Below are 258,333 nucleotides of genomic sequence, written 5' to 3' on the forward strand. Positions count from 1 at the left end.
TGGGGCGAAGCATTTGGCCCCCGCTGACGGAGAAGACACGATGACAGTCCCCTCTGGGGAGCAGCATAAAGAGCTGATCGCTGCATTTTCAGACAGATGATGGGGAGAAAGACGTGAATGGACCAGGCACACCTGTCCTTTAACAGTCTGACAACTGTAACACCAACACCCCAGTGGCCATGGAAACAGCGGGTTGGGACAGGAATAAGGATGGAACCGGGGAAAGATTTAAAGGAGCCCCTCTGTGCTCTGCTAGGGAACACCTGGGAATGTGTGCTGCATGTCCTCAGGGGGCCTGGCTCTTCCTTACCCCCAGCAGCAAAGAGCCCCTGTAGAGAAGGGTTGATGCATCAGAGACGGGAGAAGAAGATGGTTGAAATCTTAGCTTTTACATTTCAAAAGTCAACTTTGAGTTGTAAGACCCGGAAGGACTCAGGGCATGAAATTTATAGGTAGTCTATAAACTTCAAAGACCTGTGATATAGGTCAGGGCTACTTTCTCCTGCCTCTGGGGACAGGAAGATGCCCAGGGCAGAGGGAGGTAGGGAGAGGCTCTAGGATGTCAAGGGGTAGCAAGAGAGGAAAACCCCGGGGCTCCCTCCCCACCCCCATAAATGGCCCTGTTTCCAGATGGAACGTGTGGGGTGTGAGAAGTACAGCAGAGACCCCACACGAGTGGGGGATCCTTGGGGACAGGGTCCTACACCTACAGCTGCCAGATAAAATGCAATACGTGGACACACTTACACTAAAAAATTACTCATTGCTTATCTCAAACTCAAGTCTAACTGGAAGACCTGTATTTTTATCTGCTAAATCCGGCAACCCCACTTGCTCCACTTTTGCAGGAAGGACCTAAACAGCCCCGTCTCCCTGAGCACAGTGAGGACGACAAAGACAAGGAAGGGCTGCAGGGCAGAGGGGCCTGGATCATCTGGCGGAGCACGGCCACCCATGGCCTGTGCAGGAGAAGGAAAATGCTCTGCATCCGGGAGAGCCCCAGACTCGGCCTCTGGGTGAGGGCTGTCCCGCCGGCCACCCACAGCATGCGTGGGCTGAGGGATTCCAGGGCAGGTGGCTGCTGCCGTAGGCCCTGTGATGTGAGGGCAGCGTCAGGCAAAGACATTCCTGCCACCGTGGTGACAGTGAGCCCAAGCACAGAAGGTGCTCGGGAGTCAACTGCCATCCTTCACGCCAGCACTGGCCGGCCAGGAATGCAGGGACACAGGAGGCTGTGTGAAGGGGATTGGGAGACAGGTTTTGGACACTCGGGATGGGCACCAGAGGGGAGTGACGGCTCCAGAAGAGAGCCAGCCATGCCTCCCTCGAGATCCCCGCAGACCGCAAGACGCCAGGCCGCAGGGACCCTTCTCATCTGGAGTGGAAGCAATCTGCAGGGTGATGGAGGCTGTTTCTGTAGGATGCAAAAGCCACTGACGCCTTCTGGAAGGCTCTTTCAGCAGACTTTTAGGTCCACGTGTCATGAACTCTGCAAAGCTGACAGGCTTTGGGTGGCCTGATGAAGAAGCATCTTTCTTTGTCCTTCTTCTGATGTTACTCTCTCTTCTTTTCTTCAGAAAGCATTCAGTCTCCGCCATGGGCTGTGGCTAGTGGCCGCAAGTGGGAGCAGATGGTAACACCCATTGGTGTTAGAGGTGCTTTAGCCAAGTAGTTAGGTGAGAGGGTCTCTGAAGCAGCCAGCCTGGGTTCGAATCCCAGTTCTGCCTTATGTTAGCTGTGTGACATTGGACAAGTTACTGAACCACCCTGTGCCTCGGTTTTCCTCTCTGGAAAAATGACGGTGATTATAGGATGTGCCTCGCAGGCTTTTCTGAGGAGTCAGTGAGTTAATATGCGCAAAGCAAGCCTGAAATATAATAGGCCCTCAATAAATTATGATTCTAGGAGATCGGGGCTTAGCTTGAAAGCTGCCGCAGTGACAGGATTACTTCTGATCCTGGGACTTCATCACTGACACGACTACATTGTACAGGGGAGGAAACTGAGGCACAAATGCAGCCCCTTGCCCAAGGCCTGCAGCTGCTAAGTGGCAGAGCAGTAATTCCCGTGTTATTAGGTGGCTCTGTAGCCTGGGCTCCATCCCTCACGCCCTCCTTTTATTTACACCAAGTAAACCGTCGGGCTGAATGAGTCTCTAAGACCTTAAGAACATGGCGCCACTGCCCCCTGGTGGTGATGCTGCCACATGGCCCGTGCCTGGGACTCCCACCGAGGCCGATAGGACAGAGATGGAGGCAGTGTGATCGGAACAGACAACTGCCATGCCACGGGCTCCTAAAGCCTTCCTGGAAACCCTGTCCCCAGAGGGTTTGGGGCTCCCACTAGTAGAGTCTCTCCTTCAAGGACAGGCACTTTGAGACCAGCGGTTGCCAAGGTTTGGGCGTGCTGCTAACGCATCAGTGTGTTAGCTGTTCACCTGCCCGGCCAGCTCTCTCTCCTGCAGGAGACAGAAAGGTCCAGGGAACGGGACACGGGGCAAGAAAGTTTCGATGAGGAAGATGCAATTCAGTAAGGGGCTTCACCCAGTGAGTTGGTGCACTGAAGCGAGAGCCCCCCTAATAGTTTCGTCCTCACTTGGCATTTCTCTGCCAACTCCCCCACTTGGGTGGAAGAGTGGGGGTACAAGCCCTTACTGAGGAATACCAAAGCCCTCTGTGCTCTGGGTCCTGCTGACATGCCCAGCCTCATGTCTAGGAAATGCCCTTCACGCCCTACCAGTAAGGCCCCCATGGTACCTACTCCAGGGTACCCTACACGTTGTGTCCCATCTGAATGGTGTCCCCGGGCCACAGCCACATAGATTACAATGTGTCCATGTTTTCGTGTGTTTCAGTAGTTTGTTCTTTTTTATCAATGAGTAGGATTCCATTGTATGATGTTACACCACAAACTGTTTATCCATTTGCCTGTTAGGAATATTTACTTCCAGTTTACAGCTTATGAATAAAGATGCTGAGAACATTCACATGCAAGTCTTCTCAGAATCAGATTTTAAATTGATTTCATGGCTCAAGGATCCCAGACCAGGGATGAAATTAGTAATTTGGGCCCAATACACACCAGCAAGCCTGGCCCGGTGGTTCATGGAAAACTCGGTTTCTACCCTGGGACCGTTTCCGGACAGGATCCTGGCAGGCTGAGATTCCACCCTTGCTTATGGGATCTCAGACAAGATGGCTCCATCCCAGCTGTAAACTTGACTCCCTGGCATACCCTGAGAAGGGACTGTGTACCCCAGCCCCTGAGGTATGTATTCAGTCCACATACACCTGCCTCCTGGATGTCACACGCCTTCAACTCCAACTGTCCACTGTGACCATGGTGCTTGGACCTGGTGGTTTCTTCCCTCCCCCACACCCCATGACATTCAACTGAAAAACTTTAGTCTGTTTAGTCATTCGTTCATTAAATATTTATTAAGCACTTACTATGTACCAAGCATTGGGGATATTAATTAAGCACTTACTATGTACCAAACATTGGGGATATAACAGTAAATAGAAGACAAAAAATAGTAATAATAAAACCAAACTTTGATGGCTGGGTGAGGTGGCTCACGCCTATAATCCTAGCACTCTGGGAGGCTGAGGCGGGCGGATTGCTCAAGGTCAGGTGTTTGAGACCAGCCTGAGCAAGAGTGAGACCCCATCTCTACTATAAATAGAAATTAATTGGCCAACTAAAAATATATATATATATATACATATATATAATTAGCCGGGCATGGTGGCGCATGCCTGTAGTCCCAGCTACTTGGGAGGCTGAGGCAGGAGGATCGCTTGAGCCCAGGAGTTTGAGGTTGCTGTGAGCTAGGCTGACGCCACGGCACTCTAGCCTGGGCAACAGAGTGAGACTCTATCCAAAAAAAAAAAAAAAACCAAACCTTTTGTTGAGGGCACACTATAGGGTTACTCCCAATCCAATACAGTAAGGTATATAATATCTAGAGAAGACTGCATTTCTCAGCCTCCTTGTAATCGTTTTGGGATCGTATGACTAGTTCTGACCTATGAAATATGAACAGTCTGAGAGATGAACAGAAGTGACATGTAACATTCTTGGGCAGAGGCAATGGAAGTCCCATGCAGAAGTCTCTGGTCTCTCTCCTTTCTTGGCCATTGGTCAGTAGTCCCAGATATAGTAACTACAAAATGATGGTGCCTCAGTCAGCCTCAGTCCCTAAATGACTGTGAAGCAGTCTCCCATCCCATCTGCCAGTATGCATAGACTTTTGTTGTGTTAAATCACTGATATTTGGGGGATTTTTGTTACTACTACTCTTAGTATCAGGAAGATGTACTGCTGTAACAAAAACCTAAGAAATGGCTTAACAGTCAGATAGCGCTGTCAAGAAAACTGATACAGAAGGCTGGAAAGATAATACATCAAGTTATGTCATGGCAAAACATTTGGGAAAACTATCACCTGCAATAATTTGGGAGGTAGATCACGTGATTAATAAACTAGTGGCTCCAGCAGAAGGTTAGAAATGAAATAATGGTATCAGTTGGCATGGACCTCAGTGGCCAGATATTACAAGAAAAAGAAGCACTTTGGGAATCATTTGCCATCAGAAATAAAACTAAATAGAGATAATATAGAAATGTAGGGTCTCACATTACTGAAAAAGCCAACTGCTTAGAGATTCCACTTAAGACATTGAGAAAGCCTTACAAAGTTGACAAAACCCACTAAAACTCAGACTCTTGGCAAAGATCAGATTAGTAGTAGAGCTTCTCCATAGAAGTCTGGTAGCCTCACTCTTCAGACATGAGACACTCTTCAGACTCTCTCAGAATGAGAGAGATGGGAAGGGACCAGGAGAAGAAAGCAAAGAATATGCTGAACCTGAGAACTTGGTCTTGGAAAGAACTGCGTGTATGCTTACAGGTACATAGAATTGACCAGGCCCCAACAAACAGTCAACCCACTAAGTTTTTGAACTGCCAAAGAAATGATCCTGGACTAGAAGAATCCTGTGACTGAGCCCTGGTCCCCCAACTTTCTTTATTTAGCACAAAGTAGGCCAAGACATCTATGCAGCCTGCAAGAACATATTTCCAACTCCCACCTCAGACTAGTCAAGAAGGATAATGGAGAAGAAATAACTTCTCCATGAGCAGAACCAAGGCATAACCAGGGAGAACTCCTCACCTCCACAACAGGGCACTCACAATACCTACCCCATGAGATTTCAGACTGCCTGTGAGACACATGTGGTGATTGTGCAAGAGCTTAGGTTGGAGACATACATTTGGGAGTTATAATTATTAAATATAGACAGAGGGAGTTGGGGCCGTAAGTCCAGAGGAGGTAAATATGAATGAGTATAGATGGAGAAGGGAGGTGGTCCAAATCCTGAGCCCAGGGACACTGGCAATGTTCAGAAGTCAGGGAGATGAGAAGGAATTAGCAAAAGAGCCCAAGAAAGAGGATCCAAAGGGGTTAGATAGAAACCAAAAGAGCACAGAGGCTTAAAAACCAAATGAATAAAGTATGCCAAAGAATAATTTAGAGACATTAAGCTTGTGCACAGCTGAAAATGTATTCATGTACCAGACAGAGCAACCATGTGTAAATCATCACTCTAAACAAAGGCAAAAGCAAGATTTGTAAAGGAAAACTCACCAAGAGCCTGTGGAGCAGAGCCTTGATTATTGTCCGTGGTTGGGTAGGATGGTTGGAAACACCCAGGGAAGGCAGTGTGCCCTTCAAAAGGCTGGCAGAGTTAGGGAAGGCAGTTCCGTTCTTTGTGAGGCATCTGAGAAGCCCACAGGTCTCTGCTGCAGCACAGCTGGTGCACCTGCCTCTATCTTGGTGGCCAGGGTCTTTCTGCCAGTGTCTCCACCTTAGCTCAGCCAAGTCATCTCTCCAAGCCCCCAGTACAACTTCTTGGTCTTCCTTTTGATCAATCTGAGCTCCCCTAAAAACTAGAAAGCCACAAAGGCCCCAATTTCTTTTTGATGTGGTACCATCAGCTGAATGTCAGCTTGGTATAACAGCTGTATAGACACATTTAAGCCCCAAGAGATGAAACAGCAGAGTAAGGCAAGAAAGAATATACTTGTGAATACCATGAAAAAAAAGTAACACCCACTTCACATCCAGTTTCCTCATCGGCCCTACCTTTCACCAAGAGAATAAATCCCGCAGGTCAGCTTGGCCGACATTAGGCAAGACCGGGCACGTTCAGGGTGGTATGCTCTGTAGACTGGCTTGGCCAACATTAGAAAACCAAGTGTCCATTTTTTCCTCAGTTGATTGTCTTCTCCCATTAGTGGTCACCCAGGAATTACAGGATGCATTAGCTGTCACGCACACTTCCCTTTGGCTGGCTAGAGAAGAGACTAGAACAGTTCCACGGCTAGGACCGTTTTAGCCAATGGATGTAGATGCTCTGTCATGTCATGTGTCGAGCCTGCAGCTTGCGTGTTCCCTTTGCTATTTGGCCTATAGTCAGGAATAAATGGTGGATTTCAATAATCACATATTGGCCTCAATGAACTTTTTTTTTAATTTAAGAGAGTTGATACTCTAACTTGTTGCTTTCCTCTGAAGGGAGGGAAGGATATACCAATTCGTTTGCTCAGAAAACTTTTCATATTCAAAAGAAAAGAGAAGGCAAAAAAAAAATGATGCATTCAGAACTTAGGATTTGGGATAGAGGGTAGCCATGAAGTTCTGGGCAAGCCAAATACAATGATCTATTTCTATGCCTTTCTATTCCAGCTGGGATTTAAACTTTTGAATAAACACTTTAGGCTCATTTATAAAGTTCTTGTACAAATCGGTTAATCTTGCTTAGAAGCTATAGCTTGCTGTTCTCAATACCATGGGAAACCGATTTCAGTTTTTTAACTCTTAGTATACAATTCCTTCTTGTGGTGGTAGATTGGCTGTATGAATTAGGCACGTCCAAGGTGCACACAAATGACAAATGACCAGTCAATGTCTAAAATTCTTATCCCAAAAGAGAAGTGGCCACAGACATAATAGGGCTACATTCACACACAAAGAGAGGAGAAGTTTTCCTCATTTACAGACATGGGGAACTGGAAGTCTCTCTATTAAAACCTCAGTCAAAAGCAAGTACTGACACCTGTAAGTCAATTACTCTCTTTGCCTTATTGGAGCTTCTGAGATCTTCACATACAAACAGACACCACAGCCAGGACTGCGATCTGAGCCTCTAGGCTCTAAACTAAAAGACAGGTGCTCATCCAGGTCTTGCCAGGCTCTCAGTGAGGAGACAGCTTTTGGTGTCCAGACCAGAGTGATTTACACTCTCACTCTCAAAGTGAAACTCTCGCCAGCCTTTAGCTGGCAGGCAGTCATGACCTAAAGGACCAAGATGTTTCCATTTCTAAAATAAGAAAGACAAAGAGATATAATTACACATCATAGACAAGTAAATCGTCATCAGCTATGAAAATGACCATAATTTGTTGGATCTCAGTGTAAAGTTAGGGGAGCTCCACAGAGGAAGTGCAGGGAAATATCAAGGTTCTTAAAGGTGCATTTACTGCGATATTTCTTGATCCGGGGCTATTGTTCATTTCAGGATGTTTGGTATGAGGTGGATGCTAATTCTATTTGGTAGTGATTTAAGTTCATACTGCTGCACAGATAAGCAAATAACACAGAGGATGGTATCAACAGCCGGGAAATAAAGGATTAACCTTGTCTAATGAAGGATTTGGCCCTTTGCCTCTGGCTGCTGGAAGGTAACCTCTGAGCCTTTGAAATGTCTTGCCTGATAAGAGTGTCATTTGTTTACCTAGGGGCCCTGAGCCATCAGAGAGTCTCTACTAACAATGTGATTTCTGGTGGGAGCCTTAAGCCACATGGTATCAGCTGGACATCTAGAGAGCTAGAGACTAAGGTCAGCACCAGTGTAGTCAACCACAGCGATGTGACCCACCCATAATAGAAACTCTGGACACCAAGAGTCAGGTGAGCTTCCCTGCTTGGCAATACTTTGTGTTGTTACCACACATTGTTGCTGGAGAAATAAATGCTGACCACATAACTGCTTTGGGAGAGGACAACTGGAAGCTCTGTGGTTTCTCCTGGACTTTGTCCTGTGGGATTTTCCCATGCTGATTTCACTGTAACAAACCATGACCATGGGTATAACAGCTTTGCTTAGTTCTGCCAGCCCTTCCAGCAAATTATTGAACCTGAGCACAGTTGTGGAGTGCCCCAAACTGCAACAGACAAAAAGACAAATAGTTTATGATATAGAAGTACATAAGTGACTTCTCAGCATCATGGTTCTGTGAACTAAAATAAAATTTTAAGGCTCACCCCACCCCACCCCCACCGGCTGACTAAATGGACCCCTTCGTGGACAAAGGAATATCCTAAAACTAAATTGCCTGCCAGGAGGAGGGAGGTCACACATGCCTTATCATGTCCCCCTCCCTTCTTGGGGACATCCTTTGTAACCCATTAACAGGCCTAAGGGTATGCAAGACAAACCTGCAGGTCCTCAATTTACACAGCAAATCTATGTCCAGTGATGGTTTATCTCTGAAAACAGTTCCTTATGTTGAAACGTTCCAAGCCTCTAGACAAAGCTTCATGTCTTTTACCAATTACAAGTCAAAGAATCTTTAAACCCACCTATAACCTGTAAGCACCCCCTCCTCGAGATGGCCCACCTTTTCAGGCCAAACCAATGTATGCCTCCCATGTATTGATTTATGACTTTACCTATAACCCCTGTCTCCCTGAAATGTATAAAACCAAACTGTAACCCAGTCACAGCGAGTGGACTTGCTCAAGGCTTCTTGGGAGTGGCTCATGGTCCTCAAACTCTTTAAAATTATTTTACAGAGTTTGGCATTTTTTTCTGTTGACAGTTCAGACCAGCTAACAGTCTGATTAAATCAAAGTTTTGGCTGGGTGCAGTGCCTCACGCCTGTAATCCTAGCACTCTGGGAGGTCGAGGCGAAAGGATTGGTTTGAGGTCAGGAGTTTGAGGCTGCTGTGAGCTACAATGACGCCACTGCACTCTAGCCAGGACAACAGAGCGAGTCTCTGTCTCAAAAATAAATAAATAAATAAATAAAAATTTTGTGACCTGACAATAAATACTGGCAATGCAGAAGCTATGCAATCCTTAAGACAAGAAGTCAAAAAGTATTGTATAACAAATCACATTGTCACCACTAACAGAGAGAATAGAATGGCCACGTGCAAAACAGAATCAGAATAGAACCGGACGTGGCCAAGAGCCATATTCACTGTACAAGAGCCAAAGAGTTTGATCGCCAGGCAGAGAGACTTTCCAGAGATGCTAAAGAAAGTAAGCCAGGACCCAAGGGGCCAAAGAGGGACAGTTTCAGGCTCATAATTTGATTAGCTCAAGAGAAAGCCTCATCTCAAACAGTAACCTCCAAAACTTGCTAAGGGAACTCAGAAATGTTTGGTTAGAGCACAGCTGAGAACTTGCTTATAACCAAGGGAGATTAATCATGTAAAAAGGCAAAGGAAAGGTTTATAAAAGAAAAAATTTACAGTCTGTGGAACATACAGTCTTGTTTTTTGTCCTTGGTCAGACTAATTGATGAAACCAATTAATCTAGATGGGAAATTTGCGCTTAAGAATGATGGAGCTGTCAGCAAAGGCAGTTTCAGTTATTTGTGGATTTTCTCTCTGGAAGATATTAGCTGTGGAATGGACTATGCACATCTGCCCTTTTGTCATGGCAGCCAGTGTCCTTCTGTTGGTACCTCCACCTGAGCTAGGCCAGGTCTGCACCCTCAATATGAGCTCCCAGGTTTTCAAAAAGAAAAGGGTGGTCACTTGCACCGAATGCTGACAGTAGGTCAAGTATTAATAGAATAGAGCCTGAGAGTTGACTGCTGGCTATAACCACATGGAGGCCAACGGAGATCCTGGCAAGAGCAGTCCAGGTGCAGTGGTGGGGTCAGAAACCTGATCAGAGCTGTGCAGGAGAGATTCAAAGGAGATCAACTGCAAAGCATAAGCACAAAGACTCGAGTATTTCTGTAAAGAGAAGAATAATGATAGGGGAAATGTCGGGTGCCGGAACACAGCTGCTTGCCGCCTCCCCATCGCTCTGCATCTCTGCAGGCCAGCGCTGCGCAAGGCCAGTTGGAGGGCACGCTGCTGGGGCCCGCCCCGCGTGCCAGGATGCCCCCACCCCCGCATGCTGCTGCCTGTTTCCGGCCACGCTGCTTGCGTGATCCTGATAGGGTAATTTTTGAATCCCATTGTTTTTGATTGGATGTTAAAGCTTGATGTTGATTGGATGTTAAAGCTTGTTGTTGATTGGATGTTAAAGCTTGATGTTGATTGGATGTTAAAGCTTATAGTTGATTGGACGCTTCTTGAGCCCTACCAAGGGTATAAAAGCAGGAGGAGACCAAGGTGGAGGGGACAGAAGGGAAGGGTCAGAAGATCCGAAGACAGAAGAGAGCTGTAACACTAGGTGCCCTGAGCCTGCTGGGGAGGAATAAAGGCTGTTCTCTGACTCTTCATGTGCCACTTGGTTCTTTCCCAGTCAAGAGCTGTAACACTAGCTGTACACTTGCCACAACAATAGAAATGGTGTTGTAAGTAGAAGGGAATTTTATATTAAAAGATGATTTTTAAGACAAGTGAAAAATCAGTAGGTCTGGATGTTGATGAAAAAGATCCAGTAGAAAGAGAGAAAAGAGAATACAGGAAAGAGAGGGAAGAACGGCTGAAGCAGTATAGTTTTGAAGGCGAGACAGAATGGCATCTAGCGCACGTGTGAAGAGTTGGCACTCCATACGAACATGCACAGTTCATTGTTAGTAGCGAGACAGGAGCTAGAGTGTATGGGCTCAGATATAAACAGCTATGTTTGTGGGTGTGGGGCAGGAGCCTGTGAGATTTTTCTTCTGATTACTTCAACTTTCTTAGTGAAGTATGAGGTGAGGTCATCAGCTGAGAGTGAGGGTGAGAGGTGTTAGAGGTTTAAAGACAGAAAACATGCAACTGGGAGAGAGATAAACAGGGACAATATGATAGATTAGCAGCAAGTTATGCATATTTCTCCAGCCACATGCAGCTGTGTAGGCACATGGTAAGGGGCTGGGTGGATTTGACCAAGTTTATTCTTTAGCTTCATGGATACACTGAAGTAAAAGTGGAGGGAGAGAGTGGAGGGTATCTGTGAGGGAGTGATTATAATGACTGACCCTGGAAATTAGGCTGGGTGAGAATGGAAGTGAAGACCTGGAAGGTAGGTAAAAAGCAACAAAGAGATAGTGGGATCAGTGTATTGAAGATCCTGATGTGGTCAAAAGAATTGTTCCTGAAGGGTGTGAGCAAGAAAGAAAGTTAGCAGATGGTGGTCAGAAAGTGGGATGTTGACATTAAGATTGTAGCAGTTGCTGTAAATTGGCAATGGTAAAGTCTGGGTGGGAACATAGGACTTAAATAGCAAAAGCAGGATTGAGAACAAGAATTTTGAAGGAGGAGAGATTAAGGAACTAATAGCCTAGATATTAGAAGGTTCATTTAAGATGCAGGAGAAAGGTCTGCAGATTACATTAGGGTGTGTCCTTAATGGTTTAGTTCCAATGTCTAGGCCCCAGGTTCAAGTCAGATAGCCAGGTTCAGGGCCAGAGCTGGTTTTCAAGGTTCTGTTCCCAGATCCAGATCCATGTACATGTTCACATTCAGAGTCCTATTCAACTAGATGTTGAGATAGAACATTATATTTGGACTTATAACTTCAGATGTAGACCCAGAACCTGGACTTCAGATCTGGACTTGGACATGGTTCTTGGCTTGGATTTTGACCTATATTAGATATAGATTTTCCAGATCTTTCAATCTGACCTTATAGCCTGAACATGGACCTGGAACTGGACCTGGGTCTTATTCCTTGGACCTGTGCAGTGAATGTGGACTTTGGATTTGGTCCTTGGACCTGGAAGTCCAACCTTGGACCTAGACCTCAGACCTCAGAACTAATCCTCGCCCTGACCTTGGTCATGGATATTGGACCTGGAACTCAGAACTAAACATAGACTTTGGACTAAGCATGGACCTGGACATTGGAAGTAAACCTGGGACATTGACATTGAATCTTGACCTCAGACCTAGAACTGTGCCTAGGTCTTGGACCTGGACCTCCCACTTGAACTTGACCTTAACCTTGTATCCACAACCTAAATATTGGATCTGTACTTGGACTTTGGACCAGAAAATCAGATGTTGACCTTTTACCTAGTATGGTATTGGCCGCTGAACCTGATGTTAAACTCAGATATTGGATCTGGATCTATGAATGGTACCTTGGACTTTACATGACAAAACTGACTTTGCAGATGTGATTAAGGTTACAGACCTCAAGATAGGGAGACTATCCTGGATTATCCAGGTGAGCCCAATGTAATCACATGAATCCTTAAAAAAGAAGAGCCTTTCTTAAATGTAGTCAGAAAAAAGGTCAGAGAGATGCAACATTACAGTCTTTGAAGATGGAGGAAGGGGAGCATGAGCCAAGCAATACTGATGGTCTCCATGAACTGGGAAAGACAAGGAAACAGATTCTCCCCTAGAGCCTCCAGAAAGGAATGAGGCCTGACAAACTTTTATACTAACCCAGGGAGACCTGTATCGGACTTCTGGCATAAGGAGCTATAAGATAATATATGTTGTCGTAAGCCACTGAGTTTGGGGTAATTTGTTTCAGCCCCAATAGAAAACAACGATGTTACAATCTCTGAATAGCATTGTGGATTTGTCTATTTCTCCTTGCAGTTCTCTCAGTTTTTGCTTCATGTATTTTGAAGCTCTATTATTAGGAACATAAATGCTTGGATCATTTGGCCCCTTCTTCATCATAAAATTATCTTCCTTATCCCTGCTAATAGTCTTTGCCCTGAAATCAACTTTCTCTGATATATCTTTTTATTACTATTAGCATGGTATCTATTTTTCCATTTTTTAACTTTAAAAATTTTTTTTGTCTTTAAATAAAGAGATTTCTTTTAGGCAGCTTTTTAAAATGTAGTCTGACAATCTCTGCATTTAAACCGAGCTGCTTAGACTATTTATATGTCATATAATTATAGGTACAGTTGGGTTTTTATTTGTTTCATTCCGTGCCTTGTTTTCCTTTTCTTCTATTTCCACCTTTTTTATTAAGCATTTTTATGATTTAATAGTTCTCTCCTTGGTTAGCTCATTGCTGTGTCATTTTTGTTTGCTTTGGGGTTTATATTAATAGTATATTTCTTTCATTTAGCACAGTATACCTCCTAGTGCTATTTTTATACAACTTAACATATACTATAGAACCTTACAATAGAACGGCAGTGTGAGGAGCTTGGGAAACTACTCCCACAGAGAAACATCTATTAAACTTACCAAAATTGGCAGACAATGATTCAAAGTCTCTGAAGATTGCCCAAAGGAGAGCTTTACAAATAAGGGCAGTCCAGACCATAAACCCAACTGCATTTGCACAAAATAGAGTTAGCCTGTTTCTTCCTGCCTTTAAATTCTGGTGCTTGCTTTTTCTTCCTTACTAATAAATGTCCCTGTGGCATTTCCAGAATAGGCCACTTTCACCTGCACTAAAAACGTGTTCAGGCAGATATCCGTTCACCTCAGAGATTTTCTTAATGGCATTTGTGAACTTGTTGGCTGCCTCTTGGTTGGCTGAAACTGATTATTTTGAAATTTTTAAGCCAAACCTCTTTCTAAAATCATCAAATCATCCTATGCTGTTGTTAAATTATCCAGCTTTGGATCCTTCACCTTCCTTTTGATTTAAATTGTCACATGATGACTTCACTTTTTCTTTAATCATAAGAGTCTATAGGTATTCCTTTCTTATAGCAGTTCCGTACCCACATAAAAGTTGCATTTCCAATACAAGATAAAAAGCTATTTCACAAAAACTCCAAGGTTTTTGCATCTGCTGACATAGCTATAGCAACAGCTTTATGAATTTCCTTTTCTTTTTTCACAATGGTCCTTACAATAGATTTATCTTTAAATGGAGGGCAATTGCAACTGCAGACCTCAATCTATGATACACATCAAGCAATTTAATTTTTTCTTGTAATGTCATGACTTTTCTCTGCTGCTTTGGAGCACTTCCAGCATCATTAGTGGGCATGGTATCGGTCCCACGGTGTTTTTCAAGGTTTACAGTGTTGCACTAAACACGATGAAAAATACATGAAGACTGCAAAACATCACTTTTTTACTGCAATAGGCAATTTACTGGAAAGATGAACTGCTCATGTGGAGATGATTAGCAGCACGTGGCATTTTAAGTGGATACTCCCAACACTTGAGCTCACCCCAATAGCAACAAGAGGTAGCTACAAAATTATTATAGTAGTACAGTATGCACTATAGTTAATTTTATGCAGTTACTATTTAATACTGCTTCTTTATATTTGTTTACATTTCCCTTACATTACTACAAATGGCACCATGTACAGCCTGCAAGTGTGTGTGTAAGTTTTGATAAATTTTAACTCTTTAAAATAGATTTGTGTGTATTTTATGGTAGTAATAAAATAGACTAGTATCTACATAGATTTTATGCATTCATGACATGCCTTTTTCTTAAATTTTTCATTATTTCTAGGCTGCATAGTTTGTGAGTTTTTTCAAATTCTCTCAATTATCAAAAAGTTTTTCCGGATGTTTTTTGATAAAAATTCACATATATGTGGACCCATGCAGTTCAAACCTGTGTTGTTCAAGAGTCAACTGTATTTAGTTATGTGATGAAAAATAACATTATGTTTAATGAGTACCTTGGACCTGAGCTCAGACCCTTGGAACTGGATTTGTTCAGAACTTTAAACATGGACCTTAATATTAGACCTGACTGTAAACATGGACCCTGAACCTGGACTTTGGACCAAAACCAAGATCAACCCCCTGGATTTTGGAAGTGAAATTTGAATTTTGGATCTGTTTTTCAGATGTGGACTTGAAACTTTGTCCTTGGAATGGGGACTGGGTGTTTAGTTTGACCTGGGATCAGGATTTTAAAAGCTCCTTCAACCTGATATCACACCTGGTCCTTCGACTCACATCTGAAGCCAGATTTTGAGCCTTAGAACAGAACCTTGAAACTTGACCTGGATCTCCACTGTAGACTTTGAATTTTACACCTGGACTTTGAATTAAAACCCCGAATCTGAATCTTGAATAAGAATAAACTTCAGAACTTTGACCTGGAAATTGGACCATGACTTTAGATGTGGAACTTATACCTGAATCTAGACCTGACCTTGCACCTGTACCTTGAAACTGAATTTTAATTGGACCTAGAACCTGAATCATAGACCTAGACCTGGACCCAGACTTGGACCTTGAAACAAAACTATGAAACCAGGACCAGTACATTGGTCCTGGAGTTTAAATCTCAGATGTGGACCTCAGACATTAACCTTGGACCTGGACTCTAAGGATAAACTATGGGCTTTTGACCTACAAATTGGACTATGACATCAGACCTGGACTCTGGACATAGACCTGGAATGACCTTGAATGAAGTCCTTGAGACTGGACATAAGACCTCTAGCCACATGACACTTGACCTGGACTTTGGACCTCAAGCTATTCTTGGATTTATCCAGGACCTCAAATTTGACTTTAGACCTAGATCTGGGTATTAGACCCTGGGTAATGGACATGGACTTTGAACCTGAGCCATAAACCTTGACCTGAACCTTGGACATGGACTCATACTTTGTATCCACACATTAAACCTTCACCTTAGATTGGATTTGACTATGTCTTTAAACCCGACCATGGACCTGGGCTTCAAAAACTGGACCTTGAACCTGGATCTCAGACTTGGATATAGATATTGGACTTGGACCTTGGATCTTGCTTTGAAGCGCACATAGGAGCTGACCTAACACATGAAAATTTGCTCTGGACTTGGACCATGAAATTGAATTTTGGACCTGGATTTAGACTTTGGCATTGGATCTAGGCCTAGACCTCAGACTTCAATATGGATTTTGGACCTGGATCTTGGACCTGCTTTGAACTCATATTAGTCCTCAGAATTTAGACTTGATTTAGCCTAGAATTTAGACTTGATATGGATCCAGACCATTGGTATTAGATCTAGGTTGAGGACTTTAGAAATGGAATTTAGACTTTGAACCTAGACCTCAGACATGGACCTCCGTTTCTTTGTAGAACAAGCCATAATGAACTTAAGTATTATCTAAGCAAAAATCTAAACAAACACACATTCCTCTCAATTACACTGAAGAATACTGACAGCATTTGTGAAAATGAGCCAAGAATCACATAGAGTTTGCAAAAGTTCCTATTGCAAGTCAGAGTGAGTTAAAGTGAATCTAAATAGTGTTTGTGTGAAAAATTCCATTATCACAAAATGAGCCAAAAACCACACAGAGTTTGCAAAAGTTCCTATTGCAAGTCAGAGTGAGTTAAAGTGAATCTAAACAGTGTTTGTGTGAAAAAGTCCATTATCACATATTGTTATCAAAAGAACTTTCTTATTGAAAGTCAGAGCCAATTAAGATGAATCAGATAAGTGTTTAAGAAAACAAGCAGTTTTCCCAAATGTATAAACAAGCCCAGTCTCATATATTGTTCTCAAAAGTATGTTCTTACTGAAAATTAAAAAAAATCAGATATACTTCCATGACAAGAAAGAAAACAAGCTCAGAATCAGAATCAAAGTCCAAACTTTAGTTATATCAAAGTCCAGGTCCAAAGTCAAAGGAAAATGTCTAGGTCCATGTCCATGTATTTGATCTGGCCCAACGTCTAATGCAAAACAAAATCCAAGATTCCAGTCCTAGGTCTAGGTATAATGTCCAAAGGCCACATTCAAGGTTGAGGTCCAAGTCTAAGATTTGCATTCCTGACCTAATGCTCAGGATTAAGGTCCAGGTCCAGATCACAGTTCTGAGCTCTAGGTCCAAGGTCCAAAGCCAGATATAGGGCCAAGGTCCAAGACCAAGGTCCAGTTCCAAGACCAAGTTCCAGGTTTAAGGTCACATCCAAGTAAATAGGAAAACCCAGGTTCAATGTTCAGATTCAATATCCATGTCTAGATCTGAGGTCTAGATCCAAAATCAATCTCTAAGGTCAGGTCTAGTTCTGAGGTCCATTTTCAAGGTTAAATATCCAAACCAAAGTCAAAGTCCAAAGTTCAAGATCTGGTTCCAAAGTCTAGGTCCTGGTCCAGATCAAGCTTTTAAAAAATTCATGTGAAAGTTCTAGGTTTAATGTCAAGGAACATTTTGAGGTCAATGACAAGTGTAAAGTCAAAGCCCAGGGCCACATTTTAGATCTTGACCAAGAACCAGATTTAAGTTTAGGTTCAATGTCCTGAAAAATCCATATCCAAGGTCAAAATCCTAGTCCAGGTTGAATCCAAGTCAAAGCCCAAGGTCCAATTTATATTTCAAAGTCTGAAGTCCAAGTTCAAAGTTCAGGTCCAAGTACCAGGTCCAGGTCCAAGGTCTAGATTCAAGGTCCAGGAAAAATCCAAGTATGAGGTCAAGTTCTCATTACCATCGAGTCCAAGTGAAATTCAAACATCTAGGTCAAGTTCCAAGGTTTAATGTTCAGTTTGAATGTCAATTTGATTTTTAAAATGAAAGTTCAAGGCCTTTGCTCATGGTCTAGGTTCAAGTTCAAGTTTCAGGTGTGAGGTCCAGGCCCAAGGTTCAAATCAAAGTTCTAACATCTATATTCTGGACCATGTCCAGGTTCTGTCAAGGACCTATTTAAGGTCCAGGGCTGGGTTTAAGTCCAAGGGCCAAAATTGACTTTAAAGGTCCAAGTCCAAATCCAGGTTGAGTTCAGATCCAAATGCAAATTCAATGCAGATATCCAAGGTCCAGGTCCTGTTATAAGATCCAGATACATGTACAGGTCCAAGGTCCATGTTCAAGTCTAATTTCCACATCTAAGTTCAGGTTCAATGTCTAGATCAAAGCAAGGTCCAAGATCCAGGCCCAAGGCCCAGATTCAGGTTTTCCAGATGTAAGTTCAGGTTAAAGAAACAAATTTCAAAGTCTGAGGTCAAGGTACAAAGTTTAGATCCAAGATTTAGGTATGAAATCCAGGTTCAGGATTGAGGACTAAGGTTCTGGTCCAAGTCCCCATATTGATTTCCAAGATCTAAGTCCAGTGCCAGATCTAAGGTCAGCTCTAAATGTAGGTTCATTTTAGAGGGTCAAAGACAAGATATAAGGTCCAGATCTTAGTCTATGTTTAGACTAATATGTAAGTATAAAATCCAGATCCAGATTCAAGTTCCAGGTATACTGGCAGATCCAAAGAACTGAAAAAAAAAAAAAAATCTATGACTAAATTTCAGATCTATAATCCACATCCCAGGTCAGTTCCAAGTCTATGTCAGCATTCCAGGTCTGAGCTCCAAGTCCAAGTTTAGAAGTCCAGATTCAAGGTCCAAGATACAGGCCTAAGTTCCAGGTCTTAATCCAGGTCCCAGATCCAATTCAAATCCACATCATAAATCCAGTTTCAATATGTAGAACCAGGTCAAAATTTGAGTCTAAGATCCACGTCCAAAGTCTGAGCTCACAGTCTTAGTCCAGGATCAAGTTTTAACACCAAGTTTCAAACAAGATCATGCCCAGGTCTGAGCTCCAAGATCAAAGATAAATGTCAAGGCCCAAGATTCAAGACCCAAATCCAAGTTCATGACCAAGGAGAAGGTCTAAGGTCAAGTCCCAGGTCCTGAAAAAACCCAAATCCAACGTTGAGATCCTAGTCTGGGTCCAAGGTCCAAATCTATATCCATGGTCTCAGTCAATGTCTAAGGTTCAGGGACCAGTTCAAGGTCTGAATCCAGGTGCAAGGTTCAGATTCAAGGATCAGGTCCTGGTCCAAGATTCAGGTTCAAGACTCTGGTCCAAGACCACAGTCTACATCTGAGGTCTGGGTCCATGTTTTAAGTACAAAGTTCAGGTCCAGGATTAAGTTGCTAATACAAGGTCAGTGTCTATTGCAGAGGCCCAAAGTCCAAGTCCAACATCCACATCCATGTTCACCGTCCATTTCCAAGTATAGAGAGGTCAGGTCAAATGTCCATTATCCAGATTCTGCTTCACATTTGAGGTAAAGGTCCTAGGACCAACTCCAAGTTACAATGTGTACATTTGAAGTTCTTGCCATGGTTCCAAGCTTAAGTCCAAGTATGAGGTCCAGTAACATAGCCAGAATTCCATTACCAAAGTCCAGAAGAAGCAAGGTCCAAATGATAGGTCCAAGGCTTATAGTCAAGTCAGAAGTCCCAGTCCAGTATTCATATCCATAGTTATGTCCAGGTTCAGGTCTGATGTTCAGGTCTGAGGTCCAACCATGAGCTTGGAGGTTGAAGTCCAAGGTCCATTCCAAAGCCTAAGTCCAGTTTTAAGGTACAGGACCAAAGTCCATATCCAAGTTCATAATCAGATCAGAGGTCTGGGTCCAAGATCCAGATCCAAAATTAAAGATGTTTGATCCGTTGTCTAAGTCCATGAAAAATAAAATGTCTTGAATTGAGATCCCAGGTTCACAAGAAGCAGCATACTACCCAAGGTCTAGGTCCAGTTCCAAGGTCCAGATTCAAGGTCTAGATACCAAAGACTACCTAAATTTGTCTGATTTGGGGCTTGTTTGCACAAATACTGCTTGGATTTGTTTTAATCTGCTTTAACTTAAAATAGGAACTTTTGAGAACACTATGTGACTTGGATTTAGTTTTCACAAATACTGCATGGATTTGTCTTTGTTCTAATTCAAAACATGAGGTTCTTTTTTAGAGTCATGTGTAATTCTGAGCTCATTTTTGCATATACTACCAAGATTCATGTTGGCAGAAATAAATCTGCTGAGATGAATGTGTGCTTTTCAGATTTACTCAGGTATTATTTACATACCTCACATATTATTTTACCAAGCAGTAAGAAGTTACTTTGGAGAAGAGTAAATGAGACTTATTTACATTAATAGTGCTTCATTTTAAAACAACTGTGCAGTTTTGGCAGAACACAGAGGATTTTTAGGGTAATGAAACTATTTTGTATGAATCTACTATAGTGGCTACATGTCATTATACATCTGTCAAAATCCTTAGAATGTAAATCCTTAGAATGTAAAACACAAAATGTGAGCCCTAACGTAAACTATGGATTCTGAGTATTAATAGTAATGGATTGTGTGTGTCAATGCAAGTTCGATTATAACAAATGTGCCACTGGTGGGGGATGTCAACAGTGGAAGTGGTTGTGCATGTGTGGGTCAGAAGGTTTGTGGGAACTCTTTGTACTTTCCACTCAATTTTTCTGTGAACCTAAAACTGCTCTGAAAAATAAAATGTATTAATTTTTTTAAAGGCACCTATGGACAGTCACAAAAGACATAATATTCATACTATTGGAATGTCAGGAGAGGAAAGAGAAAATGGAACTGAGATAGTGTTTGAATAAATAATGACTGAAAACTTCCCAAATTTAATAAAACATATAAATCTATAGAGTCAACAAGCTCCAACTAATAGAAACCAAATAAACCCATGCCCAAATATGTTATAATTAAACTTCTGAAAACTAAAGACAGAAAAAAATCTTAAAAGCAGTCAAAGAGAAACAATGCATTTCTTATGGCTGAATACCAATTCAAATGACAGCAAATTTCTCATCTGAGACCATGAGTATGAGGAGAAAGTGGCACAACATTTTTTACGTACTGAAAAATTATGACTAGAGTGACCATTAAGAAAACTATACAAAGCAATAAACTCAAAAACTCTATAAATAAATCAATATGGAATCCTAACAAAAGGTCAAGTAACCTATAAGAAGGTAAGAAAAGAGAAATAGAGAATGAGAAGTAGATGGAACAACAGAAAATATATAATAAAATGGCAAGTCATCAATTAATGTAAATACACCAATAAAAAAGACAGATATTGGCAGAGCAGATTAAACAGATGATACAACAATATGCTGTCTACAAGAAATACAAAGACAAAAGTAGTTTGAAATTATAAGGGTGGAAAAAATATACCATACAAACATTGAGCCCAAAAAAGGCTATATTAATATCAGATAAAGTTGACTTTAAGGCAAATAAAATCTGAAGTAGCTATATTAATATCACATAAGGTAGACTTCAAGATAAAAAAAATATTGCAGACAACAAGGGCCATTATTTAAAGATAAAAGGATCAATCTACCAGAAAGATATAGCAATCCTAAATGTACAGATACCAAATAACAGAGCCTTAAATACATGAGAGAGTTGAAAAAAGAAATTGAAAATCCATAATTAGAGTTAGGAACTTTTGCACCCCACTCTCAGCAATTAGTAGGACTACTAGAGAGAAAATTAGCAATGATACTGAAGAACCAAACAACACAACCAACCAACAGAATCAAATTGTCATATATAGGATACTCCACCTAACAACAGCAGAATATACATTATTTATAAGTGCCCATGGGACATTCACCAAGATAGGCCATATCCTGGGCCATAGAAAAATATCTCAACAAATTTTAAAAATTTAAAAGAATCGAGATCATGACAAATATGTTCTCTAATCATATGGAATCAAAGTAGAAATCAATAGTATAGAGACAGCTGGAAAATCTCCAAACACTTGGAAACTAAGCAATATACTACTGAATAATCCACAAGTCAAAGAAGAAGTCCTAAAGGAAAACATTTTTAAATACATAGAACTAAATTAAAATGAAACTAAAACATATCAAAATATGTAGGATGGAGCTAAAACAGCTAAAAGGAAATTTGTAATACTTAAGGCTTATATTAGAAAAGACAAAAAGACTCAAATCAATAATTTAAGCACTCATCTGAAGAAATTAAAAAAAAAAGAGAGAAAAATAAACCCAAAACAAGCAGAAGGGAGGCAATAATAACAATAAAGAGAAAATCAATGAAATTATAAACAGAAAAATAATAGAGAAAAATCAATGAAATGCAAAACTGGTTGTTTGAAAAAATAAAAAAGATAAAGTTCTAACAAGTCAGAAAAAGATGAAAGGAAAGAAAATACAAATAACCAGTGTCATAAATGCTACAAACAATTTTATGCTCATAAATTTGACTACTAAGAAGAAATGGATCAGTTCCTCAAAAAACATAGACTTACCAAAACTTAACCAAGATGGAATGGATAATTGACTAGTCCTTTATCCTTCAAAGAAATTGAATTTGTAACTTAAATCTCCAAAAAAGAAATATCCAGGCCTAGGTAATTTTACTGAATAATTCTACAAAATATTTAAAGAAAACTTAAGACCAATTTTACGCAATCTCCCCGAAAAAATATATAAGAGGAAAGAATACTTCCCAACACATTTTATGAGAGTAGTATTAAACTGATATAAAAACCAGTTAAAGATACCACAAGAAAAGTGTCAAATAAAGAAAACAATCAAGCTTTTAAAGAATTAAAATTAGTTTTATTCAGAGTCTTATTGAGGACTACAGATCAGGAGTCGTCTTCCAGAGAGTTTCTGTCAGATTGTTCCAAAGCAGTGTTTCAGCTCATAGCTTTGGACAGGCTGTGGAGGTTTTGCATGTGCTTAGAAGTTACATCAAATGTGCTAGAAAGTTATATTAAAGCAAATTTCAGCAAAGTCTGGGCAGAAAAGTACATCTGGCTATATAGGGTAGCCCAAAAGTTGCCATACATAGGGAAAATGGGAAGTTGTAGCTAGATATACCTTTATTTACAAAGCATTCGTTAAACATTTTTTCCTTTTTATGGAGACTTTTGGGACACCCTGTAGATTACAAGGGCATAATTGTTAATCTTGTCAGATGTTATCTTATATACAGGACAAAGCAAAGGCTAGGATCATTAAATTTATCTCTTCTAAAATTGCAGTGATTCAGGCAATAGACTTGAAAACTATGCTCTAACCTGCTTATCATCTTCAAGGTGTTTATCTGGAGGTCTGGGCTCAGTCACTGAGTCAGGGGTTTGTGAAGTTATGCTGACAAGCAGAATAAGTAAGCATGGGTTCTTCATAGCAAGGGCCAACTATGTGGCTGGCCAGAGGAAGTGTTTGCTACTTTGTCTCACAAAAGAAAACTACAAACGAATATCTCTCATGAACTTAGACACAAACATTCTCAACAAAATATTAGCAAATTGAATCCAACAATGTATAAAATAATTACATACCATGACCAATTGTGATTTATTTGAAGTACACAAGGTTGGTTCAACATTCAAAGATCAATCAATGTAACCTACCATATCAACAGGCTAAAGACAAAAATCATATGATCAAACAATGGTCACAGAAAATGCATTTGAAAAAATCCAACACCCATTCTGAGATAACTAGGAATAAAAGAGAACTTTCTCATCTTCGTAACATCTAAAAACGGCTACAGCTAACGTCATACTTAACAGTGAAATACTGAATGCTTTCTTGAAGATCAGGATCAAGGTGAGAATGTCTGTCCTTACCACTGCTACTAATTATAGTACTAGAATTCCTAGCCACTGCAATAAGGGAAGAAAAATAAATAAAAGCATATAGATTGTAAAGGAAAAAATAAAACTTTCCCTATTTGCAATGACATGATTGTCTGTGTAGAAAAACACAAGCAATCAACAAAAGAAAAAAATCCTCAAAATATTAAATGAGTTCAGCAAGCATTCAGAACACAAGACCAAAAAAATTCTCATTTCTATACATTAACAATGAACATGTAGAAACTGAAATTTAAAACACAATACCATTTACAATAGCTCAAGAGAAGATACTTAGGTAGAACTCTAACAAATTATGTACAAGATGTGTCCTGAAAATTTTTAAATGCTGATGAAAGAAATTGAAAAACACCTAAATAAATGGAAAGACATGTTGTACTCATAGATAGAATATTCAACATAGTAAATATAGGCTTAATGTAATTCCATCAAAATTACAGCAAGTGTTTTGTAGACATAGACAAGCTTATTCTAAAATTTATATGGAAAACCACAGGACCTAGAATAGCTAAAGCAATTCTGAAAAAGAAGAATAAAATGGAAGGGCTCACCACCCAATGCCAAGACTTGCTACAGTAATCAAGACAGTGTGGTATCTATCAGAGATTGATAGACACACAGACCAAAGGACCAGAATAGAGAATTCAGACATAGAACCCCACGAATGTGCTCAACTGATTTTTGACAAAGGTGCATAATCAATTTACTGGAGGAAGGAGCAGATGAATCGTTTCAACAAATGATGATGAAGCAATTGGACATCCACAGGCAATAAAACGGGGGTGGGGAGCAAATAAAAACAGTGACAATACCAAATGCTGAGAAACTGGACCACTCATACGTTATTGATGGGCAATGTAAAAGGATACGGCCACACTAGAAAACAGTTTGGCACTTTCTTTTGATATTAAATATGCAAGACCCAGCAATTGTGCTATTGGGCATTTATCCCAGAGAAATGAAATTTTATGTTCACATAAGAACAGGTACACAAATGTTCCTAACAGCTTTATTTAATTGTCCAAACCGGATATAATACTAATGTTGTTCAACAAGTGAATAAATGAGTAAACTGTGGTACACACATGCCTGCAAATACTACTCAGCAGTATAAAAAAAAAAAATTGAACTTTTGATAACACTCAATAATTTGGATGAATCTCCAGGGAATTATGTTGCATGAAAAAAGCCAACCCCAAAATGTTACATACTGTATGATTCCATTCATATAACATTCTTGAAATGACAAAATTATAAATATGAAGAAGGGATTAGTTGTATATAATCATCTCAAAATATCCAACTCCACACTAATAATGAATTATAAAAAAATTCAATTAAAATTGTTTTCAAGTGCAAAAGAAATTGCTACATACATTCTTCTTAAATTTGCTCTAATTCACAGTGGAAAAAAAAAAGTCAGTTAATGATGTATGTTTCTTAGCTTTTTTGCCTGGATAAATCTTATGTTTATATCTGTATTCTAACAAACAATAAGTAGTTACTTTTTAGAAGAATTTCTGAGACTGAGCTTGTTTGCATTTATACTGCTTGTTTTCTCAAATGCGCTTTGATTTATCTTACTTTGTCTATGTTACAAATAGGTAGAGTTGAAAAGAAAATGTATTTGAGTGTCTTTGTTCACATTTGTCTCTAGTTATTCTGAAAGCAATAAGTTACTTTAGAGAAGAACCTCTGATAATGAGCTTCTTTGCTCTAATATTGCTTCTTTCAACAAATGCTGCTTAGAGTCATCTTTGTCTACAAAACTGCCCATAACTGTCCCTTAGAGAAATTCATTATTAATTCTAGGATCTAATTCACCATCATATCTTGTGTTTATTTGGCTGCCAGGTCTATTTAGTTTCCTTTAATTTGTTTTTCATGATATTGACATTTTTGAAGAGTACAGGTCCACCATTGTGTAGAACGTTCCTCAATTTGGGTTTGTCTGATTGTTTCCTCATGAATCAGGTAATGCACTTACTGCCAGGAATACTACAGGAGCAGTGTAGCTCCAGGTATCACAACAGGAGGCAAATGATGTCAATTTGTCCCATTACCGGTGATGTTAACCTTGATCACTTGGCTCAGGAAGTATCTACCAGATGTTTTTCACTTTAAAGGTATCTTTTTCCCCTTTGTTTTCTGTGAGGTTTTTTTCTTTAATGTTGTTTCATATTCATTCTTCTTGCTACTTGGAATATCCATGGTGTGAGTAGAAAGGCAGGTATCGTCATGTTTTTGCCTATTAAAATGTCAACTTTAATAAGGTGGACCTTGTCATGCCCACTTTCTGGTTTTGGAAATTGACATCTCCACTATTTTTTGGATGGTCATCCTTTGAACACCAGGAAGCTGTTTTTGCACAGGGCTGAACACTGCTTAGGGTAAGTGCTGGAGGCCCCTGTAGTAAAATCCACCGTGGTTGGCTGAAAGATGTTTGTTTTTCTGAGGAAACTTTCACCAGGAAAGAGCATCTGTCACCTGGATGTTCCTCCAGCACCCACAATTTTGATGAAGGTGGTGGTAGTTCAGGTATTCCTGCTTATGCTATTTTTAATGTCCAAATAATCCATATAAACTTCTTTGTTTTAATGTATATGGATATGTTACTTTTATGTTTTAGAAATAATTTTATGTTTGAAATGAATAAAATGTTTTATAGGTCTACCAATAAAATAATCAGTTTGTGATTAATATGTAAATATTTTATTATATATTAATATTAAATACTTTATGTTATAACATAATTACTTTTTAAATTTTTTTATTTCAGCGTATTACAGGAGTACAAATGTTTAGAATACATATACTGCCTTTGCCCCATGAGTCAGAGCTTCAAGAGTGTCCATCCCTCAGACAGTGCACACTGCACCCATTTTGTGTGTATATATCCATCCCCTCCCCCATCTGCTCGACACCCAATGAATGTTGCTACTATATGTGCACTTAAGTGTTGATCAGTTAATACCAATTTGATGGTGAGTACATGTGGTGCTTGTTTTTCCATTTTTGTGATACTTCACTTAGTAGAATGGGCTCTGGCTCTATCCAGGATAATACAAAAAGTGCTAGATCACCATTGTTTTGGGGGATATATTTATACCATATTTTATTAATCCACTCATGTATTGATGGGCACTTGGGTTGTTTCCACATCTTTGCAATTGTAAATTGTGCTACTATAAACATTCTAGTGCAGATGTCTTTTTTATAGAATGTCTTTTTTCTTTTGGGTAGATGCCCAGTAATGGGATTGCTAGATCAAATGGTAGTTCTACTTTTAGTTCTTTGAAGTATCCCCATACTCCTTTCCACAGAAGTTGTACTAGTTTGCAGTCCCACCAGCAGTGTATGAATGTTCCTGTCTCTCTATATTCGTGCCAACATTTATTATTTTGGGACTTTGTGATAAACACCATTCTCACTGGATAAGTGATATCTCATTGTGGTTTTGATTTGCATTTCCCAGATGATTAGAGATGTTGAGCATTTTTTCATGTTTCTTGGCCATTAGTCTATCTTCTTTTGAAAAGTTTCTGTTCATGCCCTTTGCTCACTTTTTGATAGGGTTGTTTGATTTTTTCTTGCTGATTTTCCTGAGTTCTATATAGATTCTAGTTATTATCCCTTTATCAGATGTGTAGCATGCAAAGGTTATCTGTTTGCTCTCATGATAGTTTTCTTGACAGTGCAGAAGCTTTTTAATTTGATCAGGTCCCATATTTTTATTTTTGTTGTTGCTATGATTGCCTTTTGGGTCTTCTTCATAAATTCTTTCCCTTAGGCCAATGTCTATAAGAGTTTCTCCAACATTTTCTTCTAAAATTCTTTAATTTCATGTCTTAGGTTTAAGTCAGTTACCCAGCATGAGTTGATTTTTGTGAGAGGTGAAAGGTGTGGTTCCTGTTTCAGTCTTCTACATGTGGCCATCCAATTTTCCCAGAACCATTTATTGGATAAGGATTCTTTTCCTCAGTGTATGCTTTTGTCTGCTTTTTCAAAGATTAGATGGCTATATGAAGATGGTTTTATACTTGGGTTCTCCATTCTGTTCCATTGGTCCATGTCTCTGTTCTTGTGCCAGTAATATGCTGTTTTAGTTACTATAGTCTCATAGTATAGTTTGAAGTCTGGAAAATTGATGCCTCCCAATTTGTTCTTTTTGTTTAAGATTGCTTTTCTGTACAAGATCTTCTCTGGATCCATATGAAGTGTAGAATTTTTTTTTTCTAGATCTATGAAAAATGATGTTGGTATTTTAATAGAGATTGCATTGAATCTGTAGATCACTTTGGGTAGTATAGACATTTTAACAATGATGATTCTGCCAACCCATGAGCATGGTATGGTTTTCCACCTGTTTATGTCCTCTGCTAGTTCTTTCCTCAGTGTTTCACAGTTCTCCCTGTAGAGGTCTTTCACCTCCTTAGTTAAATATATTCCTAGATATTTTATTTTGTTTGCTGCCATTGTGAAGGGTATTGAGTCTTTGATTTGGTTCTCAGTTTGACTATTGTTGGCGTATGGGAATGCTACTGATTTCTGCACATTGATTTTGTAACCTGAGACTTTTCTGAATTTGTTTATCAATTCCAGTAGTCTCATGGCAGAATCTTTGAGGTTTTCTCAATATAAAATCATATTGTCAGCAAAGAGTGACCTCTTCTGCCCCCATTTGAATGCCCTTGATTTCCTTCTTTTGTCTGATTGCTCTGGCTAGGACTTCAGGACTAAGTTGAATAGAAGTGGTGATAGAGGGCAACCTTGTCTGGATCCAGTTCTGAGCAGGAATTATTTAAAATTTTCCCTGTTCAGTGTGATGTTGGCTGTGAGTCTGCTATATATGGTTTGTATCATTTTTAGGTAAGTCCCATCTATGCCTATTTTGTTAAGCATTCTTATCATAAAAGGGTGCTGAATTTTGTTGAATGCTTTTTCTGCATCTATTGAGAGGATTATATGGTCTTTGTTTTTGCTTCTATTTATGTGGTGAATTACATTTATAGATTTGAGTATGTTGAACCATCCCTGCATCTCTGGGATGAAACCCACTTGGTCCTGATGGATGTATTTTTATAAGCACCTGAATTCAGTTTGCTAGGATTTTGTTGGTAATGTTTGCATCCATATTCATAAGAGATATTGGTCTGTAGTTTTCTTTTTTTGTTGCATCCTTTCCTGATTTTAGTATCAGGGTGATGTTGGCTTCATAAAACATGTTGGAGAGGATTCATTCCTTTCAATGTTGTAGAATAATTTCTGCAGGATAGGCACCAGTTCTTCTTTGGGTGTGAAACCATCTGGTCTGGGTTATAACATAATTAAAAGCATTTCCTGTCACTCTCTTAAAGTGTCTCAGTTTGGACACTTTGGCCTACATGCCTGAGAATTCAATACAAAATTGTCCTTGAGAGCATTGAAGTCAGACATTCAGGCATTGATGGTAGGGTTGGCTCCAGAGCAGCCTTCAGCCCTGACTTTAGTCATCTTCCATCCACCACCCCTTCTCCCACATGCTCAAGATCAGAGCCCTGAGCCCCAAAATAGATACACCCTGTTAACAAGCAAAGATATGTTTGCTTGTTAAACATATCACCCCACCCCAAACTGCCAATGGGTCAAAGACCAGAGCCAACAAAGAACTGGAGGGATTTGAGTTCTTCTAAGCAAGCCCCTCACCCTCCCTCATTCCCTAGCCACCTCCTCCCTCTCTCCTCCTACCCTTCAACACCTTCATTCACAGATGAGGACACTGAGGTCTAGAAGGGGCAGAGGCTGAACCAACGGCATTGTCAAGATCACCCCAGAGCCAGGACTCAACCCATTTTCTGGTGTCAGGAGAGCTCTGCATTGGAGCAGGAGGTGGGAAATATCAGGATTCGTGTGCCCTGGCTTTCTATGAGCTGCTCACTCCAGCGTGGAAGAGGCCCCTGGGACCCTCAGGACCCAGTCAGCACCCATGCAGCCCCTGACTGGGCCCCCAGGAAGGGTAGTGGGGTATGGCCTGTGGTTCCCCACCCCAGGGAGCTATCAACTCACCACTCTGTGCCCAGGCGTGAAGTGCTCACAAACGATGGAAACTCTGGTTTTTAAGACCTTGACTCCTCTACCCCAAGAAAACTCCACCATGTCTCTGATCAACCAGACCACCCTAGGGTTAGAAACCCCTTCTGTCATTCCCCTGTAGTCCGATACAGCCATTAATGGCTCTGTGACATGCTGAATAGTAGTAATTTCATATTTCTTTGTTTTTTAATTCAAACTCACTATTATTCTGACACAAACTTATGCACAAAGATGGGTGAGAAGTTTTACATTGGTCAATGTCTTGGGTCACATTCTGCAGAACCAGAGCCAGAGACAGGGTTGGCTGAGGGGGGACCAAGGAGAAGGGGCCTTGGGGGAGCAGGAAGGCAGGAAAGGAGCCAAGGAAGGACGGTTCCAGCCAGACTCAGCGCCAGCCTGATCCCAGAGTCAGTGCCACTTTGAGGCAAGGAGCCAGACTTTTTACTCCTCCTATGTTGTCTGGTCTTTGTCCCTCAGTCGACCCTGGGCTGGGAGGGTGTAAGCCCTGAGTGATGCAGCTCCCTTGGTGGAGGGAAGCTCTCCAGAGAAGGGGAAGCTGCCAGTGGTTAGCAGGGGTTAGTGGTGGAGGGAATTTGTGTGGGGCACCACATTGACCACTGCACTTGGTATTCAAAGTCCCTGTCTCTAGGACCATCAAATCCATGGGATCTCCAGGTCCCATGATGCAGGAAAAGTTTAAGCCTGAAGGATTTATTTCTGGTCTTCACAGAGACCCACTGGCTTTGGCCCCTGAGGCCCAGCTACCCACACTTCTTAGAACCCCCCCCCAACTTCATCTTCTCAGACCCCAGGAATCCAATTGTTCCCCAGGGTCTGGTGACCAGCCCCCACCCTGACCCTCAAAGCAAAGCCTCCACCCTCCCTGTTCCTGGACAATCCAGTTTCCTCCTGTTTCCTCCAGGAGCCTGGCTGGATACCTCTATTCCTCCCAGGCCCTGGCTCTGGGATACAAAGAGGCTGTTGACTCCTCCCTGGCAGTAAGGAGCACCCAGACTTTGGAACTAGCCTCCTGGGAGAGTGAGTTTGCCTCTCATCCCTTCCGGATGGGTGTTTGGCAGCAAGAAACAACAGCTCATTCTGTGACACACCTAAATCACTCCTGTTGCTTCCAGCCAGTTCTCACTGGCTCCAGAGTATGGAAAATAAACCCTGCTGTCAGCTGCTACTTCCAGCTGTCAGTGCCACCACCTTCGTTCATGGAGAGAACCCAGGGTCGTGACAGCTTCAGGCTCATTGTGGCTTCTGAAAAAGACCTGTGCTTGTTTCTGAAAACAAATTGATCAATTCTCATTGATCAACCTAATACAAGCCCAGTCCCTCTCTAGCATCCCTGGCCTGAAACCAAGCCCTGACCCCGACCCGCACTCAGCCTTGAACTTGTAGAGGCTGGCACCCTAGAAGAAATCTGAATCTGTGAGACAGACGTGTCTACACAAATACTTGAATGTTGTTGCAGAGATGATAGAACAAGCATCATATTACACACGTAAGCTGAGAGTTATGGGTGATGAGGGAGATTTTCTTGAAGGGAAAACTCGATAGGCCAGACTGTCTTGTTCATTTTGGTACCTCCAGAACCCAATCCAGGGGCTGCCATGGAGTAGGCGCTCAGGGAGCAGTGCAAGGGAGGGAGGGAGGGCGCAAGTTGGACCTTAAAATACAGAAAGAGAGCCTTCTGGACAGCAGGAGCAATCTGGGCAGGAGTGGAGTTGGGGCCTGAGGCAGACAGGTGGTCACCATGATCCCTGCTTCCTAGTGTTGACACTCGTGTGATCCTTTCTCTGGATGTGGGCAGGACCTGTGACCTGCTTCTAGAAGACAGAGTGCAGGAAAGGTGACAAGATGTGTGTGATTACGTACACATGATTATATGTTTATGTTATATAAAACTGTCATGTTTATGATCCTATATTATATAAAACTGTCATGTTTATGACTCTGTCTTCCTAGAGTCATCCCCTCACTGGCTGTGAGGAAACAAGCAGCCATGCTGGGGACCCCACATGACAAGGAGCCCCACCAGCCTCCAGCTAATAGCCTGCAGGGACCTCTGGCAGCTGGCAAGAAAACCAGGTCCTTAGTAAATGTTCATTGTTTTAAGCTGCTAAGTTTGTGGTCATTTGTGACACAGCAGACAACTAGTACAGGGCTGTACTGGGAAGGAAGGCTTGATGGCGCTTTGGGTCATTGGGATAGTTGAGGGTGGCTATCAGGTGTCAAAATATTAGGCTTTAGTGGGGGCAGGGGTAGTGGGCAACAGCTGATGGCAGCTACATGTTACTGCGTACTTGCTACATGTCACGCACTGTGCTGAGTGCTGTCCATGTACCAACTCATTTAATCCTCACAAATGCAAGTATTTAGGGGTTATTATTATCCCCATTTCACAGACATGGAAACTGAGATTTCCACGGAAACGGAGAAGTTAAGTACCTTCCCAAGGTCACACAGTGGTGGAACTAGAACTCAAAGCAAGAAGCCCAAGTGCACCATCCCCATTCCAAAGTGCTTCATCATACCCCCTTGAAGAGCTGGGGAGCTGCAGTGTCAGTCTGAGGAACTACGTTCTTCAGGCAACGGGAGCCCTCGAAGGTGGGGTTGGGAGAGTGGCACAGGCGTTGTGTGTTTTGGAAAGCCTTCTCCGGCAGCGCAGTAAGGTAGGTGGGAAACCAGGCTGTGAGTGGTTTTACAGAGGGTGGAGGAGTAAGAGGGGAGACCCAGAGCCAAGCACTCAGGGATGGGCTGGAGGTAGCGGAGGACCAAGGGGCAGAGCTGAGGTGCTGATCAAAAGCCAGCTAGGTCAGCAAGCATCGCTAGGGTCCGGCTGGATTGCAGTGCCCTGGTGGCCTCCAAGCCCTGCTACCTCTGCTCTGCAGCCCTGTAGCCTGTTCCTCCTCCTGCCAGGGTGCGGGGGGCTAAGGGGGGTTGAGCCCTCGGTCAGTCCCTGGGCAGTTGGCTGGTGCCCTTGAATGCTCTTCCCTCCTCCTCCAAAGGCCCCTGGAAAGGGCACTTGAGGGTGACTGTCATCGCCCAGCACAGAGGCCAGGTGGGCATAGCCAAAGCCACCCTGGAGGTCAGATCCCTGCTCTCCCAGGGCAGGGCACCCTCCTTGCCTCGAGACTCAGGTTTGCCCGGGATCCCACTGAGCACATCTCTGCAGCTTCCACAGCCCCCGACAGAAATGAAACAAAACTGGGCACTGACGGGGATGAGCCAGGCTTAGGGAAACGCTGCAATTAGCTTTTTAATCTGGTGCATTACAAATCTCTAAGACATCCGGAGCTCCAAGCCTCAAAGCGGCTGATCCCACGCTAGCTCAGGAGGATAGTGGCTTCTAGCTGGATCCCCTGGCAGCTGGCACTTCTGGGCAGAGCTGCCCTGAAGCCAAAACATGCACCAGTGGCTGGACGGGCTCTCCCGGGGGCCTCCACAGGAGGAAGTGCCCAACAGCTTAGCAGGTGGAGCGGGGCCCAGCCTGCCTGCCTGTTGCCATCTCCTCTCCTGTGCCCTGGCCGAGCCCCCCTCCTTGCAGTCCTGTCCTCCCTGGACTTTCCAACTGGCTTTTTTTTTTTTTTTTTTTTTTTTTTTTTTTTTTTTGAGACAGAGTCTCACTTTATTACTCAGGCTAGAGTGAGTGCCGTGGCGTCAGCCTAGCTCACAGCAACCTCAAACTCCTGGGCTCGAGTGATCCTTCTGCCTCAGCCTCCCGGGTAGCTGGGACTACAGGCATGCGCCACCATGCCCGGCTAATTTTCTTTTTTTTTTATATATATATCAGTTGGGCAATTAATTTCTTTCTATTTATAGTAGAGACGGGGTCTCGCTCAGGCTGGTTTTGAACTCCTGACCTTGAGCAATCCGCCCGCCTCGGCCTCCCAAGAGCTAGGATTACAGGCGTGAGCCACAGCGCCCGGCCCCAACTGGCTTTTTTTTTACTATTCCTGCACCTTCCATTGGGGATGCCCTCCTCCACCCTCAAACCCCACTGGGGTCTTCACAGGCTAGCGCCTCCCTGACACCTCCTGGCTCCCAGTAGAGATGCTCCCTCCCTTCCTGAAGTCTCCCTAGCATCTTGTCTGCCTCTGGTGGCCCAGACAACAGTTTGTCTCGTGTAAACTACTATCTCAGTGTTTAATTTCTTCCTGTCCAAGCCACCTTCAGCCAGTGCTACATCTGGTTCGTCTTTGCATTCTTCCACATCCAGCCTGCAGAGCTCGGTCCAGGGACCCCCAAAACATAGGCATGAGAGCACGATGGGTGGGGGGAGCCCTGAAGGAGGCCAGTGCACAGGAGGGTGTTTCTAACAGTTAGCAGAGGTTCTCTCCCCTTCCTCTCAAGCAGCCTGTGGACCTGAATGCATCACCCAGGAAAGGGAGGTGGAGCAGACTGTGCCCTGCCCATATCCCCTTTGCATGCACCTCCCTAGCAGAACACACTTGTAACTTTCTACTGTGAGCACCTACCATTCCCTGCCCATGGGCTTTTCTGGGCACAGGACATGCAAAGACAATGCATGGGCAGGCTGGGGCCAGGCCTCCCTGGGATCACCTTGAACCACAGCAGATGGGAGTTGATGAAGAGACACCCCGGCTTCCTCAACCTACAAACAGGAATGGGAACACCCTGAGGTGTGTTCTATACAGTCTCCAAGCCCCAGCCCCCCACAGTGGCAACCCGCTCACTAACCTTCCCTTTCTCTCTCACCCCCACTCCCCTGCGAGTGCTTCCTGGGATGGCCTCCCAAATAAATTACCTGTGCTCAAGTTCTGGTCTCAAGGCCTGTTTCTAGAGGAATCCAATGGGAAGCAAGGGACTAGAAAGGAGAGAAACACCTGTGAGTCCACCTGGCTTATAGAAGATGCCAGATGCCCCTGAGGACAGTATCAAGACTCATAGAAAGTGGTGACAGCAGAAAAAGTCATGAAACTCAAAAGCAAAATTTCCTAGGCCCACTCCCCAGACAGAGCCCCCTGGAGGCAGAAAGACCCCAAAGAGGGAGTGGACATGCTGGGTGGCCCTGCAGAAAAGACTCTGCCTGTCCCCTGGAGATCTGGTTCCCCAGGCATAGCCAGAGCCTTGGGCAGTTTTCTGACCACAGGCACAGCAAGCAAGCAGCAGACCACCATGGGTACCCCTATCAGCCCCCAGAGCTTTGACTCAACTCCCCAAAAAGGCAACAAACCTGGAAAACCAATGGGATTTAGTTTTCTGCCATGGTAGCCAGAGCAGGGGCCCAGAATCAGAAATAACTTGAGTTACGCAAAATAGTTTCTTACACGCCTAAGTTTAAGGATCCAGTAGTAGCTGCTAAACCAGCACCCCTTCCTCTTTTCCTCTTCCAGGTTCTCACCTGCTGCCTAGGACCACCCAGGATGCTGCGGGGTCAGCACTGGAAACAAAGCCCTGCAATAGCCCCAACACCTCCTTCCTGGATGATGTTGCCCCTAATCCACAGGAGAACTCGAGTTTAGTGAGGCCCCTTCTATATTTCTCCACTCCCTTTGGGATCTCCTGGGGCTCAGAAGTTCCCCAGCACCATGCCCAAGCCACCTATCAGGAGGGCAGAGTTGGGGACAGGGACATACTCCCAGTCCTTTCTCAGGAGATGGCCAATACCTTCCAGCCCCGCCCTCCTTCCCCCGCCCCAACGCCCAGAAGCCAGGGTGGGCATGTCTCCTGACTCCCCTCTTGTCCCCCATGTCTGGATGCAGAACATCTGCACAGGCCACACATGCTGGCAGGGCCCCGACCTCAATGGCTCAAGCCAACCCACCCAGGCAGGGAGAGAGTCTCCAGCTGGGGCCATGTGGCCTGAGAGGGTGACAGATCTCAGTTAAGGCTTCCATAGAACAGAGAATCTTAGCCCTGGGTCAAATGGCCCCCAAGAAATACATGAATAGAAATTTAGGGGGTCCATATATACAAGTAGGAAAAAATGGCTACTTTATTCCATTTTAACTAAAGTTTAGCATTTTCTTTGACTATGAAAGTAGGCCAGTGGTATCAGCAGGAGCTATCTATGACTTTGCCACCAATAGAAATTTCATACATTTTCATCTCATATCACCATTGGTAAAGATGTCTCAAAATGTCACTTACTCTAATCACTACTTTAAAATCACTGTGGTTACTCAGCTTGCCAGTTGATCTTGTCGTTTGATACATGAATAAAGAAACACATATGTATCACTATGACTCAAATTGATTTCCTTCATAATCTTTTTTTTTTTTTTTTTTTTTTTTGAGACTGAGTCTAGCTCTGTTTCCCTGGCTAGAGTGCCATGGCATCAGCCTAGCTCACAGCAACCTCAAACTCCTGGGCCAAAGCGATCCTCCTGCTTTAGCCTCCTGAGTAGCTGGGACTACAGGCATGCGCCACCATGCCTGGCTAATTTTTTCTATTTTTACTAGAGATGGGGTCTCGCTTTTCCTTCATAATCCTTTATGTTTTATTTTTTATGCATTTAAAAATATCCTAGTGAGGGTTCATGGGCTTCAGAAGAAGTGAAAAGGTTCATACCCCTGCCATGGAGAGACCCCAGGAAAGAGGGCAGCAGGTGGGACCCGGCCAGGAGGGGCTCTCATTCAATGCTTGCAGAGGTGGGCGGGAGAGCTTAGAAACCAGTGTTCTGGGCCAGGGGCTGTGCTGCCAGACTGCCCAGAAAAGGGCTTTTCTCCATCTTGTCTTCTTTCTATTAATAATTATTTTTTAAATTTATATTTATGCCTTCAACTTCTGAACATTTCCAGTCTGCCCAACACGGCAGTATAGCAGGGGAGAGTTCCTGGCAGGGTGGAGTAGAGAACAAGAGCCTGGTGGGCGGCAGGCTGCAGGCCCCTGGATTGGGGTTTATTCAGGGACGCACGGGGCAGCCCTCCACTTCCCAGTTGGGGGTCTGGGAGTGACAGCACCCACATTCCAGGGCTTTCCTGGAGAGAGACCATGTTGGCTGTCACTCAAGGCAGGTGAGACAGGGTCAGGAAGTGAGGTCCCAGGCATGAGCTAGAGCAGCGGTCCCCAACATTTTTGGCACCAGGGACCATTTTCATGGAAGACAATTTTTCCATGAAAAAGGCCAAAGGTTTCCAGCAACCACCAGAGGCTAGACGAGACAGGTGGGCTTCTCACAGCCCTCAGAAACCAGCTCTACTGACACCTCCATCTCAGACTTCCAGCCTCCAGAACTGTGAGAAAATAAATTTCCGTTTTTTAAGCCACCAAGCCTGTGTGACATTAATACTTTGTTACAGCAGGCGGAGCAGACCAGTACAAGAACTGACGCAGACAGCATTCATGGGATAGTAGGGCAGCCAGGTGGCAGAGTCCTGGGCCCCTGACATTCCAGCTCCAGCCCCACCCCAACCCTGGCTTCTCTGGGAAAAGGAAATAGACTTCCATCTTATCTAAGCCACTGTTCTTTTGGTCTCTGCCGCACGAAGCTGAAGGTCTATCCTAACAAATACAGCACCTAAACTCCCCCCCCAAACGTGTGCCCTCCTGATGGATTTCACATGGAAATGAGTCCCCGGAAATAAAGAAATACATGGAGAGAGCACTGTCTTCCATATGGTGAAGACTGCCTCCCCTTCACACACAGACATTAGCACTTCTTCCATATGAATGCAGGAGCCAGCCTGAGGCCGGCCCCACTGTGAAGGAGCACACATGCCGGCAGGGCTGAGGGGACCTGCGGAACGGGAACCGGAACCAGAACCGGAACCGGAACCGGAACCGGAACCATGCTGACTCCATTCGCTAAGGTAAAAGAAAGAGCAGCGGATCCAGGACGGACTTCGCCAGGCGGGGGCAGAGGCAACCGGAAGGGCACAGGAAGTGCCTCTCTGTGTCCTGGAGCTAAGACACGCCACAGGCTCTGTCCCCACTCCTCCCCAAGGTGGTTTCTACTGTCCCTGAGCAACTCCAGGACTATTGGAACTCTTCATGTTCCATGTGACAGAAACCTAGTATACGCTCGCTGGCTTTGGCAGAGAAGAGATTTATATCTCAGAAACTCCAAAGTCCACGGGCTCTAGATGCAGCTGGATTCAGGAACTCAAACAATGTCCTCAGAAATCTGTCTCTTGGATCTGATTTCCTTGTGTTGGCTCAAATCTCAAGACAGGTAAAGAGGGCCACATCGGCAGCAGGCCTTCATGTTCTTGGCATGATAGCAGAAAAGCAAACATTTTTCCCATAGTTCAGGGCAAAAGTTCCAGAACGGACGCTCATTGGCCCTGCTTGGGGCATGTGACCATCAACATGGCTCTCATTGGCCAGACCTGGGTCATGTGCTCACCACTGGAGCCAGAGTGGAGATGAGCCCCACCCAACAGGGAACCACTGGGCCAAGAGTAGGGGAGCTGTGGTTTCCTTCCCACTGTAAGGACACTGTGTGACGGACGTGTTCTACATGGGTGTGTTTCCACACTGACACCAGGAGGACAAGGAAGTGACTCCAGCAGCCGAACGGCCAGCATGATGTGCCAGGCTAGAGCAGCACATCATGTCCAAGCATGTCCAAGCCACCCCTGCGGAGGAGAGGCCAAGACCCCAGCCCTAGTCTGGCCCCAGATTAAGGGATCTTCAGGCCCAGGTGTGCCCGTAATTGGCATGTCCCCTAGACCAGGGTGAGATATTTCTTTAAAACACTCGGTTCTGTGCTATTTTGGGGCAGGAGTCCTCCTTGTGGTCATCTGCCACTCCACAGTGACCCTCAAATGTGGCCTTGGCTCCCACAAGGCCTCTGCCTGCTACCCCTCCTGTGCTCTCACACTGCAGGTAACACACACACACAAACACACACACACACTCACACACACTCCTGCCACCAGTCCAAAACCTCTCTTCCTGATCTTCCCTTCAAGGCACCCACGTAGGACACATCCGTCACCCAGTGCCCTTCCAGTGGGGAGGAAACCACAGCTCCTCTACTCTTGGCCCAGTGGTTCCGTGGTTGAGTGGGGCACATCTCCACTCTGGCTCCAGTGGTGAGCACTTGTCCCAGGCCTGGCCAATGAGAGCCACTCCCACTGAGCCCTCCCCTGATCCACACCACCCAGAAGGGCTGAGCCCAACCTGCAGCCCCCACACACGCACCACCTACCTCATCCCCGCAGGGATGACCTGGGAGCTCCCAGGCCAGGGGATTAGCTCCCTCCTTGTTCCCTCCCTACCCCAGGTCCTCCCTCTGCAAGACAGAGGCCAGGCAGGTGCACATCCAAAGGGGATATAAATAATGTCATATCTAGGCCACCGCAAAACAAAAGAAGCCAACAGCCAACTCAGGGTGGCTTCCCAGAGTGGCGGCAGCTGTCAGGGTTCACTTGGGCTGCAGCAGGGCCACTAATGCTGTCAGGGCCCCTGTCCTCTTCTTTCTGGGCCCTGTCCCATCTCGGGCAAGAGGAAGCCTAGGGCAGGAACAGCTGGCAAGGGGCTCAGGCCTGGACAGGCTCCAGGACAGGGAGGAAGTGAGAGAGACTTGTGTAGCTGAGGCTATTTTTACCCAGATCAGTGCAAACAGAGGCATGGGCTGGTCCAGCCAGTTCCTCTCGTCTCTTGGCAGCTGGCCTGGAGGTCCCTTGCCAGGTAGGTAGTGCCCACTGGGTGGGGATCCAGAGGGGAGGGATGAGTAGAGAAAGGGCAGATGTAACAACTGCCCCTCAGGTGCCCCAGTGACTCCCTGCCTTGAGGCCCTGGCTCTCCTCTGGGTGCTGTGGACTCAGAGACTCAGAGGCCGCCTGCTGGGAGCCAGCCACACTGTCTCACTTCCACATCAGGAGTGCGGGCTGGGGCTGGGCTCAGGGCCAGGGGTCACTGTGGGGTCAGAAGTCAGGCTGGACTGAGGCCTGTGATCTAGTCAGGTATCATCCTGGGGTCATGGGTCAGCCTGAATGGAGGCTGTGATCAGGGTTAGGGATCAGGTTGGGGTCAAAGGTCAGCCTGGAGTCACGGGTAACCCTGGCTGGAGGCCCGGATCAGAGTTAGAATCAGCCAGTGGTCACGGGGCAGGCTTGGCCGACGCCTAGAGTCAGAGATGGATCTGAGCGAGAAAGGCCTCTGGGGAGGGCTCCGTTTCTCTCGCTTGTCCAAGCTTCGCTGACCCACTCTGGCCTCTCATCCCCGGCACGGGCCCCCCAAAGTCTTCCCAGAGGGCATGACTGGCATGGATTCAAGCCCTGGGGCTTAAATGACAAAGTCTCCCCTGAGAGATGTGCTGAAGAAGGCATTCCTGGCAGAAGGAAGGGCGCGGGCAGAGGCAGAAGTGTGACCGTGCACGGCGGACCGCAAGGCAGCGCCCGGGCTAGGGGGAGGAGGGAGGCTGCAGGACCCGGGCAGTGAAGAGCCTCCAAGGCCAGGCAAGAAGGGCCTGCAAGGGCCTTTCCCCAGAGCAGGGTGAGAGGGCAGCATTAGAAACCTGGGGGCAGCTGTCTGTGGCCATACCACCCTGAGCACACCGATCTCGTCTGATCTCGGAAGCTAAGCAGGGTCGGGCCTGGTTAGTACTTGGATGGGGGACACCTGGGTGCGGAGGGAGGGCAGGGTCAGCTCTGGGTTTTAAGAAAACTCATTTATTCATTTGTTCATTCAATAAATATGAATAGAGACCCTACTATGCACCAGGTACTGTTCTAAGGACTTCAGGTACATTGTGGAACAAGACATCTGAAAATCCCTGCCCTCATGGAGCTGATATTCTGTTACTAGAAGGGGAGAGACAGATAATGGCTGTAATAAAGTAAATTCATGAAAAATTGAATGACATGGACCTTAGAAGGTGATAAGGACTATGAAAACAAACTAGACAGAGTAAGGAGGTTTAGAAGTTGAGGGAGGAAGCAGGTTACAGTACTGAGGAAAGAGGGCAGCATTGAGAAGAGAGGTAGGGAGCCATGGAGATATGTAGGGGAGAGCATTCCCAGCAGCTGGAACAGCCAGTGCAGGCCCAAAAGCAAAAGAGGGTCTAGGAATAAATTCCCAAGATAGCAAGGAAGCTGCAGTGGCTGGAGGGAGAGCAGGGAGGATAAGAAGGGAGATGAAGGGGAGTCACGGAGGATCACTCAGGCCTGGAGGGCATCATGAACTAAGAAGCCACAGGATCTCGCTGACGTTTTTACATTATGTTCCAAAATAGTCAGTCCTAGAGAAACAGGTTAAATGACGCCACAGGGACACAATCAGCAAACTCCACCTGTAGGATACTGGTGTACAGAACCAACAATCCAGTTTTCATCAAAGGAGAGCTTGGGGAAAGAGGCACAAACAGAGACAGAGGAGCCTCGATATGAAATTCTAACACGTGCATCTGCCTGCAACAGACAACTGACAGACAATGAAGGCACTTACAAGGCAAAGAATGAAATTGAAATAATGACTGGGTATTTAACACTACTAAGGAAAGTTGGTGCTTTGTAGGTGTGGAATGGTGTTGTGGGTAATGGTATTGTGGTGATTTTTTTTTAAGAGCCCTTATCCTTTAGAGATACATACTGAAATATTTACAGCTAAAATGGTGGATATGCAACTCGATTCAAAGTGATCATGGTTGAGGTGGAGGCACAGAGGAAGCAAATGAAGGGATGGGTGCAGGAGAGATCATTATATTATTAATATTTTATCCACTTCACGTATTCTGAAGCTCTTTTTAGGAAATTAAAAGACAATAATAATAATAATAATACAATACTCAACCCAGATGGTGAGATTGGAGAGAAGGGTGCCAAGGAGAAAGCAGAGATTCTGAGGAAGCTACTGCGGTGAGCAGGTGAACAGGTAAGCAGGGGAGGGAAGAGGTGAAGATGACCTGAGACTGGAAGCAGAGGGTGGGACAGAAGGGGCAGGGACGGGCTTGTAAGGGAAGACTTCAGGGCATTGGGCTTCCTCCTCCCCCACCCCACCCCTTCCTTTCTTCTCTCCCAACTTTCCTTCCCCTGGCCACCCTCCCTTCCCTCCTCCTCCCTCCTCCCTCATCTCTCCTCTCTCCTGCCTCTCTTCATCCTCAGTGAGCATCTTCCTGGCCTTGTTCCCACCCAATTGGTTTGTCTCCGCAACTAGGTTGCCACCCCAGCCTCCTGGGCCTGCTCTCTCCTTGCTGAAGGCTACCTGCTCTGAGTTTCTTCCAAAGGAGGAAAGAGGGTGCTGCTGGGGCTACCCCACCACTCTCCTTACAGTGAGCATCACCCTAGCAGTTCTGGTCCCACTTGGAGGCAGGTGGATGTGGGGACATGGGGGTGCTGGTAGGGCCCAACTTTGCAAAGCGAGCAGGAGATATTCTTTTCTGTTCTTCTCCCTGGAAATGATTCCTCTCTCAGCAGATCTCTCACTGCAGAGGAGGGTTGAGCCTGGGGGGAAAGCAGAAGTGGCCTCAAGACATTTCCTGTCCAAGCATTTGTTTTCAGTTGCCAAGCCTGGGAACTGGGGAGAAGAAGGGGAGGACTTCCCTAGGATTGCTCCAAACTGCCTCCTTCGAGCAGTGCTCCTCACCTGCTCCTGCCTCAGGACAGGGACTTCAGGGCACTCCAAGAGGCTGGACCCTGGACACGAGCCCCAGCCCCACCAAATTCTCAGGCCCCAAACCCCCAGCCCCTGGACTTGCTAGGACCGTGCAAGTTGGGCTAATGCAGGTCTTGGCACCAACCAACATGGCCCAGCAACAAAGGGAAGGATAGAGGGAAGGGCCTCCCTAATGCTTTCCCGAAACAAGCCACCCAAAACCCAAGCAAGGCTGAAGTTCTATTTTCTGCCAATCTGGTGTAATGAAGGTGTAAAGTCAAAATTAATTTGAATTCTAGAAAATAACAACAAGCTATATTTCTTGAGCCTGAGTCTATGGACTGAGATTGCTACCCAAATGAAGGAAAGGCTGGGAGGAAGACTGAGGGCTTCTAGCTCCAGTGAGGCCTGGAGCTGGCTGCTGCAGACCCCACACTGTTCCTGTCCAATGGCGGGCACCAGCCCACCTCGCCACATGTGGACAGCCATCATGGACTGTGCCACTTTCAAGAGGGCCTTGGGACTCTAAAATAGCCTTGTCTCCCTGGAGAGAGTAGACACGCACACCCAGAGATATCAGAGGGCAGAGCATGAGGCTGGGACTCTGGGAATAATCAGAGTAATCAGATGATAAGAAGCGTTTAGTGAGCATGGCTGTTTGCCTATCGGCACAGCCAGGCCTATGTCCCCAGAGGCCTCCTTGCTGGACACCTGTTCCTGGAGTGGGGGGAAGAAGAAGGACCAGAGCTAGTTTCTCTTAACCTAGCCCAGATCTCTTGCTCTTTCTGCCTGGTCTTCAAACCACAGCCCGAACCCAGTCCTAGGGCTCACCCTGCAGTCTGGGGAATCACACAGTGGCCACTGCAAAGGCCTCGGTCAGATCCTGCTGATCTGTGAAAAGAAAGCCGAATAGATGTGCCCACCCCTACCCTCAAAGACAATGTCTGTGCCTGCATTTCCCGGGGCATTTCTTCAAACCCCAAGGCCCTTGTCAGAGTGGCACACATCAGCTGTGTCCACCTTCTCTGTGCATGGAAGCCCAAACTCTGAGCCCACCCCTTTCTGGAAACATCTGGTTTCCCAAGAGCAGCCTCCATGTCACCAGCCTGCACCTTCTCCTCCAGTCTCGACTCCTGCCTGGCTGGTGAGGCGGTCAGCTGATGACAGACTTGCCCTCAACAGTCCCCACTGGGCAGCCATGATTTATTTCCCTTGCGTCAGCTCAGGAAGGGAGATGACTTTGTAGTTCATTGGCCTTGTTATTTAATTTTTGCTTCTATGTTGATGCATGAACATGAATTCAACATTAAATGTTAAATTAAATAATATTAAATTCATAAATTTATTTATTAATATCCATTAAATTTTAAAATGGAGATATGGTTTTCTTTATTTACCCTATCCTTGCTTTGTTTTAGTATCAGCATTATGATACTTAATAGAATATGCTGGAAAAAGTTCCATCTTCTTTGCTGGTTTTGAGCAGTTTAATTACATAGGAGTTATCTGTGCCCTAAAGATTTTTAAAATTCTCCTATAAAACTACCTTAGCCTGCTATCTTTGTTAGGGACAAATTTAATAATTTATATTTCTCTGGAAAAACACCCATTTCATCTAGATGTTCAATATGCTCAGAAGGCAGAGCATGAGGTAAAGATAGTATCTTCTTATAGTTTTTAAATTCTATTCCTAGTACTATGTTCCTTTTCTTTTATGTTTCCACTTCTATTCTTGATCAGGTTTGCTAAACCTTTGTATATTTACTAGTCTATTCAAGAGGAAGGTGTATTTATTTTATTCATTCATTCAATATTTGATTTTGATTTTATTACTTTCTATTTTTATCTTTACTAATTCCTTCCTTCTTTCTTTGGATTTAATTTGTTGTTTCTCTTCTGGTATGTTTAGCTGTAAACTTATTTCACTAATTTTCAGTCTTTATTGTAATAAATGTAATTAAGGCTATCAATTTTCCTCTAATTACTATGATGTTAATATCTCTCCTGTTTTATTAGTCATATTGATTGTTTATTCATTTTTAAATAATTAGTCATTTCAATTTTTACTTTCTTACTACAATATTTACTTAGTAGGGTGATTTTTGATGTTTTTTAAATATATTAATTATGTATGTATGTGAAATATTTCCAAACATAGGAGAAGAGAATAAGAAAATTAAACCCAAGGTGTCCAACACCCAGTTTTTTTAGACCTTAACATAATGCCATATTTGCTGTAGATATTTTTTAAAGAAATAAAACATTCAGTGCAATTGAGGACTCTGTGTATCCCTCCTGTGGTTGGCAGAATTCTAAGGCAGCACCCAAGATGCCTTCCTCTTGGTGCGCACACCCTGTATAATCCCCTCCCCTTGAGTGTAGGTGGGCCTCACTTACTCAGGTGAGCCCTTTTTTGAAAGGCTCTAGAGATCAGAGACAGAAGTTAGAGAGCTTCAAACTGCAGCAGATGCTGTCTTGTTGGCTTGGTAAAAAAATAAAGTAAGCATCTATGTTATAAACTGCTTATGAGGAGGACTATGTGGCTAGAAACTTGAGGTCAGCCTCTAGGAGCTGACAATGGCCCCAAGCCAATGACTAGAAAAAAAAAAAACGGAAGGAATTGAATTCTGCCAACAACCTGAATGAATTTGAAAGAGGACCCTGAGCTTCATATGAGACCACAGCCCTAGATAACATCTTGACTTCTAGCTAACCCAGATCTAAGCCTCTGACTATAGAAAATGTGAGATAATAAATGAGTGTTGTTTCAAGCTTCGATATTTGTGCTTACTTGTTATACAGCAGTTGAAAACTAATACATCTCCCTTATTCCATTCCTTTCCCTCTCTCTGCAGAGGTAACCAATAACATGTCTTTGGTGTTTATCATACCTGGACATTTTTTACACTTTGCTACATATTTATGTATCCATAAAAGTTACATAGCAGTGTTTGTGGATTTTAAACGCTATATAAGTAACATGTACCCTATATACCATTCTGTAATTTACTTTCCTTGCTCAACACCATATTTTTAGTTATATATACCCCTATAGAGAGATGTGGCTCTAGTTATTTTGACAGCTGAATGGAATTCCTGGGAGAAGGGTGTTCAAGTCTTCCACCATGACTGTAGATTTAACAGTTCCTCCTTTTTAATGTATCCTTTGTATATAACTTCAGACTATTTTATTAGATGCATAGATGTTTAGCAGTTTATTTCTTCTTGATAAATTGATGGTCTAACAATATGAACTATCTTTGCACTTTTTAATGTTTTCCATTTAAAATTCTTACTCATTCACATAGACTATGATGATTAATATTTGTATATGATGATTAATATTTGTAATTATTTTTGATATCTGATTTTATGCTTCTATTTATCATGCATTTTTGTTTTGAATCCTCCTATATATAAAAATCTTTTATCAGATTAATGGAGTTTTCTTGGTTTCATTTTTTTCCTTCTTTTATGAGATTAATAAAATTTTCTTGGTTTCATTTTTTCTTTCTTCTGGTTGTTTAGGAGTTACATAGGGACTTCCTTTGTTTTTTTTCAGTGAGTATCCTTAAATTTTTAACACACACAATAATGCTAAGCTGGTGACATCAATTATGTTACTTAAATTCCATGTCTGTTTTGTGCCTCCCACATTTTCTCCGCTTTCCAGAATTAGAACCTCTGCCCGAGCTCGGCTACACACCAATTCACAGGAAAACAGGGCTGGGGATGGGGGAGTGAGCGTGAGAACTTTGAGATCCCCCGTGGAGTTAGTCTGAGCTCTCCCTGGGGTGGCAAATGCCCCCACAACCCTCTAAGAATTCACTGCCTCTGAAATGAGCTCTTAGGGCTGTTCTGGTACCGTCTGGTGCCCTCGTCCTGAGCACCCTCTCTGGGACTCATCCCCTCTCTGCCCCATCTACTCTGCCCCCAACTCTACCTTCTCCTACTGGCCAGGCCCTACTATCAGACCCCTGGCTGGGAGCAGATATGTCTGCATAGACTCATGCCCAAACACAAGGACACACACTCACATGCTCTTATACATGGGCACACAAAGACATGCATGAACACACACACACACACACACACACACACACACACACACAGATGCTGCAGTAAGCATTTGACCAGAGACTGTGGCTTGCTGTTGAATAGTAGACAGCAGGGAGCAGTCTTCCCCTCTGGAGTCTCCCAGACTCACTGCACCATGCTCCCCATGCTAAGCTGCCTGATGACAGACTACTGACCCCCTGGACCAAACTGAGCCCTGGAGTTTTCCGGAAAGGAGTTCTTATCTGGCTTATCCTCTCTGTGCCCAGCCTAGGAGCTCTCAGGGGTAGGACCCTGGTCTCTTTTTCCTCTGTCCCCTGGAGCAAGAGCTCTCTCACTCCCCTTCGTTTTCCATGCCTCAGTTTCCCTCTGACGTAGCTATAGAGGTACATCACTTGGATCTTTCTCAAGAAACAGCTTGCCATTTAGCTATGAGGAGTGCAGTGAGCACACAGCGTTTGAGCCAAGGCCATGCTCTTCCCGATAGCCCCACCATTGACTGAGCACAGTAGGGTTACTAAGACTGCTCTGTGCAACCTTTGCATTGGACCTCACTGGCTCTTTCAGATCTGCATCACCGTCCAAAGCTCTCTCTGCCCAATCCTGCTTTCTCCTCCTTTGTCTGTCCCAGGTCCCCCTGCCATTTTTGATAAACTTCCACTTGCCTAATCCCGTCTTAGCATCTGCTCACTGGAGGGCCTGAACTGACACAGCTATAGTTGACACTCCCCTCCCCCTCCCGCAGAGCTCTAAGCCCCAGCCTCCAGGACCAAGGCATGGCCATGTCAGAACTGGTCCCTGAGCTTCATTTCCACATTTGTCAAGTCAGGACAATTCTTCCTCCATCACCTGCACTCCCATGCTCTTGGTTTACTTCCTGGGTGCAGCTGCAGCACCACCAGAAAATCCGCACACTCCCCAACCCAAGCAGTGCTGGGCTCCCCTGGAGGGATACAGCCCATGTCTAAGTCACAGCCACATCCCCAGCTCCTGTCACAAGGCCAGACCTGTAGGTGGTGATGTGTGAGGGGAGAAGGAATGATGTTCCCTGCGTGTTCTAACAGAAGGGATGAAGGGAATATTTCTTCTTTAAACACCTGCCCAGGCTTCTCCTGGCCTCCACCCAGCCACAGCTTGGAGTTAAAGTGCATCTCCCCACAGGAAGAGCTGGCCCTACACAGGAAGGGGCAGCTCAGGAAGGTGGTGAATGCTTCATATCCCTGGGATTTATCCAGCCCCCCTCGATGGATAAAGACCTACAGGTATATGTGTAGGTCCCTCCAACTCAGAAGCCCAGAAAAGTCAAACACTGCCTGCATCTAGACCGCAGTGTGGGTGGCTCTGGCAGGGGAATCCTCCAGCAGTGAGTCCCCAAACCAAGGTGGTTTCCTCACCTTGTCCTGGCCTGGCCTTCACCGTGCAGGTCAAGGCCACTCGATGGTCCCTCCTACTTCACCACAGAACTTCACCACCACTGAGCTCCTGAGCTGGGAGCCCTGAAGGCAGTGAATGCATGATTCTGACAGGTGGCTTAAAGGACTAGAGGAGGCGAGGGTGGCACACACCACGGGGATGAGACAGGCAGGAAGCCAGGCAGGCTCAGAATGAGTAACTGCAGATTCCCTTCCCACCGTGCCTGTTGTCACGGGGGATGGCAAGTGACTCTGCTTCTCTCTCTTTCCCTCCACCTCCCGCATCCTGCAGCCCTGAGATGCTGGCATGTAGAAGGGAAGTGGGAGCTTGGGCGAGAGACTGGGGACAGGTTTTGGGGATCCAGTAAGGGAGACCTCAGAAGAAAATACCCCAGGGAGAAATCCATGCAGGAGGGCATGGGGAAACAGAGAGCAGGAGGTGGCTGTGGTCCATCTCCCCACTCTTGGACTCCAGAGCGGCTCAGGCTTTGGACAGGGTGGGAGACGAGGAACAGAGATTGCTGTAACTGCTTCCCATTCCCTCAGGTAGCCTGTCTGCCCCGTCTCTTCTTCTGACATCCCTCCCACTCCCAGATGCCTTCCCAGATCACCTGAGTGAGCAAAAGGATGGCTCCCTCATCGGATCCCACAGGACTCTCCAAGAGTGGGTCCCTGGTTGACTGCCCCACCCCCACCCCCACCCCCAGTGCCTTAGAACATTTGGGAACAATTAGTTGGAACATGAGCAAACTTAGTGTTGGTTGAATTTTGTAGGCTTTTATTCAGTTTTGCTATTTTCTTTTTTCTGCTCCTTTCCCTTCTGAGTATGTTTTAGGCCCTTTGATAGGTAAGGAAGGGTGGATCCCCCAGGGGAACAATTCTGAAAGAACAAAGAACTGATTTTTCATTGCAAAGCATCTGCAGGGAAACTATTCTCCCTGAGTCACTTTCTCCAGTCCTGTCCTGGGATCCAGGACTGCAAGGGCATCAGGAGGCCCCGTTTGATCACTCTTAATGCCTTCAGCTTCTAACTGAGGAGGGGGATGTGGGCCACCCTCCAGAGCTAGGGGAAGGCAACGTGTGCCCGCTGGTAGCCTCAAGATTCCCTCCCCTTCCTTCCTCTCCCTGCCCACCAGCCACCTGTTGGGGGTCAGTCAGGTGGCAAAGTGGGGTCTGGCTCCCTCCTATCCCCAACCCTCATCCCCATCAATGCACTCTCAAGTACCCAAGACCCCCATCCTCAGAGACAGTGCGAGAACTCCAACAGGCCACGGGATGGAGCATGAACAGCAGGATTTCTACAGAACGTGTGTGTTGAGGTCTCAGCCCAGGAGGCTGAGGATTTATGAGAGCCACAGATCTGCTCTTCAGGTCTAGGACACCATGCCAGCAGAGGCACCTCCCCAGAACAAGGGCACGATTCTGCTACCTTGCTGGGGAACTGAGGCTAATGGGGGTTCCCAGGAGTGCGGTCAGCTGGAGAGAGGTCTGGCGATCATTTGAACACTCTCTCCACTGGGGGCCTTGGGCCCAAGCCGCAGAAAGGCCAGGGCAGAGGCCCCATCACAGCTCCCAAATCTGAGAGAGGGCGTGTGTCCAGGCTCATTGGTTATATCTGGAGGGAAGTGGGAATTGTGGGGAGCACAATAGCTCCCGGGGTCCTCCTTTGGCAAGGGGGTGCCTCTAGCTTCTCCACCTCTGTGCCCTCAGTGCTCGGCACAGAGTCTGGCGCACAAGAAGCAACTAATAATCACGCATGGGGAGGAAGGGGGAGAAAGGGAAGGAAGGAGGGGACAGAGGCAGAGAGAGGAGGAGAAAAAGGAAGGTGGATGGAATGATGGAAGGGAAGAAGGAAGGAAAGAGAAAGAGATAGAGAGAGAGGGGAAAGCAAGTGTGACACCCCAGATAGGCCTGGAAGAGAAGGGTTGGGGAGCTCATCCTTTCCCAGCTTTTCCCTGACTCCCCGCAAGCCCACCCCACAGCAGCGGCCCGCGTCTCCCTGGCCGCTGTAGGGAGGGAAGCTCGAGTGAGTCTTCGGGAACAGCCGCGCACCTGCTGGTCAGCGGGCGCCTGGGGCGGGACCTCCTTCGAGTAGCCGCGCGTCCTGTGCCCTCCTCCTATCACACTGATCCACCTTGCATCCTGTCCCGCCTCCACGACGGCCACCTCCAGCCTCTGCTGTGCGGGTTTGAACCCTCGGGAAGAAGGTTCTTTCCGGGGGCGAGTCAGCCACCTGCGCTTGGTCCACAGGAAAACGCGCTCCCAGGGCGCAGAGCCGGTGAAAGCGCGCGCCATTCTCGGGGCGAATAGCCCGAGCCCTAAGGACCAGCCGGATGTCACGCAGGGGAAGAGCCGCCCAGCCTGGGAAGCGCAGCACTAGAGGCAGGCAGCTCGGGTCCTGGCCCCTCTGGACCCCAGTCTCCCTGGCTGCAAAGTAGGGACAGCGGGCGAGTGGAGGTCTCTGGTTCGTTTTAGGGCAGCTGCCAAGTCGCCCCGCGGGCTGGGAACAGACCTTCCCTCCCCGCGCGAGGGCGCTGGAATTTCGGCCCAGCCTCCCTCGGGAGGTGTTGCGGCCAAGACATGCGAGGGCGCGGTCGCGCCACCCCGGTTGGACCAGGTCCCCCGTGGGTTGAAGGGCAGGGGCGCTCATCCAGAGCCGAGCACCTCGCCAGGTCTCCCGGGAGCAGGGCCGGCGCCGAGGAACCCAGAGTCCGGCCTCATTCGCGCCCTCGCTTCCCCTCCCTCGCCCGGCCTCTTCGGCGCGACGGACGAGTCGGGGCGGTAGAAGATGGACCAAACAATGGCCCCACGTACTCGCGTCGCTGCCGGCCCCAGGCCCTGGTGCAGGGCCCAGCCCGCCGCCGGGGAGATGAGTGGCACTTGCTGTCTGGTAATGCCCTCTGAGTTGCAGAAGTGGGAAGTGGGGAGGCCGCCGGAGAGGCCTCGGGGAGGAGGTGGCTCCGAAGGTAGAGCCCTGGGATGGGGCAGACCGGGTGTGCGGAGGTGGGAGGCCACTTGGGAACGCTTGGGAACGTCGTGAGCCACACCGGGGAGCACGGGGCGTGTTGGGGTCTCGAGATTCCCGAGAGATGCGCGCCAAGGGCGGAAGGCCTGTGAGTGCCTCACCACGGAAGACTGACGCGCGGAGTGCCGGAGGGCGCGCGGGGACTCCCCACTCGCGGGGCCGCCTCGGCCCCGCCCCATACCTGCGCGGCGGCCCCGCCTCCTCCGATCCATTGGCTAGCCCGGCCGCCCGTCAGACGAGCCCCCGGGGCCCGCCCCCAGCCCCAATCGGCGCCTCTTAGCGCCGGGGCCACCGCGCCAGCGCCAGTCTGCCAGGCTCCCGGCCATCGCCCGCGTGGTGCGCCGCCCGCCAGCCCATTACAGGCGCGGGACCGCGCGCCGCGGGCTCAGGGCGGACCATGCGCCTGCCCAGCCTGCCGCCCGCTCGCTGGCTATGCGTGCTGGCAGGCGCCCTCGCCTGCGCCCTCGGCCCCGCGGTGAGTGTCCGCCCGGCCGCCGGGAGTCCCTGCAGCTGGGGGTGGAGTGGGGGCGGCGGGAGCCCGGCCGTCGGTGCGTGCGTCTGTGTAAGGGGAATAAGGGGCGCCGAGCACCCCGTCTCGCCTCCTCCCTCCGTCCCAGACCGGATCTGGACCCGAGGGGTGGGGTCTTGGTCTTGCCCATTCCTTCCCGGCTCAGCATCGGTGGAGGGGCGTGGGGAGAGCGTGGGCCCCAGACTCGCCTTCCAGGTAGTGGCTGCGGGAGTGCGTGGAGTGGGGAGGCCAGCGGGTGCAGGGTCGGGTCCTGTGGCCGATTGAAATGGAAGGTCTGATACTCACTGTGGGTCGTCGTTGTGTGCTGTGCCTGTCTGGAGGTGTATGTGGGGTGTCAGCACCCTTCTCAGGTGTGAGCCTGAGAAGAGGCTCTTGGGATCAGGTGGGTGACAGGCTGACCTCTTCCTATGTCCTCCCACTGAGGAGAGCAAAAAGGTGGGAACCCAAGGTGGAAGGTGGTGGCAGTGAGGGGTTAGGAGTGGTATTTAACAGGATGGATTGGCATGTGCATAGAGAAAGCTGAGCAGGGAGCCAACAGCCAACGTACAGTGGCCTCCTGCTTCCTACCAACAGAGGTATGTGTATGCCCCTGACACGTGTGTACCCATGTGCCCTGTGTGTGGGTGTGCTTGTGTGTGTATCTGTGGATGACTCACCTGGGCCACAGGGTAGACCCTGGTCGAGGAAGGAGATGCATGGCTCATCTTACTCTAAAAACAAGAAGAACTCAAGGCTCACTGAGTCTACCCAAGGCCATTTTACAGATGGGCAAAGAGAGGCCCAGAGATACTAGAGTCACACCTGTCCCCCTGGACAGAGGTTGATTTTCTCCCTACCCCTACTTCAGGCCTTGGGTAATCTGGAGTTGCTGCTTGGGCAGGGCCTAAAATGCCTGCTCCTGATTGGCTGGGAGAGGATGAGGGATCTTGATTATCTAGTCCATTCTATCTAGTCCATAGACATCCCCCATGATCACCTCCCTTATCATCACCCCCACCAGGAGAAGAATCTCTGCGCTTCCACCTAGCTGATGTCTTGCACACCCTGGGGAGGGAAGCCCACTGCCCGTCCTAGGAGCAGACCTCTGACAACTGGCAGGAGCCTCCCCTCCTCCCATTGATAGCCATGAGACCCACCCCTAAGCACCTGAAGCCTCACCGAGCTCCGGCCCTGAGGCCACAGCTCTGGCACCACTCTCAGCCCCTCAGTGTCAGGAAGCCTCCAGGCCTTGCCAACAACTCTCTGGCTCGCCCAACCCTGGGCCCCAGCCACTGAAACTCCTCTGGGATGAGCGAGGGATATTGGGACCACCGCTGATGCCCCGTTCCCCCATCCCTGAAGGCTTCTGAGCCCAGGGCAGAATGGTTGCAGCAGGGGCTCCTCTTGCACCAAGCCATATCTGCCTCCCACCTCCTGAGACAGCCCAAGCTTGGCTCCCCCAATGCCTACCTCCCCTGCCTCTCCACATCTTATTCATTTAGTGCCCAACTCTGTCTCCTCCTCTAGACAGCCTTCCCTGATTGCACCCGCAAACCAAACCCTCCCCCCGCCTTCAGCCCTACTCACCTCCCAGTGGGGGCTGTTCTGACCATCCTGTGGGGTCAAGGGCTGGGGTCTCTCACCTTCCCACGTTCCTCACAGCCCTGTGCAGGGCTGGGCCCAGCGAGCAAGGGAAAGGGACTGAGCCAGGACTGGGTGAGGGCAGGCTGGAGTGAGGGGCCCCTATTTTCCTCTCTACCTCCCCCTCCTCCCCGCCAGTGACCACTCGCTCCCCCGTGGAATGGACACCAGGCAATCCTGCTCCAGCCAGACTCAGGGCGGACGTTATCACAGTCATAAAATGGCAGCTGCAAAGTTCAGGTTGAAGGCCCAAGGCTAAGTCACTCCTGTTTATGGTGCCCTGACCTCAGCCTGGGAAAGGGAAATCTCTGAACAGGGAAGCAAAAAGGTAAAGAAAACCTCCAGTGTCTCTGAGCAGGAAGTTGCCCCAAGGCCAGCCGTCAGGCCTTCCACCGCCCCCACACCCCTGTGCAGCGGGCACAGGGATGGTGACAGAGTGGCTCAGGGCAGTGGCCAGCACAAGGGGAAAGGGGTGTGACCCTGGGTCACAGAGGAGGAGCAGACCCAGGCCCTGCCTGGGAAGATTCCAGGGCTGGTGGGGAGGACCAGACCCAGTGACTTGGGAGGTTGAGCCCAGGGAGAGCACAGCCTCCCAGAACTGGGGGCAGGGGTTGTGAGAGGAACAATCAGGGAAGGCTCCCTGGAGGAGGCAGGCCAGTGCCCTGAAGAGTGTGGCCAAATGGACCCAGCTTTCAACCCTCTGTTGGCAGGACCATTAGGCCTGACCCCAGAAGGAGGAGGAAGCTCCCAGCTCCCCGCAGAGCCTGGGATGGCCCAGGAGTTTGGGGCAGGGGGCTTGGCTCCTCCTACCCCTCTGAGGCAGGTTACTGGCCACTGGCTCCTGAAGTCCTCACCTTGCCACAGGCATCCTACTGCCTCTGCCACCTGCTTCTAGCCTCTCCAGAGGCTGGCCACAGCTGCCCAGGTTCTCTTGGCCCCCAACAGGCCACCCTGTGAGCTTTGGGCTGCAGCTCACAGGCCTCCTCCTCAAATAAAGTGACAACCTCAGTTAGGCCAGGGAAGCCCAGGGACTGTGCTGGAAGAAGGAGCTCCCTGTGGAAGTTTCCACCCTCCCATCCTGGTGCACTGAGGTTGCTGGGGCTTCCATGGGGAGCCCAAGCTGGGGCAGGAGACCTGGTCCTCACTCCACTCCATGGCAATGGTCGGTTGGCCTGGGGAACATCTTTAATTTCTGTGCAAGGGCCTCAGTTTCCTTACCACAAAAGAGAGGTGACAGGGAACTGGGAAGAGGAGGGAGGCTAGGCTGGAGCCAGCTCCGCCTTCTGCCTGGGATATAATCTTCCCCCGGAGCCCAGTGTCTCTGAAACAGCACTGGTCTTCCAGGCAGAACTCCTGTGAGCCTTGAAGGAGGCGGTGAAAGCAGTGGTGTGAACCGTGTGGCGGGCCATCCCTTCCTTTTGGTCCCAGCCTGGGAGCCCTGTGGACCTTTATTTATACAGCCATCTCTTGCCCTCACCTGCCCAGGGGTCCTCAGGGCAGGCAGGAGTCCTGGGGATAAGGGATGGCCTAATGAGGTGGCCAGACAACCTGGGAGGGTGAGGCTCCAGGCCCAGGTAGGCCGGGGGTCTCTCAGAGAGGGCGGGGAGGTGGGGGCCAGGCCCTGTCACACCACGGGCAGCCTCAGTGGAAATCCAGCATGTGCCATAACGCCCAGGTAGGGCCTCCAGCCCGCCACCCTCCTGCCACTGCTGGGCCCCTCACTGCAGCCCCTCTGGCCATGGATGAGGAATGGGGTCTAGGGGACAATATGAAGTCCTGTCCCTGTCTCCCGGCCCCTTCTGTCAACCTCCCAGACTGCGTCCTCCCGTTCAACTTCCCAACACAAAACAGTTTTCGTTACACCAAGTGGAAAATTTCAATATGTACAAACTCTATTACCTTAGAAGTATATCTGAAGAAGAAAACAAAACACAATTTAACCTCTCCACCACATGTACAGTTATATATTTTTTTTGCTTTTATTAGGAAAATTTTCAAACAAGTAGAGAGAATACTATAATAAGCACACAACTACCCGATTCCTAGGATTGACAGATGTCAACACTTGGCAATTAGTATTTGCATTATTTGCTTTTTGGCTGAAGTATTTTAAAGTAAAATATAGACATTCTGGCCTTCTACCCCAAATTATTTTAAGACACATCTCTAAAACGAAAGGACATTTTCCTATATTAACTATAATGATGCTATCATTACACCTAACAGCATTAACAGGGATGCCTTAATATCTAGTGTTCACATATCTCCAGACAGAATTTAATCAAGCGCCACAAGATAAGTGATGTTGGGGGGGGGGCCCTATCACAGGAGCTTTCCTGTCGCCGTCTGGCGGGACAGCACCGCGAGCTGGCAGGGTCACCAGGAAGGAGCAGGGCACCTTGGCAGTGAACATCGAGCTGGGCTCCACTGGGCAGGGTTGTTATTACACGCATCCCTTCTCATGTGGTTCTTGAGATGAGGATTTCTTCTCTCAGGAAGTGCCTCCTGCTATCTAACTTAAAAAAAAGTTCTTCCTGAACAGCGGGTCACCAGAGGAGAGGAAGAGCTCACCAACCAACCTCTGTGTACCGAGGACTCCCAGCCTTGTGGCTCCCTGTGCCGACCCTTTGCTGGTGGCACCAACATCTGTGTCACCCACAGACACTGTGTTTGTAAACTGAGTCCTGCAAACCCCAATTCCCTAGGGGTGGCCAGGATCACTTTCGAGGGGCAGGGGATTTAAACTGAATGCTCAGCCAGAATCCCTGCTGTCCCTGCTTTGCCAGCCACCACTACGTGATCCTCTGCAAAGAAACCCTGGAAGGCTTCCTGGCCCAAAGGAAACCTTCCAAGAGGAACCCTTAGATGGGAACAAGCTGGATGTCTTTGCTTGGATTCTACTAATTACAAGAGCTCTTGTCCTGGTATCACTCTGAGCTGTGGAAAGTTCTTTCTGGCCCCAAGCCCAAGTCTGTATCCCTGTGTCCCCCCCACCCCCACCCCCGCCCCGACCCCACCAACACACACACCCCCCACTTCTCATTCTACTCTTCTACCACCCAGAGCTCGGCCTTCTCCAACAGGAGATGTGGCTGGCAAAATTTGGATTTGCAGAGAGCAGACTTTGGGCTATTGGCAAAGGGATGTAAAAATACAGAAAAAGGAAGAGAAATCAGATTGCAGTAGGGGGACAAGGGGAGCTGACAGACTCGAGACCTCTCTGGTAGGTATGGCTGCCACCCCCCAGTGGGTAGGACCCTCACACTGCCTGGGGTTGTGCAGGGCACTATGGCTGTGGCCAGGCTGGGGTGTAGACGGCAGGGCCAGCCTGGCATGAGGGCTGAACCAGGGCTTTGGCAATAACGGCTAACCCTGCTGGCAGTCCCCTGGTGCCTGGCTAGTGTCCTTTACATGTGACCCTTGACACAACCTTAGAAGTAGGTCATGCTGTTTCTGTCCCCATTTTACAGATGAGGATGATTCAGTTGCCCAAGTCACCCAGCCAGCAAGTGGCAGACAGTCTGATTCCGGAACCTGTGGTCTTAACTGGGCTCTGCCACCTCACCAAGAAGAGCTACTTCTTCCAGAGGGGCTATGGCGTGCCACATGCTGCCCTGGGACATTAGAGATATTTTTTAATCATAATAGTAAAATGTATAAATCTGAAGTGACAGCTCCGTGATTTGTCACACGTGCATATACCTGTGCAGCCACCGCCCAGGTCAATCTACTACACATTCCCATCACCCCAGCAGGCTTCCTCGTGCCTCTTCACATATAAGATGAGGTTTTATTGCAACTTCTTTTGGTGCAGTCTGCAAAGCTGGGAGCATGTTCCCCTCTCTTCTGTGACTTCTGGATCCCACGATCTACCGTACCCTCCTATGTCCCTTACCCCCTCCCTTCCTGCCCTTCCCTCCTCACCCCTGGCCTCTCACGAAAGGATGTCCACCTCCTTACCGATTCACAGGCAAGAGCCAGCACACAGGGGCAGCCTGGGACACCGGGCTGCGGTCCTGTGTGCCTTCGATCACATTGCTTTCTCTCCGAGTCCTCAGTTTCCCTGTGTCTCTTTGTTACCCCGCAATTTCTGGGATGGGCGTGAATAAATGGTGGGGTGTGAGATGGCTTCTGTTAAAGGCTGGAATAATGGGGGAGAAGGTAAATGGGGCCGCTCCCGAGCCCCCTGCCCTCTACTCCCCATCCCCCTGCCGCCTCTAACAAGCTCAGGCAGGAGGAAAAGAGCCCTCCTATGACAAACCTCAGAAGCACAAATCAAAATCATCCGTGGTGGCTCCCAGTACGTGGAGAGTTGCAGAGTCTTCCTCCTTCTCACCTTAGCCAGCCCTACAGCATTTTGCCTCCTCTCGGAGACCAGCTGCTCCTCAGGGGGACTCCCGCTCCCCCGGGTCGAGGCTGGGGGTTCTGACCCTAGGCAGTGGCTGGTCTCAGCCTGCCAACTAGGGGATTGGATGTGGCCTGCTAACCGGAGCTGGGCCCACCCTGTCTTTCAGAGCTCCTAGCATCTTACAGCTACGACTCCAAGCATCTTCACCCCCATGCCCATCCCCAGCCCAGACTTTGCCCCAGATCTCAGGGAGCCACACAATGGGAGGAGAAAGCAGGACTTTCTCCTGCACCCCTCACCAATTCCTGTGCAGGACTGAGCTCCAAGAAGTAAGCTTAAAGTCAGCCTGACCCTGCAGCTGAGCTGAGGCTGGAGAGTTTGGGACCAGACTAGGCTTCCAATACCTCCTTTAAGACAGGTGTTCCTCAAGCCAGGAAAAGGGACCTAGGCAGTTAAGAAGCCCACAGCATCTCCTCAATCCTGGTCATCTTCTGTCCCATGCCATGCTATTAGGTGACTGAAAAGGAGTTGGCAGGAGAGTCCTGAGTCTGATTAGGGATGAGGATTAACCATGTCTCCTGTTAATTCTACCTGCCCAGGTGGGCCCTCTCCCCTCTATACCCACTGCCCTGCCTGCCTTAACCCAGGCCTCATTAGGCCCTGCCTGGACTGGTGCAGTAGCTTTCAGCCCCACCACCTGCAACCCGAGGGATCTTTGTAAGATGTGTGACTCCCATCCTCAGGCTCCTGCTTCAAATCTCTGATGGTCCCCAAAGGCCTAGGAGTCAAAGTTCACACTTCAAAACTGGCATCCCAGCCCTTCCAATCCCACTCCTGCCTACATCCAACTTGTCTCCTGATGCCACAGAACTTGCTGTAGCTCCACCATGCTTCTTGCAAGCTTGCATGTATTAGGCATTTTCATGCCTCCATGCTTGTGCACAAGCCAATCTTGCTGTCTGGGGTGCTCTTACTCTACCTCTAATTATCTAACTCTTACATATCCTCTAAGACCTACCTCTACAGCATGAGCACAGAACACCCACTCTGTATGAAGCCCACACTCCAGCTAGATCCCACCCTGGAACTCTTCCCTGGGATCAGTAGACTTAGCTATATTCAGCCAGAGAATTTTCTAACTCTCTCCATATGCCTGGAGTCCAGAGGGATAATGAGGATGTTTAGAATAGGGAAATAAGTGGGAGAGGAAGTCCAAAGTCTGCCTGAATTCCTCAGTGATAAGGGCTAGAGGGAGCTGCCCTGGCCCTGGCCCTGGCCCTCAAAGGGCAATGGTTGACCAGATGGCCCAAGGCAAGGCTGTGCAAAAGGGCTGATGCAGTCCAGACCAGTGGTCAGAGACTTAGGTCCCATCTGGGAATGTGCATTTGCTGAGTGACCTCAAGTCCTTCTTTGGGTCTCCGTTTGCTCTACCCCTCTCCAGATGGGCCCAGCACTCAAATAAATTGTGGCAAAGACAGAGCTCATCTTCCAGACCACCCCCCTTTATTCAGAGACACCCTAGGCTCCTATGCCCACCCCTCCCTTCTCTGTGAACTGGCCCCCAAGAAAGGCTCTCTCTATAGCTGTGCTGTTAGGGGAGCAGAGTTGGCTAGAGAAGCTGACCCAGCACCTTCTACCCTTCAGAGAGTGGGAAGCAGAAGCTGCCAAAACCTTAGGTCCCCACAGTGATTGGGAAAGAAATATCTCTTGGCAAACCACGTAGCCATAGCCCTAGCTTATGAAGGCTCAGAAAGTGAGGTCATCCATTGTCTTTCTCAGCCCATAAGGCTGGACACTTTTAGTTCCAGGGACATAAAATTCAACTGACTCAAGGCATAAAGAAAGGCATTGGCTCATGTTGCTGGGAGCAGAGGTGTTTTCAGGCATGGCTGGATTCAGGGGCTCAGACCATGTGAAGAGAGCCTGGTTTTCTCCAACTCTCTATTCTGCCTTTAGCTGTGCGGCCTTCATTATCATTTCACTTGTCAGCAAGATGGCAGCAGAAGCTCCAGCCCCTGCATCCTTTAAGGTTCCCACTCCAGTGGGAAAAAAACAAATCCACTTGCCTAATTGCTTAATCCAAAGTCCCAGGGGTTGAGCTTCCTGGCTCTGAGTAGCCTGACTCGGGCCATGTGCCAGGCACTGTGGCCTGGAATGCTCTGGTTGACTTAAGTCTCAGTCACATGTCAATCTCCTGGAAGAGGGTTCATCAGACCCCCATGAACTAGCCGCAGGGAAGGAGGTGGCTTCCCAGACAGAGGCGAGGACATGGCACCAGAGGGGAGGAAAGGATGGTGGAAGGCGGAAACGATAGACGTCCACTACCGACCATCCTGCTTCCACGCTGCAGTGTGACAGGAGGTGGAATGGGCAGGAGGATCGGGAGAGGCTGGGAAGGGGCCGGAAAGCAGAAAGAACCTGTTGCTGGTGGACAACAGAGCCGGGAAGGTACCCTGGGGAGAAGTGTGCTCCAAGACAAGCAAAACAGACCAATGGTGGGACACAAGCTCAGGCGGCCAGTCCCCAGGTTCCTCTTCCAGAGCCCACCTGTGCCATCCACCTGGCCGTTCTTCCCCCTACCCTTGAGGAAGCCAGGAAGAGACCCTCAAGACAGAGCACGCTGAGCATTTCAACCTGAGTACCCCATGGGAAAGGGGGGAAGCACATGCCCCCAAAGAGAAACCACAGGCACAGAGTTTCCTTTAAGTCTTGTCTCTTTTCTTTTAACAGTTATACCCATGTTAATAACTACATCCACTCCACAACAGATCTGTGTGACTTTAGTATTCCAAGTTTTAAATGACTCACCAGTCTTTACCCCAATTGGCTGATAAATTTAAAGATCCAAGATAGAACCCATGTTCGCTGTGGGGCTTCCAGGCCACTGGCACATGGACAGGTGAGGTCTGGATGCTGGGGAAGACTGAGAGGAGCCCTGGGCAAGGAGTTCTTCCCTTAGACTCAAGCTAGGTCAGCCATGGTGTTATCTGCATATGGCAAAATCGGACGACAGGGGACCTGTGAGACAATGAGACCCAACCAAAGCCTTCAGCAGGGAGTTGGGGAGCTGTGGAGGTGGCAGGGACTTAACTGTGTGGCCTCTTGGGCACTGTGGTGTCCAGCCTCAGCTTGGACCTCTCTTCCTCCACAGCAATGGAGAGCTCACTGCCACCTGGGATGCAGAGCCCACAATGGGGCTGACTTAACATAGAGCAACGGTCAAAATGCTAAGTACTTTGGCGCCTGCAGGTCAGGCGGGACCCCCTTAAAGGAAGGAAATGAGGGGAAGCCCCGCACCTATGCGCTTCCCACAGACCCACTTTAAGAAACCCTAAGTCAGCAGCAGAGGGACTGAGGCCCAGGGAGGCAAGGGCCAGGGTGGGAGGGACAAGCTGGAGGAGACGCTGAGAATGTGTGATTCTGGAGAGGTCTTGCTGGACCCTCTCCTATGGCCCTGGCAGGGACTGTGACATTCTCCTCCCCAGGCAGAGACGAGGAAACCGATGTGGGGTTGTCAGGGGCGGCAGCCACTTTCCTAAAGTCAAAGAGAAAAGAGCTGCTGCCGGCTCAACAGTTCCTCCATGGAGGCCTTCACTCGCCCTTCCCCACCAAAGAGTTCCCAAGGCCTGGCTTTCCCTGGCTGTTCCTGGACAGCCATCCCCCCCACTCACATGTCTTCCCCAAAGCCAACATCCCCTGTCACAAGGGTCTGGCCCCACCCCAGGGCCCGGAGGTGGAGAGGGAAGAAGCTTGGGCTTTTCCGTCCCTTCTGCCCACCTTCTTGGGGCAGGGGAGGGCTGGTGTGATCCGAGAGGGGCCTCTTTCACTTCCTTAAACTTCCCCACTCCCGTTGGATCTGGTACAGCTTGAATTATTTAGAAGCTACAAAGGAGGCAGGTGAGATCTGGGCAAGTAGGGCCTAGAGTCCCCTTCCCAGCCCAGAAACCCAGGGGACAGAGCACAGGCTCCTGGAGTGGGAACAAAGGCTGGAAAATGCAGCCGGACTCCTGGATTCCTCCCGGGCTGGCCCCAGGAACCAGAGGCCAGGATCTAATTCCCCACAGCAAGGTGGCGCTAGCTGGGCCCCGCCCATCCAGGGAGACTGAGGCAGGGACAGAGGACTCCCAGGCCAAGCTGGAGAGTGGCAGCATCCAGAGGGCCAGCTCGGGGCTCTAAGGACAGGCTCTCTTGCCTCCGTCCAGGGTCGTGCCGCCTACAAAGAGACAGAGTTGTTATAGCTGCAGCACTGTTGGGGAACTGCTAAGAAGCCATGACAGGGCCCTCAAGTGTGCCCAGCTTTGGGGACAGTGGACAACTATTTGAAGTCAGGTTCAGGTTTCAGTCAGGCTGAGATTGGGTTTGCTGAGTCTGGGACTGCAAGTGGGGTTCAGTTGAACTTGGGTCCCCTCCAGGGTGAGAGCAGTTTCAGCGCAGTGGCTGGGCCCTGGTGGGCCCCACACTCCTGAGTGTGTGGCTGAGGCTGATGATCCCCTCCCTGTCTGTCCCCCAGGGCAGCCGGGCAGCCATGCTGCAGCAGGAGTGTGACTATCTGCATATGATCGAGGTGCAGCACAAGCAGTGCCTGGACGAGGCCCAGCTGGAGAACGAGACCACCGCAGGTGAGGCCGCCGTGGGAGGAGGGGAGCTACGGGCCCCCGAGGGACCCCGTGTTTCCTCACCTAATGAGCCCCGATCCAAGTCACATTCATTCCACATTTGTTGGATGGGGACCCCAGGACAGGCCTCGCACCACAGAGCTGCTGGCTGGGGAGGATGGCTGGGGGGTGGATGGAAGGAGGAAGGGGCTGACTGGCTTCACATCCCCATTGGCCCACCCCAGGTCCGGGGAGTTCCCAGCATCAGCTGAGGAGGACGTACTAAACGGGGGTTCTGAAAAGTGCATGGAGCCAATCTGCCTTTGGGACTCCCCATCCCTCTTCTCCAGGAAAAATGGAGATGGTGCCCATGGCCGCCAGCCCACCCAGGATGGGAGGCCCAGAGTGCTGCGTTGGGGGGGGGTCATGGGCAATGAGAGTAGCCAAGTTCCAGAAACCCCCACCCCACCCAAAGGGGGGCTGGGATGGGGACAACTGGCCCCAGAACCCCACACTGCTGGATTAGCTCCTGTACTATATTAGCATCTCAGAGGAAGAGCAGGGGACATTCGGTCACAATGTGTGACCCCCACAGGAACCACATGGAACTCAAAGCCATCTCAGCAGTCCAGAGCAAGAAAGGGCACCAGGCTAGTCCAACAGGTCTGGAATACTCACCATGCATAGGGGGTGGGCAGAGGCTCAGCTCCTTCTTCTTAACCCGAGGCTCTGCCACCAGGACACCCAGAGGACTTATGGTGACACCACACACACACACACACACACACACACATGCAGAGGCCCCTACACCTACTCAGGTGCACACACTGGCCTCCCCTTCCCAAGCCACGCTCAGCAGGCCAGAGGAACCGTCAGCTCATCGTCCCGCTGATTAGCCGAGTCAAGGCCAGCCCCAGAGGCTGAGCACATGAGGTCACCGGCTACACCCTCAGGGGTCTGGGAGACCCCCAACATGGCAGTGCGAGGGGTGGTGCCAGCTTCCCAGTCCAGACAGCAGGGCCATCACCCACCCGGCACTTAGCTCAGAGCAGCCCAAGTGAGAATGGGAGGAATTCCTCGGAAAGGTGCCACTTGAGCCAGACTTGGAGGGGCGAGCAGGTTTGGAGGAACAGAGAGGCTGGGAAGGTGGGAGGCACCTAGGCAGACCCCCTGAGGGAAGTGGGAGGTGAGTGTCAGGTTCGAGGCTCACTACAGGGAAGGCACGCTGGCACCTCAGGGCTGGAGGCAGTGAGGTGACCCGCCTGCTCTGGGCCTCCATCCCAGACTGTGCCCCGAGGCTGAGCTTAGTTAGGGAGCAGCCTCGCTCAGGAGCGGGGAGCATCTCTACGTCTTCCCAGCCCCCAGGCTCCCTCCCCACCTTTCTGAGGCTGACGGTTCTGTGACCCCTCCTGGGTCCCTCTTCTTAGCCCAGGTACCCAGCCCTCCACCTCCTGCACCATAAATGAGTGTGTTTGGCCTCACAGAGTGGCTTTGCCTCCCCTGGGTCTCAAGGCAGGACGGCCCCCTGTTTCCTGGGGCCTGGAGACTGAGGCCTGGGTCAAGGGTGGCTGGACCTGCCACTACCTGTGTGCCCCAGCCCACCCCGCCAGGGCAGGGGGACAGGCTCCCATGGGGGGATTATGGGCAGCTCTGACAGGCCCAGACCCCAGACTCTAGGCCTCACTGCAGCACCTCCCAGGCCCTGGGGCAGCCAGGCCACCCTGTGATTCTGATGAAGTCATTGCTGGCACAGCATGCCTGTTGGGTGCCAACACCCTGTCACCCGCAGCCTGGGATCCAGAGGAGGCAGGCATGGGTCAGGGGCCAGGGGTCTGCCTATGACCCTGTGTGGGGCTCTGTGTGTGTTCATGCACAACCAGGTGTGTGCTCCTGGCCTATGTCTGTACAGAGCAGTGTCTGTGCCTCTGGGGTCTGTAACTCTGTGTCTGACTCTGAGTGTCTTTGTGAGTCAGGAGCGTGTGTCTATTTAGGCCTGCACATGCGTAGACATGTCTGCCTGGTGTGCTGTGTCGGTTTGGGAGTGTGTCCATCAGTGTGAATGGTGGTGGTACGCCCAGTCACCTCTGTGTCTATGCACATATGTCTCTGTGAGTTTTGTGTTTCTGTGTGCCTATTTGCTTGCATCTGTGGTCTTTCCATGTCCAGGTAAGTGTACATGTATGTATGTTTGCATGTGTGCTTGGGGTTGCGTGTGCCTGGAAGTACATGTTGGTGTGTGTGTTTGTGTGCACACAAGTCTATGAAATGACAGAACAGAGGCCCACCCCACCTGGCTTTACCATCCCTCACCCCAGGCTTGGGGTTGAATTTTCCTTTTGGGGTCACAGCCCCTAATGGTCACACACAGCCGGCCTGGGCCCTGCGTCTCTAAGGGCCTGGTGACATGTGTGATGGAGCCTGTGGGGCCTCCCTGGGGCGAGCACACCCAAAATATTCCCAGGGTCCAGCCCAGGACAACGGGCCAGTCCGGGTACCAAATATTTTCATGGCTGTCACTGCCTCTACTGCTGCCACCCCAACCCTGCTCCCTTAGCAAACCAGCCCTGCCCTGCCTCCTGCGGGATATCCCCTGACCATGTCCCCCCAACTGGCCTCTCTTCCCTGGCTCCCCTGCCCGGCCCACTGTCCTGCTCACTGGCCCAGCGCAGTACACAGCCCAGCCTCGGTGGTGCTGTGATGATGACCTTGGTCATCAAGGAATCTTGGTGACCTCAAGATTCCTTGAGGTCAAGTGTGGCCTCCCCAAGGGCTGAGCCCAGTCCCCATCTCTTCTGTCCCACCCCTGGTGAAGGAGAGCTCAGGGCCAGAGACCCGGCCCCAAATCTACTCTCCAACCTGTGCAGCCGGCTAGAGATTCAGAGAGCCCGAGTTCTGGCGGGGACCCAGACACAATAGCTGGCCTACAAAACAGGGTGTGCCCAGCACTGTCAGAGAAAGGTAAACAAAGTCTGGCAGCAGCAAAATTCCCAGAGAAATGACATCGAGCCCTTCTGGCTTGGAGGAGAGGGAGCCTGTGCGTACGTAGGCTGCGCCACTCACCAGCGGTGGGACCTGGGGCGAGTTGCCTGATCGCTCTGTGCCTCAGTGGCCTCCCCTGCGAAACAGAAGAGTGAAATAAGTCATTCATTTAAAGAGGTCAGAGCGGTGCTCGGCACACACAAAGGCTGGGTAAGCGCTTGCTAATATTATTATAATGACAGAGTCTTGAACCATGAGCAGGATTTGGCTGGTCTGAAGGGCCCCTACATGGCCTCCAGAGAGGCTGGCACAGAATGGCAGAGGGACGGGCAGCCAGGGTGACACCACAGGCCCTCAGGACAGGCTGGGGTGGAGATGGTTGGGGTCCACGAGGAAGGGAGGCCATACTCCCTGGCCAGGCCCTGAGGACTCAGGTGTCCTCCTCAGCCTTCGGCGGCAGGTGCCACCTGACTGCTGCAGCCCCAGAAGCTGCCCCTCCCCGCCGCCAGCCCACTCCAGCATGCAGAGTCCCGAGGTTGCTCCCCAAGTGAGGACATCCCTCCACCTCCTCTTCCCAGGCTCCCCTCTTGGGAACTCATGAACCTTCGGACCTGGGCTGGGCTGGGCTTGGCCCAGCTGGCGTTGACTTTGGCTCAGGGGTTGGGTTTCCTGAGCAAATCTAAGGACTGGCAGGATTGCAAAGAGACAATTAAGCCTCCCTCAAGGGAGGGGGTCCAGAGTAGTCTGAGTCCTCCAGGGGCACTCAGCTCCTGAACGGGCAAAAGCGTGGCATTTGCATCTGCCTATTAAAGCGGACCCTTAAGGATCCCACTGAGCCCCCTTCCCCGGCCAGGCTCTGCAAGGCGAATAGCTACATGGCACAGAACACAGTCTGGGCCCAGTTTTCTACAAACTCGCTCTCTGACGACACCCCCATCGTCACAATTCACAACCTGAGTTTTGCTGCCCAGGGTTGCTGAGCACCTAAGCCCAAGAGCTAGCTGTACCCCAATATACTCATCGGCCCAACATCTTGTTTTTATAACAGACATTTTCTAATGCCTCCTTTACTGTCATAAAATGAAATTCAGGACACACACGCATTCACTTTTATAAAAAATGATGTTCTAGCCGTAATGTGAAAGAATAATTAAAAGGCAAGTAATTTCTAATAAAATACCATATACATGTTTGGGCATGATTGCACTAAAAGAAGACGTAGTCCGTAGGTTGTACCTATAAATATAAATTCCGGGAATGTGAGACTATAAATGTAGATCGACGTGTGCGGGTGGTTGTATCAGTGACTCAGATATTACAGGCAGCTCTGCTGTAGGTAACATGATTTTCCAAAACATTGAACAACTCTCAGTAAAGTTCCGAACAAAACAAAGCACCGTCTTGGCTCCCTTTACCCCGTGGTTGCATTCCTGGAAAACTCCATGTATGTCAAACCTGTGCAGTAACTCCCTTGTGTTTGTGAAATGAGTAAGAGTCCAGGCGGTGGTCATTGCAGAAGGTTTTCATCTACACAAAGTTGCAGTGGCTCATCTGAAAGCCATGCAGAACGTGTGACAGTTCGTCACCGTGCAGGACCAGCCAAGTGGCCTGCCTGGCATCCCTGGTGCCTGCCCATCAAATGCCAGGCGAGGGGACCCCCAATTGCTGCCACAGATAAAACCCCCACCAGTGTTCAAAACACCCCCAGGGGTGCTCCATCGCTCAATGAGGACCAAGGAGTGATAGTCGTGCCTTCTCTCCCTGCCTCCCTGCCAAGATAGGCCCAGTGTCGCCATGGCAGGGCTGTGCCTGAGTCTCAGGTGGGAGCCTGGTGGCAAGAAGAAGAGTGGGTGCCTTTGGGCTCAGGCGCTATGGCCGGAGGCTCCTAGTGACCACGCTGATCCCTGTGTCCTCTGCCTTCACCCCATAGGCTGCAGCAAGATGTGGGACAACCTCACCTGCTGGCCAGCCACCCCTCAGGGCCAGGTGGTCGTGTTGGCCTGCCCCCCCATCTTCAGGCTCTTCGCCCCCATTCAAGGTAGGAGCCCCGGGTTGCAGGGAGGGAGCTGGGGTGATGGGGCCAGCTGGGCCGGCTGGAATGGGGACTCACCTCTCAAGGAGGAGGGAAGGCAAAGGAAAGTGGCCAAAGGGGCTGCAGCCTGGGGGGCTCCCTGGCAGAGACGGCCATGGCTCTGGGTCTCTGAAGGACTCATGGGATTTGATTAGCTCTTCACATAGAGATAAGCACGTGGGAAAGGCTCACTAAATATTTGCTCAACAATTGATAACTGATTGACTGACAGGCGCTTGATTACATTATGGCTCCCATGTGCCTGTTGCCTTGGGCTGGTCATGATTCAGTCTTTGGCTCAAGAAGCCGCAGCACGGCTTTGCCTGCACACGCCGCCACGTCCTGCTCAAGTGAATGTTCACATACGAGGCAGAAAAGGAAAGGGGGAGCCCCTTCAGGAAGTGGGCTTTCTTGCCACTAGGCCTTAAAGAGGCTTATGACACATACTCAGGCATTCTGTCACGCGGGTGAATAGCCCCGGAGTGCCAGGCCCCGGGCTGCACAAGCACAGCAGGGAGGGGGCTCCACAGCCCCCAGGCTGCTCTTTCAGGGCTAACGTTCTAGTTGGAGAGATGCTTAGTGAGAAAACAAACAGATGCACCCTAAATAATAAGGGCTGGGGGAGAGAGAAAGGAGGGCAGAACGATGGAAGGCCGGTGTTCATGGACACCTCTGAGGAGGTGACAGACACCTCGGGTGCCGTCCAAAGACCTGGAGGTAAGAAGGAGCCACCAGGCAAGGATCCTGGGCAGGGGACAATTGAGAGAGAGAACCCACAGCACGTGGAACAAGCATTCAGGGAACTCCAGGGGGGCCAGTGTGGCTGAGGCGGAGGGGAGAGACGGGGGCGGGGACGGGGACCAGGCCATGCAGGGCCTTCCAGACTGAGACGAGGACTTGGGTTGTTTCCTAAGTCCAGTGAGAAGCCTCTGGCGGGTTTTAGGCAGGGAACTGACACAGTCCGATTTAGGTTTTTAACTGATAGCTCTAGTTTCTGTGAGAAGGAAAGGTTCTAGGAGTGGAAATGGGAAACCCAATCACAAGGCAGGTGAGCAAGGATGATGGTTTGCATTCTGGTAGAGAGCATGGTGGAGGCGAAAAGTGGGAGATTTGTCTATGGAGGGCTTGGGGGTGCGCGAGGGGGAGGGAGGAATCAAGTGTGCCCCCCTCCCAGGTCTAGGTTTAATGAGCTGGAGGGGAAGAAAGAGCTGGATTGGGTGGGAAGGACTGAGGGAGGAGTAGGTCTGGGCAGGGAGGACTGAGGGAGGAGCAGGTCTGGGTAGGGAGGATTGAGGGAGGAGCAGGTCTGGGTAGGGAGGATCGAGGAAGGAGGAGGACTAGGTCAGAAAGACTGAAGGAGGAGCAGTTCTGGGTGGGGAGGACTGAGGGAGGAGCAGGTCTGGGTAGGGAGGACTGAGGGAGGAGGAGGACTAGGTCAGAAAGACTGAAGGAGGAGCAGTCCTGGGTGGGGAGGACTGAGTGAGGAGCAGGTCTGGGTAAGGAGGACTGAGGGAGGAGGAGGACTAGGTCAGAAAGACTGAAGGAGGAGCAGTTCTGGGTGGGGAGGACTGAGGGAGGAGTAGGTCTGGGTAGGGAGGACTGAGGGAGGAGGAGGATTAGGTCAGAAAGACTGAAGGAGGAGCAGTTCTGGGTGGGGAGGACTGAGGGAGGAGTAGGTCTGGGTAGGGAGGACTGAGGGAGGAGGAGGATTAGGTCAGAAAGACTGAAGGAGGAGCAGTTCTGGGTGGGGAGGACTGAGGGAGGAGTACATCTGAGTAGGGAAGACTCATGAGGAGCAGGCCCTAGATAAGGATTCAAGGGATGAGCAGAAAGACTAGAGTGTCTCTCACTCCAGGCAGCCTTTCCTCCCTGGACCCCACTCTCTCTGTTTGTACAGTGGGGGTGGGAGGTGGACCAAATGGTCTCTTTGGGATGAGTCAGTTATCTCCCCCCCCCCCCCCCCAGTGCTTGGTATTGTGGCCTCACTGGTGGAGGACCGACCTCAAAGCCTTCCTGAGGAGTCTGGGAACAGTCACAGCCGTGCCTCGGTCCAGGCCAGCACCCACCCTCCACCAGGGGGGCCCAGTGCCTGGGCAGGTCAGGGAGGAGCTCCCCTGGCAGGTCTCACAGCACAGGCTATCAGCAGAGCCTGGGGACCAGCCTTCTCTCAGATCCCTGGAAGCACCTGCGAATTGCCTTCCTCCCTGGTACTCTGCTAATTGCATTCCCTCCCAACGTTCCTCCTTCTGTCCCTGCTGGAATGTGTCAAGGCAGCTCCCTCACTTGAGAACCTGGACTCCCGCCCACGGATTGGCCAACCCTGGGGCTGCCAGCATCAGTGGGGTCCACACGGTGCCTTCATACATATGAGAGAAAGGCAGCCCTTCCTCAGGAGGAACCAACCTCTCCCTAGAGCCCACAGCACATAATGGCAAGCTGAATATGAAGTAGATTTTCGCCCCCATGGCCATCAGCCAGATGCCCTTGTGCAGTGAACAGCCTACACAGCTATACTTGGTGGGCCTAGTCTCTGAAAATGGTGGAGAGAAACAGGAGACTATGATTAGGGTTTAAAAATATAGAGGCAAGAGGGTGTTTTCCTGAGTAACTACTAATAGATGAAGAAGGTCTGAGCAACTGACCTTAAATTCCAAAGAGGGAAGTTTGCAAGTGTAGGGTAGGATGATGCCCATCCCGACTCCCACGTCTTTGGATAACAGGACTGGGGAAGGAGTGTCCCCCCAGGAAAAGACCTGGTTCTACAGGGAAAGCTGAGGAAAGCTTATAGATGATAAAAATCATGGGGTGTTAGAAAGAAGTCATCTACTCGGGCTGGATGAAACTCCTGGAGGAGGTGGCCCGGCCAGGCAAGGGAACATTCATGAAGGTACCAGAACATTCGTGGTGGCTTGCTTCTTTAATTTGTAGTCTGCAGATCTTCTGTCTGTGGTGTTTTTACCTTCAAATATTTAGAGAGACATTTTTCTTGTTGTCGTTACTCATACCTGCAGTGAGAGCGTATAAAGAGAGTTTTTTTTAGAATAAAAAGTAGGATGGCTATTTTGGTTGAGAAAACTCAATAGACATCTATTCTCACCATGTCTGTGGAGTCTATGCCTAGGACACCTCCGCTCCCCGCCACCTGCGTCACGATGCCACGGATAAGGAAGTCTTGGTGTCAACCAAGAAGCTTGCCCTTGCTGGCTGGGATGGGGCGCGTGGGAGGAGTTTCGGCAGGAGAGCTCTGTGGTCAGGTCTGGGTGCTAGAACTATCCTCCCAGCTGCTTGGGGGGCGGGGGTAGGAAAGCAGGGAGAACCATCCGGAGGCTCCTACCTAACACAGGGGAAATGAGATGGTGGTGGTGTTGAGGGAAGAGGGGCTGGGACGGGACTGGTGACGAATGGGGCAGAGGGGAAGGCAGTGGGGAGGGGATGACCCCCCCCCAATTTCTGGCTCCAGTCACTGAGTGGTGCTTTTCAGGAGGTGGAGAAGCCCAGGGAGGAGCAGGGGCCGTGACTGCTCTTTGAGACACAGTGAGTGGGAGGAGACTGGGAGAATGGAGGTGTCCCTCCCAGCATGGGGTTAAAGTCCCTCGCCACCTCCCTCCTGCCCTCCATCTCCCCTCCCCAGACACAGGGCCTGCAGGTTCCCAGGCCCAGCCTGGAGAGAAACTCTTGGCTGCTTCTCGGAGTCCCGTGGTGACCGCCTTTGAGATCTCCTTGAGAGCAGCTCACTTTGAGGCTTGGAACACAGTCCCAGGGATTTTCCAAGAGGCCATCTAGCCCTGAAGATGACCCTCTATCCCCTCCCCTGCCCCACCATCTACGGCAGCCAGGGCTCCAAGGCTGCCGCTTTGGCCACTGCTGGGAGCCCAGGAAGATCTGGAGTCTTGGTCTGCATCCCAGGCCTGCTGCCTCCTCTCTGAGACCACGGGCAAGTCACCGCGTTTCTCCTAGCCTGGGGATCCCCAGCTGTCAGTGGGACTAATGACAGCTCCTGCTCCCTAGCCTTAAAATATTGATGTTTACCCTGCCACCCCACTCACACACTCACACGCACACACACAGCGTGTGAAGCTGCCGTGTAGGTTGTGTAGGTGTGATGAGTCACAGCAGTTATGCTGCTGGTGCAATTCACGATAGCAGGTGCTCGCTTTGTCACGGTGCCTGGCCTCATGGAGCCCTGGTCCCTCTGGAGAATAGGGAGCCCAGAGCTTTAGAGGCCCAGCTTCAAGGTCGGTTGATCTGGGCCTTATCCCTCCTTTCAACTCACTTGAGCCTGGTCGGGGGAAGTCTCCAAAAGAATCAGATCCTGGGGGGAGGAGGGGATGGGTATATACATACATAGTGAGTGTGATGCGCACCATCTGGGGGATGGTCACATTTGAAGCTCTGCCTCGAGGGGGGAGGGGAGACAAGGCCAATGTATGTAACCTTAATGATTGTACCCCCATAATATTCTGAAATTAAAAAAAAGGCCGGGCGCGGTGGCTCACGCCTGTAATCCTAGCACTCTGGGAGGTCAAGGCGGGCGGATCGCTTGAGGTCAGGAGTTCGAAGCCAGCCTGAGCAAGAGTGAGACCCCGTCTCTACTATAAATAGAAAGAAATTAATTGCCAACTAATATATTTAGAAAAAATTAGCCGGGCATGGTGGCGCATGCCTGTAGTCCCAGCTACTTGGGAGGCTGAGGCAGGAGGATCGCTTGAGCCCAGGAGTTTGAGGTTGCTGTGAGCTAGGCTGATGCCACGGCACTCACTCTAGCCTGGGCAACAAAGCGAGACTCTGTCTAAAAAAAAAAAAAAAAAAAAAAAAAAGAATCAGATCCCGGGTGGAGCTGTGGCCTCAGAGCCTATACGACCTCCTGAGAGCTGAGGCCAGGGTCAGGCCTGCAGTTTGAAGAGGGGCTGGACTGAGGGCTCCAGGCCAGGCCCACCTCAGGCTGCAGCAGCGGGAAGCCAGGAGGGCTGGGTCGGGGCAGCTGAAGATCTTTGTCCTCACCTCGGAGCCTCTTGCAGCATCATGGTTGGAAATCCCAGACAGAAAAGGGGCTGCCAAGGCAGGAAATGCCCAGCCCAATTCCCTTTCCTCAGCAAGGTCCTTCCTGCCCTCCCGGGGCCATGCAATGGAGATAGAGACAGCCCCGGGCTGCTCTTTCCTGGCTGTCCGCTCCCAGCCCCAGCCATCCCTCAGTTCATCGTCCACAAAGTAGGAGAACAAGACCTCTTTCAAAGGGTTACCAGGAGGATTTACAGAAACAGTGAACATGGAACCATCTGGTATATTCCTGGCACACTGCGAAGTTTGGAAATATCAAACACACGTGCACAGTGACCCTCCCTGAGCTCAAGGGACAGCTTGACCCCTCCCAAAGCTCTGCACCTGGACACGGAAGTAAGTCCTCAGGTCACCTAAGTGCAGGCGAGGCCAAGCTTACCTGGGAAGACTCTGGAGACCAGACCAGCTCTATTTTTTTGTCCTCTCTGTGTGGCCTGGGGCAAGTGACCCACCTCTTGGGACCCCCACTTCTCAGCTGTGAAACGCACTTACCTTCTTTGTGGGATGGTCGAGGGGATTGACGAGGATGTGCCTAAAGTGCTCTGTGCAGCACTGACACGTGACAAGTTCTCAAAAGTTGTCGCAATGAAGGTGACGATGGTGGTGACAGTGCTGGTGATGAATGAGTACTGAGACATGGGAGGGAGATTACTCTCTGGCTCACCCCTTGCCTATTCAACCCCTCCCCTCCCTCAGGGAACAGGACACTCCTGGGGGCTGGAGAGTGGGGAGCCTTGCTGGTACCCCTCCCCCACGTGCCCTCTGAGTGGTCCTGTCCCTTTAAGTGGCCTTGAGCCTCCAAGAACAGTGGAGAGTGCAGCTGCCCTGTAGCTCCAGCCTCAACTGGTTTGTACCCCAAGCTCCTGCAGTGCCGTGCTGGTCCATTCCCCCTTCACACACCCCTGCCTGGGCAGGCGCCCCTGCGGGACCTGGCTGCGTCTCCGCTTACGAGGATTTCAGACCTGCACCCTCATTGGGCTTCCTCCAGCCCCGACCCACACCCGCAGCCACACCTCTGGGGCCTCTCCAGCAGCACATCTGAGCCCCACCGGGCCCCACAGGCCGAGGCAGACATGCGCCCCCACCCCAGCCGTGGCCCTGCAACAAGGGCCAGCATTCAGCTGGTGGCAAGGGTCAGGGATCCTTCCGCGACAAGGACCCAGGCAGAGTGTGTGACAAGGATGAGAGTTCATGCTGTACCTGGGGTCAGGTGCAGACCATGGCAGGGGTGGGACTGAGCCCAGGACTGTCAGCTCTGACTCTGTCATCTGTGCAGGCGGGTCCCCCGGCAGCCCTGCAGGGGCTCCTCCCTGCCCCAGGTGCCCCCATGGTGTCCTGGGTGTCAGGGTCCAGGCAGCTGGAGCCTGACAGCACGAACGCTGGGGGGAGCAGGGCTGAGTTCTCTGCCCTGTGCCAAGCACAGACACAGCCAGGTCTCTGTGGCCTCCTCCAGGGGCCAGCCCCCTCCCGGCCTCAGCTCTCCCTCCTCCCTGCCCCTGCCCTCCCCTCAGGCCGCAACGTGAGCCGCAGCTGCACCGAGGAAGGCTGGACACACCTGGAGCCTGGCCCCTACCCCGTTGCCTGTGGCCTGGATGAAAAGGCATTGCGTTTGCAAGAGGTGGGCCTCAGCGCACACCTACCCCACCTGCACAGCACCTGGGCCACCTGGGCGCCTTTCACCCTTGCCCGCAGATGGCTGCTGTCTGTCTGGGAGCCAGCACTCCCGGGGTCTGCCCTCCTCAAGCCTCCTCCCCCTCCAGGCCTGCCTTTCTAGGGGCTCATCCCCTGGCCTTCCTGAGAATGGCGCACGGGAGGGGGTCCCCCGGGCAGCAGAAGCTGAAGCAGCACCCCCAGACTGGCTTGTGGGAGCCCTGCCCCAGTCCTGTTGGTGACCAGGCAGGCAGATGCCATCACCCAGTCACATCCAGAGTGGAAATGGAGGTGCAGGTCCTGGAAGGAGCCAGCCTCGGATACTCAAAAGCCAGTCAGGGGCAGGGGCAGGGACAGGGCCTGTTGTCCTCAGGCCCAGGACAGGGATCTGCCTCTGCAGCAGGTAGAGCACAGGTGAGGACCCGGGGAGCCAGGTAGTGATATAGATGGGGAGGCTAGAGTATAATTGGGGTCCTCCGTGAGGAGCTCCCCACCGCTTTGGGGTATAAAGGCACGTGTGTCTGTCTATGATGACATCCGCCCCCCCCTCAGCCACCCTTCTCGCATAGGGCTGTCACTCCCACAAGGCAGCGGCAATTTCTCAGAGGCCTTTGAAGCCCACTGGGGCCTTAGGCCCCCATTCCCCTGAATCCCTTAACCACTTGCCTCTGCTGGGGCAGGGTGTGGGAGGGAGAGGAAGGAGGGCTTGCCCGGTGACTGCTGCTCTGCCCGTGTGCCCATGGGGAGGCCATCGGGAGAGGGACCAAGCAAGAAGCCCCCGGGGCCCAGCCTTGTTCCCCTAGAAAGGCCATTTTGCCCTCATCCTGCAGCCCCCAGCCCCTGAGCGCCCCGAGTGGGGAATGAGCCCCGGTGCTGTCTTTCACACATTCTGTATTTCCTGTGCGCCTCCAGAGAGAGGGCTGCATGTCGGGGTCCCCTGGGGTGCTGAGCCCAGAGCTGCAGAAGGAACCAATGAGCACATGGAATGCGTGAGGTCGTCACCCTTTCCCTCACTGACTTGCCCTTGTGAAGAAGCAAGGACAGAGCGCATCAACCCCACTCCCTCCCTGAGATGCGGTCCTGTCCTGTCCGTGGACACTGGGCTGTCAGGGGGTCAGGGAATTGAAGGGTGCCCCTCAGCTGCTCTTGGGAGCCCAGGGCCTCAGCATCCTTATCTGCCAAGGCAGGGGCACCCCTGCCAATACCCCCACCCCCCGCTAAATTCTGCCCATCTCCCCCCAGCAGCAGCAGACACTGTTCTACAGTTCTGTGAAGACCGGCTACACCGTCGGCTACAGCCTGTCCCTTGCCGCCCTTCTGGTGGCCACGGCTATCCTGAGCCTGTTCAGGTGAGGCCCAGCCCAAGCAGACCCGGAAGTGTCACTCCAATGATCAAACCCAGACTGCCCCAGGCTTGTCCCGGCCCCCTCCACTGTCTCCCCGCACCCTGGGCAGCACAGTCCCTGCCCACGCCCCCCTGCCAGGCCAGCCTCCCTAGAGGTGGCAGGTGGCCAAGGTGTCCCATCTGCTGTAGCCTGGAACCCCCCAGGATGGCCCTGCACCTGGGGCTAGGGACCAGAGGGTGGGGCCTGCACCCTGGAATGAGGCTTCTGGGGCAGGGGCACAGTCGAGCCTGAGGCACGTAGAGGCCCAGCTGCACAGGGGGACGGGGCGCCTGGGAGCAGGCCTGCAGCTCAGGACGGGACCCCCTTCCAGGCAGGGCCTGCACTCTGGAGGCCACGTGCTCCCTAGCACCGCTTGCTCAGAGCATAGGATGACGTTGGCTGAGGTGGGGGCACAACGTCCCTTCAGCCTCCCGGATGTGCCCGCCCCATGCAGGAAACTCCACTGCACGCGGAACTACATCCACATGAACCTCTTCATATCCTTCATCCTGAGGGCTGCCGCTGTCTTCATCAAAGACTTGGCCCTCTACAACAGCGGGGAGCTGGACCACTGCTCCGAGGGCTCGGTGAGGACGCCCGCCCTGGCCCACCTTCCCCAGTCTCCCCCTCATCTTTAATCACCGAAATCTCCTCTTCTCCTCCTGCCTCTCCCCCTCCATCTTCCCTCCCCCTCTCCCTCCCTCCCTCTCTCTCTCTGTCTCAGTCCAAGGTGGCCGAACCCCCACCCAGCCCCACCTGGCAGCTCTTCCAATCCCACTCCCCTCCTAGCAGCAGCAGATGTCACTCAGCCATCTGGGAGCTCAGCGACCTGCCCCTGCCAATGAGAAAAGCAGATGGGAAATGGGACACTTCACAGCCACAGCCCAGAGCCCCGTCCCACCCAAGTTGCTTATTTCCTGTATGGCCTTGGGGGACTTCCTCAGTTTCCCCATCTGTGCAAGGACTTCCAAGAGTCCTTCCGACTCTGTCCTCTGCCATTTGCACCCCCAGACTCGGCTCACCATGCCACCCTTCCCACTCCCCGGACCTCCCCTTGCCATCTGGAGTGGGTCCTCCTCTTCTGTTCTGTCCCTGCCATAGAGCCAGTTCTGGGCCTTCCTAGGGAAGGAAGGTTAAGGGACCATGTGGCCACTAAGGGGTCCGCCTCCAAGTGATTTTGAGCTAAGGGCCCCTCACTGAGTGCCCCTGAGCTAGGACAGGGAGTTTGAGACCGGCCCTAGCTCCCACCCGTTCCTTGTGGAATGGTGACTCATTGCTTCATGAGCGACACCAGAGGCAATGCACTATATCAGGGGTCAGCAGTACCTTCTCTCCAAAGAGGGAAGCTATGATAGTGGGATCACAGGCGTCTCAACCAGGGGGAGAGAAAACCCAGGGGACCCACCTTGGCCATTCTCAGAGCTCCTCAGAGGATCCATCCCAGGACCCGGGGGCCAATTCAGACTCGTGCAGTGCGAGCCACTGCACAGCCTGCAGCCTCCAGTGCACTTGCTAAGGGTCACTGTGGAGACTGGCTTCCCAGTTCACTAGCAGCTCTGCAAAGCTTTTCTAAAACAAGGTCAGAGTGCAGGTAACTGTCCTGTACCTTAAAGAGCTGAATTATTCTTGCAAAGCAAATGGGAGGAAGTGGGGGGCACAAGCACTCCTGTAGCTGGAGGGGCTGAAGCACAGCCTGAGGAAGGACTTTCCAACCGCAGGGAGAGAAGGGGAGGGGAAGGGAGGCGTCTCTCTGAAGATACCTCGAAGCCAAGAGTATAGGAAGGAAGGGTGAGAACCGGACTTTTGGGTACAGGGCCATGTGGAAGCTAGAGGGCTTCCTGGAGGAGGGTGGCTTTAAGCCCTGGCTCACAGGCATCTAGGCTTGATCTGAAATGGGAGACCATTTCTGGGAAGGGACAGAGGGCCCAGAGATCTTCCAAACATGCCAGATGGGACACCCAGAGGCCCATGACTGCCCTACTCAGGGGTCTCCCGGGCCCCCAGTAGGAACGGCCACCATCCCCGTTTCTTTTCTCCACTTCTACTTCCCCCTCCTCTACTCTCTTCTCAGTCTGTGTCTCTGCTCCACACTTCCACCTGGGGCCCACTCAATAGTCCACAGCCCACGCCCCCGCACACACATTCAGCAGCCTCTTGCAAACTCAAGCAAGAATTCTCCCTCATACGTCTTCCAGCTACTTTCAACCCTAATTGGAATGAGATGAATGAGTGGGGGTGTGAGTGGATGGGCAGCCTGGTGGATGGTGGAGTAAATAGATGCGTGAATGGCTGAGTAGGCAGAAGAATAGATGGATAAGGCAGGGAAGATTAGACAGACGGTGGGTGGGTAGATAGGTGGATGGATGCATGAGTGCACTGATGGATGCATTAGATGGGTGGGTGCATAGATGGATGGATGGATAGATGGCTGGCCAGGTGGGCTGGGAAATGAATGGAGAGATAGGTGAATGGGTGTAAGGATTGATAGCTGGGTGAAAATGAATAGATGAGAGATGGATTCTCAGATGGAAGATGGATAGATGGATGAGTTGGTAATGGACGTCTAGTGAATAGATGGGCAACTAAATCGATAAATGGATAGGTGAGTGGGTGGATGATTGTACAAGTAGATGGGTGGATAGATAAATAGATGGGAAGATGGATAGATCATGAATTGATGGATGGATAATTAAAATCACCAGCTTGTCCCAAAGCATCAGGCAATCTAAAATCAGGGATAATGAGAAAACCAATGAGTACATTTTTAAGGGGATAATACAAAACAACAAAGGGAGTTAGTTGGCTGTACTGCAACTAGGTTTGTCCCTCCAGACAGGGGTGTGGGCAGTCAGAGACCCCTTGTAGCCCCAGTGAGCCCTCTCTTTGCTCCTCCCCCTGCAGGTGGGCTGTAAGGCAGCCATGGTCTTCTTCCAGTACTGTGTCATGGCCAACTTCTTCTGGCTGCTGGTGGAGGGCCTCTACCTGCACACCCTGCTTGCCGTCTCCTTCTTCTCCGAGCGGAAGTACTTCTGGGGGTACATACTCATCGGCTGGGGTATGGTACCAGGGAGGGCTGCCAGGCTGGGGACAGCGGGGACAAGGCCTGGGAAGCTCACTAGGGGGAAGGGGCCAGCCCAGCCTGCAGTCTTAGATCTTGCTGGGCTGCAGGTCCTGCCTGTACACAAGGATCTTGGCTGGGGATTGAGAAAAGTCCCCCAAATGTCTGAGCCTAGGGAGGTGCCCTCAGGCGGCTGCACCCAGGGCTGACCTATGGGACAGATTCTGTGAGTGTCCTTCCACTTCCCCTTCAACCCCAGAAACGCACAGGGTCGCTGCTAATCTATAAGGTGACTCTGTCAAAATTAGAAACAGACTGTCCCTCTGAGTGGACACAGCCCCTCAGGCATATATCTTCACCCCTTCAGTGCAGCATCTTTGCACAGTGAACAACCTAGGCACCCACAGGTGGCAGCCCTGAATACCCACCCTGTTCTCCCGCCCTCCCGCTCTCTGGTTCTTCCTCCTAAATCTCTCCCTCATGCCCTCTACCCCTGTTTCCCATGCCCTCTTCTTTCTCTGTCCCCTGGCCCTGACAGGGGTGCCCAGCACATTCACCATGGTGTGGACCATCATCAGGATCCATTTTGAGGATTTTGGGTGAGCTGTCACCCGCCCCTCCCCTGGCTGGCATCACTGGGGACAGATCCCCCGGGTGGGTTGATGGTGCCACCCAGGCTTGCCAAGTGGACAGACCACAGCACTTGGCCCAGAGAGGGAGGCTGGAGGGGGACCTGGGGAGCAACAGACTCTGGGCCGGTGGTTTCCAAAGTGCTCGGGGCAGACCTGGGGACAAGGGAGAGGACTGCTGGCTCTGCTGAGGACAACCTCTCTCTCTCCCCACCATACTCTGCTCAGATGCTGGGACACCATCAACTCCCCATTGTGGTGGATCATAAAGGCCCCCATCCTCGCCTCCATCTTGGTAAGGCCTCCAACCACTTAGACATGGGGAAACTGAGGCCCAGGGGGAGGCAGCTTACCTCAGGTCACACAGAAAATTGGTGCCTGGGTCAGAGCTGAAACATAGGCCTCCCAATGCCTAATGCAGGTGGGTGGGCCCCATCCCCACCCACCAGTCCTTCCTCCAGAGTAAGCGGGTTGGGGGGCCCAGTCCTTGGGATGTGAAGCAGAGTCCCTGGATGACCTGCCCAAAGGGGAAGAACTAAAGAAGAGGGAAGATGGAGGGGGGAGGTGGGCAGCAGGAACCTGGGGAAGTAGCCAGGCCAGCAGCCCAGGGGACTGGCCACCCCAACCTCCCCTCTCTGATTGCCCGATCTTGGGCCCCCACCCACTAGGTGAACTTCATCCTGTTTATTTGCATCATCCGAATCCTGGTTCAGAAACTGCAGCCCCCGGATATCAGGAAGAGTGACAGCAGCCCATACTCGTGAGTGTGGGCCCAGAGCTCCGACACCCCCAGTACCTCCACCCCCAGTGCTCAAACCATCCCACGTCTTTTTGAAGTCCCCTTACCCTAAATATCCAGAGTCACCAAAAAGCCACATTGCTCTTGCCCACCTTCACCATGGCCTGGCTCAGCCCACCAGTGTCCCCTGCCCCAGCCCTGCTCTCGGCAGGCTGCCCTCAGAGCCCAAGCCTGCTCCCCCTGCACTCACTTACCCGGCATCCTTCCCAGGTGCGCATCTGCTGCCAAGCCCGGAGACTCGAGAAGACAGAGATAACCTGCGTCTTATTCATACCACGTGCCCAGTCCCTGGCATGTGCCTGGCGCAGAAAGGGGGTGCAATAAATGCAGAGCAGAGGAATGCCCTGGGGGAACCCCTGGCCTACCAATGAGGCAGCACATTTAGGACTCAATATTCCCCAATAATAATAATGGTATCTTCAATTTACATGCCGGGCATGTGCTAAGGGGTTTCCTTGTGTCATCTCATTTCATCCACACAGTCCCCTGTAAAATTGTCCCCTTTTTACAGAGGGGAAACTGACACACATTCCCTCTTCCTCAGGGTTTGGGAGCACATCACCATGGGCAGGGAGAAGGGGGCACAGTGTCCATGGGACAGTGCTTGGGAAGATGTGAGGACTGTCCCCTGTGCTTGGGAGGACTGGGGAAATAGGCCGGTCTTCATGGGAGCCACAGGGCTTGAAGGCAGAGCTAAGGAAACGTGAACATGTGAAAAGGGAGGCCGTGGGAAGGCAAGTAGGGTCTGCATGCCCACAGATGGGAGCAGGAGATTGAGTAGCAGTGCTATGCACACAAGACAAACCTGGGATGCCCCACAAGGGCCTCCCAGTCCTGGGGTTCTAGAATGTTCTTCTTGGCCTGGCTTCTCTTTAGGGAGTCTGAGCTGTGGTTCTAAGATTCCCGGCTAGAATGTCACGAGCTGCTGGATTTAGGATTCTATTCTGGAATCCTGTGACTGTCTCTGATGAGACTAAGACTCACATCCCTGGTGTGGCAGCGTGCTCTCCTGCCGGGTGTGTAGGCAGAGCTTCCCTTCCCGTCTGAGAAGCAAGGGCCCCGGGGGTGGGGGGGGTGCTCTGCAGTCTGCTGGGGGCAGCACATCTGGCCTGTGCACTCGAATCCTCTGCTTTGCCTATGGGGCCTTATTTCCCCCAACAAACGAAGGTTCGAAAGGGCTTGAATCTGAGGCAAAGAGAGCTGGTCATGGTCATGGCCAGGTCCGAGTGGGTGCGATGGAAGGGAAACAGCTGTCAGCAAGCAGAGGGGGTGGGGAGAGCTGGAGACGGAGCTCCTCGAGGAGAGGCTGTGAGCTCCCACTCTCCACCTCCCCATAAGCCTTCAATTTAAAGAAAGCTTCCATCTGTCAGTCTCGGCCGTGTAGGATAGGTTTGCAGCCAAGGAGGGGCGGGCAGTGCTCAGGATCTTAGCGTGACTAGGAACCAGGTCCGGGAAGGAGTGGGAGGGGCAAGGCCAGCTTGCTGTGGGACCTCAGTCCCCAGGCTAGGCCTCTCTGGACTGACTGCCAAGGCAGGAGAGACAGAGACAGAGACTCTCCTTAACCATCCCTCGCCCAGACCTCTCCCAGCCAGGGAACCATGGCTCACCCTGCCAGGGCCAGCGATGAGGTCAGGTGGCTGGGAGGCCTGAACCTTGTGCGTGGGACAGGCGCGGGCATTTGGAGCGAACACCCACCCTGCCGAGCACACGAGGCTGTGAAGGAGGAGCTGGTCCTTCAGAGCTTACTGGGAGTGTGTGCATCCCACGGGGAGGGAGGGGGCAGGGATGCAAACCCAAAGAAAATTCGCAACTCCTGGAGGAGTGGACACAGTAGGAAAGCCAAAGACAGAGGGCTCCACTGATTAACCCTGGGGCATCCCTGGCGATCAGGCACAAACTTGGGCACCTATCACCCTCCCAAGTGGCTCTGGGCATAGGTGGTCAGCACCCCAGTTAGAAAGATGTCCTTCCCAGAAGTCCTCATTCCCAGTAGGGAATTGTTCTCTCGTAAATGCACTGCACTTCATGGCAGCCAAAGCAGTTCCAGGTTTACAGTGGGCCCCTGTTTCTGTAATTTGACTATGTTTAGCATGCATTTACCCCATTATACAGATTGGGGAAATTGAGACCAAGAGAAGGGGAACCACGATCTCTCGTTACCTGAGAACATCTCCCCATTAGCTGAAATCCACTGTTATGCATCATCCCTCCCGGCCCCTCCTGTATGCTCTTTCCTCCAGAAAAGCAAGAATGGGGCGGGAGGGGGGGGGGTTCTTTCTCCCTCGTGCTTCCCTCCAGCACTTCCCTCCACGGGCATGAGGGCAGAGGCACTGTGGGTATGGAACTGGAGCATATCTGGGCATAATATTTTGGGGAGCCAACAGTCCATTCTCGCACGTCCTGGTCAGTGTCCCCATCTGTGTGCCCCCAGCTTCCCATGCCAGTCCCTATTGTACCCACACGTGTGGACACGCATACCCATGGCCTGCTCCTCCCCTGTCCCCAGGAGGCTGGCCAAGTCCACGCTCCTGCTGATTCCCCTGTTTGGAGTACACTACATTATGTTTGCCTTCTTCCCCGACAACTTTAAGACTGAAGCGAAAATGGTCTTCGAGCTCGTCGTGGGGTCTTTCCAGGTATGAACTATTGACTTAAGGCTACATTCTTCTTCCCTGGCCTTTAAGGGGGTTCACCTGGGGCCTTGGTCCCTTGCCACTGGATTCCAGTCTTTTCACTGTAATAAGTATTGGTTAAGTACCTTGTGCTTAGCCCTTTCCTTAACCAGGGGAACACGGTGGTGGGGCCAGGGTTGGGAGCTCCTAAGACCTGTCTACCTCACCTCTCCTGTCCCTTTTCTCCCCAGGGTTTTGTGGTGGCCATCCTCTACTGCTTCCTCAATGGCGAGGTAAGCCCCTCCCAGACCTTGAGGGCCAGGGAATAGAACTCCCAGGCCCAGGGTCCAGAGCAAGACAGGTTAAACCTTGTTACTCCAACTATGATCCTCAGGCTAGTAGCATTGGGGGCACTTAAGACCTTGTTAAAAATTCAAATCTCTGGGACCACCCCAGACCTGCTGCCTTAGAATCTGCATTTTAACAAAAACCCCTAGGGTTTCGCGTGTGCCTTAGAGTTTGAGAAACGCCTAGTTAAGTGGCTGTGTGCAGAGTGAGTGGGGGAGGTGCTGCAAGTGCAGGTTGAGTCACTGTTGAGCCCTGGTTACAGTGCACACAAATCCACCCCATGTGCTCAAGTGAGCTGGAGGGCCAGGGTAGGGAGAACTGGGTGGAGCGCCCCAGGCAGCATCCCTCTCTCTCCCTGGACTGCTTTCTCTGATCCTCTCCGCCTCTCACCTCCTCCCACTCCAAGGCCTTGATTTGACCTTGACCCCAACCCAGTCCCACCTCTGCACTGCGCAAGGCAGCATCCGGGTCTCTCCCTTTAGACTTCCCAAAGAGGATATGGCAGGCTCAGCACCCTATATCGAGAGAAGCCCAATCAGCAGCGGGACGACCACCCTCCCATCTCCTAGGTGCAGGCGGAGCTGCGGCGGAAGTGGCGGCGCTGGCACCTGCAGGGTGTCCTAGGCTGGAGCCCCAAATACCAGTACCCGTCGGGAGGCAGCAACGGCGCCACGTGCAGCACCCAGGTGTCCATGCTGACCCGCGTCAGCCCGGGCGCACGCCGCTCCTCCAGCTTCCGCTCCTCCAGCTTCCAGGCCGAAGTCTCCCTGGTCTGACCGCCAGGAGCCCAGGGGCCCAAGGCGGCCCCTCCCGCCCCCTCTCACCCACCCCAGCCAGCGATGGGGACTGAGGCCTGCCCGGGCGCAGCCAGCCCCAGCCCTGGGCTCGGAGGCTGCCCCACGCCCCAGGTCACGGGGACACTCCTGGGGAACGCAGCCCTTGTGCGTTTCTAGGCAAGTAGCAGATCTGGGATCTTGGCCCCTGGAGGATGTGGGGTGGGACTTAGTCACCAGACCCCTCCTCTAGAGGCCCCCTCCGCCAATCAAGGGCGAGAAATCTGCATACTTTCATCCTGACTCCGCCCCTGGTAGCTCTTCTGCCCAATCAGAGGAAAGCAACCGCTCACCCTCAAACAACGCTGCGATCTGAGGGCAGAAAGGTCCTGCACGGGAGAGCCACCACCGCCACCCTCATCCCCGACAGTGCCTGAAGTTTCACCGTCGCTGCCAAGTTCCTGTGGGTTAAGCATTGCCGTTCAGGCATCTCTCTGAAGATGCAGGTCTCTCCTTGGGGGCCCTCCTCTTAGCTCCTCAAGGTGAGTGAGTTAGTCTGCCCGGAGTTTTGGTTTGGGGAACACAGCTGCTACCTTGCTAGTCCCCCCGAAGTGGAGCGGTCCCAGCGTGAGTCTGGTGGCTGGAACAATGCAACCCACGGACTGAGGAACTCTGAGGCCTCTGGGAAGTGAGCGGACAGCCGCCAGCAAATGCTGAGGTCTCGGACTAAGCCTGTCCGCTCTCCAAGCTCCATCCGGCTTCATCCATCAAGTGCAATCCGTGACACCAGTCATCGCATCCCACAGGCTGTGGAAGCAACCGGGATCAAGAGCTGCTGCCCTCCTTGGCTGCCCACCTACGTGCCAACTATCGTAACCGGGCCCAGAGAGAGACCTGCACTCTTGGGCCCCTTCATCCTCGAATCAACCCAGCAAAGTGGGAATTACTGTGCCTATTTCATGCATCAGGAAACAGTCTCACAGAGAGCAGGTACCTCACCCTGTCGCACAGACAGGCTTTGAACTCAGATCTGGCTGATGGAAAGGTGGAAGCACAGACTCTTAACTGCTACCTTTTATATATTGTAACCAGCTGGATCCTCTCGGTTATTTGTATCGCCACTGATATTGTTACTGCCATTATTCCTGAGTCCCTGCTCCCACCCTCCCCTCCCCGGAGTGTGGCCGAGGACTCCTTTAGCACATGTATCATCTGGACAAGAGTCAGTTCGTGGCAGCCTCTGTCTGCCCTTCGCCCCTGTGGCCACACAGCTTCCTACCCACACCCCCACCAGAGATGATCCCCTCAGGACTGCAACAGGCTTGTGTGACAATAAATACTGGCTTGGATTGGCTTGGTTCTCCTGGGGGTTGATGTTCTCACATGGCCTAAAATGGGAACCAGTTTTCACCCTGCAGCAATCTGCCCCCCACCCCAAGGAGGGGTGTCACAGCAGTGCTGAAGCCAGATGCCACCACCCCTCTGGCTTTTGACAGGAACCTCTCCACACACACCCTTTTCCACGTGAAAAGCACACAGTTCTGAGGGCCTTCAGCTCCCATCTTTTCGAGTTGTATCCTCTTCCTTCTGAGTGTGATGAAGTGAGACCAGGTGTCCGTGATGTCCCCCGATCCCTAAGTCCAGCCAAGAGGCGATCATTCGAGTCTTGGATCAATACAAAACATCTGGCAGAGCTTCCTGTGGTCCCAGATATAGTTAACTGGGGGTGTTTCACAGGCTTCGGTCATTCCTGCAGACAAGGAGCAAACGAGGTATAGAATGACCGTGTCACCATTGCCCAGGGCTCAGCCAAGAAGAGGTAGAGGACAGCACAAATGTCACTAGCACAAGTGACCAAGCAGAGACATTACAACTGATAGAAAGGTTTATACAGAGAGGTAGCATGGCGAAGTAGGTGTCAGTCAGCAAGAGTTGTGTCCAGAGCCTTGCCCGAGCTGCCGTCCTGGGTTCCACCGCCTGCAAACTTGCTAGAGGGGCGGGAGAGGGATGCTACGCTGGTAAAAAGTTGTGAGATGAGGCAGGCAAAGGCTCAGGTATGCCTGCAAGGCTCCTTCAAAGCCTTGTCCTACTCAGTGCCAACTCAGAACCCATCATCAAAGGACAGCTCCAACCCAGCACCCTCACAGGCCCCAAGTCAGGGATGATCAGGCCGGGGTAAGAATGACCGTGAACCTGGGGCCCTGGAAATGCCCTTTGATCAGCATTTCCAGCATCGCCAGGGCTGGCGGGCTTCCCCTCCCCCTCTGGATTCACACTCCATGCCCTGCCCTGTGCGTGCTCAGCTCTAGGACGACAAGGAGGCAGTGCCCCTCAGGCACTCCAGGCCCGCTGGACAGAGCATTCTCAGCCCCTCCCCCTCCCCCTGCCCAGACCAACAGTGGTGAAAAAAAGTGCCAGTGATGGACAGCTGAGGTGGGGTGTTGGGCACTTGGGACTTTCTCCACTCATCGCTGGGCCTGTCCCATCCCTACCGCTCCAAGGCTTAGGGAATGAGAGATAGGGAGCAGGCGGTCTGTCCTTGCTCCCCTCACCCAGCTGGGTCAAGTCACTCACTCTCCTCCCTACTTAGCGTCTCTCTGAACTGGTTCCAGGGAACTCATCCACCCATGCTCCTCAGTAAGGTGCAGAAGACCCAGCCCTAGTCTTTTAGTCCCAAATCTTCAGACTTTCTCAGAGATCATGAGCAGGCCCTCACCCCTCTCTGGGCACCAGTTTCTCTACCTGCACAGTAGGGGAGGGTGCTAGCTGGCTTAGCTTAGCTCCTGGCTAAGACGTGGGGGGCTGATGAGGAGGGGGCGGCCCAGAGCCCTCTGCCACCTGCTCTGGGCTCAGGGGAAGGACAGTGGCTGGAGAGAGGGAGCTCAAGCCATCCGGGGGGCTGGGGAAGACTCAGAGGATGGAGGCTGAGCAGGGAGAAGGTCAGAGACTGGTGGGACTCCCTCTTGAGAGGCGAGCTCAGGCTGGTAGAAGAGGGCGGAGGGAGAGTGGAAACAGAAATGGGAAGGACCGGCAGGCCCATGGGAGCAGAGTGTCCGCAGAGGAAAGAGCAGCACCCTGCCTTCCTGGCCAGGGACCCTACGGGCTGCCTGAGCTGCGTGAAGGCCAGGAGGGGCCCCCATGCCACGCTGGACCTGGCCCACACACCACAGCGACTGAAGTCCCCCGTTAGTGTGTAATGGCTTTAGGGCAAGGCAGGCAGCCCTGGGGAGAGGACAAATTATCAGCCGAGAGGGTGGAGAGTGAAGAAAAAGCAGAGAGACCCAAGACATGGGTAACAAAAAGGAAAACATAGGTGGGGCCCTGCCCAGAGACAGGAGAGGAAAACCTCAGTGACGGGCATTCAGGGATGGGGGATACCAAAACACAGTCTCAGGCCGGCAGAGGTCATAGACAGGCATCCCAGGCCGGAACAGTCATGGATGGGGGTGACCAGACCACGAGCAGGTTTCTCCCAGCCCCTCCCACCTCCCCATCTCCCAGGCCCCTCTCCTGCCTTCCCGTGCACCTGTCAGGCCAGGCCAACTCATCTTTATCGCCACCTGGTGGGTGCTCCAAGGACTTCGCCCAAGTTGGCCTTAAGGCCCAACCACCTGGGTCCAGGCCCCTTCCCAGAAGGCCAAGTGACACAGAGGGCAGGTGTCTCCCTTGAGCTCCAGGCAGAGGGAGAGATAAGTGGGAGGAGGTGGTGAGGCTGCAGGACTGGTTTTCAGGGTTGGCATGGAATTAAGGAGGCCCAAGGCCTGTCCACAGGCACAGGCCACTGACACAAGCCCCAGCCCAGACCCAGCTGCGACCCCAGGTAGACCCGGTCTCTGGTTGGCCACAGGCTGGCCCCTGGGCCCTCCCTGAGCCCTGACCCCAGTCCCTGAGGGCAAGGCGCAGTTAACCCATGTGGGTACCTCCTGGGAAGGCAAGGACAAGGAACCCCCCACCATCCCAGTGGAGACAGCCACCATCCCCTATGTGGTGGGGGCCACCATGTGGGCGATTCCTACCACTCTCGGGCACAGGCTGCCCAAGGACAGCCAGCATGCCAGCAGAATGGACAGTGGCAGCTTCTTAGGAGAGGCCAGCCACACTGAGGTTTTCTCCGAAGACTAGGTAGGGGTCTCTGGGGCCCAAGGGAAGGTGACGGGTGCCAAGGACACCTGAAACCAGGTGAACAGGCATAGGGGCCCTTTCCTATGGAACACGTGGAGGCTTCCTACATGAGGCCAAGGGAGGGGGGCGGGGTTGGGCAAGCCACTCTGGCTGCTGAGAAGGGCCTGAGCAAAGGGCAGGCCTGGGCAAAACTGCCATTCCATCGTGCGGGCGAGGGAGGAAGAGGGTGGGCAAGATAACGACCTGCTTTGATACGCGAAGAATGAAATGTCTGAGGGAACGGTCAGGCGCGGTGGCTCACGCCTGTAATCCTAGCACTCTGGGAGACCGAGGCGGGCGGATTGCTCAAGGTCAGGAGTTCAAAACCAGCCTGAGCAAGAGTGAGATCCCCGTCTCTACTATAAGTAGAAAGAAATTAGTTGGCCAACTAATATATAGAGAAAAAATAATTAGCCAGGCATGGTGGTGCATGCCTGTAGTCCCAGCTACTTGGGAGACTGAGGCAGAAGGATTGCTTGAAGCCCAGGAGTTTGAGGTTGCTCTGAGCTAGGCTGACGCCATGGCATTCACTCTAGCCTGGGCAACAAAGTGAGACTCTGTCTCAAAAAAAAGAAATTTCTGGGGGACATCTGTGTAGAAGCCCCAAGGCTACTAGAATCAGAACCTAAAGTGACAAGGCCCAGACAGGGGGCAGGGAGACGAGGGCAGCCCCTGTAGGGGAGGGGTGCGTGGGGAGTGTGCTAGCAGGGGTGCGGTGAGGAGTCGGAATCAGCCCTCCATTCCCACCACTCACCCAGGGCCTGTTTTAATGAGCAATGACCCAACCTCCCCCCATGTGGGAACAGGAACTGCCCTTATCTTTCCCGGGGGAGGGGGCCAGAGCCACAGCTGGCAGTCATTAAACACCCTGATCAAGCCAGGGATGGACGAGATATTAATAGCCAGGAGTCGATGGCCCTGGAGACACAGCCTCCCAGGAAGAGGCTGTGTCCTCAGCAGGCCATGGGGATGAGGAGGACAGGTCAGGAGGCCACCCTGGCAATGCCCCAGCCTCCATGCAGGACAGGCGGGGCAACCAAAGTCCAGAGAAGGAAAGGGAGTTGCTTGGGATTGTCAGTGCCATCATTGGTAAAGCCTGGCCTCGAACCCAATTCTCCAAATCCCAGAGTCCTGCCCCTTCGTTGCATGGATTTTCATAGAGGAGATCATTGGGGGTACCCTGTGTGGAAACACAGGAGAGCAGACCCAGTTGGTGATACCGATTCTTTGTAATCTTGATGGTTTTTTTTGTTTTTGTACCTTTGCATTAATTTTCACCTTTTAAAATATTATGTTAAAATATTATCTTGATTAGCAAGTTTTTTTTTACCACCCCTTAAATTTTGTACCCAAGGTATGTACTCATTTGCCTCACCCTAGTCCCAGCCCAGCCCCCAGGGCTCCCAGCATCCCTGAGTCCCAGGATTTCAGCATGGAAGTAACTTTGGAGAGCTCTAGACCAGCCTCTATGTAGCTCAGAAGAAGAGGATCCCGCCGGAGTGATGCTTGCTAAAAGTAGGCAGCTCCGGGACAAATTCAGCAGCTCAACAATGTCATGGTAGACCTGGGTGTTTTCTACTGTCCACTCTGCCATTCTCATCTATAGACTTTGAGACTCAGACTTATCCCCCCATGATTGCAAAATGGCCATTGCTGCCCCAAGCATCATGTTCTCACAGAATCCCATCTGTGGGCAAGGAGGAGAATTTCTCCTATGTGAGTCCTTTTATCAGGGGAGATAACCTATCCCAGGGTCCACTTTCTGCACACTCTCCTCGGGCCAGGATTAGTTTACATAACCAAATCCCAGCTGCAAGAGAGGCCAGGCTTCTATAAGGGAAGTTGATCTGCTGAGGAAGAGAGGGGAACGGCAGTTGAGTAGGTAAGCAACAGAGTCTGACTTGCAGTATGTTTTTGGATGTCTCTTTGGGTAAATGTGTGATCTTTCAGATTTCCTCTGCCTGGAATCTGGTGGTGTAGTATATATATGGTGAAGGCGAAGGAGCTAAACCTGGTTCAGTGCAGGAAACGGAAAACAGTCTAGGTATTTTGTGCAGAAAGAGATTTAATGTAGGGAATCAAATGTTGGAAGGCTTGCAGGATTAGAAGTTTAGGCCACCTTTATCCTTCATGGTCACACCACCACAGCTGCCACCTTGCAGAAAATTATTGCAACCTCCCAATTGCACATCCATTAAGCTGGTGACAAAAAAAAAGTGGAGGGAACATAGTCCCCTGCTGCTGCAAAACACTCCTGTCTGCCAGATCCCACCCATCAGCCCCATGCTGCAGGCCTCCACCTCCCTTCTGCCTCTGACTCTCTTGGCAGTGCTTACCTCTGGCAGAGCCTAAGTTGCATTGGATCTCTAGCAGCAAGGGAATTTGGGAAAGGCAGTCTTGAGCCTTCCAGCCCCTGTAACACAGAGGAATATGGAAGGGGCTAGAGAAGAGACCAAATCCCAATAGGTAATTTCCAGCACAGGGACTCAGGTGGCATCATAGCCCAAGTCCCCAAAAAGCAGAGCCTGAGACAAGGGCCTGTGACCAGGAAACAGAGAAGAGTGAAACAGGGAAATGAGGACAGACAATACAAAGGTTAGTTACTGAGGTGGCCACTGCTGGGGCAATGGGAACTCATTGCCACTGGGACCCGCTGAGGAGCTGGCAGATGCACTTTAGAATTGTCCTCCTAAGGGACATAAAAGGAGAGCATTGGCCACTGATTCCCATCATCTAGTGCTCAAGCTTTGCCCATGTCAACCCCCTCGTGCTTCCAGGCTTGGCAGGCATGAGCATTAAGGAGGTTCCTGCAGGTGTCCCACAGGACGTCACCAGAGGAGCCCTTGGGCAGAAAGTGCTAGATGTGGGGTGCAGACGAGCTGAGGAGCTGTCAGGTTACTCCTGCAGGAAGCTGGCAAAGGTGGGCCACTAGGATATGAAGCTGAGGGTCCAGTAGAGGTGGCCTGCTGGGGGCAGGGAAGAAGAACCTCACACAAAGGTCCTTGTGTACTAGGGTCTTCATGGACACTTACTGGCCCTGCCGCCACAGTCTGTCACTGGGGTACGCACAGCCTGCTCTCTCGGCTGGGCCCCCAGGGTCTACCCTAGGTGATCTAGTCCCACTGTGCCACCCTGTGGCCTCTCAGACCCCTCCAGTCAGTCTCAGCCATGCCTCTATCTGGCCCTGGGTGTGCACTGCCCTCCCCACGGGCTCCATGGCAGACTTGCTTTACCATGAACCATGGCAGCACCATGACAGGCCCACCAGGTCCAACTCGGCCACCTTCCTCATGGCTCGGGGATCACCACAGGAACCTGTGGATCCCTTCTAGACTTCTGGCCATTAAGTCTAGAGCTCCACCATTTTTATCCAGAGGGGGCACTCACAGGGCACGGGCAGCCCGGGAGCTATCTCCCAGACATACGCACCCTCTATTTTTAGCTTTCAAATTTTTCCCCCCAAAATTTCATCCCCGATGATGACACTGAGACACGTGTCAGACGGATTCTTCCCCGTCTCCTTTCTCCCTTCACCAGCTGTAGGGTGGGCTTCCTGCCCTCCCCCTCCATCCTAGCTTCTTCCTTCCAGAGATGACATCGCTTTCTCTGCCTCTCCCTGGGTCATAATGCTGGAGTGGCTTCAGGGGCAGAGGGATGAGAAATATATCTATTTAAGGATTTCAAAATATTACTGTCATTATGTTCATTCAGCAAATAATTCCTGTGTGCACAGTTCTCGATACTCAGGACACCGTGGAGAACCAGGCAGAGCTCCTGCCCTTGTGGAGCTGACCCTCTAATGGGTAGAGACAGATAATAAATGAGGCCGGGGGCAGTGGCTCACACCTGTAATCCTAGCACTCTGGGAGACCGAGGTGAGGGGATAGCTTGAGGTCAGGAGTTCGAGACCAGCCTGAGCAAGAGCGAGACCCCATCTCTACTAAAAATAGAAAAATCACCCAGTCAACTAAAAATGAAACAAAAAATTAGCCAGGTGTGGTAGCTCGCGCCTATAGTCCCAGCTACTCGGGAGGCTGAGGCAGGAGGATCGCTTGAGCTCAGGAGTTTGAGGTTGCTGTGAGCTAGGCTGATGCCACGGCACTCACTCTAGCCTGGGGAACAAAGTGAGACTGTCTCAAAAAAAAAAAAAAAAAAAAGATAATAAATGAGAAAAATTCCAGAAGCAAGCAAGCAGGGTGAGGGCTAGAGTGAGGGGGTGCTCTGTTAGTTGGGGTTCTCAGAGGAGGCCTCCCCAAGGGGTGGGCAGTGGAGCAGGAGCAGGCCACTCGTTCCTGAAAATCAGAGGATTTTAAACCATGCATATCAGAGCTGGGGCTCAGAGGCCTTGAGGTCCCCTGCCTCTGCAGAGGTAGGCTGGACAGTATCTGAGGACAGCCTGGAGCTGGGGGTTGGGGCTCAGCACTGTCCAAAGCCCTTCCCCTGAGCAGGGGCTCAGGTGCCCGCTGCTGGCAGAGCAATGGGGAAAGGGTGCCGGCTGGGCGTGGAGAGGCTTGTTTCTTGGGCCTCCACTGCAGCCGTGCTCTGGGCTCACAGACTCCATTTGGGCGTGGGGAACAACAGCCTCCCCCACCCCCAGTTCAGTGTCCTCGGTGCCAAGTGACAGAGAACAGGCAGCTCTTGAAAAGACTAATATTTACTCTTCAAACGGGAGCTGGCACAGGCTGTTTCCTGCAACTGGCGTCTGGCTTGCCCTGTGGGATGGATGCAACAGGAGGTATGCGGGAGATAGGCAGATGTCCCCTCCTGAGACAATGTCTGCGGGATGGGGACAGCATGTTCCAAGATCCCATCCGACACATCCCGTCTCTGCCTGCACACCTCCCGGGTGGACCAGTCCCTGCCTGTGCAGCCCCCGCTGGACGGCTCCGTGAGAAAGGTCATTCTAGTGTCGGCCCTGTGTTCCTTGCCCCTGGCTCTTGCTCTGATCCCTGGGGCCTCAGAAAATGTTCCTGGGACAGCCCCCCAGGGCCATGGTGGTCCCGGCCACCTTTACCCGCCCGCCACTCCCACCAGCCTCCAGCTTCACTTCCCCAGGCTCGCTCTCTGGGCTCTGTGGCCAGAACAGGCTATTTCTGGGGCGGGAGGAGGGCCTTGCCTTGGGGGCACCTCTTCCCCCCTGCAGCTGTGTCCCTCCTGCTCGTGAGAGCCCTTCAGCTGAGTGCGCGCCTCGTGTGGGAAAGAGTCCTGGCCAGGAAACTACTGGTCAGACAGCCTGAATCTGGGGAGGAGAGAGTCCCTGGTGGCTTGGTGGCCAGAGCCAGCTCCCACCCGCCCGCTTTCCCCTCTGGAGTCCTCTCCTCTCTGCTTTCTGTCCTTCCATGTCCCCCACGGCCTCCAGAGCCCTCCGTCACCAACACAGCCCCTGGCCTCTGCTTCAGATTCCCCCCACCCGAGCAGCCCGGGAGGCTCGAACGCTCTGGCTGCACCAAAAGCCAGTCTCCTCAGCCTCCTCCGGGGCTGGGAACACCCAGGACAAGATCTCCCAGGGGAGATGCAGCCCACCTTGTTCTCCCACAGCTTTCAGACCTGACTGCTGAGTCTAGAAACCTTTTTTTTTTTTTTTTAATTCCTTATTATCCTACACTTCACTCTCATGTTCCTGGCCCCTTGTAGGCAACCCTTCTGGTGTATTTAACATGTATCTTTTTGCATATATCCTTATAAAATAGTTCACCATTTCGTGTGCATCTATTTCTAATCATATAAACATCATTTCTTACCCAGCTCTGAGTGGTGAAGATCCATCCACGTTGTGATGTTACATCTAAAGCTGATACTTCCACCTGCTCCGTGGTGCTCCGTGGTGAGCCTGCGCACTTCCCCTGCCCACCATGGATGCACAGGTCGCCTTCCGCCAACACAGACGATGCTTCAATGAACAGTCATCTTCATACATGTTCCCTTAAGGATCTGTGTAAGAATCCTCCTGGGACATATAACCAGTGGTAAAATTTCCACATCACGAGGTGTGTACGTGCTTTATTTGGGCAGGTATGCTGTATTCATTGCCCGGGGCTGCCATAAAAAAGCATCAGAGTCTGGGTGCCTTAAACAACAGAAATCTATTTCCTCATAATCCTGGAGGCTAAACAGTCTGAGATCAAGGTGCCTGATGGCTGTCTTCTTCTCCTTGTGCCTTCACTTAGCTTTTCCCCTGGGCCTGCGTGCTAATCTCTTACAGGCACTAGTCCTAGTGGACTTGGGCCCACCTATAGGACTTCGTTTTATCTCAATTACCTCTTTTAAAAAAACTTTTTTTAGGCCAGGCGCGGTGGCTCATGCCTGTAATCCTAGCACTCACTCTGGGAGGCCGAGGCGGGAGGATCCTTAAGGTCAGGAGTTCGAAACCAGCCTGAGCAAGAGCAAGACCCTGTTTCTACTATAAATAGAAAGAAATTAATTGGCCAACTAAAGATATATACAAAAAATTAGCCGGGCATGGTGGTGTGTGCCTGTAGTCCCAGCTACTCAGGAGGCAAGAGGATTGCTAGAGCCCAGGAGTTCCAGGCTGCTGTGAGCTACGGCACTCTAGCCCAGGCAACAGAGTGAGACTCTGTTTCCAAAAAAAAAAAAAAATTTTTTTAATTTCAACATATTACGGGGGTACAAATGTTTAGTTTATGTATATTGCCCTTGCCCCACCCAAGTCAGAGCTTCGGACCTGTCCATCAACCAGTTTAAAGGGTCCTGTCTCCAAATGCAGTCATGTTCTGAGGTCTGGAGTTAGACTTCCAAATGTGACTTTCGGGAGGGACACAACTCAGCCCCTCCCAGGAGCACAGCTCTGCAGGTGGGCTGTGCCTCTCCACCACTGCCAGCCACGCACGGGGTCCTGCAGCCCCACGCTCCCTCCTACCTTTGGTGCCACCCAGCTCTGCAGGTTTGGCCAAGCTCAGAGGTGTAACGTCATATCCTACTGTTGTTTTAATATGTATTTCCCTGTATGTGTAATGCTTTCAAATCTCCTCATAGGCTTATTAGCTTTTTTGGCTTTTCTCTTCTGTACATTGTCTGCTCATTTTTCTATTTGGATTCCTCTTTCTTGCTGATCTACATGAATTGCTTCTGTATTAATGCCTTCAGGCATTATAAATATCTTCCCCCATTATATTTTAATTTTGCCCATGAAATCCTTATTTATATACAACCAAATTCATCGATCACTTTGCCTTAAGGGTGTGCCCATGACATTTTTGTTTAAAAAAGTCCTTTTCGAACATAGGCCACAAAAATATTCTTCATATTCTTTGATGAACTCTTTTGCCTTTCACATTTGATCCGGCGACATCTTAGGAGCTGACTCGGCTGAGCCAGGCAGGGTCTTCCTGCCAGGTGCATTCGGGCGGCCCCTCCTCTCTGAGCCTCTCCTCCAGTGGCCCTGCCCAAAGATGCTTGGCAGTTGTCAAGCAGCACCTTTGCTACCTGGTCCCCTTCGAGGGGTAGGGCCCAAGAAAAAAGAAGGCAACACATTAGCCTGAACTCCTCCCCAGTCCTCCTGGCACAGAAAGGAGGTCTCTATGGGCCAAAATCTGCTTTCATTCTTTTTTGAGACAGGGTCTCCCTCTGTCACGCGGGTAGAGTGCAGTGGCACAATCATAGCTCACTGCAGCCTCGAACTCCTGGGCTCAAGCAATCCTCCTGCTTCAGCCTCCTGAGTAGCTGGGACTACAGGCATGCACCATCACCATGCCTGGCTAATTTATTTTACTTTTTGTAGAGGCAGGTTCTTGCTTATGTTGCCCAGGCTGGTCTTGAACTGACATCAAGTGATCCTCCTGCCTCGACTTCCCTAAGTGCTGGGATTACAGGTGTGAGCCGTGGCACCCAACCCCTGTTTATTCTCTGTGGCTGCTGCTCATTTTTCACGGGGGACAGAGCTCTGGGCTGTACTGTCACTGGCTCCCTCCTCTCATTGCTCAGCTTCCCCACCTGAGCAACAAGAAGGTTGAACCAGATGGTATCTAAAGCTCTGTCAACTCCCAAATCCCAGCACCCAGTAACTCAGATGTTGATTTCAGAAGTTGTTGCCTTCCTCTAAAAGATTCTGACTCAGGACAGATGGTAGAGTGATACTTGGAGTATGAATTCCCCAGTGTGTTTAGAGGATAGTCAGGAGAGGATGGAGCATTTGCTTCCTTTCTGGGAATTTTATCAGCTGCTGCAGGAACGGCCTCTGCAAAAGGGGACAGGCTCCTGGCTGGGAACCTGATGATGTGGCCAGCAGCTGCGCCTCCTGGTGGCCATCCTGTGACGAGACTGGCCCTGGGAGATAAAGTCACCACCCTTAGTTGCAGACAGAAGCCCAGAGCAGGGAGCATGTCTGCCCAGGGCCCCCAGCAGGGCAGAGGCAGAGCCTGCCAAGGAAGCAGGCCTCCCCGCCCCTAGTGCGGTGCCCCGACTGCTCTTCCGGTTGGGGATTATTGCTAAGGGCTATCTGAACCCTCGCACCTGTCTAGACTTCACTGGACAAGAAGACCTTCTCTCAGCACCCTCCTCCCATTATGTCAGCCCCACATCATACCATACAGCAAAAAGGACGCGTAACTCAGGATTTTTCACACAAGTGCAAACGCGCGCGTTAATAACCGCCTTAGATTTATTCTCCTTCCACTTCTGGAGCCACATCATTTATTTATACATACGCAGGATATAAATGGCTATACAATGTTCTTTACACACATTTACTCAAGTTTAGGTTTTACAGCTCTGTGGAAGTTTGTCAAAACATACCCATGATTTACTCAAAATAGATCTACACTGTTACATGACAACACTAGGAGGTTTGGGTGACACGGACAGCAAATATGCAAAATGAACATATGCAGTAAATGGTTTTGCCCTGACTAAATAGGCCTCGATATTGTATGCTCTTAATAGAAGGTCCATTAAACAAAATAGAATCCTGGGGGTCAAGTCACGGGAATAATTCATTAAATAATGCTTCTGAGGTGACCCCAGAATCTCACAAATGAAAGGGTTAAAGAAGGTCATATGTGCCAAGCAGGGGCTGAAGGACCGGAATGGGTTTGTTGATTTTACCCTAAATAAAAGGCGCTTGTGGGCAACAGCTCTGCCATGGGTACTCATGGGCAGATGTTTCCAGATCTCGCCATTCCCAGATTTTACTGACAAGCCCTTTTCCACAGGTTCCCTGCTGACGAGGTTTCCCCGGCAACAGAAGTTTGACATCACGCTCCCAGAACGGGAGAATGAGAGTGCTCTTTGTTTGGGTCGAGGACAGACCTTGAGGTTTGGCCCAACCACCAGAACCGGCCTCCTTGGATCCTGGAGTAGACGGAACACCAATGGGACCGCAGGCGCTGTGCCCAGGAAGTGGGAGGCAGGTCCAGGAGGAAAAAGAGAAGCCACTACCTCTCTAGAGTGAAAGAATGAGGCTGTTTACACTGCAGCAGCATAAAACACCTTTTTGTGAAGGCCAGAAGACGTGGCTGTGCAATGCTGCCTGAAGCACGCAAAAGAGCCTGCGTGTGCCAAGGGAACTCAAAGCCTTCCTCCTGCACACAAACAGTGGATTCACCCCGTGTTCCCCTCCACGACCACTTCTGATCACTACAACAGCACACCAGCGAAGCAGGCCAAGCTCACCATTTCCCAAATGAGGACACGGAGGCCAGATGGGCATTGACTTGCCCACTGTTGTCAGGTCCAGTCTCTAGGCAGACTGTTGTCCTGGTTCTTTGGTTCCTTGCTTGAAAAATTCACGAGCAAGGCCGGTGTGACGGAGCGACCACAGACAGGGAGCAATTCCACACACATAGCTTTTACTGCAAGAAAGAAGAGAGCTGGCCGGGCGCGGTGGCTCACGCCTGTAATCCTAGCTCTTGGGAGGCCAAGGCGGGCGGATTGCTCAAGGTCAGGAGTTCAAAACCAGCCTGAGCAAGAGCGAGACCCTGTCTCTACTATAAATAGAAAGAAATTAATTGGCCAACTGATATATATATAAATTAGCCGGGCATGGTGGTGCATGCCTGTAGTCCCAGCTACTCGGGAGGCTGAGGCAGAAGGATTGCTTGAGCCCAGGAGTCTGAGGTTGCTGTGAGCTAGGCTGACGCCATGGCACTCACTCTAGCCTGGACAACAAAGCGAGACTCTGTCTAAAAAAAAAAAAAGAAGAGACCTGTAGAAAGCGAGAGTATGTTCCAGTGGGGAACAGGTCAGTCTCCATGAGTGGAGAAAGATGTTAAGGACTCCCAGGTGGTTTCCTGTTACTGGCCTGGTCCAGAGAAAGGGCTTTCGGAAGGTGTGGGACGGTACCAGATTGATTTATATGATTGACAGGTGTTCTTATAACAAAGTTACATGGAAGGAGCCTCTGAGATGGCTGGCAAGGTCTCTTTCTTGACCTGTATGGTGTGTACCTTATAAAAAAATTATTACAGAGTCATAATAGTCTTTATTTTTGCGTGTCTTTCTATAGCTATGTTTTATTTTACAATAAAATGATTTGGTAAGTTAAAAAAAAAAGTTGCAACTCCACAGGTGTGTATGTCTCAAAACCTCAGGCTCCTGCTCTTTGTGGTTGTTAGCTATGTTTTCCTGCCGTCCGCTCCCCGGCTTCTCCGCCCCTAGGAACCACCCTCCTGGCCTGTGTCTGCCACCTGCAGATTTGGTCCCTGCCTAACACTGTGGCGCAGGACTGAGTAGAAGGGCCAAGCCAATCTCCAGGCCACCTGGTCAGCTGACCAGTGCACTCCTTCCCCTACCTCCTCTCTCAGGGCCACATCTACTTTCTCTTCCTCCACCATTAACTCCCAGTACACAGGCAGCGCTTCCCCAGACCTGCGCGGGACTCGTGCAGGAACATTTGGAATGTGAGCACTGTCTGAACAGGGGTTTGCCAAGCACATCTGATCACCATAAGCACTCCCATCCCTGCCTGTCCTCACTTGCGAAGCCCTGTGCAAGCAGGCAGCAGGTTGTCTGAGGGCCACTGTCCTGCATGTCACAGTCAGTGGCCAACTCCTTTAAGGAACAGCAAACAGCAACCCCGGATGAAGGTGCAGCATGCAGCCCCTACATGCTAAGGGGCAGCTGCTATCTTCCAGCAGAGACAACCTCTAGCTCTGCTCCCTACCTATCCTCTGCTTCCCGCACCCCTAACAGCTGGCCTTGCTGCTGGCCCCCTGGCTGTCATCTTTGACTCTGAACAGTGCTGACCACCAAAGTGCTCCTCCTTTCCAAAACCTAAATCCTGGGCGGGGTTGGGCCTCAATGCAGTCTGCTCCCACTCTGAAGAGCCTCTACCCACCCTTCCAATTACAAGTAAAGGTGGCTTTCCCATCCCTGCAGAGACTCCAGTTTCAGCCTCTGTCCCCAGGGCTGGAATGGGTAGGGCTGTGGTGGAAAGAGGTAGGAGAGCTGGAGAATGGGAGCACCTATGAAAGAAGAGAGGAGCTCAACATGAGGTTGATCAAAATGACTAAATGTTTTAATACCCTTTTCAGCACCCCTTGAAGAACTTTAAAATGTTGGGCCCTGGTTCACAACACATTTCAACAGAGTTCACAGAAACCAGGGATGCGAAGCTGGGAGCCTATGGTGACATTCCTCCTGCTGTGGGCAGTGGAAACTCTGGCACTGAGAGGAAATGCCACCCCCAGTGTGCCCCCAGCTGTCTTCACCCGGGAAAGGAAAGCCAGGTATAGTCTTCGTCACAATAAGGCTAGCCTAGCGAAAAGAAAGCCAGAATTTACATGTTTCCTTCGTTAGGATACCTGGGGAAGGGGAAACCCAGGGGCCTGGCTCCCCTGGTCGGGAAACCCTGCCTAAGTGAACGGAGCCACACTCTCACCCTAATATAGCAGATGGGACTTAACACACTCTGATGCTCAAGATCCTGCAGTGTCTGATACTAGTAGGCACCTTACCTTTAAAGTTTTGTTTTCAACACGATGTCATCTATTTCCAGATCTAGCACTGTGAGGTCAGTTGGGCAGGAAGCATTTAACACCAGAAAAAGAAAGGTGCTTAGAACTACAGGGAGTCCATGGTGCAGTAAAGATGACTCCTGGGATTTGGAACCAGCTTTCTGGCATCAAGGGTCATGCAAAGGGCTACAAACCTCCAACCCTAAACCAAGTTAACCCTTTGCACTCAGATGTCAAGTGTGGATAATGTCGAGTGGATAATGAGAAAAAAGCAAGTGAGTGCAAAGGGTTAAACTCAAGCCTGGGATTTCTCTTGGATGAAATAACAAGAACTCCTTTCCTATCATTAATCTCTTCCTCTAGTTAAGTTGAGGCTTCTTTTAGCTAGATTTTAGTTAAACAATGCTTTTGTGGTCATTACTTGTACAGCTTTTCTAGTGCATTTTTTCCTTTTGCTTGCAAAAGGAAATCTTAAACCCCATGTAGATTTTAACTGATTAAGACCAAATTCAATCAAGTGTGGATAATTTCTCCACTAGGGCCTCAGTGGGCAAGAAGCATTCACCACGAAGGACTCATCTTCCAGTCTTGTCTTTACTACATGCTGAATATGGATCACAGGCTCAGACCCCCAGAGCATCGGGGAAACAGGGCAGCACCAGTACAACACAGGCTTAAAAAGAAAACAATACATTTTCAAGCTGTTCTTATCAACTTTTAGAGCTTTTTTGTGCTTCTAATTTAAAAGAATTTTTCTCCCCTCCTTGGGTTCCCGTTCTATTCTACCACCTCTTCAAAACTGTCTCCCAGAAAGACTGAAAATTCACCTGCCCAGGTGTGTAGAAAATTATGCAAATACATAATCAATGGAGAGACAACTCTGAAGCTTACATCTCAGGATACATATAATGTCCAGATATTTTATGTTAGGTTAAAAATAGAAAATTCTATTCTAAGAAAATAAAGTTACTATGGCAACATCTTCCCAACATAGTTCCCAGTTTTCCTTAAAATGACATGAAGGTAGCTCAATAACAATACGATAGCTGTGGTAACCAAATATAACTGAATTCTCTAAAACTACATTCTTGCTTTCCCCACCTACTCAATAACTCTTCCAATGGTTTTCCACTTTTAAAACCAAAATAGCACACTCGGAGGCCAAGGTGGGAGGATCGCTCAAGGTCAGGAATTCAAAACCAGCCCGAGCAAGAGTAAGACCCCGTCTCTACTAAAAATAGAAAGAAATTAATTGGCCAACTAAAAATATATAGAGAAAAAATTAGCCGGGCATGGTGGCGTATGCCTGTAGTCCCAGCTACTTGGGAGGCTGAGACAGAAGAATTGCTTGAGCCCAGGAGTTTGAGGTTGCTGTGAGCTAGGCTGACACCACGGCACTCTAGCCTGGGCAACACAGTGAGACCCTGTCTCAAAAAAACAAAAAATGAAAAAACAAAAATAGGATTTTTTAATTTACCAAGACCATATAACTGAACCCAAAGTACTCCATGCAATTGTGGTTGTGCTAATCAGATTCCAGACTTCTACAAAGAACAATCCAAAGCGCAAACTCCTCAAATGGCCTCCTGAGAGGTAGGAGACAACCAGGTTGAATATCCTGGAGGCGTGGCCAGGCGCAGTGGCTCACAGCTGTAATCCTAGCTCACTGGGAGGCCTAGGCAGGAGGACTGCTTGAGTTCAGGAGTTCAAGACCAGCCTGAGCAAGAACAAGACCCCCGCTCTACTAGAAATAGAAAATTCAGCTGGCATCATGGTGCGTGCCTGTAGTCCCAGCTACTCAGGAGACTACAGCAGGAGGACTGCTTGAGTCTAGGAGTTTGAGGTTGCTGTGAGCTATGATGATGCCACTGCACTCTACCTAGGGTAACAGAGTAAGACTCTGTCTCAAAAACAAAAACAAAAAAACTCTGGAGGCCTAAGGGATCTTATTCAGAACCATATTTTGGAAAACTATGATCAATCAATTTTTTGACAATGAAAGAAAGTAACTTTCCAGAGCACATACTAATCTTTATAAAGCTTTAAAAAGTTAATATCTACTTAACTCTTGTTCATAAAAAATGAGTCCCTCAAGCTAATTACAATTACTGGAAAAGATGTACAGGAGTAATCAAGTTGGGAGGCCCTCCGAGAACAGCACACGGGGCAAAGTACTCATCATCCTTAAAATGACAGGCACTCAGCTGTGCTGAAAACGCTGATGACACCTCCCCAAGGTGGCCTGTGAAGTGCCACCGAATCCATGCCCTCCACCTACTCGTTTGTGGCCAACTGTTATGAATCCTGAAATTCTCATTTCTGCTCATGCTTATAAGCGTATGGCCCAGAAGTAGCGGTTATTCAGTTAATTCTTTAAAACTACAGATATACCCTGCAAATAAATATAAAACACTTCTGTACCTACAGTCCTACCACCATAAAAAGTTATATATAAATTAAACTCAAATTTCTTAACCACTTGCTCAGCTTAAGTTTGCCCCCACCTAAATGAAGTTCACTTTATATCCAAAATATATTTAAATATTCCAAAAGTATATTTAAAAAAAAGATAAACAAAATTTATCTAGCTTACATTTATGAACCACATTAAATTTTTAATTCACCCTGTACTGACCTTCTAAAAAAATAGTCTATTTAGACTGGAAAGCTGATTTTCATTTTAAAGTGGTTCCTCAGACACGACTGCCAATTACTAAAACTAGTGTTATTGAATCTAGTGGTTTATTGCATCATTCAATATAAAAGACCAAAATATTTCCATTCTGATCTTTTAATAAATCCCTTTCTGAATGAGCCCCTAGAGTGTGCTATCCTACATAAACCAGCTGAACTGGAGATTCTGCTGTTACACTTGACACAAAACCGAGACTTGGTATCAAGCGACCTCACGACTTCCACTGCAACTGTAAAAAATTCCCAATTCTTGGCTTGTCAGTCCAGTTTTGTTGAAAGAAATTTCAAGGATGAAAACTTGAGGTGCAGTCGAGAAGCAGAAAGGAAAGCCTACGTTGATCCTCAAAAGTAAATCAAAGAATCTGTTCATCACACGGCGTCATCCTCATACTCCACAGTCAGACTGCTTCTCCTGAAGCTGCCTGGTCAGTATCTGGTGTGAAGACAGAAAAGCCACTCCTATGTGGAAAAGGATTTGCCAGAGGTTCCGCAGCCCATGTAGGTACACGTTGCCCAGGCAAATAAACAGCAGCATCAGCACCACCTTCATAGTCCGGGCTGGACTGTAGAACAGGTACAAATAACACTGAAATGAGACCACAAGAGGAAGTCCAATCAGAGATAACAAAATAATCACAAGGTGCAGAGCTGCCATGAACAGCATCACCTCCCTCACATTAAACTGAATTCACTACAATGAAGCTTGGGCCCACGGGTCAGGCTGCTGTTAGTCACTGGATGAAAATGAGGATTTGGAAGAGAGAAAGAAAGTGAAATAGGTGTCACAGGAGGAATCAGTGCATGGCACGTTTGAAAGAAGTTTAAGGAATCTAGACAGAAATGCCCAGGCTGTGGGCTGTACGGAAAGAAGGGACACAGGGTATGGGGCACACAGCCAGGCCAGGAGAGCCTAACCAGACTGACTGGCCTCCCAGTGAAATTTTCCTCCAGGGAGCCAAGACAGGAAAGCAAGCTGTTGAGAGAAAGCTGTGCTTATACTGTTTTGGTTTCTCCCAAGTCACAACTACACTGAGTACCACTGCTCCCTTGGGTATTCTCCTTATCATGTCGGTGAAAGCATCTCTGAGTCAGGGAAAGGCCTCACAGCAGGTAGAGTGACTGGTATTTTGTGCAGGGCTATCACAAAGAAAAGGGGCCACTCTTGTTCTGCAAAAGGTGGCAACAGCATTTGGGTTCAGTGTTAAAAAAAATAAACAACAACAAAAAAACCCCAGCCCAATCTCAGAACACAGAGCACTCCAACAAAGGCTCTAGCTACAGTGGGAGGGAGCTATCCAGGCAGGAACACAGTTGAGGAAAGGAGGTGGAACTGTAAGGTCCCTGCAGCCCTGATGCACAACTCTAGGAAACGGCCATTGGCTACACTCAAAGTATTAGGCACTCAGTTTCTAAAAAAACGAGTGCATTATCAATCTTCGATTGAAAATTTATTTTTGCATAATCAGGTACTTCTTAAAAAGAAACCATTCTAGAAAGCATGTGGAAGAGAGGGGAAGTGCTCTGAGAACAGAAATTTTAATTTAAAAAAAAGGAGAAAAAAGCTTATGTATGCAGAGAAAGTACTAAAATCTAAGCCCATGTGGAAGATAAGGAAGGAGAATTAGAGCCAGGTTCTTACTAAAATTAACTCTACCTATGAGGGATTCAAAAGCTTCTCTTTATACCACCCATTAGTACATAGCTTATTTGAAAATAACTAACTAATAATCAAAGCCTTCTAATTAATGTTCTAATGGTTATTTTAACTCCTAAGAGATAGCTTTGACTCAGGCAGCATTACTATTAAAAAACCAGCAGTTTTTTTTACCTAGTTCTATATTAAAAAACAAAAACAAACATATACACATAGACGTCACTTCTACAGAAGGACACTTCTGCCCTTAGACTGTTTTAATAAGCACAAGGCAACCCCCTGCCTCACACTACTCAGGCCCAACTCAATCCCCACTACAATCTCATCCTTCCTCTCTGGGGAGTCAAATCCAAACTCCTGGTTTCTGTTCTGCTGTTGTCAATGGCCCTGTGGCTTTCCCTTTCTGAGCCCGAAGTTCTTCCTCTGTAAAATGAGAGGATTGGACAGGATGGGCAAAGGTCTTTCCACCAAGGCAGCAGTCCCCAACCTTTTGGCACCAGGGAACAGTTTCATGGAAGACAAATAATTTTTCTGTGGACAAGGTGGGGCGGGGGGCAGAGCTCAGGCAGTGATGTGAGTGATGGGGAGCAGCTGCCAGTACAGATGAAGCTCTCCTGCTGCTCACCTCCAGCTGTGGGGCCCCCCTCCCCCCATTCCCAAGTTTCATAAAAAAACAATTTTTCCACAGATGTCGGGGAGCGGCGGAGCTCTGTGGCCTGGTCCCTAACAGCTGCAGAAAGGCTTGGTACTGTCCATGATTTGAAACACGACTTTGGTGGAACAAAAATGGGATCTAAAATTTGCTGATAGTTCCAACAGAGGAACAAAATAAGGCCATGGGTTTACCCTACTTACCAAAATATCACTGTTTCACCCACCTGGAAAATGCAGGCTACAAAAGGAATAAGAAAAGCCAGAATGTTTCCAATCTCTTCCTGGGCAACCTAAAACAAACATAAAGAACACAAGGAAAGGAATATTTAGATAAAAGGAAACACTGTAACATGAAGTACTTTACTCCCTCAGTTTGGTATGGTTGACAATATAAATTTCTGGCTGGGTGAAACATAAGTCCCTGCTTATGTATCAGATAAGGGTTAGCATGCAACCATTTTCAATGGCCTGGACATACCATGTGCCCTCCTGTCCCCATGTGTCTATGCTAAATCTTCACCTGGAATGAGCCCCCAATCCCTTTACCTCTCAAAATTCTATTCATCTGTCAATGCCAAGCTTTCTTTAATTCCTCTCACCCCCATATACTGCCACCTCCTTAGTGCTGCCACCACACTCTGCTTTGTGCCATGAGAGTCCCAAGGCAGGGACTATGCCTTAACCATCTTGTCAGCCGGGCAGCTATTCTAGTATACACAAACAGAAAGCTGGTAAGTGTCAGGTTATGAGTAATCACAGTGAGAGTGGAAACCATACCATACATCGGTCAAAGACAGGGTGTGTGGTAAGAGGCAGTTACCACTCCTATCACACAGGTCTGCTGCCATTCTCCAAACAGGTCAGTCTACACCAGTTTCCTGAGGTTCAACATCAGCCAAGTTTTTAGACTTTAGCCACCACATGCATGGGTATGGGCATGAGTAATGACTATCTGTTTATGCTAATAATGGTTCTATACCTTTTTAAAGTATTTGAAATACTTCAAAATTAAAAAACTATTTTTTTTAAAAAAAGCATTGAAATAGAAAGTTGCTTCAAGATGAGCAGGCCAACAAGGAATTTTCTAATGAAATAGTTCTTTGACAAAGACACAACGAATGTGGCGTCTGCATTATACAAATTGGACAACCTTTTCCCAGGGAAAAAGAGCCTGAACTTTAAAGTCTGAGAATCAAACTTTTGCCCTGGGGTAAATAATCCAGCCCCTGGAGTGACTCCTGGGGCCCCAAGGGCCATGGGGTAGTCTAATGTCCCTGTAGAAAGCTGTACATTTCTTACCAATATCCCAGCAGGTCCCTCTGGCTTCTTAGGACAAAAGAACAACTTTCAATTTCAATTTTTTGTAGTAAATTTTTTCAATTTACTACAAAGAATAAAATTTTAGATAAAGTTTTATTTGAATTAAAAAAATTTAAAATCTTAGTATATAATAACCTTATAAATAAAATGTATCCTCATCAGTTTCTTCCATCATATGTCCTTCAATTTAAACTGTAAAAAGAAAAAAAAAAGAGTTACCTGTAAAGAATGTTCTGCAAGGTGAACTCCACGAATGAGATTCAGAGCAGCACACATGATGTTGAGAATGAGGGAGAGGATACCCAGGGCTGTCACTGGTTCCATTCGGAAATTAGGAGCTTCACAATTAAAAAAAATAAGTGTCTAGTGAAAATAATTTCTATATGAAAGAAAAATAAACAAAGGCATTAACTAGACCTCCACTAACAATAGGTTTATTATGTTAAACATAGAATTACAAACATATTAATTTTTAAAGTAGCAGAAGTTAGAGGGGAAAAATGTAAGAAATGAAGGACAGAATGGATCAGGGAATCTGAGGTGAGTTTCTTCCAAAAGACAGGCCCTTCTCTAAGCAAACAAAGGTTTTTTAAGTGTTTAATTTCCATTCTATCTAAAGCAGTTGTTCTCAGTCAGCCCCACTCCAACAAATGGTATTTGGCAATGTCTGGAAACATTTTTGGTAGTCAAAACTAAAGACAGGATGCTACTAACATCTAGTGGGTAGAGGCCAGCAATGCCTCTAAATGTCCTCAAATGCAGAGGATAGGCCCCCCCCCAATAAAGAATTATCTAGTACAAAAATGTCAATAGGGCTTAGGTTGAGAAATCCTGGTTTAAAATAATTTCTTATGCCACCAGAGAGAACCATGGCTTTAGTTGCAAACTGACTGTCAAATTCTGAAAGCATTTTTGTTATACTCCTCAACCCTCAGCTTGTAAATGATGCACTCTTTTTCTAACAAGGACAATATACAGTGTCATATGTGCTTCTAGTGCGATTCCCAGCAAATGTAACTTTTTAAATTCTAAAGTAAGTGGGAAGAGGAGGAAAACAGTGGTAATTTAGGCTACAGGCTGTTTCTAGAACTACAATGAAAACAAATGTTCATTCTCTCTTTAAAGATAACTGCTGAAATTGATTCTGGCTCACAAAATTAAATGGTGTCCCACCCATTCTCTTGCTATAATTCTTTTCAAAGTCATCCTTTCTTGCCCTTACATTTCACACACAAATACACACACACATGCACACACAAATACCTAGCCACAATCCAACTGAAGCCTACTGTTAGTGCATTAGAGCTTCCACCAAGCAACTCAAAGTTCTGTTAGAACAGAATTTTCTACCTGTAAGGATTCTAGCCTCAGGACAATAAGGTGAGTCAAACCACTGTAAAATGTTCTAGAAAGATGGGCAAGTTGACACTTTGTGGACTTGTTCCTCTTGTCTAAGTGTTTAAAAAACAAGACATATATTGCAAAGTTATGTCTGTATTCATATATGGCAAGGGAGAAGCCTGGGGTTCAACTACCCAGTCTTCCTTTGACAAAATTAGGTTTACTCTCAATATAAATTAAAACTTATTAATTGGCACAAGAGCCAAACCAGGAATTTATTGGTTGAAACAGATTAAACCAAAATACAAATTAAGCCAAAAACAGGAACATTTTTTAAAACACCACTTTTGAAATTCAAGAAAAGAGTTTAGTAAATAAAAACACAGTTAAGAACAAAATAATTAGACCGTTACAGTGCAGACACAGCTCTATCTTTCAGAGAAAGATTCAGCTCTTATGCCACTACAGAATTCTTAGAATGTAAATATCCCCTTTAATTAAATATTAGTTTAACTGTAGGTATTTGTAAACAAGGAATGCAAAAAAATCATGCTTCATTATGTGCTATAGCATTGAGTGGCTAATAGTGTTAATGTCAGACAAAGTCATGGAATGCCAGGGCACTGTGATCCTCTTCATTAACACCTCATTCTTCAGATGAAGACTCTGAAATACACAGGGACAGACGGAGCTCCCAGGTCTCACGGAAAGCCAGATAATGAGTACTAGCCCTGGCTCTGGACCCTGCCTACCCCCATCCCCGCAGCCCTCCCTCCAACAAGGAGCGCAGGGATTTCTCAGTGGAGATGTGCAATGTTTCCACTAAGTGATGTGGTAAGGATTCATTGTCAAAAATATCCATCTATAAAACATACAAGTATGTACAGTTCAATAGGTGACTGACTTCCAACGAAAGAGAATGAATCTCCTTTTCAACATTTAAACTTGCAAACTTCGCTCTGGTTATGAAAACAACCTGCCAAGTCACTCTTCAACTCCTGAATTTCATCAAAAGAATAGCCTCCCCTCAAACCAACTCACTGTCACAATAGTCAAGTTTTTTTTATAACAGCCACCTGGAAACAGGATCAGTCTGTATTTTCCACAACATATTTTATACCCTCCCCAAAATATCTTTCTAGTAAAAAATCAACTTCTACTCGAAATATGAAACATCACTGCATATTCATCAACATTAGAGAACAACAAGCCACGTACCCGGCTCCAAGTGCATTGGTAGGTGACCATTCATCATCCCATTTGCCACATCTGTGTCCTCCACAGTGAGGACCACTGGAGGCTGGAATTCGAGCTCCTCTTGAATTTTTTCCAAGCTGCTCTTCATCTGAGAGGAACTTACATAGTTAAAATGCCACTTTATCTTCTGAATGATGCTATCTGCCAAAAGAAAGCAACCCAAGTTGAGCATTTTCATCAGAATGGATGCTATAAGACAGTATGTATGAAATGAAGTTCACATTTTTTTTAAGAGACAGAGTCTTGCACTGTCACCCAGGCTGGAGTGCAGTGACACAATCACAGCACACTGTAACCTCAAACTCCTGGCTCAAGTGAACCTCCTGCCTCAGCCTCTAGAGTAGCTGGGATTACAGGCGTGCACCACCAAACCAGGCTAATTTTATTTTTTGTAATGATGGGTTCTCTCTTATGTTGCCCAGGCTGGTCTTGAACTCAAGGTCTCAAGCGATCCTCCCACCTTAGCCTCCCAAAGTGCTGGGATTACAAGCGTGAGTCACCACACTCTGCCCAACTTCACATTTCTAAGAAAGTTATTAAGTTGGCCAGATTCTGAAGAATGTCAAGTTATACATACAGGTCAAATGATTACCACATATGAATATCAGTCTGATCAATCTCGTCAAAGCAGAGTGATTACAATGTGATTGCCTGCAGAGAAGGCAAAAATGCATTGCAAACCCCAGTTACAAGCAAGTCGGGGGAAAGGGGCTTGAGTCCCAGCTCAGTCACTTCTGATAGTATAATCTTAGGCAAGTCACAGAATATTTCCAAGCTTGAAAAATGGGGACAGTTATTACTGACCTGATTATCTCAAAAAAGCTTGTTTGAAAAAAATTACAAATGAATACAAATAAGTCATACAAACTAGGATTATATACTTGAAAGGTATTGGTTTTAATTCTTTAATTTATGTTAGTACTAATCCATTACCAAACCTTAAGCTTTTGAAGTGAAGTTTCATACATATTGGCAAAGCAAAATGACACATAATTCTAATATCAGCGTTCTTTGACTCATTCTACTCCCACTCAGTAATGAGCAAACAGGATGCTCAGGCAGGGTCTCCTGTCAGACAAAGCGCAGTGCTTTAGAAGGAATACATGCGGAGATGATGGAGGAGAAGAACACAGATTCACCCAGCCACAAAGTGACTGGCAGCCACAGGGTGCCGCCGCTGGGGTCTGTTTGGGGCTAGCATGCCCTCTCCATAGGAAGAAGTGGGGCTGATAGTACCAGTTTGAGCAAGGCCTCATAGGGAGATCCCGAGGCAGAACTCTCAGTCTATCCCAGGCTGGGGCCTGCACACCAGGGAGTTCCCCAGCACCTTCAGGTGACACCAAAAGAGAGTACTAGCCCCATTCCTGACGGGCCAGACAGCAGACCATATGGGAGAATGTGAGGGCTATGGCAGAAGTAGCCAGAAAGCCTAAGTGGCAACACTTTCAGGTGCTGGTCCTGCACCTGACCATTTGTACCAAATACTGCCAGACCCTTCTTCAGGAACATCACAGAGACAGCAGCTGTTTATGCAGAGACCACAGAATGTCCCCCAGCTCCCACCTCTACTCCCATTCTCCCAAGAGCTAGCTCAAAATGAACAAAAACAGAGCAGACACTATGATTATCACGCTGTATTCCAAAGCCCCTCAGCCTCCACAAGGCCTTTCTGGCAGAACCTAGAAAACATGTATCCTTTTCCAGAGCAAACCACTGAGGACCAGTTTTTTCTTATTTCCAAACCACTACAGACCTATACTTTGATAAAATACAATAAAAAATGATTGAAGGAATGTCTAACTATGATAAGAATTTCTAAGCACTGTTTCTCATTTTCTGTACTTACCTCATGATGGAAGAACGTCCTTTGAGTAGTACTGCTCTACAGCAAGGGTCAGCAAAATTTTCTTAAAGTGCCAGCCAGATAGTAAGTATTTCAGGCTGGAGGGCCACATGGTCTCTGCTACAACAACTCAACCCTGCTATCATAGAGCAACAGCAGCCCCAGACAACATGTAAAACAATGAGCATGACCGTGTTCCAGTTTATTTACAAAAACAGGTAGCTGACCTCTGGGCCACATTCGTTGACCCAGCTTCTGAGGGAAGTGGAGAATAGCCTAGCCAGGTTTCACCCTTCTTCCACCCTGCCCCCAGGCTCTGGGGAGATGAAAAGCCAGAGTGTGAAACCTCAGAGCTTTCAGGCCACTTCAACTACTGTGAAATCTCATGGTACAAGGGTGTTCTTTACTGACATGTTACTGCACCTCCAACAATTCTCCTGATGGTGAAAGCCAAACCTAAACTGTAAGTTCTACACATACAACACCATAGGAGAGAACAATAAATACAAAAGAAGGTTACAAACCAAACTCGAGAAAAGCATATGGCCTGGAGGCTAGCCCAATGCAGGTGCTGTCATAAGAAGCTGTGAATTCCCACCACAGGGTCTCCAGGAAGCAGAAGGCCATGGCTGCTGGACACTGGCGGGAGCAGATAGCCATGCAGGCCACATCCCCCGAAGAAGAAAAACTGAAACAAAAAGGTGACATCTGCATCATCAGGAAACAGACCCATGAATTCCTACCCCTCACCCAAACACAACCTTGGCTCCATTCTGTGCTTGGTTGCCCTTAAACAGTCCTGTAGCTGTTTGTTGCATATATATTATCTCTTTTTTTTTTTTTTTTTCTTGAGACAGAGTCTCACTTTGTTGCCCAGGCTAGAGTGAGTGCCGTGGCATCAGCCTAGCTCACAGCAACCTCAAACGCCTGGGCTCTAGCGATCCTCCTGCCTCAGCCTCCCGAGTAGCTGGGACTACAGGCATGCGCCACCATGCCTGGCTAATTTTTTCTGTATATATTAGTTGGCCAATTAATTTCTTTCTATTTATAGTAGAGATGGGGTCTCACTCTTGCTCAGGCTGGTTTTGAACTCCTGACCTTGAGCAATCCGCCTGCCTCGGCCTCCCAGAGTGCTAGGATTACAGGCGTGAGCCACCATGCCTGGCCTATATATTCTCTTTAGCTAGACCTATTCCTGAGACTGTGTCTTTCTTACCCACCTTTTTGTAACTGTAACTCTCTCTATAAAAACTTTTTTAATTTAGAGAAAGGATGACTCTCCCCCTTATGAAAAGAATCCTTTAGAAGGGCCTATGCCACTCTAGGATGGAAGTGTTTCTATATGAAAAAGGATCCCTGTTGTGGGGTGAATATGTATGTACCTCAAAAAAGTTTTGTTGAAGTCCTAACTCCCAGTACTTATAAATGTGACCTTATTTGGAAATAGAATGCAGATATAACAAGATAAAATGAGGTAATACCGGATTAGGGCAGGCCCTCACCTAATGACTGGCATCCTTGTAAGAAGAGGGAAATTTGGACATAGAGATAGAGAGAAGGTGGCCGGCCATGTGACCATGGAGGCAGATTGGAGTAATGCGTCTACAAACCAATGACCACCAGGAGGTAGCAGAGGTACAGGAAGGACTCTTCCTTAAGCTTGCAGAGGGAGAGTGGCCCTGCCTGGATTTCAGACTTCTGGCCTTCAGAACTGTGAAAGAATAAATTTCTGTTGTTTGGAGCCAGTTTGTGGTAATTTGTTTGTTATGGCAGCCCTAGGAAATTAACACAGCTCCTTAACTATAAAAAGCTATGGTACTGCTCACCTGTAAGAAAAGATAGTCTCAGTCTCCTCTGTGAAAATACGGTAAGTATTTCAGTCAAATTACAAATGAGTAGAACATTTCATATTTCTTTTTCAAAAAACTACTGAATATCCAAGATTTAATTCTGAAGTCTTAGACTTCTTTTATCTGTGAAAAATAGCCTTTAAAGAGAAAAGGTTTCCTATTTGAGGTACAGCACAAATTAGTTTGTCACAGCACAGTGAGGAAGAGGCTATCAAGGGGGGTGGGTTCAGGCACTCAGAGAAAGCACTTGCAAATGAGGGCAGGTGCAACTCAGCTTTTGCTCCTGAACACGCAGGGCCCACACCACAGGGTGACAGCTGTATGTGCCTACCATCTGGCAACCCCTTCAGGACACGGCAGTTCTCTACCTCACGCCAGCTAGCAGGATGTCAGGCTTGGACTTTTCCTTTTGTTTTTATAATTCTGAGACTAGATCCCCCTAAAACGACCTCAACTTATCAGGTCAACTAAAAATTTACTATTCAAGGAGAGCAAAACAGACTTGATAAGTGAAATTCTAAACACTAGAAAACACAGATGCAAAATATATGACAAGCCATTTTGATATTTTAAAATCTGCCTGCGCTCCTGATTCATCCATAGAATGATAAGGTACTTACTCTAAGTCCTAGAATAGGAAATGATTTTACACATAAGGAGCAGACTTGGTGCCTAACTGCCTGCACTCAAATCCTGGGTCTACTGCCACTTACTAACAATATAAACTTGGCTAAGTTGCTTAACCTCAATCTCCTCCTCTGTAAAACAGGTATAATACTAGTATCTACCTCATAAGCCACATAACCCATAGAATGTGCCTGGCATATAGATAGCACTCAATAATATTAGCTATTATGACTATAACAGCTTGATTTCTACTTCCATTGGGGCATTTTCCCCACTATATTATACTCAGTTATATATTTCTCTTGTGCCCTCATTGGATTTTAAGTCCCTTGAGAAAAGAGACCTACTCACTCATTTTTCACTCCCCTGTTCCTGTCATGTAATAAAAATTTTAAAGTTTAAAAGTGAAAAAATTAAAAAGCAAAAGCTTAAGAGCCATAAATGAAGTCTTTTTTCTTATTTTCTTGGCTTTCTTAGTCTCACCTTTTACCCATTCCAACATTTTAATCTAATAGCTCCTCCTTTCCTCACCCATTTTTCTCCCCTGCATCTAAGTGCAGAAAAAACTATGAAACTAAAGGCACAAAAACTAGTTGAACCCATGTCTCCAGGTGCTCGTGAGCACTCCACTAACAGAACTTAGGAGTTGGAGCAGTGATGCTTGAGGCTCTTGAAATCCACTTCGTCCATGATCCTATTGCCATAAACACACACCTCAGACCACTGCCAAATGCCAGATCTACTTTTATCACACAATGTGATCAGCACTGTGTGGTTAAAAGTAACCCAACCAATGCTGGTAAAAGTAACCCAACCCAAAAACCATTTTGTGGTTAAAAGTAACCCAACTTGTGGTTAAACTTATGGTTAAAAGTAACCCCAATTTTGCTGATGTTCTAAAAAAAGTGAATATGCTCACTTACTGTATACTGAAGTCACGGCCTTCTACAGAACCTCGACCTGGATACCGGGCCAGTCGCAAGCCTAAAGTCTTGAGCCGTCTCCTGCATTCCAGAAAATCTTGGGTGTGGTAAAAGTCAGTAGAGGCTGAGAGTGGCAGTCCATCCCTCACCCGTACCACACAGGCAAAAAGGATCATGGACATGGTCCACAGGAGAAGTCATGAGGACACCTGAAAAAACAAGGTCATCTTGTTACTGAGGGCTAGACCACAGTGCTAGAAACACACCCGCACTCGAAACGCCTGCTCCATGTTGTTTCACCCTCACCCCCACTATAACTGCAAGTGTTGCTTTTATTATTATTTCCTTGCCTTCTACTGCTACATCATTCCCAATTTTCCTTCCTTCATTATCCTCCCTGTCTCTTCTGAATTTGTAATCCTCCTTTTCTAATTAATCTCTCCCTTTCCAGAATTAAGCCAACTACGATGAGGGAAAGAGGACTAGACAAGGAAGCAAGCAGGACCAGAAGGCCTCAGGAACTACAGCAGTAAGAGCAGGGAGCAGGACACAGAGCAAGACAGCCTTAAAGAGACAAGAAGCACCTGACACCGAAGCAGCAAGGATTGGGGTCCAGAGACCCATGCATTTCAGGCCTGCCAGGAAGGCAGACACTAAGCAGTTCAGTTGCCATATCCTCACTTGCGGGGAAATGGAGGTGGGTAGAGGCATTCTGAGCATCTAACCTAATGCTGGTGACAAGGAGAACAGAAGGCAAAATTGGAACTTAGCATGTCCTCCTGAATTTCTGCTAATGTCTGAGACAGAGCCAGTCTTCAAAATGATGAGAGTCTCTACAGATGGCTAAAAGAAATCATTTAGCAAATTATATTACAGTGATATACTAAATATTTGGCCATAATATGTGAGCACCATTAAGTAACAAAAAGAAACAGATCTGAGCCCTCTTGGTGCCTTTGGCCAATTAGAAAAAAGATGCCTCTCTGGGTTAGAACTGAGAACACCAGTTCTGCTGGCAGAGCCTGGCTGAGTTTTAGCTCCATCCGTTAACTTCTCAGGGTGCTTGTCCAGGGCATACCCTGCACATCTGTGTGTGGCAGTCCTGCAACTAGGGATTAGTGATGTGGCCATTAAAGCTTGAATGGGTCTTTCCATGTGTCTACACTTCCTGTTTCATAGATCCTATTGACAGGATGTTAATAGGTATATCAATAGACCTTTCTTCCCAAGAACTCTAGGGATGCAACCTTATCCAGTATCTCAATTCTTCATTTCAAAAACAGGAGCCCCCAGGATGCACACTACTCTTCACCGCTGTGCCTCTATGCATTCTTTGCCTGTGTCTCAATGTCACTCCCCTGATCTCCCTATATCCAGATCAAAACCTGTCTCAAATCTACCTCCTACATTAAACCTTCCCAGACTTGCCTTGCTGAGCTGGAAGTTCTCTCTCTCTCTCTCTCTCTCTCTCTCTCTCTCTCTCTCCCTCTCCCTCTCCCTCTCCCTCTCTCTCTCCCTCTCTCTCCCTCCCCCTCTCTCTTCCTCTCCCTCCCCCTCTCTCTCCCTCCCTCTCTTTCCCTCCCTCCCTCCTTCTCCCTCCCTCTCTTCCTCTCCCTTTCTCTCTCCCTCTCCCTCCTTCTCCCTCTCTCTTCCTCTCCCTTTCTCTCTCTCCCTCCTTCTCTCTCCCTCCCTCTCTCTCTCTCCCTCTCCCTTCCTCCCTCCCCCCTCCTTCCCTCCCTCCCTCTCTCCCTCTCTTTCTCTCTCTTTCTTTCTTTCTTTTTTAAACAGAGCCTTGCTTTGTTGCCCAGGCTAGAGTGAGTGCCATGGCGTCAGTCTAGCTCACAGCAACCTCAAACTTCTGGGCTAAAGCGATCCTCCTGCCTCAGCCTCCCAAGTAGCAGGGACTACAGGCATGCACCACCATACCCGGCTAATTTTTTCTATATATATTAGTTGGCCAATTAATTTCTTTCTATTTATAGTAGAGACGGGGTCTCGCTCTTGCTCAGGCTGGTTGTGAACTCCTGACCTCGAGCAATCCACCCGCCTCTGCCTCCCAGAGTGCTAGGATTACAGGCGTGAGCCACCGTGACCAGCTCTGGAAGTACTTTCTCCCTCTTTTAAATTCATAAGAAACTGGCTGCGCACACACGGTGACTCACGCCTGTAAGCCCAGCACTTTGGGAGGCCGAGGCAGGAGTACTGCTTGAGCAGTCCAGGTGTTTAAGACCAGCCTGAGCAACATAGTGAGACCCTGTCTCTACAAAAAAATTTAAAAATTAGCCAGGTGTGGTGGTGCTTGCCTATAGTCCCAGCACTCGGGAGGCGGAGTCAAGAGGATCACTTGAGCCCAGGAGTTCGAGGTTGCAGTGAGCTATGATGACGCCACTGCACGCTAGCACAGGCAACAAAGTGAGACCCTGCCTCAAAAAAAAAAAAAAAAAAAATTACTAGGAAACCTATCTCTTTGTTCTTTATTTTACTGATTTAGCATTTACACTACCTGAGTGTAAGTTGTAAGAATAAAGATCATGTCTGGAATGGATGCATGAAAGAATAATTAATCCCATTATATGCATGTAGAAACTACAGTGATATAAAAACACAGAGAGAGTAAAAAGAAAAGTTAGGCTACCAGCCAACAGACCCTATACAATCCATTTAACCCATCTCCCTACACCTGCTGTTGGGGAGTAAAAATGTGATAAGCCCCAGGAAAAATATATCCATACACAAAAACTACTAAGTTGCCAGGATCAATGGCAGGGCCAGGCCAACTGCCAGAAAGCACTGTGGGCTCTACACCGGCCAGTTGGCCAATGCTGAGACCTCTAGCACCAGAAAGAGAATAAGGGAGGTTAATCGCACTGTCTTCTATGTTTTCGTTAATGTTTGAAATATTTAATTTTAAGATGTTTTTAAAAAAGAGTTATAGGGCACAAAGCTCTGACAGATATAGGGGGAGACTACAAGATTAATTTCAGATCAGAGCTTAGAGTCTAAACAATAACTCTAACAAGAGTCTTAAGCCAATATATGAAGACACAGAGGCAAAAAAAAAAAAAAAAAAAGACAATGAATCAATGAGATACCAAAAGAGTCAGAGACAGGACAAAAACACCCAAAAGCAAAATAATAAAGGTATTTTTTGAGGGGCTGAGTAAATTACATGCTCTTCTAAAGGAAAGCAGTATGCATTTATTCCAACTGTCAACCCCAAAACACCCTCTCTAGTGCTGTCTTTATGAAGCACCTACTGTATGCTACACTGATAAAAAGGAAAATGGTGACAATGCCAAGTGATGGTAATCAGAAGAACCAGCTCTACCACTCTCTACAGCACAGGTCCCCAATCTTTTTGGCACCAGGGACTGTTTTCATGAAAGACAATTGTTCTACAGACCAGGGAGGTGGGGGATAGCTTCAGGATGATTCAAGCACGTTACATTTATTGTGTTCTTTATTTATATTATTACACTGTAATGTAATAATATACATAATATACATTATTATACATAATGTATAATTATTATGTATATTATTATACATAATAATGTATATTATGTATATTATTACATTACAGTATAATAATATAAATAATGTATATAATGAAATAATTATAAAACTCACCATAGGTTGGGGACTACTGCTCTAAAGGACCGTACAGTCCACTCCAGACTCCCTACTTCTCCCATCTTACCCTTTGGAGATCAAACCTGCTTTTCCTCAAACAAAAACATTCAAGATAAATAAAGGCCAGGTGTGGCGGCTCATGCCTGTAATCCTAGCACTCTGGGAGGCCGAGGTGGGTGGATCGCTCAAGGTCAGGAGTTTGAAACCAGCCTGAGCAAGAGTGAGACGCCCATCTCTACTAAAAATAGAAACAAATTAATTAGACAACTAAAAATATGTAGAAAAAATTAGCTGGGCATGGTGGTGCATGCCTACAGGCTACTCAGGAGGCTGAGGCTGAAGGATTGCTTGAGCCCAGGAGTTTGAGGTTGCTGTGAGCTAGGCTGACGCCATAGCACTCACTCTAGCCTGGGCAACAAAGGGAGACTCTGCCTCAAAAAAAAAAAAAAAAAAAAAAAGACAAATAAAAACTCTTACTTTTTCTCAATTCTATCAAGTTACTAGTACTGCAACCTAGTAAAACCCACAATACATTTTTAAAAATATTTAAAAATATCTGCTATGGCTGGGCAGTGGCTCACACCTGTAATCCTAGCACTCTGGGAGGTCGAGGCAGGAAGATTGCTTGAGCTCAGGAGTTCAAGGCCAGCCTGAGCAAGAGCAAGACCCTATCTCTACCAAAAATAAATAAATTAATTAAAAAAAAATATCTGCTATGCTTAAATGAAGGTGACACTGTGACATAACTGTTACTTGTGTTTGTGTGTACGAGTTTGTGTGTGGGAATGCCTGAGGGGTTGAGAGAGTTTATACTGCTCATGGAAGAGACTAAGAATGGAGACAACACCCTTAACATTTTTTTTCCTTTGTGAAAATGCACTTTGTATTAAAAAAAAAAACAATTTAATACAAAAAAGGAGGATCTCATCTTTACGGGAATTTGATGTTGGTGAATTCAAGTTATGAGCTCTTACAAGACTCAAACAAGAGATCTTACCACTGCTCAAAAAGAATGAACTTCTGCTTCTGGAAAGATGGTGCAGAAGTACTTTTCCCTACTCCTCCCACTAAATACAACTAAAAACTCTAGACATAATATATAAAATAAACATAAGAAGATCCTGAAAGGTGAGAGAAGGCTAGGGATCTCTCGACCTGAGGATTGACACAGCTGTGAGTTCACTGAGGTTTTTTTTTTTTTTGCCTCATATATCCCAGACTTGGTATTAGAAAAGATAGCAAGAAATGCCAATGGGCACAGACCAAAAAAAAAAAAAAAAGCCACAACAATAAGAAACCTTCTCTCTCTAGTCAAAGAACTGGGAAAGGTACAGCACAGGAAAACAGCAAACTTTTAAATAAAAACTGCTCTACTCCAGCCAAACACCACAGGAAAAACTGCAGCCATCACACATCCACCAGCAAAGGCCAGTGAAGAGCCTAGAGTTCTCCCCTTGCCCTGCAGTAATGAGGAGATGTCCCATTCTCCCCCTCCCTCCTACTAGGGTAGCATTAGAGAAGGCTAACTAGGGAGTTACAGGGCAGTTAAAAGAGCCATCCCCTCCCACTGTGTCATTAGGGAGACAGAATTCCCATCTCTACCCAGCAATAATGAGCAGCTCCTTTCACCCAGGGTGTCAACAAAGGCCACATGGGGAACGTGGACTTTTATTCCAATCTAGAAGTAATGGGACAGTACCCCCAGGTCCCCTGCCAAAATGCTGTCAACAGAGGCCAGCTAAAACAAGATTTAAATAAGATCCAGATTGTATAACATAATATCCAAATGTCCAACTTTCAACAGAAAATCACTACATGCTAAGAACCAGTAAAATCTCAACTTGAATGAGAAGAGACATCAACCGATGCCAACACCAAGATGACAGAGATGTTAGAATTATCTGACAAAGACTTTAACGCAGCCATCATAAAAATGTTTCAATGACCAATTATAGACACACTTTAAAAATTAAAAAAAAAAGTCTCAGCAAAGACAGGAGATATTTTTAAAAACAGAAATTTTAGAATTAAAAAATAACTGAAGTAAAAAACTCGATGGATGGACTCAACAGCAAAATGGAGGGAAGAGAAGAATGAATCAGTAAACATCAAGACAGAACACAGAAATCATCCAATCTGAACAATGTGAGAGGAACTAGATTGAAAAATATTGCACAGAGCCTCAGGGACCTGTGGGACTATAATAAATGATCTAACATTCATGTTACCGGAGTCCTGGAGAACAAGAGAAAGAGGACAGGGCTGAAAAAGTATTCAAAAAAATAATATATGAATACTTCCCAAACTGCGCAAAAAACATAGGCCTACAGATTTAAGAAACGGAACAAATCCCAGAAAGTATAAATCCAAAGAAACCCATGCTAGCACACACAACAGCCAAACTTAAGAAACCTAAGGACAAGGAAAATATCTTGAAAGGAGCAAGAGAAAAATAATACCTTACCTACAGGGAGAAAACAATTCAAATGACAGCAGATTTCTCATAGAAACCATGGAGGCCAAAAGGAAGTAGCCCATTTTTCAAAGTGCTGAAAGAAACGAACTGCCAACCCAGAATTCATATTTAGCAAAAATATCCTTCAAGATACTAAGCATGGTGGCAGGTACCTGTAGTCCAAGGTACTCTGAAGGCTGAGGTGGAAGGACTACTTGAGCCCAGGAGTTCAAGTACAGCCTGAGACAGACAGGATGGGATGGGATGGGACTTGGAGGGGACAGGGGCAGGGACAGGGCTGGGATAGGAGATCAAAGCATAATTATGCATAACGGAACACTAAAACAATTTGTTGGAAGCTTTCTAAACAGAAAGGAAATGATAAAAGAAGGAATCTTAGAACATCAGGAAGGAAGGAAGAACAATAGAAAGAGTAAAAAATTTGAAGAATACAGATTATCTTTCTCCTCATGGCTTTCTACATAATGTTTGACATTGAAGCAATAATTATAACACATCTGATGTGGTTCTGAATGTATGTAAAGGAAATATTTAAGATAATTATAAATGGGAGAGGGCACAAATATGTAAAAGAATGTAAAGTTTGTACATTTCACTTGAAATAGTAAAATGTCATTAGGTGACTGTGGTAAGTCATATATATATGTATATGTGTGTTTATATATATATATATATATCAACCACTGAAAAAGCTATACAACTAGATACACTCAAAAACATTGTAGATAAAAAAATTGAATTCTAAAAAAATGTTCAAATTACTGATAGGAAGGCAAGAAAAAGGAAATGAGAAACACAAAAACAGAACAAACATAAAACGAAAAATAACAGGGCAGACTTACGCCCTAATATATGTCAATAATTACATTAAATGTAAATGGTCTAAATATACAATTAAAAACAGAGATTGACAGTGGATAAAAGACATGACCCAATTACATACTATCTACATGAAATTCACTTTTAATATAATAATATGGGTAGGCTGAAAGTAAATGGACAAAAAAAGATAGCATCAAATATTAATCAAAAGAAAGCAAGAATTATACTAATATCAAATAAAATAGACTTCAGAGCAAATAAAATCCCCAGGAATAGAGAATGATATTACAAAATAATAAAAGAATAAAGCCAGGCACTGTGGTATGCACCTGTAATCCCAGCTACTTGAGAGGCTGAGGCGAAAGAATCTTTTAAGCCCAGGAGTTTGAGACCTCCCTGGGCAATATAGTGAGACACTATCTCCAAAAAAGAAAAAGAAAAAAGTCCACCAAGAAGACATAATAATCCTAAATGTGTATGCACCAAACATCAGAGATGCATACTGGTGAAACAAAAACTCATAAAGTAAAAGGAGAAATAGACAAATTCAGTTATAGTTGAAGAATTCCACATCCCTCTCTTAAAAATTGATAGGCCAACTAAACAAAGAATCAGCAAAGATATAGGAGAACTCAACAACAGTATCAATTAAAGGATATAATCAACATTTATTAAAATACTCTGTTCAACAGCAGAATTCCTGTCAAGCACCCATAGAACATATACCAAAATAGACCATATCCTGGGCTATTAAAAAAACCTCAACAAATTTTTAAAAATTCAGAGTGTGTTCTGTGAACACAGTATAATAAAACTAGAGATGATAATAAGCAGAAAGGTAATGAAAACCTCTTAACACTTGAAAATTAAACATGTACCTTTAAATAACCCATAAGTCAAAATTGAAGTATCAAGGAAATAAAAAAATACGTTGAATTAGATGAAAATGAAAATATATCAAAATCTGTGACACACAGAGAAAGCAGTACTGAGAGGGAAATTTAGCAGTACTAAATGCCTACATCAGATAAGAAAAGTCACAAAACAATTTAAACTCATGTCAAGAAAACAGAAAAAGAACAAAATACACTCAAAGCAGGCAGAAGAAAGGAAATAGAGTAGAAATCAATGAAACTGAAAACAAACAAAAAATTGATAATCCGTCACAGGATTAGAGTTAAAAAAAATACAGAAAATCAATGAAACAAAAACCTGGTCCTTTGGAAAGATCAAGAATATTGACAAGCCTCTGCCAAAACTGACAAAGAAAAAAATGAAAAAGATACAAATTATCAATGTGAGGAATAAAACAGGAAGTCACTGAACAACAAAAGAATAATCAGGGTATACCACAAAGAACCCTACACACATAAATCTGATAATACAGAGGAAATAGACCAATTTCTCAGAAAGCACAAACTACCCCAACTCACACAATATGAAACAGGTAATTTAAACAATCCTATAATTAATTTCGTATTATGAAAATTAAATTTATTAACTTAAAAACTTCTGAAAAGGAAATCTCCAGGCCCAGATGATTTTACTGAAGAAGTATACTACACATTTAGAAAAGAATTCACATCAATTCTGTACACTCCCTTACAAAAAATAAAAGAGAAGGAAATAATTCCCGATTCATTTTATGACACTAAAATTACCCTGATACTAAAATCAAAGAACAGTAAAAAAATAAATAAATAAAAATAAAACTATAGACCCATATTCCTCATGAACTTATATGCAAAAATCCTTAAGAAAATATTAGCAAGTAGAATTCAGTAATATAATACAAAGAATTAGACATTAGAATCCCCTTGACCAAATGGGATTTATTTCAGGATGCAATGTTGGCTTAATATTCTTAAATCAATCAATATAACCCATTATATTAACAACAGGCAAAAAAGAAAACTCACACAATCCTATCAATTGATGCAGAAAAAGCATTCGATGAAATTCAACATCCATTCATAATAAAAACTCCCAGTAAAATAGGAATAGAAGGAACTCCCTCAACTTGATAAAGAGCATCTACACAAAGCCTACAGCTAACATCATACTTAATGGTGAGAAACTGAATGCTTTCCCTCTAAAAAAAGTTAATGATGTCTACTTTTCCCATAGCTATTCAACACAGAACTAAAAGTTCTACCCAGTTCTACACTAGTTTTAAAGTATAAAATTTTAAAGGATAAAACTAATTAAAAGCAAGCCAGTGACTCTGACTCATTTGGAAAAATAAAAATTAAAAAAAATTTTAAACTAAACTAAAAATATAGTACCATTTACAATCACTCCAAAAAATGATCTCAATAAACCTATAATTTTTAAAAATGAAATACTTAGGAGTGTATCTAATAAAATACACATAGGACTTGTATGCTGAAAACTATAAAACACTGCTGTAAGAAATCAAAGTTCTAAGTAAATGAGCAGATATACCATGTTTACAGATTGTGAGATTCAAGTAGTAAAGATGCCAATCCTCCTCCAAATTGATATATAAGTTTAGTGAAATTCCTAGAAAAATATCAGCAAGATAGTTTGTAAATACAGATAATATTATTCTAAAATTTATATGGAAAGGCAAAGAAACAAAAACAGCTAAACCAATTCTGAAAAAGAATAGAGTGGAAAAAAACCACACTATCCTATTTCAAGACATTACATAGCTATAGTAATCAAGATTGTGTGGTATTGTCAGAGGAACAGACATTGATCAATGGAACAACATAGAAATTTCGAAAATACACCTACACAACTACACCCAACTGATTTCTGACAAAGTGCAAAAGCAATTCAATGAAGGAAGAATAGTCTTTTCAACAAACGGTACCAGAGCACCACCGGAGGTGAGAAAAAAAAAGAATCTTTACCTAAACGTCACATCTTACATAAAAATTAACTCAAAATGTAGCAAAGATTTAAATGTAAAAACTAACTATAAAAGTAATTGGAAGAAAATGTGGGAAAAAATCTTCAGCACATATGCCTTAGTGAAGAGTTCTTAGACATGACATCAAAAGCACAATCCATAAAGATAATTCTGTAAATTGGCTTTATCAAAGTTGAACACTTTTCTCTGGAAAAGCCCATTTGAAGAGGATGAAAAGATAAGATAGAGACTGGGAGAAAATATTTGTAAACCACATATCTGATAAGTGACTGGTATCTAGAATTTATAAAGAACTCTCAAAACTAAACAGTAAGAAAAACCAAACAATCCTTACAAAATAGGCAAAATGTACAGACATTTCACCAAAGGATATATGGCAAATAAGCACATGAAAAGATTTTCAACATCACCAGTTATCAGGAAAATGCAATTTAAGGCCACAATAATACCACACACCTATCAGAGCAACTAAAATGAAAAAACAGTGACAATATCAAATGCTGGCAAGCAGGTAGAGAAACTGGATCTCTTAGGCATTACTGGTAGGATTGTAAAATGTAGAAACTCTACAAACTCTAGAAAACAGTTTGGTAGTTTCTTTTTAAATTAAACATACAATTACTGTATAAGCTATCAATCACACTCCTGGCATTTATCCCAGGGAAATAAAAACTGATGTCCACACAAAAATCTGTGTACAATTGCTCATTCAGATTTATTTATAGCAACCAAAAACTGGAAACAACCAAAATGTCCTACAAATTATGAATAGTTAAACAAACCACAATACGTTCATCCCACAGAACACGACTCAGCAATAAAGAGGAATAAACTACCGTATTGACACACAGAACAACTTGGATGGATCTCAAAAGCATTATCCTAATTGTAAAAAGCCAATATTAAATGGTTACATACTGTATGAATCCTTTTATGTAACAGTCTCAAAATGACAAAATTATAGGGATGGAGCACTGATAAACAGTTGTCAGAGGTTAGGATGCTGGGGAGGAGATGAATGAGTGTGAGTATGAAGGAATAGCAAAAGGGAGGGCTTTGTGGTGATGGAATGAGTCTTTATCTTGATTGTGGTGGTGGTTACAGAAATGCACACGTGATAAAATGGCACAGTTCCTGTTTCTATACCTTTTATACCAATGTCCATTTCCTGGAGTTGATATTGTACCATAGTTATATAAGATGTAACCAATGGGGGAAACTAGGTGAAAGGAATATGAAACCTCTCTGTATTATCTTTGCAACTCCTGTGACTATAATTATTTTAAAATAAAGGTTGAAAAAATAAAAATGTAACTTAAGGTCCTCCTGTACCACTTACTTAAATTATACTCATACTTCTTTTTTGTTTAAATGTTATTTTAAAATATCTCCACTAGTAGAACAATAATCTTACCTGCTAACTGTAGTTCTGATGATTTATGCATAAATATTGAAAGGCATGCTTTATAGTGAATAGCTCCATAATTACATGGCATTTCCAAAATAGAAGGTACTATAGTCTCAGGGTTCATTAAAATAAAACTGCTGAAAGATAACTTGTATTAAATTTACAACAGGAAAGCAGTGGTATGTATCTGGAAAACCATGCCACGATTGTAGAAAAAAACATTTATCGATTCCACAAGGACAAAGGCAGCCTCAGAGTGCTCACATACAGAGACACTGGTCTGTCTTCCAGGTCTTACCAGCTCCTTCTACATGCCAGTGGACTTTGTAACCTGCCACCTTGCCTGGCACTATTAGGAAGTACTCAATAAAAACTGCAAGTAAATGAATGAATGACCTGAGGGCTGTCTTATTTTTGTTTGCTGGAAATAAGAAATGTAGGTTTCCAAATTCCTTGTCATAATTCTGATCTATATTTTGAACACTTTTCTCCAATAAATCTCTACTTGGAGAGAAAAAGAGAAAGGTTTATACAGATGAAATTTTTAAAAGCAGAATGTGAAGTAGCAATCAAATACACAGCATTTGTGTTACTACATTTCTTAAAAATATATTTTAATCTGCCTCCCCCGTTTCCTAAATCCTCTTCCCAGGATCTGTTTAGAAACTGCTCATGTTATTTATAGATTATCCTTATTCTACCAGAAAAGACTTTGTACCTATGCTGGAGGCTACTCTTGTTTCCATAATTTTTTCTCCCCCATTTATTCTTAACCCTCCCCCAAATCCCTACCACATGCATTGAGAAGGAGACAGAGAGAACGACAGAGAGAGAGAGAGAGAGAGAGTGAGAGAGAGAGAGAGAGAGAGAAGAGAGAGAAGAGAGAGAAGAGAGAGAAGAGAGATATGACCAGGCCAGAGAGACAGAGACAGATAACCAGCCCTCAAAAAATAGGAATTTAAACAAGCAAAACAAGTTTCATTTGGCACACAAATATTCAATCACAAGTGTTCACCATAAGGCTATTACCCACTCCTCGACCACAAAATACAGAAAACAAAACTGAGTTGTGTCACCCTTACTGAATTTACCTTCAGCAACAGGACTTAAGAACTGGTTACCTAAGTTGTAGATCCTGTAGGCTCCAAATTGCTTGAGGATGAAGTGGAGAGGGGATGGAGTGGAGAGGAGGGTCCACTATGGTATTTGTTAGGAACTGAGAAGGGTAGGGAAATGAACTTGATAGGAACTAATATTTTATGCCAGGCACTGTGCTAGAAACTTTTACATTGATAATATTATTAAATGCTCATAACCATCCACAAGGTAGGCATAATCTACACTGGCCTGGTAGGAAAAGCTCCAAGGCTCAAGAGGTAAAACCAGGATTTAAACCCAGACTTCCTTACTTGAAATATTCTAAAGCTATGATCTTTCCACCCTGTCCTGCTTCACTAAATCCAACCTTTGGGATTACAGCTGCTCTGTCTCTAAGATAATTCCTTCTCCTAGAACACTACTACTAAAAACTAATCAGAGACCTGTTGGTTGAGGATGGAGCCTAACGTTAGTTACACTTGTTACAACTGCCCTAACCCACTTTATTACCATGAAGTCACTTTTCCTCTCTGACCATCATTCACCTTTAGAACAGTTCATTTCTAAATTTATTCTAAAAATAAAAAACACTGGGACCCCAAGATGTCCTTTGTGTTGTAAATACAAACACTTATATCAGAGCTGTAACAACACTGTTTAAAATGCATTTTCGAAAGAAAACTCCATTGTCCATTTAATTCTATTTAGCAACGTTAAACCACTTCCAATGGTTTCCATTTTCATTTTACTAAAACTGTCTTTATCTAGATCAACTATTCTCTCTGTAAAATTTAATGAAGATTTACCCTATCCATAGGTTCTGAGCTGTATTTTTTTTTCTGACCGTGTCACAATTTCACCATTTACTTTCCACCACTGGGAATATTCCTTCCTGGCTTTGATTTCTACAAATCTAATTTTTCCCCCACGTGCTTTATCCTTCTGGTTCTAGGGAGTCTATGTGTAAACCTGTAACAGACGCAACACCTGTAATGGAACATACCACACCTGGTGTTCAGAAGTGTTGGGATTTGAAGTCTTACACTACTGGCACGCTAAGCGGAAGTGTGCTCTTAAAATTAAACAATATTCTGGCGTGAGCTTCACAGACAGGTAAGGAAACTGTCGCCCCCTCTCCCATCCTGGACACTCCCCGTCTCTTCCCACCGGGGGCGGCCCTCTGCGCACCTGTCCGCAGAGGGCTCCAGCGGGCGCGCGCCCCGGGTAGCCGCGGGGCCGGGAAGCAGCCCAGGAAGCCCAGAGGGTCCAGGCCGGCCCGAGCGCAGGGTGGGGCGGGCCCCGGGCCGCCCTACGTCAGGGCCCGCCCTGCGCCACGCCCGGCCCCGCCTGCTCTCCGCTAACGGGCCGCGGCCCCCGCCTCCGCCCGCCAGCCCTCCCTCACCTTGCCCCGACGGCGGCCTTCGGGAGTCGGCGCCCGCCCGCCGCCACAGCGCGGGGCCACCCGCCGCCTTCCCAGCTACCTCGGCGCGCCGGGCGGAAACGGCCCAGGTCACCGACGGCCCAGGAGCAGGTGGGCGGTGGTGCGCGTGCGCAAGCCTTGAGCCCCCATTCGCTGCTGCCTAGCGACACCCGCACCCAAGCCGACCAATCCTGGCGCGCCTCCGCAGCCCGGCCGGAGCGAGTCGCTAAAGGAGTGATTCTTAAAGGACCGAGACCCAAAAGCCCAGGGGGCGTGGCTGGGGCGCGCTCCTCGCGACTTTCTTCCCGCCTCTCTGCTCTCCCCGCGTGGGTTTGAGGTCCAAGCCTGGAACTCTTACGTCCGGAGGTGCGAGGAGGCTTTGTGGTCTCAGCTCGAGTCCTCCCGGGGTAGCGACAGGACTGACGTCTGGAGGCGGGGAGGCTCCGCATGACAGAGCGACACGCCCCGGGCGTGGGTTCCCCGGTCCACGCCGCCGGGCTGGAGGCCCGAGATAGGCAAACCAAAGAGCATGGCCTACTGCCAGCCTGGATGGGGTGCCAAAGTCCGACCCCGGCGCGACACGCGCCAGGCTGGGGACAGAGGCACCCTCGGATGGACGGCTAGCTGGAGGGAGATTAGGTAGCAGAGTTTGTCTGTTTATTCATTCGACAGGTAGTGAGCACTGTGCACCAGCTGTGTGCCAGGAATCGTGGATAAAGTGAGTAATTCCTGACACTAATAACTGTTAAGAGAGGAGGGCAGGGTGAGAGAACTCAACGAACAATTAAACACGTGTACAAATACAAACTGCTCTTCAGAGAGGAACAGGGTTTTTGAGGGATGAAAAGAAACTTAGAAAGTGGGGAATGGAGAGTTAATGTTCAATGGGTACAGAATTTCAGTTGTGAAGACGAAAAGGTTCTGGGAATAGATGGTAGTGATGATTGCACAACAATGTGAATGTACCAAATGCCACAGAACTGTACATTTTAAAATGATACATTTTACCTTATGGTCATTTTACCACAAAAAGAAAAGAAACCCAGAGTTTAGAGAGTAAAGGAGTGGACAGAGAACCACCAGAGAGAATAGAAGGGGCCAAACCATATAGGATCTTATGGGCCGTAGTGGGAAGTTTAGGACAGTGGAAAACTGATCAAATTTGCATTTTGTAAAAATCACTCTGTCTGCTAAAGTTAAGATCAAAATGGATGAGGCTCAAAGAAGCTATGGAGGAACTGGCTGGAAAGTCAGTGCAGTCATGTGGGCAAGAGAGAATGGCACTGCAGCATGAACTAGGATGAGGGTGAAGAGGAACAGAACTGAGCAGGCTGCAGGGAAATGTAGCAGCAAAATCAACAAGACTTGGTGATGAATTGGATGTGAAGGAGTGATGAAGAAGCTTTAGGGAAGATGCTACAGTTCAGCCTTGGATGGATGGATGGATGGATGGATGGATGGATGGATGGATGGATGGATGGATAGATGGTGGATGGATGGTGGAGGAATCCACAGATAGGAAGAAAATTGGAAGAGAGGTTTGGGAGAGAAGATTGATCACAAGTTTCATCTTAGACAAATTGAATTTGAGGCACCTTTCGGACTTCTGGTTAGGATGCTGTGATGATCACTTTTAGGTGTCAACTTGAGTGGACTAAGGAGTGCTCAGATAGCTGGTAAAGCATTATTCCTGGGTATGTCTGGGAGGGCGTCTCTGGAAGAGATTGGCTGCGTAGGTGGACTGAGTAAGATCCATCCTTACACAGTGTGGGCAGGCATCATCCAGTAGATAGAACAAAAAAGGCAGAGAAGGCCGGGCGAGGTGGCTCACGCCTGTAATCCTAGCACTCTGGGAGGCTGAGGCGGGAAGATTGCTCAAGGTCAGAGTTTGAAACCAGCCTGAGCAAGAGCGAGACCTCGTCTCTACTAAAAAAATAGAAAGAAATTAATTGGCCAACTAAAAGTATATAGAAAAAATTATCCAGGCATGGTGGCACAAGCCTGTAGTCCCAGCTATCTGGGAGGCTGAGGCAGGAGGGTCGCTTGAGCCCAGGAGTTTGAGGGTTACTGTGAGCTAGGCTGACGCCACGGCACTCTAGCCTGGGCAAGAGAGTGAGACTCTGTCTCAAAAAAAAAAAAAAGGCAGAGAAAATGGCAATATTCTCTCTTTCTCTCTCCCCCCTTTTCTCTCCTCTCTCCCACCCTCCACCCTAGAGATAAGATACCCTTCTCCTGCCCTTGGTATCTGAACTCCAGATTCTCCAGCTTTTGGACTCTGGGACTTGTACCAGCAGCCCCCAGGTTCTCTGGCCTTTGCTCTCGGTCTGAGAGTTACACCATCAGCTTCCCTGTCTATGAGGCCAAGTCCAAGTCAGAGTAGACTTGGACTGAACCACACTGCCAGCTTCCCTAGTTCCCAGTTTTCAGACAGCCTATTATGGGAATTCTCTGCTTCTATAATCATGTGAGCCAATTCCCCTAATAAATCCCCTCCCATGTATCTATATCTATATAGATATCTATAGAAAAATATCTATATATCTATATAGATACCCTACTGATTCTCTCTGGAGAACTTTGACTAATACAGATGTCAACCTAGCAGTTGGATATACAGGTTACAGATCAATGTAGAGGTCTGGACTGGACATAGGCTTTTGAAAGTCATCATCACATGGGTAGAAATTGAAGTAGGGCTTACATAACCAGAGAAAAATTACAAAGTGAAAACAGAAGAGAGTCTAAGATAGAGTCACCACCTCCCTGTATTCACACCCTTGTATGGTCTCCTCCCACACTGAGTCATGGCTGGCCTGTGTGACAGGTGATAATAAGGCTAGATCATAACAGACACAAAGAAGAAGAAAAACCAGAAGACTCAGCGTTGGTAAGGAAGATTGAAAACCCTGTAGTGTCTGTGCTAGGGAGGTTAGGATTCCCTCTTCAAATGTGGAGTCTTAGGCTCTCAAAACTTGTGATGTAAGTGCTTTACAATAGGACCTTACACCCTCTGACTGGTGCAGTTGGTGTGGCTCAGGCATCACAGTGGATGGGACAATGGATGAGATGTAGAACCTGAAGCCCTAGCTCTGATCTCCAATCATTGGTCATTTTGGCTCCAGTGTCACAGTTAATTCCAGATTCCTTCTCTTCCAAGCATTTTCAGCCCTCCACTCCCAGGCGAACACCCTGGACCACAGAAGAGCTCCACCTCCGAGGTTATAAACACAGACACCTGATCTCTCACCTGTCCTTCCACTCTTCTCTGAAGTCCTTGCACTGTTCTCTGGCCTGTGGAAACTTCTAGTTCAGTTGTCCCTATACTTTCTTCTATTTGTCACCTCCTTCCAGTCTTCACTTCCTTCCCCATCAGCTGAGAGTCCAGGGTCCATCACATTCTTCCCAATATGCTTACGTCCCGTGCACAGTTATCCTTCTGTCATGTGCCTGGCAGCACTCCAATCCCGCAAGAATCCAACCTTCTGTCTTCTCTGAATCTGCTCCTGGGATGTAAATGGTGCTGGATAAAATCTCACAACCACACAGATCAGTGCTGTGTACACTGCCAACCTCAACTAGGTCCTCAACACTGTTCAATAGTCCTGTTGGCCAAGTCAGCTCTTTCTAGTTCTCCCCCAAATCAACTTCCACATCTCCTGTGTGCTCCCCAGATTTCCCACTCTTCACCCCCCTTGCTCTCCCAGGTGCCTCCTTCACTGAAGAAAGAGCAACCATCAAAGTGATGCCCTCAGCTCCTGACAACTCCTCTCCTTCCTCTCCCTCCAGCTATCACCTTTTTTCCCTCCCCCCCCCTTTTTTTTTGAGACAGAGTCTCACTCTGTTGCCCAGGCTGGAGTGCCGTGGCATCAGCCCAGCTCACAGCAACCTCAAACTTCTGGGCTCAAGCAATACTGCTGCCTCAGCCTCCCAAGTAGCTGGGACTACAGGCATGTGCCACCATACCTGGCTAATTTTTAGTTGGCCAACTAATTTTCTTTCTATTTTTAGTAGAGACAGGGTCTCACTCTTGCTCAGGCTGGTTTCAAACTCCTGACCTTGAGCAATCTGCCCGCCTGGGCCTCCCAGAGTGCTAGGATTATAGGTGTGAGCCATCTCGCCCGGCCTCCCTTTTCCCCTTTACAAACAGACCTGTGGGAAAAGTGGTCTGTGTTTGAACACTCCATTGCTTCATATTTCCCATCATTTCTCACTCCCCTACAATTCTGATGTCTGCCTCACCATATCACTGAAACTGCCCTCATCAAGGACATCAAAGACCTAGTCTTTATCTTTCTTGACCTTTCAACAGCATTTGTCAGTGCTGTTCTCTCTTTCTCAGTCACTTAAAAAAAATTCTATGACCTCCACTCTCCTGGTTTTCCTCTTCCTATCTCTCTAGACTCTTTTCTTTTCTCCCTCAGTTTCCTTTGCAGCTTCTTTTCCTGTGCCATGAGAGGAACCATCACACTCTCCTTAGGCAGACTTACCACTACATGGTTCCCATAAGTTACCACAAGTGATGTTTCTCAAAGTGGTAGCTCTAGCCCATCCCTTGTCCCTGAGTTTCAGACCCAGACAGCCATCCATGAATTTTGATATCTCCATTTGACATCACCTCAAACCGTGCATTTCTATGACTGAATGTATCACCCTCAGGTCAAGTCCAGCTTCTCCTGCACTGTTCCCTACCTCCATAAGTGGAAACTCCAGTCTCTCAGTTGCCCAAGCCAGAATCCCAGGAGTCATCCCTAATTTCCCCTTTTCATTCCTTCCCCATTCAATTGCTAAGGCTTGTCAAGTCTACTTCTAATGTCTTTCAAATACATACACTTCTTTTTTCACTGACTGCTCCCACTATCTCTGACCCACATGCCTATCGCAGCCTTCTCGCTGTTCTTTTTGTTTCTCATCTTGCTGCCTTCCCTTTCACCATATTACAGCCAGGAAAACTCTAAAATGTATCTCTGACTTCATCACTCTTCTGCCTAAAGTCATCCATGGCTCCCATTGCTCCTAGGAGTGAGTCCAGAATCTGGACACCTGTCACCTACTTAACCTCCGCTGTTCTTTATATGGAGACATCTCTTCTCCTGAAGGGCTTTCCCTGTATGCTGGACCAGGTTGGTCCCCCGAACCTGTCCCACCTTAACACCATCTCATGTTATTGCCCTTCCTCACTTGTCTAAACAGGAATAGTGCTAGGTAAGACTAAGCAAGACCTGCATCCTGCTCCTGATGTTTCCTTCTGTCCCCACTCTGTTTTCTATGGAATTTTCCTGGGGAGGGAGCCTGATGTGAGGTTAACAGAGCAGACTTGGGAACCAGGAAACCCCAAGACCTCCCCCAACTTAGGCATATTATCCCACTCCTCTCAGCAGCTTTACCCTTCTGTGCAATGGAATGAAAAGTGCCTCTTCACAGGCTTGAATAAAGGGATTGTGGAGGGAAAGCCCAGCAAAGCAGACATGCCTGCTCTGGATCAGGGCCACCACTGGGGAAAAGGAAGCTCCCCTTTTGAGGAGTACAGGCTCCCCAATCTCCCTCCTAAATTAAGTGGCTGCTGCTCACTCTGTGCTTTAGGGAAAAACAACTTTATTACCACATCCACCACAGATGGGCTAGAAGACTACAACCACTTAAGAGTTTTAGTGGTTGCCAGGAGTAACTATGTGACCCAGGAGGATATGCCCAGCTTCCTCCTTGCATCTTGTAAAAAACCACCTTTGCAGTACGATGCATAGGCAGTATGGGGTAGTGGTTAAGACTGAAGGTTCTAAAGCTAGAATGCCTGTGTTCAGATACTGGCTTTGCTCTTGGTAGCTCTGGGACCTTGGGCAAGTTACTTAACCTGTTTTCTCATCTGTAAAATGGAGAAAATACTCGTGCTTTTTAGGATTGTAAACCTAGTAAGCACTATTATTGCTAAAGGAAATCTAGGCACATACACAAGTTTCTGCCTCAGCAAAGAGCAAAGCAAATAGCAGTGTTTTCCTAGCCCTGCAGGAGGCAATGTCCAGGGTTCATAGAATGATGTGAAAAGGGCAGTGGACTTGAAGCCATATATCTGGGTTCCAGGCTTTTCTTTTCTTTTCTTTCTTTCTTTCTTTTTTTTTTTTTTTTTTTTTTGAGACAGAGTCTCGCTTTGTTGCCCAGGCTAGAGTGAGTGCCATGGCGTCAGCCTAGCTCACAGCAACCTCAAACTCCTGGGCTCACGCAATCCTGCTGCCTCAGCCTCCTGAGTAGCTGGGACTATAGGCATGCGCCACCATGCCCGGATAATTTTTTCTATATATATATTAGTTGGCCAATTAATTTCTTTCTATTTATAGTAGAGAGGGGAGTCTCATTCTTGCTCAGGCTGGTTTCGAACTCCTGACTTCGAGCAATCCACCCGCCTCGGCCTCCCAGAGTGCTAGGATTACAGGCATGAGCCACCGCGCCCGGCCCCAGGCATGATTTCTATTTGGCTCTGGGCAAGCTGCCCCTGCAATAGTCAGATTTAGCACACACAGCCTAAAATTCGAGGAGATGATGCTGCCTTACGTCAGCAGTAGACCCGGCCGGCTCCGTAAAGATTCGCTTTCCAGACTGAGCAAGCGCAAAGGGTACGCAAACTGCCCCGGCGTTCTAGGGGCGGGGCCCGAGGAGGACGCTGAGCGCCATTCTAGCGCGTCCAATCACAAGTGACGTCTCTCCGTTTCCCCATCCAATCAACGTACAGAGCGTAGGGCCCCTTGTATTGTGGGAGTCTGTTGTGGCTGTGTGGCGTCTAGATCCCGTGGTCGGCTCTGATCTATGCAGGCGGAGGTGCGGTCTTTCCTAAGCAGGTTTTCGACTGGGCGCCCCGGGATGTCTGTGGCCTTCGTACCGGACTGGCTGAGGGGCAAGGCGGAAGTCAATCAAGAGACTATCCAACGGGTGAGTGTCAACGCGGGCAGAGACCTTGAGGGGCCCCGGGGTTGCGGGAAGCTTCCTCGGGTGAGCCGCATCCCAGCTGGGACTTGTAGTCTGCGAAGAGAGTTGACCGACGGGTGTGGAGTGAGATGGGGATGAAGTCAGCAAAGGCCCAGCTGGGGCAGGACAGTCCGGCGTGGGGGGTGCGGCCCTCCCCGCCGTCCTGATGCCTCAGTGCACTGACCCTTTCTCTGATCTTTCAGCTCCTGGAGGAGAATGACCAGCTGATCCGCTGCATCGTGGAGTATCAGAACAAGGGCCGGGCACACGAGTGCGTCCAGTAAGTGCCCCCGTTTCGCCCCTGACCCTTGAGCGGAGGGGAAGCCAGTGGATGATGCAGCAGCTATCCTGAACTAGGAATCTTGGGTGATGGACTGCATTTGAGACTTACTTTACAGTTGAGGGCAGCGGGGCTCAAAGAGGTTACTTTCTTGCTCAAGATCATACAGCCAGTACATTGTGTAGCCTGGAGTCAGATGTGTCTCCCTCTTCAAAACTTGAATTATTCTCATTGCAAAACCTCCTTCATGTGGAGCCATGCTAGCTGATAACAACAGGGATAGGGAAGGGAACACACAGAAAACTGCTCAGGAGATGAGAGGTATGGCCCTTTTCTCATCATGGGTCCCTACCTTATCCTTTGTTAAGTGAGGGGGTCAAGACCATTTTACTGCTAAGCTTCCTCCCATTTCTAACTTGCTGTCAGTCTGTGAGTGACACACACAAAGATAACAAAGGATTTCCAAGGTCACCCAAAGGTAAATTCTGCATAATTTAATGTGCTCTCTAATCATATACAAAAAAATAGAGTCTGAGTCTCTTTTATAAATCTATTCCAGGAATTATGCCCCATTTCTTATAGAAAAATATTTCATTGTTACTGAAGAAATGTGTAAGAATCACTATGCCCTAGAAAAATCACCTACAATCCCTCACTGAATATCCGAATGGAATAGTAGAGATATTCATTTTGGTATAAGTATTTTTTCTTTTTTTTTTTTTTTCTTTTTGAGACTCATTCTGTTGCCTAGGCTAGAGTGCCATGGCTTCAGCCTAGGTCACAGCAACCTCAAACTCCTGGGCTAAAGCGATCCTTCTGCCTCAGCCTCCAGAGTAGCTAGGACTACAGGCATGTGCCACCATGCCTGGCTAATTTTTTCTATATATTTTTGGTTGTCCGGCTAATTTCTTTATTTTTAGTAGAGATGGGATCTTGCTTTTGCTCAGGCTGGTCTGGATTTCCTGATCTCAAGTCATTCTCCCACCTTGGCCTCCCAGAGTGCTAGGATTACAGGCGTGAGCCACCGCACCTATCCCATTTTGGTTTCAGTCTTTACATTTGACTCTGGCATTTGGTAATTTGCTTTTTTAGTTTTTGTTTTGTTTTGTTTCTTTTATAGTAAACATTCTCATTTTTCTATATGGAAAATGGTGGCAAAACGTTCAGTCTGATGTAATGATTCTCAACCCAGAGGTAAGAAAGTTATCAAAATCTCCTACTGGGCTTTTTTACAATGTACCTGCCATGCTTCCTGGCCCCTCGTCTGATTTTCTTCACGGTTGGGGAGCTCCATCCCCTGACTGAGAATCGCTGCTGTAGTAAGCTCACATTGATCATGGAAATATCTTGTCCCTTCTTTAAAGTTTGTTCAAAAGATATTTTATAAGTACAGTTGGCCCTCTGTTTCTGCAGGTTCTGCATCTATGGATTTAATCAACCACAAATAAAATATATTTTGGGGGAAAAACCAAAAAAAAGTAACAGTATGACAGTAAAAGGTAATACAAGTGAAACACAGTACCGTATAATAACTATTTACATAGCATTTACATTGTTTTAGGTATTATAAGTAATCTAGAGACAATTTAAAGTATATGGGAAGATGTAGAGGATATACATAGGTTATATGCAAATACTATAATATTTTATATAAGGGACTTGCACCTCCTTGGATTTGTTATTTCTGTGGGGGCTAGGGTATCCTGGAACCAATCCCCTGCAGATACCAAGGAACACCTGTATTACTAGTACCAGGCACTGTCTCAGGTACTAGGGAATCAGTAGCAAAACAGACACCAGTTCTACACTCATGGAGCTGACATTCTGTAATCTAGAGGAAAAAATATATAATTAGGCATATAATAAGTGCTTTGAATAAGAATAAAGCAGAATAAGTCAGGGGAGGGTGCTATTTTATACAGCATATCTCTAATAAGGCAGCATTTGAGTAGAGAGCTAAGGTCAGGGAGCCAGCTATGCAGCTGTTAGGCATAGTGAGACAGGTAAGACAGAGAGCATCAGGTAGAAAGGCCGCCTGGTAGGAGTATGCTGGACATCATGAAATCACAGCAAGGAGGCCACTGTAGCCAGAACCCAGTGAACAAAGGGAAAGCTGTAGGGGATGAGATCAGAGGGGTAACTGCAGGCCCCTTATAGGGCATGAGAAGGGCTCAGCTTTACTTTGAGATGGGAGCCTTTGGAAGGTTTTAAACAGAGATGTGACATGATCTTGACTTAAATTGTACAGTGATCACTTAGGCTACTGTATGGAGAAAAAAGTAGGTGTGCAAAGGTAGATCAGGGAGCCTAGTTAGGAGATTATTGCAATAGTCCAATCAAGAAATTATGGTAGCTTGTCCTAGAGAGGTAACTATAGAAGTGACCTGTGAGAGTGGTGAGATTCTGGATATATTTTCCTTGAATATGTTAAGCAAGAAAGTTGATAATACTGGATCATCCAATCAGTGGATGAGTCATTCCACTAGAGTAGGTACATTGTTTTTCAGTGTTTGTTTATGATCAGTAAAAACAAGCCTTTAATTTTTGTCTGCTTTTTACCCGTAGGTACCAACATGTGTTACATAGAAATCTCATTTATTTGGCTACCATTGCAGATGCCAGCCCAACCAGTATTTCAAAAGCAATGGAATGATCTTCCAGTTGGCTGTTGTGAAGAGTAATTGAATATAATCCTTCTCCTAGGAAATGGAGACAGACGGGGTCTTTACCAACTCATCTGTTTGAATCATGAATGAAATTTCTGTGGCTCTTTTAAAAATGTGAAGACAGTTACTCACTGTATTCTCAATGTAAATATTTATTTTAATAATTAAGTAGATCCCTCAAGAATTTGATCCCAGGTGTCCTTTTTCCTGAACTTGGAACATATCTGGATAACAGACATCACTAGCATCTTCAAGCCCACTTTCAGTTTCTACCCGAAGAGGAAACTAAGTAGGCATTGGGCAGGAATTAATGAGACTCCTGAATGAGACCTTGATAAATGGACATGTAACTGTGTGCTCTCTCCTACCAGTTTATAAATGTGGTCCCCCAACTGCTCTTTTCAGATTGCTTTGAAATAAAGCTTACTTTTCTACAAAAAACTGATAAGGAGCTATAGAAGTTTTCATGTAATATATGATCCATTAGGCTTTCCAGAAAAACTGTAAGGACTTAACTTTAAGGTATGTAACAATGATACCATTATCATTGCCAAAAAAACTAATAGTGATTCTTAATTATTATCTAATATCATCTTATAATAGATGTTCAATTTTCTGCCATTATCACAAAATGTCTGTTTGTGTGAATCAGGATCCAAACAAGATTCACATGTTATATTTTGCTAATACCCCTTTAAGTCACTTAAAAAAATACTTAATAGACCTCCCTCTTTTTTCTTTATTTGTTGAAAGATAGGTCATTTGTTCTAGAATTTCTCATGATTTTGGATTCATCCAGTTGTATCCCTGTAATGTTAAATATGTTCTTCTATCACCTACTTTTCCTATAAACTGATAGATTTAGATGCTCATTCAAACACAGATTCTAATATTTTTTAACAAGAATGCTTGCTTTTGCATCACATTCGGAAGTGACCTGATTTATTTTCAAGTTCCCAATAGGCTTTCACTTAAATTATGATCTACCCAGCTTTGATCTTGTAATTCATTAGGGGTTGCCTAATGGTGGTTTTCTAATTTTATCATTCTTTCTGCATTTATTAGCTGGGTTCTGTAAAAAACTTTCACTCTTTGAGACTTAACTGTAAGATGAGGCAAAGAGATTCTTGTAAGCTAACCCAAAATTAGAAGCCCAGATCCTTGGTCCTTTTGTTGGAGTCAGGGCTTGCACCCCAGGGTGACGATAACATGTAAATAGTGAAGACAGAATTCATTTTAAATCCCAGCTCTATACCGTAACATCTGTGAGCTCCATTTCCTCACCTCTAACATGGGGATAATGAAAATTGTGTTTGCCTCCTGAGATTGTGAGATTGAGATAATGGGGTTGCCAGCTGGGCAGAGATGGTAAACAGTTAATGTATGTTAATCTTGTTAGGGTGGGAACTCCTAACATGGGCTGAGAAAGAATTCTCAACTCAAAGATTAAGACAGGTTTTAAAGAAAAAGTTTATTTTGCTTTCCAGGGGAAAAAAGGGCATGGCATGAAAGAAAGAAGTGTCTGTCGTGAGGGTAAAGGGTTTAGGCTTTTTATTGGGGGTGATAAAGAGTAAAAATAAATAAGTTATTGCTGCAAAATGAAAACAGAAGGCAACTGTGTTTGTTTTGCTTTTCTGCTAGGCTGTCTTTATTAATCTCTTTGGAATGTGTTTTGGTGGATGCAGGGAGAGGAAGGTTACTCCTATTTGCTCAGTTCTTTTCAAGTGCTGTAAAAACAGACTCTTAGAGACAATGAGTTAAGCCACAGGTGGTTAATCAAATGAAGGGCAGTTGTGTGCTGTGATTGTTCTTTTTTTCCCATTAGATAGTTTATTAGCAACGCCATCCTTTCAGCTCTGATGTGTTGTCTAAGGGCTGTGGCCCTTTCCAGGTCTTCTCAAATCTGAGAGAGAACCTATTCCCTTGCTCCTTCACCCAATATGCCATCCTTATGGCCTTAGCCCATTTGTAGTATTCCTCTTCCACTGTCATTGGGGTTGGTGCCCATACTCTATACCAGCAGGCAAGAGTGGGCTGCTCATGGCCTGATCTGGTCAGCAGAGTGTTGATTGAGGCTGTTCAATGGCTTTTAATTAGTTGCTAACCTTTAAAAATAAGAGGATTTTGGCCAGACATGGTGGCTCATACCTGTAATCCTAGCACCCTAGGAGGCTAGGAGTGTTTTCATTTCTGTTTGCATTTAATTCAACAAATATTTATTGATCAACTAGTATGTGCAGAGGATACTACAGTGAGGAAGCTGACAATGTCCCTGTTCCCATGAAACCTTTATTCTCCCAAAGTGGGAGGCTCACTTGAGATCAGGAGTTCGAGACAAGATTGAGCAAGAATGAGACCTCGTCTCTACAAAAAAAACAAAAATTTTGCAGGGCGGGAGGCTGAGGCAGGAGTATCACTTGAGCCCAGGAGACTGATGTTACAGTGACCTCTGATGATGCCATTGTACTCTAGCCCAGAGGACAGAGTGAGACTCTGTCTCAAAAAAAAAAAAAAAAAAAAAAAAAAAAAAGGATTTCCCATTACAGTCTGGATTTCCAGCAGTGCTGGTAACTATCAACTGGAGCAGCTAGAGTGGGATGGCAGCTGTCTCCCTTTACTAGGCTACTTGTTTACCTAGACCAGACACTTGAGTGGGGCCATCAGACTAGCTCCAGCTGGAATGTGAGCAAGGGCTAATGAATGTTTCAATTTGAGCCTCCCCTAAAGCAGAGATGAGGCCTGGAGATAGGTAATCTTTTGGAAGACAATCTCCTCCACCCTTTGTCTTTTGAAAGGATGTTTTAGTCTGCAGGCAGAGGATTGAATCAGGGCAAATCAGAAGCCCCTGAGAATAATAGCTGAGGCTGCTTTAGCCACAGTCCATCCTTCACTCCAGAGGGCCCCTCCCTGGGGCAAAATCCTGGAGAAGTTGCACTCAGCTACCAAATTTGCTGTTTGCTTCAGAGAAAGCCTGAAGCACCAGCGTCTGCCAATCCTCTTGAAGGATCCAGGAATCAATATGGTTGAGAAAGATTTAAAAACAGAAAACTGTAGGATTAAATGTTTTCCTGTTATTTTGCAAGGCCGCTGCTTTCAAAAGCCACAAAAAACAAATACCAAACAGTAACCCTGATCAGACTATATTAACCACTTTATGTTCTCAGAGGACCTCCTGCATTAAGAGCTGAGTATTCACCCAGCCTGTCTGATCCTGTCTCCAACCTTCGGGGTCAAATGGATCTCCCAACAGTTCACACAGGGTCTGAGCCTGTTCTCTTGGGTCTCCAAGCCTGCCTCTTAGCAGTTGTAACAGTGGTGACTTCTGTCATTATTACAGTCCTGGGATGAGGATATGGCAGCTAAAACAAAGAGCAGATAATTTGAGGTCAGTTTGTATTCCACAAAATGTTACATTATTTTTCCACTTCCTCCTGAGGTCTGTTGACATCCCAGTTTTACCTCTGGGGACTCCTAATATGGCTAAGCAAGGAAATGAAGTTCAGGGCTATTTCTTAGGCCCTTGATCCTTTGCAATAAACCTCCATTACTGAAGATGATCTGAGTATATTTCTTAAGCTGGGTACATAATATCGTCATTTTATTGTTACTCCACCTCACACATTTGAATTAAATAAAATCTTAAGCTTCCCCCACAGCTGACTGAATGGACCCTCTCTTGGCCAAGGGGATACCCTAAAACTGAGTTGCTAGCCATAAGAAGGGAGGTCGACAGGCCTCATCATGACCTCCCCTTCTTGGAGACATCCTTTGTAACTCATTAGCAGGCCCAAGGCTATGCAAGACAAACCTGCAAGTCCTCAATTCACATAACAAATCACTTGAGTCTGGGTATATGTCCAGTGGCTTGTCTCTGATTAACAGACTTCCTTAAAACAGTCCAAGCCTTTGGACAAAGCTTCATTTCTTTAACCAATTACAAATTAAGGTGTCTTTGAACCCACCTATAACTTGTAAGCTCACCACTCCCATTTTGAGATGTCCTACCTTTTTGAGCCAAACCAATGTACTCCTTCCATGTATTGATTTACAACTTTATGTGTAATTCCTGCCTCCCTGAAATGTATAAAACCAAACTGTGAGTCCACTTGTTCAAGGCTTCTTGGGCGTGGCTCCAGGCCATGGTCTTCAAATTTGGCTCAAAATAAACATCTTTAAGTTATTTTACAGAGTTTGGCTTCTTTTCTGTTTATGCACATATAATGTTTTGAAATATTCCATTTTAATAAAAGCAATTTTAAGAAGTTAATCTATCATTTCTGTTCCCCATGAAAGTCCCATGGATTCCTAGATGTTCTCATGACTCACAAGGACCTTCCCCTTCCTTCTTATATCCAAGGAGAGGTTGTTTTCATTTCTGCTTGCATTTAATTCAACAAATATTTATTGATCAACTAGTACGTGCAAAGGATACTACAGTGAGGAAGCTGACAATGTCCCTGTTCCTATGGAACCTTTATTCTTGTTGGTGGGAGACAGATAATAGAGTATAAATAAAGGACAGATTCACATGGTAGTAAGTGCTTTTCAGAGGATTACAACAGAGTAAGGGTTGAGGAGTGTTTGGGTGGCTACTTTGGATTGTAGAGTAAGAGATGACCCGAGGAGGTAACATTGCAGCTGAGATATTAGCAACAAGGAACGTGACGCATGACCATCAAGGGAATTAGCCATGCAGGCAAAGGCAAGAGCTCAGCAAAGACCTTTCATTCCAACTGTGTTCTCTCAAGTCCATTTATAGAGCAGTATTCACCTATGTGGTCATGCTTCAATTATAATGTGAGTCCTCATTTGACCAGGCCCTGTGCTTGGCCCTACAGTGAAGAAAGCAGAGGAGGAGGGGCACTGGGCCCTACTTTTGGGGAGCTCCTGTGCCTGACAAGATAAAAAAGACTCACATCCTAGCACAGACCAGGGTACCATGCAGGTCCAAAGATGCCTGAAAATCTGCCCAGATGTTGAGGCTGCAGTGATTCCATGTGGAAATTATCAATTGCATTTTATATATCATAGAAAATATTACGTTTTTCAATTCCTGAGCACTCCCTTGAATGCAAATGAAAAATTGACTTGCCAGTTGAACCTAAAAGGCCAAAAGATGGGTGCAGTACTCACAATTGAGGTGGTTTCCTACTTCACAGTCATTGCCTCAGTGGCCATCTCTGTGCTGCCACATACCTTTCTTCTGGTTACTGGCTGCACCCTAAGCTGATAAATTAGTATCTGCCCATTGCCCTGGTCAGCAAGACTGATCCAGGGATGGGCGTATGAACCTCATCAAGCCAATCAGAATCTTTCCCCAAGATTTTTCTCAGTGGTTTTGGCAGGGTAAACACTTTTCCCTCATATTGCTAGGCTATAAAGATGCATGCCAGAAGCTGCTAGGGCTATGTCCCTGCTCTCATGGAGAAAGCCCATCTGGTCTTGACTGATACCATGAGGACGTTATTCTATCAAAATACACATTTTTCTGTAGCCTATGAAATATTCTACTCATTATTTTTGACCAAAAAAATAGGATTTCAAAAATATGTTTTTAAATTTGAGCAACACTGGTAGTACTCACAGAACTTAGAATACTTATCACAGCTATGATTTATTACAACAAAGGGATGCAAAATAAAACCAGCAAAGGCAAAAGGCACATGGGGTAATGCCCAGAGGGAATCAGGCACAAGCTTCTGAGTCCTCTCCCAGTGGAGTCACATGGAACATGCTTAATTCCTCCAACAATGAACTGTGACAACACACATGAAATGTCTATCAGGGAAGTTCATTAGAACCTCAATACCAAGGTTTTTACTGGGGCTGGTCACATATGCATTCTCTACCTATAGCACATACCAATATTCAACTCCCAGAGGGAAAGCAGGTGTTCACCTTAAACCATATTATTTGTACAAACAGTTTAGGCATAGGGAGCCACCATTATAATTTAGGGAACATTTTATGTAAGTGTAGGGAATTATTTGCCATTCAAGTTCCTAGACTCTAGTCAAGGGCCAATCTATAATTAGGCGTTTCTAAAGATAGCAGCCTTGGGCCAAGAATATTAATAGGCCTTTTCTGTACAATTTCCTAAGATTTAAGATACCCTTTTATTTAAAATACAGTATAAGCAAATAAGGTAGATATTATATATATATATCTATATCTTCTCATTATATTCATTTTCTCTCCTTGCATTCACCTGCTTTTCCTTTCTTCAAGTTATAAAAATATAAAAGTTACTTTGTGGGGGAAAGAGTCATGGGGTAGAGGGACCCCTGCTTGAGTCTGAATTGCATATTACAGAGATACTGAAAGATACATTGGTAGCTGAGAGGCAATACACTGATGACTGATATACTATGTACTGGGACAACTGTGTATCTTTTCTTTAATATGTTAATCTGGTGAATTATACAAATAAATTTCCTGATGTTGAATCATCTTTGAACTCCAGTTAAAACCAATTAGATCATGAACATGTAAATACTGCTAAACTCTATTTTCTAATCTTTTATTTGAATTTTAAATTCATGTTTACAATGAGATTGCTCTCTAACTTTCTTGAATTGTTTTTGTCTGGTCTTGATGTCACAAAGTACGTTAAGTAGCACTTTCTCTTTTTCTCTTTTCTGAAATATGTCGAGAAAGGGATGATCGTTCCTTGAAGAGTCCGATAAAATTTGCCTACAAAACCATCTGGACCTTGTGTCTTTTGGAAAGGAAGACTATGTTTGTTCTTAACAGTTTTATTATAAAAAAATTTCAAAGATACACAAAAGTAGAGAACATAGTTCAATAAATCCCCATATACCTATCACCTAGAAGCAACAATTAATAAGTTTTGCTATATTTATTTCACTCAATATTCATTTTGAAATTTATTTTTCTTTTATGAAGTATTTTAAAGCCAATCCAAGATATGTGTTTTCATATTTCAGTATGCATCTCTAAAAAACCAAGGAAATTTTCTTACATAACCAAATTTTTTTTTTTTTTTTTTTTGAGACAGAGTCTCGCTTTGTTGTCCAGGCTAGAGTGAGTGCCATGGCGTCAGCCTAGCTCACAGCAACCTCAAACTCCTGGGCTCAAGCAATCCTTCTGCCTCAGCCTCCCGAGTAGCTGGGACTACAGGCATGTGCCACCATGCCCGGCTAATTTTTTTTATATATATATCAGTTGGCCAATTAATTTATTTCTATTTTATAGTAGAGACGGGGTCTCGCTCTTGCTCAGGCTGGTTTTGAACTCCTGACCTTGAGCAATCCGCCCGCCTCGGCCTCCCAAGAGCTAGGATTACAGGCGTGAGCCACAGCGCCCGGCCTACATAACCAAATTTTATCATCACAGCTACAAAAACTAAATATATTTTCTTGGTCTCATCTAATATGTAGGCTACAATCAAATTTCCCATTTGGTTGTCTGAAAATGTCTTCTACAGTTGTTTGGAGGGAGATTTGGGATTACTAATTCCCTTTCTTTAGCAGTTACTGGTTTATTCAGGAAAGCCAATTTTAGTCATTTCTTTTTTTTTTTTTTTTGTGAGAGAGTCTCACTCTGTTGCTGGGGCTAGAGTGCCATGGTGTCAGCCTAGCTCACAGCAACCTCAAACTCCTGGGCTCAAGCGATCTTTCTGCCTCAGCCTCCCAAGTAGCTGGGATTACAGGCATGTGCCACCATGCCTGGCTACTTTTTTTTTTCTATATATTTTTAGTTGTCCAGCTAATTTCTTTCTATCTTTAGTAGAGACGGGGTCTCACTCTTGATTAGGTTGGTCTCGAACTCCTGACCTCGAGCGATCCTCCCGCCTCCACCTGCCAGAGTGGTAGGATTACAGGCCTGAGCCACTCCACCAGTCATTTCTATTTTCTAAAAATTATCTATTTCATCTGTTTCCCCACTAGCATTCCTGATTATCAAATAGTTTGCCAGAGTCTTATCCTCTGACATTCCAACTGCTGGTGTGATCCCACTCTAAAAGACTAAAAACCCAGAATAATTTCCTGAAAACTCCTACTACCAAGGTTTCTCCTTTATGGTAATCATGGCCATTAAGTATGAGTTTGTAAAAACTTCTTGGATACCAATTTTCTACTACTCCTTGAGGATAAGGGAGACGTCAGTTCTTTCAGTGGATAATAGTCCTAGGCTTGCCTTGTCCTAGCAGTTTCTTTACCTTACTCACAGACCAAATTAAATACTTAATCTTAAAATCATCTAAAATATAATTTCAACTCACACGACACAATAAAAGAAGCTGTGAGCAAGGCAAGGCCTCAGACAGAAGTTATTTCATCTTATTTATTTTACAGGTGAAGAAACTGAACTTCAGAGATCAAAGTGATTTGTCCCAGGTCACATAATCAGTGGCAGGAAGGAGACTATATTGATGTCAAAATAAGAATGAATTCCAGGAGATTTAAAGTACTTAAGTATTCTCCAAATTAAGTAGTTCATTTCTGAATTCTCTGGGCTACACTCCCCATCCATTCCTTTCACCACTCAATGTTTGAAAGTTAGCTTTACCAATTCATCTCCAGAAAGGTATGTACATCTCATATTTTGCAAACTGGTATCTGTCAGCAAAATCAGATCCAGGACTACCAGCGCCTGGATTCAGCCTAGGTTACAAACGTTAAATCCCAAGACTGTTCCTCTGAAAGAGACACCGGACCCTCAGGGATGAAGAAGCTCTGACAGGGATGGCACTAATGTGATGAAGGCTTAACTGCACTTTATGCAGGTGGCACAGGTGCAGAAACAAGTGAGAAATTGGCCTGGCACGGTGGCTCACGCCTCTAATCCTAGCACTCTGGGAGGCCGAGGCGGGTGGATTGCTCGAGGTCAGAAGTTTGTAAACCAGCCTGAGCAAGAGTGAGCCCCGTCTCTACTATAAATAGAAAGAAATTAATTGGCTAACTAATATATATAGAAAAAATTAGCCGGGCATGGTGGTGCATGCCTGTAGTCCCAGCTACTTGGGAGGCTGAGGCAGTAGGATCACTTGAGCCCAGGAGTTTGAGGTTGCTGTGAGCTAGACTGATGCCATGGCACTCACTCTAGCCTGGGCAACAAAGTGAGACACTGTCTCAAAAAAAAAATAAATAAAAAAAAAACACAAAAACCAAGTGAGACATTATCTAAGTGACAATTTGATTTTTAATTTACTATAATATAAAGCTACTGTAATTAAAACAGTGTGCCACTTCACATCCATTAGCATGGTAATTATTTAAAAAAACAGAAAATAAGTGTTGGTGAAAATGTAGAGAAATGAGACCCTTTGTACACTGTTGATGGAAATGTAAAATAGTGCAGCTGCTATGGAAAACAGTATGGCAATTCCTGAAAAAATTAAAAATGTAATTAGTTTATGATCCAGTGATTCCACCTCTGGGTATATATCCAAAATAATTAGAAGTGGGGTCTCAGAGACATTGTACCCCTATGTTCCTAACAGTACTATTCACAATAGCTAAAAGGTAAAAGGAATCCAAGTGTCTATTGACAGATGAATGGAATATTATACAGCCTCAAAAGGAACTAAAGTGTGACATGCTACAACATGCATGAAATTTGAAGACATTATGCTATGTGAAATCAGCCGCTCAGAAAGGACAAATACCATATGATTCTAGTTATATGAGGTATTTAGAGTAGTCAAATTAACAGAGACATACAGTAGAAGCGTGGTTGCCAATAACTGGGGATAGAGAGGAATTGGGAGTTACTATTTAATGAGTGCAGAGTTTCAATCTTGCAAGATGAAAAATGTTCTGTAGATAGATGGTAGCGATGGTTGCACAATAATGTGAATGTACTTAATGTCACTAAAGTGTACACTTAAAAATGATTAAAATGGTAAATAACATGTAATGTATATTTTACCACAATTAAAAAAAAATTTTAAAGCATGGCATTGACATAAAGATACACAGATCAATGGAACAAGATTCCAGAACTAGACCCACATTAATGGTGACAAAGTCAAAGTAAAGCAATGGATAGAAGAGTTTTTTCAACACGGGGGATGGAACTACTGTATATCCCTATGGAAAAGTGTGAACTTCAACCCTTGCAAATCTAGGATCTCAACATGTACTAGGAAAGGAATACTAAACATGACTACAGAACCTGTTTTACTTTTCAGGAGTCTCCTATTTTTAATTCTTAATAAAAATAAATAAACCCTGTTATCCGAAGCATGGATTCACTACAGATAAGGATTAAGATCCATCAAGCTTCAAAACCTTAAAGAGAAGAAAATTTCTATCAAAATTTCCTATCAAAAATCAACTCTAATAGACCACAGACTTACATGTCAAAGGTAAAACTTTGTGGTTTTATAACTTATATATGAGAACATAGGAGAAAATCTTCACGAACTTGAGGTAGGCACAGACTTCTTAGCACAGAAAAAGCAAAAACGATAAAAGAAGCAATCCATCAATTGACTCCACCAAAATAAAAAACTGCTTTGCAGAAAACACGTCAAAACAATGAAAAGACAAGGCCCAGACTAAACACATTCGTTATCATATATTTAACAGAACATCTGTATTCAGAACTCTTACGCATGAAGAACCGTGTTTAAAAGCGGACGAAAGACTTGAACTGAAACTTCACAAAAGACGCAGAATGGCCGGCAAGAACGTGAGCAGAAACGGTCCCAGAGACGCCGCGCCAAAGTGGGAACGAACGCACTCCTCAGCCTGAAAGGCCTTTAAAGTGAGGCAAACTGTCTCATAGCAGCATAGGGTCACAACTACCTCTGCGAAAAAGAAGACGAGCCAAATGGCCACCCCAGCTTACTAAACCTCTGACACTGGAGCCATAGAATTCGTCCACAGCGCCGGAGAACTAGGAAGTCTCGCGATGTCGGGAAACGCGGGTTCGCTCACAGCTCTGCAGGATGGGATGGGGTGGAGAGCGCATGCGTATTCAGGGTTCCCACATTGGGCGACTGACTCCGAAGGGCAGGGCAAGAAGGACCCGCGCTGGAACTGGAGTGCGGGCTGGAGGCTCGTCCAGAGCTCCCAGACACGCCCCCGTGCGCGCGCGCCCGCCGCCATCGCCGCCGGCGCCTTCGGTTAACCACTCGTTCTAGACTGTGCTCTCGCGGTATTTGTCCAGACTCTCGCGGGGTTTAGCGTGGCACTGGGAGGCCGTGCCCAGGGGAGGAGGTGGCGTTCCGTTAGTGGCGTTGGGCTCTGGCTGTGGTGGCAGTGCTTTCTCTCTTGCTCCCGGGCAGCCGCTCAGGCTGGAGGCCAGCCAGGTGAAGAGCTGGCCCGCATATGTGCGCGCTGCATGGGAACCTGGAGGCCCTGGGAGGGAGGGGGCTCCTGTCTCGGCCTCCTGCGCTGTCGCGACAGGCCAGCACCGGGCGACGGTGGCGCGGACTTCGTCCCAGCCCTGCCTTGGCCCCCGCCTTGACTGCTTTCCTCCCCCTCTCTCCCAGCTCTTGCCGCCACCTCGGTCGCGATGGGGGCGCAGGACCGGCCGCAGTGCCACTTCGACATCGAGATCAACCGAGAGCCGGGTGAGCTGGAGACTGGGGCCTGGGCTTGCCTCGGCGAAGAGGAAGGGTCTGCCCTCGTCAGCCCTCCCCCCAAGTGTTTTTGGGAGCGGGTGGGCGCAGTCAACTTTCCCTTTCCTCCTGGGAGAAAATCAGTGTAGAGGAGGGGAACCCCCACTCTACTCGGAGTCCGGGCCTCTCCTCTTCCTCCCAGACCCTACACGCCCCCGCGCGCTTCCAGACTGAGCCCTTACACCCAGGCTGGCGCCAAGAACAGGGGCGCGATTATTTCAGGAGGTTTTCTTTCTCTCCCAGTGTCTCCAGGGTGCACACATTCCCGTTTCCGACTTCTGGTATCTTGCTCTGTGCTATGAAGTTTAGACTCATCTATTGTGTATTTCCTAATAATTATGTGTCACTGACAAATTAATTACGCCTCTGTTTTCCCTTAAGAATCTTTTAGCCAGAATTTCTAGGTTCCTGGAAAAATGGCTTAGCCTTCTGTGATAAACCAGAAAGCACCCTGTAACCAGCAGAATTGCCGCATGCGTGCGCTTAGCATTAATGTTTTGTCTTTAGGGTATCCGCCATTCATTAGTGTAGTTTTTTGAAAATAAAACATTTTACTCTAAAGGGTAGTTGTTTCAGTCTAAGTAGCAGAACGCGCAGGGTTCCAAATTGCTTTATTAGCTTCTTTTGGTATCTGTGACAGAAGTTTTATTTGGAAGGATGTACACTGTCTTTGTGCAACATCTTGTTCTGCAGATTCTTAGGAAGGCCTGCTGCTGTTCTAGGCTCTGGAGATACAGCAGTGAATACAACAAAGCCCTTACTTCGTTTTATAGTTTGTATTCTATGGGGAGAAGACAGACAATAAACTAGGAAAAGAAAATACAGTGGCTTGTAGGGAGGTACTATTTTAATAAGCTGGTCAGACAAGGCCATTTTGAGAAAATGACATTTAAACATAAATCTGAAGGAGCTGTTGAGGTGAGCCTTACTTGAGAAGAGCATTCCTTATAGAAGGAACCAGTTAACACAGGCCCTGAGGAGTAGTGTACAGTCATGCACTGCATAATGGTGGCTGGGTCTAGTACTTGTTCCCCTAAGATTATAATACCATATTTTTTCTGTACCTTATTTATCTTTAGATACACAGATACTTATCATTGTGTTACAGTTGCTTACAGTATTCAGTAACATGCTGTAAGGTTTGTAGCCTAGGAGCAATAGGCTACACCATATAGCCTAGACGTGTAGTAAGCTGTAATGCATTTCTTAGAACATATTTCCATTGTTAAGTGATAGAGGACTGTTCTTGCATGTTTTGAGGAATAACAAGTAGCCGGGTGTGGCTGGAGTAGAGGAGAGAAGAGAGTAGGGAATAACCAGTAGGACTTTGACTCAGTGAAATAGGAAGATATTAAGGGGTGTTGAGTGAAGGAATAAGATGAACTCAGAAATTTTCTTCTCTCTCTTTAATGTTTTGAAACTTGATGGATCTTAATCCTTATCTGTAGTGAATCCATGCTTTGGATAACAGGATTTATTTATTTTTATTAAGAATTAAAAATAGGAGACTCCTGAAAAGTAAAAGTAAAACAGGTTCTGTAGTCATGTTTAGTATTTCTTTCCTAGTACATGTTGAGATGCTAGATTTGCAAATACCCTGTGTTGTGCAAAATCTCCAGAATGTTTGGTATCATGTTGAGTTAACTTCACTCCTCAGCATCCAGGATAATTCATTCTGATAGAGGTGACTAGTGCTGTTGAGAATGCTGATTCTTAATATAAAACAAGGAATGCAATGCTTATTGTTATATGTTGAACCAGTTGATAATTGGCAATTTTATTATGGTTTAATCTTATATATAATACTTCCCTAGCACTTTTTTAGTTTGTTAACTAAGTAGTAGACAGTTGGAAATTTTACACAACCTTTATTTAATTTTATGTTTTTTTAAGAGACAAGGTCTTTTCTTTTTTGAGACAGAGTCTCACTCTGTTGCCCAGGCTAGAGTGCCATGGCATCAGCCTAGCTCACAGCAACCTCAAACTCCTGGGCTCAAGCAATCCTTCTGCCTCAGCCTCCCAAGTAGCTGGGACTACAGGCATGTGCCACCATGCCTGGCTAATTTTTTCTATATATTTTTAGTTGGCCAATTAATTTCTTTGTATTTTTAGTAGAGACGGGGTCTTGCTCTTGCTCAGGTTGGTTTCAAACTACTGACCTCGAGCAATCCACCCGCCTCGGCCTCCCAGAGTGCTAGGATTACAGGCATGAGCCACCACGCCTGGCCTAAAATTTATTTTTTAATTTTTAGATTTTAATTATTTTGGGTACATAATCGTATTGTATATCTTTTATAGGGTACATGTGATATTTTGATACAGGCATATAAACTGGGGTAACCAGCACCTCAGGCATTTAACATTTCTTTGTTAGGAACATTCCAATTCTACTCTTTTAGTTATTTTATTTTATTTTATTTTATTTTTTTTTTTGAGACAGAGTCTCACTTTTGTTGCCCAGGCTAGAGTGAGTGCCATGGCGTCAGCCTAGCTCACAGCAACCTCAAACTCCTGGGCTCAAACGATCCTCCTGCCTCAGCCTCCCGAGTAGCTGGGACTACAGGCATGTGCCACCATGCCCGGCTAGTTTTTTGTATATATATTTTTAGTTGGTCAATTAATTTCTTTCTATTTTTAGTAGAGACGGGGTCTCGCTCTTGCTCAGGCTGTTTTCGAACTCCTGACCTCGAGCAATCCGCCCACCTCGGCCTCCCAGAGTGCTAGGATTACAGGCGTGAGCCACCGCGCCCGGCCTCTTTTAGTTATTTTAATGTATACCTTAACTTATTGTTGATTATAGTCACTTTGTTGTGCTATCAAATCTTATTCATTCTAGCTAACTATATTTTTCCACCCATTAACCATGCCCACTTTACACCCCTGCCACCTACCTTCCGATCCTCTAATAACCATCACTCTGCTCTTTGTCTCCATGAGATCAATTGTTTTGAATACTTAGCTCCCACATATGAGTGAGAACATGTGAGATTTGTCTTTTGGTGCTTAGTTTATTTTGGTTAACATAATGCTCTCCAGTTCCATCCATGTTGTTTCAAATGGCACAATTTCATTTTTGTGGCTATATAATATTCTATTGTGTATATGTACCACAATTTCTTCATTCATCTGTTGATGGATGCTTAGGTTGATTCCATATCTTAGCTATTGTGATTAGTGCTGCCATAAACATGGGAGTGCAAATATCTTTTCAATATACTAAATCTCCCCTGTTCCTTTTGGATATATACCTAGCAATGAGATGGCTGTGTCGTGTGGTAGTTCTATTTTTAGAGCTTTGAGGAACCTCCATACTGTTCTCCATAGTGGTTGTACTAATTTATATTCCCACCAACAGTGTGCAAGAGTTCGCCTTTCTCCCTATCCTTGCCAGTATTCGTTATTGCCTGTCTTTCTGATAAAAAGCCATTTTAATGGGCTGAGATGGTATCTGATTGTAGTTTTGCTTTGCGTTTCTGTGATGACTAATCATACTGAACATTTTTTCGTATACCTGTTGGTCATTTTGTATGTCTTCTTTTTAGAAATGTCTATTCTGATCCTTTGCCCATTTTTTTTTTTTTGAAGGTATGGAGGGCTGTGAGGAGGAATGTTCATTTGCCTTGTTTTGTTTTTCTTAAGACAGAATCTCATTCTTTTTTTTTTTTTTTTTTTTGAGACAGAGTCTCACTTTGTTGCCTGCACTAGATTCACAGCAACCTCAAACTCCTGGGCTCAAGCAATACTGCTGCCTTAGCCTCCCAGGTAGCTGGGACTACAGCCCTGCACCACCATAACCGGCTAATTTTTTCTGTACATATTTTTAGTTGTCTGATTGCTCTAGCTAGAATTTCTAGTACAATGTTGAATAACAGTGGTGAAAGTGGGTATCCTTGTCCCAGATCTTAGAGGCAAGGCTTTCAGTTTTTCCTCATTCAGTATGATAACTAGCGGTGTGTCTGCCATATATGGTTTTTATCATGTAGAGGTAAGTTTCTTCTATACTCAGTTTTTTGAGATGTTTTTTGTTGTTGTTGAGACAGAGTCTCACTCTGTTGCCCTAAGTAGAGTGCAGTGGTGTCGTTATAGCTCACTGCAACCTCCAACTTCTGGACTCTAAGTGATCATTCTGTCTCAGCCTCCTGGGTAAGTGGGACTACAGGCGCGCTGTGATTCTGGCTGGGGTTTTCTAAAGTTTCTTTTTGGTGGAGATGGGATCTCACTTTTGTTCAAGCTAGCCTTGAACTCCTGAGCTCAACAATCCTCCTGCCTTGGCCTTCCAGAGTGCTAGGATTACAGGTGTGAGCTACCACACCTGGTCAGTTTTTTGACAGTTTTTATCATGAATTTTTATCATTGACTTTTGTCAAATACTTTTTCAGCATCGAGTGAAATGATCATATGATTTTTGTCCTTCGTTCTGTTGATATGATGTATCATATTGATTTAAGTGTGTTGAACCATCCTTGCATCCCTGGGATGAATCTCACTTGATGATGATGGATAATCTTTCTAATGCATTGTTGAATTTGATTTACTGGTTATTTTGTTGAGGATTTTTGCATCTAATCTTCATCAGAGATATTGGCCTATAGTTTTCTTTTTTTGTTGTGTCTTTGGTTTTGGTATCTGAGTGATGTAGAATGAATTTGGGAGTATCCTTTAATCCTCAGTTTTTTGGGATAGTTTCAGTAGGATTGGTATTGGTTCTTCGAATCTTTGATAGAATTTAGCAATAAAGCCATTGGGGTCTGGGCTTTTCTTTGATCGGAGATTTTTTATTACGCTTCTATCTCATTACTTGTTATTCATTTATTCTGGTTTTGGATTTCTTCCTGGTTCAATCTTGGTAAGTTGTATATGTCTAGGAATTTATCCATTTCTTCTAGGTTTTACAATTTGTTGGCATATAATTGCTCGTAGTAGTCTCTGATGATCCCCTGGATTTCTTCAGTATCAGTTGTAATGTCTCCTTTTTTTTTTTTTTTTTTTTTTTTTTGAGACAGAGTCTCACTTTGTTGTCCAGGCTAGAGTGAGTGCCGTGGCGTCAGCCTAGCTCACAGCAACCTCAAACTCCTGGGCTTGAGTGATCCTTCTGCCTCAGCCTCCCGAGTAGCTGGGACTACAGGCATGTGCCACCATGCCCGGCTAATTTTTTTTTTATATATATATCAGTTGGCCAATTAATTTCTTTCTATTTATAGTAGAGACGGGGTCTCGCTCTTGCTCAGGCTGGTTTTGAACTCCTGACCTTGAGCAATCCGCCCGCCTCGGCCTCCCAAGAGCTAGGATTACAGGCGTGAGCCACAGCGCCCGGCCTAATGTCTCCTTTTTCATCTCTGATTTTATTTGTTTCTCTCTTTTTGTCTTTGTAAGTCTGGCTAAAGGTGTGTCTATTTTTTTATTTTTTTAGAAAAACAACTTTTTGTTTCGTAGTTCTTTTTGTTTCAATTTCGTTGATTTCTACCCTGATCTTTATTATTTCTTTTCTTTTAATTTTCAGTTTGGTTTGCTCTCGTTTTTCTAGTTTTTTAAGATGTATTATTAGGCTGTCTATTTGAAGCCTTTTATACTTTTTTGATAAAGATACTTACTGCTATATCCCATAGGTTTCGATAGATTGTATTTTCATTTGCTTTAAGAAATTTTAAAATTTATTTATTTATTTTTTTTTCTGAGACAGAGTCTCACTCTGTTGCCCACGCTAGAGTGCTGTGGCATCAGCCCAGCTCACAGCAACCTCAAACTCCTGGGCTCAAGTGATCCTACTGCCTCAGCCTCCTAAGTAGCTGGGACTATAGGCATGCGCCACCATGCCCGGCTAATTTTTTCTATATATTTTTAGTTGGCCAATTAATTTCTTTCTATTTTTAGTAGAGATGGGGTCTCACTTTTGCTCAGGCTGGTCTGGAACTCCTGACCTTGAGCCATCCGCCTGCCTCGGCCTCCCAGAGTGCTAGGATTACAGGCGTGAGCCACCGTGCCTGGCCTCACTGTAGGTTTTTTGATATGAGGCTTATAAAAACATTTTATAACCAATTATTTTAAATGAATAACAATACGACTTATAAAGAAACAAGCAAAGAGAGATCTAACAGAAATTTTATCCTTTAACTCGACCCCCTGTACTTTTTAACTTTTTGTTTCCATCCGTATCTTTTTATACTATCTGTCTTTTAAAAGGTTATTTTTAACAGGTCTTTTAGTCTTCTTACTCAAGCTGTAAGTGGTTTGTACACCATGATTACAGCAATATAATATTCAGTATGTGTGTCCTTACTGTTACTAGTGAGTTGTATACCTTCAAAAGATTTAGTGTTCATTAATGTCCTTTTCTTTCAGATTAAAGAACTCCTTTTAGCATTTCTTGTAGGACATCTTCTTGTCTGGTGTTGATGAAATGTCTCAGCTTTTGTTTATCTGGGAAAATATTTCTCCTTCATGTCTGAAGGATATTTTTGCAGGCTATAATATTTTAGAGTTAAGGTTTTTTCCTTCAGCACTTTGAATATGTCATGCCACTTGTTCCTGGCCTGTAAGGTTTCCACTGAGAAGTTTGCCGCCTGACATACGGGAATTTCTTTATATGTTATTTTTTTCTTTTTTCTTGCTTCCCTTAGGACCTTTTCTTTATCTGTAACCTTTGGGAGCTTGGTTATTAAATGCCTTGAGGTAGCCTTGTTTAGGTTAAATCTGCTTGGTGTTCTGTGACATTCTTGTGCCTGAATATTGATATCTTCTCTAGGTTTGGAAAGTTCTCTTATTATTTCTTGAATAAACTTTCTACTCCAGTCTCTGTTCTCTGCCTCTGCTTTAAGGCCAGTAACTCTTAGATTTGCTCTTTCGAGGCTGTTTTCTAGATCATGTAAGTGTGCTTCATTCTTTTTCTTTTTTCTTTTCTTTGTATTTTCAAATAGCCTGTCTTTAAGCTCACTAAGTCTTTATTTTGTTTGGCCAGTTCTTCTTTTGAAAGACTCTGATGAATTTCTCAGTTTGTCAATTGAATTCTTAAGGTCTAGAATTTCTGCTTGTTTTTTTTTTTTTTTTTCTAAATTATTTCAGTCTCTTTGTTAAATTTCTCTGATAGACTTCTGAGTTCCTTCTCTGGATTGTCTTGCAGTTCATCGAGCTTCTTCAGGACAGCTATTTTGAATTCCTTGTGTGAAAGATAACCAACCTAACTCCATCACTTCCAGGATTGGTCACTGGTACCTTATGTAGTTCGTTTGGTGAGATCATGCCTTCCTGGATGTTCTTGATGCTCCTGGATGTTCGTCAATGTCTCAGCATTGAAGAGTTAGGTATTTATTTTAATCTTCACAGTCTGGGCTTGTTTGAACCTGTCCTTCTTGAGAAGGCTTTCCAGATACTCAAATGGAACTGAGTGTTGTGGTCTAAGTTTCTGGTCACTGCAGCTATGTTGACATTGGGGGTGCCCCACACCCAGTAGTACTGTGACTCTTGGAGTTACCTGATGGTACTGCCTTGATGGACTTGGTAAGACACAAGAAAATTCCCTTGAATTGCCAGGCAAAATCTCTCACTCTCTTCCTTCACTCCCTGTGTTGGGCTGCTGGAGTTGGGGGAGGAGTGACGTGGCATTCTTCTTGTGGCAGCCCTAGTGCCAGGTCACACCTGAAGCCAGCCCAGTCTCACCCAGAGCCAATGGTGGCTATTGCCTGTCTACCTCTAATGTTTGTTTACTCAAAGCCCAGGGGCTCTTTTAGCAGGTGTTGAATCCTGTCAGGACTGAGTCCTTCCCTTCAGGGCAGCATGTTTCCTTTTGCCACAGGGTGGGTCCAGAAATGCCTTCCAGGAACTAAGGCCTGCTGGACTCAGGGGCCTCAGGAATCTGCTTGGTGCTTTATTTTACTGTGGCTGAGCTGGTACCCAGGTTGCAAAACAAAGTCCTCCGAGCTCTTTCTTTTCTTTTCCTCAAGCAGAAGACTCTGAGCCATGCTGCCTGTAGTTGGGGGAGGGGTGACACAGGCACTGGGGCTGGAAATAGGGGAGGGGTGGTGTAGGCAAATGCAAGACTGTCTTTTCTGCCCGCTTCAGCGTGTCTTGCCTTGATATAATCTTAAAACCAAGTAGTATGACCACTCACCTTATTTTTGATTCTTCTGAAGGTGCTTTCTTGCGTGGATAGTTGTTGAATTAGGTGTTTGTGCAGAGGGACAGTTGATCACTGGAGTTTTCTATTCAGCCATCTTGCTACATCCCACCCCAGGCTCCTTGTCTTGTTACTTTGTTAATCTTGATTTAGTGTAGGTGGATGAAGGTGTTCATGAATTAATTCAAGCTTGATAAATATACAAGAAATGATGGAATCAGAAGAATCATCACTTTGCAATCCTCAATGTAATGATTGGTTCAGAAAAGGATCATCAGTGGCTAAACCATTGGGTAAAAAATTGTAGAAGGGCGGCATGGCTCGCACCTATGATCCTAGCACCATGGGAGGCCGAGGTGGGAGGATTGCTTAAGCTCAGGAGTTCGAGACCAGCCTGAGCAAAAGCAAGACCCTGTCTATATTAAAAATAGAAATAATAGCCAACTGTGGTGGCATGTGCCTGTAGTCCCAGTTACTCAGGAGGCTGAGGCAGGAGAATCATTGGAGACCAGAAGTTTGAAGTTGCAGCAAGCTATGATGATGCCACTGCATTCTACCCAAGGTGACAGAGTGAGGTGACAGAGTCTCACTTGAGGTGACCCAAGTGAGACTCTGTCTCAAACAAACAGACAAAAAAAAAGTTATATACTATGATAATGCATATAGTTTCAAAGTATCATCCGACAGATTATCAATTTAAAATGGGGGAACATACCTTTACAACTGACATCTTCCAAGTGGGGGAATGGAGGCAAGAAAAAAAGATGGAGATGGGGGCTGCTTTAGATTAAAAGAGAACAAAGCGTGAAAACTAAATATATAATGCTTGATTAGATTCCTGGATTTAAGAAATAGATGTGTATTTGTCAACAAAAAAAACCAAGGTGAAACTTCAAATGCTAATCAGTTGAAGATTGGGTGAATAAATTTGGTACAGCCAAACAATGAAATTCAATTCAGCCATTAAAAAGAATGATAAAGGGAAAAAAACAATGTAAAGGGCATTATGGAGGTAGTTGGGTAAATTCGAATATGGACTATAATAAGGAATTTTTTCCCATAATAACGAATCCACCAATTCTTAAGCACTGTGTCCAGCAGTTCAATTTGATTCTGACACCATCCACCTAGAGTTAGCGTCAGATCCCTTAAGTTAAAGGACTCAGACCCACAAGACTGCTCCCACCTCAGATGCCAGTCACAAGTCCTGGGCCACCTATACTGGTGATCAACTAGCTATAAATTGAGCTTTCCTGTAACCCCCTCCTTGGGTTTAATAATTTACTTCAGCAGCTCACAGAATTCAGGAAACCATTTTGCTTACCATTACTGGTATGCTATCAAGGATACAACTCAGGAACACCCAGATGGAAGGCATAGGGCAAGGTGTTGTGGCTGGGGTTAGGGGGATGCATGGATTTTCTATGGCCTCTCTCTGAGCTCGCCATTCTCCCAGCACCTAATTCTATTTCATCAATCTTGAGTCTTCCTGAACACTGTCATTTAGGGGTTTTTATGGAGGTTTCATCACATAAGTATGATGGATTGATTATTAACTGAGTCTCTAGCCCCTCTCTGCCTTCTGGAGATTGGAGAGTAGAACTGAAAGTTCTAGGCCTCTGATCAAGGCTTGATCAGTCTCCATCCTGAAGCTGTCTAAGGATCTACCAAGAGTCACATCTTTGGAACAAAAGATGCTCCTATTATACAGGAAATTCTATGGGATTTAGGTGCTCTGTGTCAGGAATCAGAGGGAAAGACCAAATATAGAACAAAAGATGCTCCTTTCACCCTTGTCATTCAGGAGGTTACAACGGTTTTAGGAGTGCTGTTTCAGGAACTGGGGACAGAGACCAAATTTTATGCCTCAACTGTGTATTAGACAATATTGTTTATCACTGTTAAATTTTTCTGGTGTGATAATGGTTTGGGGTTAACTAGGACAATATCCTTATTCATTAGAAGTATAAGCTGAAGTAATTAAGGATAAAATATCACAGTGTCTTAACTTTCAGTTTGTTCCAGAAGAAAAGAGGGAGGGATAAAGTAAATATGGGCAAATATCTTTGTAGATTTACAAATTTCAAAATAAAAAGTTTGAGGGGCAAACTGCATGTTTGTTCTTTCAGATGCCCTTCAGGATCATTTTGTCAGGTTCCTTTAGAAATCTCATTATATTTTTGGGAGATTGCAATAAATTAGTGTAGGTTACTCTAGGGAAAATTTGGCACATTTGAAATTTTGAGTCTTCCTGTCCAAGAACAAGACATCTCTCTCCTTTTATTCAGGTTGCCTTTTTGCCTCTCAGAGTTGTAATTTTGTTTTTATAGGTCCTGCACTTTAGGTTTAAGTAGCTAGAATGTTTTTTATTGCTTTTGAGAATGTGATTTTTATTTCTACTAGTTCTTATTTGTCATAATATAAAATGTCAACTTCAGTGTCTCCATTAATATTTCAGTTGGTTCTTTTGGGTTTTCCAGGTGTATAGCTAATGTCTTTCAAATAACAAATATGCTCTTTTTAATTTGTATATCTTTCATATTGTCTTCTTTTCTATTTACATTGGCTAGAATTTCTAGAACAGCATTAAACTATAGTGATGCTAACAAGCACTTTTGACTTGCTATACTATTTCACCATTAAACATAAGCATTAAACATAAACATTGTCATATGAAGGGTATTGAAAAATGTGTGTGTTATTATATTAAAGGGTGAATGTCGAACTTCATCAAGCACTATTTTGGTTTCTATCATGGGATTTTTATAGGATTTTTCTGTCAATAAATTACATTAGTAGATTTCCCATTAAATAGTGTCTCTTTTAAAATAAGATTGATATATAGGGTGTTTTTTTTTTTTATTTTTTGAAACAGAGTCTCACTTTGTTGCCCTGGCTAGAGTGAGTGCCGTGGTGTCAGCCTAGCTCACAGCAATCTCAAACTCCTGGGCTCAAGCAATCCTGCTGCCTCAGCCTCCCGAGTAGCTGGGACTACAGGCATACGCCACCATGCCCGGCTAATTTTCTCTCTATATATTAGTTGGCCAATTAATTTCTTTCTATTTATAGTAGAGACGGGGTCTTGCTCTTGCTCAGGCTGGTTTTGAACTCCTGACCTCCAGCAATCCGCCAGCCTCGGCCTCCCAGAGTGCTAGGATTATAGGCGTGAGCCACCGTGCCCAACCAATATATAGGGTTTTAAATTTGTTTTATGTCATCCTTCTCAGGCTTTGGTTTCAATTTTGTTTTGTTTCATAAAATTTGTTAAGCTTTTCATCTTGTGGTATGTTCTGAAACAGTTGATATGGTGTTAAACTTCAGTGTTACTTGAAGATTAGAAGTAATTCACTTGTATCTGAAAAGTTACTATCAGCACTCTTGGATAGTTCCTTAACAGCATTTGAGTTTCTTTCCAGAGTCTGTTTTTCATTCTGTATAATTTCTTATAATTCTTTTTCCTAAATTTTGGCATTCCTCCTTTTATCTTTCTAAGTGATTAACTTATCTTTAGTCTTATTCATTAATATTTAGAACTATATGCACTGAGTGGGACAAACAATAACACTTTTTGCCTTCTCAGACCTGGCACCTCTAACTGGCTTCATTCCCTGACATCCAGGTTCTTTGATTCTCTGATCTGCACCAGTATCCTTGTCAGCTAACTACATGAGCCAATAAATAAATTCTCTAGAGTTTTTTGTTGTACTATCTGCAGGATACCTTTAGCTTGGTGTTGGTGGACATACCATAGAAAAATCTTCAGGTGGTTAAATAATTATAGCGCTGTTTTGGTCTTCTCTTGCCTTATATCTTGTTTATGTTTTCTTGCTATTTCCTTTGTCTTATTTCTTTTACTGTGGTTGCTCCTCCTCCCACCAAAGAGATTTGAAATATGTTTAATCTATTTTTAGTTTTACAGGTGATAACATATTTATGCCTAAACCCTTGTTTCCTCTTTATTTACTTAAGCAAAGTCTGTCTATTGACTCCCACTATGAAGTATGAGAATATGTATTTTCTCTCATTAATTCAATCCCCACTTGTTGGTTTTCATTGATTCTATGATTCTTTATTGCTCCAATTTAAATTATTTTTATATTGCAGGCATGAAATTCATGATATAGTCTCAGGTGAATAAAGCAAGTTGTAGTACAGTGTGCATAATATACTACCTTTTTTTTAAAAAAAGAAGGAAAAATAAGAATATATCAGTATTTGCTTGTACATGAAAAGAAACTGGAAAAATACACAGGAAATTAATGAAAGTGAATACCTGTTGACAGGGATGGGAGCAAGACTTCAAATTCTATACCTTTTTCCACTGTTTGATTTTTTTCTTTTCTTTTTTTTTTTTTTTTTTTTTTTAGACAGTGTCACTTTGTTGCCCAGGCTAGAGTGAGTGCTGTGGCGTCAGCCTAGCTCACAGCAACTTCAACTCCTGGGCTCAAGCAGTCCTGCTGCCTCAGCCTCCCGAGTAGCTGGGACTACAGGCATGCGCCACCATGCCCAGCTAATTTTCTCTGTATATATTAGTTGGCCAATTAATTTCTTTCTATCTTTAGTAGAAATGGGGGTCTCACTCTTGTTCAGGCTGGTTTTGAACTCCTGACCTTGAGCAATCCGCCCACCTTGGCCTCCCAGAGTGCTAGGATTACAGGCGTGAGCCCACTGTGCCCGGCCCACTGTTTGATTTTTAATCATGAGAACATTACCTATTCAAAAGAAAGAACATTTTAGGTGCGTAGAAATAGCAAAAAAAAAAAAAAAAAAAATTCCATAACTTTGTTTCTTAATACCTATAATAACATTTACCTTTTATTTTATAACTGTAATTACCATAGTTATTTAGGTTTACTTTTGTATTTTTAATGAATTCAGTGCTCAAGCCACTCTTTTCCTACCATCTTTTTCTCATTCATTAATTCCTTAACTCATATCTCGGATACATACTCAAATAGATTTTTCAGGATAAAATCTATTGTATTTTCTTTGCTAGATGTAGAATTCTTGGTTTTACAGCATTTTATTCCTTTAAAGATGGTAAACAGTGCTTGGTTGCCACCCCTTTCTAATGTATCTGATAGTGGCCTTATTTCTTTGTGAGTGACATGATTCTTTTGCCTGGATGCTAGTATCTTCAAAAATAAATAGCTTTACTAAGCTGTGTCTTGTTGTTGCTCCACTTGAGCACTTATTCTGTACCAGGCGCTGTACAAGTCAATGGGGATATGGTGGTAGGTAGAATGGTCGTGGTGACTATCTCCCTCCCTTCACACACTTTAGTCAGACATAGGTTGTATATAAGTACACTTTGTTCATGCCACTATGGCTTGTCACATTGTGTAGCAACTGCATTTCTGTGTGTCATTCCCAGCCAAGATATGAGCTCCCTGAAACCTGACATGGGAAGGATCTTAGTAAATATAATATTTGAGTAAATGGCCTGATTTTATTGAAATGCTGTTTTTGTTCCTTAATTTTCCTCCTAGATTTTGCTCTCTGCCTACCCAGTATGATCTCTTCTTATCTTTGCACTTGTCCTCAACCCTTGCCTATGGTTCTATGGGCTATTCTTTGTCTTCTGTAGTTTATTAGCTCCTACAGTATTTTTCTAATCAGTGCTCACTTTTCCAAGTCCCATATCTTTTATGTTCATAATACATGTCTCCTTTTTTTTACTATTGCATCTACAATTCTAGCACAACTATTTCTGAGAACAAGAACAGTACTAAAAGGTGATGTTTGGTTTTGTTAAGTCTGTGCACTTGTTGATTTCATTCCTGTCACTTGGTGGCCAAATCAGTATCTAGAACGCGGCATAGGTATGTCTTGGCTTTTCCTCTCTGTAGCCAAAGTTTAAAATGTGTTCACATTACCTCATTAATCTCAATATTGTTCCCGTCTTATTTTTAAGGATCTATTCGTTGGTATTTTCTGATTAAGTTTAGAAGTCAGTCTTGCTTTGTGTCATTTTGTTCTTAGCCATGTATTTTTTACTCTAAAAACACTAGACTAATGCTTACACTAACCAGTTTCAGATTTTAGTCTTATTATAGAGCTGTGTATTTATTGGCACAGCAGTAATTCTGTGGAAGAAATGTTAATCTACATGAAAGAATATTATCAATAGTATTGACTGATTCTAAAAGGTTACTAAATTATATTAATTAGTGTTTGTTTAATAACACATTTTCCTAGATTTTGTTTATTCATTTACAAACCAGCTATTGGTTTCTAAAGAGGCATCAGCAGTAATTCTTAACTCATGGGAGACGGTAAATGTCTGGCATTTACTATTAGGAGATGAAGTACTATCATACGCAATCTTCTTATTAGTTTGGGAGCCAGAGAATCTTCTCTTCTGTGTATTCACTCCCAGTCTTTTCCTTAGTAACTACAGTAATTGCAGTTTAATTTTTTTTGCTATGTTTTATAATCAGAGTTTATGCTTGCCATCACTGAAAATAACTAGAGTACTGAGCGACACTGACTGGTTTTTTCCTTTAAAGTCTATACCTTTCTCAGAGTATTTTCTATTTTGAGTTTCAAAAATAAAAGTATTACCAAATAGTAGTCTGTTTTCTATAAAATAATTCAATTCAGCCTGTTCTTTCCAGGATTTTTAAATTATTTTTCTGGTTGTGGCAGTGTTTTTAACTTTGTGCCAAAATTTGGGGGCCAAAACAATTCAGTTTTGTTCTACTTTTTTCTTTTGCTCTTAACTGTATAATGCCATAGAGAAGATAAAACCTCTGCTCTAACCCTTGCCTCATGAGATTGATAGGTCAATAGAAATTTTTTTTCTGTACCAAGTTAAAGAATAAAATACAAGAGGTGAGTTTTTTCTTTTCTTCTTTCTCTTTCTTTTTCTTTTCTTTTCTTTCTTTTTTTTTTTTTATTGAGACAGGGTCTTGCTCTATCCACCAAACTAGAGTGCAGTGGCATCATCATAACTCGCTGCAACCTCCAACAAACACCTAGGTTCAAGCAGTCCTCCTGCCTCAGCCTCTGGAGTAGCTGGGACTACAGACATGTGCCATCACACCTGCCTAATTTTTTTAAATTTATTTTTTGTGGAGATGCAGTCTTGCTATGTTGTTGCTCAGGCTGGTCTCAAACTCCTGGCCATAAGTAATTCTCTCACCTCAGCCTCCCAGAATGCTAAGATTACAGTTGTGAGCCACTGTGTCTGACAAGATTTTTTTTTTTTTATCTTTGTAATTAGCTATCCCTCTCAGAATATTAGACCTGGGAATGTAATCACATTTTAACTGCTTTCAAATGTATTGTACTACTGGAAGATACATAACTTCTAAAGGAGAAACTAAAAACATTTGAAACTTTCACCAGCTTTCATTTTGAGGCATTATAGGTTTTGGAAAAAATTCGATATTGAAATTACTATGGTGCTAAGAAAAGTCCTAAATTTTGTTTTGATTATGTCTTGTATCCTGAAAAGGAACCATTTTACAGAGATACCAAAGCACTAAGTCTGTTCTGGTTTGCAAATCTAGATGATTTTGAACCTGACACCCACCTATGCCATTTTCCAGGGATTTATAAAGACTGATGAAAGTACTTTTTTTATTATTTTTTTTTACTTTTTTATTATTTTTTATTTTGTTTTTATTTCTTTTTTTATTTCCCTGGTTCCAGAATGCATAGTTGATGAAAGTACTTTTATTGTACTGGTAAAAGGTTTCCATTGTGAATACAAAGAGTAATACTTAATTTTACTGATATTATAGGCATTTTAAAAAATTCTGGAGTGACTTTAGATGCATTGCTAACTACTTAAAAGTCTACCTTTTTGCTTGCTTTTGCTCTTTTTCTTCTTAGGTATTAAGATCAGCTACAAAGTTTTGAAATTGTTTGAAAATTTGGCTCTATTAAAGGTATAGGTTTATAGTGTTTATTTTTTTAGAGACGAGGTCTTGCTCTGTTGCCCAGGCTGGAGTTCAGTGGCACAATCATAGCTCACTGTAGCTTCAAACTACTGGGTTCAAGCGATCCTCCTGCCTTAGCCTCCCGAGTAGCTGGTACTACAGGCAGTTGCCACTACACTAGGCTAATTTTTCTGCGTCACTTTTATCCATTAAGTATGTCTATAATGCAGTATCTTTGTTTTGTTCTCAAAGGAACTGACTGATATGGCCAGGAATGAATTAAGACCATAGTGATACATGGAGTCATTGTGTGTTTGTACTGAACATGACTTATGCTTGGTCTGTAGTTAATTTTGATTTAGTCTGGAAGTCCCTTTGAATAAATAAAATGTTCATAACAATAAAGATTTTGTAGAATAAGGGGAAAAAGAACTCAGAAGAGAGATTGTAAATAAAAACTCCATTTCTGGCTGGGTGTGGTGGCTCACGCCTGTACTCCTAGCACTCTGGGAGGCCAAGGCGGGCTGATCGCTTGAGATCAGGAGATCAAGACCAGCCTGAGCAAGAGCGAGACCCCGTCTCTACTAAAAATAGAAAGAAATTAATTAGACAACTAAAAATATATAGAAAAAATTAGTTGGGCATGGTGGCGCAGGCCTGTAGTCCCAGCTACTCAGGAGGCTGAGGCAGAAGGATTGCTTGAGCCTGGGAATTTGAGGTTGCTGTGAGCTAGGTTGACACCACGGCACTATAGCCAGGGCAACAGAGTGAAACTCTTGTCTCAAAAAAAAAAAAAAAAAAAACATAAAAACCTCCGTTTCTTATTTTATCGATTTTTTTTTTTTTTTTTTTTTCCCAGACAGAATCTCACTTTGTTGCCCAGGCTAGAGTGATGCCGTGGAGTCAGCCTAGCTCACAGCAACCTCAAACTCCTGGGCTCAAGCAATCCTGCTGCCTCAGCCTCCCGAGTAGGAGGGACTACAGTCATGAGCCACCATGCCCGGCTAATTTTTTTTTCTCTATATATATTAGTTGGCCAATTAATTTCTTTCTATTTATAGTAGAGACAGGGTCTCACTCTTGCTCAGGCTGGTTTCGAACTCCTGATCTTGAGCAATCTGCCCGCCTCGGCCTCCCAAAGTGCTAGGATTACAGGCGTGAGCCACCGCTCCTGGCCTTTTATCGATATTTTTTCAGCAGGTCTGTAAAGTAAAAACTGTTTTTATAATAATACTAAGATTATGATTTGCCTTTTGTACTTTCATTCTCTCATGAGTATACAGTCCAGTTTTCCAGAGATTATGTAATATGTGATATCATTGCTTTGACAATTAATGGAATGTGTGCTTATACAGTCTTTAAAAATTTTTTGAATTTTGATTTATATATGGTAAGTAACATTGGGTATAACCCACATAAACAAAAGCTCAATAATTTTTAAAGGTTTAAAGGAGTCCTGAGATTAAAATTTGTAAACCATTTCTCTCTGGCATAGTTAAATTGAAGTTATGGACTAGTTCCTTCTCATTTCCTGTTTATTGTAGGGAGTATTGGGGTTTTTATTTTAGGAACCATAACCTATTCTTTCTGGTGTATAAGGGAATAGAATGTGAGTTTTAAGTGTGAATGGTACAGTTCTGGTAATTGGCTCTAAATAGTTCTTGCTTAAAGGAAGCAAGCTGAAAATAAAGGACAGAGAACTTTTCTTTCCAGTAATAATGGCCAGAGTGACTATCTTATGAAATGATGTGCTCTCATCACTGGAGAGATCCAAGCATAGATAAGAGAGCTGTTGAGAGTATTTTTAAAGAAAATTAATAGTTCAGGTAGGGGACTGTACTAAAAGGGATCTAATAATATAAGGCCCCTTTAAAAAACACTTAAAATCCTACAATTTTGGGGTTAGAATCACTTTGCCTACATGTGAATTTTAACACTAATAAATCAAGTGAAATTCTTGTTAAGTGGTATTACTCAGTCTATTCTATTTATTTTCTTTCTTTCATAAAAATTTGGTATATTTAATCAACTTGCTTACTGTTTTTTTCCCCATGTGTTTTATTTCAGTTGGTCGCATTATGTTTCAGCTCTTCTCAGACATATGTCCAAAAACATGCAAAAACTTCCTTTGCCTATGCTCAGGTAAGTGAATTATTATTTCCAATGAGAAGTCATGGCTTATAGTTTTACCTTGCTTAACAGAGTAGGTATTTTCCTAGAAAAATAATGGGCTGTGAAATGAGTTTTGCAAATAAAAAACTATTTACTACACTGACTTCTATATGAAATCAGGAAAGCTTTTCTTAAGGGGAAGAGAGGAGAAAGAAATGCTCTCAAAAATGAAAAGGAAAGTAAAAATCTACTTTATATAATGCAATCTTCTCTCTACATTGTAGTTTATAAAATACTAGCACATACTCAAAACTGATTTGTCTTGGTAGAATTTTACAAATTTTATTACTTTGAATAAATTTAGCTTTCCAGAATTCATAAGAAATTTAGGGTTAGAAAGTAGAGAGGAAAAACATAATGAAGTTTTTTTTATTATGTATAATTGGATTTATATTTTAGGGTTAGAAAGTAGAGAGGCAAAACATAGTGAAGCTTTTTATTATGTATAATTGGATTTATATTTTAACTAAGTAGGAAAAATGGGGAGGAAAAACATCTATAATGTTACTTTAAAATTAGAAATAATCTAAATTTTAAAAATTCATACTTGGGTACACATATACAATTTTAGCAACCAACTTCTTGATTTGGTTGATTCTTTCCATGAAAGGATGTGTTTATAGCTAAACTTCATTTCTTTTTTTACAGGAGAGAAAGGCCTTGGGAAAACAACTGGGAAGAAACTGTGTTATAAAGGTTCTACATTCCATCGTGTGGTTAAAAACTTTATGATTCAGGGTGGGGACTTCAGTGAAGGTAGAGCTAAAAGTTATGTTCTAATAACTACAGTTTTAAAAATATACCTTCTTATTGCTTTTAATTGTAAATATCATGTCACAGTATGATGTAAATATTATGTGGTCAATAGTTGTTGGCTGAATGAATGTTATAGATCTAGAATGTATGAAAAAACAAAACTAAGACATTTTCTTTTGTTTGTTTTGAGACAGAGTCTTGCTCTGTCACCTTGGATAGAAAGTGGTGGTATCATCGTAGCTTACTGCAACCTCAAACTCCTGGGCTCAGGTGATCCTCTTGCCTCAGCCTCCCACATGGCTGGGACAACAGATACACACCATGATGCCCAACTAATTTTTTTTTAGTACAGTTGGGGTCTTGTTTTTGCTCAAGCTGGTCTTGAGCTCAAGCAATCCTCCCACCTTGGCCTCACAGAGTGCTAGGATTATAGGCTTGAGCCACCATGCCCGGCCTTTTCTTTTGGTTTTATGCAGTTTATTTTAGTAATATTATAATTACTTAGTGAATTCCTTTGCAATGAATGTCAAAGTGCTGTCTGATTGCTTTTGTTCTAGAATTTTGTTGGTGTGGTTATTGTTTGAAATAACAAGTGGGTTGTGGAGATAATTTCTTATGGTATTATGATAGGATTGACTTATAGTTTTAAAATGAAGTTAATAGAGGACTCTTAGAATTTGGTTATTTGTAGCAGTTATAAGGTTCAGCGTTTCCTTTAACAAATTGGAATCATCAAAAATAATTTATATGTTAGTATATTTTTAATTTTCATTATGGTTTAACCTAGCTCATTATTTTCAGGTAATGGAAAAGGTGGAGAATCAATTTATGGTGGATATTTTAAAGGTAAGGCTTAATATTTTATGGTCTTTTGTTTCAGTTCTGTTATTAAAGCAAGATTGATCATATATTTTTAATGAGAAGAGGTTTACTTATAGTTCACTTGTTGCATGAAACTAATGCTGCATGAAAATACTTTATTTGCATGAATTTGGGGATAAATTATACTGTAATATGTAACTCTTAATTGACAAAATTAATTAAGGCTAACTTTATGGTTAAACATGACTTTCAGCATGGAGGTTAGGCAACTATATACATGAAAACTCCTATCTTCCTGCCTAAAACTGTCAACATATTCTTTTGTTTATAGAGAATGTGGTCTTTTGCAAAATGAAAAGGTAAGAGAACAAAGCTCAGTAACACAAACTCCAATTCTGTTCCCTTGCACCCTTCCTAATAAATTTATGGACAGTCTGGGTCAGGTTGTGGCTGGATTTCTGTATTGCTTAATGAAGACTTACAAATTCTGTATATTACTTCATACATGCATCTGTATCTTTTTCCTTTTCCCAATGGGTTATTAGTTCCACATCAGGGAAAATAATCTAGTTGTGGAGTTTTTTCCCCCCCCAAACCAAGCAATTTCTTAGAATAAAAGTTGGTATTTCCTCCTTTCTCAAGGTTTGTATGTTTTCTTTTGTATACTAGAACTATATGACTGTTTATTCTTATAGTAGTAGCATTTGCATAAATCTAATTATTGTATTTGCCCCAAAAAGCCTTAGAAAAGTCAGTTGTAGAGATTTATAATGGGATCCAATATTACTAGGTTGTAACACTATAATAGCTTCAGCATTATAATAGTCTTTTATATTTCCTTTGGGGAAAATGGATTACTACTCTTATTCAGAAGCCTGTTCCCAAGGTAATAATTTTTTAAAGTTTTCTATGTTTCTTTTTGTTCTAAAGAAAGATTTGTTTGTGTGAATGTTAAAAGAAAATTTAAATTAGTTTTCAAGGATATTTCTTCTGGAATTAAAATCATTTCTAAGTGATCTTTATGACAGATTTTTTCCTTTAAACTAGTAGGAAACAGCTGCTAGCTGGTTCTTTTAGCATGTAGCAATTTAATGCTGTAGGCCACTTTAATGTGGTTGTTCCCTGTGGCAGATACTTTTGTACCTTAAAATTGTATTTTGCCATTTAAACTTTTGTTTTTACAAGACTTCTTTCTTAGATAATTTTGTGATCCTATTGATTATTTACATACTTAATTTAATTTAGACATGTCCCTACAACTTAATATATGTAATTTTTTTTGCTCTCCTAGTCTAGCTTCTATTAAGTTGAATCATAAATGTACCACATAAAAATTAAGCACATAAGAAGATTATTAAATTTCTCCCATGTATAGTGTATTACGCAGGCTAATTGGAAATTTAGAGGAAATGAGCTCTATGAAGATTTTTCTAAAAATTTTACTAGTTTTTCCTGAAAGTTAATAGTTTAAATATCATTTAACCAAATTATGTTACTACTAAATATGACTATTCTAAGGCTGTTTGTATAAAGTATTAAATATATGTTCTTTTCCTCAAGGCTTTAATTAGTATCTTTTGGCCTTTTTATGCTTTTGTTATTTGATTAGTTAAAATTTTTTTTTCTAAATAGTCAAGTATCTATACTGACCAGAAGAGGAAATTCATCCTTTGCTTTCTATTTATTACTTGAACATTACCTTAAAAGTGCCTTATAATTGGAGACTAACAAATTTGTGTTTTCTTCAAACAGATGAAAACTTTATTCTCAAACATGACAGAGCGTTCCTTTTGTCAATGGCAAATCGGGGGAAACATACCAATGGTTCCCAGTTTTTCATGTGAGTAGGCATAATTCAGAGATAAGCTTTTCTTAAACAGAGAAGCGCTGTTCATGAGAAAGATGGTATAGTTAAACCAAGTTTAATGCTAAAATCCTGTCAATTGGGGTTTTATTAATTTCTAATGTTATAATAACTAATAAGCTCTAACAGCTTCCTCAGCATTCAGCATATATCCTGGATTTGAAGAATGGAACTTAAAAAATATAACTTGAAGATACACATTATTTTCAAAATATATTGTTATTTTGGAAAAGAGATTGGCCCCTACCAAATTTGAGTGCTCAGTTTACCAAAACTAGATTGGAATATGAACTATTGATGAACATTAAAATTTTTTTTTAGAATAGGACCACCAGATGTATCCTCCTACCATGAAAAGCAGTTGGTTTGAGTAAACCATTCTGTGGTTGTTTGTTTTTTTTTCTCTTACTGTTGCTCTTTGAGGCAGTTTTGAGAGAGGTATTATTTTCTGATGTATAGAGAAAGATGAGTTGCTGTTGAACCAGCATTTTTCAAAACTCAAAAGTTTTCAAGGTCTATGCATAATTGAAATAACACAATGTGTTGTCATTTCTACCAAAATTCATAATGGGATTATCACTTAGGAAACTGGAATGCTAAATTTACTTTTAAAAAAGCAAACATCTTTAAATGTACGTGCATGCACAACCAAAAACTTACTTATTTCTCATCTGAAAATTCTAAATAAGACCTTTGGCATACTTTTAGTTGTATTCTGATCTAAAGCTACTCCAAAACCTATCTTTATTGTAATCCCATCATATAAAATGTGAAAGGTAACTGTCCAGCATGAAGTTTAATGCTTTTTTTTGGTAGTAAATCTCAAGTTGTGTATATGGGAGAAATCTTTCATTCATGATTTATCAGAAAAAGTTTTCTTTGTCATCTTTCTGAATGGATGAGTATGAATGGCGCTTCCCTGTCTTTAGAGGAGTATATTATTCATATAAATAAACTCACATTTTAAATTTGTCTGAAAAATAGATTTCAACATGATCTGATAAAGTTCAGATAAGGAGCATTCTGTTCCTAAGAATGTCCTAAAAATGGAAAGCAGATAAAAGATTATTATGGGAATTATACAGGAAAAAGATCTACAACAGTTGTTCCCATGTCATTTTGATCCCATAGTTTATTAGTTATTGTACTTCTTTACTAGAGTGTTTTTCTATTCTTAGCATTCTTAAGAACCAATGCAAAGTAGAAATACTTTTTTGTAGAAGCTGAGTGCAGAAGCCTTTTTCCTCTTTGATTAAGGTTTCCCATTTCCATTTTTAAGCTTATCTGAACTGTGAACATGAAAAACTAATGATACATTGGTCAAGAAGCTATCATCTGAGGGCTCTAAAGTTTCTTTTAGATTTTCTTTTTTATATCGGTATATTTAAAATTTGATTTATTGAGTAGCAGCAGCTTCTTGCTATTGTTACGTACAGATTAGCTTGTTTATAAAATGTCAGAGTTAAAACTGGTACATTTACATATGTTAATTAAAATTCAGTATATGAGATTCTCCCATCAAAAAATTACCTTCAAATAAAGTATCTTGTTTTTATGTTATTTAGTATTTGCTTAAGTCTTTCCTAGGAATATTTAGTAAAAACCATTATTGTTTTCTGCATGGCCTAATTTTATATTGGACTGCTATGCTTGAAAAGGATTGCAAATGAAAATTTTAAAATTAATAAGTAAGGATTATAATTTTTAAACTTGTTTTCATAATTAACTGTAGATGTCACTAAAAATCACTGTGAACTTCTGATTGAAAGAAAATTTTTAAATTTTGGTTTGAATTTACTCCAGGAAAGAAGTTTACAGCTAAAAACAATCTTGGTAGTAATTGGGCATTTTTGCATACACAAAAAAATCCTCATGTCCTTTTTATTTTTTAAAGAGGTTTTTGTGCCTATATACTTTATTTATGCTAGTTAAAAATACCAGTTTCCATGAGTTGCAGGATAAAGTCAGACTAACAGTCACGTTTCTAAACAATGTATCCATCCTTTTATGGAAAAGATAGGTCAAATGGAGATGGTGGCTCATAAAAGGAAAATCTTTGAAATTCTATGTCTTGCAAGCCCAAATCCTTTTGGAGTGGGAAGAAGTAAAAAAAAAGTATAATTTACTATATTTAAGTTGTGATTATGAGCACAAATAATAGCTCTGATTGTCACACGGCTAGTAGATGGCTCCGCAAGGGTGGCTCTTGCCTTTTACCCTGTTACTACAGCTCTTCATATAGTACCTAGAGCAGCAGTTCTGGCAACTGAAAAAGAAAGGATAGTGTACAGGTGGATGGTAAAATAAAATCGTCTTTCTAGTTCCTGTTTGATAGCCTTAATAAGGACTTTTAATATATCCTGGCAAAATTGTTTTTGTAGTTTATGTTATAAATCTATTACTCTGCAATTCCTCAGGAGTGAATTTGGTACTGTTAGTGTGGGTATTTGCAAAATATCCCTGAAGGATTCTGGTGCTTTATGCATTAGCTGTTATCTCCATTACTTAAACATTTAAAAACTCCCTTCCTTAGGCATACATCATTTTTCTTAAACATAATTGTGCATATGCTTTATTTGGCTGGAACAATTATGTGTATGACGAAAATCAGATTTTCTTCTATAAAGCTGTTGGTAATTTTTACAATAACTGCTTATTTCTACTACTTGTATTAGTCATAATGGTGTTGCTTTTGAGGGCTTATATAGAAGAAAACTGGTTATTTTTAGAATATAGTAATGCTTAAGAAATGTGAAAGAAGTGATATATGGCTAGGGAAACAGCAATTTGTTCACATGGAAGCAGTTTTGAAGGAATTCAAAGAATTGGAACCAGAGTTACCAAGTTAACTTTGTGCTTATTCATTTTGTCCTTTTTATTATTTATTTTTTAGGGCAAAGACTCGGAAGAAACTACAATAAAAGCTAGAATTGTAAAGTCTTAGAGTAGAAAGGATTTAACCAGGGGTCCTCAAACTTTTTAAACAGGGGGCCAGTTCACTGTCCCTCAGACCGTTGGAGGGCCGGACTATAGTTTTAAAAAAACTATGAACAAGCCGGGCGCGGTGGCTCACGCCTGTAATCCTAGCACTCTGGGAGGCTGAGGCGGGCGGATTGCTCAAGGTCAGGAGTTCGAAACCAGCCTGAGCGAGACCCCGTCTCTACTATAAGTAGAAAGAAATTAATTGGCCAACTAATATATATAGAAAAAAAAAATTAGCCGGGCATGGTGGCGCATCCCTGTAGTCCCAGCTACTTGGAAGGCTGAGGCAGAAGGATTGCTTGAGCCCAGGAGATTGAGGTTGCTGTGAGCTAGGCTGACGCCATGGCACTCACTCTAGCCTGGGCAACAAAGTGAGACTCTGTCTCAAAAAAAAAAAAAAAAAAACTATGAACAAATTCCTATGCACACTGCACATATCTTATTTTGAAGTAAAAAAACAAATAGGCAAAAACCCCCGCAAGTGGCCCGCGGGCCGTAGTTTGAGGACGCCTGATCTAGTCCAATCTTTTCATTCTATAGATAATGCTAAATAAGGAAGGAAACCCATGTAAAATTTCAGGTTGTAGAAATTTTACTCATAATCTGGAAGGTTTTTAAAAAATTTTCCTATTTGTATATATTCATGGGGTACAAGTGCCATTTCACTACATTGATATATTGCATTGTGAATTTTCAGGGCCTTTAGTACATCCATCACTGGAGCGATGCATGTTGTACCTACCAAGCAACCTCCCATCATCTACCTCTTTCCCCTGCCCCCACCTCTCTGAAAGAAATTGATAGCTAGAAAAAGAATGCTGTACGCTATAAGCTACATACTTTTATTAACTAGTCTGCACTGAATTTGTTTTAGTTAAATATTAGAAGCATCAACCATTTTGCTAGAAAATAAAATGACATTCAGAGAAACATTCCCTCTCCCTTTGCTATTAGTAGTCATTTATTAATTCTGGCTCTAATTTTCATTGTCTTTATATACAAGGGCTGTCTGGAAAGTATCTGGCCATTGTTAATATAATTAAAATGGTTACATGGCCAGATACTTTCCTGACAGCCCTCATATAGTCATCAAAAAGATAAAGAATATGTTGCATAAAATAATGATGAAAAAGGTGAGGTAGATAGTTTATTGCTTTGTATTAAGTAACTTCTGGGATAGAACACTAAACTAGCTGTCAGGAAACCTTGGTTTTAGTTCCTATGTACCTTAAGTGAATTTTTGTCTTTCCTTTTTTTTTTTTTTTTTTTTTTTTTTGAGACAGAGTCTCACTTTGTTGCCCAGGCTAGAGTGAGTGCCATGGCGTCAGCCTAGCTCACAGCAACCTCAATCTCCTGGGCTCAAGCAATCCTGCTGCCTCAGCCTCCCGAGTAGTTGGGACTACAGGCATGCGCCACCATGCCCGGCTAATTTTTTTCTATATATATTAGTTGGCCAATTAATTTCTTTCTATTTATAGTAGAGACGGGGTCTCACTCTTGCTCAGGCTGGTTTCGAACTCCTGAGCTCAAACGATCCACCTGCCTCGGCCTCCCAGAGAGCTAGGATTACAGGTGTGAGCCGCTGTGCCCGGCCTGTCTTTCCTTTTTTATAAAGTTATCTATCACTACTTTCAAAGATAAAGTAAACATTTTTGGACATAAAAAGAAAAAAGTGTTTGGTAGGGTGGTCCTAAGTTTCTGAATATGTAAAGAATGATTTATGCGCAAACATTGTCTTGCGTAAAGGAAATAGTTATAATTGCCTAGTTTTCGTCAGTCTGAAAGGTGCCTCAAGGTACCTTGGAAACCAGCTTTCTTTCAAGGAAGTGTTGGACTCATCATGCCTAAATCAGGAGCAGCTGCATTCTCCTCATCAGCTGCAGTTAGAACGTTAGTCTGTGCAACCCTTATATCACAGCCTTGGAGTAGAGAAACCTGCAAGGCTTTGGAGAACAGTCCCTGTCACTGGCCACTGTTAGCTGTCATGATAATTACAAAAACATAAGAAACATGATCATATAGAAAAGTCATACTTTGAACTTTAAACAAAATATGTTTGTTTTATTTTAATAGTTATAAATAGGGCGATGGGGCTGGGGACATAAGTTCTAGAATATTTTTTATATCATTTAACAATTAGACTTGCAAGTGGCTACTCACTGGAATGAGAGAGGAGTGCTGATTAGAGTAGTGGAGCATGGGTAGTTGAGGAGTGGTTGGTTTTAAGAGGTTTATAAAGCTACATTGACATTTATAAAGCTACATTGACATTTTGGGTAGCAAAAGTAGATTTGGGGCACAAATGCCTTTTCTACCCAAGTATTCATAAATTTATATGGGAAGAAATGCTAGTAAGTGTTAATAACATGAGGAGTTCTAGCTTTTTCCTTCCTTTTTTGGGGTAATACCTTCATAGCTTAATTTCTTCATGAGCAAAGATGTTCATAAAACTTAACCATAGGCCAAATTCTCTGAATAGCAAATATCATCCCTAACATTCAGGCTCAGTATCACTTAGTGTGTATGTGACATATATATTAGCAACATGGAAGATATTTTGTATCTAGTAACATTTGGTGCATATTACTGTGACATCAGTGCAGAATTTTAGAAAGTGCTTCTATTTTGGTGACTTTTGGAATACATAGGTAGAACATTGTAAAATTTACTTGGTTAGTTTCCATTGTCCTTACATAAGCTTTGTCATTTTGTATAGTTTGGTGCCTCTTCTATGACCGCGTGATAGTTTCAGGAGTTGAAGGAAAAAGAGATTGCATGGTAATGGCTAAATTAGACAGAAATAAGTTGTTTTTATTGCCCTCTCATGGACTACTTTACACCTACAGTGTCTTATTTTTCACAACATTCATTGAAAACTCCACATTATTTCAAACATGTTCATTTTTCACAATAATTCATGTTATTGATGCCTTTATAAAAAGTTAAAGCTTATTTTTAAATATTTCAAGATTTAATGTGTTCAGAACTCCTATAAAGCACTTTGTCCATGGGAAAATGAGATTTCAGTTTGAGTAGTAATAGATATGCTTTAAGTTTAAATAAAGTTAAAATTGGTCAGTATATGTGCTTTGAAAAAAGAAATGCTTTATAATGGGGAAAATCAAAGATTAGATAGGCAGAGAAGATAACGTGGCCATGATTTGATAGCACACTCTTATGCTTTCATCTCTCTTGCCTTTTATCCTCCAAGAAGATCCCTAAAATTCTAGTTATGCTGTTTTACTTTATTATGTTCAGTGCCTTAACTTCAAAGTGTATGTCGTATCGGTGAATAGTAACTACGGCCCAAACATCGGCTCATTGACTGTGGAAAGTGGTCTGTTGTGATGTGTAATTGAAAAAGGACTTCAAATGTAGAAACATGGAAGTTTCTTTAACTATTTGAAGTGAATTAGTAAAAAGTTTGTTGAAATTTATTTGTTTTGGATCTTAATTCAGTTTTTTCCAATGAAATTTTTGCTTTCAACTGGTAGTAACTGTTTCTGGGCATTCAGATTTTTATATTTATGTATGTACTCAAGATACATTATTCTCTTTTTGAGAAAAATGTTAGTTGTCTTAGCTAGCTTCTGGGATTCGTGAAAGGAAATATATATAATGTGTTGTTAGTAGCTATTATTGGCACTCTGGTGTTACGATATTAAAGATCTGAACAGATTCCCACTTCAGCTACAATGCTTTTCTTAAACATGACTCATCTCTACATAAATATCCTATATGAAAGAAAATTTAGAGCCCTCCATTTTAAAAAGCTTTCTTGCTTTGCATAAAACTTGAAAAATATTTAATTTTGAAGTTATATTGATATTAAAACATAGATTCAGTCTTGTCTTAAAAGTGTATTACAATTTATTTCTTGCCATTTTTGTGTAAAATTTACAGAAAGAGTGTTACATCGTGCGCTCCAAAGGTAATGTCTCATTACTCTAAGGCTCTCTCTTTTTCTTTCTTTTGCCTTTATCTCTTTAATCCTATTGTTATGTGCATTGAAATATTTTAAGAAAAAAAAAAAACCTTTCTGTTTGATCTGTATAGCAGCTATACATGTAAAACGAGTGTGTTTTATTGTTCATGGTTAATCCTGGGAAGCATATTTTTAATTTCAGTGGCTTGTTTCCACCAAGTTCCTACACATCTTCTGGTGGGGGAGTGGGGTTATATTTTATATATTGGTTTTAGATCTCATTTCAGTGTGGAACTAGTCATTTCTGCATAAGGTCAAAAGCTTCTCTGATAATGGTATAAAACTGTAGATTGTTATTGGAGTAACAGTGACACTTTGATTTCTAGGATTTATAAAGTGTAAATGAATCCTTGCACATATATTTTTTAAGTAGATTTGGGGGTGGGGGAAACCGGAAAGCCAGTGTCTCTAAGTAACAAGAGTTAATGGAAATGTACAAATATTAAAAAGTTTTATAATTTGAAATGCTCTTTGTGGTTGTTTCTCCTTTAGATATGTTTTCATGACTATATATAAATTTAAAGTTATTGAGTGTAGGTCACCACTGCACAGTTGTTTAAATGGTTTTTTAAAAGATCAATATAACTTTTTGAAAATTGAAAGTTGTGAAAGATCAATATAATTAAGAATTAGTGGGATGACATCTCTGCCCATCTTAGTAGAACTGAATAGACTGGACTGAACATACTCTCCCCCTGCCTTTTTTGTAACCTTATTTGGCTAATATCCTCTGTTTATCCATGTCTGGTATTAGCCCAGTGCTAATAAGCCCACTTTACATTGGGATTTCCACTCCTGGAATATAGGCTAAGAACCCCAGTGGGCTTCCTTTTGTTAAATACTTTCTGTATTTTTAATATATAGTCAAACCCAATTAAAGTACAAATTTATATTTGTGCATCCTGCTTGCAGATGCAAGTAATGGGCTTAGATTATTCACATCAGTTTAGATACCATGGGCAGGCTGAAAATTGTCCTTGAAACAAAGAGTTCTTGTCATCATTTGTTTTCTTCACCACTGCAATAAAGGACCGTGTTTGTTTATTCTTTAGTTTTCATTTGAATTAAAAACAAAACTTGAATGTCATAAAGATAACCATTCCATTCTCAAATTGAGTGTTGGGTAGTATGTTGCTGTATCACTGCACTGAGCTGGAATATTTTATCTCACCATTTGCTCTAAAGGTTTGCCATAAGGTGGTCTTTACAGCATTCCTATTAGCCAAGATGGCAAACTGAATTGGCCTCTGTATGTTTTCAAAAAATCTGTAGCTTTCTCCTTGCCACAAGATCTAAGAGTTGTGAGAGAGGAAGAGGAATGTATCTAATCGTAAACCATTGTTTTCACTTCTGCATATTTGAGACGGATCTCTTACATTGTAGAAAAAAATGTACCTTTTTAAAAACATTCTTTACATCTTTCATATAGTGTACTCGCTGTCTAGGTCCTGTACTGATTTCTTTAGTGTGCTTTGGTAAAGTTTTATAATTATGGGAAGCACATTTCTGTCTTAAAGTTACTGTCTAAGGTGGTGGTTTCTGGATGCTAATGTAATGGTTTAAGCATTAGTGGTTCACAAATTTGCTGGATTTTCATTTTCTTTTATTTCTTTTTGCTACCTTTTTTATTTTTATAATTATGTTGGCTTGAATTATCACTTCTCAGTCTTCTAAGGAATATTTGAGACTCATGATTTTAAAACTTAATATTTCCTTTAAAATTCTGGAACTTCTTAAGTTGACATTTTAATTTTTTAAATTAAATTCTGTAGTGCTCTTACAGAACTGAATATTCTTAATGTAAGTATAAGCATTGCAATTCTTTGTACAATAAAGATTTTTAGCATTGTTGTGAAGGTTAAATTTATGTTTTTTAAACTTACATGTCTTAGAATTGCCTTAAAATGAATATAAAAATTTATATGGGAGTTTCTCATACAATTCACTGCTTTATCATGGCCTGATATCCAGTGACCTTTTCTGTCTCTCACATATCGTTTCTCATTCTTATAAACCAAGATGCTTGTGGTGAATAATTCAGTCTAATTATCTGCTTTTGAATTTTTTTGACATAGTGTAAAGATCTGTGAAAATGCTATGGGAAAACCAGCTTAGGTTAAAAATACCTTAACCATATGTACCCCATAGGCTTCCCAAGAACGACTGTCTGACAGTTTGTCACTGTAGAAGACGCTGGTTGGGTATTTTCTGGGCCATGGGAATTTAAAATGTATAATATTATCCATCATTACTTTGCTGTCAGAAGTGTTGGCAGATTGAAGGTTTTCTCCCTATCGCATTTTCAAAGTTACTGTGTCAGAGCTTCACCTTGGGTGAGGAAAGAGGGGCGGGAAGTTCTGAAAACAGGACTCCTGAGGCCTACCTCTGTTTGCCTGACTAAAAGAGGTAGTCTGACTCAGTATGAGCAATAACAAATAGAAAAACTCATTTAAGTGTGTGGGGCAAGTGTTGATGCCTTTTTTCTTTCCAGAGAGCAAATATAGGTGCTTTTTCTTATTTAATTATGCTGATAAATTTTGGGGTTTTTTTTGTTTGTTTTTATTTTTTGTCATTTTGGATTTGAGAGTAACTTTAATGTGTATTTATGCTATATATTTATGGCTATATGTCAAATGAAACTTATTTCATATATTATGTTTACATATATATACTTTAATAGGGGTGATTTTATAATTCATTATAATATTCAACTTTTTTATCAGTAAAATGGCTACTATTGCTGTTTGGGGGTTTTTAAGGTTAAATGTATATCACGTTTAACTTTTTCCCCTATTTTTTTATCTTTACTTCTTTGTTCTCTACATGCTGTGTTTAAACCCCTCTGCTCTCTTCACCTGAACACATCGTTTTTGACATCATCTTTGTGTTGATGTTTATTATACAGTACCACAAAACCCGCTCCGCACCTGGATGGGTAAGAATTACATTCTTATTACCTTCGGGAGGTGTTTGGGTGGCCAGGCATAAAGACTGATTGGACCATGGGTGAGCCCTCAAGGGGGCACTCTTGATGTCTAGGTTAATCTCCCATGGCTAAACTCTTGCTTAAGGATCACAGAGTGTAGTGGTTTTGAGACCCCATGGCTCTTATGTCACAGAAGGGGCCTTTAACTGTGCCCATGAATGGGCTTCTCAGCCGTGCAATCTTGAGTACAGTTTCTGAATATCAAGTGCAGTCTGTCTGTTATCAGAATTTTTACCCTAAAGTGGTTAAAAAACATTGTTTGTTTGTTTGTTTATTTTAATTCTGCAGTCCAGACTTAGAAAGGAAACTTTGTTTTAAGATTAGAAAGCTGAGGCCTAGTTTTTAGTAATTGTTGTTTCCTTTTAAGAAGCAGATTTCAAGTTCTCATTTCCTTCTAGTTGCTTGGTACATGAAACACTTTTGTTTTATTTTCAGGTCTGTGGACATGTTATTTATTACATTTATCTTGATTATTGTTCATAGCTTAATTATCAAACCAGTCATTTTTAAAATTTGTGTTGTGACAGGGTGCATGTTGTCTTTGGACTGGTTATTTCTGGTTTTGAAGTAATTGAACAAATTGAAAATCTCAAAACTGATGCTGCAAGCAGACCTTATGCAGATGTGCGAGTTATTGACTGTGGGGTCCTTGCCACAAAATCGACAAAAGATGGTAAGAGCTTTTCTGAGGTGGAGGAAGCTAGGACACAGGTAAAGCATTGTTAAAGACTATAACTTAAAGATAATCTCCTGGATTTCAGTAGTGGAAAAAATTCATTCTATTAATAGGTTTTGCAATAGCTCTTGATGCTTCTATACCACACCTTTCACATCTAATCCATCAGCAAATCTTGTCAAATGTCACTTCTTATTACTTTCCCTTCCTACAAGCCAGACCCAAACCACTGATATCTTGTGTCTGGTTTATTGCAATAGCCCCATAACTGTTTACTTGTCTCTGACCTAAAATCTTTTTTCAGCAACAGTAGCCTCCTAACTGGTCTTATTGTTTATGTCCTCGGGCCACTGTGGTATGTCCTGACCAGCAACCAGAGTGACCCCTTCAAACCATACTTCACATCCATGTCACTCCTGCTCAGAACTCTCCAAGGGCTCCCTTCTCAAAATCTTGACAGTGGTCTGTAAAGTCTTAGAAGTCTGGCTTTCTGCTGTTTCTCTGACCACTTTCCCCTCATTCATTGCCTTTTAGTCACACTGACCTTTATTAAGACATGCCAATCACTCAGGGACTTTGTGCTGGCTGTTCTGTCTTTATGGAACACTCTTCATTAAGATGTCTGCATGGCCCCCTCCCTTGCTTCTTAAGGTCCCTGCTCAAATGTTATCATAAACGACTCCCCACTCTCCCTATTTATTCCCTTTACCCTGCTTTTTTTGAATTCTTAGTATTATTATTTATCATATTATATAGTTCATATTTTACTATGAACGGTAGGTATGGAAGTCCAGTACTAATATTTTTGTAAATATTTTTTTAAAGTTTTTGAGAAAAAAAGAAAGAAACCAACGCATTCAGAAGACTCGGATTCCTCTTCCAATTCCTCTTCCTCTTCAGAATCATCTTCAGAAAGTGAAATCGAACATGAGAGAAACAGAAGAAGGAAACACAAAAGGAGGCCAAAAGTTAAACGTTCTAAAAAGAGACGAAAGGAAGCAAGCAGTTCAGAAGAGCCAAGGAATAAACATGTAATGAGCCCAAAAGGGTAAGGTTTAAAACACCAACATAGTCTTAACTAAAAAAACAAATACCCAGCCTGGTCAACAAAGCAAGATCCCATCTCTACAAAAAAATTAAAAATTAGCTGGGCATGGTGGTGTGTGCTTGTAGTCCCAGCTACTTGGGAGGCTGATGCAGGAGGATCACTTGAGCCCCAGAATTTGAGGCTGCAGTGAGCTATGATTGTGCCATTGTACTCCAGCCCAGGCAACAAAGTTAGACACTGTCTCTTTAAAAAACAAAAACAAATAAACACCCTGAAATGGAAAAGTCTGTGTAATTCCATAAATTCAGTTTCATTACCTATTGTTGAAAAGGAATAACATTTTTGAACTTTATCTAAATTCAAATCTGGCAAATCTAGGAATAGGTAGCATAAGCATTTCATATCAAAGATTTGTTTGTTTTCAGGTGAAAATAATCCAAGAAACTCTTAAAAGAAAAAAAATTTGATGGTTTTCATTTCATAATTTTAGTACTCTGGGTTTTTCACTGGGTGATATTTTATATGTTCTCTGAAAATTATGTAACCCTTTTGAGTGAGACTTGTAAGCTATCAGTAGCTATGCTGTTTCAATATGTTAATTTTATGTGCTTTTATTATTATGAAATACAAGCATTACACACTTTAATTGGTGTCTTGGTTTGTTCTTTTAAGTCACTCTGAGAGGAGTGATACCAATGAAAAAAGGTCGGCAGATTCAAATGCTAAAAGGGAAAAACCTGTGGTGCGCCCAGAAGAAATTCCTCCAGTGCCAGAGAACCGATTTTTGCTGAGAAGAGATATGCCTGTTGTCACTGTGGAGCCTGAGCCGTAAGTAGGGTGACTAAGCTATATGTTTTCATTTCTCTGACAGACAGTTCCATCAGCTCATTGCAGTTCTATACTCCTTTATTGAATAGAATCCATGTTCAAAACACTTTGAAAGATACTGTGGGAGTATTAGATTAATGAATGATATGTAAGATACGGGAGATACCAGATTAATGAGTGATATGTACCCTACCTTTCAGAATTCACATTATACTAGTAGGGAAAGGAGGTTGGGCAAGTTGGTCAGGGGAAAAGTTCTTTTTTTCTTTCTTTCTTTCTTGTTTTGTTTTGTTTTGTTAGGGGAAGAGTTCTTATTGGGAAGATCTGGAAAGATTTCATTACTGATCTTCCAGCCTTTGCTTTTCGTTAGAGGGATGAGGTTCTGGTTATCAGTACAGAAGGTTAGTTGAATTCTTTGGAATCCAGTCAAGTGATGAAACATGTGTTCCAGTTTGAATAGTGCATAATTAATTGCATAGTGATTATAGATGTAGTTTAGTATCATAAATATGTTAGTGTTGTTAACTTGCTCAGAGATAACTTCTCTGCATTGCAAAAGCTAATGTGTGGCTTTAGTGTTGGTCTCAAAAAATAGTGTTTAATGTATTTTGTGTATTAGGCTCAAGTTCATAATTATTAAAAGAAAATTACATAAACAGAGATACCAAAATGTCTGGTGTGATAGAGAAATTCCTTAAGGACAATTATTTTGAAAGCTGAGAAGTTGCGTTCCTGTTTGCAGTCAGGTCTCTACATAAGGCGATCATTTAGTTCATTAAGTTTAGATCATTTAGTTCATATTTTTATACCTGATATTGTCTTATTTTAAAAAGCTAATACAGGCCGGGCGCGGTGGCTCAAGCCTGTAATCCTAGCACTCTGGGAGGCCGAGGCGGGTGGATTGCTCGAGGTCAGGAGTTCGAAACCAGCCTGAGCAAGAGCAAGACCCCGTCTCTACTATAAATAGAAAGAAATTAATTGGCCAACTAATATATATATGTAAAATTAGCCGGGCATGGTGGCGCATGCCTGTAGTCCCAGCTACTCGGGAGGCTGAGGCAGAAGGATTGCTTGAGCCCAGGAGTTTGAGGTTGCTGTGAGCTAGGCTGACGCCACGGCACTCACTCTAGCCTGGGCAACAGAGTGAGACTCTGTCTCCAAAAAAAAAAAAAAAAAAAAAGCTAATACAAATTGGCATGTATCTTTGAATTAATAGCTTAACATGGTAATGTTTTTATTATTAAAAATTGTAGCTTCTCACGCCTGTAATCCTAGCTCTCTGGGAGGCCGAGGCGGGCGGATTGCTCAAGGTCAGGAGTTCGAAACCAGCCTGAGCAAGAGTGAGACCCCGTCTCTACTATAAATAGAAAGAAACTAATTGGCCAACTAATATATACAAAAAATTAGCCGGTCATGGTGGCGCATGCCTGTAGTCCCAGCTACTCGGGAGGCTGAGACAGAAGGATCGCTTGAGCCCAGGAGTTTGAGGTTGCTGTGAGCTAGCCAGACGCCACGGCACTCACTCTAGCCTGGGCAACAAAGTGAGACTCTGTCTCAAAAAAAAAAAAAAAAAAAAATTGTAGCTTGTGAATAAATTTCGGTGGGATGTTTCTTACAATACAAAACACCAAGTTCATTGATCAAATCCATTTGACTTTCAGAAGGTAGGAAACATGAAAGATTAATTTCAGTATTACATGCTAGGAGTTAGCAAACTATAGTTCATGGACCAAATTTGGCCCACTACCTGTTTTTATATGGTCCATGTTTTTAGATGTTTAAATGCTTGGGGGAAAAAATAAAAAGAATAATAATATTTTATGACTTGAAAATTATTTGAGATTTATATTTCATTATCTATAAATGAAGTTTTATTGAAACACAGCCATACCCATTTGTTTACATATTTTCTTGGGCTGTTTTTGTGCTACAACAGCAGAACTGAGTAATTGCAACGGAGTTTGTATGTGGTGTTCTCATCCCTTTACACTGCTACAAGGTATACTAACTTAGTGATATAGCTACAACTTGCCAGTATTTCATGTGCTACACATATCAGACATCTCATCTGTGTGGAAAGATGTTTTTAAATATGAATGAAGAAATACATAAAATTTCCTTACAGATCAACATTACCCGGTGAACAGCATTAACATTATTTTGATAAGGGATACTAACTTTGAACCCTAAAGTATCCTGATTAGTAGACCTGTATTACAAAAAAAGATTATTAATATAATTCAAATTTGTCAACAGAACATTTGTGGAAATTTGTTTTCTTTTTGAAATTATACACAAAAAAACCATATTATACGGTTCCATTTATATGAGTTTCCTAGAATAGGAAAACTCATAGATACAGAAAGTATTTATAGAATAGAGGTTATCAGGGGCTGGGGAGAGTGAGGAACGGGGAATTAAGTGTTTAATGAGTACAGAGTTTCTATTTAGGGTGATGAAAAAGTTTTGGAAAGATGTGTGATTGTTGCACAGCAATGTGAATGTAATTAATACCACTGAACTATATATTTAGAATGCTAAAGGTGGCAAATTTTGTGTTTTATATATTTTATGTAAAACACCACAATTAAAAATGTATTTTAAAAATGCTTATTAATATAATGCCTGATACATAGTAATTGCCTCATAAAAGCTAGCCATAGTCTTAATAATAATAGACACAAGATAAACTGAGTTATAAAAAGACCTCTCATGCAAGGAGAACTGTAGGTGTCACAAAAACTATACCCTTAGAATTACCCATGTGATAAGGGAGTAGATTCAAAGCATTAGAGGACAGACAGCTTATAGTAGAGTGGGAGAGACAGCTATAAAAAATGACCAAAGCAGAATTAAGCATCAGAGTCAGGAAATACTTCAGTATTCCCTTAAAACACCACTGTTTTGACAAGAGACATACAAAAAAAAAAAGGGGATTTTTTGTTTAAAGGTAGTATTGTACCTTTAAAGGTAATAGTGTTTAAAAGATAATATTTGTTTAAAGGTAGATACTAGTTTGGTGTTTCTAATCAATTGGGTTACCTTTTTTTTTAAGCTTTGTTATAAATAAGGGTTTCCTTAGAAAATTAGGTTATGTGAAATGCCTCATTCTACAAGAGTATTGGATAATTGAAGTATTTTGGTATTATAAGGGCATAAATTTTGCATTTGTGTCCTTAATGTAATTAAGGAAAATGCCTAGCATTTGCTTATTTTTAATTTTCATCACAATCTTCTTTTCTAGGAAGATTCCTGATGTTGCACCCATCGTAAGTGATCAGAAACCATCTGTATCAAAGTCTGGACGGAAGATTAGAGGAAGGGGCACAATTGTATGTGTGTTAAGACTTTTTTCAAATTACTTACCTAAAGAATCAAAATTTTTTACCTATAGGCAAAATCTTAGTTATAATTTTAGGTATAATTCAATATCTGTTCAAGGCTGTATTTTCCATAGTTATGGGAAGGTACTGCTGTTAGATCAGAGTTTACTGCTGTGTTCGAATGGCTTTAATTAAATATGAAATGAACACATGAAACAATCAGTGAGTATGCTAAGAAATCTTAGTATGTTGCATAATCTAGGCTAATGAGTGTAACCATTAGGACTTCAAATAGGAAAATTTCATATAGGATTGTAGGTGAAAATCTCAGCCTTTCCCATCTCCTTTAATGCCTTATGTCTGAAATAACTTCATACCGTCCTTTTGGTACTTGAATCGTTGCCTTTGATGGGATCTGAGATTGGGCTTTACCTAACTTTGTCCTATAGCAGACTGTGACTGATAGGCATTTTTACAATAGTTATTCCCTTCTTTGTTTTTAAAGCGCTATCATACACCTCCAAGATCAAGGTCCTGTTCTGAGTCAGATGATGATGACAGCAGTGAAACTCCTCCTCACTGGAAAGAGGAAATGCAGAGATTAAGAGCATATAGACCACCAAGTGGAGAAAAATGGAGTAAAGGAGATAAGTAAGAGCTTTGAACATAAGCATAATCCTATGTATGCTATATTTTGAATATTACAGGCATATAGACTTTATTCTGGACTTTTCATTAAAGATTCATAGTCAGAATTAGACTGTGACCAAAGGGAATACATTTGGGAATACTTGGTGAAAATGGTGCTGTTAACTAGATAGGATAAATGGTTTTGGGGTGGGCTTTTAAGTCAAAATTCTGTTTTTTTTAACAAAAGCTATAAAATCTCTTATTAATTTTAGATATAATTAGGATTTAAAAATTATATAACAGATTCTTTCGAAGCCAGGTCTCTTAGTCACTGATTAATTAATTAATGGGAACACTTGTACTTAGCTTGTGCATTAACTTCCGACCTCAAGGACTGTTGCTTCTTTAGAAGCATACTCATCTCTTACCCTCAGTGGCACGCCACAATGGAATATAAATTGTAAGAATGGGCTGGCCCCACACTAGCTAGTGAAAAATATAACAGTGGGACCTTGTATAATTCTTTATAATAGAATTGTCCTTTTTTCTGCAGGAATCCTGCAGAGGGGTTTGAAATTGGGAGAAGGAGGAAAAAGTGTACATCTACTGTTTGGAGGTGGCTAGACATAGTTGTACTGAGAACATTCAGTTTTGAGCCCTGAAATTACCACTGAGATTGAAAAACCTGCATCTATTTTCGTGTACTTTTTCTTCAATTTCTGTTTTAAGTAGTTTAACTACAAAAAGTCTTGATTACCTCCATGAGGCAGAGAGAAAAGAACAGTCATGTTAGCTTCTTAAGAAAAAGAGGCTTCTCTTAAAAACAGTTTGGGCAACTATATCTTGTATCTGCAGAGAATCAACAAAATTGCTTGGAAATTTGGTTGGTTTGACTCTCCTTCAAAAATTTCTCCTGAAGGCAGAGGGCTGTGAGCAGATTATGCAAGGAACTCTTGTACTTTGAGTTCAGCAGTGCTCTTGTGATTAGTTGGGTTGGTTTTCAAAAACATTGTCCTATCAAATTTGAAATTCTTTGCTTAGCTTAAAAATCCTTTTGCAAGCAAATCTATCAGTAGTTGTTAGTGTGTCTCTAATAAAGTCAAAACCAGCTGTGTAATTCTTTGATTCATGCTTCCTGCATGTGCTTAAAGTGTGGATGGAGTCAAGAACTTTATTATTAACAAAGCTTTGTCAGTGCTTTTACATTCAAAACAAATGTGTTTTGAGGCATAGAAAACATGCTTATAAATAACTGCATGCATATTATGTCCTTTTCTATAGGTTAAGTGACCCCTGTTCAAGCCGATGGGATGAAAGAAGCTTGTCCCAGAGATCCAGATCATGGTCCTATAATGGATATTATTCAGACCTTAGTACAGCAAGACACTCTGATAGTCACCATAAGAAACGTAGAAAAGAGAAAAAGGTTAAGCATAAGAAGAAGGGTAAAAAGCAGAAACATTGCAGGCGACACAAACAGACTAAGAAGAGAAGGGTTGTTATACCCTCTGACATAGAATCCTCAAAATCTTCCACTCGACGAATGAAATCCTCTTGTGATAGAGAAAGGAGATCTCGTTCGTCCTCATTATCATCTCATCACTCATCAAAGAGGGACTGGTCTAAATCTGATAAAGATGTTCACAGCTCTTCAACCCATTCCAGCAGATACTCATACAGATCGAAATCTCACTCACGGTCTTATTCTAGAGGAAGCTCAAGATCAAGGACCGCATCAAAATCCTCATCACGTTCTCGAAGTAGATCAAAATCCAGATCTAGTTCCAAGTCTGAGCACCAAAAGACAGCATCAAAATCACCAAGAAGAATAGCTTCTCAGTTAAGTGAAAGTAAACCAATTAAAACAGAACCTTTAAGAGCAACAGTGCCACAAAATGAAAATGTAGTAGTACAACCAGTGGTAGCAGAAAATATTCCTGTAATACCATTAAGCGACAGTCCCCCACCTTCAAGGTGGAAGCCTGGACAGAAACCTTGGAAGCCCTCTTATGAGCGAATTCAGGAAATGAAAGCTAAAACAACCCATTTGCTACCCATCCAAAGCACGTATAGTTTAGCAAATGTTAAAGAGACTGATAGTTCATCATCCTACCACAAAAGAGGAAAAAATTCAGAAAGTGATCGGAGTGCATATTCAAAATACAGTGATAGAAGTTCAGAAAGTTCAGCAAGGTCAAGGAGCAGATCTTCTAGGAGTAGGTCTTATTCCAGATCGTATACAAGATCACATAGTCTAGCTAGTTCACATTCAAGGTCTAGGTCTCCATCGTCTAGATCTCATTCACGAAACAAATACAGTGATCATTCACAGTGCAGTAGATCATCTTCATACACTTCTGTTAGCAGTGATGATGGAAGACGAACCAAGAGGAAACTTAGATCCAGTGGGAAGAGAAATAGCACTTCAAATAAAAGGCACAGCAGCAGTTCTGAAAAGACACTTCGCAATAAATATGTCAAAGGCAGAGACAGGTCTTCCCATCAGAGAAGGTATAGTGAAAGCAGGTCGTCTTTAGATTATTCTTCAGATAGTGAACAGTCAAGTGTTCAGATTACACAGTCAGCACAGGAAAAAGAGAAGCAGGGCCAAATGGAAATAACAACTAATAAACAAGAAAAAAGCAGAGATGAAGAGAAATCCAAGCCTGAACGGGAAGGCCCTCATTCCAAAAAAAGAACTTTGAAAGAGAATCTTTCTGATCACTTTAGAAATGGCAGTAAGCCCAAAAGGAAGAATTATGCTGGGAGTAAATGGGATTCTGAGTCAAATTCAGAACGAGAAATACCTAAAAACAGTAAAAATGATTCTCGGCCATCTTCTGATAAGGAGGAAGGTGAGGCCACATCAGATTCTGAATCAGAGGTCAGTGAAGTTCTCATCAAAGCCAAACCTACAACAAAATCGTCAGCAAATGCTTCACTACCTGATGATAATGGCACGTGGAAATCAAGCAAACAGCGGTCCTCAACCTCTGATTCTGAGGGGTCCTATTGCAATTCAGAGAACAACAGAGGAAAGCCACAGAAGCACAAACATGGGTCCAAGGAAAATCTTAAAAGGGAACACACCAAAAAAGTGAAAGAGAAATTGAAAGGAAAAAAAGACAAAAAGCACAAGGCTCCAAAACGAAAACAAGCATTTCACTGGCAGCCTCCACTAGAATTTGGTGAAGAGGAAGAGGAGGAGATTAATGAAAAGCAAGTTACTCAGGAGTCAAAAGAGAAAAAAGTTTCTGAAAACAGTGAGACCATAAAAGATAGTATTCCAAAAACTGAGAAATCCTGTGAAGAGGGCAACCTTTCAGGCAAACATAACACAGTGACTGTTTCATCAGATCTTGATCAGCTTACTAGAGATGATAATAAACCCAGCATTTCTCCCACAGCTTTAAATACTGAGGAAAATGTAGCCAATTCTCCTCAAAATATTCAGCATATCGAAGAAAGTGTCGCCGGTGGAGTAGAGGATGTACTTCAAACAGATGACAACATGGAAATCTGCACTCCTGATAGGAGTTCCCCAGCAAAGGTAGAGGGGGTTTCCCCTCTAGGAAATTCACACCTTGACACCCAGGATGTAAGTGTTGTTCTGAAGCAGGATGTGCAAACGGAAAATCCTGAAACAGAGGTAGTAAAACAGGAAAGCAGCGTGTCCGAAAGCAAAGCACCGGGTGAAGGAGAAAAACAGGAGAGCAACTCTGCCAGCTTTGCCAGTGCCGGAGAAAGTACTGAGAAGAAGGAGGTGGCTGAGAAGAGCCAGGTCAACCTCATGGATAAGAAATGGAAGCCCCTCCAAGGTGTGGGGAACCTAGCAGCACTTACTGCTATCACCTCCAGTGCTGTGGAAGTTAAGGCGTTGACCACTGTGCCTGAAATGAAACCACAGGGCTTGAGAATAGAAATTAAAAGCAAGAATAAAGTTCGGCCTGGGTCTCTCTTTGATGAAGTAAGAAAGACGGCACGCTTAAACCGAAGGCCAAGAAATCAGGAGAGTTCAAGTGATGAGCAGACACCTAGTCGGGATGGTGATAGCCAGTCCAGGAGTCCAAGTAGATCTCGAAGTCAGTCTGAAACCAAGTCGAGACACAGAACAAGGTCTGTCTCCTATAGTCACTCAAGAAGTCGATCGAGAAGTTCCACGTCTTCTTACCGGTGAGCAATATTCTCTTTCCTTTTTTTCTCCCAAGGAGTCTTTTATTGTTTAGCTTGGAAGAACATCAGAATTAGGGACAGGATCACTATTTCCAAATTCCTGGAGGGGAATAAGAGGTCTTGTTCAGGTCGTGTGACCTGGAGAATAGATTGAGGACATAGGGAGTGGGAATTTTAGGAGAAGAAATTGGGCTCTGTGTAAAAAACTGTTGCTGTCAATTAAAGCTCTTTAGCAGTAGAAATGAGTTGCCATGATGAGCGGCAAGTTCTCCATCTTTAAAGGTGTGAGGCTGGTCCCTTGCTAGTCTGTGATGCCTTAGAAGGGAATCCTGAATTTTAGAATACGTAAGATTTACAGATTAATTAATCTGACCTTCCATTTTTACGCATGTGGAAGGTGAGGGGCAGAGAGACAAAGTTACCTGCCCAAGCTGATCTTTATTTAGGTGGAGTGGGGGGAAGGGTAAAAATGATCATCTTTAGATTAGACTTGTTATTGTTTTAGTTGCTTGTAACTTTTGTCATCAGCATAGAGTAGATATTACAGAGTATGAGAATTAAAAACTAAAAAAGTTGGTGATAGTGGTATGAAGTTAATAAATAGTTGTATTGCATTTTTCCTTATAAATATTTTATAGTTTTATCTATCTTTTAATTGCTCATATCCCTTATTATATCCTGTGCTTGACTTTCTTCATTTGAACTTAAAATATCTTAAGAATCTTTGCCTATTTTTTCCTTTCTAATGATTCATCAGTCTTTTTCTTCCCTTGCTCACCTAGACTTGTTAAAAAAGGAAGCACCACTTATCATCTGTGATAACTGTCTCCCATTGACTCCTCCATTGCATGCTTGCTGTCTTTTGTACCCCCATGTCACTAAACTGACTATGGCTTTCAGGTACTTGTGCAGGGCCAGGGCCAGGGCACGTTTTGAGCCGTTCTGGAAGCCCTGTGCTTCTCCCTCCCAGACCATTCCATCCTTGTGTTGTAGTTTCCTCCTCCTCCTCCTGGCCGTCTCTCTGAGTTCCTATGGCTAGATGCAGTTGTCTGTTGAGCTACTCCAGCTTGCTGTTTGCTCACCATCTGCCTTACCATTTACACTGAGACAGCTCTGAGCTGCTGGTGATGCTGGCCACTCTCCTCATTTACCTTCCTACGACTGCTTTAGAGTGGGTAATATTTTGTTTTATACATGAAGACAGTGAGGCATAGAAAGGCTGAGGAATTTGTTCTGGGGCTATGTAGCTAACAGGTAGTAGCCTGAGATGGATAAGCCTGGGCACTGCCCTGCCCTCCTGGGCCTGATATCCCTGACTAGGCTGGGAGCTCCTTGAAGCCAGGGACTGTGTTTGCCTCATCTTTCAGTCACCCCACGGGTCTGGCTTTATAATTTTTGGTTGAATAAATGACTAGAATCTCATTAGAACATAATAATGTATTCATCTTCTTGCAGATAAACTGGAAGCAGGTTGTGTCTTCCAAAACATAAGTGCATACCGAATAAAACCTGTTGTGATATTACATAGGTAGCCTATACACAGAAGTATTGTTCTGTTCCTGATAAAAGGTTGAAAGCAGAGGGAGAAGGGGGGGGCAAGTGAATGCAGAGGGGCAGAACTGTACTACTTAAGTTTTTGTTAATTTTACTAAATGTTAAATAGATATAAAAAATAATGATTAAAGTATAAAACATATAATGGATACTCATGTACCTGCTATCTAGCTTAAAAAATAGAGCTTTAACATCCATGCCTCTCTACTTTCTTTCCTCTCTCCTGGAGTTAACCATTATTCTAAACTTTTGTTATAATTTTGTTGTTTTTCTTTATAGTTTTACGAAACACAAATGTTTTTATAAATAAAATCCTTTTCTATATATAGATGTTCTACATTTGCCTTTTTTCACTCAACATTGTATTCTGGAGATATATCTTTGTGGATACATGTACCTGTAGTTCATTCATTGTTCTACTTTAGAATATTTCGTTGTATGTCCATGCCTTAATTCTTTTTAAGCCATTCTGCAATTAATTGTGATGTGGATTATTTCCCTTTTTGATGCTACAAATAGAGCTCCTGTGAACGTATTTGCACCACCCTTTTCTGGTTTTCCTTTATTTTATTCTTTTTGATTTAAACCACAGTTGTTGCTGGATTGCCTCATTAGCTGTCAGTGTCATAGCTACTGTGAGGATTTTGTGAGAGACCTTTCCTCTTGTTAGGTGTTCCCCTTCCTGCCCTGCCAGTAATTAATTTTAACACCATGGGGAGTTAATATAATTATTTGTTTTTTCACTTGTTTTAACTGTAGTTCAAGAAGCTACTCTAGAAGTCGGAGCAGAGGCTGGTACAGCAGAGGCCGAAGTAGAAGCCGGAGTAGTTCCTACCGCAGTTACAAAAGTCACAGGTAAGCTTGTGATCTCACCCTGCAGTGTGGTCACCATGTCATGTCCTCTTTTTAAGAGCTCCATAGGCAGAGTGGGCTAGCTGTTGAGAAGAATCTTGTCATGGCTGAATACCAGCCTGGCCTATTTTCTTATCTACTTCTTTCAAAGAGCAATGGAATTCTTTCTGGCTATTCCTAGGATGGGATCTTATCAGAGTGAGACAAGAGAAACAGTAGAAATATTTAAAAGAGGCCCTCCCACCTCCCCCACATACATCTTCCTTAACCTAAGTTCACATCTATAATCATTTCTCTCTTTCTTTTTTCCGAGACAGAGTCTCACTCTGTTGCCCAGGCTAGAGTGCCGTGGCATCAGCCTAGCTCACAGCAACCTCAAATTCCTAGGCTTCAGCGATCTTTCTGCCTCAGCCACTCGAGTAGCTGGGACTACAGGCATGCGCCACCAGGCCCAGCTAATTTTTTCTATATATTTTTAGTTGTCCAGCTAATTTTTTTTTATTTTTAGTAGAGATGGGGTCTCACTGTTGCTCAGGCTGATCTTGAACTCCTGACTTTGAGTGGTCCTCCCGCCTCGGCCTCCCAGAGTGCTAGGATTACAGGCAAGAGCCACCACGCCTGGCCTGTAATCATCTCTTGACATGAGTTAGAAATTGGGATGGGAGGATTGCAGAGAGGGGACCAAAAAGAAGACGTATGGGGGGTAGGGCAGCAGATTTCTAGTTATCTTAAGCTTCTTTCCTTCTTTTTCCATTACTGCAGCTTTACTTTACTTATAAGTGTCCTACCTGTACAGACCTTTCTCCTTCCTTACCTAGTTTAGAGCCTTCCCAGTGACTTTATGTACGTCTCAGAGAACTGCATAAAACTTCATATTTCTTAGGAAATCCAGTAGGCTCTTTAAAAAATCCAATATACTGTTGATATTAAAACAAAATAAATATAACTTGGGATTTCACCATATTTTCACCTTGATGGGCAACTAAATGTCTAGATTTTTGATATGGCCTGTCCTATCCTAATCCATAAGATGATGGTCCTTTGTGTGATTAATATTAGGACGTCCAGCAGGAGCAGATCCAGGAGCAGCTCATATGATCCCCACAGTCGGTCCAGGTATGAACAGGGATTGGGTAACTACCTGTGGGGCAGAATTGAAAGGCCTTGTTTTATAAACTCTTAGTTCAAAGCGTTGTATTTTATTGAATAACTTAAATGCATATATTTGTCTCCTGAAATCATATCCTTCCTAAATGAGGTCTTTTTGACAATTTTTATCTGTTAGTCCATTTTATTCCAGTGTCAGAAATGACAATTAATGTCAAATTGTAATGGCAGGTGTTTATTGAATATAATTGCCTAATAAGATCCACCAGATTCAATCAAACTAACTTGGTATTAATTTTGTGATATTTTTCAATGCAGAAAAGAAATTAGCATTTTTCTCTTTAATATGGTAAGTCTGATTTGGGACAATTGTTAAATGTTTTCAGTACTTATTATGGAAATGTGTCCTCACTGTCATGTAGTGCCCATGTTCTAAGCTAGAACACTCTTCTTAAGATTCTAAAAAGAAACGGGAACATGTGAGTATTGGGGAAAATTTAATGTGTGTTGTTGCTGTTAAAGCAGGTCCTACACTTACGACAGCTATTACAGCAGGAGTCGGAGTCAAAGTAGAAGCCAGAGGAGTGACAGTTACCACCGGGGCAGAAGTTACAATCGGCGGAGCAGGTGGGTCTCAGGTTACTTTGGGCACTTGGTGTGTGAGGTGATGGGCTGCTAGTGGAAGAGACAGCGTAACCTTCCAAGGATAGAGATCCTTTCTCTTCTTGAATGTCAACAACCCACAAGCAGCTCCTAAAAGTAGCCTGTATATTAAGTGTTGCCAGGTAATATTTGTTGGCTATTACTCATGTTTGAATCCAAAATGGTTTTTAAATTTCATGTATACTTGGACAAACCTTTCTTTTAGAAAGAATAAAGAGAGTAGGTCACCCAGAGTGGGCCCACTGGCTTAAATAGGCCTACTCGCTAAAAGTACCCAGTTTGACATTTTTTTAAATAAAAAAAATATATAAAAAGTCATCATTTGCTTCAGCAGCAGAATTGAGGTTTATATCTTATTATTTAGTAAGATATATTTTTTCATGTAATAAACGTGTTTTATATAACATTTTGGCTACTGTAAAAGTCTTTTTTTTTTTTGAGACAGAGTCTCACTCTGTTGCCCGGGCTAGAGTGCCATGGTGTCAGCCTAGCTCACAGCAACCTCAAACTTCTGGGCTCAAGTAATCCTTCTGCCTCAGCCTCCTGAGTAGCTGGGACTACAGGCATGTGCCACCATGCCCGGCTAATTTATATATATATATATATATATATATATATATATATATTTTTAGCTGTCCAAGTAATTTCTTTCTATTTTTAGTAGAGACGGGGTTTCACTCTTGCTCGTGCTGGTCTCACTCAAACTCCTGAGCTCAAACAATCCATCCACCTCAGCCTCCCAGAGTGCTAGGATTATAGGCGTGAGCCACCGAGCCTGGCCAACTGCAAAAGTCTTTATGGTGACTTTTGCAGTGTCACTTTCTGCTGACTTCCAGTCTTACCTTCCCCTACCTATTGTAACTGCAGTGATCCCTGTAAAATATCAGTGTGATCTAGATACTCTCTAGCTTGAAACTCTTCAAGGACTCCCTGTTCCCTTCAGTCAGGTCCAGCCTCGTTAGCATTGCATGCAAGGTCCCTCCACTTACCAGCTCCAGCTCAGACTCTTTCTGGCCTCCCTCCTTTAATGTGCTGGAACCTTTCCTTCTGCCTGGGTATATACACACCCTCTCCACCATCTCCCCTTTTGCTTTTTGAAATGGCCAGTTCCCACCTGCCCTTCAGGTCTTCACTGCAACCCACTGTCCCCAGGCAGCCCTGCCTGACAAGTAAGCCTGAGATACAGTCCCTCCAGGGTGCCTCTGAGATAGCCTTCACTCCTCTTGGGGCTCTCATTGTCCCTAACCCATTTGTCTTACCCACTATTCTATACTAGCCTGGAGCCCTAGAGAACTATACTTGGTCTACTTTTATTGGGGAAGGCCCCAGCATCTAGCACAATTACTGGCTCTCAGTGAATATTTTTCAAAATAACTGAATAGCAACCATAACCAGTCCTCTTGACTCAATGTTCCAATGGTCCTGTTCATGGTACCTTTTGGTTTCCATATCTTTTTTTTTTTTTTTATTTTGACAAAGTCTGTTTTTTTTGTTTGTTTGTTTGTTTTGAGGTTTTATTTATTTATTTATTTTTTTATTTCGGCATATTATGGGGATACAGATTTTAAGGTTTCAATAAATGCCCATTTCCCCCCCTCCCCCCAAAATGGTTTCCATATCTTTAATGAAACTATTCATGTACTTTTCTCTCATTACTTCCTTAGATGATGTAATCCAGGCGTCCTCAAACTATGGCCAGCAGGCCACATGCGGGTGTTTTTGCCCATTTGTTTCTTTACTTCAAAATAAGATGTGTGCATAGGAATTTGTTCATAGTTTTTTAAAACTATAGTCCAGCCCTCCATCGGTCTGAGGGACAGTGAACTGGCCCCCTGTTTTAAAAGTTTGAGGACCCCCTGATCTAATCAAATGTTGATGTTCATGTTGTGTGGCATGGAAAATTATTCTCCTTTGCATGAATGGAGTTTAAGTAAATTTCCCAAGATATGATGTTTATTTTATCTTAACCTTGATATATTACTACTGTTTTAAAACATCTTTGAACAGTCAGTGTTGCCACAGTCAGTACCCCACTTGTTCACCCCCTGTGCGATGCTGCATCAGTCGTGTTTTCAAGTAACTCATATCAAAAAAGAAGCTATAAGAGGAATTCAAAGGGTCTTGATAGTTAAAAAGGCTTTTTATATATTTTGTTTTGTTTTGTTTTGTTTTGTTTTGTTATACAGGAGTTGTAGATCTTATGGCTCTGACAGTGAAAGTGACCGAAGTTACTCTCATCACCGGAGCCCCAGTGAGAGCAGCCGATATAGTTGAAAACGTCCTTTTTTTGATACGAATCATATCTTATTTGTAAATATCTGGTAACTTAAAAATTTAAGAAACTTAATGGCAATCTTGTTGTTCTATTTCAATATTAGAGATGAATTTCAAAGATACATACTTCTTAATAGCTACTCATTCATTTACATGTACACAGAAGAATTTAGAAATACAGACATGTCTCCTAAAAATATTTTTATGCCACATTTTACAGTCGGCAACTATGGAAATGAATTTCATTTTCTTGAATCAAGAAATCGTGAAATTTATCTAAGTATAATTTGCAATATTATTTTAAGACTATTTCTCTCCATTTCATGTATTCCTTAGAATACAGATTCTTTTTGCCTGTTTTTCCGGTTTTAGCATATATGCTGCCAAGCATAGAACTGTGAAGGAGAACTGTTAAAGGCGGCCAAATATTTATATACCGATTACATAGAGTCTTGTACATATGTGCTCTTTTAAAAACAAACCACCCAGAATTGATACTGTTGGTAGCCAGGAGTATAAGGCAGTGGCTCTGGGGTTCTTTATTCATTCCTTCTTTGCTGTTTCAGAGGATGAGGAAAAGCGGTCATCATACAGCCCACAGAGTCTACATTACTGCAGGCTGTGGGCAAGGTTAAGAAGAAAACTCAGCCTTAATTATAAATACTTTCACTGTCTATAAGAACTTAATATTTTATGTTCTTTTTAATAAATAGTATCGGAAGTATAAATTGTAAAAAAACAATTCTATTCCAGTTCATGCTTTGGTGCTTGGTACTCCTTGGTGCCTCTTTAAGCATTGTTCTTATATACCATACATTAGAATACTGGAAAAGAGAGAATTTTTTTTTTTAATCACTAGCACCCAAAATGGTTTCTTTTGAGCTGTCTTTACTTTGAATATTTAGGGGGCTTCTCTCAAGAAAACGTGGGTTGGGGGAGTCCCCTGCAGCAGGCAGGATTGGCAACAGGAGGTGCGTGGCCACCCACGCCTGCTGTATGTGTGTGCCTCCAGAAGAGTGGATTGAGGAATGGACTTCAAAAGTAACACCAAAATCTAACTGCCACCATCCCGGAGATGTTTTGCAGGGCTTTACTTTTAAGTCTCTCAAGTGAGGGACAGACTACAACAGCAGCTGAAGGATTCTAGCCAGCATGTTTTCCTGTTTCCACTGTGACCCACACTGATTGAATGAAGCCTTGCATGACCTGAGTAAACCTAGGATAAGACACAGGGGAAGAGAGGTCAAGGGTACTGCATAAATTACACATTGTCATGGCTTTGGGTGGTTCCTCCAAAAATAGTGTGACCTGTAAAAACTAGTTTGATTTTTTAATCTTTACTTTGAGTTTTTGCCCCAAGTGTACTTAATCACCTTAGTGCCAGATTAGTCTAGTTAAGCAGGGGAAATTCATATTGGATGTTTGATATAGAACATGCATGGTCCACCCCAGGCATCGCCTGGTGTATTTGGGAAACGGGAAAGAGCCCTCGGTTGGAGGGATCTGACAACCCTTAATGGATGGAGGGGTGACCTTGGATGTATTAAAACTATCACTCATAGAAATTGTGAAAACAGGGTTAGTTGGTCAGTTGTTTGTCAAGTCATTAGACAAAAGTACATTAGAAAACAGGACTTAAGTCAAACAAACAGTACTTGATAGTGAACATAAAACAATGTGTGATTCATATTAAGGGTTTTCAAAAGTTGCCTGCAAAGGAGATTAATCCTACTCAGTGGGGAAAAAATGCATTCAGAACCCAAACAGAAACTGCCAAAACTAATTAGGTTTAGAAAAGTTACTCCTGGGCAGTGTATTAGTTTTCTATTGTGGTGTGACAAATTACCCCAAATTTAGCAGCTTAAAACAACACCCATTTATTAGCTCACAGTTCTGTAGCTCATGTGTCCAGCATGGTATAGCTGGATTCTCTGCTCAGGGTCTCACGAGGCTGGAAGTGGGGATTGGGAAGGCAGCATTCCTTGATGGAGGCTCTGGGGAAGGATCTGCTTCCAGGTTTATTCGGGTTGTGGACAGAATTCAGTTCCTTGCTAGCTGTCAGCCAGAGGCCTGTCTCTCTCCCAGATCCTTCAGGTTGCCCACATTTCCTCCTTGTGTGGTCCCCTCCATCTTCAAGCCAGCAGTGACCCTTCAAGTCCTGCTCTTTCTCATGCTTCAAATCTCTCTGCCTTCCTCCTCTGTTTTATGGGTCCATATGATTAGTTCAAACCCACAGAGATAATCTATTTTAAGGTCAATTGTGCCATAGAACTTAACATAATTTCAGGAATGGTATCTCATCTCATCAAATACATGGGTTCTGGGGATTAACCCATGAAAGGGGGAAGGGCATTTTCAAATTCTGCCTACCACAGGCAGTAACGTTGCCCATCTCAGCTGTGGGTAGAATTTTATCCTGAAAAAGATAAGGCCCTAGAAGCCTCATTTCTTTTCTCCATGGAAAAGGACAGCCCTCTGCTGCAGCATTCAACTCATGTGTTTACTGAAGTGAACTACAGAAATAGCTTTTCTTCCTAAAGGGGATTGTTCTGTATTTTGAAGTTATTTTTTAATAAAATTGAATTAAGTTGTGTATTGTGCTTCTTAATAGAAAATGCATTATTGGACTGTTTTTGTAACGTCCTGTTTATTGCAAATGAAATAGCTAGTATTGTTCAAAAACTGTAGAAAATACTTTTGTACATATTAGCAATGTCTAATTTGTATACCTTCAATTAAATTTCCCTAAAACTTGAAAGGGGACCTTGTAGAAATTAAAATATATACTTAGTCTAAGTCTGAGTCTGTGCATGTTTGATCTTTCTCTACTCACCCACACTTCAAATGATCTTTTTAAATGGAAAAGAAAATATAAAGTCTCGTTGTTGACCCACGTAGTAGAGAGACCTCATCTCTCTTTGCAGCTCATTTTCTTCTTTTCCTAGCTGAGTGTTAGTAGTAGGTGTAGAGAGAATGGCAGAGATGTTAACCTACACAGATAAGCATTAATGGTGCTTGTCTTCCTCCCGCTGGACACTCCAGATTTCCTCCAAGCTTTGTCATCCAGCTGAAGTGACCTGCATAAAGAGATCTTTGCTGAGGAAGAAATATGTCCCATCCCATCTGAGAGCTGCTGCCTAGGGACAGTCCATTTACCTACAGCCTCCACATTTCCCTTCCTGACAGCAGTTCACCAGGTAGTATTGAACAAACCACTCACTCCCAGAGAAAACATTCGTGGTGATATTTTTAGCACACACATGAGAATTTGCAGGACAAGTACAATTAACTTTTGTCTCCTCAGAACTCAAAGGAATGCATTTTCTTAGTGAATACAACATAGCTTCTCATTGTAGGTAACTTCTTACTTGCAGATACTGTTTTCTAAATTGAGATAACTAACAATGTACTCCTAAGTTGGGCACCTCCTAAAATCTGTCAAATCTGGATGTATTGCTTTAAAATTTAAAGAAACTGCAGGATCTGCTTGCTGTGGGGAAACCCCCTAATGAGGTTCCTCATGATAATGTTTTTTAGTGAGTTCCAGGATCTTTGTTCATATTTCGATAGTGGTAAGCTTAACCAGCTGGGCAGTATTGGGGGAAAATATGGGTCAGAGTCTTTGGTCTTGACTATTATGAATGAGCCGGGCATTCAATAGAACAGAGAACTCAAGGGAAATGCCCCTCTTGAACACTAGGTAGGTATCACCGGAAGAGAAGCTTTGCTGGTGTCAGAAACAAGTGTTCAGCCTTGAAAGAGTGTTGCAAACTTGCGTGGCCAGGTGGGGGGACTTGGAAGTCAGGCCTCACAAGGTGGAAGGGACTGGGTTCACCTTTCCCAAGGACTCTGCTGCTGCCCACAGTGAGGTGAGAGCCCATGAGGAACTTGGGATAGGATGAGCTGGGAAGAGTATGGGAGGAGGAGTAGGACTTATGCAGGGCAGGGAGAAGTTCTTTGGTGCTGTGAAGCCTATAGCCTCAGGAGTCCAGAGGTGTTGCGGGGTGGAGCTGGGCACCCTGAAAGAACACCTGTTCACCTCAGGACAGATTGAAGCTCCAGTCAGAGCCTGATGAGTGCAGTGCAAGGAGAGCCTGCCACGGCTGTGCACGCACAGGCTCCAGCACCACTAATCGAGCTGAGCTTCCCAGCCAGCAGCAGCCAAGCTAGCCTGGACAGGGTTGCATTTCTTCAGCCCACAGCCGTGACTACATAGGTAAAAAGAGTGACATGAGGTCTCAGGACAAACACCTGCATTTTGAGCCCTGACCCTGGGCTTCTGATAGTTCATAAGCCCTGAAAGAGGGTGCATATGACTGGTGCTACCAGACATCATAAACCAAGGGTACTCAACCCTTCCCAGACCCGCCTGCAGATGAGTCTGTCTCCCAGAAGGCCTGGCCCACAGGGACTGGGGGGCTGGGCTGGCACTTTACCAGCCCCAGGTCACCCAGAGCCTCCAGCAATTAAAATCTGCCACCAGGCCAGCTTCCCAGAGAAAGTCTGAGAAAGATCCCCCCTGAACTCAATGCTTCCAGCCTAATTAGATTTTGAAGAAATAGGAGGACCTCTGTGGGCCAGAATAAGACTACCTAGGTTCAAGTTCTCTGCCACTTCCCGGCTGGGTAACAAAAGGACAATTTGCTCGCCTCTGTTTAACTGAGCTCCTCTGAAAAACTGGGAAGCTAGGGACTCCTCCCTCCTAGGACTGTGGTGGATTAAATGCTTAGAACCAAGCACACGTCAAAGTGGCCCAAGGCCCTGGGCCTTCCCTCTAGGAGGAGTGAAGGAGTCCCACAGGGACTCAGGCTCAGTCACTAGTGGAAGGCCCAGAGTCCCTTGAACCAACAGGGCAGGAGAGGATCCTCAAACGCCAAGGCAGTGATGTTTATGCTGTGAGAGAACCAGGCGACCTGCTGGTTTGCATTAGGCCCCCACCCCTGGGCAGCTGTAGCCTATTAGTGCTTGTCTCGGTGGAGGCAGAACTCGGCGCAACTCCACGCCCAGCAGATCTGTGTTCCCCCACCCTGTGGAGCCCTGGGCCAGCACCTAGTGTGCAGCTTTGAACTTCCCTGCCACACCACCAACCCCATGCTGTCCAAGTTGAGTTGCCCTGTGTTTTCTGGCATTGCCTACTCTGCTGTCCCTCAGCTCAGCTACACACGGCTCCATGCCCCCCAGGGAGACTGAGCCTTGCGCTGCACCCCCTGTCCCCCACACCCTCCACCCCACATGGCGTGGGCTGTTTTTTCCAAGTTCACTGGGGTTGAATCTGGTTTCCCATTCAAGCCTGGAGAGCACAGTTTGCTCTGTCTCCTCGCTGCCATGAGAAACTTGAGGCTAGATACCTAGGGAAGTTGTGAACAAACTGTGAGTTGTCCTCTAGAGGCAGGGGCATGGCTTCGCTGGCCTGGCCAGGACCCAATCCCAAATGTCTGAAGCAGGCGTCCTCAAAATACGGCCCGAGAGCCACATGCGGGTGTTTCTGCCCATTTGTTTTTTTTACTTCAAAATAGGTATGTGCAGTGTGCATAGGAATTTGTTCATAGTTTTTTTAAAACTATAGTCCGGCCCTCAAATGGTCTGAGGGACAGTGAATTGGCCCCCTGTTTAAAAAGTTTGAGGACCCCTGGAAGGATCACTGAGCTCTGCCCTTGCCCGGTGAGCTGTCTCCACAGAGTCCTGACTCGCCCCTGGGGCATGCAGCTCTGGTCTAGAATCCTCCTCCCCCAAGGAGACGCTCCCACTGCATGTCCCTCACCAAGACCAAGAGACCAATTCTGCCCCTGCAAATCTCCATCCAGCCACTTCCACCGACCAGACCCCCACATCTTGTCTCTGCTGCGCCAAGCCCCCTCCAGTGCAGTGCAGGTACGACAGTCCCCTCCAGGCCTTTGCAGGTGCTGCGTCTCTGCCTGCAGAGCCCTTCCCCTCCCTCTGCTCTGCTTAATGCGAGGACGAGGACGCTCAAGCCTCAGCTCCCAGCAGCAGCTATTTTCTGCCAGGTCCAGTGCGACCAGGTGCCAAGAGCCTCTCACAAAGCTCAGGCTCTGCCCTGGGGCTCCCGGGCATAGGAGCTGCAGGCCAGAGCACAGAAGCAAGAGGGGAGCAGCTGGGGCCTTCAAGGAGACTGAGCCCCTCACCACCCCCTCCCTTCTCATCCAACCTCCAGCCCCTCCTCCAGCTTGACTGCTGTAGCCAAGGTCATTCCCATAGGGGCCAGCATCACTACTTCAGCCACTCTGGCCACACCCTCTGTAAGCTTTGCCTTGGAAATGGCCCGGCCGGGTCCCATGCAGCCTCTCTGCAGGCTCCTTCCAGCCCATGGGGGAGGCCCCTCTCTCCCAGCCTCCCCTTGTAGATGTGCAGGACAAATCAGTCAGTTAAGCTGGGCCTCAGCGTCCCTATCCAACCAATGGGTACGCAGTCCTTCCCTTACCACCTCCCAGGCCAGTGCAGGGATCCTCTGTGAGTCAGATGAGGAAGTGGGTTGGGAGGGAGAAAGACAGAAGGCAGCGCTGAGGTGACTAGCTGGTCAGAGGCACGTAAGCTGCTCTGGCATGGCCTCAGCCTGGGGCCTCTGGGAGCTGAGCCAGCTTCCATGCACCCATGCAGGTGCAGGATGTCCCCAGCAGCTGCCAGAAGCCTCCCAGATGCCCCAGCTGTGGGGGCATGTCCCAGTCTGTGCCCCTTGCTCCCTGATCCCATCTCTTTTCCACCAGGGTCTCTCTTTCCATGTGGCTATGTTCATTTGTCCCCTTACCCATGGCACTCTGCTCACCCTCTGCCTTCGAGACGTTTTCTCCCTGGCTCTAGGACAGTCTTGTCTCGAAGACTTTCCCGTTCTGGGGGGCCTTGCAATGTTACAGGACAATCAGGCTGTTCTATGGCGTGTACCTAAGACCCTGGCCTCTACTCCATTTCCTCTCCTGGCACCCAGAACCAAGTCACCCTGAGCAAGCCCCAGAGTTCCTGCCCACTCATGAATAAGGTGGCATACCCAGGGGATCCTGATGCAGCTGGGCATGGGCTTGCAGGTCAACACAAGTGCACATGTGTGAGGAGGGCTGAAAGGTATCAGGGTGGGGACAATGTGGGAGTGACCCAGGTTAGGGCAGCAGTCAGGTCGGGGTAGGGGAGGGGGACGCAAAAAGGCATCTGAATGATGGCAAGGGTCACAGGAGAGGCCTACAGAGGCCTCCTGTGGCCCCGTCACCAAGCGGACCCTGCCAGGCCCAGTGCCCTATGGTCCCCACCCTGCTGCCTGCTTAGCCTGGCAGCGTTCCTTTGCAGCCTCCTGCCAGCACAGCCAGCCCCCTGCCCCCACGGGTGTCCATGCCAGAGCAGCATTCCGCAAGCCTGGCTGCATTTCCCCAGCAGAGGCTGAGCAAGGGGGCCACTCAGCAGCGGTCAGGGCACACGGCTAGCAGTGACTGGGCCATTGGGCCCCAATCCTCTGGTCTGGGCCAGTCACCTTAAAGGATTTGGTCACTGCAGCTGTGGTCCAGGGTCTTACGTCTCTTGCCTTGGGCGGTGCAACCTGGGGCCACCAGGTAGGTATGAGTGCACGGGAGCCAAGTCCTGGAGGCACAGAGCAAAATAAGCCCTGAACCGCCCTGGGATGGGGATGGGGGCGGGACAGACCAGTTGGGGACCCCAGACTCACCCCCAGGTCAGAGCAGCCCAGGCCAGAGGATGGGGCTGGTGAGCGCGGCTGGGGTGCGGGGTTCTGTCCCTCAACGTGGCATTGCTCAGGGAAGCGGATGGAAGCCTTTTTCTGCAGCGGGTTGGGGGCCCAGCCTGCCCAGCTTCCTGAGTTCGCGGCAGCCTCCTACCCCGGCCCCTCTCCGTGGCGCCGCAGCTGGAGGGCACCGAGGTTTGACTCCGGGAAGAACTTCCCGGCAGAAAGCGGCTCAGCGCAGGAGCCGGGGCTGGGGTCCATCTGCTGGGCTGTGAGCAGGAAGGACTGGCTGGGGGGGCCCGGCAGCCCGCGACAGGGCGGGCTGCACCGAGACGGCGCACACCACGCGTGTCCGCGCCCCCCGCCGGCACGCAGGGCGGCCTGGCCCTTTAAGCGTCCAGACGGCGGCCCCAGCTGACGCGCGGGCTCCAATCGGCGCCCCGCGCCCCCCGCCCGCCGCGCCGGAGGCTCTGGGGCCGCAGCTGCTCGGCGCTGGACTCGTCGCGGCCCTGCGCCTCCGCCCGCCCGGCCGCGCCCCCGGGGGCCATGGTCGCGGGGCCCTGCGCGGGGGCGGCCCCCAGCGCGGCGCTTCATGGAGCGGCCCCGGCCCGGCCGCCGGGGGCAGCGCGATCCCGCGGGGCCCTGTGAGCCCCCAGCGCCACGGCACCATGGTACGCAGGGCCCTGCCTGTCCCCCCGCTTATCCGCCCACCTGCCAGCTCTGCCCTCCCAAGCGCACGGCCCACGGCTCGGCTGGAGGGGGTGCAGGATCTTCCCCCTCCCCCGTCGGTCTCCCGACCCGACCTGCGGGGTCCCCGCGGGCCCGGACTGCGGTGCTTAGTGCGGCTCTCACTGGGGAGGGGGTTGAATTCCTGGGGTGGGGGTGCCGGCGCGAGAGGCTGAGGTCTTGCTAGGCACCGGCTGAGGGGGGCGCTCCCTTGCGCCTGGGACGGCGCCGCCCTCGGGCTGGGTGATGGGGGGGAAGGGGGAGTCGAATTCCCGCCTGGGCCTTGGGCCACGTGGGCGCCGGAGCCGCCCTGCCTGGGGATTCGGGATGGCCCGGGCCAAGGGCGGGGGGCGCCTGCCGCTCCCGTACTAACTCCTGTGTGACCTTGGGCCGGTCCCCGCCGCCGTCTCTTGGTTTGTCCCCCAGGGAAGCAGGGTAGCTGCAAGAGCAGAGGAGGCTGGCATGGACACCCCCTCCCCAAAAGGAGGAGCCTAGAGGTCATGAGGTTGTGCACCCTCGCTCAGTCTGGGCCCACCCACTGCTGCCCAGTGAAGAAAGATCGGTGTGGGTGTCACGGGGGCACAGATGGGCTTCCCGGTTTCAGCATGAGGCCTTCCAGGGAGGCTTGGTGGCAGGGAGGCAAGGGACCCCTCAGGTGTAGAAGGCTCTGACTTGGGAGAGCGGCCTCGGCAGGTATCCCTGGCACCTGGCCAGCCGCCAGCCTGCCTTCAGGGCAGGGTTTGAGGGCATGAAACCCCCTGGCAACAAGAATGTCTGACCACCCCCTGGTCCTGCGTCTTAGCTAGGCAAGAGTGGCCTGACTTGGGCATGGGGTGTGTGGCTGCAGCTGGCACAGCCAGATGGGGAGGGTCATCCACATCTTCAGGGAAGTGCACATCTGGCTGGGGAGGCCAGCACAGCTGGTGGGCACTGCATGGGAGGGGCTGGGCAAGGGGGCAGCTGTACCCTGCTATGGGGCTGCCAGCTATGGACGTGGGCACCATTTATGTGCCCTATCAAGGGAGTCCACTCAGGGTACCTGGTCGTGAGGTTCTTGGGCTCCCCAAGGGCCCAAGGCTGGTGCTGGCATGGCTGGGGGTACTGCCTTGGGAACGGCCTCTGAGGCAGCTCTGCCTTCCTCCCCTGCTGAGGCCAGAGGGCCCAAGCCAGGCCTCATGTGGGCCCTGCAGGCCAAACCACACTTGGGAAGGTTGCCCTTCCCCATGGCAGGTGGGCACAGGTGGGCACTGGAGGGTGTTCCATAAAGGGAGAGCAGACAGGTCTGGGACCCTGTGGCCTGGGGTAGATGCCCCGAACAGGCCTGGCTTTGGCAAGCCCTTATCCAGGGCACTTCCCCTGCTACTGTCTGGCCCCGGGAGGCCCTAAGGAACCCCTGTGACAACCCAAGTTGTACCCTAACCCCTCACTGTCCTGTAGGTACACCGGGTCTGGAGAGAAGGCAGCGGGTAGGGGGAGTAATGTCGGGGTCTGCGGAAGCACAGGGGTTCCTGGGTGGGAGGGTTTCCACTTTTTAAGTCACTGAAGGCTAAGAAATCCAGCCATGTGCAAGGGTGTCCAGTCCAGCAACGAAGGAGTGGCCTTCGCAGAGCTGGGAGTCCAGGGGCTCTGGACTGGGGGACCCTCCCATTCTGAGCCTCAGTTTCTCCATCTGTGCAGTAGAAGTTGGTCCCAGATGATGAATCAGAATGAGTCAGAAGAGGGAGGTGGGAGGGGCTTAGTGCCACGTCCAGGTTAGATTGGACAGGCCTGGACAGGCCAGCAGCTTCAGGACAGGGGGCAGATGAGAGGCATCGTGGCTGGGAGAAGGAGTGTGGTGGGAGGACGCAGGGAAGATGGCATCCATGGCCAGGGGCCTGGCTGGAAGGGAATTTGAGTGAGCACAGGGTGTGTGCTGCCCTGGCCATGAGGCGTGGAGGGCAGGGTCCAGGGCAGGTCTAGAAGCAGGTTGCTCCTGGTAGCTCAGAAAGGCTCATCCTGAGGCCCAGGGCAGGTTCCCATTCAGGTGACTGAGGAGTTGAGCTTAAAACACCACCACCACACCCAGTCTGAGCCCACCCACTGCTGCCCGGGCCGTGGAAGGTCTGGAATGGGCGCTGGAGGTAGGCTGTGGATGGACAGGGCCAGGGGGATCTGATGGTTTCATGGCCATGGGGGCAAGGGACCTCCCAAACGTAGGAAGCTCTGACACCGCCAGGCCGGCTCTGAGGAGAGCCAGAACTTGGAACCAGCAGGGTGGGTGCAGCCAGAAAGGTGGTCGGTGGATAGCAATTAAACATTTGCCGTGTGCTGGGCCCCACGCAAGGGACTGGGCAGCCTGCCTGTCTGTGCTGCCCGCCTTTTGGGGAGGCCACTGTGTGGAGCCAGGGGTGACTGAGTTGGCTCCTAATCTGGGTAACTGGGTAATTCGCAGCTGCTGGATGTGGCCACAGGCCTGGAGGCTGATCTGTCGGACTCTGAGGGCCTCCCCAGGGCTCCAGGGGCCCCAGGTGGGATAGCCTCCAAGACGGGGCCAGCCCAGATCCTCTGGGCTTGAACTGTGGCTGACCTGGGGCCTGGGGGCCTAGAGGAAAAAGGGTCTGGGGCAGGCCTTGGGGGCCTCCTGCCTGCAGGCATGGCAGACAGGTAACGCAGGTGTGTCCTTCCACCACCACCCCCAGCGCCCTGTGTCGGGGGAGCAGCTGGGGGCCAAGCCTGAGGCTGCAGGCAGGGGTGGGAGCAACCTGGCCCAAGCTCTGCCCCAGTGGTGGGGGCCGAATGGATCCCACCAGCCTCCTTGTGTGTGACCAGTGACCGCCTGGTCCTGCACCCCGGAGAACCCCTAGGGCCCTGGCAAATCTGATGTTTGGTCACCATGGTCCCTTTTCCTTCCCCTTCCCTTCCCAGGGTGACTCTTCCCTTCTTACAGGGGAAGAGCTGGAGGCCCAGAAAAGTTAAGTGACTGGCCCAGGAGCTGAGCTTCAGCCTGAGCAGGTCACGAGTGGAGTCTGGGCCCCGCGGGCATCTGGCTGGGACCTGAAGCCTGGTCCCGCTTCCCTGCCTGAGCTCCGGCTCCTTTCCTGCGAAGCGGAGCGGGGACTGGCTGGCTGCCTCCCGGGTGGGCTGCAGGGTGTAGGGGGGCCCGCTGGCCTTGACCCTCTCCTGTGCCCTCTGCCCCCACAGTTGCTGGTTGAGAAGACAACTGACTCACCGGCGGCGGAGTTCTCGCTGGTGGAGGACGTGGCGCTGCACTTTGCCTGCTTGATGGGCCGCCTGAACGAGCAGCGCCTCTTCCAGCCCGACCTCTGCGACGTGGACCTGGTGCTGGTGCCCCAGCACAGCGTCTTCCCGGCACACAAGGGCGTGCTCGCCGCCTACAGCCAGTTCTTCCACTCGCTCTTCACCCAGAACAAGCAGCTGCAGCGTGTGGAGCTGTCCCTGGAGGCGCTGGCGCCTGGTGGCCTGCAGCAGATCCTCAACTTCATCTACACGTCCAAGCTGCTGGTCAACGCAGCCAACGTCCACGAGGTGCTCAGCGCCGCCTCGCTGCTGCAGATGGCCGACATCGCCGCGTCCTGCCAGGAACTGCTGGACGCCCGCTCCCTAGGCCCACCGGGTCCTGGCACTGTGGCCCTGGCCCAGCCGGCTGCCAGCTGCACCCCAGCTGCGCCACCCTACTACTGTGACATCAAGCAGGAGGCGGACACGCCGGGCCTGCCCAAGATCTATGCCCGCGAGGGCCCTGACCCCTACTCGGTGCGCGTTGAGGACGGGGCAGGGAACGCTGGTGGCACAGTGCCTGCCACCATTGGGCCAGCCCAGCCCTTCTTCAAGGAGGAGAAGGAGGGTGGCGTGCAGGAGGCTGGCGGGCCCCCGGCCAGCTTGTGCAAGCTGGAAGGTGGGGAGGAGCTGGAGGAAGAGCTTGGGGGTTCTGGCACCTACAGCCGCCAGGAGCAGTCCCAGATCATTGTGGAGGTGAACCTCAACAACCAGACACTGCACGTGTCCACGGGGCCTGAGGGGAAGCCAGGCCCTGCGACCAGCCCAGCCACCATGGTGCTGGGCCGGGAGGATGGGCTTCAGAGACACTCGGAGGAGGAGGAGGAAGAGGACGAGGAAGAAGAGGGTGGTGGCAGTGGAGGAGAGGAGGAGGAGGAGGAAGAGGGTGGCAGTCAGGGAGAAGAGGAAGAGGAGGAGGAGGAAGGGCACAGTGAGCAGGAGGAGGAGGAAGAAGAGGAGGAGGAGGAGGAGGAGGAGGAAGGGCCCAGTGAGCAAGATCAAGAGAGCTCTGAGGAGGAGGAAGGGGAGGAGGGGGAAGCCGGGGGCATGCAGGGGCCACCAGGGCGCCGGGGCAGCCGGGCTGACCCCCCTCCCCACAGTCGCATGGCCACGAGGTCCCGGGAGAATGCCCGGCGCCAGGGCAACTCTGAGCCTGAGGAGGCTGGGCAGCGGAGTGGGAAGCGACCCAAGCTGTCCCCCAGAGTGGCCTCTGCACCAGCCCGAGGGCCTCCAGCCTCTGACGGGCTGGGGGCCAAGGTGAAGCTGGAGGAGAAGCAGCACCACCCATGCCAGAAGTGCCCACGAGTTTTCAACAACCGCTGGTACCTGGAGAAGCACATGAATGTGACCCACAGCCGCATGCAGATCTGCGACCAGTGCGGCAAGCGCTTCCTGCTAGAGAGTGAGCTGCTGCTGCACCGGCAGACGGACTGCGAGCGCAACATCCAGGTGGGCCTTTGGGGGTGCAGGGCCGGGCCCGAGCTGGGCTCCGCTCACCCAGTGTCTTGCGACCACGTTGCCCAGATGGTCTGGGGAGACCAGACCTAGCCCCCAGTCTGGCCAGCCCAGTCCCGGGCTGTCATCAGGGTGGGGAGAGCTCAGGGGATAACATCAAGGAGAACTTCCTGGAAGAGGTGGATAGAGCTGGGCTTTGGCACGTGGAGAGATGTGCAAAGAGGACTGGAACAAATGGTGCCCTTGGCCAAGGGAACAAAGAGGTCTTGGGGAGGATGACAGCGTTGAGTTGTCTGAGCAGATGAGGCCAGGGGACAGCCAGCTCTGGGGAGGGGTGAGTCGGACAGTGTTTTAACAAATCCCTCTGGCTGCAGGAAGGCCAGCAGGGCCACCATGTATAGTTTCACAGGTTGTGCACTGCAACAAAAGTACACATGAAGGGGGAAGGGGTTTGCCCAGAGAGGGTGCCATTTTCCACTTCCCACAAAGGCTCTGTATAGAGTAGGGGGCAGCTCAGCAGGAGGTAGCCCCTGCATTCAGCTCTTTGGAGATGCCAGCTGGCCTGGCCCTGGGAAAAAGGGACTGGATGGGAACTTTGGGAAGAGCAGGGGCTGTTGGGGCTGAGCAGGGAAGCTGGGCCGGCTGCCAGGCCTCGGGCCAGCCTGAGTCCGTTTGTGCCAGCCTAGCTTTTCAGAGTAGGGGCGGCACAAAGCCAGACAGGCTCCCGCAGGTGGTTTGTACCTTTTCTGGCCCAGGAGAAGGGGGGAAAGGTGCAGAGTAGGTGGGTGCTAATTGTCTAAGCTAATTGCTAATTGCATCACCACGTGGAGAAAGTGTTACCTGGGAGTTACCTGGTAACCTACTCCACCCTCGAGTACTTGTTCCCACTTGCCTGCCTGCCCGGCTGCCCTTTGACTCGCCACCTACCGCATACCTGAGCCTCCCTCCTGGGAGGGAGAGAAGCTTGTGCCCCATCCGACCTGGGCACTCTGACCCAATTTCTGCCCAGACCCTGGCCTAGACTCCAGCCCTCTGGGTGTGTCCTGCAATGGTGGGCAGGACAAGGGTCCAAGGCCCCAAGGCCCCCACCGCCCTCTGTTGCCTTAAGGGATCTGCTGACTGCTGCAGTTCTCAGCCAACCCTTTTTGGCCCATCCCCTTAGGGACCTCCATGGTGTCACAGCACGGGTCCCCGCAGGGGAGGCGGCAGTGATAATCTGCTGATCATCTGGGGGGCTTCTCCAGGAACTGTATGTGTAGCGTCCACACCTGATGTGGCCCTTCAGCCATAACCCTCTATAAAGAGGGCTTGGAAAGGCCTGTTGAAATGGGCACAGAGGGGGGACTTCTGGAAGAGGTGACCCCCAACTCTAGTTAAGCCCAAGGATGAAGGAGGGCCCCAGGCCTCAGCCCTGGGTATGTGGGTAGATAAGTATTTAGGGAGTTACCACCCCCAATTCTGCAACATCAGTTCTAGCTGGTCCTTGGACATCAAGGTGACAGGGGCTGGCAGAGTTGGGGCATTATCACTGCTGCCTGCCCCTGCTGCTTCAGGCCACAGAGGGTGGTAGGGACCTTGGGGACGATACTCCCTTCCTGCTCTCCTGCAACTGAGGCCAGAGAGGGCAGCAGCTTGTCTAAGGTCACAAGATCCTGGCTCAGGGCCCGGGGCTTAAAGTCTTCTCATCCTACAGTGTGTGACGTGTGGCAAAGCTTTCAAGAAGCTCTGGTCCCTCCATGAGCACAATAAGATTGTGCATGGTTACGCAGAGAAGAAGTTCTCATGTGAGATCTGTGAGAAGAAGTTCTATACCATGGCCCATGTGCGAAAGCACATGGTTGGTAAGTCTGGGTCAATGGGGGCGGTGAAGCCTGAGGACAGAGATGGGCTAGCTGCTGGTTGTACTGGGCAGGACTTGCTATCCAGGTGGATAGAAAAGACTTCACATCCCAGGGCAATGGAAGGGGTGAGAAGGCGCCCCTCTGGAGGCTGTTTGCAGTGGCAGGTGTGACCTGGCCAGGCTCTGGGCCAGGGCTGCCTTGTACAGTTGGGTAGGCTGCATACTGAACAGGGGTGCCTGAGCAAGATGGCAGGTGGGAACTGGAATTGAGCTGGCACACTGCTAACCAGGCTGTGCATCCTGGCATGAGCTTGTGCCCACCCAGGGAAAAGAGTACCTTTTCCTAAATTATACAAAGTGCCATATGGGCTGGCACAGGCCCTGTCTCAGTTTGATGGCAGGTGTACCTCTGATTCTTTCTCACCTTTTGGCCCTCACAGGGCTTCAGGCTTCTCTGAATGCAACTTCCCCACAGGGGTCACGCCTGGACACAGTAAGGAGGCCCCCCCAAGTGTGTGTTGGCCACCCCACTGCCTTGGGAAAGACTGCCCACCCCCTCTAGGTGGGCCTGGCAGGGAGTCTTGTGTCCCTAGGGCTGTCTCTTCCTTGCCCACTCTGGGTCTGGGGCTCGAGGAAGGAGTGGTCAAGGTGGACACTGGGCCCCTGGCCAGGCCCTACTCCCTTTCTCCGTGGGACAGTGCCAGGCGCCCTCTAGTGTGAACTGACAGGGAACTAGGACACTGCGTCTAGGACTTGGCCAGGAGCATGCTGGGTAACCCAGGACTAGTCTGTGAGCTCAGAGGGGGACCCTCCCTGTCTCCAATTGCCTCCTCCCAGATATTCCTTGAAGGGTTTGTTGGTTCTCACCTATCCATGGGTTCTGGGGGGAGCACTGCTAAAGCCCCAGCCCACTGCTAAAGCCCCAGCCCACTGCTAAAGCCCCAGCTTTATGCATGCCATCCCTACCACGCCCCCCACCCTTGGAGCTCAGCACCGTTATTAGTCCATTTTTATAGAAGAGGAAGCAAAGCACAGAGAGACCAAGCGGGAAGCGAGTGGTTGGGGCAGGATTTGAGCTGAGGTCCGCCCACCCAGGATCCTTCCATCTTCCCTGAAGCTCTGGGAACTGGGCAGCCTTGGCTGTTTCCCTTGGCCACAGGCTAACGAACCACAAGCGCTTGTCTGAGCCAGACCTTCGGTGCAGACAGGGAGACCCAGCCCTGGAGGGAAGGGGGCTGGCCCCTCCTGGGAATCAGCCCAGGTCCTGCGACAGAGTACAAGGTGGTCCCCAGGGAGGGCTGTGGCTCAGGGCTGCTCCAGGAGGTGGGGTCTGGGCCCAATGTAGGGGTGCTCAGGCAGGGCTCCAAGACATGACGGCCATGGTGCCCAACCCGTAGCCCACACCAAGGACATGCCCTTCACCTGTGAAACCTGCGGGAAGTCCTTCAAGCGCAGCATGTCCCTCAAGGTGCACTCACTGCAGCACTCCGGGGAGAAGCCGTTCAGATGTGAGGTGAGCACCCTTCTCCTCTTTGGCCTGTCTGAGAGGCCACCTGGGAGGGGCAGGGATGAGGGACAGCAGCTGCATCCCTTCCAGAGGGGTGGGGAAGCGGAGTGCAAGGTCCAGAAAGAGAGAGGCCCACCCTATGCCTCCCACTGCCACCCCTAACCCGGCCCCTACACATTCAGGGTGAGGAGTCTGCGTGGGCGGGAGCCACGTGGCAGGTGTTCTGGAGAGGTGGATTGGGGGGCACCTCGGGAGATCAGAGATGGAGACAGCAGAGCTGCAGGTGGCAATGGGGGGCTTCCGATGAGAAAGAATGGCGAGAGGCCCTCAGGCCTCCACTGTGTAGCCTCTCCCCATCTCCTGACCCCACTCCCCGCCTGGGCCCTCTGTGCGCTCCTGGCCTGGCCTGGCCTCTCGTGCCTCACCCCGCACCCCACCCCCAGAACTGCAACGAGCGCTTCCAGTACAAGTACCAGCTGCGGTCACACATGAGCATCCACATTGGCCACAAGCAGTTCATGTGCCAGTGGTGCGGCAAGGACTTCAACATGAAGCAGTACTTCGACGAGCACATGAAGACCCACACAGGTGCGGCGGCCTGGCGGGCGGGGCTCCATGCCAGGCCGGGGACCCCTTCCCAGCCATGCGCAGGAGGCCTGGGCTGGTCTCGGCCACACCCCTTCCCAACTCCGGGCCTTAGTTTACACTTTTGTCTGAGGCTTGGTACCATCCCTCCTGCCTCTGAGGGTTGGGTGAAGCTGGCGGGAGGTGGGGGCGTCTGAGAGTGCCCGGGCTGGACCCTACTGTGGTTCCGTGGGGTAGGGAAGCTGGCCCCGGGCTGGGGTGTGGTGACCCTCCGGTGACGCCCTGCTCCCCTTCCGCCCAGGGGAGAAGCCGTACATCTGCGAGATCTGCGGCAAGAGCTTCACCAGCCGGCCCAACATGAAGCGGCACCGGCGCACGCACACCGGGGAGAAGCCGTACCCGTGCGACGTGTGCGGCCAGCGCTTCCGCTTCTCCAACATGCTCAAGGCCCACAAGGAGAAGTGCTTCCGCGTCAGCCACCCGCTGGCCAGCGACGGCCCGCCCCCCGCCCCAGGCCTGCCCCCCGCCCAGCCTCAGGCGCACACGCTGCCCCTGCTCCCGGGGCTGCCCCAGACCCTGCCGCCCCCGCCGCACCTGCCGCCCCCGCCGCCCCTCTTCCCCACCACTGCCAGCACTGGCGGGAGGATGAACGCCACCAACTAGCTGCCGAGCTACACCTGCTGGGACCTGGAGCCCAGGGCCCGCTCCAGGAGAGACCCCACTGCCCTCGCCCCTGGCTGGGGAGGGCAGCAGCACGCGCCTGGGCCACTGCCCCCACCTCCAGAGGTGGCTGGACGTGGCCTCCTGAGACCCCGACACGGGGTGGGAGTGCGGGCTGGCAGCCCCCAGAGCCGGTGGAAGACACCTCACTCCCAAGTGCCCCCCTCTTTCTGCAACTTCTTGAAGCCTTTACTTTTTGGGTTTTTTTGGAAGTGAAGGAGAAAGAAAAGAGAGGAAACTATTTGCAGCACCCCCTCCAGGTGAGGAGGGTGCTGGAGGCGGCAGGTACAGCGGGGATGGAGGGCCCCAGGGGCAGGAGTCGTGGCCAGTGCTGCTGAGGCCTGAGCCGGAGAGGGTTGGCCAGGCCCTTCCTGGATAGGCCTCAGCGGTTTGTCCCCACGTGCTCATGCCCCTAATTGGCTCCCTCATCTTGGAGGGTTTGGGGAGAAGTGGGGTGCCGCCCCCTAGAAGAGTTGTGGACCCAGTCTGAGGGCTGTGGACGCCCAGCCAGGGCGCGAGGCTGGACGCCGGCGGGCGCGGGTGGGGAGTGTTGAGGAGCCGGGACTGCAGACCTGCCTCTGCGCTGCCGAGTAGTGTGGGGAAGGCAGGGGCTGGACCCCAGGGGCTTGCTTTCCCCACTCACATCCCCGCCGGCAGGTCCGGGGGTCCCCAACCTGCACCGGGCTGCACCGTGGGTCTCGAGTCCTAGAGATGTCCCCGGAGGCTGCTAGGCCTTGGTGCTGTGGGCCAGGCCCTAGGTGGGCAGACGGGATGCCTCCTTCAGCACCAGCTCCCAGGGGCTGGAGTCAAGGAACCCCTGCAAGCAGGTCAGACCCCAGGGGCAGGGTCCGAGGAGGAGGCTCGGACAAGGGTTTGGGGGATTCAAGGTGCTACCAGTGGGGCAGGGGGCAGGGCTGCCGCTCACAGAGCACCTCCGCCCCTCACCAGCCACGCTGGCCACGTATTTCACACCAGAAGGAGACGTGTGTGTCTGTGTCCCCCTCTGCTCCCCTCGGCCCGCACTAGGCCCAGCCACAGCCTGTGCCTGGCTGGCTCCAGCGTCCTGGCTCCTCCTGGGCCTCTGCACAGGTGGGCGGGCGCTCACAGCACTGCTGGTGAGGGGAGCCCCTGGGGACAGGGGAGCCCAGCCTGTGCCCGGTCCTTGCCCTCATGAGGCCGGCACTAATAGGAGATCCTTTTATTTGTTGTCATTTAACGTCTTCATTCCTGCCTTTAAGACGGGGCGGAAGGTTCCATAAGCTACATGTTTCCTAGTTAAGCTCTCTCCTCTTGTGTTTATACAGTTTTGTTTGTTATACTCTTTGCACCTTAAACTCCCACTACTCCCCCACGCTACCACCTTCCCAGCATGGCCGGGGTGGGAAGAGGCCTGGGCCCAAGGGGCATGGTTAGGGGCACTGAACCCTTCTGACCTCCTTCTGAGGCCCACGGCGCTGGGGCAGGGGGCTGGGGACATTTTAATCATCAATAAATGAAGCACTTTATTCTGTACAGATGTGAGCAGGCCCAAGGTGCCCGAGTGATGTGAGGTTTTATGATCCAAGCCGCACCACCCTGGTCGTTCTCTGGGCTTGGAGGGGACAGTGCCAGCAGCTTCCCTGGCCCGGTTGGGTCTGGGGCTGCAGCTGGAGCAGTTCAGCCAGCGCCCACAGACATGCCCTTGGGCACCCCTGCTTCTCCCCAGCAGGAACGTGTGGCGCCAGGCTCTGCAGTTCCCCTACCCCCAGGGCAGGGTTTCCAGGCTCCTGCTTCACTGTAGCTCTTTTCCTCCCCCGCACCCCTGATCTCTGGGCTTCCATGATGTCCTCAGGGTCCCTCCTCTTTCCCCCTTGCTATTTGTAACCTCTGGTCCCAGTGCCTGGCAGCTCTTCAGAGCTGGCTCACATTTTCCCAAAAAAGTTGATCTCGCCCAGTGGGCTGCAGACAGGGACTTCCATGGGTTCTCCAGCCCTCGTCACTAGCACCAGGGTCTCCCATAGAGCCTGGTGGCCTTGCTTCATGCTGGCCCCACTGCAACCTGAGTGGGCCTGGGGCCCTGGCCAGGCTGGGACCCTGGTCTTGCAGGCCATGGTTTGGCAAGCAGAGGTCAAAGACAGGTGTGGGGAGCTGGTATGAAACCCTGGCCCAGGACTTGGGTTTCCTGTTCTCACACACCTCCCCTCAGGGCAGGCGAGGGGTCTGGACAGCTGGCTGGGAACTGGTCAAGATGGACATTGTAGCTGTAGGTGGGCACGGCCAACCTCTCTCTTGGGAGGCCCTGTCCCTCTGGGGACAGGAGCCTGTGTCCCTGGTGCTAAACACTCTCTTCCCCTTGGGCCAGTGTTGGTGGGAGCACCTTTCCAGCCAGCCCACGAGGCCAGAAGCAATAATGGCACCTTAGCGGTGCCAGTACGGATAGGGGTTCTTGTTTTACCAGCTTTTACATCTCCTTTTTATTTGAAAAACAAATTGATGAGCACCTAGATGTTGGAGTGAGAGGATGGGGGGCCCCGGGCTCAGGATCATCACCTCCTGGGAGACCTGTTGAAGTCCCTGTGTCCAGCTGAGCTGCTCAGCCTGCTTGGCCAGCACTCAGTCCTGGAGCCTGGGCCTGCCCCTCCGCAGCTCCCTGCTGTCTGGTCTTGGCTGGCTGGGGTGAGTGTCCAGAGTGATGAGGTGGCCCCCCAGCCCTGGATCATGCTGCCATGGCCTCCACGGTGCCCCTCACCAGGGGCTCGATGGTGGCAGAATGGCTGTGCCCAGACTGTGATGTCTAGTCATGTATGGGCACCCCACAGCCCCAGAGCTTGTGGGGCACAGCAGGCGTGTGGGTGAGAAGAGTGAAGGGAAATAAAGTCAGTACAACTCCTGTCCCTTGGCCCAGCCTCTTCTTTGCACTTGGCCTGCCCTGCAAAGACTTGGACCAGAGCGAGGCTGGCGCATAACTCGACAGCTCAGCATGCAGACCCCATGGACGTCTGTGCCTTGGAGCACCCGTGGGTGCCATCTCCCTCCCCTAAGGGTAGGCTGGGCTTTGGGGGCACCCAGAATCAGGAGCTGAGGCAAGGGCCGCAAAGGGTCCTGAATTGGAGCTGGGTCTTGGGTCTGAAAGGGCAGGGGTCCTGGGGCTGCTTCGGGCAAGGCCCTAATGGCAGTGCCCACAGGAGGTCAGGGCCTGTGCAGGGGCGGCTTCCATGAGCACCAGCATGGAGGCACGGCAGGCGCTCCTGTTCACGTGCTGAGCACGGGGGATGCTGTGATGTGCAAAATGGCGCGGTGTCTGAGGGGCCAGACACCAGAGATGCCGACAGCCACCTGGGAAGACCAAAGATCAGGTGAAGACAGGTGGTGGCCTCCAAAGGAGGGAGCAGGTGGCTCTCCTGGGGACCTCAGAATTATTTCATTGCACAGGCAATACACAGAACACTGGTTTTGTGCTGGATGGAATCCTAGGCCCTGAGGACACATGGTGATTGCAGCCCCTACTCTGGTGGCACTTACCTCTGAATACTCAGAGAGGGGTCCGACAGGACCTCCCAGGACTGGGGAGGGCCTGGGCAGGCTCGCTGACTGGCCAGAGAGGAGGTGCGGGTTCCTAGGACATTGGCATTGCCTTTCTGCATAGTCCCACTTTGACTGAAGGAAATGGGCTCGCTGGAGGCACCCTAAAAACAAGCCTCTCTGGCAGCCCTGGGGGCCCGCCTGCTCCTGCACCTCTTGTGTGGGTTCTGCTTCTCTCTGTTTCTGCTGTCTTCCCCTCTCGCTCCCCATCAGGTGTTATGATGCCTCTTTTTCCCTTAGCCCCCCGCCCTGCACCCCGCATTCCACACTCTAGTCTTGGGCACTCTCTTGCTGCGGCTAGCAGGTGCCCTGGTGGCATGTCAGGAGCACCTTGTAGGGGACAGTGAGATGAAGTGAGGCATCTCTGGCTCGATGGTCCCCTCGGGCTTCCCCCTGATTATGTGGCTTTATGGAGTCAGGACTGGCGAGTAAGTCAGGTTCGGCTGGGCTCTGCTGCGGTAACAAGCCACCTCTTGACCTCGGTGGCTTAACATCCATGTCTCTGGGTGAAGCTCTAGGGCAGTCATTCTCCATGTGGTGGCTCAGAATTCCAGGCTGCTTTGGCTCGGTGGCTCCTCCTTAGCAACACGGGCCTCCAGAGTGACCAGAGCCAGGGGAGACACGGAGTGGAGAATGACGCCTTGGCTCTTTGGTGTGCTGCCATCCAGAAGTGACTTATCGCTTCTGTTTATATTTCATTATCCAAAGCAAGTTCCATGTCCATGCCCACCTTCAAGAGGGTGTGGAGATGTGGCCCTACTGTGTGGCTGGAAAGAGTGGCGAGCGGCAATATCCCTTCCTATGCTTGGGCCCCTGAGTCTCAGCGGGCCAGGCTGCGAGACGTCCAGCCAGTGGAGCTGGTTTCTAAGTCTCTGGAGGGTCCATGATCAAAAAGGACAGTGTCCCCCAAGGTTCTGCCTGGCTGGAGGTGGCAGGAACCTCTCCGTCTCCACAGATGACAGCACTGGGATCCATAGAGAGTGTGGAAGAAGACAGGCTCCATCCTCCTCTTCCGCCTCCAGGGAAGAAAGAGCAGCTCAGCAGTCCCCCGACCCCCTTGAACTTCTTTTCTCCTCTCCCCTGCCTCACCCACCACGCTGGAGAGAGGGTCTCAGGAAAACTCTGTGGCCAAACCTGTCCCCATGCATCCCAGGAGGCTGGGCCTACGACCACAGCTCCCATATACTGTGGACGCTTGGCAGTCACCGCTCACCCACAACCTTCCACGGTGGCTGAGGACCTCAGGCAATGAGACTCAGAGAGGCAAAGCCACTTACCCGCAGCCAGAACGTGGTGGAGCCAGGATTCAAACCCAGGTCTATCTGATCCCAGAGCCATGTTCTCTAAGCGCTGGTGGAGGCCACTTCCCCTCCGCTCAGCACAGAGCTGGGCACACAGTGGCGTTCCGGGGAGCATGGCAGTGGGTGGTGAGCCAGGGCTATTGGCTGCAAATGACAGAGCCCCTGTAGCCGACTTATGCAGAAGCAATTCAATGAAAAGGTGTTAATTAAATCTCCAAGAGAACCAGAGACTCAAGCTATGGGATGACACAGCTGGGAACAAACCCAAACCACCACCCTGCACCACTTGCCTCAGGGGAGGTGTGCCTGCCACCCCAGCGGGGAACTAATGACGCTAAGGGCTGCACATAAGAAGCTCTTGTTGGCCGGGTGCAGTGGCTCAGGCCTGTAATCCTAGCACTCTGACAGGCCGAGGTGGGCGGATCGCTCAAGGTCAGGAGTTCAAAACCAGCCTGAGCAAGAGTGAAACCCCGTCTCTACTATAAATAGAAGGAAATTAATTGACCAATTAATATATATAGAAAAAATTAGTGGGGCGTGGTGGTGCATACCTGTAGTCCCTCCTACTCGGGAGGCTGAGGCAGAGGGATTGCTTGAGTCCAGGAGTTTGAGGTTGCTGTGAGCTAGGCTGACGCCACAGCACTCACTCTAGCCTAGGCAACAAAGCAAGACTCTGTCTCAAAAAAAAAAAAAAGAAGCTCTTGTTTCTGCTGCTCCCCAAAACTAAACACCCTCTGCCATGCTCAGAGATCACTGGAGTCTGCATCGTGCCTGCTTCCTTTCATCTGAATCAGTCTGGCACGGGTGTGTCTAATTGGCAGATGCCAGTTATATGTTTATGCAAGAGCTGCAAGGCAGGCTGGGAAAGTGAGTTACGTTTCCCACTGTGGGCAGGTAGGACTCACCAGGCACTTCATTCCCAGTCAGAAAAAGGCTGTCCAGATGTGCTAGGTGGTCACATAGCACACACGACCCATACTCTAGCCCTTCACAGCCCGACAGCGGCATCTGCCCTCTTCCACACAGCGGAGACGACAAGATGCTCGTGATTAGCAACCTTCCTCATCAAAATAACATTACATTCATCCTCTTCCCAGAAGGGGACACCGGGATTTCCCATCACTCCCAATCCAGAATCTGCTGGTGACAGTTGCCCCTCTTCTAGTCATTCAGCTATGATCCCGTTTTGGTGTTGAGAAACGTATGGACTCTATTGTCAAACTAACCGTCACCAACCAGACCCTTTAAAAAGGAGGATAACTGAAATGGGAGGGGAAAATAAAATCAAAATACATGCATGCATCTTACCTGGCGTGATGATTAATTTTAGGTGTCAACTTGACTGAGCTAAGGGATACCCAGAATATCGAGTGATGCATTATTTCTGAGTGTGTCTGTGAGGGTGTTTTGGGAAGAGATTAGCATTTGAATGAAAAGACTGAGTAAAGATTGTAAACTAGGGATCAACAGAAAAAAAAATTTAAACATTTAAAAATGAAAAAAAAATGGACTGAGTAAAGAAGATCCACCCCCACCCAATAGGAGTGGACACCATTCAATCTATTGAGAGCCCTGATAGAACAAAAAGTCAAAGGAAGGGTGACTCATTGTCTTCTGGAGCTGGGACATCTATCTTCTCTTGCCTTCAGACATCACAGCTCCAGGTTCTCTGCCCTTTGGCCTGGGACTGGGAGTTACACGATCAGTTCCTCTGGTTCTCCCACCGTCAGACTCAGACTGAAACACATCACCAGCTTTCCTGGGTCTCCAACTTGCAGACTGCAGATTGTGGGACTTCTTGCCCTCTATAATCATCTGAGCCAATTCTTACAATAAATGGCCTCTTGAACCTCTCTCTATATCCTATCTGCTCTGTTTTCTCTGAAGAGTCCACACGAACACTCTTAGCAAAGAAGAAAAGGCAGGAAGATGCTCCATCCTTACTCAGCCATTGGGCTGAGGTCAAGATGGCGCTGATGGCTTCTTCCCACTCTCCCCTACTCACGCTCCCTGCCCTTCGCCAGCACCTAGATGGCCACAGAAACTCACCTGGAAGAGCACCTCAAATCTGCTTTCTTGAGGTGCAGGAAGGATGGGCACTGCTGGTTCCACTTGAGGTTGCTCTAGTGGCTTATCTTTTTTGTGCTTTTTCAAATTTTTATTGAAGTGAAATTCACATAAAATTAACCATTCGAAAGTGAACAATTCAGTGAAATTTAGTGCATCCACAACATTACGTAACCAACACATCTCTCTAGTTCCAAAACATTTTCATCACTCCAAAAGGAAACCTGATCTCCATTAAGCAGTTGCTCCACAATCTATGTTCTGTTTCTGTGGATTTACCCTTTCTGGATATTTCATATAAATGGCACCATACAATATGTGGCCTTTTGTTCTGGCTTCTCTCAGCATGTAGCATGTATTAGTATTTCTTTCCTTTGTTTTCCCCAGGAGAAATAGCTTTATGTAGACTGATAGTTGGATCATGAGAGTAGGGGCTGAGATCACTTATGGACTAGAGATAAGGCATCAGATACCCCAACATGGCAGAGCTCATCCACCAAACTGATCTACCTCCCAGCAAGCCTGCAGCTAGCATGACAAATAAAAAGTCATTCCCATTTGTAGCCCATTCCCTGCCTTTTATTTCTCAGTATGGGGCAACAGAAATCACCCAGGAGGACCCCCAAGTTCCAAATGTGCTACTTCCCATCTCCACTGGGTGATGGGAACCAGATTTCTCCTTGAATGCTGAGGCCAATCGCCCTAGGCTATACGAGACTCCCTCTTTGGGCTGTCTTTCCAGGAGCACAGAGCCACACATCCAATGGTTAGGTGGCAGTCTCGGCTTCCAACTTAATGGCAACATGATTGAGTTCCCACGCAAATGGTCCTCCCGTGGATACTAGGACCTCTCAGGCAGCAGAGTCCAAGTCACGAAGACAAGAAGCAACATTGTGGGTGGGCCTTAGGTTATAGGAGAGAGAAGAGTCCCACCCTACCTTGCGTCCCAGTTCTGGAACCCAGGCATCCTGCGAGAAACTGCAGAGTGGTGCCACATCTGATTCTTCCATGGACAGTGCCACCTTCCCATAGTGCCAGCGGTCCCCGGGTGATGGCTAAGACCAGTGCATCCTGAGTTCCAGCCCAAAGCCACAACATCATTTTCTGTAGAATCTCTGGAAAAATATCTATTTTTTAAAAAGTTAAAGTTTCACTTGGACACAGTTTAGGAAGCCAACTTTTTCTAGAAAGCTTAAAAAAAAACCCAAAAACTGCAGTTCCCTGCCCCTCCTTCCTCCAAACTCCCAGTAAGCAATCAGTTTCAATTCAGCTGTTATTTTTGGTATTTATCTTCATGCCTACAAAAAGCACACTTCCACCAATTACTTCCTGGCTTTTTCGGTTTTAGGCATTAGCTATTGATTTGTTTCTTCAACACTCGCATCACACACACACACAAACACTACACACATGGCTTCCCCTCCCTCTACCTCCCAGTATTATAATTTGGAGCTAGATTAATATTCATTGTATATGTTTTTGCGACTACGTAAACTCTGTTCTCAACAAAGCCACATATTAGAATATGATTCCATTTCCTTCCTTGCACCACTTTTTACCTTTGTCTCTTTTTAAACATCACTGGCTTTGGTTTCTGTGTGCTTATCACTGCTGCGTCCCCAAACTCTGCTGTAAATATAATTCTCTTTCCAGTGTGTGCAAACAGTAGTGTCCCACCAGTTGCATCTTGGCACCATCTTTCCAAAACCCTACCCACTTGATTCCAGGCTGGTTGATCTCTCCGGCTCTCATGCTGGGATATCCCTTGCCCACCCTCCTGAGGGCTCCCTTCGTCTATTTGCTAGCTGGATCTCTTATTTCCCTGAACTCTCTTACCTTCTTTTGTCTAGGTTTGCTCCCTTGATTTGTAGAACGTTCTCCATAAGGAAGGGTTTATGGGCATGAGGAAAGTCGCATCCAGTCCTGATGATCAGTCCTCCCCAGGCCTAGCAACGCGCAACAGGCAGCAGAGCCAGCGGCCATCGTCACACGGCCACAAAGTCGCCAGACACGTGTGATGCGTAGTCATTACCATAACCTGTGAACAGTGCAGCAAGATGACCCTGGTGTGCACAACACTGGAGACTTGAGAAGCTGGTTAACAACACCCCCTAGCCCGATGCTGTCTCTGACACTTTGCTGAGACCGTACACCTTTTAAGTTCATTGTAGACATCTTTTAGAAGGTTTATGTTTTAGTGGACTAATATATATATATATTTTTGATACAGGGTCTCACTTTGTTGCCCAGGCTACAGTGAGTGCCGTGGCATCAGTCTAGCTCACAGCAACCTCAAAGTCCCGGGCTCAAGCAATCCTGCTGCCTCAGCCTCCCGAGTAGGTGGGACTACAGGCATGCGCCACCATGCCCAGCTAATTTTTTCTATATATTTTTAATTGTCCAATTAATTTTTTTCTATTTATAGTAGAGACAGGGTCTCGCTCTTGCTCAGGCTGGTTTTGAACTCCTGGCCTCGAGCAATCCTCCTCGGCCTCCCAGAGTGCTAGGATTACAGGCCTGAGCCTGCGGTGGCACTCGGCCTAGTGGACTAATTTTTACTAAGCCTATAATGGTCCTAAAGTGGTCCTTCTTCTCAAGACCACTTCAGGGGATGAAATTTCTGGAGACCTGAACTATTCATTCTACCACTGTCCAGGAGTAAGTGTGCCTGGGTATAGAATTCTAATTCGAAGTGACTTTCACTTAGAATTTTAGAGGCTAGTGTTTCTGTTGAGAACCTAAATGCCATTGTGATTCTTGATCTTATGTGTGTGACCTGTTTTGTTTTGTTTTTCCTTAGAAGCTTTCAGGGTCTTTTCTTTGTCTCCAGTTTTGTAAACCTTCACAATGATATACTTCTATAGATTTCTTCTCATCCATTGTGCTGGATACTTAGTGAGCCCTTTCAGTCTGGGAAAAATTCTTGAATTATGGCTTTAAACAATTCTTTTCCTAAGTTTTTCTATGTTTTCTCTTAACCTCATGTTATTTAGATAGTGGACTTCTGAGCTGGTTCTCTAATTTTGGTCTGAATGTTGGCGTTTCCCCAAAATTCTCATGTTGGAGCCTAAAACCCAGTGCAACAGTATTAAGAGGTGAGACTTTGGGGAAGTGATTAAATCCTGAGGGATTAGTGGCCCTTTTATGAAAGAGGCTGAAGGGACCTTCCTTGTCCTCACTTCTATGTGAGGACACAGTGTTTGCCCCTTCTGCCAATAGAAGGTGCCATCTAAGCAGCAGACTGAGCTATCACCAGACAATCAATGTCCTGGCACCATGACCTTGGACTCCTCAGACTACAGAACTATGACGGATACATTTCTATTGTTGGCTGGGCGTGGTGGCTCATGCTTGTAATCCCAGACATTTGGGAGGCTGAGGCAGGAGGATGGCTTGGGCCCAGGAGTTGGAGACCAGCCTGGGCAACATAGTGGGACCCCGTCTCTACAAAAACTGAAAAAAAAAAAAAAAATTAGCTGAGTGTGGTGGTGCATCCCCATAGTCCTAACTACTTGGGAGTTAGAAGTGGGAGGAGTGTTAGAGCCAAGGAGTTTGAGGCTACAGTGAACTATGAGTGTGCCACTGCACTCCAGCCTGGGTGACAGAGCAAGATCCTGTCCCTAAAAATAAATAAATAAAATAAATATAAATATAAATTTCTATTGTTTATAAATTGTCAAGTCAAAAGTATTTTGTTATAGCAGCCCAAATAGACTGAGACAGAGATTGGTGCCAAAAAGTGGGGATGTTGCTATCAACAAATATCTAAAAATGTGAAAGCAGCTTTGGAACTGGGTCATGTGCAGAGCTGAAAGAGTTTGGAGGAACAGGCTAGGAAAAAAAACCTATCTATATTGCCATGAAGGGACCCCAAAAGGGCTGTCTGGTGAGGGTTCAAAAGAAGAGGAGAGCTATAAAGAAAGCCTCACTCTTCAAGATGACCTAAGTGGCCATGACCAGAACATGAGTGGAAGCATGGATGGTGAAGCCATTCTGCTGAGGTCCCAGATGGAAATGAGGAACATGTTATTGGAAACCGGAGGAAAGGCTGTCTTTGCTAGAAAGTGGCAAAGAACTTGGCTGAATTGTATTTGTGTTTCAGATGCTGCCAAGGTTCCTCGGCTTCCAAAATACCAGGACACAAATAATTCAGCCAAGTTCTTTACCACTTTATAACAATGACAGCCTTTTGCCTCCAGTTTCCAACAACATGTTCCTATACAGCCGCAGCCTGTGTCAAACCTCTTTTATAAGGACCTCAAGCCCACTCACAAGGGCAGGAGCCCTCATGACCTAATGACCTCTTAAAGGCCCCACCTCCTAATACTATTGTATTGGTAACACCTGGATTTTGGAGGGGACACATTCAAACCATGGCAGTAACAACTTGCAAACTCTAGTACACAGTATCATAGCCAGAATATTGACATTGACAAAATCCACCCATCTTATCCAGATTTCCCCAATATAACTTGCACTCATTTGTGTATGTGTGTGTGTGCACACGCGTGTGTGCATGTGTTTAGTTCTGTGCCATCTTATCACACATGTAGGTTCATGTATTCACAACCACAATCAAGATACGGAATAGTACTGTCACCCCAGGACTCCCTCTGTTGCCCTTTTAAAACTAACTATACACAATCCCTCCTGCCACCACCCGCACTCCATCCCTAACCACCGGCAGCCACCAATCTGTTCTCCATTTTAAAATTTTTTGTCATTTCAAAAATGTCATATTAATGGAATCATACCATTAATCAGTATGTAACCTTTTGGGGTTTACTTTTTTTCGCCCAGTCTAATTCCCTGAAGATTGATCCAAGTTATTGTGTGTAGCAATAGTTCATTATTTTTTTATTGCTGAGTAGTATTCCGTGGCTGGTATGTACCACAGTTGGTTTAACCATTCACCCATGGAAGGAGAACAGGGCTGTTTCCAATGTTTTGCTATTACAAAATATGGCTGCTATGAACAGTCATGTGCAGGTTTTGTGGGAACATAAGTTTTTCACTTCTCTGGGATAAATGCCTAAGAGAGCAATTGGTAGGTTGTATGGTAGTTGCATGTTTAGGTTTATAAGAAGTTGCCAAAGTGTTTACCGGAGTTGCTGTGCCATCTTCATTCCCAGCAGCAATGTGGGAGTGGTCCAGTTTCTCTGCATCCTCACCGCCATTTGGGAGTTGTCATGATCTCTTAAATTTTTAGTTACTCTGATAGGTATGTAGTCATATCTTACTTGGGTTTTAATTTGTATTTCTCCAGTAAATAATGGCATTGAGCATCCTTTCATGAGATTGCTTGCTATCTGTATATCCTCTCTGGTGAAATAGTGAGTGGTTCATGCCATTTGCTTCTTTTCTAATTGGATTGTTTGGTATTTTAGAGTTCTAAGAGTTCTTTGTGTGTCTAGATATTCCAATTATTTCTCCAAGTCTGTAGCTTGTCTTTTCATCCTCTTCCTGTGGGCTTTTGTTGAGCAAACACTTTTTATTTTGATGAGTTCTAGGTTGTCGAATTTTTCTTTTATGTATCATGCTTTTGGTGTTGAGTATAAAAATGCATTCCCTAGCTTTAACTGCTGAAGATATTCTTCTGGGTTTTTTCCAAAAATTCTATAGTTTTGTTCTAATTTTCTTTAAAAAAGATGCTCAATTACTTTATTCTAAGAGTCAAGCCCAGTCCTGGGACTGCCAAGGGTCTATGTGTTCCTTTTTAAAAAACCATGGTAAAATACACATGACATAAAATTTGCTGTCAACCATTTTTAAGCGTACAGTTCAGTGGCATTAAGTGCATTCACATTGTTGTGCAACCATCACCACCGTCTATTCATAGAACTCTTTTCATCTTCCCAACGGAAACTCTGTACCTATTAAACAATAACTCCCCATTCCTTCTTCCCCTAGCTCCCAGCACGTAGCAACCATCATTCTACTTTCTGTCTCTGAATCTACGTATTCCATGTAACTGAAATGATGCAGGATTTGTCATATTGTGACTGGCTTCTTTCGCTCAGCATAACGTCCTCAGCTTCATCCATGCTGTAGCATGTAGGAGAATTTCCTTCCTTTTTAAGGCTGAATAATATACCCTCGTATGTATACATCACATTTTATTTAGTCATTCATTCATTGACGAACAGTTGGTTTGCTTCCACCTTTTGGCCATTGTGAATGATGTGAACCATGCATTGTGAACCATGCTTTGAACACGGGTGTACAAATACCTCTTTGAGACTCTACTTTCAATTTGGGGGGTATATACCCAGAAATGGAATTGCTAGATCATATGATCATTATTCTCAATTTTTTGAGGATTCGCCGCACTGTTTTCTACAGCAGCTGTACCATTTTACATTCCCACCAACAGTGCACAAGGGGTCCATCTCTCCACCTCCCCATCACTTGTTATTTTCTTTAAATTTTTTTCTATAGTAGCCATTATAATGGGAGTGAGGCGGTATCTCGTTGTCATTTTCCTTTGCATTCCCCTAATGATTAATGACATTGAACATCTTTTCATGTACTTATTGGCTATTTGTATATTTTCTTTGGAAAAATGTCCATTCAAGTCCTTTGCTCAGTTTTACATAGGGTTGTTTGTTTTGTTGGTTTTGAGTTTTAGGAGTTCTTTGTATATTCTGGATATTAAACTTTCATCAGCTATATGATTTGCAAATATTTCTCCCATTCCATAGGTTGCCTTTTTATTTTATTTATTTATTTTGGCCTTTTAATTTTTTTTACCTGTGCTGACCCGAAACTCATGTCCTTTCACTCTATGGATTGTGTCCTCTGATGCATGAAAGTTTTTAATTTTGATGTACTCCAATTTATCTATTATCTCTTTTGTTTCCAGTGGTTTTTTTTTTTTTGTAGCATATCCAAGAAATTGCCAAATCCAATATCATGAAGCTTTCACTCTATAGCTTTATAGTTTTAGCATTTATGTTTTACATTTTCAGTTAATATTTGTATGTAGTTTAAGGTAAGAGTCCAATTTCATTCTTTTACCTGTGGATATCCAGTTTTCCCAACACCATTTGTTGCAAAGACTGTTCTTTCCTCATTAAATGGTTTTGGCATTTGAAAATCATCTGACTGTATATGTGAGAGTTTATTTCTAAGCTCTCTATTCTATTACACTGGCCTATCTATTAGCATTCTCTAGAGAAATAGAACCAATAGGAGATATAGCTAGCTATAAATATAGCTAGCTATTAAGCTAAAGAGTAGATTTACTATGGGAATGGGCTCACACAATTATGGAGGCTGAGAAGTCCCACAATATGCTGTCTGGAGCTGGAGAACCAGGAAAGTCAGTAGTATAATTATGACTCCAAAGGCCTAAGAATCAGGGACTTGCTGGTCTAACTCCAGTCTGAGTCTGAAGGCCTAAGAACCAGCAGCTCTGATCTCTAAAGGCAGGAGAAGATGATTTCCCAGATGGGAGAGAGAGAGAGAAATGAATTCACCCTTCTCTGCCTTCTTGTTCTATTTGGGCCCTTTAGAGGTTGGATGGGGCCCACCTGCATTGGTGAGGGAAGATCTTTACTCAGTCTACTGAATCAAATGTTTATTTCTTTCAGCTACACCCTCACAAACACACCAGAAATAATGACTTATCAGCTATCTAAACATCCCTTAGTCGAACTGACGCCTAAAATTAACTCGGAGTCTACATAGCTGTCTCTACACCAGTACCACACTGTTTTGATTATTATAGCTTTGTAGTAAGTTTTAAAATCAAGAAGTGTGAGACCTCCAACTTCGTTCTTATTTTTCAAGATTGTTTTAGCTGTTTTACATCTTAAGTCCATGATCCATTTGAGTTAATTTTTATATTAGATGTGAGATTTAGGTTGAGGTTCCCTTTCTCCTCTCTGCCCCCATGAATGTCTACTGGCTCTTACACCATTTGTTGAAAAATCTACCCTTTTTCCATTGAATTGCCTTTGCATTTTTATCAAATATCAATTGAGCATATTTGGATCTATCTCAGGGTCCTCTATTATGTTCCCCTGATCTATATTCTCTTCTTCTGCCAATACCATACAATCTTGATTACTGTAGCTATATAGGAAGACAATATTGGGTACAGAGATTCCTTCCACTTTATTCTTCTTGGGCAAGATTGTTTTAACTATTCTAGGGCTTGTACCTCCCTATAACAATTTTAGAATAAGCTTGTCTACATCTATTAAAATTTTTTTCTGGGATTTTGATAAGCATTAAATTAAACCTGTAGTTCAATTTGGGGGGAACTGGCGTTTTTACTGTTGTGTCTCTCACAATCCATGAAGTTAGTATGTCTCTTCATTTATCTAGGTCTTCTATGATTTCTTTAATCAGCATTTTATAACTTTCAGCATATATATCCTATATGTCTTGTTAAGTGTATGCCTAAATATTTGATTTTCTTTGGAGTGACTGTAAATGGTGTTAAGTTTTAAATTTTGGTTTCTTCAAGTTCACTGTCAGTAAACAGAAATGCAGTTGATGTTCATGTGTTGATCTTATATCCTCTAACCTTGCTGAACTCCTGTATTAGGTCCTACAGGCTTTTTCTGTGGATTCTCTGGGATTAGTTCCCCTTTGTTCCTGAAAGATAGTTTCATTGGACATAGAATTCACAGATGACGGTTCTTTGAGCACTTGAAAAATGTTGTGCCACCTTCTCTGACCTCCAAAGCTTCTGATGAGAAATCCACCATCATTGGAATTAGTGTCGCCTTGAGGGTAAAGTATTGTTTCTCTGGCTGCTTTCAAGATTTTTTTTTTCTTTGTCTTTAGTTTTCAAAAGTTTAATTATGATGTGTCTTGGCATGGATTTTGGGGGGTTTATTCTGTTGGGGATTTGCTCAGCTTCTTGAATCTGCTGGTTTGCATCTTAACCAAATTTTGGGAGTTTTCAGGCATTATTGCTTTCATTATTCCTTCAGCCCCATTCTCTTGCTCTTCTTCTGATACTACAATACAATGAGACAAACACTGGTCTTATGTTATTTTCCTATGGGCCCCTGAGGTGACTCTCTTTATATATACATACATACACATATATATACACATATACATATATATGTTTCCTCTCCCCCATTATACTAGCTTCTGTGGCTCAGATTGGGCCAATTCTGTTGATCTGTTCTCACGTACACTGATTCTATCTTCTGTCATCTTTCCTTTCCTATTTGGGCCATCCAGCAAGTTTTTATTTCTGTGATTGTACTTTTTCAGTTCTATAATTTCCATTTAGTTCTTCTGTATAACTTTTATTTTTTTGCTGAGGTTTTCTGTTTTTAAAATTTGTTTCAATAGAATTTGCAATTGATTGTTGAAACATTATTCTCATGGCTGCTTTAAAATCCTTGCCAGATCATTCCAACTTCTGATTCATCTCAGTGTTGGTGTCAGTCAATGCTTTTCACATTCAAGTTGTGATATTCCTAGTTCTTGGTATGATAGGTGAGTTTCAATCATAGGCTAGACATTTTGGCCATCGTGTTAGGAGACTCTAGGTCCTATTGAATTCTTTTGTTGGCAATCACCCTGTTTAAATTTAGCACGAAGGTCGTGGTCTACTTTTGTGGGCTGAGGTTCCAAGGGCAATTTAATTTTCAGAGACTTTGCAGTATTATTTTCATCTGCTTGGTTTATCTGCTGCTCCTGGGGCCCTACTGCTCCTCACTGGTGCTTCCTGAGAGGGTAAAGGGGTTTTTCCAGGCCAGGCTGCCTGGCATCTCTTGGCAGGGGAGGTTTCAGGCCCAGTGTAAAAGAAGAGTGCCCCCCCCCCCGGCTACTTATTGTTAGTGGGGCACCTGATTAATCCCCCCACTGGTGGTGCTGGGCTCACCCGGAGTTGTTAGAGGGACTCCTGTTCAATTTGTAAGAGGAATGAGCTACCTGGGCTGCCTTCTGTTACTAGGTTGGAGGTCAGGAAACAGCAGGCCTGGATCATGTTCTCCTGGGTGGGGGTATATAAGACATCCTGCCACCAAGTCATTCCTTCATTCTTAGGGTCCCAAACCAATTCGTCATTTTCTTGCCACCTTTCAGAGCTTCCTTTGATCACCTCTTGCAGTATTCTCATGGCTTATAGGTGTACGTAACAGGCGGAAGCAGGGGAAATAAAGTCATACCATCTTTTCTGGGCCAGAAGTCATCTCTTCAATCATTTAAAAAACTAGAGCACCACAAAGGCCACTGGAAACTCCACATGAATGAAAGGCCTTGGTGATTAGAGGCCTTCACTGTGGGATGATCTGGCCAGGCTCTTTGAGGGCCTCAGTTATTGGTGTCTTTTTTCCTCTTGAGCTGTCAGATTCCTCAATTTCAATTCCCTGTTTGGAGAGCAGAGCTGGCCTGCCAGCTTTCTGGGAGCAGAGTGGGAGCATGGGCTTCTAGTTAGGACACGGAGTTGCTTTTAATCACTCAGTGTTCACATTGCACCACCAATGCCAGGTGGTGCTTTGGTCAAGAGCTCTCTTGTGTATCTTCTTCAGAAATTAAACCATTGGTTTGTACCCAAATGGTGTTGGGGATCTATGGGTATAAATGCTTCTTAAAGAATTTAATAACCAATCCCCTTGTTTTTAGCCTTCTCCTGTATCTTCCAAGCTATCTGGTGCTGCCAATCCTGGATCTTTTCTGAGGGTTCTGAGGTATAGAAAGGTGGCATTGGGGTCTCCCATTGCTGACTTGGGATCAGGCCTGCTAAACTGCTCACCCCCATCACCTGCTTTCCAGAATCCATGGTGTTGTTACTGTGTCCCTGGGAGTTTATGCTATATTTTCTCTTTTAACCCTCTACTTTAATTGTAGTGAGGTTCAGAGGGAAGCAAAAATAAATATGTGCATTTAATCTGTCATCATTAACTGGAAGGCTTGTCTCACTTCTCTTGCTACAAAGTGAGACCTTGGATCAGATGCAGTGTTGAGTTTGGTTCCATAAACATGAGTAAGGCATTACATCCATGGATGGAGAGAATGTGGCAGGCAGGGAAGGTGAATCCAGATTCAGAATGCATATCAGTGGGACTTCAGTAGGATGACCACCTATTTCAGTTCCTAGGAAATCTATGATCCATGAGCCACCCTAAGGATCCCCATAGGTCAGTCCACTTGAATACCACCCTATCCAGCTCTCACTTTGTCTCTGGCATTTATGAACCATTCCTTGGCCACTGCCCCCCCCCCCAAGATCCTCTCATCCTTCCTGAAATCAGGGGGCCACTTCAAAGGCAAAGGCTCCGACCCACATCCTTAGCCACTGTAGCACGTCTAAGTTGCCAGCATTCCTCACCAATACATCATCAATGATGAATGACTGTGTCCTTTAAGCCCTCAGCAAACATATGGCAATGAAGTTCACAGGAAATATACCCATGCCAACAGTCCTGGCTCCTTGTCTTTGGATCTCTTTCTCTATGTCACATAAAAGCATTTCTAGCATCTCAACTTCTTGCAGCACAGGCCACCTTTAACTCAGAAGTTAGTCTGGCTTAGAGGGACAGAAAGCAGATTAGTGCCTTGGCTTGGGGGTGCATGGGGAGAGATGAGGAGATGGTTGTGTGGTGACACGCACCTCTCGTTCCAGCTGCTCCAGAGGCTGAGGTGGGAGGATGGCTCGAGCCCAGGAGTTCTGGGCTGTATTGCACTGCACCGATCAGGTGCACTAAGTTCAACATCAACATGGTGACCTCTGGGAAGCAGGGGAGCACCAGGTTACCTAAAGAGGGGTGAATCAGCCTGGGTCAGAAACGGAGCAGGTCAAAACTCCCGTGCTGGCCAGTAGTGGCATCGCACTTGTGAATAGCCACTGCACTCTAGTCTGGGCGACACAGTGAGACCTCGTCTCTTTAGAAAACAGAAAAGGGCATGAGGAAACTTTCATGGGTGATAGATAGGTTTCCTATCTTGATCATAGTGGCGGTGGCTTCACAGGTGTGTCAAAACTTACCAAATAGTTCCCTTTAAATATGTGCAGTATATCGCCATGTCAATTATGCCTCAATAAAGCTGTTTAAAAAAACATGATTCGACTACTCTCTATTTGCTGGCCACCTAAAATTCAGTTTCTATAAGATGGGAAAAATCATACATACCTCATAATTTTAGTGTAAAGACAAAATGAGTAAAAATTCAAAAGATGAAATAAGATGACATCTTCCCTTTGATTTGACTAAAAGTCCTTGGAGTGACCCTTTCTCCTCTCTTTTTCCTCTACTCACATCCAATCCCTGGGCACTCCGTCCTGGGATTATAAATAGAGTGGGTGAGGGCAGACATGACACAGGGTTGGCCATGACTTGATGGCTTGATAGGTATGGAAGTGGGGTGATAGGTTCATGGGGAAGGTCAGAGTATTATCCTCTCTCTCTCTCTCTCTCTCTCTCTCTATATATATATATATATATATATATATACATATATATATATCATGGAAAAACATTTCCATTATTATGGAAAATGTACATATATACATATATGTACATTTTCCATAATAATAATTAAAAATGAACAGTAGCACCTCATTTCACTCAGGGAAAAACCAAAGTCCTCACGCTACCCCACATGACCCTACATGGTCCCTCTCCCCAACCTTTCTCCTTATTTCACTGTGGGATGATCTGGCCAGGCTCTTTGAGGGCCTCAGTTACTGGTGTCTTTTTTCCTCTTGAGCTGTCAGATCCCTCAATTTCAATTCCCTGTTTGGAGAGCAGAGCTGGCCTGCCAGCTTTCTGGGAGCAGAGTGGGAGCATGGGCTTCTATTTAGGACATGGAGTTGCTTTTAATCACTCAGTGTTCACATTGCACCACCAATGCCAGGTGGTGCTTTGGTCAAGAGCTCTCTTGTGTATCTTCTTCAGAAATTAAACCACTGGTTTGTACCCAAATGGTGTTGGGGATCTTTGGGCATAAATGCTTCTTAAAGAATCTTATAACCAATCCTCTTGTTTTTAGCCTTCTCCTGTATCTTCCAAGCTATCTGGTGCTGCCAATCCTGGATCTTTTCTGAGGGTTCTGAGGTATAGAAAGGTGGCCTCCTTGATCACTCTGGCCTCCTTGCTCCTCCTGAACATGCCAGGTGCCTCAGGGCCTTTGCTCGGGCTGTGCCCCCTCCTCAAAACCCTCCATGGTTTGAACCTGCTCAAGTGGGACCCTCTCAGTGAGCTCACTGACTACTCCATTTAAAGTCACCCCAACCTCCGCCTCCACTTCCCATGTCCTTTCCCTGCCTCATTCGCCTCCACAGCTGGCACCAGCATCTGACATCCTGGATGACTATTTATTTGTTGCTGTCTCCCCCGACCCAGTCCCTGCCCCTGATGAATGTAAGCTCTACAAAGACAGGAATTCCTGCCTGACTTGCTCACTGCTGCATCCTCAGCATTCAGAATAGTGCACAGTAGGTTCTTGCTAAATGAATGAGCCACACATCGGTGCCTGGTAGACAGTGAGCACTATGGGATCCATCATGGTCTAAAAATATCTCATTAAGTCATTTGATAAATATAAGTTAATTGTTCAGTCAGTATCTTCTGTCCTGGTCTTTGGAAAATGAGACTATGATTGATGGACATTTTTGCTAATTCCTGGGAAGCAAGGTAGGGAGGGATTTCCACAGTGTTCGGAGGTGGGCAGACCTGCTTCGAATCCCGGCCAAGTTGCCGAGCCTCCCAGAGCCTTGTCTCCTCACTGGCCGTGCATGTTAGAAATGGCCTGCAGTCCAGGGCTGGGCTAGCAGCTCACCACCTGTCTTTTCGGAGTGAGCACTTGGCCTTTCAGCAAGACGGACAAGCCACCTCCATGGCCTGCCCCGGTGCTATGTCCCTCTGGACCTGCTGGTGGAGTGAGCGAGTGATGTCAGATGCACTGCTCAGAAGGGACAGGCAGTGACATTGCTGAAACCACAAAAGGGGAGGTGACTCAGTCCTGGCCCAGCCTGAGGTCTTCTCTCCTATCCCCCCTCTCTCCGAGCCTGAGGTTATAAACAAGTGACTCAGAGGAATGATGGAGGAGTGCCCCATACAGTTCATACACGTGTCCCTGGGGCTAAATTTAATCCACAGCTGCAGCCTCTGGCACTTTGGGAACAAGTTAATCTTGGTGGCTGAAACTGATGTGTGTGTGGTTGGGCGGGGGGGGGGGGGGGGGTGGTCAGGAGTCCAGAGCAGGGTGGGCATTGAGATTGGCTGTCTTGGGCCTGGACCCTGACCCCTTAGACCATTGACAGGGTGAAGGGGCCCAGAGGCCAGGCAGGCTTAGGCCCAGCCTAGTACAGAGCAAGAACAATGAGCATAAACAGCTAAGTCCTGGAATTTTTAATGCCTAGAGTGTTACCTTTTGAACACTAGAATTCAAAATATTAACTCCCCTAGAGTATTAAAACCCTGAGATTTTAGACACCTAGAAGAGCAGGATCCCAGGAAATTAATTTTCTAGAACGTCTGATACCTTAAGAGTATCAGAACCATCTAACAGTGTACTCCCAGCAACACAGTAGCTCAGTGGGCCTGAACTGAGGCTGTTACTGTCTAACTTCTCCACCTCCTCATGGTGTAGGAGGGGAAACTGAGGCTTAACAGAGAGGCCTGACTTGCCCGAGGCCCCACAGGAAATGACCTTGTTTGCCTAAGGCACCTTCCTGCTTTCTTGCAAAAAGGAGGGTCTTAGAGCTGGGGCAGAAAGAGGAAAAGCTCTTCCCATTTTAAAGAGGGGGCAAGAAGGCTCCCAAAGAGTGAAGGCCATGACCAAGTTTTGAACAGGAAACCCAAACATCCTGTATGGGGGCGGGGGTGGTGGTGGTGGTGCTGGAGTGAGGAAGATGGGAGGAAAGGAGGCACAGGACAGATAGGCCTGGAGGAAGAGCATGAAGGGAGACCCTGGAAAAGGGGCTCCAATGCTTCCCGCTCCCTGGACTACCCATCACAGCTTGGGCCACCCTCACAGGGTCACCTCCTGACCCGGGACTCCAGAGTCTAAGCCTTGCTGTGCTCCATTTAGAAATGAAGTAGCAAGGCCCTCATCTTTTGGGGAAGGCCTAGACATCCCACCCCTGTCCCATGAGCCCCCAGGGCTGAGTCAAGGCTGCTCCGGGAGGGGGCCTCTTCCCAGCTGTCCCCTGTGCGTCATGTGCCGGAGGCCAGGCGGCTCGCCTTACAGAGCTGGGTCCACCTCTATATATAGCCCAGGGCAGACAGCTGCGCAGTCTAAGCGCACCCCAGCAGGAAAGCAAGGGGACAGAGAGGAGCCCTCTGGCACTGTCGCTGCACCGTGGGCCCCCACCATGGCGCTGGGCTTGGAGCAGGCGGAGGAGCAGCGGTTGTACCAGCAGACGCTCCTGCAAGACGGGCTCAAGGACATGCTAGACCACGGCAAGTTCCTCGACTGTGTGGTGCGGGCGGGAGAGCGCGAGTTCCCGTGCCACCGCCTGGTGCTGGCCGCCTGCAGCCCCTACTTCCGGGCGCGCTTCCTAGCTGAGCCAGAGAGTGCAGGCGAGCTGCGCCTGGAGGAGGTGTCACCGGACGTGGTGGCCCAGGTGCTGCACTACCTGTACACGTCGGAGATCTCGCTGGACGAGGCGAGCGTGCAGGATTTGTTCGCTGCGGCACACCGCTTCCAGATCCCGTCCATCTTCACCATCTGCGTGTCCTTCCTGCAGAAGCGCCTGTGCCTCTCCAACTGCCTGGCCGTCTTCCGCCTCGGCCTCCTGCTCGACTGCGCGCGCCTCGCGGTGGCTGCCCGCGACTTCATCTGTGCGCACTTCACGCTGGTGGCGCGCGACGCCGACTTCCTCGGCCTCTCGGCTGATGAGCTCATCGCCATCATCTCCAGCGACGGCCTCAACGTGGAGAAGGAGGAGGCGGTGTTCGAGGCGGTGATGCGGTGGGCGGGCAGCGGCGACTCCGAGGCGCAGGCCGAGCGCCAGCGCGCGCTGCCCACCGTCTTTGAGAGCGTGCGCTGCCGCCTGCTGCCGCGCGCCTTCCTGGAGAGCCGCGTGGAGCGCCACCCTCTCGTGCGCGCCCAGCCCGAGTTGCTGCGCAAGGTGCAGATGGTGAAGGACGCGCACGAGGGCCGCATCACCACGCTGCGCAAGAAAAAGAAGGGGAAGGAGGCAGCCGGGGCTGAGGAGGCCAACAAGGGCGCATCCGAAGCCAAGGAGGACGAGGAGGACGAACGCGTCCTGCCTGGGATCCTCAATGACACCCTGCGCTTTGGCATGTTCCTGCAGGACCTTATCTTTATGATCAGCGAGGAGGGCGCTGTGGCCTACGATCCAGCAGCCAATGAGTGCTACTGTGCCTCCCTCTCCAACCAGGTCCCCAAGAACCACGTCAGCTTGGTCACCAGGGAGAACCAGGTGTTCGTGGCTGGAGGACTTTTCTACAACGAGGACAACAAAGAGGACCCCATGAGTGCTTACTTCCTTCAGGTGCCTAGCCAGTCTTGGGAGCAGCCGGGTTCTGGGCACTGGGGGCAGCCTGGGGCTCAGGAGGCGCCTGTGTTCACTCAGGGGAATGTCACTGGGTCTAGGGTAAGATGTAGACCAGGAGGTTGACTGACAGCCACTTGCCTAAAGGTCCAACAGTCATAGGCAGCTGCCAAAGAGGTGCATAACTTCATGTGTCAGTAACAGGGGACGTTAGCCCCACGTTGGCATACATTGGAGGCCCTTGGCCCTGCACGTGGTTGGGGTCAGGCACAGTGGGAAGGGGGCACAAGACCAGTGCAGGGTTCCTGGCAGGGTCTTTGCGTGAGAGCCAAGACTGGAGCCCAGAGCACAGAGTGCTCCAGACAAAGGCACCATCCTGCCTAATCCTCCCATTGTGGAGATCAGGAAACTGAGGCCCAGGCAGGACCAGTAGAGTGGAGTGCCCAGTCAACTTGAGGGTGTGACTGTGAGATCTCTAGGGCAGAGAGAGTTTCCTGGAGACCGGCCATGTAGGTTTGAGCCTTGCCAGTTGGGTGGGATTTGGAGATGTGAAGGGGAGGGTGGCAGTGTTTCTGGCCAGGGAACGGTGAGCAAAGGACAGAACCAGGGAAGAGCTTGACCAGTGAGAGGGGTAGGGGCAGCTTGGGGCTAGGGTTAAGCTCACAAGACTTACGGTTGGATGGGGGCATGGGGGTAGCTCCACCAGTTACCAGCTCAGCAGTGTGTTATTTCTCTCTGGGCTGTTTATTCTCTCTGGGCCTTTGTAAGTGGGAATATTGTTCTTCCTGCTTGGTTAAGGTCGTTTGAAGGTTAAGTGATGCTCATAAAGTGCTCAGCCCTCAGAAAAGTTTCCAAAAAGATAAGACACTATTATCTTTATTATAAGGCTGTGGAGGTGGGCACGTCTGCAGACTGTAGATTTTAAGGGGTGAATGGCAGAGCTGATTTGGAAGTTTCCAGAGCAGTGGGATGGGGTGTAGAGCAAGGGGCAGGCAGGCCTCCGCCCCGAGCTCTGCTGGGGAGGCACCAAGGCCACAGCAGGACCTCCTTCTTGGAGCTCCCTCCTCACATCAGTGCTGCGGTGCCCATCACCCTGCTGTCAAGGTGGTCACTGGGCACCTACCTGCGGTGGGAGAGGGGCGTGGGCCGCTCTGCTATCAGCCTGGTGGCAGGAGGGGCACCGTCCCTCAGGCCTGCTTCCAGGCTGCGTGGTCCTACCTGGAGGCCCGGACTCCTCTGTTATCGGACTGGCTGGGCTGGGCTGGGGAAGTGAGGGGGCGGCAGCTGACCGCACAAACCCGGCCCGCAGTTTGACCACCTGGACTCAGAGTGGCTGGGGATGCCACCGCTGCCCTCCCCACGCTGCCTCTTCGGCCTGGGAGAGGCTCTCAACTCCATCTACGTGGTCGGCGGTCGAGAGGTCAAGGACGGCGAGCGCTGCCTGGACTCGGTCATGTGCTACGATAGGCTGTGAGCCCGGCTGGGGGCGGGGCCGGGCGCTGGGGGCGGAGTCCAGGGTGTGGGAGGGGAGTGGATGGGGGCGGGGTCCAGGGTGTGGCAGGGGAGTGGGTGGGGGTGGGGTCCAGGGTGTGGGAGGGGAGTGGGTGGGGGTGGGGTCCAGGGTGTGGGAGGGGAGTGGGTGGGGGTGGGGTCCAGGGTGTGTGGGAGTGGCTGGGGGCGGAGTCCAGGGCGTGGGAGGGGAGTGGCTGGGGGCGGGGTCCAGGGTGGGGGAGGGAAGTGCCTGGAGGCCGGGGCCTGGGGCAGGGGTGGGGTTCCGTGGCGGTGGGGCGGTGCGAGGTGGCGTGGGAACGAGGGAATGAGAGGTCTGGGAAGTCCCAGCAAAACTTGGGGTGCACCCTGAATGTGTGTTGGGAAGGTGGGTGAATGCGGACGCGAGGACCGAGCGCATGCCTGAGCCCGGCGTCTGTCCCACTCCGGTCCCCTCCAGGTCATTTAAATGGGGGGAATCGGACCCGCTGCCTTATGCCGTGTACGGTCACGCGGTGCTCTCCCACATGGACCTTGTCTACGTCATTGGCGGCAAAGGCAGCGACAGGTGAGGCTGGGGCCTGAGCGAGTCTGCGCAGCGAGCAGGAGCAGAGTCTCCCCGCCGCGGTCAGGGGTCTGTGCTGGCCGCCCTGGGAGACGGGGCAGGAGGGAAGGGTGGCCGGGCTCCCGCTACTCTCCGCTCACTCGCCGCCCCCCCCACAGGAAGTGCCTGAACAAAATGTGCGTCTACGACCCCAAGAAGTTCGAGTGGAAGGAGCTGGCGCCCATGCAGACCGCCCGCTCGCTCTTTGGTGCCACCATCCATGACGGCCGCATTTTCGTGGCGGCTGGGGTCACCGACACAGGGCTGACCAGCTCTGCCGAGGTGTACAGCATCGCAGACAACAAGTACGCAGCTGGCTGCCCCCTCCCCACAGGGACAGCCGCGTGGCTTTGGGCCTGTGTGGGCCCTAGCAGGAGTCATAGCCCCATCTGGGTTCTCCACGGCTGAGTTCGGAGATTGGCGTAGAAATAGTGCCTCTCCTCTGATCGGCAGTGAAGTGGGGAGGGCGGCTTCCCCCTACGAGGTGGGGGAGGGTTAGGGCCAGCCTGGGTGGAGTAGGGCATGGCAGCTTCCTCATTCAGGGACTCCTAGCAGGCGGTGGCCTGGTGCAAGGGATGTAGCAGTCACCAAGACAGAAGCTCCCCTGCCTGGGACGTCAAGAAAGAGAAAACTGAGCTGACAGACGGTTGTACTCAGCTGCAAAGGGGGCCAGGGTGGGTGGGCAAAGGATGCCCCAGACAAAGGAAGCTTGGTGCCAAGGCAGTTAGGAGAAAAAAGGCAGGACACACTGGAGGGAAGGCATTGCTCAGGCTGGATGGCGGGTGGGGGGGAAGGGAGGTGGGATGGCAGTGCTGGGGCTGGCAGGGGACAGTAGGAGAGGGGCAGTGACCTGCCTCTCACTGGGTTTAAGTGCCCATCTGTGTTCTGCTAAGGCGCCTCATGGCAGCTGATGTAGACAGGAGATTGGGGATTCCCAGGAGGCAGGGAGGTCAGGGGTGCAGCTGTAAGGAGAGGTGATGGGGGCCTGGAGCTGGGGGTACAGTGCAGATGGGGCTGGAGAAAGACTTAGGCCAGGGCCTCCCACCCTGTGATGTACACGGAGGTCCCCCGGGGGATCATGTTAAAATGCAGATTCTCAGGCACAGGGAGGGCCTGAGAGTCTGTATTGCTAACAAATCCCCAGGTAATGCTGAGGCTGCCGGTCCATGAACCACACTTTGAGTAGCCAGAGTTTAGGGGTGGAACAGGGCTTAGCAATCAGTTGGATCGTAGGGTTAAATGAGGGGGATGTAGTGCTTTTTGGCGAGGGTGGGAAGCCATTTATTGGAGAACCACTGGGGTGAGACAGGGAAAATGAGGGTCCATGTAGGAGATGCCCAGGGGTGTCCAGGAGGAGCCCACTGGGGCACAGAGAGGGCTGAGCTGGAGGGAGAGATCTGGGGTCAACAGCGAGATCGGGGGTCAACAGCACATGGAGGGGCCGAGGTCACCCACGAGAGAGGGCGCAAATGTGAGGAGCTGAGGGCCACGCCCAGAGGGGCGCTGGGGACAGGTACGTTATCCAGGAAGAAGTCTGAGGAGGTGAGCTTGGAGAGGTAGCAGGTGAGAGTCACATCAGCAGTGTTGTGTGCTGGGGGCCTGGATTTCAAAGCCCTGCGGTGGTGAGAGCAGTTTTGGAGGGTGGGGATGAAGGCCCAAGGCAGGAGCCAGGGGAGCAAAGATGCCTTGAGAAAGCTGCGTGTGAGGAGAGGGGCGGATAGGAGGCAAGGGATGGGGCGTCACTGGCCACTGAGGAGCAAGAGGACTGTGTCTTAGTCTTAGCAAGAGGACTTAGTCCAGGGCTAATCTGGGGCCTGCCGGGGACTGGGGTTCTGGGTTGGTGGGTGGGAGAGGAGGGGGAACAGTGGGGAGATCCATGGTGGCCTTCACTGGGCAGCTTGGATGGAATGACAAGGGGACAAGGAAGGGAAAGGGGAGGAGCCAGAGACTGGGGAAGGCGGTGACCACCAGAGGGAGAGGGAAGGGGAACCGGTTGGGACGCTCTGAGGCTGGGGCGGGGCACCAGGTAGGCGCTCCTGAGAGGGCTGCGCGGAGCACAGGAGCGTGTGCTGGGAGCACGGGCGCTGGGATTCGGGTTGCAGAGGGGGCAGCAGAAGCTGTGGGCGCTGGTGGCAGGAAGCACCCTGGGCTTACTGAGGCCCGTGGTGATGCGCCTCCTCACCCCCTCCCAGGTGGGCGCCCTTCGAGGCCTTCTCGCAGGAGCGCAGCTCGCTCAGCCTGGTCAGCCTGGCGGGCACCCTCTATGCCATCGGTGGCTTTGCCACCCTGGAGACGGAATCCGGAGAGCTGGTCCCCACAGAGCTCAACGACATCTGGAGGTGAGCCCAGCCCCAGGGAGGCGAGGGGGCAAGCAGGAGCAAGGCTGACACCTCATGGCAATGTGCAGGGCACCGAGGCACCTGGCAGGCTGCTCTGCAGGCAAAGCAGGCGAGGAACAGCAGGTGCGCCCTGCTCAGCCCCAGGGTCTCACCAGTTTGCTCGGGAAGGTCTGGGTTTGCACGTGGGGTGCTGTGCCCCACTGTGGAGCACCAACAATGCTGCAGACGGGAGCCGACCCCAAGCTTAGGGCACAGACCCGTGGGAACAGGGCCCAGGGGGCGACCATTGCTTTCCATGGATGGTCCTTCCTGGGGTGGGGGAAAGGAGTTTCATCTCCTGGGGTGTCCCCTAAAGCTTCAGTCATCCTCGATGCTGCAGGCAGCCTCTGGGGAGCAGAGCTGCTGGGAGGGGACTTGGAGGCGGAGTACAGAAATGCTCAAGGGGAGGGGATTGGCTTGTGGGGTGTAGACCGTCCTGGAGGGAGATGGACTCTGAGGAATGTGGGAAGCCTTGGGAGGTGTCCTTTCCCAGAGAGGGTGGCCCTTCCTAGACTGTGAGGTGAGTGTTCTTCGTGGTGGGTCTTGTGGGGGCCTCCTTTCCCAGAACAGGCGAATTTTCCAGAAGCAGATCTACCTAGAGACGGGCCCAATGCACCCAACCACCCCTCTCTGCTGAGTTCCACTCTAGGCTCAGCTGACCAAGCTGCCCATCCTTGTCCCCGCTGTCCCCACTCTACCCTCCAGGTACAACGAGGATGAGAAGAAGTGGGAGGGTGTCCTGCGGGAGATCGCCTACGCGGCAGGTGCCACCTTCCTACCTGTGCGCCTCAACGTGCTGCGCCTGACCAAGATGTGACCGGCCCAGGGGCCTTGAACTAAGCGCCCCTCCCGTCCTGTGGCGCCCACAGACCTGGCGTCGCGGGGGCTCGGAGGAGGAGGCCAGAGCCCCCCTGGATCCAGTTATGGTGCCGAGGGGCTGCGCCAGCCAGGAGAGGAAAATCCCTGTGTGGACCTGGCTTCCGGGCAGGGCCAAGCACCTAGAGGCTTCTCCAGTGTCGCCATATCACTCCGGGTCTTCTTGGTCCACAAGCCAGAACCACAGGGGTGGATCCCAGGTGCACCCTGGCCCTGCCCCAGCCGGGCCGTGTGTGCCACATGAGTCCCCACAGATGGGAGCGTCCCCATCGAGCGCACCTTGCAGCTTGGATGAGTCTCCTTTGCTGAGAAGAATAAAGTGCCTTCCGAGCAAGCAGCTCAGGCCTGGAATCAGGTGCCAAGGCAGAGACCTGGTGGTTTGGAGATCCGGGGCTTCAGTGTTCTGCAGTTGGGTCGCCAGGAGCAGTGGTCTCTGCCCTCCACGTGGTGTCAGCTCCGCACTCTCTGTGTGGCCCTCGCTGAGGCCTCGAGCCCCGGCTCCTCAGCCTCCATAGACGAGGAGCAGGAGACTGCTGGGAGAAGGGGCAGGGAAAGGCAGGCTGCGGTAGAAAAGTCTTTTATTCTGTCGGTCGGCCGCATCTGGGCCGGCTTGGGCCTGGGGCCCAGGAACAGCTGAGCAGAGCCTGTCCCCGTCCCCCTCCCGCCTACTCCGGCTTCTCTTTGTCCTGCTTCTTCTCCTCCTCCAGTGCCAGGGTTCGCTCGCGCTCCTTCACCAGCTGGACACCACAGTAGGTGACAAACAGGACGGCCAGCGTGGTCTGCGGGAACCCTGTGTAGGGAAGAAGTTGTCAGCGCCCCGGAGCAGCACCCCTTCCTCAGTGACTCTTGTCTTCCCATCCCTCTCCCCACTCGGCTGGCCCTCCCTGCCGAGTCCCTGGGGCGTTGGGCCGGGTAGGGGGCATTTCAGAAGGTCGCAGTCCTAGAGGTTGATGCCTGGCACATTCTGTAATCCACACCCCTGTCCCTCACCTGTGAGTAGCAGGCGCCGGGCAACCAGCTCTGTGAACTCGAGGCTGTTCAGGCTCACAAGGTTGTACATGATGATAGCCCAGAAGTTCACGGCCCCAAAGAGGGCCCGGACCCTGCGGGACATCTGCTCCGACAGAGAGGCCTGCCCAGTCCCGGACAGCATTGGAAGCAGGACAAGAGGCCCAAAGGAAAGAGGACGCGGTTGGTCAGTGGTCTTGCCCACATAGCTACTCAGGTCCTGGGGGTACGCCTGGGTCTCCCTCATTGTTAAACATGGGGAAACTGAGGTCCAAAGGGAGTGTGAGGGCTGAGCAACACAGCCAGGCCCAGGTGCTCCATTCCCCACAGAAGGTGGGGAAGGCCAGGTTCCCACAGGAGAGCCATTGTCCTGACAACAGGAAGGTGGTGGTGAGAAAGTTCTGGACTGGGGCTGAGTGTTTGGACAACCCCAGAAAGCAGCAGTCCCCACCGTCCCCCGTGAGCCATCCAGTCCCAGCCCAGACCTTCCCTGCTCACCTCAGTTCGTGCTAGGGGCCCCAACTCTGCCAGCTTCTGCACCCAGAGCTCAAAGTTGAGGCCAAAGCAGTTAAGGAATGACCACAGGTAGACAATGTCACAAGGCCCGAGCCACAGAGTGGTGATGGCAAATGTGGCCACTGAGGCCCCTAGCTCTGGGATCACCTGGGAGTGCTCCCCACCAATGTGGTCGTACACATATCTGCAGGAAAGACGGGAGAAGGGGCCGGAGGAGGTGTGGGAAAGAGCAGGTACAAGAAGGGCAGAGGACACAACAGGGCAGCCCTCCTCAGCGCTGTCACCCTGGGCACATTCAACGTCCCTGACCTCAGGTAGCTGCTCCTCCTCCTCTACCCAGCTCCACACTGGAGGACTCGGCCTCAGACAGCACACCCTCCCTGGCTCTGCTCTCTTCCTCCCCAAGTGACGTCATCCACACCCAGGACTTCACACCTGGCTCCATGCCGATGACCCCCAAATCTGTGTCTTCAGCCCAGTCTCTCCTGACCCGTGCATCCAACTGCTGTAGGCATCTCATGTGGATGCCCGATGCCCCGTCCCTGCCCAAACCGCTCCACCCCCCTCTCAGTTACCAGCACCACCGCTCATTGCTCAGGCTATGAGCCCTGGTGCCCGCTTGGACTCAGTTTCCCTCATCGCCCACCTCCAAGCAAGCCAGCGTATTCTGTTTCTCCACTCGGTCCTGACTGCTGCTCACCACTTCTACTCCCCAGTGGGGGAGGTCATCTCCTCTCACACTGTTCATTGCAAGAGCCTCTTAGGTGGTCTTCCCGCTTCTGCCTTTGCCGCTACAGCCCATTCTCCTCGTCCACGCAGCTTCAGAGTGTAGCTTGGCTCGCGTCACTTCCATGATTAGCCCCACTCCCGTCGCAATGGGAATAAGCTCCACCTCCTTGCTCTGGCTGGGAGACCCCTGTAGCCTGGTTTCTGCCCCTCCCTGACCTCGTGCCTCCATTCTCCCCGTCTACCCTGCTGGCCTTACTGGCTTTAGACACACCCGGTTGGTTCGTGCCTCAAGGGCTATGCAGTTGTTCCCTCTGCCTGGAATTCTCTTCCCAGATCTCCCTGTCACTCAGGTCTCCTCGGAGAAGCCCGCCCAGAACCCAACGAAAGAAGCTTCTACCCTGTTACCAACTCCTTTCCCCTTACACGTTGTGTTTTCTTCATAACACTTACCACTCTCTAAAATTATCTTATTTATGTTTGTTTACCTGTTTATGGTCTGTTTCTCCCCACTAGACTGTAAGCTCCATGGGTTCAGGGTCTTTGCCATGTTCACTGCTGTATCCCCAGTGCCTAGAACAGTGCCTGGCACATAGTAGGTGCTCAGTAAATATTTGTTGAATAAATTCAGTGGAAGACCCATTGAGTAACCGGCCTCTCCATTCCTTGACCTCCTCATTTCCGGTGTTTTTTTTCCTCCACGCCACCTCAGCCACCCACTCTCCCACGGCCACGCCCCAACTTTGTCACCGCTTGAAATTTCACCTCTTCCTAATTCCCACTCTGCCCAGTTCCTCCTGACCTCTGGCCCCCCAGCTTCAGTCCTTTGGTCCCACTGATCTTGTGACCTCCTGTCTTCACCACCCTCCTTAACAAGAGCTGACTCAGGTAGCTGCTCCTCCAATGAGTCGTCATTATAAATAACCTAAAAACACATGTCCCTCACTTCCTCCTCTCGGCCATCTGGGAGAGCCCAGTCGGCTGCTCTCTCCTCACCTGCACCCAAGCAGCTGAGCCCTGCTTGGGAAAATCGCACATCTCACACCCTGGAGTCTGTAAACCCACGACGCCCCATACCACGTGGGCTCTCAGTGCCACTGTTTCTCTAGTCCCCTGTTTCTCCTGGGCCCTGCAGTGGCTGTGCCCTCATCCCTCCTGCAAGTGGGAGTGGGTGTGGGGGACCCACCCTGGTGGGGGGGCGAGGGAGCCCTGGGTGCTGCCTCCTTCCTGCCCCCAGCCCCGCACCACTCAGCCCATGGCTGTGCCAACCTGCTTCACAGAAGACACGTGGAAGCCCTTACTTTTCTACACTGACATGCCATTCTTCTGTGTCCACACTGGCTCCTCCTCCTCCTCGTCCTCCTCCCAAAGCCAGGCCTCCGCCTGAACCTGGATGCCATGGCCTCCTCCCTCCCCAGGGACCTCGGTCCCTCTGCCAGCCCCGCATCCTGCATCACCAGCTTCTTCCCTGTTGAGTAATTCCCCGCGCCTCAGGAGTCACCCGCACACCCCCTGCAGTTCCTCAGCGTCCCTCCACTCCCGCCTGCCCTTGCCTCTGCAGCCCAAGGCTGCACGCCACCTACACTCATCCTCAGTGTCCAGCTTCCTCGGGGCTGCGCTGTGCCTGCCCCAGCGGCCCCGCCACACCTGATGGTCCTCTCCCTTGGCTTCCTGGGCGTCCCCAGCCTGGATTCTCCTGCTCCTCTGACCACGCCTGTCTGTCCCTTCCGCTGGCTCTTCCTCCTCCCCCGACCAGAGTCCTCGCAGGCCCAGTCTTGGCCGCCCCCGCTCTCCTCACTCTACTCTCTCTCCTCGGCACTGATCCACTCCCAAGCCTGAAAGGCCACGCGCCCACACCCACGATGCTCAGAGCCCATCAGCCCCTAGGCTGCTCTGAGCCCGACCCTCAGCCCACCCACCTCCCTGACTCTCCGCAAGGGTGCCGCCTGCGATCCAACCTGCGATCCAACCACACGCTCCGCACAGCGAATCCCTCTCTGGAAACCAGCCCTCCGTCCTCCCAGGAATTTGGGAGTCATCTCCCTCTCCTTCCCTGTGCCTGCACTGCAGGGCCCGTCCTGACACGGGTCCCTGCAGCCTGTCTCTACTCTTACCCCGTCTCTACCTGCGGGGCTCTCACCCAAGGCCAGACCTCTACGTCTTCCGCCTAGACCTCTGCCATGGCCTCCTCGCTGCCCTCCTTGCTTCCTCTGGCCCAGGGGTGAGCTTTAACAGCATGGGCCGAGCTTGGCACTGCCCTGCCCTGACACCTGGCAGGATGGCTGTGACCATCCCCCGCTCCCAACTCACTTGCAAAGCCAGTCGTTGATGCCACGGTCGAAGTGCCTGTGCGGGGAGAGCAGACGGGTGTGACTGCCAGAGGCAGAGCTCCCCAGGCACAGGGAAGAGGCTGGGAGGCAGTGGGGACCCCAGGGGGAGCCTCCCCGGCCGGCACTCACGTTTCCCCAAAGACGTAGAGTGCTGTGATGCACTTTGGAGGCTGGGGCGGGTCCAGGTGGTCGAGGCGTGCCACGGTGTTGACGACGCCAAAGAGGACGGCTGCCTTCACCCAGTCGTACACCAGGTTGGAATAGGCCAGGCCAGCTGGGGACAGGGTGCCGTCACCGCCTGGGTTTGTGTGTCGGCCTCCCCTTGCCGACCCCAATTACTGGGGGAGTCGCTGAAATCTCTCCCATGCACACTTTCTCTTCTCAGGTGCCAGGGGAGGTCCTTGCTCCTGGGCCCATCCCCACAGAGACCCCATCCCGTCGCTTTCTGGGGGAGACACCGGGCCCCGCCTGCCCCATGCAGACCCCGCCACAGCTGTCAGCCACTGCCCGGAGAAGCGGGGCCGGCTCTGTGGGACACTGTTCCCGTCTCACAGGGCAAAGCCCATGCCGAGCCCCACGCGTTTCCAAGGACAAGTCCCTGCTCTCCCACCCCTAGGTGCTGTGCCCTCAGGGCCTCAGCTTCCCCAACTGTGGCACCCTCCTGGGAGCACAAAGGGCCTGTCTTCCTGGGGTGGCAGCACAGCCCTGGTCCCTGCTCTGGGGACCCACCCAGGGCGCTGTCTGGGAGGCGGTTGGCGAACTTGAGGTCACCAGGGATGGTGAGGATGTAGAAGAAGTGAAAGAAGATGTCCACGGCCATGATGGCCACCACGCTGGCGCCCGCCTGGGCCCGGATGCGCCACAGCTCGCCCTCGGGCCTCACCGGCTCCGCCTGGCTCACCTGGGGGGATGCGAAGTGTCTGAGGGCAGAGGCGAGCCCTGCCGGAGGAGCCCTGTCTGAGCGGCGGGGGAGGAGACACGGCTTCACCCAGGGGTCCTGCCTGGTGTGGAGACACAGCCCACCCTGGGCAGACCCCGTGCTGTCTTGGGAGCCCCGTTTGAGGGGCCGGGGGACATCCATGGCCTGGGAGTCCTGTCCGAGGGAGGAGGCATGTCTCCACCCCGTGATCCCTGTGGGAGGGGGAAGGTGGCTTTAACAACGTGGGCCGATCTTGGCACTGCCCTGCCCAGACACCTGGCAGGATGGCTGTGACCATCCCCCTGTCTTGGGTCGGAGGAGGGAGGGGAGACTTGGCTTCATGCAGGAATCCTGCCTGGGGGGCTCTGTCTGAGATGGGAGCCCCCGTCTGAAAAGGGAGATCCAGCCCTGTTCTGGAAGCCCGCAGGTGTCCCCTCACCTGGGTGTGGAAGCGATCAAAGGTCATGATGGGCCCGAAGAAGAAGAAGGGCAGGTAGAAGTTGTACTTGAGCAGGTCGGCCAGGGAGTAGCGGCGGTCCGGGTGGGCGCAGCTCTCCAGCGCGAAGCTGGTGCAGCGCAGCACCGTGAAGCCGCTGCCGCCCTGAAACAGCACCTCTCGTAGATCGAAAGTGCCTGTCACAAACCCGCTCTGGAGGGCAAGGAACGGGTCATGAGCTCACCACGGCGCCTCCTGTCTCTGGGAAAAGCCCCCCAGCTTCCCCTGGGGCCCAACCTGGTCCTGCCACTCCCTCTCTTCCCTGAGCCAGTTAACACTGGCCACTGCTCTGTCCCAGTGATGTGACAGAGCAGAGGACACACTGGACAGGTTCCTTTGGTGCAGGTGATCCCCTGTGGCCAGGACGCACTGCAAGGCTTGAAGACCGGTGAGAAAGGGAAGGAGAGGCTTGGGACACTTGGGAGGCAAGGGCTTTGGCTGGAGTGAGACTTTGGGGTTGGATTCCCGCACCCTCCACCCCTGTGCCACTGCAGTGCACACCTGCCAGGAGATCAGGGGGTCCATCTTGAAGGAGGCCAGGCTGGCCAGGCCGAGGCCGAGACAGAGCCAGGACTGGCCCAAGAGCGAGGCCACATAGAGGCCCACACAGTGGCCGAGCAGCAGCAGCAGGTACCAAGGGCCCATCGTGCCTGCGACGGCCAGAGCCCCGTACACGGCATACACCCAGGAGCGCAGCTGTGGACAGAAACAGGGCTCCGGTGAACTATCTGTGTAAGTGGTGGGGGGGACCCTGGGATACAGTCCCCACAACCCTGGTGGCCACAGAGGAGTGGGCAGGGGGAGGCTGGGTGGCCTAGGTCCCGCTCACCTGGGGGGCAACCATAGTGCAGAGTTTAGCAAACAGCACGTGTCCCGAGAGGGCGAAGACAATGACGTTGCGGAAGGAGGTGAACCACATCACCCACTCGAAGTCGGCTACGTCCTGGGCAGCCCGGGCAGGAGGAGGTGGGCGGTTAGGGTGGGAGAGGAGGCAGGATGGGCTGGCACCTGGCTGGGCAGAGTCCCAGCACCTTCCTGGCCCTCGGGTTCTTCTTATGCATTAGCTGAGGGCCCTGCATTCCCCCTCTGAATAGGTAGAGAGGAATGGGGGGCCCCGGGTGGGCTGCCCTGCCCCCAAAGTGCACCTCTGCTCAGCACTTCGCCTGACACCCCCCATTGCTGCTGCATTGCTGGGAGGGGCACGGCGGAGGCCCCTGCCAAAGCACATCTCGGTATCTGTGACCCAGTTCCTAATGGACACGGGAGGGGCCCGGGGAGAGCCAAAGGCACAGAGACCCTCTTGCTGGGAGGTGCCCTCCGTTACACGAGAACCTCTGAACAGTGGAGAGTGGGAAGGGTTTGGGATGGGAGAGATGCACGGGGCTCTGGGACCCCAAGCAGGGACCCCAGGGTGTGGGGAACCTACCATCTTCCGGCCAATGTACTCCCAGCCGGGTCGCACGGACTCGCGGAAGGACTTCCTGTGGGCCCCATCTGAGAACAGAGCGAGGCTCAGGCAGAGGGGCCCTTCACCTCCCCGCCCCTGCCTTCCCCATGGACAGGGCTGCCCCCACCCTGGGGCACAGGAGCCGGGAGCGGGTCTGGGTCTCTCTTGTTCTGCTTCTCTCTGGGTCCTGATCTGACTGTGTCCCTGAGTGTCTGAGTGTCTCTGTCAGTATCTCCGCATCTCTGCGACCCAGTGACTGCACCTGATTCCATCCAGCCCCCAGGGCCTAGGGGGAACCCTGGGTCTGGAGCCCGAGAGTGTCTGGCCTTGCTGGTTGGAACCCAGAGGCTCCCAGGGGAGGAAGGGCCCCATCCGCTGCCCCGGGTTCGGCTGTTACCTTGTGAAGCCTCGAGGAGGCCCCGGCCAGCATAGGCCAGCGCTCCACTCAGCACCAGGGAGTAGAGGCCCAGCTCGGCCGCAGGCAACGCTGTCTTGATGCCCATAGCCTGGACAGGGCTGGGGAAGACAGGTCCGGTGAGGGAACTGCAGCTGCCGCCCTGCCTAGCCCTGCCTCATGGTCCCCCACTCGGGAACTGGGGACCCACTCTGAAGACAGACTGCCCCGCCTGCCCCCTGGGGACCTTGGGCCATCACTCTGCCCACCCCATTCCTCCCACCTGGTTACCCAACATGGCGCCCTATCCTAGCCGTTGCTCGAGTCCCCACCCTCCCATCCCGGGCTCACTCAGCCTGCCTTACTCACCTCCATTTACTGCTCCATACCTGTGGGTGGGCTGGTCCCCACCCTCTGTGCAGACCTTCATGTGGAGAAACCTCATGTCTATCACCTCAATCAGGTGTCTGCCCCCAGGTCCCTCAGTGAGCCTCCTTCAGCTCCTGACAAAGGCCCAGTCCCCTCCAAGACACCTTCTCCACTCCCTCATACCCCACGCTGTCCTTCCTTCCCTGGGAGCCCATGACCTCCCGGTTCTGTCCCTGTTGCCCAGACTCCATCCTTCTCAGTCAGCCTCCAGCTTCTTGCTGACCCCCATCCCCCGCAAACCCCTGCACTCCAGCCTGCCACATCCCTGGTCCCAGCCTGTATGTGACCACACGGCCCCACTCTCTCTGTGCTCTGTGTGTTCAGCCCTGGTGCTGGCCGGAGGCTGTGCTGTTGAGGAGGTGCCCTGGCGGAGCAGGCAGGGCCAGGCCGGCACCGGGGAGGGCGCTGGCTGCTGTCCAAGGTGCTGACCGGAATCAGGCCCAGAGGAGCCTAGCCACTCCGCCTGCAGGGGTCTAGCTTGTCCCCAGGAGTCCTGCTGGGCCATCCCTGGGCTTCAGCTAGGACCTGTGCCATTCCTACCCTGCATCAGCCTGGCCCAGGGGCTTCCCAAGGGCTCCATGAGTACAGACTCGGGCTCAAATAAAAGGGAGGAACATGCCTAGGCACTTATCAGGCTGAGCAGGGCCAAGAGGTGGCTGGTGTAGCCCTGTCTCCCACCTAGAGCCTTCCCCAAATCTGCATCCCCAGCCCTGCAGCCTGCTCTCCTGGGCCTCCACAGTTGACAGCTGGGGGGAGGTCATGGGCCAGAAAGGGGCAGGGGCCTGCCAAGGCCACACAGGGAACCTGGGACAGGCTTCTGTCTGCCTCCCCTCAGGACCGGACATTCTCGGTGAGCCCCGCTGGGGTCTCAGATAAGAGGGGACCCTCGCTGCCCCTGCCCACGCCGGGGGCTGCCTGAGGGCTGAGGCACCTCCTTAGCGGCCGGGTGGGGGTAGGGAGCCCTGGGGATCAGGTTAATGGAGCAGGAGCCTGAAACCGGAGCAGGAGCCTGAAACCAGAGCCCGCGAAATAGCTTTGTCAGCTGCCTCCCACTCACCACTTTCCAATTTTAGCTCCCCATGGCCGATGCAGGGTGTCCCCAGCGAGACCTCTGTGAAGAGCTGGCCCCCAGCCTGGGGCCTCTCCTGATAGACCCCCGGACCTGTGCTGGCCTATGAACACAGGGGTGTCCCCTTTCCCCCGGTCCTGCCTGGCTCAGGTGCACCTGGGGCAAAGACCACTTTGGGACCTGTGATCTGGGATGAGGGGCCTGGGTGGACCCTGCAGGTCTCAAGGGCCCCAGAGTGGCTGCCTCCCCAGCTGGCACTGACCTTGAGGAGGCTGCGAGGGACCCTGGCACACTGCCCACCTCGGGGCTCCGGGGTCCTGCGTCCAACCGTGCGTCCATCTGACCAACTGAGCTCCGCCGCCACGGTGGGGTGTGTCCAGGTCTGGGGTCCCCACCCCCTGGAGGCTATGTGTGGTGAGTGGTGACAGCAGGAGAAGGAGGGGGAGGAGGAGGTGGCCTTCCTGGAGCGGAGCGGAGCGGAGTGGAGCAGAGCCGAGTGCTGCAGAGCTGCTGGCCACAGGGAGCCGCAGGGAGGATCCTAGGGGGGGTTGGTGGGGGGAAGGGGCGGCCAGTATCATAGGCTTTGACAGGGACACCTGGGCCTCACTGCAGCCTGCCTCCCCTGGTCCCTAGAGAGCCTGTGCCTCCCTCTCACTGCTAGCCAGGACCCCCTCTTCCAGGAAGCCTTCCTGGCAGCCCCACCAACATCTCCAGGCTTGTAAGCCCTGCCCCCACCACGCAGCCACACACACTCACACACAGGCACGCGGCGTCACGCCTCAGCTCCAGCCCCCACCTTTACATGTGACTTCCCAAGGGGTGTCCCGGGGCAGACTCCCCTAGCCCCCTGCCCTGGTCCCTGTCATTATGCCAAGAGTCCCGGCTGGCCAGGCATCAGTGGCTGAGGCAGGACTGACTTGCCTACTGGGGTTGGAGCTGGCGTGGGACACTGGGCTGGGAGGGGCTCCCCTACTGCAGCCTGGCCTCACAGGAAGTTGTCTGGATGGAGGGGTGCTAGCAGGGTCCTTTGACAAGGCTAGAGTAGGAACTTAAGAGTGGCTGGTGTCCTCCCAATGGCAGAGTGGAGGCAGACAGCAATGTCCCTAACCAACTGAGTTCCTTGTGGGGGCGGGCCAGGGCCCTCACTCTGGAAAGAGGAAGCCAAGCCAAGGAGGGGTATCCTGAAGGTCCCCCCCAAGAAGTTAGGAACCTCTGATCGTCCGATGAGACCGAGTCTGCCGAGTCTGGAAGAGCCGTATGTGTTCATGCCATGTGTGTGGAGGCCTGTCCGTGTCTGTGCTGGGGGGAGGGTCTGGGGGGAGAAGGAGCTTTGTGACTGCAATCACAGGCCAGCTCCTGGAGCCCCTGCTCACCCGGACCCCAACACGGGCTCAGCTGAGGGTGGGAGGGGAAGGCGCTGCTCCCCCGCCAGGCCTGGGGCAGGGAGAGGGGCTGCACTTGGGCGTCTGGGCAGTGAGCCTCCTCCCAGAGGCAGCAGCGAGGAGACCCCAACACACACACTGCGCACAGATGGCACAGAGGCCCGTGTCAGTGGCCCCTGACCCCAAGAGGCAGGAAGGGCGCCCACTGCACAGTGTGGGGCTGGGCCAGGGCGGTGGTCTGGACGACAGGCACTGGAGGAGGCCGGTGTCGGGGAAGGAAGGTACCTGAGCCAGACTGCGGGGGCTAAGGAGGGCTTCCTGGTGGGGGGCGCAGTTGTTAGAAGAGGAGTAAGTTAATCATGGTAGCCAGGATGTACATGGATTCATTTTTCAATGTCACCGCAACCCACAGGAAAGGTGCTACCATGATCCCCAGTTGGTAGAAGAGGAAACTGACGCACAGGAGCTTAAATATCTGGGTCAGCTCCATACGTTTCTGGAACTGACCGCCCTGCAGGGGCGAGAACCCTGCTCGCCCACACTGGGGGGTGGCTGAGACCAGCCTAGGCCAGCCGTCCACCTGGTGCCCTCAGAGGCTGGAAGAGAATGGCTCAAGGAAGCAGACAGTGTTTGGGCCCAGGATTAAGAAAACAGCTTCAGCCATCTGACGTGAGCTGGTGTGATCACTTCTTTGTGTGCACACGGCAGCCCGGCCTCGCTGGGTTCTTGGAGGGATCTGGCGACTCACTCCATGACGGGGGTCTAGCTCACCGATTGCTCATGAAGAGAGACTGTTAGAGACCCAAGACCCCCAAACTCCAGAGGCCCAGAGAGGCAGGACTCACACGCAGCAGCGAGATGCCCCCCCGTGACCCCATGCGGTGGGGTCTGCAGGGAGCCGGTCTGGGGCGGACAGTGTGAGGGGTGGCACGGGGAGAGGTGCCTGGTGTGGCCCCGCAAAGGAGGGGCAGGAAGCTGCCTGGGCTGAGACCAGCTCGAGGCCCAAGGGTCAGCTTCCCAAATGCCACAAGGGCCACTGGGAACGATATGTGGTGGGGAGGGGCCTACTCTTTACTCTCTCAAACCTTAGAGCCCCTTTTCCATTTTCAAATTTCAAACATTTTTTTGTTGTTGTTGATTGTTGCTCAAAGTAAAAATGCGAGGAAAGCAGGAATGTATCTTCTGTTTGTATGTGTGTGTGTGCCATTGTGTCTTCTACCAGTTCTGTGTGTGTGCGTGTGTGTGTAGTCAGTATGTATGTTTTGTGTTTTTTTGTTTTTTGGTTTTTTTTGTCCTTAGAGACAGGGCTCTCTCTGTCACCCAGGCTGGAGTGCAGTGGTGCTATCCTAGCTCACTGCAACCTCAGACTCCAGACCTCAAGCGATCCTCCCACCTTGGCCTCCCAAAGTGCTGGGATCACAGGCATGAGCCTCCCCACCCGGCCCTGTTCTGTGTTGTATCTTGTTTATGACGTATTTTTTTTGTGTGTGTATGTGTATCCCGTGTGTGTGGTACACGTGTGTGTGCATGTGTAAGGCTCAGGGCTGCAGGCGACACAGTATAGGTAAAAGCACACCTGCGCAGGGGAGCAGAAGGAAAGACTTCTTGTTCGAAGTGCTGGCTATGGGCTTGCAGGGAGGAGAGGCTGGTTCTGGCAACGGGATACTGGGGCCCCAAAGAGTATGCCCCTGTAGGCCACCCTGCCCTGGGCTCCTGGAGCAGGGCAAGGGCTCAGTGGCAGTGGACTGTATTTAGGTGAGCCTGAGCCAGGCTGCCGTCTTGCCCAGCTCAGCGGTGGTGCCCAGATGTCCCCACAGGGACAGTGGCCAAACCACATCCACAGCTCAACCAGGTCTCACCTGTCAGTGCTGGAACCTGAGCACACAGACCCGCAGCGCCTGCCCAGGGTGCAGCCAGGGGGAGTCCTCCCGTGAGGTCACTCCGCCACCTGCCTCTTTACTTGCTCCTGCCCTTCCACCCTCCAGGACACCTGCACCCTCCCTGAACTGTCACCTTATGGCTCTGGGTAGGGACCTCGGTGTTCTCATCTGGCCCACCTGCGGCCCACCTGCCTGAGGGATGGGGAGATCATCCTCAGGGTCCCAGTGACAGCTGCTGCTGCCCGGGCAGGGAGATTGGCACTAACCTGGCTGTGCTACTCCCCACCTGGCCCGCCTGGCTTAGATCCCTCAGGGCCCCAGTCCTTGGCCCCTTTGACATCCCCTCCCAGGCTCTCCTGGGCCTTCTCCTCCCCTCCCTTCAGCCCAGGGACAGGTGAAGGACATGGTTCTCTGACGGCGCCCCTACACCCAGATCTGGTCAAGGAGCCTGGGGGCCACAGCAGGGACGGAGGCAGGCGGGAGGCGCCATGGTGCCATCTCTGCATCCTCCCCGGACCCCAACCCCGGTATGGAGCTCTGTTTCCCAGGCCTCTCTGACTGGGCCTGGAGCGCCCCCAAAGATGCAACAAGTCAGATTCACCGCCAGGCCCCTCCCGGGCCTGGAGAGGCTGCATGCAGTTGGCGCTCACTGGCCGCACGGAATGGTGACCTGCACCGAGTCGCCGAGTCTGCCTCTCTCCCTGGCTGACCTGGAAGTTCCTGGGCATCAGGACTGTGTCTGCCGCACTGGGGCACCTCCGTGCCTAGGGCAGAGGAGCTGCTCAGCAGCATCTGCTGAACTCGTGGAGGCAATACCAAGAGCTGCCGTTTATTGGGCTCCTACTGTGTGCCACCTCCTCCAGGCACTTGACACTTTCCAACTCAATGAGCCTACCAGGGATACTGATGAGGGAATGGAGCAGACCTGGTGTAACCAAGCCGGGAGTGCTGGTGGCAGGTATGATGGGGACCCCTGGCGCTCAGCACCACAGCAAAGCTCTCACGGTCGCCTGTAGAATCTGTAAACTGGAGCATTCATCTTCATACCCAAAGTCGGCGGAAGCAAGATGCCAGCTAACCAGTTTACTCAAAAATGTCCAGACAAGATTTACTGTGCCTGTTTTTCTCTCCCCTCTCTCTTATGTAAATCCTTTTATTGTTGTGGGATGAAATCAATCTATGGATACCTGTTCCTTGTACAGAAATAAACAGCAAGCTAATAATTAGCCTAACGTCGTTGGGCTATTCTTTGACACCTATAATAGCTCTCTTAGGAAGCTTTCTATTATCGTCCCCATTTTATAGCTGAGGATGTAGAGGCTCAGGAAGGTTAAGTAACTTGCCAAGGCCACACGACTGGCAAGTGGAGAAAGAAATCTGCCCCAGGGACCCCCCACCTGTTCACAGTCTGTGATCCGATGCTCCCTCCTCTCTCAGACCTGCCCCTGAGCCGGGAAGGGCAGCAGAACCACCCTGGAGAGGTGACGGTGTGGGTCACACCACCCCTGCACTGCCCTGAGGTGACCTTGAGGAAGGATGGCTGGTCCTATGCCTGCTGTTCACTCTCAAGAACTCCCCTGAGGACCAGAGCCTGCAGCCCCACGCTCAGATCACCCTCTGGGGCTCCCGCTGCCTGCAGGAGAAGGTGCTGACCACACTGTCCGGCACCCACACTCTGTGTCCGGCCTGCTCCTTGCTGTCACACAACAGCCCCTCCTAGCACAGGTCCTCTCACTCTTGGTGCTCTGCCCGGCCATTTCCCTTCACAAGGAGCCAGGGAAAAACTCTCCCTTCCCAGAGACCCTTAGGACACCCTCAGATTCACGACTTCATCCCGATGGCCTTTGCTCCACCTTGCTGTGTTGCCCCCTGCAGGTCGGGGGCTCCCTGAGTGGGGGATGGGGATGGGGGCCGGCACCAGGCCCTCCACAGCCCGTCCCTGAAGAAGGGCCTGAGAAGCCCCAGGCGGCTTTTCCTGGGGGAGAGGGTGTTTT

General features: G+C 47.3%; 7 protein-coding genes and 3 long non-coding RNA genes across 19 annotated transcripts; 6 read left to right on the plus strand and 4 right to left on the minus strand.

Annotated features, from left to right (window-relative positions):
• Positions 1-50,900: 50,900 nt before the first annotated feature.
• VIPR1 (vasoactive intestinal peptide receptor 1) lies at positions 50,901-84,419 on the plus strand. Of its 2 annotated transcripts, none has more exons than XM_012770251.3 (13): positions 50,901-51,091; positions 61,624-61,732; positions 66,618-66,725; positions 73,328-73,434; positions 74,709-74,815; positions 75,306-75,438; positions 77,753-77,906; positions 78,448-78,508; positions 78,767-78,833; positions 79,207-79,298; positions 81,844-81,973; positions 82,201-82,242; positions 82,867-84,419. In XM_012770251.3, the coding sequence occupies exons 1-13, from the start codon at positions 51,014-51,016 to the stop codon at positions 83,071-83,073; spliced, it is 1,395 nt and encodes a 464-aa protein (XP_012625705.1). In that variant the 5' UTR covers positions 50,901-51,013; the 3' UTR covers positions 83,074-84,419. The 2 variants fall into 2 exon arrangements, with proteins under 2 accessions (XP_012625705.1, XP_012625706.1); XM_012770252.3 differs by having other exon boundaries at positions 74,712-74,815.
• An 11,411-nt stretch (positions 84,420-95,830) lies between these two features.
• Positions 95,831-127,170, minus strand: SEC22C (SEC22 homolog C, vesicle trafficking protein). Its single transcript, XM_012770254.2, has 8 exons — positions 127,042-127,170; positions 113,304-113,512; positions 110,428-110,591; positions 108,022-108,201; positions 105,682-105,800; positions 104,367-104,432; positions 97,391-102,420; positions 95,831-97,055 (listed from the first exon to the last, which is right to left on the minus strand). Exons 2-7 carry the CDS (start codon positions 113,483-113,485, stop codon positions 102,220-102,222), a joined length of 912 nt encoding a protein of 303 aa, XP_012625708.2. The 5' UTR covers positions 113,486-113,512; positions 127,042-127,170; the 3' UTR covers positions 95,831-97,055; positions 97,391-102,219.
• A 6,599-nt stretch (positions 127,171-133,769) lies between these two features.
• SS18L2 (SS18 like 2) lies at positions 133,770-141,147 on the plus strand. Its single transcript, XM_012770258.3, has 3 exons — positions 133,770-133,977; positions 134,217-134,293; positions 136,859-141,147. Exons 1-3 carry the CDS (start codon positions 133,855-133,857, stop codon positions 136,944-136,946), a joined length of 288 nt encoding a protein of 95 aa, XP_012625712.3. The 5' UTR covers positions 133,770-133,854; the 3' UTR covers positions 136,947-141,147.
• LOC142872954 (uncharacterized) lies at positions 140,086-147,904 on the minus strand. Its single transcript, XR_012921062.1, has 2 exons — positions 147,284-147,904; positions 140,086-140,318 (listed from the first exon to the last, which is right to left on the minus strand). It is a non-coding gene; the product is annotated as an uncharacterized LOC142872954 (long non-coding RNA).
• Positions 147,905-147,974: 70 nt separating this feature from the next.
• Positions 147,975-199,838, plus strand: NKTR (natural killer cell triggering receptor). Of its 8 annotated transcripts, none has more exons than XM_076006722.1 (17): positions 147,975-148,086; positions 148,424-148,504; positions 166,616-166,690; positions 167,369-167,476; positions 168,278-168,322; positions 170,051-170,138; positions 180,035-180,064; positions 180,643-180,788; positions 181,617-181,839; positions 182,512-182,667; positions 185,912-185,999; positions 186,496-186,641; positions 187,902-190,793; positions 193,107-193,202; positions 194,259-194,315; positions 194,829-194,933; positions 197,156-199,838. In XM_076006722.1, exons 2-17 carry the CDS (start codon positions 148,447-148,449, stop codon positions 197,241-197,243), a joined length of 4,401 nt encoding a protein of 1,466 aa, XP_075862837.1. In that variant the 5' UTR covers positions 147,975-148,086; positions 148,424-148,446; the 3' UTR covers positions 197,244-199,838. The 8 variants fall into 8 exon arrangements, with proteins under 8 accessions (XP_075862837.1, XP_020139644.2, XP_012625718.2 ...); XM_020284055.2 differs by lacking the exon at positions 147,975-148,086 and adding an exon at positions 148,107-148,240 and having other exon boundaries at positions 194,832-194,933; XM_012770264.3 differs by lacking the exon at positions 147,975-148,086 and adding an exon at positions 148,132-148,240.
• LOC142872956 (uncharacterized) lies at positions 155,859-161,410 on the plus strand. Its single transcript, XR_012921064.1, has 2 exons — positions 155,859-157,237; positions 157,272-161,410. It is a non-coding gene; the product is annotated as an uncharacterized LOC142872956 (long non-coding RNA).
• On the minus strand, positions 194,251-205,314 carry LOC142872955 (uncharacterized). The gene is made up of 3 exons (XR_012921063.1): positions 204,910-205,314; positions 200,234-200,339; positions 194,251-194,336 (listed from the first exon to the last, which is right to left on the minus strand). It is a non-coding gene; the product is annotated as an uncharacterized LOC142872955 (long non-coding RNA).
• Positions 205,315-205,392: 78 nt separating this feature from the next.
• On the plus strand, positions 205,393-216,547 carry ZBTB47 (zinc finger and BTB domain containing 47). 2 transcript variants are annotated; one of them, XR_001155479.3, is made up of 7 exons: positions 205,393-205,595; positions 208,831-210,375; positions 212,075-212,222; positions 212,662-212,714; positions 213,619-213,734; positions 214,172-214,316; positions 214,615-214,750. XR_001155479.3 is itself a non-coding variant. In XM_012770270.3 (6 exons), exons 1-6 carry the CDS (start codon positions 205,593-205,595, stop codon positions 214,974-214,976), a joined length of 2,319 nt encoding a protein of 772 aa, XP_012625724.3. In that variant the 5' UTR covers positions 205,393-205,592; the 3' UTR covers positions 214,977-216,547. The 2 variants fall into 2 exon arrangements, 1 of the variants encoding a protein (XP_012625724.3); XM_012770270.3 differs by lacking the exon at positions 212,662-212,714 and having other exon boundaries at positions 214,615-216,547.
• Positions 216,548-237,187: 20,640 nt separating this feature from the next.
• KLHL40 (kelch like family member 40) lies at positions 237,188-244,080 on the plus strand. The gene is made up of 6 exons (XM_012770275.2): positions 237,188-238,397; positions 239,707-239,867; positions 240,346-240,453; positions 240,609-240,794; positions 242,682-242,828; positions 243,573-244,080. The coding sequence occupies exons 1-6, from the start codon at positions 237,252-237,254 to the stop codon at positions 243,682-243,684; spliced, it is 1,860 nt and encodes a 619-aa protein (XP_012625729.1). The 5' UTR covers positions 237,188-237,251; the 3' UTR covers positions 243,685-244,080.
• On the minus strand, positions 244,058-253,596 carry HHATL (hedgehog acyltransferase like). The gene is made up of 12 exons (XM_012770273.2): positions 253,340-253,596; positions 251,583-251,701; positions 251,165-251,232; positions 250,568-250,681; positions 250,240-250,434; positions 249,682-249,891; positions 249,053-249,224; positions 248,453-248,597; positions 248,304-248,339; positions 245,250-245,451; positions 244,734-244,875; positions 244,058-244,533 (listed from the first exon to the last, which is right to left on the minus strand). The coding sequence occupies exons 1-12, from the start codon at positions 253,414-253,416 to the stop codon at positions 244,409-244,411; spliced, it is 1,605 nt and encodes a 534-aa protein (XP_012625727.2). The 5' UTR covers positions 253,417-253,596; the 3' UTR covers positions 244,058-244,408.
• Positions 253,597-258,333: the final 4,737 nt, after the last annotated feature.

This window comes from Microcebus murinus, chromosome 1 (assembly GCF_040939455.1).
Source record: "Microcebus murinus isolate Inina chromosome 1, M.murinus_Inina_mat1.0, whole genome shotgun sequence".
Taxonomy (NCBI): Eukaryota; Metazoa; Chordata; class Mammalia; order Primates; family Cheirogaleidae; genus Microcebus; species Microcebus murinus.

What these genes read in the sequence shown, in the direction of transcription:
- VIPR1 (XM_012770251.3), top strand. Translation starts at nt 51,014, where the DNA reads ATGCGCCTGCCCAGCCTGCCGCCCGCTCGCTGGCTATGCGTGCTGGCA. An exon ending in CCTGCGCCCTCGGCCCCGCG is followed by an intron (nt 51,092 to 61,623) that starts GTGAGTGTCCGC and finishes TCTGTCCCCCAG; the next exon opens with GGCAGCCGGGCAGCCATGCT. An exon ending in ACCACTGCTCCGAGGGCTCG is followed by an intron (nt 75,439 to 77,752) that starts GTGAGGACGCCC and finishes CTCCCCCTGCAG; the next exon opens with GTGGGCTGTAAGGCAGCCAT.
- SEC22C (XM_012770254.2), bottom strand. Translation starts at nt 113,485, where the DNA reads ATGTCCATGATCCTTTTTGCCTGTGTGGTACGGGTGAGGGATGGACTG. An exon ending in ACCAATGCACTTGGAGCCGG is followed by an intron (nt 105,801 to 108,021) that starts GTACGTGGCTTG and finishes TTAATTGTGAAG; the next exon opens with CTCCTAATTTCCGAATGGAA. An exon ending in TTGCAGAACATTCTTTACAG is followed by an intron (nt 104,433 to 105,681) that starts GTAACTCTTTTT and finishes TGTTTGTTTTAG; the next exon opens with GTTGCCCAGGAAGAGATTGG.
- SS18L2 (XM_012770258.3), top strand. Translation starts at nt 133,855, where the DNA reads ATGCAGGCGGAGGTGCGGTCTTTCCTAAGCAGGTTTTCGACTGGGCGC. An exon ending in ATCAAGAGACTATCCAACGG is followed by an intron (nt 133,978 to 134,216) that starts GTGAGTGTCAAC and finishes CTGATCTTTCAG; the next exon opens with CTCCTGGAGGAGAATGACCA. An exon ending in CGGGCACACGAGTGCGTCCA is followed by an intron (nt 134,294 to 136,858) that starts GTAAGTGCCCCC and finishes TTTTACCCGTAG; the next exon opens with GTACCAACATGTGTTACATA.
- NKTR (XM_020284039.2), top strand. Translation starts at nt 155,787, where the DNA reads ATGCCTTCCTGGATGTTCTTGATGCTCCTGGATGTTCGTCAATGTCTC. An exon ending in CATGTAATGAGCCCAAAAGG is followed by an intron (nt 181,840 to 182,511) that starts GTAAGGTTTAAA and finishes TGTTCTTTTAAG; the next exon opens with TCACTCTGAGAGGAGTGATA. An exon ending in AGTTCCACGTCTTCTTACCG is followed by an intron (nt 190,794 to 193,106) that starts GTGAGCAATATT and finishes TTTTAACTGTAG; the next exon opens with TTCAAGAAGCTACTCTAGAA.
- ZBTB47 (XM_012770270.3), top strand. An exon ending in ACTGCGAGCGCAACATCCAG is followed by an intron (nt 210,376 to 212,074) that starts GTGGGCCTTTGG and finishes CTCATCCTACAG; the next exon opens with TGTGTGACGTGTGGCAAAGC. An exon ending in TGTGCGAAAGCACATGGTTG is followed by an intron (nt 212,223 to 213,618) that starts GTAAGTCTGGGT and finishes CCCAACCCGTAG; the next exon opens with CCCACACCAAGGACATGCCC.
- KLHL40 (XM_012770275.2), top strand. Translation starts at nt 237,252, where the DNA reads ATGGCGCTGGGCTTGGAGCAGGCGGAGGAGCAGCGGTTGTACCAGCAG. An exon ending in GTCATGTGCTACGATAGGCT is followed by an intron (nt 239,868 to 240,345) that starts GTGAGCCCGGCT and finishes GGTCCCCTCCAG; the next exon opens with GTCATTTAAATGGGGGGAAT. An exon ending in GAGCTCAACGACATCTGGAG is followed by an intron (nt 242,829 to 243,572) that starts GTGAGCCCAGCC and finishes TCTACCCTCCAG; the next exon opens with GTACAACGAGGATGAGAAGA.
- HHATL (XM_012770273.2), bottom strand. Translation starts at nt 253,416, where the DNA reads ATGGACGCACGGTTGGACGCAGGACCCCGGAGCCCCGAGGTGGGCAGT. An exon ending in AGTACATTGGCCGGAAGATG is followed by an intron (nt 250,682 to 251,164) that starts GTAGGTTCCCCA and finishes CGGGCTGCCCAG; the next exon opens with GACGTAGCCGACTTCGAGTG. An exon ending in CCGGCGCCTGCTACTCACAG is followed by an intron (nt 244,534 to 244,733) that starts GTGAGGGACAGG and finishes TTCCCTACACAG; the next exon opens with GGTTCCCGCAGACCACGCTG.